The 288358-nt window shown below is 39.2% G+C and overlaps 9 protein-coding genes across 9 annotated transcripts; 4 read left to right on the forward strand and 5 right to left on the reverse strand.

Moving 5' to 3' along the window:
• Positions 1–4764: 4764 nt before the first annotated feature.
• On the reverse strand, positions 4765–36720 carry LOC143715775 (syndecan-2-B-like). The gene is made up of 5 exons (XM_077207545.1): positions 36409–36720; positions 9922–10033; positions 7321–7496; positions 6871–7003; positions 4765–5915 (listed from the first exon to the last, which is right to left on the reverse strand). Exons 1-5 carry the CDS (start codon positions 36466–36468, stop codon positions 5752–5754), a joined length of 645 nt encoding a protein of 214 aa, XP_077063660.1. The 5' UTR covers positions 36469–36720; the 3' UTR covers positions 4765–5751.
• A 2051-nt stretch (positions 36721–38771) lies between these two features.
• On the reverse strand, positions 38772–48078 carry mrs2 (magnesium transporter MRS2). Its single transcript, XM_077207529.1, has 10 exons — positions 47385–48078; positions 47087–47123; positions 46075–46187; positions 45699–45872; positions 44797–44927; positions 43076–43192; positions 42698–42850; positions 40921–41038; positions 39310–39423; positions 38772–39216 (listed from the first exon to the last, which is right to left on the reverse strand). The coding sequence occupies exons 1-10, from the start codon at positions 47649–47651 to the stop codon at positions 39145–39147; spliced, it is 1296 nt and encodes a 431-aa protein (XP_077063644.1). The 5' UTR covers positions 47652–48078; the 3' UTR covers positions 38772–39144.
• Positions 48079–49523: 1445 nt separating this feature from the next.
• On the forward strand, positions 49524–65113 carry LOC143714389 (lipid scramblase CLPTM1L-like). The gene is made up of 17 exons (XM_077205498.1): positions 49524–50055; positions 50153–50247; positions 52851–53025; positions 54345–54466; positions 54567–54654; positions 54747–54864; positions 55001–55095; positions 55188–55272; positions 55375–55466; positions 55572–55616; positions 55705–55755; positions 55903–55985; positions 56547–56581; positions 56681–56736; positions 57626–57670; positions 59563–59678; positions 64278–65113. The coding sequence occupies exons 1-17, from the start codon at positions 49855–49857 to the stop codon at positions 64360–64362; spliced, it is 1587 nt and encodes a 528-aa protein (XP_077061613.1). The 5' UTR covers positions 49524–49854; the 3' UTR covers positions 64363–65113.
• Positions 65114–65620: 507 nt separating this feature from the next.
• LOC143715782 (prostate stem cell antigen-like) lies at positions 65621–70610 on the forward strand. The gene is made up of 3 exons (XM_077207553.1): positions 65621–65786; positions 66701–66817; positions 70119–70610. Exons 1-3 carry the CDS (start codon positions 65738–65740, stop codon positions 70334–70336), a joined length of 384 nt encoding a protein of 127 aa, XP_077063668.1. The 5' UTR covers positions 65621–65737; the 3' UTR covers positions 70337–70610.
• Positions 70611–75829: 5219 nt separating this feature from the next.
• Positions 75830–123317, reverse strand: cep192 (centrosomal protein 192). The gene is made up of 48 exons (XM_077207615.1): positions 123116–123317; positions 122079–122293; positions 120173–120283; positions 118581–118735; positions 118414–118475; positions 116415–116559; positions 116207–116319; positions 116053–116133; positions 115703–115852; positions 115450–115597; positions 115158–115366; positions 113393–113512; positions 112374–112773; positions 112082–112234; positions 110185–110249; positions 109854–110072; positions 107122–107263; positions 106944–107035; positions 105741–106842; positions 104963–105080; positions 104605–104752; positions 103409–104114; positions 103173–103321; positions 102180–102410; positions 101646–101771; positions 101363–101506; positions 101226–101289; positions 99685–99824; positions 99474–99566; positions 99214–99332; positions 98826–99011; positions 96603–96693; positions 84117–84296; positions 83773–84033; positions 83465–83586; positions 82309–82418; positions 82056–82218; positions 81790–81959; positions 81513–81636; positions 81260–81365; positions 78578–78785; positions 78263–78339; positions 78073–78168; positions 77862–77981; positions 77558–77667; positions 77294–77423; positions 76971–77029; positions 75830–76478 (listed from the first exon to the last, which is right to left on the reverse strand). The coding sequence occupies exons 2-48, from the start codon at positions 122261–122263 to the stop codon at positions 76346–76348; spliced, it is 8136 nt and encodes a 2711-aa protein (XP_077063730.1). The 5' UTR covers positions 122264–122293; positions 123116–123317; the 3' UTR covers positions 75830–76345.
• Positions 123318–124381: 1064 nt separating this feature from the next.
• LOC143716076 (nucleoporin SEH1-like) lies at positions 124382–130709 on the reverse strand. The gene is made up of 8 exons (XM_077208223.1): positions 130482–130709; positions 130279–130329; positions 129173–129319; positions 128478–128689; positions 127218–127316; positions 126986–127126; positions 125563–125717; positions 124382–124985 (listed from the first exon to the last, which is right to left on the reverse strand). The coding sequence occupies exons 1-8, from the start codon at positions 130704–130706 to the stop codon at positions 124837–124839; spliced, it is 1179 nt and encodes a 392-aa protein (XP_077064338.1). The 5' UTR covers positions 130707–130709; the 3' UTR covers positions 124382–124836.
• Positions 130710–131002: 293 nt separating this feature from the next.
• Positions 131003–132176, reverse strand: LOC143716085 (sperm acrosome membrane-associated protein 4-like). The gene is made up of 3 exons (XM_077208235.1): positions 131985–132176; positions 131447–131557; positions 131003–131355 (listed from the first exon to the last, which is right to left on the reverse strand). The coding sequence occupies exons 1-3, from the start codon at positions 132088–132090 to the stop codon at positions 131141–131143; spliced, it is 432 nt and encodes a 143-aa protein (XP_077064350.1). The 5' UTR covers positions 132091–132176; the 3' UTR covers positions 131003–131140.
• A 1185-nt stretch (positions 132177–133361) lies between these two features.
• Positions 133362–141588, forward strand: ptpn2a (protein tyrosine phosphatase non-receptor type 2a). The gene is made up of 9 exons (XM_077208698.1): positions 133362–133677; positions 134663–134753; positions 135125–135225; positions 137153–137251; positions 138008–138145; positions 138241–138450; positions 138592–138765; positions 139500–139684; positions 140497–141588. The coding sequence occupies exons 1-9, from the start codon at positions 133621–133623 to the stop codon at positions 140687–140689; spliced, it is 1248 nt and encodes a 415-aa protein (XP_077064813.1). The 5' UTR covers positions 133362–133620; the 3' UTR covers positions 140690–141588.
• A 2078-nt stretch (positions 141589–143666) lies between these two features.
• Positions 143667–155957, forward strand: cep76 (centrosomal protein 76). The gene is made up of 12 exons (XM_077208248.1): positions 143667–143900; positions 145449–145607; positions 145723–145804; positions 146037–146261; positions 148179–148364; positions 148631–148728; positions 150934–151062; positions 151182–151370; positions 151511–151677; positions 153973–154306; positions 155241–155458; positions 155574–155957. The coding sequence occupies exons 1-12, from the start codon at positions 143838–143840 to the stop codon at positions 155710–155712; spliced, it is 1989 nt and encodes a 662-aa protein (XP_077064363.1). The 5' UTR covers positions 143667–143837; the 3' UTR covers positions 155713–155957.
• The last annotated feature ends 132401 nt before the right edge of the window (positions 155958–288358 follow it).

Here is a 288358-nt window from a genome sequence, read left to right on the forward strand (position 1 = left end):
ATGCTAGAAACATGCTAAACATACTAGCAACACTTAGCTAAGTGCTCATGCATGCTTTAAATGCAAAATAAGGTTGTTGTTGTAACTTAAGCATACAATCAGAGAATGTCTAATACGGGGAGAACTTTCACTCTCACTAAACTTCTGACTTCTGAACTGGCCGCAGTTCCACTCTGGTTCCATATGAGGGCGCTCACAGGAAGAGTGCAGAATGAATGGAGGTCTATGGAGCTATACCCCTCAAAATCTACTTTTCTCAGGATATCATTTTTTGTCTAGTAATTTGAATGTTGTATTCGAAAGGAGATGCAAAGAAATTCATCACTGCTGGGTGTTAGATTTTTTAGAGCCACTTATTTGGTTTAAAAAGTCTTTTAAAATGTCAATGACGTCATACACATGGTACGACCAGAGATACTGCTTTACGGCAATCCTTCAGTCACTTTGGTGATTTCGCGCTCAGCGCTGTCTTTTCTCTCGAGGCATCGACAACACAGCTGACACAGGTAAATACATGTGCTAGAAGAGTTTTTGTTTTGTTGTTTTAAAAGACCACGCTGAAAATACACACACATTCTGGTCCCGCTTCGGATGTCACGATGCCATCAAGCGGTATCTCTGGACGTAATCAGTCCTTCACGGACCAATCAGCAGAATTCTAGCGTGTAATGGGGCAACAACAGCTCAATCTGTAAGAAATCAAAAGGTCATAAGTACTCGTTCATTAAATTTTCGACCTATAACCCATGTTGAACTTGCAAAACCTACAATCAAATCTGAGATTTCTCAATGGTAATCAGGTGAAAGAGACAAATTTAGCCCTCTAGCTCCATAGACTCCCATTCATTTTGCACCCATGGGTGATCGACCCAGTGGAACTCTGGTGGAACTACAACTAAAATTCGGTACAATAGGACTTAATAGGGATTGACCAGGTTCTCCGTAGACAGGCTCTGATACAATGTCCAATCTGTCCCAAACGTCACATGTTTTATAAGAGTCTTGCCCTAAACACATCTACATAATGATAATCTGTTATAGTCATAGCGCCACCTACTGGCAACAGGAAGTGACATGTTTAACACTGTAATGCAGTACTAGCCACATAATAAAATATGCCATTGTGTGCTAAACATGCTAGCAAACACTTAGCTAAGTGCTAAAGCATGCTATTAATGCAATGAAACAGGAAGTTGCTGTAACTCAAGCATGAAATGTTCAATCTGCCCCAAACTTCACACATTTGATAAGAGTCCTGGCCTGAACACATCTACATGACAATATTCAGTTATAGTAATAGCGCCACCTACTGGGAACAGGAAGTGACATTTAACACTGTGATCCAGTTCTGGCAACATATTAAATATGCCATTGAGTTCTAAACATGCTAGAAACATGTTAAAAAATGCTAGCAATACTTATATAAGTGCAAAAGCATGCTAATGCAATGAAACAAGAAGTTGTTGTTACCCAAGAAGGCAATGTCCAATCTGCCCCGAACTTCACACGTTTAATAAGAGACCTACACTGAACACATCTACATGGCAATTTTCAGTTATAGTAATAGCGCCACCTACTGACAACAGGAAATGATATGGTTAACACTGTATTGCAGTACTTGCCACATACTAAAATATGCCATACCCCTCATGAACAGTTAAATGCCCCCACTGGGCAATAAACATGTGCAATACAGAACACTATTTATAATTATATTTATTTAGCACACCATACCTCTTATTTACACTCCCTTGCATTTGTATAACATAGGCATGCATATATTTTTCACAAATCAGAACGACACAAACAGGTAAAGTAAGCAAAAGGTTTATTTATATGCAGTCGGGGACAGATACGGCAGGTGAGTAGCAGGTTAGAAGTCAGATGAATATATTGGTAGCGTAATGGTTGATAGAGTCTCTAATCTGATGCAGGGTGATGAAGATATGGAGGAAGGCTGAAGGAAGACTGGCTGAAGATGGACCGGACTGGAGAGGAAGACGGGATCGAGGTAGCAGACAGGTAAGTACCACAGCAGGTAAGTATCACAGCAGGTAGGTAAACAGCAGGTTGGAAGGGTTTCTTGATCGTGAGTCAGGTTGTCGTATGGATAGACGAGACCAGAAAACTGGGAAGGTGAACTGGTGTGGATTTTAAGCAGTGGGTGAAGTGAATGCGGATTTTGCAGACAGGTGGTGATGACAGGTGCGGATGATTAGAATTCGGGTGAGGCTGAACGAGTGGGCAGAGTGTAGAAGTCTAGCGCTGAAACTGGTGTATCCGTGACAATATTGTCTGTTGTCTATTTGTGTATTGTTTTGTTATGTATATATTTTTGTTGTTTTATTTACTTATTCTATTTTTTATTATCTGTCTTGACGCCGCCATTCTGTCTGTACAGTGGAAGCTTCTGTCACCAAGACAAATTCCTTATATGTAAACATACTTTCCATAAAGCTCTTTCTGATTCTGATTCTGATCAGCTCTGAGTATAACGTAACGTGTTGTCATCTCGATAATTCCAGCATGGCGTGAAAGAATGAATTCCATTGTGCATAGATGAGATCCCAGACAGCAACATAGCGTCCATAGTGTGGATTCCATGTGTACCAGATGTGGGCCGGATCTAGGGCGACACTATGTTGCTGTCTGGGATAAGATGTAATCGAGACAAGATGCAATTAAGTATACTATAGCTAAACATTTAATAATCGACAACTGTTTTACAAATTTTTTTTTTGTTTTTTCAAATTTCATTGACTAATTCATAATTGAATGTGAGACGACAAGAATATAACAAAGTCTTGAAATTTCGACATATTAGGCATACCCTTACAAAAAAAGTAGTATACTTCAAATTCATTTTATTAGGTATAATGTTCAAGTATATTTTAAGTATACTTTATATAGTCAATATACTCATAATATACAGTACAATATTTCAATGTATTTAAGTATCAATGTACTAGAAGTATACTTGTAAGTTTACTGTTTCAATACTTCAATAAATTTGCCCATTTTTTGTGTATAAAAGTATACTTTTATGTATACTTTAAGTGTAACAGTACTAATGACTACATTAGTTTACAACTATTTTTTTCGTTTTTACTACAACTATACTAAAGGTTATACTGATAGTTATACTGACATACTGATAGTTTAGTGAAATAGCAATTGTAGCACATTTTTTAGTTTATGAAAGTACTTTGAATTATATTCTCAGTAAACTACTACTTTAGTAGTTTTATTCTGCAAGTATTCTTGTAAGTTTTATTTATGCATCAATATTTTCAAACAATATAAGTTTATAAGCCAGTATGTTAAACTGAGCATTTAATAGGCTTCTCAATCAAAAGAGTAAACACAACTACAAGCCAAGTATACTTAGAATACTTAATCATACTTTTAAGTATGTATTAAAGTATATGCCAAATATACTAAAGACTTTTCTGTCAGTATAAGTCAAGTAAGTGCAAATTTAAGTGTATTTCTGAGAAGTACATAAAGTATATTTCTGAGAACATAAAAAGTAGACTGAAAGTATTTTTCGTTTTAAAAAAGTATACTAATAGCACACTTGAATAAACTTATTTTTCGTAAGGGTAAGATTAAGAGTTAACGTGTTCATAATAGCCTATAGGCCTATAACAAATATTAGCCAGGCAACACAAATTTGATGTCATGTCTGAGCAACACGCAACACTAACACACTAAATAACAACAAAATTATTATGAATAATACATGTCAACTTGAAAATGAAGGGCTTGTTCAGCTATGCATATACAGTAATATGCATAAGCATGAGCTGCTTATGCATATATTTTCTAGAAAAGTTGTGGACAGGTGTTGTGACAAGTAAGTGTGAGATTCTTTTGGAATAAAACAGCCTAGTCTAGTACATTTTCCTGTCGGAGCTTTAACATCTAGTGATAAATCCCAGAGCAATCTTCTTCAGAGGTGTTACATTTCCACCACAGCTTGTGTTTGATGGTCCAAAGAGAGCTGAGAGACACTTTGCATGCATATTGATTCATCATGTACATATTCATACAAACAGTGATTGAACAGTTGAGAATAATCTCCAAAGAGAGGTGCCCAAGGTGAATTCAGGTTGATGCGCAAGAAGCGTAATTAAAATACCATGAGAAAATGTTTATTCAGTAGTGTTTTTTTATGAAATACAATACTGTTTCTGTAATTCTGTGACATTACCATTCATCACATTTCTCCAGTTCCAGCTTTTAATATCATTCCGATGCACAAATGTCCTTAAAATCCCTGTAGAACTGTTTCAGAACAGTAGGCACTTCAAGGGCTTCTAAAACATTTGTGAATATACATTTTCATAGATTTTTTTAACTAACATATTACATATAATATGCAGTATATAAATAATTATATTCTATAAATTATTTTATATTAACATAAACAGAGACGTCATTGACTCTAAATGGTCAGGTCTTTAAAAGAAACATATCGGAAGTCCACATGAAAAGAAGAGTAAAAATGAGCAGATGTGATTCACGTTATTAATCATCATCACTGTTAACAACACTGTTTGAGTCTTTGGAAGGTCAGGGACATTCAGCAGAATATGCTCGAGTCAGAAACAAAAGAGAAATCATTTTAAAAGCTGCTTTAGCGTGAGGGATAATATAATGAAATAAAGAAAAATGGCCTTCATTAGGGTTTCTGTCAAAAATGAACATTGCAAATGTCGATTGAGAAGAATGTGGGCGTAAAAATCAGTAAAACTGCTGACTTTTACTGGGTAAATGATGTTAACTTGTCATGAAAGATTTATTCTTGGACTCATTACACTTGTTAATAATCCATATCTTATTCTAATGAGCCTTTTTTTCCATCCAAGTGTTGGGTAACTGGATATCAAAAAGTTTTGTTAAGGGTTCTTGACCTTGATTAGCTTGTGTGCAATGCAAACTTATATCATATTTACAGTAATCTTAATAATTTTCTGAAAATTAAAGTCAATTACTGCAATATTGAAGTATGCTATGAATGGAGTTGTGGCAGAATTTGATGATACTAAAGGACAGAAAAAGAGAGAATGAAGGAGTACAAGAATGGAGGAATGTGTTCTTAGCTTTAGGCAAAGTATAATGTGAACTTTCAGGGACTTAACACTGTACCAACTACATTGAATCATGAAATATAACAAAATACATTTAAACATTCTGCAGTATACTGTGATCTTTGAATGATTTCATATTGGCCAGACGAAAATACAAACATTCAGTTTGACTGAAGAGCAAAACGGCACAAGCCGAAGGAGGAAAATACCCTTTACAAAAACGATGAGATGAAAACTAAATTACTGATAAAGTCCACACTGAGATAAGTTACTCAAATGTAATCAGTGGAAAATTAAAGGTATCAGATATAACCCAGGATTTCCACCCTGGAATTGTCTTGTTCTTTAATAAAACGTACCTCTACTGTTACAAAGTAGTCACTGACTAAAACCTGTGAGAAATTATTTACTTTCATACACTGACAACAATTGTTTTCAAAAATCATAGAGAAACAATCTTTGACATTTTTGATCCCAAAAGAAAATACAAGGCCCGGTTGGGTTTGTAAAGCAAAATTACTTTTTTGTTACATTTTTAAATAAGTAAAGGTTCCCCGTAAAAAACAAAAAAATCCCCTCGGTGTGCTACCAATCCAATGCTACTCTTGGAGAGGAGTTGCTTGTCATAATGATGTTACTCTTGGCAATGATTGGTCATTCAGGCGTAGAACTCTTTACTCGGAGCCTTCTGATAGGCTGAGCTCGGTGGCTTGCGCTCTCCAAGGTCATAGCTCCCCTCATCCTTCTTTCTCATACGGTACACCAGAAGGAGGATCAGGAAGATGGCAAACAGGAAGCCAATCACTCCGCCGGCTATAACAGCTGCACCAAGAAGAATGACACCACGACAAACAAAAATAATATTGAGTTTATAATATCTAACACACACATGCATCTTTAACAAAGGCTCACAGCTACAAATCAAATGAATCAAAATATCGGTGAAATGAACACAGAGGTCCTGTTTACACCTGGTATTAAGATGCATTTTGGTTATTTGGATCACAAGCGAATGACACCAAATACAGGTGTAAAAGGGGTCTAAAACTTTTTGAGATTGTACACTTTCGACACAAACGCATTCGACCGGATTGCTTTCGTAGTGTAAACGCTCATGTGGTCGAATGCATTCGAACAGCCACAGACCACCTCACCGTCTACGGAAAACACACTTACCAGAAGGGATTTAAACTTTGTCGGCTAAAGACACAAGTTTAGTTTGAAGATGAAAAACGTTCCAAGCAGAATGTTCTCTCACCATTCCTGATTTCTAACACATACTCACAATGTTCGGTGTGGTCTTGCAGGCGGCTGTCAGAGCAGAAACGAAAGCTGCTACTCTCCGTATGTTTTAATGTCGTCTCCTTTCATGTTCGTATGTAAATTGCACAAGCATATTTTGTCCATTAGATCGAAAGCCCATACATTTACCAGCCCATAGACCCCCCCTTTGAAAACAATCAGGACAGAAGTGATTGAAATTTGACAAAAGAGACGGATTTAAACACCAGGTGTAAACGGGTTTGTGTCTCCCTCGTCTACTTGTGATACGATCGACCAAAACACATCTTAATACCAGGTGTAAACAGGGCCAGAGACATCTGAAATGGTTTGTGAACTTTTTTATTTACAGAAAATAGATTGGGTGATTCTTCAGTTATGGGCACTTTTGATGACTTCAAAATAAAAAATATCTTAAAACATTTATACCCTGGATTAAAGATCAGAATTAAGATTTTTATAGCATTTTGTCTTTAACTGTTCATTTTAAACATACCTGCCAGCACTTCTGTCCTTTGGAAGAGATTCTCTGTGCGAACCTCATGAAGCGGGTCAGCATCTTGTACAACACTTGGTGAGCTGGTGGCTTCAACAGTGACCTGGGGCTTTTCTGTCTGATCGTTAAAGATCTAAAAAACAGTGAGAGGGAGCGAGAGAAAGACAGCTTAACATCAAAATTGCTGACACAAAAAACAATTCAGATTGTAGATGGTGTCGGAAAAAGTGAAAAGATTCAATAACAAGATTGAAGGATCCAACATAACAGTGGTGTTCAGTAAAACTGCGAAAGACAGCAGGTCAGTGTATGCGTCAAAGAGGGGCAATATCAAAAGTATCACAAGTTGTCACAGTTTTGCAGGCTGTGCAGGTTTTCGGAGAAGTGGGAGTCAGCAAAAGCTTTGATAGTGTCAGAAGAAGTACGACTGAAATGGGCGAGCAATTGCACCTCTGGTCTCATGTCTGACTCAATGAATGTCTCTATGCTGATTTTGTCCATCTCTCTGGAAATGGAGGACTCCAAGCTGGGGCTGCTGGTGTAGATAGGCTCCTGAGTAGACCCCGCATTGAATTCTGGGTACCGCGCAATTACCGTGGAAGTGTCTTCATCATCATCTGTGTCACCTAAAGAGATGAGTGAGAAATAAAGAAATTAAATAAGTCAGCCATTAGAATGTTTTCCATATACAAATGAAATACAGTTTGTTGCAATTCTTGAATTTGATTGGCTGAGCAGTGTTTTTTACTCAACTTGTCTTTTTTGTGCATTCCAAACCCACTGGAATTTTTAATTGTCTCTTTTCCCCTTATACAATAATATGCCAGCAATGAAATATAGTTTGTGTTACAATAATATGCCAGCAGGTAGAGAAACAAAACAAGTGGCTGTCTTTATGAGTGAGTCATTTGAATCATTCACTCAACCAACTCATTCAAAAACATGGGCTGAGTCCGAAATCACATACTCTCTTGATACTATTTTGGATAAGTACTTTGTGACCACTAAAAATGCACACTGTATATAGTATGAATGTAATCCAGACATATTACATTCGCCATGTTGTCATTAACATGACCTACACATGAGTTCTTTGCCTCACTCACATTCTCTTCTGAGGTCTCATGGGATAGTAAAGTGTCATCTCAAGTGTAGTAGGTCATCTGGGTACTTTTTTACTACTATATTGTGATTTCAGATGCAGCCACGGATTCATTCATGAACAAAACATGAGTTCATGAGTGAGTCACTGAATCATTCACTCAACTGTTTCATTCAGGACTGAAAATACAACTGTCTATTGCCTGAAGGAGCGCTAAAGTCTATTGCCTGAAGGAGCGCAAAAGTTAATTCTGCTGTGGCTTAGTTTGAAACAATTTTTCACTGACAGAGCAAAAACAGATAAAGTCACTGTTTGAGTATAGTGTCTAAAATATAATTTTCTCAATATTATTTCCTTATATTTGCCAATGGTCAAATCACGAATTGTGATGATTTTCAGAACAACACTTGACGATTTTGAAAATATGAGGTTTTGCAAATGTTGACCTATGATGTTAAGGTGTGATGAGACTATAATGACATACCTACGCCCTGTGCTTTACTTTGAACATTCCAAACGTCTAATTTTCTTGGACTTCAGTTCCACGTAAATACAACAATACAGAATAGGAATGCAAGATCAGCACTTTTGCTTAAAGTGTTTCCAAGAGAGACAGGTGAAATGCATAAAATTTATAAATATTTCAATCGTTCTCTCCATTTTGCACTAAAATTGTGCCAGGTACAAGGCACTGCACCACAGCAGTAAGAGGTAGTGAAATTACTTATTAATAATGCAGAATTTCTGTATGGAGCAGACATCTGCTGAGTGACTATGGTGGTCTTGGCTGACTGCGTTTGACTGCAGGTGAAACATCTGTCCGCTCAAAGGGTGGGCAGCATTGTCTAGCAACCACCTAGTAGACCTTCTATAAACAACACATTAGACAACCTTTGGCCACAACAACACTGGCTCTGTGGGTTAATTGTAAATACATCATTAAATTGTTTTTCTAGTACATGTACTATACATGCTCCAATAGAAAGTAAAAAAGCAGATATAAAAGCATAATTTTGTATTTTTTTAGTTGAGTGATTATATAGGATAAACATTACAAGACTATAACTATAACAATACTTTTCCATTTTTTACTCATTGGAAAACCCCACAAGGGTGTTTCGGGTTGTTGCCAGGGCATTTCTATTTAGTTCGTTTTAACTGTTTTGAAGTACATTGGTTACAGCTACTTCCTGGACCAAGTCAAATAAGCCTTTCCGCATGTTTCTATGGTCCTATTCCAAATGGCACATTTGGTGTGGACTTGTGTTGTCGGTCGTTTGCTAGTGTCTGTGATGTCCACAAGACCGGAGGGTGTCCCATTTGTCATTGTAGGTTTCAAAAGTCCAAAGCAGACTACTACCCAACAATAGCAGCCTTACCAAAGTGTGGACGAGAAAGAAAGGAGAAAGCAAAAACATCAATTTCCATTGCCAATAGTGTAGACTTGTATAAAGTACAGGTCACATAGAAGTCACTTTCAAACCAAGTAGCTTTCTGTTGGTCAACTCGTGAATTTAAGTAAACGACTTTTGCCCTCACTAGAACCTCCCGATCATGGGGTTTTCTATTGGAATGACTGGATTTTTGTTGAGCAATGTTAAATGTGACCTCACCTTTAGGCTTGCATTTGGGACAATGCCTTTGAAATTCTAGCCCCTAGATCGCTAGGATCAACTTAGGCTCACTATGCTTTTGGGAAATGCACCCCTGATCACTTAGGGGCAAAAGTGGCAATAACCCTCTCCTCAACAATCCATATGATTAGAGATATTCACTGACAGTGTGGGATGAGTTATGCACCAAAATGGAACACTTGGTGTTAGGGGTTTGTTGAGTAATTGTCATAATATTATAATTATGTTCTCTTGAGACTGAATATGCCTCAGAACAACAATAGTAATAAAATGGACTGTTATAGAATCAGTAACAGTGATATAAACAGTCCTTACCAGATCCTGAACCAGAAGTGAAGTCATCATCATCTAAAGGGTAGTCACCAGACTGCTGGTCATCCAAATAGATGTCATCAGCTGAGGCAGGGGACTGACCCGAGACCAGTACCTGCACAGGTGGACACAAGTAGACATTTCAGAATAATTTCATTTGAAAAGTATATTTTGATATAGTAAAATTTCTTTAAAGGCAAAGATTGAGTCATTTCCTTAGTGCATTAGAAATGATCTAAAAAAATTCTGCAGTTACTGAAAAAAGAAATGTGCACCACTTAAGTACCATTAATATATCAAACAAAACCTTTTTTTTTTTACATTTTTCTAAACAACACAGAAGAAAATCTTGGCTGATTTTGTTTTATGCTGAAGACATAAACAACAAAAAAGCCTGCCCATGGTTCCTCCCACTTCTGTTTCCCTGGAAACTACCTCAAAGGAAAGTAATATTTGATTCTCTTACTCTGGAGAAAACTCTCTAAAAAAACTCTCTGACTCACTAAACAGGTGCTAAAAACCAATCTAAAAGTCAGCATCTGTAATTTTTTTGCACATTGTGGAAGTAACAAAAGGTTTATCGCTCTGAAGTAATACTTCAAGGTTGACGGGTGGCGCAAACGGACAGACACGGTCTAGCAAACAAACGCAAGAGGCTATCATTGTTGTCAAGAGAGGGGCAGATGGACCTATGTTTATTTCCATAACCTATGACTCTTTCTCTTTCATCATGATGGTATCACATCCTTCAGCGACTCCGTCGTCTCCCACAGACTTTTCCATTCACGCTTGCTGAAGCTCAGCCGTCTCTGATCTTCTCCATCCATGTTAACCCTTCAGCAAATCAAAAAGAGCCACCAACAGCCATGCTTTGTGCACCTATGTGTCATTGTATTTCTTATAACGTGAAGGGCAAACAATGAAATAGTGCATGAAAGCGCTGATATTGTCTGTAGGTGTGTGTGTATTTGATTAAAGTCTACAAGAGTGCCTGACAATGAGATTGGATAATACTCCAAGCACCTTTGTGTGCCATCTGAATCCTCCTATTCACCCGCATGATAAATAATGGCACTCAGGTGATAAGGTTCAATATTATAGCGGTCACTCATGCAGGATAAAAACCCAGGAAGAGTGAAGGGGTTGGATTCAAAGCCTGTACAATAACAGGAGGCTGGAGTGGGTGCTGTTTTCAGAGGCACTGAGGGGGAGATTAAATGGGACTTGAAAGCCAATGGAAGACTAAATAAAGCCACAGAAGAGCCAGAGCCTGTGATCAGCCATGGGTCCCGCTAAGGACACCTCAAACATACATCAGCCTCTGTTTGACTCTTCACATTTTTCACAGTCTCCTCACTAAGCGAAGGCTTTCATTAGCCGTCATTGCTCATCGTGACAGAGAACACACAGGGAGATGGGATACAAAAACCCTGTTTAACCTCCACAGCTTACAATAACTGAACTTGAGTGACATAAGGGGCTGTGTATGAAGCCTAAGGCAGCTGCCTAGACAGCCAGTGACTAAACAGCCAGTGTTGTTTGTATGAAAGTTCCTAAGCAAATTGGTTTCAGAAAGACTTCAAAGCCACCGTAATGTCAACTCAACCGATCAAGAGCAAATTATTAATGTGAGCTTTAGACATTTCTGAAAATATTTAACGATAACAATCTTTATGTCTGATTAAAGAGGAGTGAAAGTTTAAAAAACTGGGGGAAATCAGACAGCATTTTTTTTTTAATAAACAGGAAGTGATGTAAACAGTGGATTTGAATGTGCCTTGATGCCTTCCTACAAAATAAAAAATGTAGGACAGGCCTTAATTTCTACTTGATCCTATCTTTAAAGGCCACCCAAAAACAAAATTCTGTCATCATTTACTCACGCTCATGTTAATCTGTATGCATTTCTTTCTTCTGCAGAACACAGAAGAAGTTATTTTAAAGAACATTGGGAACCAAACAACATTGAACCCCATTGACTTCCATTGTATGGAAAAGGGAAACACATTCCTCAAAATATCTTCTTTTATGCTCCACAGAAGAAATTATAGAAGAGATTACAGAAATGTAGTTTTTGGGTGAACAATCTCTTTAAGGAGCTATTTCTACCTGAACTTACCTTTAAATACTACTTTTGTTATCGTAACTTAATGTAGTCAGGTTAACTTAATGATATGAATCATATTCCATATGAATCATAGTTCATTCATATGTTACCACTTGAAGCACATTTTACCTAAAAAATATTTTTACTGCATCTCTGCATACTACCTTTCAGCATATTTTTTTTTCACTTTTTACTCTCGTACTCGTTCTCTCTCTTTTTTTCTTCCATAGAAAGAACATAGTATAAAAATGTTTTTTGCTTGTGCGAAAGTCGCTGCCATGATGCTAGTTGCAATACAGTTAATTTGTTAAGGTGTTCTGATTGTTTTAGCGCATTGCTATGTGGTTGCTAGAGTATTGGTAAGTGGTTTCTAGTGTTTTCTGGGTCGGGTTTCCCAAAAGCATCGTGAGCCTAGTTGATCGTAGAGACCATTGGTGCCAATGGTTTTACGATCATAGGTTCACGAAGCTTTTGGGAAACGCGACTGTGGTGAGCAGGACGAGACCGAGGGCCGTGGGAGAATGGCGCGAGGCCGGTGGCGTGATTACTGAGCGACACCTGCGCGACGCAACGGTCCAGTAGTATGTTCCTGCACAACTGGAGGAGCCGAAGCATAAAAGGAGGATCGACGACAGTGGAGATCGAGAGAGGCCAGGACTGGATTTATGTTGTGTAGTTTATGCTTTATGATGTGAAAGCAGTCAGCCGTGAGGGGCTGTTGTCTTTTACTTTCGTTTTGTATTTGTTTTATTTTGTTATTCAATTGTTTAAATGTTTGCTGGTTCCCGCCTCCTTCTTCCCATAACATCTGAACTCTGTTACAGCGACATTCAGTTGAATGTATACATCACAATAACTCAAGTCATGCCTATTTTTTAGCTAAGGACTAAATATCTAAAAATAAAAGATGGAGAGTACAAAAGTCAAAGCATCTAAGAATATGGAAAATGTTTTTAATAAAATCAGCACGTTTATTTTTTTTTAAACTCAACCACCAGTATCAAATCCTAAAATAATTCCAGCATACATTTTTCCTCATTTTTTTTTCTCTCATATGAAAGCGTGAGTCTCTGTTGCTTAATCTGTCTTCCAGTGAGAACGATTTTGATCCCTGCGATTTTTACACCCATGTGTTTCATGAAAACTGCCTTTAATGAATGACAAAAGTGATTTAGAAAGTTCTCAAGAAAATCCTAGCGTTTAATTGAATGGGAATGCTCGGAAGAGCTTCAGTGAAATTGCTAATGGGATGAAGGGACTAAAAAGTCACTAACTAAAAGAAACTACTCCAGGTGGAGGAGGCAGATCTCAGATTTTAGACTGAGGTCACTTTATTTTCCTTTACTTTCAGGACGGCCATAAAAGAGAGAGAAACGTAAGTGAGGAAAAGAGAAAGAGCGAGAGAGTGCGGTAAGAGTGTGATGGATAATATCTCTCATTCCAAAACAAACTCCTGTCAGCCATATGAAGGTGAGAGCCACATTCCTGAGTTCCCGGACTGCAACACAAGTGCTGTATTGTGCGAGGGTCTGAGTCCCTCTCTTTCAGCCCGTGCCAATGATACAGCTGGACAGGAAACTCTGAAACTCACAACCAGCTCACTCTTCTTACTCAAACAGCCTTGCCAAGCAGCCCAGCACACTCTCTCTCTCTCTCTCTCTCTCTCTCTTTCTCTCTCTCTCTCTCTCTCTCTCTCTCTCTCTCAGCACACCGTCACCAACTCGTATGTTACACACAGTGTCCAGCCAGCTGTACGCAGCTGCCAAGTCGCAGAGTTGAAAGCAGAGAGAAAGTACTGACACATATGCTGGATTTGGCAAGCAGAGGTCTAAGGTACATAAAAGGAAAACATTTACTGCTGACCAAAAATGAGGTGAATAATTCAAAGACAGGAAGCAACGAGGGCAAGGAATTAGAAATGCTTTCCATGCCAGCATTAAAACGTCTGCATCTATATTGAAATTTAATGTGATGTTATTATGATTCCACTTGCCCTTGACATCGAGAATGACAGTGGCAGAAGCTAAACGCTAGTGGCAGTTCTCCAGGTGGCTCTGTCTGTTTCCCCACCCTGTGAAAACCTGATTGATTAAGTCTACTCAGGCTTCCCTCACACTCTTACCACAGGATACACAGTGCAACATACACAAATGTTGTAAATTGAGCTAGCAAATGTAAATGCAGCCATTTCCCATTGGCCGTTTCTCTCAAGTCAACAACCTCTTATGAAGTGGATGGTATATCCATAGACAGACTCTGGGCTGAAAAGCACTTCTTTCTTTTTTTTTGTTTACTATGCTGTACTATGGATTTTTTTGACTGTACTAAAGCATTAAAATCCCATAATATGTTTGCAGATATTTAGGAAATATGCTGTTCTGAATTTAGTTCACATATCTGTTTCTCTGAAAAACAATGCTAAAGCCAGTTATTCTACTTTGAAATGTGTGTTCCGTGTCGAACCATGTCCATTGCCAATTTACCCAGTATATCGACACTTGCCAGTTGGTGGAAAAAACAGCTTATTGCAGCCATGGACGCAAGTAAACGAACTGAGTCAGAAATCGCAGATTCTACACAACCTAAAAAGCCTCAGCATCCATCTGTCTAACACAGTTAGATGTTGTGGGAAGAAGGAGGCAGGAAGCGGCGAATGTTTAACACGCATTTTAATGAATAAATAAACAAATCCAAAACGTAAGTAAAAGACAGCAGCCCCTCACGGATGACTGCTGTCACATATAATAAAACATAAAACACAACATAAATCCAGGCCTGGCCTCTCTCCCTCTTCACTGTCGTCGATCCTCTTTTTATGCTTCCGCTCCTCCGTGAGAGATACAAGACGGGTTCGTCACGCAGCAGGTGTCGCTCATTATCAATCACGCCACCGGCCTCGCGCCATTCTCTCACGGCCCTCAGCCTCCTCCTGCTCGCCACATACCCCCATTGCCCCTTGCAGGCCGCGGGTCTTCACGAGAGCGCCACGATGCATGTGTGGAACTGAGAAGATGACACAGAAGGGTCTTGATGTAATGTTTAAAATGGTTCTAAAGTGTGCATTTCCTGGATGTCGTAAACGTAAAAGTGCCTTACCAACGCCGCAAAATGAATGGTTTACCTTTCACACTTTCCCATCAAATGATCGTGAGCTTCAGCTTCTCAGTTCTCGCACATGCATTGTGACGCTCTCGTGAACTCAGAGGCCCACACTGAAGAAAATGTATAGTTGAATAAAGTCGTTTTTGGGGGGGTTGCGCACAAAAAGTATTCTCGTCACTTGATAAACTTCAGGACAAGCGGACAAGCTGAAAGTGTTTTAGACAAGAACTTTATCCTTAATAGTTAGCCAACAATATACCAAACGCATAAGTCAATCATTGCCATCCAAAGTGACTTACAGTAGAGTTTATTTGTCATAAGGACAGTCCTCTGGGAGTAACCAGGGGTTACATTTGTTTGTTTAAGTGGGGTGTACCATTGTGGTGGTCCTATTTACATTTGAAAAAATAAATGAAATCAAGTGAGTCAAGTGAAATGCAAATCAATCAACATAAAAGAGCACCGGCTAAAAAGGCTTATAAAGGAGAAAAATACAGCAAAAAGAGAGAAAACAGTTTAGAGACTGAATTGAAGAAACTGAATGCACTAGACAAAGCAGGGTTTTTTAGCTGCTGGGTGAAGCTGAAGCTCACACTGCCAGACTAATATGATTATTACACTCCGAATGGCCCCTTTACACATTCCAGACTGCATTCGGTTCCCTTAATGTAATCTCAATATGAAGCAGACTGCTGTGTTTCCTTTGAAATTCCTCTCTATGCCCCTGAGGCCTGGCTGTGTAATTTCACATAGTCTGCTGCTCCGCTCCAGCCGCAGGAAAATGTGGTGTGTTTTCCTAGTTCAGAATGACACCTATTACACAATGATGCCATAAAGCCACCATCTTTCCTGGTAGAAAACACAGGCATTTGCTCTGGTTCTCTCTGATCAGAGTTGCAGGGGGAATTACCCTTGCACACACAGCTAAATCCAGTATGACCTCAGTTGTCTACATCACTTTAATTAGCAGACATACAGTACTTCAAGATTTACGTGTGAAGTTCAATTTAAATTATATGTTGCATATTGCAGACTGTAATAGCTTGTTAGTTGAAAATACACTTATAGCCTTTTCCCACTGCGAATATCCATGAGTTGACATAGTTTATAACCTCCAGGCTACTGCTAACCTTGGGTTAAGCAACATTTCACTCTTTTAATTTTGAATGGGGCTTTTGCTCTGGGTAATGAAGCCCTGCTCAATGCCAACGGATTGCCTACAGCCTGATGCATAGCCCACAAAAATGGCACCAACATCTTTTTTTATAAATATATATATACACACACACAGTAGTCAATATTTGAAGTTCTTGTCTTAGGACAACTTTGATTAACTTTTTTGATCCACTTGTTGTCCACTTGAAATGTTGACTACTATATATATATATATATATATATATATATAATCTAACTGATAGCCAATAGATTTTCCTGAAATAAGATCTGTGGATAAGGTCTGTTATTTTGTTTTATGACATAAAATACACCAGTAATATCTTGATTTTTTTTAACACTTTTACGTCTTGCTAACAAGTGGCTAAATAGGATTACAGATTATGTCTCGACAATAAATGTCATTATGCTGAACAGGTTAACTCATCTGCTTTTGCAGCCTTTACAAAACGTGTAAAAATCATCAACTTTTGTTGGTCACAGAGCTTATGTTCTGCAATAATAATAGAAAAAAACAATTGGCTTTTTGTCGAGGGAACCAGGGACATGATAACTTCCAGGTTGGCCTACAAAATACGTCATTACGCAAACACTCTATTGTATATTGAGCTTTGTTTTCTGAGTTATATCTGTTTCAGTACTTACTACGGATGCACAGCCATTTTGATCTAAAAAAAAAAAACTTCTGCCGATACTCAATATCTGTCTCCGAATATACCTACTATCCTATATAGTATGCATAAAAAGCAGTACACTAAAATGTAGTATTCATAAAAAAGCAGGCAAAAAATACCCCGAAAGATTTGAAATGTACACCATGTGAGAGAACTATTCATGTTCATATATGTTGGGGAACATCGATGTGGATGACATCGAGAAATTCTGCATCAAATTGGTACATACTCTGACTCAATTTTGGAGTAAAAGTAATATGCAAGTCAAAAAATTTTAAGCTAAGCAATGATTAGTTCCCTTAGATGCAAAACAACTAAGGCAAACACCTCCATTGCAATAATAAAAAAGCTTTTCAGCAGACGGAGAAGCAGTTAGTCCCTTATATTAACCTCATACATATGCAAATAAGAATACTAATGCAGTGTTTAGAAATGTAGTGTGAAATCTCGAAACTACCCAGGGGTAATTAGATAACCCAGGATTACAGTAACGCAGGGTTAACAGTTTATGTAAAGTCTTATGTTAACGTATTAGAATATCTGTATACATGCTTTTTCTACACTTATTACACATTGATGTGGAGGTAATGTTATTCATATGATTAGTCAACTTATTCTTTACGCATATTTCATTTTTCAAGCCATTTTATCATTAAATGTTACATTCAAAGGGCAAGATGATACTAAAGCACAAGAAATTCAATAGAAACATGAGTCATTCACTTGTGTATTGAATTTAGAAATGAATATGAATAGATTTTACAGCACAAGAAAAATTGAAAGGAGAGAAGCAAAAACAAAACAAAAGGACACTATGTAATGACTTTTGGCTAATGAGCTGAATGTGTTGAATGCTACAGATGTTCTTCTGTCTGCTCATGTGTGCAGAGACAAAAACTTTAACACCAAATTAAGTGTGAAAACCACCTTGAAATGGAAATTAAAATAGGTTTTTTAATGTTTCTCATTTAGAGCCTCACCTAATAGATGATAACTGACGGAAAGTCTAATGAACCATGAAAGACAAAAAAACAGCCATGTTATTACGTTTAGACCTGTAACAGTGTCCTAAGGTCTAAACATAATAACATATACTTTTAAGATACTTTTAAGATTTCAAGTACACTACAAGTGTATATTCAATACAGTTAAGCAAGGGACAACTTTGCATGTATGACCTTTTTAAACTAAACCACACACAGTTTGTAGACTAATGGTTGGTTCATGTGCTATGGAAAATAGGATATTTTCCACTTGTGAACTGGTATTTACCAGTGTTGCGTTCAAGTGCTTTTGTTGTCGTAATGTGGTAAAAAGATGGGGATCCAGACCTGTTATTCAGCTAAAACTATTTTAGATTGCTAAAGTCATCTGCTACAGCAAGAAGATGATTTATCAAAACTCAAACGGTAAATAATATGCTGTATATTTTCTAGATCATGAAAAGTACATATTTTTACCATTCAAGACTCTAGACCATTCAAGACGTTGCTGTCCGCCATTTTGAAAGGTCAAAGGTTATCTCATCTTGGCAACTCGTGCATCAAAATATTCTACGAGCTGCCCAGTGGAAAATACCACATGAGGGGGTGTTCATGTACATTTTCCATGCACGTCGGCTTTTGGTATTTACCATAATTACCATAGCACGTGAACGCACCATAAAACCTTGAGGATCACTCTACGATAGCTGTCAATTCTGAAAATTGACTGGAAGATTTGTGACCAGTGTGCATGTGTCAGGCCTCCAGGGCTTCGGTAATGATCAGGTCTACCGGACAGTGTGAGAACGCAGCTGTGACCGTGATATTAACCCCAACTGACTGAGCTCTCGACGCACAGATGATATAACGCCTGACCAGCTGCGGAGATTCAAACACACAGTGCTGCACAAACAGACTAAAACACTTACATTTCACTGCACATATACACAACATCCATCAGGCTGTCATAACCATCCAGAATATGCTGGATGGAAAGTGGGAACCAGGATGAATAGTGTCCATTCAGACCACAGGCATGTCTGGTATTCCTAAAATGCCTTCTCAAATACAGGTGCTGTCGAGTGGATAGAGCAAAAGAAGAAAACAGAACGAGAGAAATTAAGGGTACAGAGAAGATTCGCAGGAGAAATAAGCATTAAAGTGCCCCTGTTATGCTTTTTCAAATATTACTTTTCAGGCAGTGTGTTGTATAGCTGTTTGTGAATGTAAAAGGTCTGCAAAGTTTTAAAGATCTAAGTGTACAGTAAATAAAGTTATTGTCTCCTGAAAGAAAGAACCGATACAAACCTAGATAATATTGTAACACATTTACATAATGCCAGCCTATGGTCTTCATGGCTGCTCGTGAACAACGTCTACTACATGGACCCTCAAACACTGTAGATGTAGCTGAAACTGGAAGAGTTTGGTTTGTGTTGTCATCTGGACAATGAAAGTTCTGCAAGAATTCATTCCCGTTTGGGCATTGCGTTTCCATAGATACGGTACTTTACAACTTCATTTTTCAACTATATCAACTCCAAATTTGAAACACAAACTGGTTGGACATGGATTTGATTTTCGAGCAATTTTCGAGACCAAATTAGTAAAAAATTGATTTTGTATAAAATCTTTTTTTTTAGTTCCGTACACTTGCTTTATAGTAAACTTACTATACTCACTTACTCACTTTTTTACACTTACATTTTTTTAAGCGCCTTCTTCAAACTTACTACTTTTTAATACTATTAAATGGGTGATGAACAGAGAAATCAAATTTTCCTTGAGCTTTTGACATAAAGGAGGTCTTCATACTAGAAGAATATCCTGTAAGTTTCAGAACTGAAAACATCCTTGTTAGTCCAATAAAAGTTTTTATTGACACCAGGCTCAGCGAACGACAGGTTTTTCAAAGTGGGGATCTATGACGTCAAAGAGGATAAAACCCCTCCTCTGCAAAAGATCAACGCCTACTTCAACACGGCCTGTTTAGCCCCGCCCACCGACTCGCGCATTACGGTACATGCTATAACATAGGCCTACGACGAGGTAATTTTGCTAAACTGGATCGAGCTACCAAGCAATAAACATTTACGAAATATTGTGCAGTACCTGGTTGTGGAAGAAGACAATTGCTGCATAAGCTTCCTTCGGATTCCAATATTAGGAATGCGTGGTTAAGCTTTATTAAATCAACAGAAAATCAGTCACAATTTCCAACACAGGCTCTGCAAATAGACTTTTACGACACGGATCTGCCAGCAACGCCACAAACATGTAAGTAACCATGTTTATTTTAATGCCTGATCTGTGAGCAGTGATTTCTGATGTGTAATTATTCAAGTTCAGTATTATCTTTCTCTCAAAATCATTCAATACTGTTTATGCATAAGTGACTAAACGATCAACTTCACATCGTTTCTCTTAAGATGAAATAATATTAAAACTGTGATTAAGTTATAGAAAGAAAGCGACCAAAGAACGCTCCCTTTCCAATCGCCCAAGCTGTCAGTCAATAAATCACACAGCGCGCAAATCTCGTTATGAAATCAATGGCGCTGTTACACTGCACAACGAAGCTCTACCTGCATTTACGTCGTTTTTGCATTTTTATTTGGTGAAAAAGCATTCGTGAGTGTGCTAAAACTGCGTTGCAATAATGAGATCTTTATTCACGCGATCACCAGACTGTATGTCATCTGCTCAGCTCATCACTGCAACCTTTCATGTGATGGAATAGATTCAAATATAATGCTTTAAACAATCCATTTAAAGATTTGTTAATCTTCTCGATAGCTGTAATAGTAAAAACGTAGTAGTTTCCGAGAGTTTCACATGTAATACTGGCTATTTTATATGCAAACATGTCAGCCAATCACAGCAGTGGGTGTTTACACTGAAGTCTCACAGCAGCCACGCCCCTTCAAACAGAGCGTTCAAATCAGAGGCTAAAATCAGGCTAGGAAAAATGCCTTTTATTTCTTAATTATGACAATGTTTGATGTAAAAATCATACTAACATTATAAGGGCACCCCAGGCAACATTATAAAATAATAAAATAATCCAGTTCATGACCCTTTTAATACTTTTAGTCAGAAAGGATGCATTCAACTGATCAAAAAGGACAGTAAAGACATTAATAATAATATGAAAAAACAGTTTCACAGTTGTTTTCAACATTGATAATAAGAAATGTTTATTCAGCAGCAGATCTGCATATTAGAATGATTTCTGAAAGATCATGTGACACTGAAGACTGGAGTTATGATGCTGAGATTCAGCTTTGCCATCCCAGGAATAAATTACATTTTAAAATATATAAAAAAATAGAAAACAGTTATTTTAAATTGAAATAATATTTTGCAATATACTGTTTTCACTGTATTCTTGATCAAATAAATGCATTAAAACTTTTGAACAGTAGTGTATCTAATAGAGATCACACTGAAAAGCATAGAATGTGTGCCTCTAATGCTTTAAAAATCTAATGGAATATCAGACTATTGGTGTTTTTAGCTTTATATTGTTATAGACTGCTGAGTTATAATGAAGGAAGGGAAAAAATGAGGGTTAAACAGCATGTGAGGTCTACTGCATCTGGAGAACAGGTGAAAACACACACACACACACACACACACACACACACACACACACACACACACACACACACACACACACACACACACACACACACACACACACACACACACACACACACACACACAGCATATACTGTACAGATATATGATGTTCCAGGGTATTTCCAAAATAGAGTTTATGACCTGTTCCATGTACAGTTTTAAAGTGACGTTATACTTATATTTTTCACAGCCCATAAATACAACAGTAAAATTTAAAGACATTTTAAGACGTCTTCCAAATACGTCTCTGAATTCCAAAGTCATCGGTTTTCTGGAGTTCTCTGATTTTATTGAGTGTTGGACTAACCACTAATCTGTCTATTCGACTTGCAATTTATGGAAAAGTTTTAAGCTAAAACATCATATACGTCATGTATAGCACCATAAAGATGTTGACTGCTGGTATTTTTTAATGATCTTAAAAAACTACAAGCATACTGTCTTTCAGTAACTTAAAACCTTTCCCATTTCTACGCACAGTATGTACCATTGTGTCGGTGCACACCTGGGGCTCATGTGGGCTCTTATTTGAGACTCCTCTGGAGAGCTCAGGTAACCCATTGGGTCATGAAGTGCACACCTGGTTATTCAGACCACTGATTTACAGCACATAACACACCTGAGCCCTCACATACAGTGTATCTATTCACATGAGTGGACAATGAAATACGAGGACTGACACAGTGAGTTAAATAAGACAGACAGGTCAATCTGTACATCTGTACATAGTATAAATCTGTATGGGATCTGCTGTGGGGACTGTCCAAGTTAAAGGAAAAGAAAACACACAGTTGTTCTAACTTAACTCTTTGAAATCATGTTGAAAAAAGTAAAGATTCTAAAAGTGAGATTCCAAAAATGACATGTGGTGTACGAATCAAGTAATAACATATTTTCCTTATAGCTTGAATAAATGTAAGTGTACAGATGTTAATGATTATTATTTTTAATTATTAATGAATAAATATTACTAAATTTCACACCTGTACATGACATTTTACACCAGAACTACCTTCCATTGTCAAATTACAGCAACAGTGAAGCAGTTTATGAACAAACGTGAACGATGCTCGGGACGTGAAAGGGAGCTTATTTCATTACTCGCACCCTGTGTGGAAAGTTTTGTGATGCCCAGAAAGACACGTCTCAGACAGTGTGTGAATACTAAACTGAGCTTTTTTCCATGTCTTCTTGCACTTGGGCGGAGAAATTCAAACAAAATTGTTAAAAAAATTGCGAGTATCCTAGTAAACATAGTCGGTTATCTCTTAAAGGTATAGCGGAGGATCTTTCCGAATTTTAGAGAAGACCCGCCCTCTCCAATTTTTAAAAAAATGCACATGCGCAACACTCTATTTGCTCCCGAGAGGGAACGCCTATTAAACGTGTTGAGTGACCGAGGACTCAAGACATGATATGCAATGGAGAAGTAGCTTGTTGCATTTGTGTAATAAATACTATGGTGAACACATTGTAATTATCGAAAATGAAAACACAAGGTTTTAGAATATTTCAGCGTGATACCATTTACCATTTGGTCATAAGGCTACTTTAGACAAATTGAGATGTTTACCGTGTCTACGCGGTGCCTGACTTGTGCCAGGGCTAGCATCGCTAATCATAGCTTACATTAACTTTTACTAGCAGTGATTTTAAATGGATTTCTCCAAATAGTATGACAAACCTTACCTGCGGCATCTTACTCTTCTTATCATACACTTCGTATAAATTTTTTCTCTTTCGACCCTCAGCCATTTTCAAAGGAATGGCTGAAACCGTAACACATCACACATAATACACCTGAAAGTGCGCATGCGAGAAAGCGAAAACTACATAAGCATGTACGACGGCCTTACGTAAACATATCACCAGAATGATTGACACTTAGGTGGATCAATAGTATAGGCTACCCACCCGGATAAAGAAAATCCTCCGCTATACCTTTAAGTAAAAGTAAACAGTTGACAGAAAGTAAACGCATGTGTACAGTATGAATCAATATATTAGAACCGTGCATTCACTTTTAAAGGGATAGTTCACCCAAAAATGAAAATTCTGTCAGCATTTACTCACCCTCATGTTGTTCCAACCCCGTAAGACCTTCGTTCATCTTCGGAACACAAATTAAGATATTTTTGATTAAATCTGAGAGCTGGATCACTCCTCCATAGGCTTCTAAGGGATTGAAACTTGCCATTCCCGAAAAGTTATTAAAGACATCGTTAAAATAGTCCAAGTGACTACAGTGGCTCAATTTTAAGTTTATCAAGGGACGAGAATACTTTTTGTGCGCAAGAAAAACAAAAAAAACAACTTTATTTCAACTATTCATTTCCTTCTTGTTGGGCCTCTAGTCAGTTAACGTAGTGTGATTGCGTAGAGCTATGTCACACGTAGGCTCACTATTGGCCGACGCTGGTCATGGGGGTGATGCGTGTGACGTACAACAACAGATGAACTGCGCTATATCACTAGTGAACTCACTCGAGGCCCACAGAGGAAACGAATAGTTGAAATAAAGTCGTTATTTATTTACTTTTTGGGCACAAAAAGTATTTTCATCGTTTGATAAACTTAAAATTGAGCCACTGTAGTCACTTGGACTATTTTAACGATATCTTTAATAACTTTTAGGGGCTGGCAAGCTTCAATCCCTTAAGAAGCCTATGGAGGAGTGATCCAGCTCTCAGTTTTAATCAAAAATATCTTAATTCGTGTTCCGAAGATGAACGAAGGTCTTACGAGGTTGGAACAACATGAGGGTGAGTAAATAATGACAGAATTTTCATTTTTGGTTGAACTATCCCTTTAAAGTGACAGCAGCCTAATGTACCTGCTGCTGTATGTGCTTTTTATGTTAATGAAACAACTAAGGACAAAGAAAAAATCACTCATCGCTCTTGACTGATTAACTTTTTTAACTTTAATAAGGATTAATATGGATGTTTAATTAATAGAGTGAAGACTATGCAGTGTAGGGGTGGAACGGTACATGTATTTGTATTGAACAGAATCGGTACGGGCGTCATGGTTCGGTGCACGAATTTACACGTACAATACACGGTATAAAAATAAATAAAACTCTAAATAGCGATAAAATTCGCTCAATTCGCGTCAATATTGCAATGCTGTACTGTATGTGTACGCGCACGAGAGAGGGAGAGGCGCGGGCGCGATCGAACTGTGTGTGTGTGTGTGTGCATGTGTTTGTGTGAGAGAGAGAGAGAGAGAGATAGAGAGAGAGAGAGAGAGAGAGAGAGAGAGGCGCGGGCACGATCGAACTGTGTGTGTGAGAGAGAGAGAGAGAGAGAGAGAGAGAGAGAGAGAGAGAGAGAGAGAGAGAGAGAGGCGCGGGCGCGATCGAACAGTGGAAACAAAAACATACTCCGTAAACATAATTCAAACTGCAAAGTGTTTACATATATTTGTGTACTCTCGCATTAAAACACAACATTGTGCTTTTGTCATACTCTCTTGTAAAACTGTAACCTATAACTGTCACCCAACCAAAATCGCACGCACGCACACACACATACACAAACACACAGACACAGTTTTACTTTTAAATTACACATTCTACATTGATTAAAAAAAGAAATTCAAATGTGGTTTTTAATTGTAGCCTAGTATTATTTTATACGGAAATCAATTATTTATAATTCAGATGAGAATAAAGTTAGGGTTAATTAAAATTAAGAAAAACAAATATATTGATCTGAAATATGGCAAATTAATTTTAAATTCATTCAAACATACCAAACATGTTGTAAGGTCTTTGTCTTTTTATTAATTTAATTAATAAACTAATTAGATTATATAAAACTATTGTCAGTGCACTACAAATAAACTGGTTCTATGCCTTTATTAATAAAACTTTTTTTAAAAATACAAAGCTTAAGACATTTAGAAAAATGCCTTCTGCATTTTTGTTTTGCTTTTCACTCCATTGTACCGAAATCGTACCGAACCGTGATGTCTGAACCGAGGTATGAACCGAACCGTGACTTCTCTGTACCGTTCCACCCCTAATGCAGTGTTATTTTACATTTGCTTATTTTATTACATTTTTGTACATGAAAACTACTGTTAGACCTAAGTTAACTTGTCTTTAATAATGTTTTAAATTTATATTAGGCTGTATATATATGCACACAAACTCCTGGGCAAAAAAAAAGAAGAAAAATGATAAATGTTTAGTGGTCTTTCATTTTTCTTAACCATTTTAAAGGGCACCTATTATGGCCCTTTTTACAAGATGTAATATTGGTCTTGGGTGTCCCCAGAATGTATTTGTGAAGTTTCAGCACAAAATACCCCACAGTTAATTTATTATAACCATTTGAATGTGTCATTTTTGGGGCCTGTTTTGAAACAAGCTGTTTTGAGGCAGACGACCTTAAATGCAAATGAGCTGCTAATCCCCACCCTGCCGCTGGATGTGGGCGTAACTTGCATAACTATGGCAATTAACAGTCGGTAGAACCATAATGGCCGAGAGTGATAGACCCGCAATTGTGTATGGCATTCGGCCGTATGTTTGAAACAGAGTCCGACCCAGATGACGAAGAGACTCCGGCTGAAGAAACACGATCGAGATGTCTCGGAATGGTTATTTGATACATTTATGAACTCATTGCGTTGTCATCGCTGTGCAACACACACACAGACACACACAAACTGTGATAACGTTGACGCAAATGTTTGAAAACACAAATACCGATAATAACAATAACAATATCTTAAAAAACATATGAAAACGTGTGTTTATTTAAAAGGTTTAAATTACATAAATCATACGACGACGACGACAACAACATTTGTTGTCGATGACTATTAACGTTACCTCAGAAGTCATAAAATACACTTACTTCTTCAGGAATTGTCGTCGGATCGCGAACACTAGGCAACGATCCACCCTTGGGGATTCATTTTGTAGCAAGACCTGCTTTGAATTGACTGCCGTTCAAAAAACAGTCACTCTCAAAATGATTTGAGCAAACATAAACATACTTCGGGAGTGTAAGAGGCGCATTTCCTTCATAAATAAAATCCACCCACTGCGTTTTCAGTGGCTCTGATGTCGGAAGCAAGTGCAAACAACTATGCGAAGTATTACAGCCCACAACAAAACACTTATTTTTCTTAGGAGGCATTTTCTAGAAGGCAGCACAAATCTTCAGAACAGCGGTCCGGCTGTCGTTGAAACAACAATGGAGGATCAGATCACGGAGGGAGGTACCAACCACCAACCACACTGTCAATCAAACCCCTTTCCCATGTTCTACGTCACAAAAAGCTGAATCTTAGAACAGCTCATTCTGAGAGAGTGCATATGAATTATTGAGATTGTAAAAAAAACACTGGGTGCATTTTTATCATTCTAGGGTGGTTTTGCTCACACACTGCCAACACACATTTATGTTCAAACAGCATGTAAAAGTGAATTTTGCATAATAGGTGCCCTTTAATCACAAATCACTAATCATGAAATTAGCAAGAACTGCACAAATACTATAAATAATGTAACTTAGCACGGAATAGCCTTCTCCAACTTGCAGACATGTTTTTTACAGGAAGAGTCAGTGTTGTTCCACTCAATGTTGATGGCTTCAAACAGTTCGTGAGTAGTTGAAAAATGTCTCCCAGATCGTTTGAGTTTAATGTGAGACCAAAAATATTCACTATAAAATTTAAATCTGGACGCCAAACTGTGAGCCTGATGGACTTGTTCTCAAGCCACTTGTAAGGCTGTCTTTGTAATTTGGGCAGGAGCATTGTCTTGTTGACAAATAACATCTGATCAGTCCTCTTTAGACAACAACTTTTCATTTGTGGTAAGCAAGCCATTCTCCTGTACTCCAAAGCATTAAAAGACTTTTCACAGCAAAGTAGTTCACTAATACCAGCAGCTAAAAGGCTCTCCACACAATGAAACAGTCTCTTCCTCCCTGCTTCACTATGCTAGAGATGTATTTATTATTATATTTCTCAGCAGATTTCCAAAGACACTTCTCTGGAGCATCACCATGTAACTTGTTTCATTGTGATTCATTACTCCGCACACAACTTCCCATATTCTGCCAAAAACTTCATTTAATTTTTGATGTTTTTCTGAGAGAGCAATGGCTTTTTAAGTATTACATTTGCTTAAATGTTGCTAATTTCCTGATCAATAATTTGTGGTTAAGACGATTAAATTGTTTAGCCATTTTATATATATATATATATATATATATATATATATATATATATATATATATATATATATATATATATATATATATAGGCAAAACTATATTGCAAAATATTCTTTTTAAGTATTCTGTTAAGCTATTTTTAAACTCATTTGCCCCCAAAAAATTCTAAAATAATTTTAAATCAGAAATTATGTTCATCAAACAAGAAGTGTCACTGTATGTATGAATTGGATTGTTAATGTATTTAAAAAGATTATTAAATATGGACAAAAAATGATGGAATGGAATAACGAGAAAATTGAATAAAACAATACAACGCTACACAAAAAAGGTCATAATTCACTCACCACATTTAATTAAAAACATTCCAATAACTGCTGCTATGCATCTACGCTTACTGTAAATATGTGCAAGAAGCTCAACAGTAACAGTCCTCCATTATCTTCATTACACTCCTCTTTTTGAGATCCTCAAAGGACAAAGTATAAGAGTAAATGAATAGTTTTATTTTATTTTAAGATCCTTTAACACACTGATTCTCGAAGTGTGGTAGAGGAATCACACTGTAGTTTGTACACTGTAGGCCTATAAAAAGGGGTTGACAATAATACATATTCTTATTAGAAATGCCTCGTTTTTGAGCTGTGCATAGCTATAGCCGAATAGTTAGGCCTACTACACTACTGTATTTTAATATTGGTCATTATGGTGGCAGCCTGCTTGGTGAGCCAAATATTTCTGAGGTGGTATACTTGGTGTAAACAGTTTGAGAACCACTGTTTTAACAGGTACAACAAGGTGTAACATTTTAATGAAAAACTTCACTTGGTGCAATAACACAGCCTGACATCTTGCAGTCGATCAGCACCTTCAAAAAAGAAAAACTGAGGCATGAGCCTCTCTCATTGTGAGCAGCGTTCCTCCATCTGTGCTGCTGGAGGCCGGCCAAACCAGCTCCCTCTGGAAGGATAACCAGGCTCAAATTTACTGCTTACTTCTAAAAACTGAGCAGACTTTGGTGGAGTCTTTCGTGGACTTTTCTCTCCAAAATAGCACAGTCACAGTCAGTATCAGACAAACTTTCATGAATCTTGCAGACTGTAAACTGTTTACCGCATTCCATCATTTCTTAAACGGAAAAGTATTATCTCCATAAAACCTAGGAAACTAGGGTAGAGGATTATGGAACTTTACAGGAAATTACATATAGAGGTATTCTGTAAAATTCAAAGAAAAATAGGAGACAGATCATTAGTTTTACTCTAGTCCCAAATGTACACTTCATCGCCCAAGGGTATTTATGTTTCAAGGATTTTTATAACTAATGCCTTCTCTAAGACAGTCTGTTGGTTCTTAAGCTATGAAAACTCTCAAATGAATATTAGAAATGTAAAATCACTTCACATAAATATCCACCTCAAAATATAAAACGTCAATTGCTTGGCCCATCAAAGAAGCTTGTTTCTAAAAATATGCCTCAAATTCCAAACAGGCTTTGCTTTGGTAGATAAAAGTGGAGTGAGGAGGGAAAGAGAGGGTGAGGAGTGAGAGATAGGTGGAGAAAAAATACATAAAATCTGATATGATATGTCAGCTTAAACTCTGATAAAAATGTATCGGCCACATGAAAGCATCTTTCGTGGTCATGCCCTCCGTCTGCAGGGTGCTATGTGGCTAAATAAGGTTCAGCAAAAACCAAACTAAAAGCAAAAAAAGAGATTGTGAAACATTACGGGACCCAGATGGCTTATTCCCCCACCAAATTCAGACTTACTCTGTGGTTGTACCGTATGTTAAATGTTTCCCAAAGTCCTCTCAGAAGCTAAAGATTTTGAGTGATCAGGGGCCGGATTCACGAAACATTCTTAAGAATAAAATTCTTCTTAACTGACATTTTCTTCTTATTTTCTTACTTAAGAAAAAAGATAAGAATGTTTTGCATTCTCAAAAACTTGAACTTCTTTCTTCAGAAGATTTTCGTGAATTCGGCCCCAGATTCTCATGATGTGGATTTGACAAGTTAAAATGCTTCCACATGAATGATGCTCAAAAAGAAAAGGACTAAAAATGCGATGAAACCAAAATTGACTATTAACTTTGTGAATGATTGATATCAAAACGAATCTTTAATCAAATTGTAATCACTTTCTCCACCCATTAAAACAACTTTCCTTTACCAATGACATCACTTGTATATGTATATATACAATATATTGTATATGTTAATATCATACTGTTTAAATTTCAGTGCTTTATCAGTATATTTGTAGCTTTATGATATTTCTCAGCAGCATCAGAGTTGTGATTTATGCACCTACAATTGGAAGAACTCTGACATCCAATATTACTGTGACCATTTATTAGTTGTTGTTTTTTTACTGGTTGCCGGGATTGACAAATTTGACTTGATGATGATGCTACTTAAAGTGTCAGAGGTACAGTAACAAGTCTAAAAAGCAAAGTGCTAACTAATGCTCATTTCACATTTTTTTTGGAATGTCACAATCGGAAAAAAAACGTGAATTCGTCCTGAAAGCCCTGACTGTTAACATGAACGAAGACCCCTCAAACCTTGTGTAAGTTATTTACATTTTTTAAAACCGATTGTATGTTTCTCTAAAACCAACTCTCACTTTCACCCCATATCTTCTATTAATTGTTTATATTTGTATTTGACTTTTTTAGGATGTTGAACATGATGAAGCCCTAACTTCGACCCCCAAACACCACCCTAGGAATGGTGTCGTCATTCATGAAGGGGCAGATGCTACAGACCCTTAGGAAGATGTTGGCTTTTCAAAATATTTTTATGGACTACATGCAAACAAGCTGTCAAACAAGGTCCAGGTCCTGAAAAATAATCTTCCTTCATTAACACTGTAACTTGAGGTCAGGACCAAGAACCAGGACTTATGGTTTCTCCATAATGTTGCACTGTTGTTTGGCTGTTGCAGTACATTTGTTTGTTTCAATACTGTTTTATTTTTTTTATTATTGTGCAATTACAATGAGACACAGATTGCAAAAGAACTCTGCCATTTTTCAAGTATAACACTTCTATGAGAGTATTTATAAATCCTTTCACGCTTTCATTTTTATTGATTTATTTTTTACTTCTTTTCTTGTAATAAGAAGATTCCTTTCATTTTGAAAAGGCAGTATTTAGAGATTACAGATTTTACAAGTTATTCTAGCTGGAATTTTTTTAAAAAGTTTTCAAAATTGATATGGATTCATTAAATAAACAGGAACATTCGCATTATTTATTTTGGTTGAATGTAAAAATATACATTTTAGGATAATTTAAGTTAATTAACTTAATAGTTTAAAACAAAACCAAGATCGTTAAGTTGATTCAACTAAACAACATTGCATTTACCTTAAGTAATTAACTTACGCTTACTGAAATAAATAATGTTACGTAACCCAGTTACGTGGAACCTGTTGACATAAAGTTAAGTTAGTCAAACATATCATTTTACAAATCAATAAATGGTTTGGCCAGTTGATAAATCTACCTATAGAATATCAAAATCAACTGCACTCCTTTTCCTATTTAGCACCTAAACTCTGGAGTAGTCTTCCTAGTTGTTCGGGAAGCAGACACACTCTATCAGTTTAAATCTAGACTAAAAACACATTTCTTTAACCTGGCATACACATAACACATAATCAATTTCTATAATTCAAATCATGTAAAATGGTTGTAGGCTGCAAAAACTAGGTAACCGGAACCAGGAACACTTCCTATAACACCTGATGTACTCGTTACATTATAAGATGTAAACGTTATCAAAATGATTCCCGTTCACACGGATCCGCGGAAACGACTAAAAATTCTGTATTGTGCATGCCAGACAAGTAATTGGTGATGTCACTTTGTAAAGAAAGACTACGCGCCTGCGCACATACGCATTCAAACACGTAATACGAATGTGCATGCCGTCACCGTTTTCACAGATTCACGCTTTTGTTGACTCAGAGATGATAACGATATTGCTTGCAAAACTTGCACTTCGAAACCTACTTCAAAGTTTGCAATCTCAGGCCACCAAAACGCCACTGTCATGTAAATGAACGGCCAGGACACATTCAGAGTTTTCTGCTTTCAGTTGAAAATGGTCGTGTAAGCGGCCCCTAAGTTAATAACTAATGATATTTACAACGAAAATTAATCAATTAAAACAATCTTAGTTGCATTCATTTCCCATTATCACTGTAAAGCTGTCTGAAACCATCTGTATTGTAAAAACCGCTATGAAGGTGATTTACTTGACTTGACAATCCAATCAAATCTTAAATGTTTTGAATTTTTGGTTTTACTCAGTAAAACATGACATAACAGAAGTGAAATGGGTTGCAAATGTTTGATGTTTCATGTATTTTCACAGCGGTGCTCATTAACGTTGTAGTTGGCAATCCAGAGGAGACAGATTTGAATGAATCCTCTTTGTAAATAAGAGATTTGTTACTTATAGGGATTTATTCTACATAAATATAAGTAATATATCTCTATAATTATATATATGTACATACAGTATATTAAATGACAGATTTAGAGTCATTAATCTTAAAGTTTCATTAAAGATCGCAAAAGTATGCTAAAACAAAAAAAAAAACAGTTTTTTCAAAATAATATAAAACAAACATGAGCATATTTTTTAGACCTTTCTGCATGTTTTTGTCCTTTTAATTGTCATGGACACTCTTCTTTGTCATTGACAAGTTATAACTATGCATTTTGATTGCATAATACAATTTAGCACAAAAAGTACTCAGGATTCATAATAAGCAAATAGCTAAATGCCCCATAACCCAGCTGTTCTCACACTTCCTCTGTTTACGGCTGTCGCTGCTAGTATTCCATAACACAAGCTACTCCCACAGAGAGAGCACGGGAACATCTGCATCTTGTACATAAAACATCTGGCATAGATGATTCTGCATTCTGGACAATAGAAGCACATCCATCTATGGGATTTACGCCGGGCTAGGGACTCTCACGTCGACGCATTCCTCCAATGTCCTGCAGACAGCGGGCTAATCTGTCTGCGGTATGCAGGATCTGCTATGTCAACACACTTGCATGCCATGGAGAGAAACACCTAAGGAACCATGAATCACTTCAGGACTATATCCTCCCAGATGAGCTATGACAAATACAGGCACAAAAACATTCACCTTCATCTGGACAGAATGACAGACAGCTTACCCATTCTTTTGTAGATTGCAAACTAAACAGAGCTACACAACACTGATTGACAATGACAACGCTCCAGATTTAGAGCTGTTTTAATGAGAGTGGAACCCACGCAAAACTGTGGACAGACATGTACAGGAAGCAAATTTACCCAGTGTTACGTTTCTCTTTTGCAAAAAAAGTCTGTACACTGTAAATACAGATGTTTTTTCTGAAAGCACGCCCACAACAGATGAGAATACCACATGCCTCTGGCAGACACACTGCTCTTTTCAGATGCTAAATTGGTCTTCAGTATGGATAAACAACACTTGGACTGTTGGCACATTTTTGCCTCGTGCCTTAATATATCATGACATTGTGAGAGAATATTGTTCCAAAAAGTGCAATTATCATCTATTACAGCTTTTGTGTACCCTCATTGCAGACATTTTCCACTTAAAAGTGAAGTAAATTCACTATAGTTAAAATTAGCCTAAATCAAAGTGGCCACAATGCTGGTGAAAACTGTAAACTGACTTCTCTTAGGTATATTAATAGTTCTTTAGTGGTTTGCACAGTGGGGTTTTACTGCTACGTGTTATTCACACTTCACTCCACTCAGCCTACCACCTCTGGACAAAGTTTCCAACTCTCTATCTCTCTTTCTTTCTCGTGTTTTATGACTTCCTGTCGCAGGATTCATCACTAAATGTGAATAAACAAATTTGGCCAAAGTGAATGACACAGACAACATGTCCACTCGTCCAGACAGACAGACAGAAGTGGGTGAATAGATAGATAGATAGATAGATAGATAGATAGATAGATAGATAGATAGATAGATAGATAGATAGATAGATAGATAGATAGATAGATAGATAGATAGATAGATAGATAGATAGATAGATAGATTACATTTGCTAAGGTAATTGAGGGGAACTGTTGGTAACAGAAATTCAGATCAAAGCTATTAGTTTCCATTCTGTGTTACACACACACACACACACAAACACACACAGATAAACTGTCTGACAACATCCCTGTTACATGACTTCCTCTGCCTGAGGTTGTGTATATGCAGTCAGCACACAGATATTGTTCAGATACTGGCATTACTAGAATCACGCAGGTGTTCAGAGTGGGAGTCTGTTTACGCCCATGAATGAGGTGTCAGCACAGTCATACGTCTGTCATAACATGTTGTCTTGGCAATGGGTACAGTTTATGTTTGGTTACATCATATTACGATGACATTATTTTGTGGAACAGCACAATAAGAAAGGTCGTAATAATCTGTTAGTCCCTAACAGTAAAATGTTACACGGTGCTATTTATCCAAGAGGCAGCTGGGTTTTTTTTTAATCTTGCCCCCCCCCCCCCCCTCCCTTTAATTTAATGGTAATTGGTTTAATTCAGCAGTTATGCAATTACATTTTGGCTGTTTCAAAGTTAGACTATCCTGTTGTGGCTTTGGATCAGGCTATGACTACTCAAGGCTTCACATTATGAGAATCCTCACTGTTGAGGAATTGAAACCTAAAACACGTTTGAAATGGCATGAAAAAAAAGGAAACAAGGAATGAAAACCAATGGGGAACCACTTATTGTTATTTTCATATTAATTTCATTAGCTCTAAGAATCATGAAATAACCTATAAACTTCTGATTTTGAAAACATTGTCAGTGTTACAAGTAGAGCATTAATATTCCATCCCCTCAATATATAATGTTGAAATAAGATTTCACCTTTTGAAACAGATTGGCTAATACTTAAATAAGACTGAACTGACTATTTACTCACTATGAATGATTAGCACTGATAAAACTGTAGATGTGGTGCAACTTGTTGGATCTCAGGGTCAAACTGAAGAGTAAAATCATTGCCAAGGTTAAAAAAGGATAGGGAAAAATACCTTATTCAGGATGTTCTGAAAAAACACGAGGGCAGTTGCTTCACTCACACAACAAATCAATAAACAGGGTATAAGAACAACTGCAAAAGCTTTCAACAATTTCCAAACATCTTCCAGTAAAATTACACTGTGGTGGCTTGATTTTATTGCTTCTTTGTAATGGGCTTCATCACAGTTGAGAGCTAAAGGTAATTAACACATACAGATCTGCGCCCTGAAGCAACCTGCAAATTGTTTGACAGCACTTTGAAAGCAGTGTTTCTATTGGGAATCGATGTGCTGCATTCGTTGCTTTGCAGTCTAGTTCGCTCACAGAATAAAAAAAAGTTGCTGCCTTACATTTCTAAGTACAATCAACTTGGATGTTTAAGTCATTTCAACTTAAATTACTTTAAAATGAGTTGAATCTTGTTGAACTTATAAAATAAGTTGAAAATTGCTTAACTTAATTTGATGAGTTAAAGCAATGTAAAAACATATGTTGTCATAACTTATTGATCATATCATTTTTTACAGTGAGGAACAATCTCTGATAAGCAGGAATTGAAATTCTTCGCATAAACCAAATCCCATTGTTCTCTTCAATGGCTCAGAGCTCTGAAACTGAACCAAGACTATTTTGGCCTTAATCTGAATTTGATTGGCAACAGTTTCAGAACTGAAAAAAGTCAACTCATCTGGATTTCTAGAGCGTAAAACTGGCTGAGAAATTAAGTTCTCTCAGGAGGAGATTAGGGTTCATTAGCTAGTTTACTAAAAGGTGTCTCGGTGAGACACTGAATATGAGCTCCAGAAGACCAATACATTTATAAAGTGACATTGAACTTCACTTTTAAATATAAAGGTTCCAAAAGGGGGTTTTAACAGCGATGCCATAGAAGAACCATTTTTGGTTCCCCAAAACCTTTCAGTCAATAGTTCTAAAAAGAAAAAGAAAAAAATCTTAATGTGAAGAACATTTAAAAAATCTCAAGAACCTTTTTCCACTATAAAGAACCTTTAGTGGAATGGAAAGATTCCATGAATGTTAAAGGTTCTTCATGGAACCATTAATGCCAATAAAGAACCTTTATTTTTAAGAGTGTTCAAGTGAATCTTCTGAGATCGAAATGCAACTGTCATTAGAGTAGCCTACTCAGTAACTTTCTCAGGGATCTCTTTAAGAATTTTTGTTTTTTTTTTAAGTTTGGACATCCGTGTAAAAGGATGAGCATTATCACTTTAATATCTAGCTAAGGAAAATATCACTTTAATATCTAGCTACTAAATAACATCATCATGCTGTTACAACAATCTCATAATCAGGATGGGCTTTACAGGTCTTCCCGAGACCAAGTTCACACTTTTCTGTTAAGAATCAATTAAACAGTATAAAATAGGCAGCATATATGAATTATGTCTGTCATAACAACTCCACACAATATGTTCATCATTAGGCTATATGCCACATAGGAAGAATGTACACCATCAAATAGTAGATCGGCGCACAAAACAACATGAACTCAGCTCAAACTCACCTTGTCGCTGGACAAGCAGACAGCTGCTGAAAGTGTCAGGAGTATCCAAATGTTCCTCATTATTCCCCTTAAAGAAGTCTTTTGGAAATAATTCGTGGATGACACTCGTCTGCGCTCCTTAAACCAGCTGCTTCGTTCTCTTTTACAGCTTCACCTTAAACACAAACGCAAGATCCTTTTCGAGAGATGTTTTGGCGTTTTGATCCACCTGATCTAACTTCTCTTTTGCCTTTCCAAACTGGATCTACTGAGAGTGTCTTGTTGATGTCTCGGGTCCATGCGAGGCAGCACGGCTCTGCTCGAATAGAGGATGAGAGAGAGAGAGGGAGAGGGAGAGAGAGAGAGAGAGAGAGAGAGAGAGAGAGAGAGAGAGAGAGAGAGAGAGAGAGAGAGAGAGAGGGGGAGAGAGGGAGAAGGGGGGGGGGGGGGTGCGTCACACTTGACTAATAGGACTTGGACCAGACTTACATGTCTAAAAAAAAAAAGACTTACATGTCTGAACATCATTTTGTCGTAATTTCCGGCAAAAAAAAAACGTGTTTGTGTGGACTCACGCACTGGGATTTGAGACAAGACTCCAACAAAATGAACAGCGTCAATATTGGAAAATTAGCTGTGCTTGGTAACTACCTTAAAAATGGTATGACACGTTGGTAGCTGTTGTTGCTGGACCAGGAGGCTTTTACCGGGCTCTCCTTTTTTACTTCAAGGAGGCATTTGTCAAGACAATATTCAAAGGCTCTTATCTGTAATTCTGTTGTAATAAAAATAAACTCAAAACTAGTATGTAAGTTTAACGTTGTAGGCAATAGCCTTATTTTTTTTTAAGGAAAATTTTAAAAACTTTTTTAAAAAAAACGTTAGCCTTTTAATTAAGATTATGTATAACTAAAAGTAAATAACTTTGACTTATTGGGGACACGTTTTTCTGTATTAGGCCCCCTAGTGATCCCCGGCTCAGTGCTTTATAACAACTAGAAACCATCTAACATCTTACATAAATTATGTTCTGCAATTCAAAATTCCGATTACAAAGACATTAGGCAGTGCTACAAGTTTAATAAAATGTACAGCTTATCATAATTATTATTGTTTAGTTTATTTGCTTGTAATCAGCCACTGTCATTAACAAAGATACAAAATGGCAAAGATTCTGAAATCTTCTTAGGAGATCATGTTTTACAGAGTAGTAACAATAACAGTCCTATTGTATTTTACCTCAAACTATGGTTGTTGTTTAACCATTGTCATTTCCAGTACTTGGTGAAAGTAATGCATTATTAAGTAATTACTTTAAATAAAAAGAGATTACTCTTAAGTTTGTGTAATTTAATTAGTTACTTGGGATGTATTTAATTAAAGGGTTAGTTCACACAAAAATGAAAATTATCCCATTATTCACTCACCTTCAAGCCAGGTGTATATGACTTTATCTTTAAACACAATCTGAGTTATATTAAAATATCCTGGCTCTTCCCAGCTTTATAATGGGAGTGAAAAGTAACTTAGATTTTGAAGCCCAAAAAAGCACATCGATGCATCATAAAAGCAATCCATGCAGATCCAGGGGGTTAATAAAGGCCTTCTTAAGTGAAGCGATGCGTTTTTGTAAGAAAAATATCCATATTATAACTTTATAAACTATATTCACTGGATTCCGGTAACAGCCATAAGCAAGCCGAGTTCCAGCCGAAGAGTGAACTCTCATTGTAAAAATGTGTTTTTAATGTAACCTTGGTCAGTTCAAGAATAATTTATTGAATTTGATATTTATTTGAAAGAATTAAAAAGAGCAGTTTAATGTCTATCCTTGTATTTTTAGTTTTTGTGGTTAATTTTTAGGTTAATGTGGGATTTAGAACATAATTTGTAATAAGTAATGCAATACTTAGTAATTAGTAAAGTAGTCTACACTGCAGAAGATAAAATTAGTAGCTAATTCTTGAATTTTTAGAGTAACTTACCCAACATTGGTTATTTCTAAGAAAGATTAATAAAATCCTTTTAAAACACGTTTCATCTTTTACTTTAGAATATTATTACCGTATTATTTTCAGAATGCTGAAACCATTTTAATTAGTAAGATAATGTTATCACCTTCTGGGACATACAACCAATCTGAGTGAATATTTTCTGAGTGGGAGTTTGTCTCCCCCTGCTGTTCTGCTCGATATAAGCACAGAAAATACAAGCACACTTTACATAATGCATCATACACTACTTTTATTGAGCACTTTTATGCAAATAGAGGTTCAGATCATTTGAATTAAAAATCTAAATTTGAATAATATATACAGGAGTGCTTTAGTGCTGCAAAAACATCAGATTTCTAAATCCCTAAAATAAAGAACACACAACAAATACAAGTTTTAAATGTTTTATTAAAGTTATATATTGATAAACATTTGTTTTTTAAAGGGTAACGAGGGAATCTGAGTTAGTGGCAGATCATGTTGCTCTTTGAAAGTATGTCAGACGCTTTACAGTCAATAAAAGATATCGGATCATTATGTCATTAAAATATTCACAACAATAAATAGAGATTATCCCAAAATATACTGCAAGACAAATGTAACGTAGCAAGATAAAAACAGTCTACATGATACCACATGGGACCTGAATAGTTAAATGCGATTTTAAATTAGACTGAGGTGAGCAATGTGAAAAATACAGCATATAATTCACAGATACAGAGAAGGAGGAGGAAAAGATATTGAAAGTGCAGCAGTCACACTATCATCTAATTCCAGGTTTAACGTCTGTTCCTTTTAAGGTGCCAATATGGTTTTTCCTCCAAACAGGGGGAATCTGTCAAAAGACAAACAAAAAAAAATTGTTACAATCATCACTATAAAGTTGTAGAGCTTTTGCAAAGTAAACATGGAGTGTTGTATTACACACAGGCGGTGGAGAGCTGGGTTCTAAGTGTCGGCCCAGGAAAGACAGAAGTCTTCTCCAGATTAGTCCACTGCCCAGGAACATGAACCCAGTCACTAACCAAAACACACGTGGGTCCTACACACAGACACAGACACAGACAGACACACACACACACACACACACACACAAATCAGTGTGGGTCAATAAACAACATGTTCTCAGTCAGACAGTCTCAGCCTCAGACACAAAGCACACAAAATTGGAAACACTTCGGGAGTTTAAAGTTGTCATCTGATTGGTCGAATTCTACAGTATTTCCGGGAAACGGTTAAACATTCTTGTAACTAAGCCGTTGTGATGACAACTGACAATGAGTACTTACAACAGGGTTTCTGCAGGTTTCACAAAGTCAAATTTAAGACTTAAAGACCTTTTTAAGACCATTATGAATGAAATTTAAGACCTATACATAAAAATAAAAAAATGAAAATCCCTGATTTCCTTATTCGCACTGTAGGACTGGTGTCTGGTCACCGTGTGGAAAACCCAGAGCACCTCCGCTTTCAGTGTTGGCTCTGATCCAAAAGCAACACGGAGGTCGATTGCGGGAGTTGCGGAGCTACTGTGTGGGCCTAGCCTAGGCAGTGTATAAGTAGTGCTGGAGCCGCCAGATACTTGCAAGAACTGGCTGATGGCTGTCGTTTGCTGGAGACCCTTCACAGCAGTTAGATGTTTTTCACTTTTTGAATGAGGCTCCAGTGCTCCTATACCCAACTTTCCCAATTTAGTAGCTTTCTTGCATAAAAAGCAGTAGGCTTCAAATGCTTTGTTTGCAACTGGCTTTAACCAAGCACAAAATTCAAGTATCGCTAAACTTGCACTTCCCCATAGCTGAATAAAATCCGTTGTACGTCTGTCTGTGGCAGAGCCGTTGTGTGGTATCTGAGAGACGCGCCAATAACACGAAAGCTCAAATCTGAGCGGCTGTTGCATGTTGGTCTATTTTGTAGTCATAATACAGCGAATTATATTTGGACTAGCGAAATAAGGAACTTTGTTTGAAACAAAGCATTTTCAAATATACACCACGGAATATAAAATAAAAAAACTTTCCAAAGCGCTACGGGAGCATTTCAATGAGATTTACATGGACGTAGGAAAATTAACACCTATTTAAAATGATTTAAGACCTAGAACACAATACTTCAGCAAATTTAAGACTTTTTAAGGCCTTAAATTGTGATTTAGAAATTTTAGACTTTTTTAGACTTTTTAAGACCCTGCGGAAACCCTGTTACAAGGATCAATTAAATACGTGACTTTCAAAAGTATGTTAAATATGTGAAGTCTGCGGTATAGACTCTTTAAAAGTCGTCCAAGAGTTTTACAAGTCGGGCTGTTAATGTAGGGACATCGACTTGACATTTTCACATGATTGGTTGCTTTATATGTCAGTTATACAGCCTCTGGCCAATGAAAGCTGTTATGGAGTTCAGACCTTCTGCCGTTAGTCTGAAAGTCTGGCAATGCAAGAATTTCAGATTGATAACACTGCACACAATGCTGGCTTTAACACTGAAGTAAAACGGTACACAGTAATAAAACGGTCAACTGCAGAAAAACGGTACCAACCTCTTCAAAGGAAGATTCTAAATTCATTCCAAAAGCCACACCCATCAGACCAAATAAGGAGAGGGAGAAGGTTCCCATGGTGAGCTGGAGGTTCAGGCGCATCATGACATTCCGATGGCTAAAGACAATTTTAGGCATGTAAAAACGGTAACTAATCAATATCACCACACTGTACATACAGTACATTAAAACAAATGTTCAAATTTTCAAAATGTTATGATTAAATATGCAAAGAATGCATTATCTAATTAAGCTGGCAATAATCTGCATACATTCTTCAGAACAGAAATATTAATATTGGATAAAGCCAGGTTCAAAATTCTTGTTTCATTTTGATGACATATTACAGTTAAAGGTTTTTATAGAGGTAATTTTGGATATCTTTTTTTATCACTGCTGGGAAAAAAAACATGTTCACCATGTTTTTAGGAATAAAATGTTAAATAAATCAGGTGAATGGTATATGGACAAACCTTCCACATACCAAAAATCAAAAAAACTTGTTATATGTAAGTGGAAGAAAATGGCCTTTAAAAGACATGCAGTGTAATGAAATCTACAGAAAAAAACAGATAAAGTGTAATAAAATAACATTAAAATGCGTATTTTGGATGTTCACTTTCTACAAGTCTGAAAGAAGACAAATGATAGAAGAAAAATAGGCCAAAATTGAGCAGTGCCTGAACCCCCCCCCCCCCCCCCCCCCCCAAAACCCCCGTAAAATATTGCTATAACAAAATTTCTCGGTACTATACGTCTTTTTAAATGTCTCAATTACAGTAGGCCTATAGATAAAAGTTATGATAATTGTGGCTTTAAACAATTATTTTATAAATGAAATATAAATAAACCTGACGTTACATGACTATATAGTGTCGAATTGCAGAGCTTGTGCAAACATATTCGCATCACTATGATCAGATGCTTTCTTAACTGCTGTTTTCTCACTGCTGTCATGTTTGTTGTATGCTTATTTTGTTATTGAGGAAAGTGTACAGGACATATTTACATATTCGTCTAAATGGCACTCGCATCTGTGTGAATGTTTGTTAACAGAATAGTGCTGCGAAGGCATTTCAAACTTCTTTTTATCCATTAGCAAAAAATGGAAAAGAACTTCGCTGTTAGTAGGCTATATCACAAAATGAATCTTTGCAAACTCAGTGTGGCGAGCAGGACGAGGGCCGTGAGAGAACGGCGCGAGGCCGGTGGCGTGATTACTAATGAGCGACGCACCGGTCTCGTATCTCTCAAAGGAGGAGCGAAAGCATAAAAGGAGGATCGAGAGAGGCCAGGCCTGGATTTTATTAGTTTTTTGTTATATTTGACAGCAGTCGTCCATGAGGGGCTGCTGTATTTTACTTTAGTTTTGTATTTGTTTTTTTTATTATTAAAGTTTTTGAATGTTTGCCGGTTCCCACCTCCTCCTTTCTGTAACATCTAACTTCGTCACACTCAGTTTCTCCACACTCCCTTTCAATATCTTCTCCTTCTTCGTTCTTAACTTTGATGTTTACTCTGCATTTAGGCTATGTATTAGATTTAACTTCATTAAAGCAATATTTGAACTCCATAACCTTGGACTTATTGATTAATTTCACATATTCTGGATTCTCGAACCAGCATATCAGAAAGAGCATTCTGGGTTGAGCTAGAGGAGCGGAAAGACACTCTCCGTTCAGGAGGAAATACAGTATTTACAGTATCTTGATGTGTATTGTATCATGAGGTACAGCTCTAGAGCAGTTAAAAAGGCATTATAGAAGATGTGGTGTACCTATCCAGGTTAATGAAGATGACGCTCTCAGAGTCATCGATGAGGTCTTTCAGCTCTCTGGCTTTGTTGCCAAGCTCCTCTGCTTGCATGAAGTAATTCTCCAGCAGTAACTCCATCTCTTCAGCGTGATCTATACCCAGACTACTCTCCTCACTGGCTCCATGTGGACACACACACACACACACACACACACACACACACACACACACACACAGACACACACACACACACACAGACACAGACACAGACACAGACACAGGCACACCAGCAGATAAAAGACCCACACAACAATTATCAGATATTTACACTGACACCAAGAATATTTGTGTACATGTAAATGTGTTGCCATGAAGTTGAATTCTGTGATGTGTCACCTACAACACTTGCGGGTCGCTCCACTTGGTGACACAGAGTTCATCTATCAGTTCATCCTCATCCAGGATTTTAAGCAGACTCTCTTTAAACATTCTAATGTCCGTCTCTAGCTCTGAAAGGCTGCAGGGAGATAAAAAGCCTGTTTTTTTTGTCTCTCAAAGAAAATGATAGATCATGCTACTTCAAAGCTTCCACTCTAAAAGAAAGACTGCAATGACTTTAAAATAATTTTCTACCAGACAGAGAACATATTGCCTAATAATAATGAGATATGGACTAGACATGTCATTTTTTTAGGTTCACTGTATAACAGAGATCTTTCAGATATATGGTTTGATGATAAACCATGATACAAATTCCTGATGGTTAGTATTGCAATTTCATATTTTAATTATCATAAAACCCATATTTGATTATAGTGATTTTTTCAGCATTAAAGGCAGGGTAAGTGATTTGTTCCAGAATTTTTTTTTGTTATGTTGGTTAAAAGTCTCTTCACATCCTGATCGCAATCACTAAAAAAATTGTATTTATATGTATGCTCAACAGTTTACATACACCTTGCAGAACCTGCAAAATCTTAATTATTTTAACAAAATAAGAGGGATCATACAAAATGCACTGCCCTGATTAAGATATTTGTCATAAAATATGTTTATATATAGTTCTCAAGACAAAAAAGAAAAGAAAAAATAGCTAAATGTATAAAAATGACCCCGTTTTAAAGTTTGCATACCCTTGATCGTGATATGAAATTGTCATGCTCTCTCATCTCTACTTTAAGGGCTCCCTGTGGTTTTCCAATGCTTTGATGCTCGATGGTTTAATAATTTAACCAATAAAATTATTATTATTATTTTACTGCCAAAATAGTACAATATTTCTTGTTTAGTTCAATATTATTACATAACCACAATTATTATTTTGATTCTTGATTCTTATTAAGTGTACACCCAACTGTCATCATCCACAATTTTCCCAAGTTGCTCAGTGCGAAAAGGCTGTTAAATTATTATTTTCCATGCAGATGCACTCCCCTACAAAACAACCCCAACCATTCTAGTGCAAATTGTTCTTTCCCAATTAGAAAATGTATGTATTCATGTTTTTTGTTTTTTTCATATCCCAATATCCAACACAGAAAAACTAAATTCCGCTACGTCATTTTTTTTCCCAACATCGTGCAGTATCTATCTATTTAGATACCAACAGAGATTGTTCAACTTTAGGTACTTTTATTAACCCTAGTGATGAGCAAAACTACATATTTTCAAAACTGACAAGACAACTTGGAAGCTCTTAATTAGGCTTTAATACCACAAAACTATCAAAGACTTAAGCGCAAACACAGCAAGCGTTCTCCTTCAAATCACCAACCCCCCAACAAATATTACAGATACAAAGACAAGAAAACAAATCTAGATAAACTCACTAGGGGACATTACTAACAACCTAATCAGCTGTTAGACAGTCCAGTCGACTATCCTGTCTCATCCCTAATTAACACAAGAAAAACACAACAAAACAATCATTTTATAACTCTGGATAAGCTTAATAGCAATTACCCTTCAAACTATGTTATAGCGATCTTTCATTAAGATTAGCTAATAAGAAAGTAAGGTTCTTAAATGCCTCTAGCATTTGGGAACATAATGTTCTAAACACAACAACATGGCTAGGGAAAGCCTTTTAATGCAGCTTTTTAATGAAGTTAATGAACTCACCTCTTGCTATTAAGCAGGAGCAAATGGAGTTTGCTTCGGTCGGCAGAGAGGAGCTTTGGGTCGACCAACGACTCCAGACAATCCAGAACCTGAGGCTGAACTTCATTCAGTCGCGTCTGCAGCAAATTCACCTGTGCCAAAACACATGCTTACTCATATAAACATGCAACAGCACATACAAACATGGACAAATAATTAAGTAGACACAGAGACCAAGAACAAAAACATGGACAAAGATCAGACTGTGGTACGAAACAATTCCACACTAGCAATGATGATCACCAGATATCATAACAAACTCAGACATATCTATGCTTATGATATTAACTAGATATGCATCACAATATTTTTGCAGTTAGAACTAGCATTTAAAGTTTTTTTTATGTTTTTTTTAAGTCAATTACACTCACCAAGACTGCATTTATTTGATCAAAAAATACAGTATAAACTATAATATGGTAAAATATTTTTAACATTAATATAACCGTTTTTCATTTTAATATATTTTAATTTATTTAAAAAAGATAATTTTTTAGCAGCCATTACTTGACTACATGACTACAGTCATACAATCCTTCAGAAATCAGTCTAATATTGTGATTTAGTGCTTAAATAACATTTATCATTATTAATATTGAAAACAATATTGTGCAAACCATGTTTTTTTACAGGATCCTTAGGTGAACAGAAAGTTCAAAAGAACATTTATTTGAAAAGTTAATATTTTGTAACATGAACATATTTACTGTCCCTTTTGGTCAATTTAACATCCTTGCTGAATAAAAGTATTAATTTCTTTCCTTTCTTTTTTTTCAAACCTTATTGAGGCCAACATTTTGAATGGTAGTGTATATACAGTTATTGTTATTTATTGATAATAAAAAAATACTTTAAACACTCACCCTGTGTTGCAGAATGGCTTCCAGAGCTCTGAACTCAAAGGGCAGGGAGTAAGTTGCCAAATTTCCATCTCCCGCCAACTGTGGCCCAAGCTCTAACACCAGCCATTTCTCCAGGCCAAGACCACGGAAATCCAGCATCAGTAAACACTCCGGGGTGACCACTGCCTTCATGGACTACACATTAAAAAAGGAGAAAAAAAAGTTCTATAGTTCAAGTTTTATAGTACAAAAATATTTATATTCAATTTCCAAAGTTAAATGAGTTTTTATCTTTAGAATATCAATTGTATTTGGTATTAAGTATAAGATAAAGATCATCTTTAATGTTTATGAAACAATCTTCAGAAGCTCCGAGTGTGATGACGTGTGTCCATACCTCCATGCGTATGATGATGGCATTGTTCCGTGCCGTAATACTTGTTAAGTGCTGGAATCTCAGATCTCTCGCCTGTAAACTAAGCTCCTGATACAATTCAGTCTTCTTCTTTTCTAGAGAACAGAATAAGACCCAGATCCACAGATAAAAATCTAACATGGCAAATTTTGTCCATAAAACACTATTGAACAAAATTAAAGACAGGAGGATGCTCGCTCGTTCGCTTGCTCTCTCTTTCTCTAATGAATTAATTGAATGTTAAATCAGATTAAAACATGGTTCATAATACACAAAATGTATTTAAAAACATTATTTAACATACTTAAAATTGAACAGATTGAAACAGGTGGTTGATTACATAATACACAATTTAACATAAATAAAATATTCTGAAAAAAATAAAAATAATAATAAATATATATATATTTTTCCCCCAAAAGCAAACAGTCTAGTCTAGTAGTGTCATTGCATTTTAAAGAATTTCTCCATAAAATATAATACTAATTCCTCTTTTAATGATAAGCACTAAGGATTTTAAAAATGATTCTCCTTATTATTAAATAAGTTAAATATAAGTTGAATTTTGCACATTTTTGTTTGTGAAGACAGTATTTTCCATGAAAAATATAGAAGTTCACAACTTTTGCTTTTGTGTGACCATATCTTTCTATATCTAACTTTTCAGTACATGCATTGCACTGTACAGAATTTCTCCTTAAAATGTAATATATATATTACAGAGAGAGAGAGAGAGAGAGAGAGAGAGAGAGAATGTCACTCACTTTACGGTAAAACTAAATAAATTACATTTTGCACATTTTAGTTTGTGAAAATATTATGTTCCATGGAAAACATAGAAGTTGACAACATACTCCATCTTGCTTTTATTTGAGTAAGAGCATATCTTTCAAATATAACTTGTAATTAATATTTCTTGGGTCAAATGAAAAGGAAATAACATCATACCAAAATCTGGAACACACAGTAAGTTTGTGAAAAGCATCCAACTCACCAAATGATGTGACATTCCCATCACGCTCAAATTTCATCTGTTGAATGAGAATGCAAATTATTAAGAGTGAATGACCTACTCCTACTTAACATAATGGCCCTGTTTCACAGACAGGGTTTAGATTAAGCCAGGATTAAGCTTTAGTTCAATTAGGGCATTTGAGTGGCTCTGACGTATTTTAAGATGTGCCAGTGCTAATTGCTTTCAGCTCAAACATGCATTTTAGTCTGGGACGTCTGTGAAACCGAGGAATACAGTGTGTGATTCAAACTAAAAGATGCACAAATGTTTGTCTTACCACAACAAACACTGGAGCAACACTAGACAGGGCTGCCTGGGATGCATCTGTGGCTCTTTGGCGACAGGAGAAGTCTGGCAACAGAAATAAATGTTTTACTCGTGTTGTGCTACAGGGTCCCTGAGTGCTGTGATGTGTCCGTCCACACGCGGCTGTAAGAGGCCGTTTGAAAGATGATCTTGAGCACTTCACAGATCTCCATGTCCAGCATTTCATCGACACTTTCCTGAGACTCTCTCGACACACAAACCTCAAACATGGTTCCATATTTTAAAACACTTGAGTTAAAAGTCCATTTTACCCCGACACCCAGGTGAGGTTACTGTGCGATATGACACACTTGCTTTGGTTTTACTATAATTCCATGGGAACCCGATTATGTTGTTATTTTGTATTAGTTATTAGAGTAAAGAACAACATCTCTGAAATCCCGGTTATAAAAAGGAAGAAAAAAACCTCCTGGTTTGATGTATTTAACGTTAGCTCTCCTGCTAACTCGCATCCGCAGGTATCTCCGCTTTACTGTTATCTCGTAATGTATTCGGTATACGAACACATAAGTGCAGGAATAGTTCAGCGAGTTGCTGACTTTTTCAACAGTGGCTGAAACGGCATGTTTTCGGAAACTGTTGATGACGTGAGGCATGCATACAGCACGCGCTCGCCGTCGCTCCAATGGTTGGCAGTTATGGGTAGTGTCGTCACGCATGAAGCCGTTAAAGAGATAGTTCACCAGAAAATTTAATTTCAGGGTTCTAAGCCCTACTTTTTTATTTGTTGTAAAGAACTTAAATCCTACCTGGACTCTCTCAGTACATCCAGCAACTCCAAAGCTCTTAAAACTATCTCACTGTTTCACTTGCATGATACTCTTCTGAATTTATAACATGTAATTGTACTCTCAATTATATTAACCCCATGCCATTGATTTTGTATGTTCTAAGAAATGCAATATAAAAAATAAAATAAAAAGTTCACCAGAAAATTAAAATTCTGTCTCATTTACTCACCCTTATGTTGATCCAAAATTGTATGAGTTTCTTTTTTTCTGTTGAACACAAAAGAAGATATTTTAAAGACTATTGGTAACCAGACAGTTGACGGTAGCCATTGACTTCCAAAGTATTTTTTTTCCCGTGTATTTTTGTTGTGTTCAACAAAACAAAGAAACTCATGCAGGTTTAGAACAGCTTGATGGTGAAAGCCCTAAATTATGACAAAATTTTCATTTTTGGATGAGCTATCCATTTGAAACTGCACGCTTTATCAAACCTGAATTGAAAATGCAATAACAAAAATATAAGTAGCCTACCCATTTTCAAAAATAAATTAACATTTTATTTATTTATTTAGAATTCTGCCACTGCAAAAATAAATTATATTATATTATATTATATTATATTATATTATATTATATTATATTATATTATAGCCTATATTATTGAAAAACAAAGACAATAAAGGTCTTGAATGTACAGTTAATTTATTTATTTTGCTAGCAAATTTTTAATAGCACACATTCGCATAGATAACTTATTTTTGAATGAATTTATGATAGGCCTACAGTGCAAACTTGGTTTGGTTTTGTTCTAGTTTCCTATTTATGTTCCATAAGAAATCTTTAAAAAGCTGTTCCCTGGATCAAGAAATAACTTTCATAATGAACTTTATAAATACATTCTTTACATAAAAGACTTAAAAATTTGACTTATCTTCTCTGCATTTAACTCAACTTTACTAATCTTCTCTGCATTTCTCATCTTCAGCTTCCTATAGTAATAAACATTAAACATTGAATGTATATTACAAACATTGCTGGGTCTTTGATGAAGTGCTTTTGTTCCTCTTGTGTAAGCGTCTGCTAAATGCATAAATGTAAACAATAGTATTGTTTTTTTTTGGTTTGTGTATTTTGCTTGTGCATTTCTTTTTATTATAAATTATTGACTTATATTTGCCTTTTAATTCATTACAAAAAAAATGGAGGGGTGGGGTGCACTAAAAAATTCAGCCGTAATGTTTGCGAAGGGAGTAATATTTTGGCATTACTGGATGTGTTTTTTTTTTACATAAAAAGTCACAAGCGCAGATTCTCATTGCGGCCACAGGATGGCGCTCTCCGCATTCATCCGACTCAACACTGCCCAGTGCCCACAAATACTAAGATGCTGGTCATAAATGCGATCATGCGGTTGCATATTCCGTATTCTCAAAATTAAATGAATATCTTCGCTCCAGCCTTTGTGTTTTGATGGTTTTAGGCCTTCTGCAATTCACTGAAACATCAACTCGCTGCTGCTGCACTGATGCTTTACAGCGCCTGGGATAAAGACATCGTTTCCCCTCCGCGAGCGCGCAATGAATGAATGAACCAGGCAAGTGTTGCTGTGCTTCGCCAGCTAAGGGGAATCGCTGAAAGCTTTTTTTCTGCATTCGTCCCCTTACAATAACGACTTGACGTGGCGTGAAGATGTTCCCGTCGTGCTGTTCTAAGCCCAAAAATGGCTCTCAGTTCAAGATGTCTTACACTAAAGTGATTTGTGGGGTGTTGGTGGTGTATGTCCTGCATACGTGCTGGGCCATATACGGCTTCATTCACACCAAACCCTGTGACAGCGTCAAAGGGGACAGCTGCGTTACATCTTATCTCACTGCCAAGCCTCGACTTCAGGTGTGTGCATCTAGTGTAACTGTCTTTGTCAAATGTATTGTAATTCGCCCGTTGCTTTAAAATCTTACAGTTCTTAATGCGTGTTATCTCTCAACAGCTTAGTGTCTATTCCGCTCTGGACCCCAGTGATGAAGCTGGACACAACCTGCTTTTCAAAGTGGACAGATTTGATATAAACGCCAAGTTCGAAAGGCAAGCTGACCTTTTGTGGTTTGTTATTCATGTGAAATATCATAATATTAATAACTTATTACGGAAATAATATAGGCCCTACATTAAAACTATATGAGCTACTTAAATGTGAAGTGTACATATTTTTTTCAAACATGTTAATTAAATTAAAATGTCTTGTATTATGTCAAAATCTGTTGCACCATCAATATTCAATGCAAACTTATTTTTTTCTGCATCAGTCATACACTGGGAGTATGAAAAGCAAATTTTTCTTAAGGTGTTCCTTTAACCCCGTTGTAGGCTACCCTATGCTGAATGTACTGATTTATGATCAAATTGAATCATTTAAATATCATATTTGTAATAACACATTTGTAATGATGAAGTTGCAATTTAGTAGCCTACATTTAAAATATATTAACTTAACTTTAACTTAGCGCACTTCAGTTAAAATTGTAATCAAGTACATTACATCTGCTCTAGAATTTTAGTCAACACATCAAAATAAGTGTACTTAAAACATGACAAAAGATAATTAAAACATAATGATTTTAAACATGCTTTAAAGTAAAACTTTTAATCTGACCTTTTATTCATTAATATATTACAGCCCCAATTCCAGAAAAGTTGGGACATTTTGTAAAATCAAGAATCTGATTTGCTAATTCTCTTGAACCGTTATTTAACTGACAATTCTAATGGTCAAATTAATATTTTGTAAATATTAACAATTTTTGATTTTGATGGCTGCAACACTCCAAAAACGTTTGGACAGAGGAAAAATAAACAGACGACAGTGGCAATAACTCTGGGACCACGTGACTCGGATGTGCTGAGATCACCGGACTTGACATGCCAGCCTCTCGTAGCTCAGAGGAGAATCCATCACAGTCTCCTACATCCTCGGGCTGATCCAGTGATCAAGGAGATCCCAAGCTCCACAGATATTTGAGCCCGGTCAATATAGCCACCCCAGCACCAAAAAAAACTCCTTAGGGGAAACTTGAGGTGTGTTGGTCATTACATGATAAGACACGTAATGTCACGTGCTTGATAATCCAGAAAAAAGATCCTTGACGCAGATGAACAATAAAATAACATTTAATAAAGACCAGGAAATCTACATAGAAACACCAGCACAAAACTTCAACACAAGGCAAAGAACAGGCGACAACTGAGAGTTTAAATACAGTGGCAATGAGGGACAGGTGAGACTAATCAATTAAACAATGAATAACTATGACAACTAAAGAAACAGGAAAAGGGAAACTTAGCAAAACAGAACAGAAAGAACTTGAAAACTAAGAGTCCCAAAATACATCGACCAAATCCGTGACAATCCAGAGAAATCTCAGTCTGTGTAGGCCAAGGCAGGAAACCTCTGTTGAATGTGCGTGACCTTCGAGCCCTCAGATGACAATGCATGAGAAATCATCAAGATACTATATTAAAAATACATTGGAAAACCAACATCAAGAAATGCATTGTATCAGACAAGATTGGGCACTTGCAAAACTGCGACAATTACTATCCTCAATTCCCAAATGATTAAAAAGTATACAGTAGTAAACATGCCTTTGTCTCAACTTTTCTGGATTGTGTTGCAGCCATCAAAATCAAAATCAAAATCACAAACAAACTGGTCAGCGAAAAACCTCAAAATCATTTCTTTGTACTTTTGTCAGTTAAATAAATGTTAAGGAGAATGAACAAATCACAGATTCTTGATTTTATTGCATTTTACAAACTGTCCCAACTTTTATGGGAATAGGGTTGAATCTGCAAGTACAGTTTATATTTTTAAGATTTTAAGTGCACTACAAGAGCACATTCAATACAATTAAGTTCTCTTCTTTTTCTTTAAAAAAAAGAGTAATTCAACTTTTTTTATTTGGCTGTTCTGTTATTGATGAGAACATACAGGTTTTAAATAATAAAACAATAAATAAGTATTTGGACACACTCTGATTGGGACCAATTAGGTACAAGTAATTGCAAACTTGCTAGTTCTGTTAGTTAGTTCTATTAAAAGGTCTAACATTCATTTGTTTGCAGATATTTGTTTTAAGCCTCATATTGTTTGATGTCCCTCAATTCCTTTTAATGCATTCTGATCACCCTGTCGGGGTTTATTCTGCAATAACAACCAACTGGACGTACATTATCCCTTATGTGGCACTCTGAATTATGTACATGTATAAATAAAGTGTTAAATAAATAAAAAATTTAATAAATAAAATGGCCATTTTCCTTGCAAATGCCACTTGGTTTGATTTTAATAATAATTTAATGACATTCAGAATTTTTTTTAAATGTGGTTTTAGGGACCAGTATATATTAAAGTATCATGGTATTTACTATGTGATACCATATGATTTACCATGTGATCTAGTACCATAGGATCACCACAGTACATTTTTGTTAGGGCTAGATGAAAATTTTATTTCCCATTTAGTTGCAGAAAGTACACTGTGGCTCAGAACTGGTGATGGGGTAAGAAATTGATTCAATTTGAGAAACTTACTTTAATATGGTTTTGACCATTTTTATTGTACAGTATGTGAATACTGAAACTGCATTGTTTGGTTCCTCAGATAGCATACAATGTTTTGTGATTAAAGGAAGGTGAGTGTCGCGGTTCCTGAGATGACCCATAACAATGGGAGCGTCCATGCCGTGGTGTTTGTGCACAAAAGTGGAGTTTCGCCTTGGAAAGACGGCAGACATGTGCGTCTTGTGACCCGTCTCACCTCTCAAGTGATCCTTCTTCAGTCTGGCACCAGCACTAACCCTGAGGTATTGTAGCAAAGTATTACTGCCCACACTTCTTCAGCGGTCTTTGTCATCGTTCAAAGTACTTGAATTCCTCCCGATCTTCAGAAAAAAAATCAGAATATTGTGGCAGCTTATTTGGTACCCTAATTACCCTTGTGAAAAAGAAGTAAATTTTAGCATACTTTAAAAACGACTACATTTTTGCGTAAATAATTTTCTTTGAAAGAACATTCTTGAGTGCAAACTGAATGTAATGTTTTCGGACAGTTAACTGCATGTTATTTGCAATTAAAGGAAAATGCATTATAGTTTACATTTATATTAAATTAATTCAGTTTAACTTAAGACGTTTTGACCCACTTAGGTAAGAGTTAAGTACATATTCATGCAATTTCATAATTACTTCTATTGTATTCTGCCGAATGTACTGACAATATACTCCTTTCATACTAGAGGCCCTACGCACATGCACACACTTCAAAAACGGCACTTTCAAGGAACAGTTCACTTGAAAATTTAAATTCTGTCATCATTTACTCACCCGCAAGTTGTTTCAAACCTGTATGAATTTCTTTCTTCTGCTGATCACAATGGAATATATTTTGAAGAATGTCTGTAACCAAACAGTTGATGGACTCCATAGTAGGAAAAGAAATACTATGGAAGTCAACGGGGTCCATCAACTGTGTATTACCGACATTCTTCAAAGTATCTTCCTTCATGTTCGGCAGAATAAAGAAATTCTTACAGGTTTGAAACAACTTGCGGGTGAGTAAATGATGACAGAATTTAAATTTTCAAGTGAACTGTTCCTTTAAATCTCTTGAAAGACATAAATGAAATTTGTACATATTCGAAATTTTGCTTATTTTGCTCAGGATAAGGATTTATTAAGCCCACATGTAATTTTAGCAATAAACCACTTCTAACCTCAGCTCTAGAGCTGTAGTTCCACCAACCACACTGTTTGTGAATGTTCAATGGAACTATGGTTTCAGGAAATGCCAAATCGTTTAACTATGCTGCTAACGACTGAACTTGTGACCACAGTTGACTAATGATGCTTTTAGGAAAGCACACCTGCATAAGATCATCATCTAAAAGCATAAAATCGTTGGGGTTCTCAACTTTACATACAGTACAGCAAAGTGAAGTATTATCTTACTTCATCAGTCCATAAAACATTAAATGAATATACCCAACTTCAAATCAGTTCATATGCTGTAAAAAATCTCAACTGATTATATAAACAGTAAATTAAGTTTAGTTGACTAAAATCAAAAATGCATCATGACAGATGTGAAGAGATAACTTGAATGTGGATACTTTCCTGTGTAAAGGCACCAGAAGAGCAGCAGATTGTTTCTTACTGGAAATCACGACTTCCTTTGAACGTAATGAATGAGGATTTCACCTTCAACAGTGCTGCGGTGCCCAGCGACCTTCGCCGCTATATGAAAATGTGAGTTATTATCTGAAACCTTGATGTGTGTGTATCTGTGTCTTAATATATCACCTGGAATTCCAGCACTGTTTGTTTTACCTTCATTTTATTCCCTCAGAGTTGAAGATGGAAAAAAGGAAAAAAAGAAATTGTATCTGCCACTTTTACTGGTTGATGAACTAAGAAGCAGATTAAAGGACTTAATTGTATGTTAAAAAAAAAACTATTTCTATTTAAAATGTAAAAATTTAAATGCGTTCGATTTATGAATGCACGTTTTACATGTTAAATTACACAGGAGATAAACAGCACCACAAAAGCAGTCCCACTGACAATATCATATGACACCATTACCTTACGCAAATTCAGAATATGGATCCACATACAAGCTGTCATATACTCACTCAAACATTTTGGTGAGTGACACACAATGCATGACATATATGAATCATATACAAAAATAATTCAATAACTAGATTCACACGTTTTCTCAGATTTATTGTTTAATTTTGTATTAATCATAAGCATGTTTTTCTTCTTTCCTTCTGGCAGGATTTTCGGAGCAGAATCTTGATGAAATTAAAGCCATGTTTGTTGATAGTGGGCTGCACATCTTGGCTTTGTACATTCTAGTGCCTGCATTCCATGTAAAAATGCTTTATAAAGATACTTGTTTTTATGTACGTTTATTATTATGTATTATCATTACTTACCGATAATGTAATATTCTGTTTTGCAGCTCTCATTTGAGGTCTTTGCCTTCAAGAATGACATAAGGTTCTGGCGAGAAAAGAAGAGTTTAGCTGGTATTTCTAGAAGATCAGGTACTGAATAAATAGCTGCAGTATGTTGGTGCAACAAGACGAGTCACAAATAATTTGTCGCAAGTGGGAAAAATGGCTATAAAATCGTGTTTGTCTCTGCAGTTGTGTGGAGATGTTTCAGTACCATCGTAATATTCCTGCACCTAATAGAAGAGAAATCCAGCTGGCTGATTCTGCTTCCCACTGGGATCTCGGCTCTATAAAAATAGGTGAAATGTGCTCATTTTGGACTGCTGGCATTTATTTCTGTTTAAACCAAACATAACTTTTCTCCACTGTCATTTGTTCGTGAATTTTAGTTATGGAAAGTGAACAGGGTCTTAGCACTTTCACCCACATTTCATGTAAGTGTTTATTACTTATACTTAGTAAGCACAGTATGGTCTATTTAAGGATTACACATCGTACTCACTGTAATTTGTTTTCTTGAAGGATGAAAGAATGGATGATTTTGAGCGCGCAACGGAAGACTATGATTCTAAGGTGTGAACAAATTATTTTTGAACCATTTCAATTTGTTCATTGAACCATTTAGTTCATTATTAATTAATGTTTCCCAAGGTCTTATAGAATTTGTCATCTTTCTTTGACACAGTTTTTTTTTTTAGTAGTTTCTCTTTACTTGTACAGGCCATGAAGTTCTTGTCATATCTGATGTATCCATTGTGTATCAGTGGGGCCATATACTCATACTTGTATCTCCAAAATAAAAGGTAACATTTAAAAATAAATAAATAATAATATTATTAATATAATGTATATATATATATATATATATATATATATATATATATATATATATATATATATACACCGGTATATATATGTTCATGATTTCTCCATATATATATACTTAGTGTAGTGGTACTGGAAAATGTGTGAATCTTTTATAAATTTGACCGACATTGAAATCTTCCTGCAAGTCCTCTAACTAGATAAAGAGAAATCCAATAAAACAAATAACACTACACATTTTAAGCAAAATAAACATCCTTGTTGTTATCTGGTGTGACGCCCTTGAGCAGCAATAACAGGAACCAAATGTTTCTATGTAACTGTGTAATCAGTTTAAAAAGTATTTTGGTCCATTCCTCCTAACAACACTGCCTCAACTCATTTAAATAAGAAAGGTCTATTCTGAATTCATCTTTCTATATAGGTCATATTTATAAAAGAAATTCACAAAAAAGGTTCACAAACTTTTTAGAGCCTCTGTAATTTTATATATATTAATATATGTATTCATGTTTCGTTTTGTTGTGTACTCTCAATAGTTGGTACTCTTGGATAACAAATGGCCTTATTAGTGGTAAGAGCTTTAATGATAAAAAGTGTTAATTAACATTTAATTACTTACTGCACAAAGAATTTCTAAATAAAATTCCTCTTCTTTTTTTTAATCATTAAGGTGTTTATGCGTTCGGGTTTCTGTCAATGGTTCCTCAGCTGTTCATCAATTACAAGGTTTGTTTATAGGCCAGTTCTAAAATACTGTTCAACTACAGTTGTCTTTTTCCTATAATGTTTCCTCTGAATGTTCCTTAAAGGGTTAGTTCACCCAAAAATGAAAATTCTGTCATTCTGTAATTACTCACCCTCATGTTGTTCAACCCCGTAAGACCTTCGTTCATCTTCGGAACACAAATTAAGATATTTTTGATTAAATCTGAGAGCTGGATCACTCCTCCATAGACTTCTAAGGGATTGAAACTTGCCGGCCCCGAAAAGTTGTTAAATACATCATTAAAATAGTCCAAGTGACTACAGTGGCTCAATCTTAAGTTTATCAAGGGACGAGAATACAAAAAACAAAAATAACGACTTTATTTCAACTATTAATTTCCTTCTCTGTGGGCCTCGAGTCAGTTCACGTAGTTGAACAGCGCAGCGCTTCTGAGTTGTACGTCACACGTAGGCTCACTATTGGCCGACGCTGGTCATGTGTGTGATGCGTGTGACATACAACACAGAAGCACTACGCTATTACACTACGTGAACTGACTCGAGGCCCACAGAGAACGAAATTAATAGTTGAAATAAAGTCGTTATTTTTGCTTTTTTTGCGCACAAAAAGTATTCTCATTTTATTTGATAAACTTGGAGTCACCAAGTTACCTGGACTATTTTAACAATGTCTTTAATAACTTTTCGGGGCTGGCAAGTTTCAATCCCTTAGAAGCCTATGGAGGAGTGATCCAGCTCTCAGATTTAATCAAAAATATCTTAATTTGTGTTCTGAAGATGAACGAAGGTCTTACGGGGTTGGAACAACATGAGGGTGAGTAAATACTGACAGAATTTTCATTTTTGGGTGAACTATCCCTTTAAGTGTGTCTTTTGCTTTTCTCCACAGTTACAATCTGTGGCTCACCTGCAGATGTCCGTCTTGATGTATAAGGTAAGTTACATTGTTATTTAATGAGAAATCGATTTTCTGTGATTTTGAAAATATACTGAAACTCTCTGAACACACAACTTTCTACCCAGTCCAAAAAGACCATTAAAATGAAGAGGCTGTTCACATTGGATGCATTACATTGCAGGTCTTCCTATTCCGATTTGTTGACTATATTTTGTTGGCGACCAGCTTACATCTTCTTTTAAAAGTGACCCAAATCCAATATCTGCATTTACAATATACATTGGTGAAGCAAGCAGAGGTAGATGTAACTAATGACCTGGAAAAAAAAGGCCAAAAAGGCAAAGCAAAAACGGTGTGATTTGCAATGGAGGCAGATGAAGTGCAAATACAAGCTTTTGCACTCTGCACAATTTTTAAAGGTCATCAAACCATGTAATGTAAATATTACATAGAAGATGTTTTTGCATTCCACTGCGCTGCTTTTTCATTGTGTTTCTATGTAAACATGCAATTAGCAGACGTCTTTGACTGTTGTACTTGCGGCTCACAGCATTCTAAAACCATGGCACTGAAGTTAAAGGAGTTAAAACACAAAACTATTGTATGTATATAAAATAAAAATAAAATATATAAAATGTATGCATTAACCTTAACACATCATCAACAACTATTTAGTGTTCAGAGACTTGCCCGCACAGTCGCAGTAAGGTAATAAGGAGGAAGTATTATTTAGATTGGTGGTTCACAACTGGTTTGGTGGTTTGGACCCACATTTTTTTCCATGGTCATTAAGCCGTGACCCAAATTTTATTTCTCAAAAATGGTTGACACACACCCAAGTACCATCCCATTTTACTTAAATATCACTAATACTGATGAATAAACAGTATAATTTAAGGCTATTACATGGTTTTTGTTAATACAATAAAGTTAGTAAGTCGGTATGAGCCAACACAATCATCAAAATAACAAAATGAAAATCAAGTTGTATTTTGGGTAACACTTTTTGGTAATTTCATGACTTACAGACAACGTAAGTACCGTGTTCCATGCTTGTATTTTCTAAAAGTCTTTCTAGAAGTATGTTTTTTGTTGTTGTTTATTCTTTGACTATGCACTCCACGACACGACCCACCAGTTGAGAAACACTGACTTAGAAAAACTGAACATAAAATGTGTGAAAGCTCATCATATATGTTCCTGGCTGTGTGTAGCACCTACCACTCTGCATATCCTAAAGAAGGATCTTAAAGTTAGGGCTGAAGCCTATATTTAATATTGAAATAATATTACAATGGCCATAAACTAAATTATGACTTTTGGGAGCAAGAAACATCTCAGGTGAAAAAATAAGACAACATTATCTTTTAATATATATATTATTGGTCCCACTTTATATTAAGTGGCTTTAAGTATTATGTACTTACATTGAAAAATATGTACAATGTACTTATTGTGTTCATGTTGTATTGTTAAACACTTTTGCTTCTATTGAGGTGTGATACGGGTAAGGTTAGGGGCTGGTGTGGTGGTATGGGTAGGTTTAAGGGTGGGTTAAGGTGGAAGGGAAGGATCAACAGTGTAATTACAAATGTAATTACATACATTCATTAATTACAATTAATGTTAATTACAATTAATTACAAATAGCTGTAATTACATTCCGGTATTTTTTAAAATATAAGTACAATGTAAAAACATGTATGTACTGTACACAATAAGCCCATTGTATCAAATTATTAGTTTCAATGTAAGTACATAGTACTTAAAGCCACTTAATATGAAGTGGGACCATATTTTTTTTATATCAGAACATTAAATGTTTTCAATGGGGAAAACCAATATAACATTTCTTTTAAGTTGTTTCTGCTTAATAGGGAGTCTTAAGACTTAAATATAAAGTTTGATGAATTCCTTTTGCTTATCAGGGCTTGAACACATTCATCAGTGATGTGTTCAGTGGAATAATAACAACCCCTGGACCCCATCAGTTGGCATGCTTCAGAGATGATGTGGTCTTCCTCATCTACCTCTATCAGCGCAGGTGGGGAAAGCAAACAGTTGGTGCATGTGGAATAGGATGAAGGAATGAACGAGTCAATCCACAAAAAGCCCCTTGCAGAGTAATTTCTGTACAGTAAATCTAAGTAAATATCTTAGTAATGTAGCTACATTTTCATTACCATGACATTGGTTCAGTTCTTTTCCTGACAGTATCCACTTTTCCACTAACAAGTTATTTTTTCCAGTAGGTTTCAGTAGCATTAATAAAACACATTCTCCTAAACTGTCCTCTATCTCTGAAGAAATAGGAAGATTCATTTTAGTTTGGATGGTTTAATACAAATGATTCCCAGGTTTCTTTTCTAGTTCCTCCTGCATTTTCCAGTCTTATATTAAATATTTAGTTAAATGGTTCATCACTATGTTTTTCACACTACGTTATATAAATCACTTTTTTTGTATTTTACTACTTGTATTAGGTTTTAGGTATATAGGTTTCAGATAAATACTTAAATACAATTCACTACCATTCAAAAGTTTGGCATCAGTAATTGTTTTTAAGAAATTAGCAATACTTAAGAAATTGTTGTGCAAGGGCACATCAAAAGGGACAGTTAAGATAAGATAATGCCTTTATTTGTCTCACAAGTGAGAAAATTCAAGGGGAAAAATACAGCATGACATGAGGAGAAAAAAGGCAACCCCCAGACAATGCTCCTGTAAGGAGTACAGTGTGGGAACAGCAAAAAAAACACCTCAGCAACATTAGCACACAATCAGTACACTCTACATGAACAAGACTTGCAACAAGGGTGGGGAGTGGGGGATGGAGGTAGCCCAGCCCAGGCAAGCAGCCATCCGGTCCTGCAGCCATTTCAGGCGCTGGTCACAGACCCGCCTGTCAGACTGGGGGTACAAAGCGGCGAAGGCAAGGGATGGGGTGTGAGACGGGTGATTGCATATCTATATATGTGTAAGAGTTCATGTATGTGTAGGCCTGGAGAGTCGCTATGCCTGGCATCATAATCTAGGTGCATCAGTCCCCAGGATTGTCATAGCGATACACAGCAAGTTTCCATGGAGACAACCTTGATCAGGTCACAGACAGAGTCAACAATCGCCAGGTGTCTGGGGAGTCGGGCAAGGAACCCAAGAGCGGCTCACTGCAGTACTCTTCCTTGGCCAAGGCCAGTGCTGGTTGAGGGCGGCCGAAAACAGATAAGATTGAGATTGTTTGGTCTTGGGGCGAGTAGTCGCATTCAATTTACACGGCTATTCTCCTGGTCCATTTTGGTCTCCGAAATGATCCATTTGCCTTTGCAAAGCTGTGAGCTTCTCCATGATATTATCCATATTGTGGTTCATAGACAATCTGAGTGCTGACAGCTCTGCCCACCGCTTCAGTCATGACGGGCAGCCTTGTGAGGTTTTGGACAGCTGTCACCATCTTCTTAATTCCTCGATAAACCAGGGCAATACCTAATCCAATCAGCAGAAGACCTGTTATCATGGTTCCGAATAGGCAGATATCTTCAACGTCCTCCACGGAAAGAGCTGCCAGACACACAACCCGCCACCTCTACCACGCGTCCATCGTGTAGCCAGCTGCGAACATTCCAGCTGGGCAGTCAGGTTCCCCCGAACCCAAGCTTCTCGTTAAGAAGATGGTGTCAATTGCGTTGAGGGACCAGTTGATCATATCCATGATTTCTTAGTTTGGAGAGCAGTGCTGAGAGCGTCTCTCAAAGTACAAGACAGTAGACTAGACGTGACGAGAGGAGCAGAGCAGGGGAAGTAAGGTGAGGGAGAGGGAGAGAAAATAGGGGAACTAGGGGGTTGTAGTTGGGATCTCGACTCACTTTTCTGGCTAAAGAGTCACCTCATCCACTCTCTGCGCTGGTCCTTCTGCAATGCACAAGGCCACAACGGCTAACACTAAGGAGTATATGAGGGCAACAACAGGAGCATTTCCGTCGGGTCAATCCCCACGGGCCTCCAATTCCTCACCTTGCATGTTGCTCCCAGTGGAGTTCCCGGATGAGTTTGATGTTGCGTCACATGGCGCACCTGAATCTCATTCATGGCTCCAGATGAGGATGAGCTGTCAATAGCATCATCGGGCATAGAAGACTCGGCTGGGCTCCCACCCTCCGGTGTGGTGGCCCAGTCTGAGTGTGACTCTGAGTCGGCGGCCATGCTTGCTCAGGCCATCGAGAGCATCGGGCTAGAGTGGAATCCTATGGAATGCTGTCTGTTGGATTGGTATTTGGGCTCGGAGCGCGACTCACAGCTGTGTATTGCCCCAGCACCTTTTTTTCCCGTAAGTGCATGAGGAGCTCACAAAGTCATGGAAGGCACCTTTTACTGCCTGGTTCCGCTTTACGAGCTCTTCCACCCTCACTACCCTCAACGGTGGGGCAGCCAAGGGGTATAGGTTCCACAGGTGGAGTGTTCAATTGCGATGCATTTATGCCCGCAAAATGCCGCGACCTGGCGAAATCGTACCAGACTCCCTTTCTAGGGCCTAAGTTCACTTTGTCTCTAACAGCGAAGGCTTGCGATGCTGCTGGACAGGCCGCCTCCACCATACATGCCATGGCCATCTTGCAGGTCCATCAGGCTAAAGCTCTAAAAGAGCTGCACGAGGGTAGTTCTGAGCCGGGATTGATGCAGAAACTACGCTTAGCGACTTACTTCACTCTCAGAGCGACCAAAGTCTCGCAGGGGCCCACAGCCAGGCTGCAGCATCGAGTTGCCCCCTGGAATGCGACACAGCCCACTCATCAGGCGACCCACAAGAGCATAAAGAAGGCTTTGAAGGATCCCTGAGACGGGTGACCCAGGGATGGCAGGATCTGTTCTTTCCCAGGAGGTGGCAAACTCAATGCTCCTTCCCCCGGTAGTCCCTCCTACCACAGGGACTTCTTTCCACGGGTGGGTAATTTCCAGGAGGTAAGTTCATGTGATGTATTCTCCACATATTAACCTCCCCAAGGGCAGGATGTGGTGTCTGTAGTGTTCTTTCTCTCATCTGGGAGGACGAGCGCTTCCTCAGCAATCCGATCTGAAAATAGCTATGATTACTTTCCTAAAAAAAAAAAGAGAGAACTGAAAAGTTCATGGAAGTTCAGCTGGAGCAACCTATTCCAATTGTAAGTACTGTCCTTTGATCCCAGAGTGGTACGAAGGACTACACGGCTTATGTGGTGAGTTGGTTAGGTTATGATTGGTTATGATCAGTTTTATCACACATCACAATGCCACAGATGTTCCAAGTTTTGAGGGAGTGTGCAATTGGCATGCTGACTGCAGGAATGTCCACCAGAGCTGTTGCCCATGAATTGAATGTTCATTTCTCTACCATAAGCCATCTCCAAAGGTGTTTCAGATAATTTTCCAGTACATCCAACCGGCCTCACAACCCCAGACCACGTGTAACCACACCAGCCCAGGACCTCCACATCCAGCATCTTCACCTCAAGATCGTCTGAGACCAGCCACCCGGATAGCTGCTGCAACAATCGGTTTTCATAACCAAATAATTTCTGCACAAACTGTCAGAAACCATCTCAGGGAAGCTCATCTGCATGCTCGTCATCCTCATCGGGGTCTCGACCTGACTGCAGTTCGTCGTTGTAACCAACTTGAGTGAGCAAATGCTCACATTCGATGGCGCCTGGTACTTTGGAGAGGTGTTCTCTTCACGGATGAATCCCGGTTTTCACTGTACAGGGCAGATGGCAGACAGCGTGTATGGTGTCGTGTGGGTGAACGGTTTGCTGATGTCAACGTTGTGGATCGAGTGGCCCATGGTGGTGGTGGGGTTATGGTATGGGCAGGCGTATGTTATGGACAACGAAAACAGGTGCATTTTATTGATGGCATTTTGAATGCACAGAGATACCGTGACGAGATCCTGAGGCCCATTGTTGTGCCATTCATCCACGACCATCACCTCATGTTGCAGCATGATAATGCACGGCCCCATGTTGCAAGGATCTGTACCCAATTCCTGGAAGCTGAAAACATCGCAGTTCTTGCTTGGCCAGCATACTCAGCGGACATGTCACCCATTGAGCATGTTAGGGATGCTTTGGCTTGGCCTATATGATAGCGTGTTCCAGGTCCTGCCAATCAATATCCAGCAATTTCGCACAGTCATTGAAGAGGAGTGGACCAACATTCCACAGGCAGCAATCAACAACCTGATCAACTCTATGCGAAGGAGATGTGTTGCACTGCGTGAGGCAAATGGTGGTCACACCAGATACTGAACTGGTTTTCGAACCAGAGAAATAGGCCTTCATAGAAAAATTCTTAGATCTTTGAGTTCAGCTCATCAAAAATAGGGGCAAAAATAAAAGTGTTGCGTTTATAATTTTGTTGAGTGTAGTAAACAGATACTATTTATAATAGTAATAATATTTCACAACATTGACATTTTTACTGTATTCTTGATCAAATGAATGCAGACCCCAAACTTTTGAATGGTAGTAGGCCTATATATGTATGTAAACTTGAATACAGTTTACATTATCAGTAGCTTTTAACTTGATACAGTTACTACGTAGTTTTCCAGTCTTTATTGAGGATACAGTTATTAGCCATGGCTAACAAATGTTAAATTCACTGTCCTCAGGATTTATCCAGTGAGCAAGTCCAGGTCACGTGATTTCGGGGCGTCACACAGGAAGAAACCCAAAGGAAAGCTACATGAAGACTAAGCGTCCGCGACGTTCTCTGACAGCTTGCGCTCTCCATGCATGCAATACAGGAGAAATGCTAGAGCACTGAAGAAGGGCATTACAGTCGTCGAAAGTTCTGTGTATTTTTGTAACGATCCTGCCTCCTGCTGTCTGCTGCAAAATCTACACCTACTTGAACAAGCCAGAACTGATGAGAATAGCAGAGCACACCTGCTTTAGAACAAATCAGTGTGTACTATTCACTCAGGCCGATCCATCAAACCATTAAAAAGTGATGTAAGCTCTAAAAGAAACTACAGCAACACCCACCTGGGCTTTTACGTCCTTTGAAAGAATGACTGCAATGGCAAAACCTGTGATTACAAAATCTTCACAACTGTTTTTAAACGTCCAAAATAACACTCACTAGTTGTTTTGAACAGAAATGCACATTCTACAGATTTTGAAACACATTGAGTTAGCTGCTTTGCAGTTTTCGTTTGTTTTGCATTTGAACCATAATTGTATACATTCCTTTTTGACATGCTGTGCACTTCAACTGGAAATTAATCTGTTGAAAAGGTACTGACTTTTTCATTTTCTGGAATAGCAAGCTTCAGTACAGTATTTATTGCAAATGTTTAAAGAGTATCAGTCTGTCATGTGCATTATTTGGTCTTGTTTATTATGAAAGTATAATTTTAGATGAAAAAAGTCAACTATACATCTGTTTGACTATATCTAGGTTTCATTTGACTTTTAAAGAATGTTTTATTAAAGTCTGACAACAGAATTATTTTCTTCTGGGTTTTTCATCGTGTTGCCTTTAAACAAATCCTCAACAAACAAAAAAAGGAGATGATTTAATCTGTGTTGTGGAAGTTTCAACCATTAGTGGAAGCAGTCTAACCTGTTTAGTGGACTCAGAAGGAAAGGAACATAATAGGAATATTTAAACACTAACCATGATGATGACATCAGATAAACAAACCACTATATACAGACTCGAATGTACAGAGTGTAAATGTCAGCAATTTTTACCTACCCTCATAATTATGATGGAATAAAAGTGCAACTGAATTTTTCACTGAAGTCAGTCTAGATTATTCTGAATTTTCTTACACTATACGTCTCAGTCGTAAAGCCAAGAAGGATGTGACATCATCCGCGACAAAGCTACATACAAAATGCTCTGTTTGTAAAATCTAACAGTTGTCATGTAAGAAGTGACACAAGAACAAAAGTATGAGGGAATGCCAGCTGTGCTGGTGTGTGGCTTCTTTCACTTGTTCTTTCTAAAGGACAAGTGAAAGAATGTCTGCATGGGAGGATCTTTGAGGAGACAGTGAGTTTCAGTCAGAAGCAGAAACACCCAGTGAACTTCTCCGACACATGCAGTCAGTGCTTCAGCAACATGGAGACTCTTTCTACTCTGCTCTTTTTACTTCTAACTGTACACTCAGGTATGGCTTCTCAAACACTTGCTTGAATTGCATTTTGGATTGTCAACGTGCTTTCATGGTTAATGTTTGGTAATCCATTTTGAAAGAACAGTTTTGTAATATCTGTCTGTTTTGAAATGAAAATCCATTTGCTATTTCTAAACAGTGCTAAGAATTTTTGTATGGTTAAAAAAAAGGATTGATACAATTAATATTATATATGCTACCGCTCAAAAGTTTGGAGTCTGTAGAATTTTGTACGTTGTTTTTAAAGGAATGTCTTATATGTTCACTAAAGGCTGCATTTAGTTGATTAAAAATACAGTAAAAACAACAATATTGTGTACAGTATTACTATATTAATAATTGTATATGATGTTATAACTGTTTTCTATTTTAAAGTTTTATTTATTCCTGTGATGGCAAAGCTGGATTTTCCGCATCATTACTCCTGTCTTCAGTGTCACATGATCCTTCAGAAATCAATCTAAAATGGAAACTTTGTGGAAACTATACTTTTTCAGGACCTTTTAAGTAATAGAACGTTCAAAATAACAGTTTTTTTTAAATCGTCCTTGCTGAATTAAAGTATTAATGTCTTTAAAAAAAAAAAAAAATCTGATTGACCCCAAACTTTTAAACGGTACTTTATATTCAACTGGGTTATGGGCAACTTTCTAAGATTGGGTCTTACTCTAACCCTTTTCATGATTATGTAAGTGCCGGTTAATATTTACCTAAGCTGAATGTGTATTGTGTAAACAACATTTTCCAGCACTATCAGTTTCAAAGGTGGTGAAATAGTATTAGAATACAGTGTTCTCAATTGTGAATTTCAACTGTTAGATTGCATAATAAAAATGACAATTCAATTCAATATTGATAACGTAAATTCATGTATTTCTTTAAGAGCAGTCTGTTTTCCTCTCTTGCAGTAAGTGCGCTTAAGTGTTACGTGTGTGGCTCTGTAACATCAAATCAAGAATGTAACAAAAACCTTCAGGACTGCCAGGCTCCTCTGGACACCTGCATGACCACTGTAGGCACACTAGGTGAGCACATGCCCTCGACATTAAAGCAGATCACTGTGGGGAAAATGTAGAAATTGAGGAAGGAAAAATGATCTGATAATAATGAGTGTATTAAAATAGGATAGATTTCATAGAATAAAATAGTTCTACTTCAGAACATCAGGTATCAGCATTATAGGTATCTTTCTTTAGAGAATTAGCTACTAAACAGAATTCTTAAAGACAAATCTTGTCAGGACATGGCTCCAAATTTTATAGTATACACAAATCATGTTTTGTAGTCTTAGGTGTCAATTAATATACTTTTTAATTAAAGAGTTTTGTTTTTGATGCCTCATAGAAGTTACTAATGTTGTTGTCACAGGGGTGTAAGAAGCAGGCATATGATGAAGTATAAACGTAGACTTTAACAATACACAGGTAGTCCACATGCAGGGCAAGAAAACACACCTTAACATAAACGTGACCAGACAATGAGCGATACAAACAGAAGAACTTGAGATGAAACAGAGATGATAAACTAAATGATCAGCAGCTGCAGTGACGATTAATCAGTATCCATAGAAACTAATGATTGGCGGGAAACTAAGGGTACGTTGACACGACCACAATGCTTAAAACTGAGAAGTTTTCCCTTTGAGTTTTGTGCGTAGCCTACAGACGACACCATTGTCAAAATGATCCCCATCCACACGGATCCGCAGAAACGAGTAAAAACACTGTATTCTGCTGCCAGACCCTTAGATGGCGATGAAACACTGTACTGAACACGTAATGCGCATGTGCATGACGTCCCAGTCTTCACAGATTCGCATTTTGCTGTTTACACGGAGACCGTTTTCAAAAACTTGCACTTTGAAACCCGTTTTCAAAAGTTTGCGTTTTCAGGCACCCAAAAATGCCGTTGTCGTGTAAACGAACGGCCAAAACGCATACAAAGTTTTACGTTTTTAGTAAAACGCTGTCGTGTAAACAGACCCTAAGACAAAGGAGAACATGTGACTGAGAAAAAGTAAGGGGCTGTTTGCACAGCACCGTTTTCAACTAAAAACGTAAAACTTTTTATGCGTTTTGGCCGTTCGTTTACACGACAACGGCATTTTTGGTGCCTCAACTCAAACTTTTGAAAACGGGTTTCAAAGTGACAGTTTTTGAAAACGGTCTCCGTGTAAAAACAACAAAAACGCAAATGTCTGAAGACGATGACGTCATGCACATGCATATTGCAGTGTTTCATCGCCATCTAATGGCCTGGCGCCAGAATACAGTGTTTTTAGTCGTTTCCACGGATCCATGTGAATGGGGATCATTTTGACAATGTACGCTCAAAACTTAAAGGAAAAACTTATCAGTTTCAAGCATCGTTGTCGTGTGAACGTACCCTAAAAGTCCATGAAAATGAAACTAAGATCAAAATAACTGAATGTCCGTGACAGTATAACATTCTGGTTTGGGTGGGAAATATCTTTGCATTGTAAAAAGGTCCATTTAATTTTTAAAAAGGGTGATTGAAACTTGTGTTTTACTTTGATTTGTGCCTCTACATTGATTAGAGTTAGCCTATAACGTATATTTGTCTTCACTGAAAAAAGTCAAATTAGCAAGCAAATAATAATACTATACATAGGCTAATATACATCCAACAATGAAACTTATCAAAAAAAAAATAATCTGCTCATTTCAGTTTCTGCTAAATGCCTTTCTTCAGAAAACCACTAAACGGGAGACATACAGATAACATCAGAACATATCCCCGATTTATATCACACTCACAAAACATGTTGCCAAACTTCCACTACCTGACTAAGGTCTATAATATTTAATATACATCAGGGTTTTATGGCTCATTGTATGACTTAGAGGAGCTCATTTGAGGAGGCAAAAACAAAGTTTTATTAAGAGAATATGCAATTTGTTGCATTTGCTAACAAAAACAGTAAGATGAAATTCTGATAGCTTGTAATAGCCTAAATCAATATCGTTATAACAGTAGCCTATAGCACTTGCATAAAATAGCCTACATTTAATAATCAGTTGTCACTCTATCCACCTTTTTTCATGACGAGCCTACTGTGAGAAGAGAAACAACAAGAAGAAAAACACAACATTTACCGCCACGTCAAAGAGATAAGAAGCAAAAGAGGCACTTCCGACCTGGGGAACTTCAAGACTGAAACAAATCATTTCAAATAAGCTTGCCCTACAAATGATCAGCCAGTTTGACTGAATGAGCTGTCAATTTCTCTGATTTTCATCAGAGGAATAACGTATTACTTGATACTTTAATATGTGATATAGGCTGTCACAAGAATATCTATGGCAAGAGCTCTTATCAGTCCCTACTTTCGGTAACACTTTATTTTACAGTGTCATTGTTCCATATTATGTTACATGTAGTTACTAAATAGCAATAGCTATAAATTAAGCAATTACATGCAAAAACCCTAAACCAAACCTAATCCATGTAGTTACTTAACAATAATGTAAAATAAATGTAACCAGTGGAATGCATAGAAAAAAAAAGAATGTAACCCAGCATTCCTTTCCTCATTCTTTTCGTTTCTCTTTGCATTCGGCTGTTAATGTATATTAATATATATATATATATATATATATATATATATATATATATATATAGCCTATGCTATAGGCTACTGCGCATTTGTGGTCTGCCCTTCTGATCTAATTTACAATATCCCATGAATAATTCACTGGAATGCACTAAGAATCTCTCGTTCCATTTTTTTCTTATTATTGCGTTCATAGAGCGAGCCTTTCACTGATTCTTTAGTTTAAAGGAAGTTACTCACATAATTACAAGAAGCTTCATGGGGCGTATGAAAAAGGTGGATATATTCAAATGCTTCATTTTATGATCAAAGCTCTGTAGTATTTTTTGCAGTGGGCACAATGTAGCGCAATGACTGATCTGTACAAATAAACATTATAAATGATCAAGTGATACAGTAAGCCTAGAAATATATATATATATATATATATATATATATATATATATATATATATATATATATATATATATATATATATATATATATATAAGTTATTCTGTTTACTTTATAAAAATCATTAAAGATTTCATAGTACCATGACCTGAAGTTTTAGAATTAGGCTATACTAAGAGGTCTTTTACTTGCTATAAAAAAATTTGCATAAATGAGCTTCCAAAACATTGAGGCAAGAACAGATTTCAAGACGTCAGATGTTCTGATACAAAAAAGTTGGATGCGTTAGTCATAAAAAAACAAACTATTCAACATGGTAGAGGGAAAAAACTAGATAAACTTTGAATTTGTCTTTTTAGGAAGTGTTACTGCCATTGTGAAGACATGCTCCCATTCAAAAATCTGCACAAGTGCTGCTGCATCCGCCTCTGTGGACAGTAATGGAGATGGAGTCCAGGTGACATGCTGTAACAGTTACCTGTGTAACTACAGTGGAGCTGCCAGCGTTACACTGCACAGATGGCTGATGGTCCTACCACTGCTCCTCATCACCCTCCTCTTCAGACAGAACACTTGAAATGTGGAACACTCAGGGTTTTGATGGATTAAATCCCATCATGGACTACCTTCTAACTACTGAACTGAGCTATCTAGAAAAATTAATTTCCCCTGCTTCATTACTTCTTTGGTAACGGCATTTTTGTTAAAATAAGGATGTTGGCCTATGTTATTTGACTACATAGCCTATAATAAAAGAATAAAACATATTTTTATTCAGAGATCAACAGTCTGTCATTAGTCTGCCACAAAAAAACAACATTAAAATCAAATGTTATTGTGAAAAAAAACAATGACTGTTGTAACCGTGTGTAAATCAGACCTTTCAGGCTATAGCCATTCATATTTTGAATGAAAATTAGCTTATCAATGCATATCTAAATTCACACAACGGTATCTTTGTAGAGCTTTTGAAAAAGAAACAAAAAAAAGATGCTGAAGCCAATGAGCAGCTGAGGTTCTAATAAATAAAATTATAAAATATTCTAATTGTTTTATATTAATCAATGGTAACAAATTAACTTTCGAAAATGTTAATGATACACTATGGAACTGTAAATAAAACATTTTGCGAATAACATTGTTTTGGTTTGTTATCCTACTGCTCATCAAATTTTCACTTGGGGTCATCGGATGCAAAAATCCCTTTTATATGGTGTTATGTATACAAATGTGCCTTTGCATACAATGAAAAAAATCCATTCACTCCTTTTTTTTAATCCTCGAAAAGTCTAAACACTCTCAATAATCAAGCCGTTTGGACTATCTGAGTAATATGAAGTCATATTGATCATGCTCCGCCCATTGACCGTTCAGTATTAGCATATTTCCACCCTCAGCCGGATCCAGGCCGTTTCCAGATCTGACGAAGGACTTTCGCCTGGACCTGATGACAATGCAGTGCTGAAGTGGCAACTAGTCTCTCCCTATGGAGGATCCCTATACCACTATACAGATTAAGCGTTGTGGAATTTTTCGGTTTGCGTACCTACCCGAAGTGATAAGATAAAATAAAAATTCTGCATCAAAATTTATAGACAAGACAAGTAGTTTGTTTAGGCATGGTTTGTAAGGAATTACAAACCTGCGCACATATATTCAAACGCACATAACTATAGAATCAATTCTTAATGCGCGTGTGAACGCCATCAGCGTCTATCACAGGTTCACGTTTAAAGTCTGTTTAGAGAGAACGGTGTCGTCTTAGCGGCCCCTAATTTAATAACAAATGATCATTTAGACGGAAGTGAATCAATCAAAACTAACTTTAGCTGGAAAAAACTTTTTTCAAGAACCACTATAAAACCAAACCAATCTCTGTTACCTTAAATTATATGTTTATCTCTGTAAAGCTGCTTTGAAACAATCTACATTGTTAAAAGCGCAATATAAATGAGGATGACTTGACTCAGCCATTTGTATACTGTCTGCCAAGGAAGCGGGAAGCACCAGCACCCTTTACCCATAGACTGTCAAAAAAATGGACAAAGCGTCTGTGACAAAAACTTTCTGAATAACGATTTTGAGGCCGTTTATGGGGTGTATGGGCGGCGCCATCTTTGAAAATCTTGAGATGGTCCTCACTGCAGAACATGAGTCGGATCCAGACCCTGTGACATTGAATGTGTTGCGGCCTTTTCATTGTTAACATTAATTTACGTTAACATCAACTAGCTCGCTTTATTATATAGCTACGGACATTTTAACATGGGGTCTATGGACATTTGATCCCTTTTGGGACCTGCCCCTAGCGGATTTTTGATGTATTGCAGTTTTTCGCACTTCCGGGTAGGCTTCATTTTTCAGATTAGAATGTCGCCGCTTGCCTTTACCATTACCTGTCTTGTGCGTCTTGTGTGACCCCTTTAAGACAAACAGATTACCCCAAGTGTGTATCTGCCTTTTTACAGTCGCAGTGTGATGGTGCAGTGGATAAGACACATGCCTTTGGTGCGAGAGACCAATGTGTCCCTGTGCAAGACACTTATGGCTCGTTTCCACTGAGCGGTACGGTACGGTACGCAATTATTTGCGTTTCCACTGTCAAAAGTTGTGAATGGTACCAAAAAGCCGAACCTTACCGTACCACTTTTTGGGTACCCTTCCGTTGGGGTACCTAGGCTCTGGCACAGTGGTACGGTACTAAAGGGAGGAGCTAGACTCACTGCAGAACGCTGATTGGTTGACAGAGTATCGTCACTTGCGCGAGCTACAACGGGAATGGCAACATAAGAAGCGCCATTTTTTAATATACAGTTGGAATATAATACTACAGTTATTCTTTCACGAAATGTAGTTTTAAGAGTTTTTGAGGCGAGAATGTAGTTGTTTAAAGCTCAAATCTGCGGTTTATTTATAATGATTTATGATAATTTGATCCATTCCAGGCGATCACCGGGCGCTCGGCGCTCATGTTCCCCACCTGGAACAGCCTTTCCTCGGCTAGTCGTTCTGACGTTTGCCGCTGACTCTGTAGTGGTAATTCGTCTTGTGTAACGTTATATCTAACGGGTGATCTTTGGTCTCGTGAATCGATAATTCGTTCCCTGGCCAATCGTTTTGGCTGAGGGCTAAGTGAAGTTTCATATATTTAGGCTATAACTTTTCCGTTGTAAATTAACGTTAGACTAGCGCTGAATTTGTAAGTTATATTTGACTGAATTGTTTGCTTTATTTCTTATTGTATAGCTTCTTGTAACGTTACCTTTTACTTATACTTTTATAATGGCTATTATTGATAGAACTGAAATTTAACAAAAAGAGATAGGGTTGAGTTTTGTCATTTTTTATTACAAGATTATCACTGTAATGTTGTTTATTGCAACATTTGTACAAATGCACATATTGCCTGGAATATGTTTAATATTTTTTTTAATTTAAACGAAAAGATGCAGGGTTGTATTTTATATTTCGTTTTGTTATAAATAGGCTAACGTTAAACATGTATAATCAGGTCTATACATTGCCTGAACCACATTTGTGTGCCTATAATGTTTTTAAATTTTTTAAATGAAAACGAAAAGAGGCAGAGTGGTGTTTTATAACATATTTCGTTTTATTGTTGCCTAAAATGTACATGCAGAGCGAGCTGAGTGACGCTTTCAAGAACGCGCTGTTCCATTTGGAGAATTACCGGACTCGCGTCCTCGGGAGTCATTCTGCTGAGAACTTTACATACTTGGTATTGAGAAATGCCTAATGTCGGCGCTTGTTGGCGCATTGTTCTTCGCGGCAAACACCACGCCTATCAAGTAGGGTACTGTTGGCGGTGGAAACGCTTGCTGGATCATGGTTTACTGACCCGGCCCGAACCGTACTGTACTGCTCAGTGGAAACGAGCCATTAGGGCCAATCCCAATTCTACCGAGTAGGAGGTCTCTGCGGAACAAAAGTGGGCGTTTCTAAATTTGTGGGTGTTTTCACACTGGTGGGTGTTTATAAATCATGCAATGAAAATGATGCCCTTCTCCCGACCCCACCCCTAAGACCTACCCACACTGTGACGTGGGCAAATCAGGTAACGCGGTTGAAAACGCCCCTCTGTTTATGGCCTCGCCCCCTGATTTGGTAACTCCTATTACCGTCTGCAGAGACCTCTATTTGGTTCTACCCCTTCACTTTCCCCTTCCCCTCTGTTTTGCACGTGCACGTGAAGGGGTATCTCTTTTGGTTGGAGGGGGAGGGCTAATGGGAAGGGCCAGATAGCCCTTCAAACGAAGATTTTTCGGGACCACACTTCAAACGAAGGGGTTATGAGAAGTGTCACTGCATACACCGCGGCTACAGACGCAAAATGGCTGCCCAAGCAAAAAACACGATTTTGGGCTTTAATAAGTATTTTAACAACAAATAATGATTTGCTTTATGTTACATTCAATCTTGTGTTCATATTTACGGTCAGTTTCTTCAAAGAAACGTTTGTAAAAAAAAAAAAAAAAAAATCACCAAAATCGCTATAGTTTGCTAACGATAGTCCCGCAACATACATGTCTGATAACTGGTGAATGTAATCGCGGAAGGGAATTGGCTTATATTTTACCGTACATCTGCTATGAACGCATTGTTTTCTTGTGGTTATATGTGAACATGATATAAACGAACAGTGCTTACAGTTTCGTGCTTTTTGCAACATGATCAGATCAACCAGTCTGACAGCGAGCAACGTTTCTTTAAGTCCAAATAAGTCCATTTTGCAGCCATCATATATAACGTTACCATAAACTGATCCACCAGCAAACTTACGTCACAAGACAAATGCAAAAAAAAAAAAAAAACTGACCCACGCAACTGAGATGACTGCAGCTGTCGACGGTATCTTGGCAGTTTGTGATAAACATCGGCGCATCTCCTGTGACGTAGGCGCTACGACGTATAATGACGTGAAAAGGTGTAGTAGTGGTGTCCCATTTCTTAAGGGAATATTTTCACCCCTACGCCTTGCCACTCTGTTTCAAGGGTCAAGGGGAAGGGGAAGGGGTAGGGGTAGGCAAAGGGGTAGAATTGGGATTGGGCCTTAACCCCTAGTTGCTCCAGAGACGCGCGACCTCTAACATATAACAATTGTAAGTTGCTTTGGATAAAAGCGTCAGCAAATGTTAAAATTTTTTTTACAGTCTATGGTATCTGCAGGGTGTGACGGAAGTTTGATTCATGCCGAAAGGTAGGGCGTGGAGAGAAACTTATTAATTGGTCGCGAAAGCAGTCTTTCAGGGTGTAGCGCAGGGTTAAAGGGAGTTCACCCAAAAAGGAAAATTCTGTCAGTATTTACTCACCCTCATGTTGTTCCAACCCTGTGAGACCTTCGTTCATCTTCGGAACACGAATTAAGATATTTTTGATGAAATCTGAGAGCTGGATCACTCCTCCATTCTAGTCCATAGGCTTCTTGAGGGATTGACCTTGCCGGCCTCGAAAAGTTATTAAAGACATCGTCAAAATAGTCCAAATGACTACAGTGGCTCAATATTAAGTTTATCAAGCGACGAGAATACTTTTTGTGTGCAAAAACAAACATAAATAACGACTTTATTTCAACTATTCATTTGCTTCTCTTTGGGCCTCTACATTTCAGGCGAGGCAAGGCGCATCTCAAACAAGCCTATTATAAAATGGCCCTTCAGAAAATGCTTTACAATGAACTCTGTTAGAGAACTATGGAAATTTAACCGTTCAATACAAAACCTTTCTCATTGGTTGAGTAAAAAAAAACATCTCCGCGTCGCTTTTACAATATTTCAAATCCCTTTCTTGCCCTCTTCGAAAAGTGAAGCCAACGTTGAGTCTGGTTCACTTTCATAGGTTCAAATTTGTCACGTTCTCTTTTTAGAAGTAGTGATGTATTGACTCATTTAAATGTTAATTTTGAAGAGGGAAAAAAGAAAGAAGCTGTAGTGTGCATAACCATGACCAACTTAACCATAAACAATGCCAACAACCTTTTCATTATGAAGCAAATAAACAGCATAAATTAAATAAGGGTAGGATACACAGTTGAAGACAACTCACCAATAAATAAAATTATTTTTTTTATTTATCAAAAACTGATTTAAAATAAATACCTACGACAGACAAAAAAAAAACGATTTTTGTGCAGAACAGAGCATATGCAATCTTCAACTAATGGTGATTCAAATCTCTTTAAAATATTAGTCCAGCCTCATTATGTGATAACACTTCTATAAACAGGTGAGCTCATGTTAACAGTTACACAAAATAAAACAAATTACAACAAGGTAGAAAACGCTTAAAGACTTTACATCAGTGATACGAAGGTGATAAACTGTGGCAAACACATCAAAATTATGACAAAAGCTGAGTTGTGATGCCGGATATATAATATCCAAATTGCATGGTGCTTATATCCAAGAGAAAGTATAAGATAGTTGACAACAAGAAAAACTAAGGTGGGGGAAAACACAAAGCTTGACATTCTTTTGCAAAGCATTTAGAAGAAAAAGGTTCAAGAATGTCTCTTCATTATTAGCTTCGTCTTGCAGTGACCTCTGCTGGCAATATGTTGAGCAGGTCTTTATGGCAAGGCTTCTCCACTGAGCTCTATGGCCAGTTTAGCGTCTGTGCCCGTCTGTACGAGTAACGTGCCGAAAAACTGGCCCGCAGTGGCCGGCATGAACTGCACAGGGAGGTTGATGTAGTGTTGTGATCTAGAAAGCCACATGGACATAGGTTCAAATGCTTGAAAACATGAAGGTATAATAACACACCTAAAAAGCTTGTGATGTTACTGGAAAAAAAGTAAAAATAATTGTTGAACATGAATTCAAAATTAATTTAAAAAAAAAAACTGGTTTAAAAAAAATGTAGCCAACTGATGTGGAATGCATAACTTCATATAAAATATTTAAACAAGTTTGAGTTTAAATTAAACTCAAATTAATTTATTTTATTTAATATGACACATTTAGTACAAAATCACATGCATACAGTGCTACAAACCACACACACACACAAAAAACAACAACACTCTGGCCGACCTGTGGCAGAGCTCAGAGTCAGAGCCTTCACATCAGGCATTGGCAGCAGGAAGTGACATGGAATGCTTCAATAATCTCTACTTGCTTTAATTCTTAAATTAGCTTGAGCAAACATTAAAACTTACTACTACTAGAGAATAAGCGAGAGAAAATGTAACTCACCTTAGAGAATAATTTGAATGCTTGATGTGGAAAGGCTCTTTAGGACTTATGAATTTTAGCTGAAAGTTAATTAGAAAAGCTCAAAATAAGTCTCATGCCAGACATTTAGGAGTAGCAATAACACTGCACACATCAACATGCAAATGACTGAAGTTGTTAGACTTGAATGCATTTTAGAATGTAAATAATTGCTCTGTGAATTCTTAATGTATTTTTCCTCATAGAAACAGAACTTTAAACAGCTGTGAGGTGTCTGTATTGATTAGTCATTGGCGCTTTAATGACCCCCTAAAGAAGTATCATGACATTCGTAGTGTTCTCACCTCATGTGTGTCGAAGGAGTTATTTCTGAAGTTAACCTTCAGCGTGCTGGTGGCACCCACACGTGTGGCTGAAAATGTGTACAGACTTTGGGGTGCATACACTCCCCTCTTTTGGGTCTCAGTTGAAGATCTGAATGAATTAAAGAAACCGCAAAATATGCCCTATGAAATGTTTGAGGAGAAAGTTCAATCTTTCTCTATAGATCAGATTTAGATTAGCTGCAGATTGTAGTGTTGAGTCCTGCATGAAAAAGACTCCCATACCCTGTCTTTGAGCCTGCAGACTCCAGTCTCTTCCTGTTCTTCACAGTCGCTTCTGTTTTCACCAACGAGCAATTTTCTTTAACACTCGCTCCTTCTCCTGCTCTTATGCCCTGCACACACAAATTAATACACTCAAAAACAGCGAAAGACTCATTCCCAATTAGATTAATGCACATGTATTACTTTTTGATTCTCTTTGATTAATGCATGACTGAAACAACACTTTCAGCTAACAATGGGAGTTGCATTAGGTTAGTATGGTTATAAAAGACAAACTACAGAACACTGCATTCAAGAGGCTTACAGTGCCGCACAGCTGGAAGCGAACGCGGCTCTTGTGCTGAGGTTTGGCTGCAGGGTGGCATTCCAAATCCCAAAACTGGGCATAATCTCCTCGGTCACGTGGGAGGAAAGTGATTGGAACCTTTAAACAAAACAACACCAAAAAAGGGTTAAATCAGGTTGAATTTCATTAGATCTGTCAGAGACAAGATGATGTTTTGAGACAGCCCTACCTTCATCCGCTCTTGAATGCCCAAAGTCCCAGATACCTTCTCACACCTGAAGGCAGAGTATGTGGCACGATAAACATCTCCACTGCTATCAACACCCTGAACCAAGAGACAACCGCAAATTCAAAAATCAATAAATCCCTCAGGAATGAAAGGTTTCAAAATTCTTATATAAGTGCCAACAATCACATACCTTCACATATGGAGGTGCAAATGAAGAGAGGTACCACCTCACCTCCTCTCCATGATTCTCCATCTCCAGGGAACATTCTGTACAAAGGAAAGAAGCTTTCCTTACACCATTTTAATAGGCCAAGACTTTGTTCTAATGTCTCAAACTTATCAAAATCCTGTTACTGGACAAATAATGACAGGTGATTTTTGAGAAAGTGAATTTACAGAGACATAGCGACATAAGAAGGGACAACTGGGCCTTTTATCTTGAAAGCAAAATTACAATATGCAATTTTGATTATGATAAAGTTCAGATGGCAGGTTCTAAAGTTACCTGATGACTCTCCAGAGGCAGTGGGTGAGAAGACCAGGGTTCGGTTCTTGATCTCAACCTGAGGTTGGGCGCTGCTGCTCTGAGGTTTCTGTCCTGGTACGGTAGGGGTCTCAGCCTGCGGGGGTAGTGGGCATAAAGAGCGGTCCGTGGCACAGCTAGTGGAAGAGACATCCATGGCCAGATCCTGTCGGATCTGGACTTTAATCGACTTCAAAGAAAGAGACATAAGAATAGACGTTACGGAGAGAGCAACACCATGATGTTATATTTGCACCCGCAGTAACATACATCCACATTTTGTACAGAAGAATTTATATAAAATGATTCTTGACCTGGGCTACAGAGAAGCAGCACTGGACTGTTGCTCAGTGGTCCAAAGTACTTTTTTCAGATGAAAGCAAATTTTGCATGTCATTCGGAAATCAAGGTGCCAGAGTCTGGAGGAAGACTGGACTTCAGGCATTTTGGCATTTCCTTCTCCCCAGTGTCAAGTACCCACAGTCAGTGATGGTCTGGGGTGCCATGTCAGCTGCTGGTGTTGATCCACTGTGTTTTATCAGGGGCAGGGTCAATGCAGCTAGCTATCAGGAGATTTTGGAGCACTTCATGCTTCCATCTGCTGAAAAGCTTTATGGAGATGAAGATTTCATTTCAGCATGACCTGGCACCTGCTCAAAGTGCAAAAACCACTGGTAAATGGTTTACTGACCATGGTATTACTGTGCTCAATTGGCCTCAGCTGCTGGTGTTGATCCACTGTGTTTTATCAGGGGCAGGGTCAATGCAGCTAGCTATCAGGAGATTTTGGAGCACTTCATGCTTCCATCTGCTGAAAAGCTTTATGGAGATGAAGATTTCATTTCAGCATGACCTGGCACCTGCTCAAAGTGCAAAAACCACTGGTAAATGGTTTACTGACCATGGTATTACTGTGCTCAATTGGCCTGCCAACTCTCCTGAACTGAACCCCATAGAGAATCTGTGGGATATTGTGAAGAGAAAGTTGAGAGACGCAAGACCCAACACTCTGGATGAGCTTAAGGCCGCTATGGAAGCATCCTGGGCCTCCATAACACCTCAGCAGTGCCACAGGCTGAATGCCTCCATGCCACGCCAGTCATTTCTGCAAAAGGATTCCCGACCAAGTATTGCGTGCATAACTGAACATAATTATTTTAAGGTTGACTTTTTTTGTATTAAAAACCCTTATTTTATTGGTCGGATGAAATATGCTTATTTTTTGAGATAGGAATTTTGGGTTTTCATGAGCTGTATGCCAAAATCATCAGTATAAACAAAAAAAAAAAGACCTGAAATATTTCAGTTGGTGTGCAATGAATCTAAAATATATGAAAGTTAAATTTTTATCATTACATTATGGAAAATAATGAACTTTATCAGAATATGCTAATTGTTTGATAAGGACCACACACCACACAACACACAACACACAACACACAACACACACACACACAGCATGATGTCACCCCACAGGTTTTCTATTGGATTAAGGTCCGGGGATTGAGCTGGCCACTCGATAACGTTTATCTTGTTGGTCTGGAACCAAGATGCTGCTCGCTTACTGGTGTGTTTAGGGTCGTTGTCTTGTTGAAACACCCATTTCAAGGGAATTTCCTCTTCAGCATAAGGCAACATGATCTCTTTAAGTATTCTGATGTACTCAAACTGATCCATGATTCGTGGTATACGATAAATAGGCCCAACACCATGGTATGAGAAACATCCCCATATCATGATGCTTGTGCCACCATACTTCACAGTCTTCACAGTGTACTGTGGCTTGAATTCAGTGTTTGGGGGTCGTCTGACAAACTATCTGCGGCCCCTAGACCCAAAAAGAACAATCTTGCTTTCATCAGTCCACAAAATATTGCGCCATTTCTCTTTAGGCCAGTCAATGTGTTCTTTGGCAAATTGTATCCTCTTTAGCACATGTTGTTTTTTCAACAATGGGACTTTGTGGGGGCTTCTTGCTGATAGCTTGGCTTCACATAGCCGTGTTTTAACTGTTGCTGTACTCACGGGTAACTTTAGATCTTCTTTGATCACCCTGGAGCTGATCATTGGCTGAGTCTTTGCCATTTTGGCTATTCTTCAATCCATTCGAACGTTAGTTTTCCATTTTCTTCCACGTCTGTCTGGTTTTGGTTGCCATTTTAAAGCATTTGATACCATTTTAGCTGAGCAGCCTATCATTTTCTGCACTTCTTTATAAGTTTTCCCCTCTCCAATCAACTTTTTAAACAAAGTACGCTGTTCTTCCGAACAATGTTTGGAACGACCCATTTCATTCAGATCTTCAGAGAGAAATGCACTATAACCACCATGTACAGTCCAGTACTGCCTTCGTCCTTAAATAAGGGCCACTTATTGACACTAGTTTTTTCACAGAATGATTAACCTCACTAATAGAACTCCACACTGCTATTATTTTGAACACACCCCTTTCAATTAATGATTCAATTATACAGAATAAGCAACATACATGTCATGACTGTTGGGTCTGATGTTTTTCTATTACTGTACTACACCTACTAGTAAATGATTTGCCATGTAGAAATATAAAATTACTACCAAAAACAGTGATTGATCTGGTTAGTGATGTTGGACTGCTATTATTTGACACAACTGTATATATTTTTTTTTTAGGGAAACTAGTACCTTCTGTTGATTATCACACTGTACATAGATCTGTCCACTCCAGGGCAACATTGTGGATTTGGTGGCCAGAGAGGGATTGGGACTGATGAGGATTTGTAAGTGGCTCCTGAAAAAGAAAAAAAAAACAGATCAGAATTTGAAATGACAAATATTTATATCAGCTATGTGCTTTAAATGAAATACGAGAACAAAATGTTAAGGTGACTGGGTTTCATTGATTTTCCTGGTGTGTGTTTATATGCAAGTCTCGTACTGAGGTTCAATGACTCCGTGCTGTGGGGTGATGGTAAGGCAGTGGGCAGGCCAGGACAGCTCAAAGCTCAGCTCTCTGTTTGAGCGGTTCAGAATTTGCACATGCCTGGTGTCAGCTGTACTGTCTGCAAATAAACCAACAGAAAATAACATTTGGAGGGTAGAGCATTCAATCCCACTATGCTAAGTGCATTTGCTTCAAACAAATACTAATGTTCTAACACTTAAACCAATTGGTCATTTTCAATATCGCATTCCTAAACTCAAATGAGTCTTACTGATAGTGGGTGCAGTGAGAACCAGCTGTTCAGGCTTGATGCTCCAGGTGTTCTCCAGGTTCAGCTCTGTTTGTTTCAGCACAGGTCCTGATGGGCTTAATGGAGGACCTTTGACTGGCAGCACGTCCAGAGAAACATTACTGATGTAACGGCCTGATGACCCCAAACCGCTGCGTGGAGAACTACACATTAACTTTCATCAGCACCGTAAAGTCTGAAAGCATTCGTTTGTGTTCACCATGTTATTCGTTGATGATGATGATTACCTGTCTGATTCGGAAGCGTGCCGTTGTGAAGGTCTGATGGACTCCATATGGTCGCTCTCTCCAGAGTCTGACATTTCCACACTACCAAACAGTGACAGCATCACTTTGCTCATGTTGCCATAGAAAATTTGAGCTTCATTTGGCCTCTGAGGCAAATCATAGGCTGAAAATGAACCCATCATAAAGCCAATAAATAAATAATTCACAACCAGGGTCAGCGGAGTAAAAGCGATTCAATTTGAGCCAATCTTACCCTCCTGAACCTGCTCCTCCCCGAGGAACATTTCATCAAAGGGGATACTCTTCAATAAGCTGTTCTCAGACAGTACTTTAGTCCCTGCTTCTGGTTTGATTTGTAGTAACCTAGAAAACAGATTAAAATAGAAAATTATAAAACATGATTTACCATCACACAATGTCTAAAAATCAACTGAACTTTACCTCCTTGATGTCCTTATTAAATATCGAATTGATGTGAGAGGAATGTCCTCAGCAGGCAAGTGTGAATCATACACTAGGAATTATGTTTAATTTTCAAAAAGATCTAGTGCACTACGTACGGCTACAAGCAACACTTAAAAAATAAATGTGATGTAACAAAGTCAAGTCACATTTATTTATAAAGATATAGCGCTTTTTACAATACAGATTGTTTCAAAGCAGCTTTACGTAGTAGGCTTCCTCAGATTGAAAACGCATTATCTATGTTCAAATAGAAGCCTCTGAGAAAATGCACATTGTTTGGTAAGTTTTTCAATTATTTTTTCATTGCAAGAGTACATGCATTACCCTTCCGTTGTTTCCATTTTTATAACATTTAAAATGTATTTATTCCTATAATGGTGCTCAAGAATCAGCTCTTATAAATGCTGTGCTGATTTTTTAAAGAAACATACATTGTTTTTTTCCCCAAGATTCTTCAATAAATAGAAAGTTAAAAAGAAGAGCATTTATTTGAAAGAGAAATTTTACATTATAAACATTACAAAATGTATTTACTGTTACTTTTGATCAATTTATTTTTTGCAAACAGGTTATTTTATTTAACCCAAACTTTTGAATGGTAGCGTAATCACATTTTTGCTGCTTAATATTATTGCAGAAACCGATTTAATCATTGATAAGAAGAAATCTTTCTCTAGCACCAAATCAGCATGTTTTGTTAGAATAAGCTTTGCATCAGGAATACCTTACATTTTTTTAATTGAAAAATAGTACTTTTTAATAGTAATATTACTGTTTTCTGTTTTACTGTAGCATAAGAGACTTTTTAAACGATGATTCATCATGATACGCATAGTTATTTTCAAATGAAGTTAATTGTAACCATTTTTTAAATATTCTACTAAAATTCTCCTCATTTAATCCGAGAAGTCAGGCAATCGAGTCAAATGAGAAAAGTCACTGACTTCCTGAACTGTTGTCGAGAGACCTCGTCCCCACAGAAGAGGCAGACAGTTGCAAGAAGAGCGGCAGCGGACTGACAGAGTGCCTGCTCTCTGCGTGAAGCCTTCATCGCTATTGTGATCACCTGTAGAAGCAGCACTGATCAATCTTCCAAGCAAATACAGGTGTAAACATGGATGGCAGTCCAAAAGCAATTTCTGAATAAAATCTATAAATGTTATAAGAAATCTTTTCTAAAAATCAACAAAATACAAAAAAATATATATTTTGATTTTTTTTTAAAGCAAAGTAAAATGTGCACTTGGCTCACCTCCTGCGTTCTCTCTTTCAGAACAAACTGTGAAGGAGATAAGCTAATAATGGCCGAGTCCATGACAGCTCGATTCTGAAGATTGCTGTAGGGTACCACTTTAACGAAGGCAGCACGTGAGCCCGTGTTCCGCACACACACGCAGAGTTTACTGACACGGCCGGCCTGCACTCCACCAATCGTGGCCACATACCCATCAGAACGCTTCCTCAACTCCTCCAGGATCACGTTGCTTGTGCCGCCATATCCCGACAAAGGGATCTGAGAACACCATGATTAAGTGTAACACCACCTATTTGTGACAATATTACAGTTGGTTTATCAGAAATTATATATAAACTCACAGTGAACTTGACCCCAGGCTGGGAGGCACGAGCAGCAGACTGCTTGATCTCCAGTTTGGCTAGCATAGAGGCAACGCGCGTGGGAGCAAACAGCAGATGAACAGTAACATCCTCTTTGGGTTTGATTGACAGCTCTCTGTTACGCGTCAGTCGCTCATCTGGGCCGAATGAACTCTGCAGCTGGAGGGTTGAGACAGAAAAAGACAAAAGGAGAGAAAAAAATAAACAAATGTGGATAGACAAATGTGAATGGCTTTAACAAAAGCACTTACCATCAATTATTTCAACTTTTTAAATTTATGGTGAACAACCCCAAAATTACCCACAATGCTGTACAGAAAATTCAACCAATCAGAGTCTCGCGACAAGCAAATCGCACCAAAATCTTGCAGGCAACGGTCACTCCCATTAAACACTGTAAATGACCTGAGAGTCGTTCTCCCTATGCTCTCAAAATACTATATACACAAACACTTAATACATTTACCAGAAGATTGGCTCAAACAACTGACATTGAAATGAATGGGAATGCTAATGGATAATATTGTTCTTATTAAAAAGAATAAAAAAATATTATGAAATACAACAAATAAAGAAATGCATTTCTATAACAATAAAACTAATGCCGCTACACACCATCCAATTAGTGTGCTTCCAGTGTTTCCCCTAGGATTTTTTCCAGCTGTGGTGGCAGGCCCATTTCCCCAGGGTGCGTCACCCACGAGTGATATTACCACGGGCCACAGTCACCCACTTGCCCCAGGAGTTTAAACCTCTCCTAAGTACCCTGAAGAACCTGCAGTTCTTCAGGGTTCGTACAGACTCTGTCAAATGAAATTCCAGGACTTAAGGACTTTAAGCACTACTTTTTTGGATTTCAAGGACTTCAATCAGCACTTAAACAATATCTTTATTATTATTTTTATTTATTTCATTTTATTACTCAAATTAAATACATATGGTATCTGATGTTTCACTTCATAGATGTCAATCCATTGACCAGCCCTGTCAGGCATGGGAAATCCCCTTAACCATTGAAAGGATATTGAAACTTCCATTTATATATATGATTGACCTGAAGAATGAAAGTTGTATTAGGCCTTTATACTTATCATATACTTAATATCATGCTCATAGCCATGAGAAATAGGTCTATATCTCAGACGGGCTGCAGTGTTGATTTAGCATGAAACAATTGTATCTTTTCAACAACAACAACAACAAAAAAATCACAATATTTTGAATTAGGGATGCACTGATACCACTTTTTGCAGAACGAGATACCGATACAGTAATCGATCCCTGAATTTTCACTGCATTGTAATTTTTAAATGTATTAGTAGATAAACCAAAAGAATATAAATCATATTAGTTGGCTTAATTTGTTCATCAAATATACATTTCTTTCAATTATTTTCATGCTTAATTAAGCCTGCTAAAATGCATTGTATGAGCTTCTGTTACTGTACATTCTATTGCTCTATCATATTTTATCTTTCATCGAATAGCACAGCACATATTTAGACTAGAGCAGCTCCAGAAGGGTCAGTGCTGAGGATTGGGTCAGTGATATTTCACTGGTGTCTAAACATTTGTACCAATTATTTAATCCAAATTTGATACTACAACAAAAACTCCCAGCCTAATTAATGCGAATTTAAAACATTATTAAAGGTAAGCAGCCAGCAACAAAATAAGAACGAATAATCAACTTACAAATAAATATAATAGAACAATGAAAGGCTACAAATGAAATAAACAGTGTTTTTAGAGTTTTTCGGGTAGATCTAACAGGTACAGAAATTTTAATAAAGTAATCAAATGTGAAAAAATTGCATATTCATTACTGGGTAAATTAAATATAGACGGATCTTTTTGTAAAGTTGAAAAGGGTAGCCTATTTAGTCAAGAGCAGTGAGAAATTTGTCCATTGTTTGATTAACATTAAAACAGCAGTGGGTTTATTAGACTACTGCCCCTTTAAGACCGCACGCAACCAGCACCTGAAAGGGGCGGAGCGCGTAATGTAAGCCCTCAGCGCCCTGACAGGGCAGAGGAGATTAACATTGTTCTCACTATCGGATGCTGGCAGAGCCGATAGGGAAATGACCTGCGATCTGAAGGGAGTGCCCATCACGTTAGGGATATAGCCATGCCTTGATTTGAGGATGACTTGAGTCATTTGGCCCGAACAAGACACGCAGCGCTAACAGACAGCGTGTGCAAATACCCCACACATTTAACTGATGACAGTGCTGTCAGAAAAACGTTTTTGAGCGAGAGGTATTTATAGGTCCACGGAGTCTAGTGCTTCAAAGGGGAATGCTTTCAGGGCCTCTAGGACCAAAGATCCCACATGGGAACCGACGGGGGTCCCGAGGGATTCATCCTCCTGGCTCCTCTAAGGAAGCGGATGACAAGCACGTTCCTTCCAATTGACCGACCGCCACATATACTTTGAGCGTGGATGGGGACCTGCCCTTATCCAACAGCTCTTGAAGGAAGCTAAGCAATCACGGGACCCCACACGTTTGTGGATTTAGATTTTTGTCGGCACACCATTTGGAGAACACAGACCATTTAGACGCGTAGAGCTGTCTTGTAGAGGGAGCTCTAGACTGCGTGATCGTATTCATAACCCTTTCTGGCAGGACAACGGGTATCCGTTGATTAACCATACGTGCAGAGACCAGCGCTCTGGATGGGGATGCCAGATTGAGCCGCGGGCTTGAGAGAGGAGACCTCTCCTCACCGGAATCGGCCTGACATCCGCATCAGTTCTGGGAAACAAATCTGGTTCTCCCATCGCGGGGCTATTAGGAGTACTGAGTGGCACGTTTCCCTGATTCTCCTGATCATCTGTGGTAACAGTGAGACCGGAGGGAAGGCATAAAGTGGGCGGCTGGGCCAGATTTGGTCCAGCGCGTCCTCGTTCTTCGAATAGAACCTTGGGCAGTGAGTCTTGTCTTCTGACGCACAAAGGTCGCTTTGCCAAACAGGCGCCACAGCAATTGGACTGTCTGGGGGTGCAGGGACTATTCCCCTGGGGGAACATTGTCCCTGGACAGTCTGTCTGCGAAGGCTGGGGCTGAGCTGGACGCTGGTTAGAGCTTCGCGCAGGCGGCTGGTCACGTGGGCGACCTGCAGCAGAGCTAGAGCGTTGAGGCAGGAAGAGCTTCATGGCCTGCGAGGTCTTCTGCACTTTGGAGAAGCGGTCGACGATCTCGTTTACCGCTGGGCCGAAGAGACCAGTAGGAGAGAGCGGTGCGTCGAGAAACACGGAGCTCACGGCTTCCCTCATGTCAGCAAGCGTCAACCAGAGGTGCCTCTCTGTGACGGTTAGCGAAGCCATACATCTCCCGATCGTCTGAGCCGCGGATTTCGTAGCACGAAGGGAAAGATCCGTTACGCTCCTTTAATCCGTGATGGCGGCTGGGTCCTTGCTTTTCTTGACCCGGGTTCGTTTGACTTTGGTTCATTCACACTGCCAGTGATTTTCCGGAATCAAGAGAGTGCGTTCACACAGACACACACAACTCGCAAAGACACGTGACATGTCCCAGCGGCGTCTATAGTTTGCTTATGAGCTCTGATTTCTCTCGAGAAACCACGCTTGTGCATTTTTTTTCTCTGATTCGATCATAAACTAGCGCATTACGAACCGTTTCACGCTGGCGAACAATCCCGGCTTAGCGCCATCATTACGACACGGCATTCATTACGGCTTATGTTCACACAGCGCGCGTTGCGGGACTGAACACAGCAATGTTACTATGTCCCCAACCTGGCATCAATCCCGGATCGTGTTTGCGTTCACACAGAAGGTGTTTGTTCTGGCAATTTCCTGGGATCAACGCGCTGTGTGAAAGGGGCTCATGTTGCTTCAATGTCGCAGACTGGACGGGGCGGAGTTTAAGTGACTACACACACGGTAATATGTTTTAAGGGGAATGTACATTAACACACAGTGGGCGGAAATATTAATAGGATTAAAAAACCGAAATAACCGACATGGTAAAATTACGTCGGTTATAGGCTCTGAATTTCGGTTTCGATTATTTTTCGATTAATCATCCAGCCCTATATAGGGCCCTATAATTTCCACGATCACGGAATCACTGACGGAATCGCGGAATTGGCCAATTAACGCGGAATCTAGTGTTAACGCGGAATCTTACATATTTTTAATAAAATTTTGTTTTGGTATAGGAGAAGAACGTATGTCTGGGGAAAATGTAGACCGGGGGAAGAAAATCTGGACGACACAACCCCTCCCGTCATTTCTGCTCCAATGATGGCATCAAAACAATGAAAGCATCGCGAAGCGGCTCTCCTCGGCTCTGCTTTCATCGGCGAAAAAGTTAAGAAACTTGGCGCTAAGCCCTCAGTACCTAGCCGAGCAGTCCGCACGTGACTTATGAAGTGTTTCCAACAAATAATTCGTGGCGAAGAATGAACACTGGCCGCCACATATTGCGTTTTGTTCATTTTTTAACGCTTTGTTGCATTTCCTTTCCCTGCTCTCCCTCCGTCTCTCTGTCACTCACGCGTCTCTCTGTCACTCACGCGTCTCTCTGTCACTCACGCGTCTCTCTGTCACTCACGCGTCTCTCTGTCACTCACGCGTCTCTCTGTCACTCACGCGTCTCTCTGTCACTCACGCGTCTCTCTGACACACACACACACACACACACACACACACACACACACACACACACACACACACACACACACACACACACACACACACACACACACACACACACACACACACACACACACACACACACACACACACACACACACACACACACACACACACACACACACACACACACACACACACACACACACACACACACACACACACACACACACACACACGACAAAAGCAAAGCGATACAAGCGCGAGAGAGACCGTCCGAGTGTGTCCGAGAGCACGCTCGACAGTCCGCGAGAGAGAGACAGAGTGTGACTTTTATTTAAACTTATATAAACTAATATAATTTATTTTACTGGACAGTTTAAAGCGCCTAACCATATTTTGTTGCTACTTGAAGTACTTAGAGTGAAGTGTTATGTATATGTATAAAATGAATTATGTATAAAAAAAACTGAATTCCCCAAAATTAAAATGGAAAAAACGGAATTTGGGAAAAAATAAAACTGAATTTGGGAAAAAATAAAACTGATTTTATAGGGCCCTATAAATAGTATTCCAAATAAGAATTAGTGTTTTAACGTGTTATAAGCTTAGATATGTTTTAGTGCAGATCCGTGCACACTCTAATGGCTAATATTGCCCACAACCCATTGCGCGTTGGACAAGGATTCTATTAGAACTACAAACAAGAGTAAAACATCTTTAAAACTCTTAATCCATCTAAACTATCTTAAAGGAACACTCCACCGTTTTTTGAAATAGGGCTTATTCACAGTCTCCCCTACATTAAGATAGGTGGGCAAAAGCATTTTTGTTTCACAGTCTCCCCTACATTAAGATAGGTGGGCAAAAGCATTTTTGTTTCACAGTCTCCCCTACATTAAGATAGGTGGGCAAAAGCATTTTTGTTTCACAGTCTCCCCTACATTAAGATAGGTGGGAAAAAGCATTTGTCTCAGTGAATGCATTGTCTTAGTTTGGGATTGCCGACACTAGCTTAGCATAATGAATGGAATCCTATGTTGTCAGGTAGCATGTCTTGAGTAAAAGTGATCCAAAAAAAAAATCTACCAATTACTTCTTGTGGCTTGCGTATTCACAACAAGTACAAATAGCAATTCAGATTAAGACTAGGCGATTTCCAAGGCAGATATTGACTTGGACTATATTAGGGTGAATCACAGGCAAAGAACTGCTACTTGGGCGCAATCATATCACGCAACAGCTAAAATCCCCCAACTTCTGTCAACATACCGGCGTGAATATTAGCTGGCTATTTTTCCGACAGTAGACAGTGAATGGCGATGGATAGTGTTGGGCGATATGCTCCATTTTCATATCGTCCTATTGTCAGCCTGTGAGATCGGCGATACACGATATTATCGTAAGGAGCCGGGGCTTACTTATTTGATTATTAACTTGATTATTTACTCACTATTTACTCATTAATTTGTTTGTTTTATTACTTCACCTTTGCTAGCAAAATAAAATAAAAAATTCTCGTATAAAATGGAGTGTTTATTACTAGGCTATCAGGTTATCTCCCTGTAGTATAGTGAGGTAAAAAAAGATCCTAATAATTTTTGTATCTGACTCGAGTATTTCAACATGTCAGCGGGAAATTTACGGACACACATGATCCCTCTCATGCCGTTACAGATGCAAAATCTAGCATTTTGACTACTTCTGCACGAGATGAAAACACGTTTTAATTTCTAAGGTCAAGAAAGAGTATTGCAATATATGCCCTCCCACCAGTGCTCTCTCTGTCTGGATGCACTTCAGATACGCGCACTTCAATAAGCCCAAAGAACGCGGGTTTAAAATGCCGGGAGAAATCAGAGTAAGGTGCAGAAATCTAGCTGAGTCGATCGGTTTATACTTAAACTTATGACTTGACTCCGATAAAGGAAAACAGGTTAATGCGTTTACATGACCACATGCATTGTCAGTTTATTCAGAATAATCGTGTTAGAACGTGCATGTAAACGCACTCATTCACTGAAAGTGAAAGTAGAAATTGACTGAGGTTACAGCATCTGTTGCTGCATTAACGCTGTGTACTCTGAGACGACGTTGGATATAACGGTATAGCAACTATCTTATTTACTGGCTTAATATTTCTCTTGTGGACCTATATGATGACAGTGAAAAAATTAGAAGAATATTTCTTGTTAAACAAGTGTTTGAAGCTGCTCTTGATTTTCATAGATGGCAGCTAGAGTTGTGCTGTGTTCGTGAACTAAAGCATGGCCTATATAATTTTAGTGATATTATTATAAATATTTAATTGTATTGTTTTAAGTGTTATTAAATGTCATTAAAAATTTTGTTAATGTGCTATGGAAACAAAATACTGATGAACAACGATGCCGTTTTCATCTTGGATCTGTATAAGATATGCGTGCGTCTGTTAAAACAAGCGCTCTTGACAATTTGTGAATGGATCACCTTGCAATTCAATTTTGATGTGGGATGTAGGCCTAGTTTTAGGCCTAGTTAACAATACTAGCTTTACAATAATACTACTACTTATAATAATTAGAGCCCGACCGATATATCGGCGGGCCGATATTATCGGCCGATTTTAGGCATTTTCCTAACTATCGGTATCGGCATTTATAATGGCCGATAAATGAATATTTTAAAAAATGCGGGTACGGTGATTCATGTAAGGGTGGCGCTGCCAATAAAGCACCTAAAAGCTGTCACAAGAACTGGCAAAAATAATGATTATGAATACAACAAATATAGCAAGGAGACATTTCAATTGTTTATTAATAAACAAGTGTTTTCAGTCAGTGTCAGCCAAAGATGAAGTTGACGATGCTGACTCGCGATCTTCAGTGAGCGCGCGCCAGAGAGAAATGCACATTTCATACGATTACATGAGTCTGTCTGTCTTTCGTTTTGAATTGTTCTGTTTAAAAGTAGACATTTCAATATAGATATATTTCAACTCTCAGGTCTATACGCTGAGTTTCGGTTCATGAGACGAGCTCCAGTTCACCCGCAGGCGCCTCCGTGTCGAGATTATCTATCGTCTGCTAAATTTACTTCTTATAAATTAAATCCAGGCAAATGGCTGATGAAACATTGATTAAAATTAAGATACAATTAATACAAAACGTAATTCACTTTGAAACGAAAGGTTTTGTGCTTTCTGTTTGATGTCTATGTGAAAGTTTCAAAGCATTAGTGCCGCTTTCAGAGCGCTCACGTCCGTAGTGCTGAACTGTCGCGTCTGTAACATTGTTTTTTCCTCATAAATGCAAACACGAAAAATAAAATAAAATGAATATTTTATGTAGCCTGTGGAGACTGAGAGCCAACCCTTCTTCATCCGGTGGGTAGTAGCCTACTTGTGATTTGCGCAGTGTAATTCACAGAATTGATTTCTCTGCTACAAGCCTCTGTCACGTATTGTGTGAGCTTGTGACTATTGCAAGCGCGCAGCTGAGAAGTCCTGATTATATTGTCTGCTATATTTAGGCCTTCTTATTTATTAAGGCAATTGGTTGATGAAACATTGATTAAAATGCGTGGCGCGAGCGATCTCCGACAGTAAACTGATTCTGCTTTGCCTAGGGTAAACAGCTGTTGCGACGCGAGCAGTAACGGCCGCGTCCGGGGTAGACACAGTGTTAAAGCTCATTCTGCCTGATAACGCTACGTTACAACATCAAGCAATATTCCAAAAATGTATATAACACTTTATATAGGGCCATTTTGCATTAAGAGTAGCCTAGTTTCACGTTTAGTACATTTTGCTTACTAATTATTTAAAATAGTATAAAAGTACTGTACATTATGTAATTAAAAACGTTTTCATTATGATATTATTCATTTTACTTTAGTAAAAAGATCTGAGTTCTTCCTCCACTGGTAGAGATTAGAGGAATTAAGAGTAAAAATAGAAGATAATAAGGTTTTGTCAGTGACACTTTTTATATATTTATTGATACAAGTTATGACTAAATTAAAAGACAAAGTCGTCGTTAGTGAAGATTATGCAACAGTATTTAGAATATAATATAATATAACATGCAATGCAAACTAGTTTGGTTACAGCTCAGCTGTATAATTCTCATTCTATCATTCCCCCTGCCTCCATTACATATCTGTGTCACACAAGTGTTTGATTACCACATTTGAGTGATCATTGCAAAACGTGTTTATAAAATTTATTTATTCTGTTTATAGCTACTGTGTAAAGTACCCATCAAAAGTTTGTACACACCAATAGGAAAGTGTCCAAACTTTTGACTGGTATACTGTACTATAATACATATAAATAATATTGCTACTGTATTATAATATACACATAAATAATATCGGCCGATATATCGGTATCGGGCTTTTTTTACTCCCTAATATCGGTATCGGCATTGGCCCCCAAAAATCCATATCGGTCGGGCTCTAATAATAATTTAATACGTTCATGGTAAAACAAGCCAATTATCGTATTGATATCATCAAAGGCATGTGCCATCGGCGAAATCTCAGACTATCGTCGATACACGATACTATCGTCTATCGGCACAACCCTAGCGATGGACATGGGGGATTTTGTGCGAGACGAAGATGGTGACTTCTCAGACAGTCATGATACAGAACCATACCTCTACAAACCGTGTTTTCAAAAGAGGAGCTGCGTGCAATGGAAATAGACCGACAGAAGGAGGAGGTTGCAATCGCACAACAGCATGATGACGTGAGGATGAGAGCCAATTTTTTCACAGGTAACGATAACAGCGAATTTTTTTTTCAATCATGTTGTTCATGCTAAAGAGGTTGAACTCAACATGAGGTTATAATAGATGAGGCAATTTGAACCATACTCTATTCAGTTGCAAGATAGATGCTGAGAAGCTGTATATAAAGAGACAAATTCACGTAATGAAGCGTAATAAAAGACAACTTGCATGTGCACTTTTTTCTGCCTGTTCTTTGAAGGATGCCGTCCCATCCATTTTCAGACGTAGTCTTTCTGGTCCTATATAGCATTTTTTCAACATAATCCTCCGGTGCAAAATGCTCTTCGCAAACACGATACTGGCTAATTTTGTAGTGAGGTGTTGAAGTACAGATATCCAGAGCAGCTAGCCATCGATTTCTCAGTTCCACATTCGGTGGAATTCTGCGAAACATTACATTCGTGTATGTCCTTTGCTCGTTCTCACAACCTTTTGCAGGTAATTACAATGTTTGCTGTAACTTCTCAAACTAAACAATCCAAAAGCGAAGATACTCTGTGCAGGTCAGGTCATGCTGGTATGTTGACAGAAGTTTGGGGATTTCAGCTGTTGCGTGATATGACTGCACCCAAGTAGCAGTGCTTCGCCTGTGATTCACCCTAATATAGTCCCAAGTCAATATCTGCCTAGGAAATCACCTAGTCTTAATCTGAATTGCTATTTGTACTCGTTGTGAATACGCAGGCCACAAGAAGTAATAAGGTGTTTTTTGTTGTTGTTTTTTTTAATCACTTTTACTCATGACATGCTACCTGACAACATAGGATTCCATTCATTATGCTGAGCTAAGCTACCGTTGGTGCTGCCAAACTAAGAATGCCTGCACTGAGACAAAAATGCTTTTGCCCACCTATCTTAATGTAGGGGAGACTGTGAATAAGCCCCATTTCAAAAAAGGGTGGAGTGTTCCTTTAAGATAGTTTAGATAAAGAGGTTTAAAGATGTTTTACTCTTGTTTGTAGTTCTAATAGAATCCTTGTCCAACGCGCAATGGGTTGTGGGCAATATTAGCCATTAGAGTGTGCACGGATCTGCACTATAACATATCTAAGCCTATAACACACTTATGTTACCTATAACAATAAAACACTAATTCTAATTTGGAATACTATTTATAGGGCCCTATAAAATCCTTTTTGTTTTTTCCCAAATTCAGTTTTATTTTTTCCCAAATTCCGTTTTTTCCATTTTAATTTTGGGGAATTCAGTTTTTTATACATAATTCATTTTATACATATACATAACACTTCACTCTATACATATACATAACACTTCACTCTAAGTACTTCAAGTAACAACAAAATATGGTTAGGAGCTTTAAACTGTCCAGTAAAATAAATTATATTAGTTTATATAAGTTTAAATAAAAGTCACACTCTGTCTGCACTGTCGAGCGCGCTCTTGGACACACTCGGACGGTCTCTCTCGCGCTTGTATCGCTTCGCTTTTGTCCAGTCCGGCGCCTCATAGACAGACGCGGTGTGCACGGAGGGTGTGTGTATGTGTATATGTGAGACTGTGAATAAGCCCTATTTCAAAAAACGGTGGAGTGTTCCTTTAACCGTTGGTCTTGCACATCTGCCATGTTTGTAGTTTTTTTTTTTTTTTTTTTTTTAGATAAAGGGGTTTGATAGATTAATAATCAGTATCTAACGAAAAGGTGTTTATTCAATGTTATCCACCTATTTAATCTTCAACAGCATTGTGAACTTAATTTTATAAAAGGTATGTTTGGCCATTTATGTGTTTGCATAATGATGCATTTACAGATTAGAGTTCCCTGCATGGAAGATTCACGACTGGCAGATCAACGTGCTACTACATTTCTCTCCAATTTGTAAGCAAATTAAATTAAATTGAATCTGGAGGATTTTAACTAGTCCTGCATGATTAATCATATCACAATCGCGATGCCAAGCCTATGCGATTATGATGCAAAATGCTGCGATTTTATATGACATAGCCTAAACAAATTAGGGCTATTAACACAGCATCTGTTCATTTTTGTCACAATTTGTCTAGTGTTACATGATCCTATTCATGCAAATGCTTTTAAACCATTCATGTGAAAAAAAAAAAAAAAAAAAGCTGCCTGTGAATGTCCAGAAAGACACGCACCAGTATCATGCGTGCGCACAAGACAGCACGCCAGAATACAGTTCTCTTTCGCACTTGAACGAACAATAACATACTCGACAAAAAGACATTTTGGCACAATTGTGTATCTTCATAAAATAAGAGCAGTCTTGTGATGAACATAAAGAGTTGTGACTCTTGAGAGAATGAGGCACGAGTGAGATCCGCGTCTCTGTCAGCAGCGGCTGGTCTTAAAGGGACAGTACACAGTAGCCTCTATCTCTGTCGTTAAAGTTAATCAAAGAACAAAGGGAACAGAGAAAACACTGCTCTTGACTAAAGAACTTCTGTAACTTTAATAAAGATTAGTCTATATATATAATTTAAAATGTATGCAGCACATACAAAAATTGAATAAAGTTATCAAACAGTCTGTCCTACCTGTTAGACAGGAAGTTGTTATATTTTTTGAAGCCTAATAAAGGTTTAAAAAAATGTATAGCTTTCAATTGTAATGATGGAATCATTGTAATGCTGGATGGCTATAATTAATGTTTTTATCCCGACAAAAATGGCTTATCAATCATTTAGTTGTTGCTAGTTTGAGTTGAGAAATACACATTTCAGCATTATCACTAATCTGTGTGTGCATTTTCCTTGAGAACCAAGCAAGTTGACTCATGAAACCATTTGTTTATTATATCACAATATTGACCTCAATAATCACAATATGACATTTTTCCCAAATCGTGCAGCCCTAATTTTAACTGTGACCAGATGATTTACAGGGCAGTTTATACGGTAACAGAATGCAAGTAAGCGACAATTTCTTTAACGGACCGCTCTATGATTAAGCAGTATGTCCCAAAGCTTGCCTACTATTATGCTACATACTCAAAAGTATGTACTTTTTCTTCACAAAAACAGTACATTCCTCTTAGGGCATAGTATAAGTAGGCAAATTAGGACACAGCAACTGAGTTAGCTTACCTGGAAACAATCTTGGTCTTGACCTCTGATGAGAAGTCTGAGTTGCTGTGATGTAGAGGGTGAATTGTTTCTTAGCACTAGTTTCTGTTGCCTGCAAACACAAAAGCATCATCCACACACATTTCAGTTGTATGTTTACATTTACAGCAGTTTCTTTGACTTTCTATTAATGGTTCTAAAGGGCTCATTATGCTTCTGCGTCAACTCCACGACGTAGCTACGCCGTCACTCCAACGGCGTCGTTGCCGTTTTATGGTTCTGCGTCAGGTTGAGTTGCATCGCGGTGCATCTGACCAATCACAGCACTTGTGGTCTGAATCGCCTCGAAGCGTAGTTAAATTTTTTTTGGAGTGCACGTCGAGCTACGGCGGAGGGGTTCGCGGCGACGCAGAGGGGTCTGCGGGGTACGCAGTCGATTCGACGCAGAAGCATAAAACAGGCTTTAGGGAAAAACCGAACTGTATCGCTCTCCACCCACAGCTTCGGCACGCATTTGCACCGTGGTTAGTCTCAAATCTGCTGACACATCTATGATATGGTTTGTGCAGGTTTTTTTTTTTTTTTTTTAACCAAAACAGACAGAATTCTGTTAATGTAAGTTTCTGCGTATTCACATGAGTGTATTCATTGACACAGTTGACTGGACAGCTACTCTCACATGAAACTGTCACTGTCCCAATCGGGCCAGTGCTGAATCATGAAACTATTATTTGCATGCGTTAAGCCTTGCCAATTTAAACGAAAGATGACGTGAAATAACTTGCGTGTTATGAGAGGTTTTCTGTGAATAAATTGAGTTCTTTCATGTCTTGTGCTTGAACAGACAAATTTACACAAAATTGTGTCAACATGCCTGTTTTGGTGAGCTGAACAGTCGAGAAAGACAACACAGTGCACAGATCCAAAATACTTGTACACATATCTGAAAGTGTCAGCAGCCTAATATTCTTGTCTAATAGTATATTAGGTGTAGCAATATATCGCAATACAAAAATGCATCAATATGTATCGTGGATAGTGACATTTTGTATCTAGCCAGTGACAAACATGCATATTAATATAACAATTATGCATTTTCAGCTTCAGAATCATGAATATTTTTATTCTGGTGTTACTATTGTCCTGTGCATTGGGTTACCAGCACTAAGTCCAAGCCTATTCATTTCCACACCCAATGTAATAAAAAAATCTACAGTTGATTTAAAAGGCTAAATTTGGTGTTAACCTTTTACCATATGTCTTGGAGTATCGCAATAATATAGTGAGTTCAGTATCGTGATATGTATCGAATCGTGACATGAGGGTATTGTTATACCCCTTCTCACTGCTCGACTAAATAAATTTTGTAACTTTAAGGATTAATCTATATTTGATGTATACAGTGAAGACTATGCAGTGTTATTTTACATTTGATTAGTTTTCAGAAACAGAAATCAAATAAAGTACTGTTAGATACCTGAAAAACACAGTTTATTTCATTTGAATCTTTGCTCTAGTGCATTTACTGTATTTAGTATATTTAGTGTATTCTGTTGCATGTAGTTTCATTTGTTCTTATTGTCTTTATTTTTATTTGACCATAGTCCTTTTTTCCTTAACATAGCACACATACCAAACTGTACCGACAATTTAAGACCTATTCAAACTAAAACTAAGACATTTATCACACTATTTGAGAAATGAAAGCCTATTTACAGCCTTAAAATTATGAAAAGTGAACTTAAGACATTAAGGACAGACGGGAACCCTGCAATTGACGGGAATCCGTCATAGACTCGCTGCAATTAATGGAAATCCGTCGTAGCGACGTAGAACTTTAATCCGTTTACGTGACATACTTGAGTCCTGTCGTCACCATCTATGTGGGCTGCATCTTGACATTGATTGGTTTGTAAATGGACGTGCGTCTGACGTCAGCGTGTTGTCAATTCGGCGGGTAACTTTGACAACATGAATGAACAGACGCATATCGTTGCAACTACATTTGGAAAGTGTCTGCATTTTTGTGCGTTTTTTCCAGTTGACTTATGTCATCAGACCATACTTCAATTAAAAACTTCGTCTCCTCCTCTCCCCATGCGCTACCACGGCTCATTTTTCCTGACACCTTCTGTTTTTTCGGCTATGCGGGAACCACCGAAACTTCCTGTAAATGGTCTGAAAGTCCGAACCATACAGAAATGCTTTCACACTAGAAACGAACCTATGGCTATGTGTACTCACACTGCTCTGCCCAGCGTAACCCCTCCCCATGCCATGAACTGTTTGTTGGAGAGGATGGGTGGGACATCAGCCTGTGATAATACAGAAGGTAGGGATGCCACTTTCCCAGAAACTCCTTGGACCATCTCTCCTTTCAACATCACCTCATACTGAGGTCCACTGGGTAGAACCAGAATCGTCAACATGCTAAGGAAAAAAAAATTATAATTGAGTTACTTGAAAGTGCAACAATATTAAGTAGCAAGTATATTTTGAACATACTTTTTTAAACTCCCCGCCCCACACAATCTGAACAGTCCCTTTTAAAATAAGCAAAAAAATAAAAACCTCTGATGAGGACAAAATCCATTAACATACAAAAAAACTATATCTATATGAATGAACATGCCTCTCCTTATGCTTCTGTGTGTCCTGGGCAGTAAAAGAGACCACTACACCTTTCTCCTCTCCAGCTTTCAGAGTCAGCTCCTCTGGCCTCACAGTGAAACAGCAGTCACCATCAGTACTCTAAAAAACAGCCAGAAAGACAAAAAACTAGAATGAAAAACAAAGCTTCTGAGACATATTCAAAGGTATTTATTCTAGAGTATGTTGTCAATGTATGAGAAACATCGAAGTGTATTAAAAAGTAAAGTTCATATCAGGTACCTTTAGTCTGAGCAGAACATCAATGTTGCCTGCATTCTTTAAGGGAAGAGTCTGCTTTGCTGTCTGCCCCAAAGGAGCCTGAAGACACACCGTCTGAACAGACATTCATGTAGAAAATAAGTGACAGAAAGCAAGCAAAAAACTGAAACTGAACCCATTTCAAACCCCAAAAAAGCCAGGTGTAGCTTGTAGAGAATGTTTCCTCCATTACCTGTAGGTCTTTGGGCGCATGCACTCTTGCAATGCCTGCCCTTGCCCTCAGGGCTACACTCTGGATCACATGACTGGGGCCTGGACTGTCCACCTCAATATCCACCCGTGCACTGTATTCATCAGCTGGCCCCAACTCACCTGAATACAAAAAAAGACACCAGCTCATGTTCAGTGTATGCCTTATTTTGCTGGATACAGTGCAGGGTTATTATAGACCAAAAAAAAAGTAACCTGGAAAAATATACTAAAATACATTATTTTAAAAAAAAAAAAAAAAAAAAAAAAAAAACTTAAAACGCATTTTAATTCAGGTAGTTGTCAAGGCATAATTTCTCACTTTCATTTAACTTAACTCAAATGTACTAAAAATAATTAGAATTGGAAAAATTAAATAGGAAAAAATTGAAAAATGGAAAAGACAAATAAAACATGAAACACACACACACACCGATCAGGCATAACATTATGACCACCTTCCTATTGTGTTGGTCCCCCTTTTGTTGCCAAAACAGCCCTGACCCGTCGAGGCATGGACTCCACTAGACCCCTGAAGGTGTGCTGTGGTATCTGGTACCAAGATGTTAGCAACAGATCCTTCAAGTCCTGTAAGTTGCGAGGTGGGGCCTCCATGGATCGGACTTGTTTGTTCAGCACATCCCACAGATGCTCAATTGGATTGAGATCTGGAGAATTTGGAGGCTAAGTCAACACCTCAAACTCATTGTTGTGCTCCTCAAACCATTCCTGAACCATTTTTGCTTTGTGGCAAGGCGCATTATTCTGCTTAAAGAGCCCACGGCCACCAGGAAATACCGTTTCCATGAAAGGGTGTACATGGTCTGCAACAATGATTAGGTAGGTGGTGCGTGTCAAAGTAACATCCACATGGCTGGCAGGACCCAAGGTTTCCCAGCAGATCATTGTCCAAAGCATCACACTGCCTCCGCCAGTTTGCCTTCTTCCCACAGTGCATCCTGGTGTCATGCGTTCCTCAGGTAAGCGTCGCACACGCATCCGACCATCCACGTGATGTTAAAGAAAACGTGATTCATCAGACCAGGCCACCTTCTTCCATTGCTCTGTGGTCCAGTTGTGATGCTCACATGCCCACTGTTGGTGCTTTTGGCGATGGATAGGGGTCAGCATGGGCACCCTGACTGGTCTGCGGTTACGCAGCCCCATACGCGACAAACTGCTACGCACAGTGTATTCTGACACCTTTCTATAAGAACCAGCATTAACTTCTTGAGCAACAGTAGCTCGTTTGTTGGATCAGACCACATGGGCCAGCCTTCGCTTCCCACGTGCATCAATGAGCCTTGGCCCCCCTTGATCATGACAAAATGTTCACTTACTGCCTAATATATCCCTCCTACAAACAGGTGCCGTGATGGAGATAATCTGTGTTATTCACTTCACCTGTCAGTGGTCATAATGTTATGCCTGGTATATTTATAGTGTTATTTTAGTATCGCTGAGATGCTACTAATACAGGATGAACATTTCTCAACTTGTGTCTAGGTTTTCATACAGACATACCTGAACTTGAAGTGTACTTCTGAGGGGCACTGAAATGAACCCACACTAAGAAGCTTTCTTGATTCTGGAAAAAGACATGCATTTAAACACTCAAATCTGCCACCAGTTCAGAAAAAAATATTTAGAGAGATATTCACCTCTGAATAACTGGCATGCAGCACATGGTTTATGACTGATGAAGTTGAAAGGGAGGTCATGGTTGAGCCAGAATGAAGTGAACTGTCTGTGCTCATGGCAACCGGGCTCTTAGAGAAGCCGAAACAATGCCATGCTGATGCATTCTATGAAAGACAAAACCTTGAAACTGTTTAACATGCCACTGAATGAGGTCTGTCATTATCTGTCAAAAGTCTGATTACATCATACACAACTAATGTTTAATACATTTTTCAAAAACAAATGCTGACAGATCTCACTGACCGCACTGATAACCAGTCGAATAGGCACAGTGGCATGAGTCCTGTTGACCACTTTGAGTGGCAGAGTCTTAGTACTGCCCCCCGCCAGGTCCCCGAATTCCAAGCAGCCCGTCTTTCCAACATCTACCTATTTATTAAAGTGAGAGAAAGACGGTGTTTTTTGCACATGTTTAATCCATGTGTTTTTTTCACATGGATTAAAATAACTTCTAAAAAAGAAACCTACAGAAAAGAACATTAACAAATTTCAGGTATAAAGGCCAATCCCCACTGCACCAACGGAGACCGTCACCAGATTATAGTGCGTCACTTCACAGACATTCTAATACAGCATTTTCAAATCAGCAAAAACAAGCTCCGACAGACGGCAACAGGCTCTGACATGCGGAGCCAACAAAACTCGACTAAGTGTCTGTTGCAGTCCGTCGGTACAGTGTGAAGTGGCCTTCAAACCGGCACATCATTAATCATAGTAAAAAAAAAAAAGTCGTTTTAGTGCTTTGAAATAGCAACAAGGACCATGGAAACTATTAACCTCTATTGAAGGATTCTCAGCCACAGCGATCATCACCACTTTCTTGGCAAAGACTTCGGCGTGAGCAACCATCTCCATCTCTGCAGATGCGGGCCAGGATGACACGCTGAGAGTACATTGATACAGTCCAGCCCTTGGTGCTATGAACAAAACCTTCTGTTCTTCTGTACATTTAGGTCCAATTATGGTCTTATTCTTTACTATCAGCCACTGGAATGGGAGAGACTCCACCTGAGATGCAATGACACATTTATTGTCCATTTTTGTATGCAGTATTATAAATAAGACATTTATCTACGAGAGGCTTCAGATAAACTGCTTTTTGGCCAGATTTTGCAAAATCTAGACCAAGGCCACCATTATCCACCCCAAATATTTGAAGGCCCAACACCATTTCGATTTCTAGTTAATACATTTTTATAAAGCAGGACTCCAGAAGTTTTAGGAGCTGAACATTCTTGAATGTTGCCACTGATTAATGAATTTACATGCCTTTTCCATTCATTTTTAACTATTAAAACATTTTTGAGCTTGGCCTCCATCTAGAACATTTGAATAAAATGTTAAGTGAATAGTGAAAAATGTATATTCATTATAGAAACGACAATTGAATTTTAATATTTAATTGGAAAACTTGTGAAAAATCATGTAAATGAGAAAAACTCATAGTCTCGATTTTTGTTGTTTTAAGATAATGATTTCTTTGTCCTACTAATTTTACATAGTGACGCACCAAAACAAATTTCTTACTGAATTTCTTTTTTCATTTTCAGTGAATGAATACTTCAAAGTTCCTTTAATAAAAATAATGTAATTTATTATTACACACTCAAACTGTGGGTAATATATAAAAATGTATATTGCACATATATGGCAACTTTTTGTTGCTGGAACAAACATTTCAATGAATCAATCTTCACATCATCTGAAATTTTGCAGAGGCCTCCTTGTTAAGAACCACTGATCTAGACTATATTTGACGGATTTTCTTACCTTCTCTCCATCAATGCACAGGCTTGTGATGGAGATGGAAACTTGCTGCCAGCGCTCAGAGGGGTTGAAGATGTTGAGGGATGTCTGAGAGGCAATTCCCACACAGCAAGAACTGGGAAACTTCAGCTCATTTGGAACTATCACTTGAGCTAAAGTGCAAGTGAAAAAAAAAGTTTTCTTTAAGAAATTCCTTCATAACACTGCTTTTTTTGAAATACATGAACATTACCACTCACTTCTAAGATCTGCCAGATCTCGTGCGGCCCATGACCCAACACTCAGCTGTCCATAGTTCTTGCTGCCTGGATAATGCGAAGGATGTTGTTGACCGGTGTTCAGGTAACCAGACTGAAGACTTGTAGATCCAGGGACATGCATATGTCCCATTGATGGGTTTGCAGGCACTGCAGTTGATACTCCATACAAACCAGATGGCCCTCCAATCTGATAGGGAGGAGCATGTAGAGGACCCTCTGAGCTCAGATATTGCTGTGCTAGTTGGGAACTGAAGAGGGAACGTCCTGTTAAGAGGCTGGAAAGGTTTGGCAAGGGACCCTGAGAGCTGTAGCTCGGAACTGGCCCATATGTCAAGTCATCCGCATGAGGCAACAATTGGTGCGCAGGTTCTGTGGCAGTCCCAGGTGGAAGCTGAATGTTTATCTTGCTCGAGTACCCAGAATCCCCTTGAGTGTACAACCTCGGCCCAGGCTCAGACTGGCGGTTGCCATTAGCGCATCCATTTTTTTCTTTATGGAGGTCACTTTCACTCTGGCTACGTGAGCCCAGTTCTGAGGTCTTTTGGTTGAGTCCTGGAATTTCAGAGTGGCAAAAAGGCTCTGGACTCCTTAAGGAACTCAAAACATTCCCATTATCAAATGGCTCCACTGGAGGAGTTGGGCTGGCTCTGATTATAGTGGTGCTTAAAGCTATTGAGGTGTTTTTCTGAAGCAGAGAAAAATATTATTCTATACATTTAAACCATAAAGCAAATCAGTGACATCATGGTCAATATCAAAGTGGTCAACTAATATGGGCTTCCAATGGCCAATGTCAATATCTAAAGAGAAACGTTTACCCAAACGTTACTCTGTGAACATTAACCAATAACAGATTTAGCAGAAAAGTTTTTCTATTATGCTCTGTCATCTGATTGTTATTTATACTTTCTAAACAAATTAAAAAGGCCTTTTAGTATAATTATAGAACTGTCGTGGTGCACATCTTTTTTCTGTTAAAACTTTACTGATTTTTATGAAGTAAATGTAAGAATACATTTAAAATGGTTAGTACTATTTAAAAATGAATACTTGACTGAAGCAAATTAGGTTTTTGATTATCAGGGTTAATAAAGCAGCAACAACTTTACATCCCAAATAGCCAATTAATATTGTAATCCACATAAAACTTAAATGGGTATTAAAAAAAACCTCACCTTATGTAGGTCAGGGGTGGGCATGCAAGTGCTCTCATTAATGGAGAGGTAAGTCAGCCTGCTGAGAGTTGGGCTTGAACAATGAGACTGTGGGGAATCAGGATCTCCAGCATCCTTTCCACTACTGGTTGAACATGGAGACGTCTCCCTATTTCCAAAACACACGGATAAGTGTCAAATCATGTCATAGCGGTTCACTACTTTGTAGAATCACTACTTTGTAGAATCACTACTTTGGCAGATTACTAAACCAAAAAAAAAAAAAAAAATTATAATACACAGAAATGTAAATGTGGCTTACACCACAAAATAAGCGAGATGGAAATCTGTGAGATATGAAACAAGTATTTTTTTTTACCCATTTCCACTTAGAACGGAGGCCTGGCTTGGACTGGAGTGCGTAAGAGGGGAGGTGGATGGTCTGAAATTACAATGGGTGACCTCCACAACACCAGGGGCACCACTCTCAGGTGAGCCTTTAACAAAGAGAAGTAAATACAGTTGCTGTCCTGAAATTTTCTGAAGTTTGTATGATAGTATGAGTATAAGCAAGCACAGACAAGAGATTAAAGGAAATTAAAAAGAAGTCTAAAGGCGTATCATAATTTGATAAATTTTGTTAAGAGGTCCTTGTTAATCGCATTTAGCATCAGCATCTCAATATTTGCACGAGTAAAGACTGCAAATTAGTAGAATTCAAAGACATGACATTAAACTTTGCAGAGATTACAAAAACTGTCTGAATTAAGATCTGAGCTAGTCAACTGAATTAAATTGTTAAACTGACAGCCCTTTATTAAAGTCATGATGAAATGGAAGTAGCAACAGATCACTTCTTCCATATTGTGATTCAAGTATACATTTTTTTTGTAGGTTTGGGACTTGGTTCGATTCATCAATTGCTGATTGGATAGAGGCAGACCTGAAAGGAAGCTTGTAGTTGACTAAGAAATGGGCGAGATTTATGTGACCTAAATGAGAGAAGTCTGCCGTTTCACCGGAAGATGCATGGATAAATTGTTTACAATAAAATCAATAACATGGATTCAGAAAATAAATAGGGTGAATTTTTTTTTTATCCCAACTATAAAAACAGCACTATGACAGGTTTAACATGTAAAAAATAAAATTGATACCAAATTTTTCCTCGGTTGCCGGCAGTGACTCCTGACGGCCAACAGCTACAATTTTCTCTTTGGAAATGGACTGCGAGGCTTTAGGGCTTCTAGGTGATCGCGCCCGTTTAATGACAGGTTTGTCTGTCTGGCCAACTGTTGTCCAGGGTTTGTGTGGGGAGGTCTTCAATGACGAGCTGCCACCACTTCGAAGGTCAGGTGAGGTCTTTGGACCAAAAGCAGGAGTTGATGTGGACCCGTCACCTTTCAGAGATCGGCGGTTACCTGTGGCGGAACTGCTGGCTAATTGTGGTCGAGTCGTTCCTATTTTGATCCCGGATTCAGAGACAGTTTTATTAGTGGATGGTGTTGCACAATAGTCATTTTTGTTTTTCTCAAACTCAGATTTCAAATCGACTGGTTTTGATTTAATGGATGTGGAAGATGATGACTGGCCAGAGCCTAAAGATCTTTTTGCAGAATGCGCAGTGGCAGTGGGTAAACTGCTCGACTTCGGTCGAGGAATTGAACTTCGTTTGGCATCTGACCTTGGATTTGGTGAAATAACATAAGTATCCTCTATTTGTTTGGATGCTTTACTTGCCAGAACCTGACATTTTTTGTTTACTGCTTGCTCTTCCATTAATGAATGCTCTTCATTTCTATGGGTGGTTCCATTTTCCAGAGTCGCCAACTGCTGTTGAGTCTGCTTATTAGAACTGGCCAAACTATCAGCCAAAGTGAGTATGTCCAAGCAGGACTGTGAAGTAGATCCATCACTGTCGCTATTAGAGACCTCAGCCCTCTTCAGATATTTCTCCATGTCGGGAGTACTAAGATCTCCCAATGATGTGGTCTTCTGCAGGTCCCTCGGTAGACCATTCTGATGCAAGGCTGCTAAAGGACTGACAATTGACTCTTCTGCTACTTGCTGGTGGCTTTTAGAGCGACTCCGTTTGGACAGCTCCATGATCATGGCAGCAAGCTGGGATGGATCTGAGCTGATGGAGGCATCAGCAATTGCAGAGGCAATTGTACTGATGCTGAGCATAAGGTTGCTGCTGGAGTTGGGCGATTCTGAACTATGGCCAGAGACCTCCTTATCTTCATATTGTGCAGAGATCTAATACAAAATTAGACAAAAGGAAAAAAGTTTTAAAAGTATTGCACATTTTTAAAAGACTATATTTTAGCAGCAATCCAAATTTAAACGGTTGTGAATACCTGGGAAACCTGCCCCTCATTTGTTTGTGGTTGCACATTTTTCTCATTTGCAGCTTCAGTTGTGTTGGGCTCAAGAGTCTTATCTAGATCATCTGTAGTTCACATAAAAGGATATCAAATTACATAAAAAAAACACTTATTAAACAAATAACTAATGTGAGAAGTATGTTGAAGGCACCTTGATTAAGAGTCTCATCAGCATCACTTTGCTGAACCGTCTCAATGTGGATGGAGCTTCCGCTGGAGAACAAATCTGAGGGCCTGAGTAATGCAAAAGGTTCCCTCTTCTCAGGAGAGGTAATGAAATACCCAAAAGATGGCTGAAAAACAAACATCAAATGGTTGACAATCTGTCAGGTAAACTTGGTTCTGAAGACTCTACGGTTGGGGAGTCCAACCTTGATCCTAGAGGGCCACCTTCCAGTAGAGCTCTTCTCTAGCCCCAATTAAACGCCTGAATCAGCAGTCTTCAGGATTACTAGAAACGTATAGGCTGCGTCTGAAATCGCATACTCTGAGTAAGTACTTAATATGAATAAGTAATTATCTTGCGACTGCTAAAAAATGTTATATATAGTAGAGCCCGACCGATATATCGGCATTTTCATAACTATCGGTATCGGCTTTTATAATGGCCGATAAATTAATATTAAAAAAAATCCGGCGTTGCGGTGATTCATGTAAGGGTGGCGCTGCCAATAAAGCACCTAAAAGCTGTCACAATGAACTGGCAAAAGCAATGATATGAATACATCAAATATAGCAAGGAGACATTTTAATTGTTTATTAATAACAAGTGTTTTCAGTCATTGTGGGCTGCAAAGATGAAGTTGAGGATGCGGACTCGCAAACTTTGAACCCGCCAGAGAGAAATGTACATTTCAGAAGGATTACATAAGCAGAGAGCAGTTTGTCTTTCGTTTTGATTTGTTTTGTTTAAAAGTAGACATTTCAATAGATATATTTCTCAGGTCTATACGCTGAGTTTCGGTTCATTTATGAGTTGGTTCACTCGCCGGCGCCTCCGTTTCGAGATTATCTATTGTCTGTTATATTTACTTATTTATTAAATCCAGGCATTTGGTTGATGAAACATTGATTAAAATGAAGATATAATTAATAGAAAACGAAATCGACTTTAATGAAAGGCTTTATGCTTTCTGTTCGAGGTCTACGTGAAAGTTTTAAAGCACTTTAGTGCCGCTTTCGGAGCTTGTCACGTCCGTTTTTTCCTCATAAATGCGAACACGAAAAATAGAATCAATATTATATGTTCTGTTGAGAGCCAACCCTTCTTCATCCGGTGGGTAGTAGACTATTACTTTTGATTTGTGCCGTGTAATTCACTGAATTGATTTCTCTGCTGCCAGCCAGTCAAGTATTGTGTTAGCTTGTGACTATTGCAAGTGCGCAGCTGAGAAGTCCTGATTATATTGCCTGCTATATTTATATCCGCGTCTCGAGTATAACAGCTGTTGCGACTCACGCGAGCAATAACGGCCGCGTCCAGCGTGTTGACAGTGTTAAAGCTGTATACGCCTATAACGCTACAACATCAAGCAATATTCCAATAATTTATATAATTATAACACTTTATATAGGGCCATTTTGCATTAAGAGTAGCCTAGTTTCACGTTTAGTAGGTACATTTTGCTTACTACTTTTTAAAAATAGTATAAAAGTCTGTACATTATGTAATTAAAAACGTTTTCATTATGATATTATAAATTTTACTTTAGTAAAAAGATCTGAGTTATTCCTCCACTGGTAGAGATAAGAGGAATTAAGACTAAAAATAGAAGATAATGTCAGTGACACTTTTGATATATTTATTGATACAAGTTGTTTTATATAACGTGACTAAATTAAAAGACAAAGTCGTTAGTGAAGATTATGCAACAGTATTTAGAATAGAATATAACATGCAATGCAAACTAGTTTGGTTACAGCTCAAATGTATCATTCTCATTCTGTCATTCCCCCTGGCTCCATTACATATCTTTGTCACACAAGTGTTTGATCACCACATTTGAGTGATCATTGCAAACCGTTTATATATTTATTATGTTTATACTGTGTATTCTATATACAGTACCCATCAAAAGTTTGTACACACCAATAGGAAAGTGTGTCCAAACTTTTGACTGGTACTGTACTATAATACACATAAATAATATTGCTACTGTACACAAATAATATCGGCCGATATATCGGTACCCAAAAATCCATATCGGTCTGGCTCTAATATATAGTATAAATGTAATGTGAACATACTACATTCGTGATGTTGTCATTGTCATGTTCCTTCATTGCATTCATAAATCCTCTCCAGTGGCCTCATGAGATCGTAAAATGTCCATTGTATGCACACTTCAGTATTTTGCCAGAAGTAGGTCATCTAGGTACTTTCCACCTACTTTATGAATACTGTGAATTTGGACATACTACTATTTTCACATGCTGTTTTTACCTACTATATAGTAGGGGAGAATGCAATTTCAGATGCAAGGTGGTTGGAGCTAAACTCTTCAGGAATGTGGCCCTCCAGGAACAGGACTGGTCAACTCTGCATCAATAGTTTGCTTGGGATGCCGTAGAGCAATGATTGTTAGAAAAAAATCTGGCCAAATTCTAAATGCACATTTGACTTACAGTGCATTAAAGATACATTAACAAATTCATGCATACCATGGAAAGCCAGCCCAAGATTTTTGCATTGCTGTCTCCATACAGTATAATCTAAAGAAAGGGTTATGCAATCGAGTTGCTAGCACACTTTGCATGGTCTGAGACATTTGCATGGCATTCAGTATTCCAAATTACTCAACATCCTAACTGCAATGTAACCTCAAAGATGTCTCAGAAGACAGCTGCCCAATCAGGTTTTTGGGACAGATTTAGAGTACTTACCCTTTTAATATTGTCCTCGTCACTGCTACCAAGACACCCCAGAGCTTCAGAGCGCCTCTGAAAAAACTCCCCCAGTGAAATGCGCAGATAACTTTGGTTCCCAGCCTCAAGTTCAGAGGAGACCTGGGAGGCCCTCATGAGAATGTTGTTACTTGTTGAGGTTTTCCAAGAGGTGTCTCCCAGAACTTCACTCATATTTACAGCTTGAATTTGCTCTTCCTACCAGAACACAAAGGCCCCATAGATGTGATTGATGAACCAACATTTTTTTTTCTTTTGGACTAGTTCCAGTTTGGCGGAACTCAAGAAACCTAAAGAGAACCATTAATACCTGCATAAACCGGTGCTCCTTTTCAAACTCCTCCTGATCCTCAACTATCTTGTCCATAGCCTGGCCTAAGGGAGGACAACATATGCCGTAAAAATCAATTCACTTAAAGGATTAACTCACCCAAAAAAATCATAAAAATTTGTCAATTTACTAATTTATGTTGTTACAAACACATTCGACTATCTTTCACAAATGGAACATAACAGGAGAAATTGAATAATCGACAGGTGGTTGAAATGCCTTGCCAGCCCATTACAATAAAAAAAAAGCATCATATAGATTATTTGGCTTGTGAAATTAATCAACAAGATCCGACTCAAAAGAACAGTTCATTCACAAACTTAGCATTGCTATTTCTCTCATTAAAATGCATTGGAAATCAGTGAAAAACTTTTGTCCCATTCCCCACACAAAGCTAAAATATGACTTTGGAAGACTTTTAAAAAACAAAATTATCCATAGCAAATTGCATTGCATTCAAGGAATCCATTATTATTAGTAGTAAAACCCACAATTACATTTTCATTAAATGTGAAGCATGTTAAAAATATTAATTCTCTTGGGTTTATCTTCCCTCAAAGTGTAAACATTAAGCTGCCCAGACACCATTAAAACAGGTGAATTTGTTTTCACAAATTCTCATTTTCACCATCACAGTGACTTTATGCGCATACACATTACATGTTCAGTCTATAGGCATGCGAGTACTTGACCACCAAACAACCAGGGCAGATTACAGGACTGTTTGTACTGCTCAAGATACTGTTTATTAACGCTTCTCCAGCAAAGTGTAGATTTACTGCACCACTACGCACAGCGGAGACAAAGTGCGCCCGTAGGATGGGTTTATTATAACAGATGCTTGTAATTAGCTCTAGATAAAGTGTTAGCCTACTCAATTGTTCACTCATTAGGAATACTTTTAGCTTTGTTGCTATGTGTCATATGTTGTACCTTTTATTGAAAGTAACCTACTTTTACCCATTGAAATATTCCTTTACATGCACCTGTAATGGCTAGTTCTCACTACAGAATTTTAAGCCCGATATGCAAGTTAACGAGCTTGCCGACAGGTCGGGCTGTAATTGCGTGCAAATCTGCGGGTGATCCACGCTCACCAATCTTTATGAGTGAAATACTAAACGACGCATCAAAAACGCTCGCTGACACCTCGCCGACGCCAGACAAATATTTAACATGCTAAATATCTGGGGCTGTCGGCCGACTCTATAGCCTTTGGTGTCACGTGTCGCGACGAATAACAGCCAATGATCAGCTTATCACATTACACAAGCCTTTTGTATTTTACCGTTGCCAAAACAACACGATGCTTTTTCATTCTAAACATGTTTTACTCAATTCCAACTCTCTCTGTAGCACAGACAATCCCTGCTGCCCGCGTGTGCTTATCCATCCTCTCACCCATATTTTTTTTTTTTTTCCGGGGATCATTGCGCAAACAACTTTTCTTTTTGTCTTTCTTTTTTTTGCACCGCCAATTTTGTCCCGGCGTCCATTTTCAGATAAACAACTCCTATTTCACGTCATTTGCCATTCCACTTCTTACGTTTGTTTTTGTGACAAAACGTGGTTTGGGGACCGGATAGAGCCATTGGGTGACAGCCGTTGTCAGCTCGTGTAGTGTGTAACCCCGTTGCAGATCATTTACGTAGTGTGAACACCACAATGACTTCAAGACTCCAGAGCAAGTCATGTAGTCTAAACAGCACAGCGAACTGCCAATGTTTAAAGTTGTGTAGTGTGAACTAGGCATAAGAGCTGTGTTTGTGATTTGGGGGAGGCGCAATGCATGAAAGGGTCATTTGCAAGGTTGTTTGAAAAATATTTTTGCAATTACTTCACCTTTAAAGATGATAAAACACTCCATTTCACTTACTTCCAGCAAGAAAATCTTCAGACTGGAACTGCACAGCAACTTCCTCAGGCATATTGGCCTCCATTTCCTTCTCAAAGGAAGAGTAATAGGCCAAATCAGTGACCCACTTTCCCTCTTCATTCTGATAGACCACGCTATGAGTGGCATTTTCACCTGAGGAAATATTGAACATTTAATTTCTAGATCATGAATATCTATTGAAAAGATTTATTTTTTTATTTTTTTATGTAATGCTTTTTCTTCCACTTCTAATGTAATGTCAGTAATTTCTCTGGAATTTGAAGTAAGTTACCTTGCTGTAAATTAAGCTCCACATTATCTGGTTGACGATTCCAAATATCATTGTGTTCCTCATGATTCTCATTAAAGCTCTGGGAAAGGTACCTAGCATCCAGAGACTCTTCAGGTTGATTATCTTTACTGCTGGTGCTCTGCTCCTTGTTGAGACCTGGAGAATCTCCACAAGGGCCATCACGTAGGCCCATGGCACCGAGATTCACAGTGTTAGCCAGGTGGACCCTTTGTTCTGTTTTATTATGAGATTCCTGAAGAACCTGAGAGAGGTGGAAGCTGCTCTGGGTGCCCTGAAGGAAGGGATTGACTGAAGCAGAAATGTCCTGAGGATTGTGACCAGCACCTGCCCTCAAGTATATGGAATCCAGATGAACTTCTGCTGGATTATCCATTGCATCCTGTTAGGGAGAAGGAGAGAGAGAGACAGAGACAGAGACAGACAGAGACAAAAAAAAGAGTTAAAGTGAAAGTGGTCACCGGATGCCCATTTTCCACAAGTTGGTATGATTCTTTAGGGTCTTCATGTGAAGTTTGTGACATACTTTGGTTAAAATTCCTCAATGGTTGTGAAAAACAGCACCCTTTTACCACCTCAAAAACAGCTTTGTTCACAGCGACCCGTTTCGGTGCATGTCTCTTTAAATGAGCAAATGCTCACCTCACCCCTCTCTTCCTTGGGGGGTGTCACACAAGACACGTAAAGTGCTGCCTTGGCAACCTGCCTTGGTGGACAGTATACAAATGCTGAGGGCGGAAATATGCTAATACGGGCCAGTCCATCAATAGTCGTGGGCGTAGCATGATCAATATGACATCATATTGCTCAGAAAAACTAAACCGCTTGATTGAGTGTTTAGGCTTTTTGAGGATTAAAAAAATAAATAAATGGTTCTCTCATTTTACTGTGGTTGTGTCCATACACTGCAAAGACGCATTTATATGCAAACACCATGTAAAAGTGATTTTTGCATCATCGACAATTTTTGCTACAGCAAAAGGAAATGCAAAAAGACTTACAAGAGCCTCCTGTCGGTCCAGACTCATGCTCCAATTGACTGGGCATCGACTGGAAGGTCCAGTTGCCACAGCAGTATGACCAGCCTCCCCTGTGCCAACTGGACCAACACGATCACCCATCTGAAAATATCCAAAAGCAACTGAAATACAAACTGTAATTTTGCAATGATTTGTATAATATGCATAAAAAACAAAAATAAGGGTTTTCCTAGCATTGAAAATTAATCTTTGATCATTTAACAATCGTTTTATTTGATTATTGCTTATTTAATATCATTCATTATTTACCCATCATTCTGCAGTACTGGTACCCGCTGATAGCCGGCTGCTTTAAATAACTCTGTGAGTGTTTGTGTAAGCACTCTGCGAAAAGAGTTTACAACGTGTTTTGCAGCGCTGAGCTTTGTAGCCAATCACAGACAAATCTGTTAAGCGCGTGAACGCAATGGCAAATCAGATACATTTAAGTTAGTCAAAACCAACTCAACACTGCTCAAAACGTCAGTTTGCTTTTTCAGCGTGAGTTCTGCACGCTCTCGCTAATCCTTACTGTGGCGAACAGGACGGCCGAGGGACGTGAGAGAACGGCGTGAGGCCGGTGGTGCGATTGATAATGAGCAACACCTGTGAGCACACCGGTCTCGCATCTCTCACGGAGGAGCGGAAGCATAAAGGAGGAGCGACGACGTTGATGATCGAGAGAGGAACAGGCCTGTATTTTAGTTGAGTTTTGGTTTTTGTATTTGTGTTTTATTTTAGCTAGCAGTCTTCCGCGAGTGGCTGCCGGCCGTTATGTTAATTTTAGGTAAGCCAGCAGTCGTCCGCGAGGGGCTGCTGGCGGTATTTTAGTTTTATTTGTTTTATTTTAATAAAGTTTATTTGAATGTTCGCCGGTTCCCTCCTCCTTCCCTGAACATTGCTACACTTACATTATAAACAAAGTATAAATACAATGTCAATATGAGACTAATTGCACAGCGAAGACAGCCTTATTGATGATAACGGGAGTCTTCGCAAGAGTGCAGCTTAATGTACATCACGTTGAACTGAAGCAATTGGCAGCTTCAGTGATTATAAAGGCAGTGATCTTTGATCGCTTTCTGCATGTAATACATATTTTTCATGCTGCTAACTACACATAGCAAAGTCTCTAGATTGACAACCATATTTAAATGCATGACTGAAGTGTAAATAGAAAAAGTGGCAGATCTATTATTTTGCATGTAATGTCATGTTTACTTTCAAATCAGTCAATCAGTGATTTAACATTATGAATTAACATTTTTAAACAGAAATTAGTTCCAAGGATTTTGTTTTATGATTTGTCCTGCTGACAGTGATTATTTTTATTTAATGCATAGATAGGTTAAGTTAATAATTCAAACGGTTTCTTTGCATTTATTTTGGATATATTTTAAGTATTGGGCTCGCAGGTCATACAGGTAGGGTATTTAGTACTCTACGTGTGCATGGCTGTCGAAGTCCTCCACCACTGAAGACCATTTTTGACCCAGAAAAGAAAATGACAATAAAAAAAAATACATACTGGGTTTTCTTTTAAGCTTTTTAAGGCACGTACATATCTATGTTTTCAGTACAGTTAGCTATGTTTTGTTAGCTTAGTGTAACTCTTAAAATTATGGGAAGCTTAGAAAGACGAAGTTCCAAAGTAACTTCCTCAAAACTAATTGACATTTTCCTGTAGTTTACAAACATACAAGTTTACATTGATCATTAATAATTGCTTACATGCCACTAACTTTACCTGGTCATGCATAATCATGCCCGATCTGCTTAGCAAAGTCTGAAGCTGATCATCATCTTGGGTCTCTCCGCTTCCGCCCACGATGCCCAGGCCACGCAGCACATCATAGGTGCTCTGGACTGTGGTGGGAGGCAAAGGAATGGTAGATACGCCTCCATTTCCCTCCTCATCACTCCCACTACTCCCATCTCCTCCTCCTCCTCCATCACCTGACGCCACAGAAAAACACAGTGAAGTTCCTGTGATTTTATTAAATAATGTAGCTTTTTATATTTAATAAAGAGCACTTTACCAGTAATGGGCGAGTTGATGACCTGTCCCTCTGCTGAGCAGCGGTGCTCAATGCCTGTCCTAGTGTTCCTCCCTGCAGTCTGTAACTCATCATCAGAGCTCCCTCCTTCCAACCCTGGTCGAAAATGAGGTCGATGGCTCTCCCCAACCTGATCATACAGAAATATTGCATTACAAAATTATTTTCGTAGTGTTTGAATCTGGTCAAAATAAAAGACATAGATATTGTGAGCAGAAAGGAGTCTAAGACAAACCGGTTGTCTGGAGGTACTGGGTAGCAGGAATCTTGCTCTGCTCCGGTTCTGTAAAACCTCTAGCTCGTCCTCTGTATCCTCTTCATCACTTGCAGGACAAGAATCCATACCTGTGGCTGCCAGACGTACTTCAGGCATGTGAAATTCCCTCTGTGGATTGACACCGCAAGAGCAAACCTTAGCAGAACAGTTTTATAAGACAGGGAAATTTAATACATATTGATAAAAGATTAAAAAAACTAAAAATTATTTGGAATAATAAGGGTATTAAACATTGGAAACATAGAAGCATGCATCATGAAAGTAAATGAGGTCAATTATGATTTTATTTTCTGACGATAAGGCCATACTTGGTCATAGTCATCTTGGAAATTGTGTCTGTTCTTTTCTGGTTCGGTAGAGTAGGGTTGAGATGAACTGGAAGGTAACTCCTACAACAGAAACAGAGTGTTATTTAAAAAAAAAGGAAGCTTTTGTAAACAACCAGCAAGAGAGAGAACTCACAACAGAGATTTCTTGTCCTTCCACACGGCCTCTCTGCATTGCAGGTGGCATCAACTTGTTGAAGTACAGCTCCAATTCCTCATCATGGAGTTGGTTCACATCAATATCATCATCTAGAGAAAAAAAACAAATAAACAATCAATTTTTGACTTGTTTATCTTGGTCCGTTAGAGCCCTTTCGAAAATATAACTTGAATTCTTAACCAACCAGTGATATCACTGTCCATGCTGTCCAGAGACATCAGTTTCTCATTGGCCAAGAAGCTGGCGATGCTGCCACAGCACCTTTCACTTCCTGTCCCTTCACTGACAGAGCCCTCCTCTTCCTCCATCATCACTGGGAGCAATGTGGTCTTAAAAGAACAGAAGAAAGCTTAACCTACTGTATCATATTTGATACGCAAATTACTGTAAATTTACAACATGAGCAAAACTTGGCTGAAAACCCTGTTGTGTGAATATCAATCAGATGACAAAAGGCATGTGATTGATAGTTTATCATTTTTAGCATAATTGCCTTTTAGTATAATGCTAAATACTTTCCCATCAGGTTGTGGTACATGAGTTTACCTTATAAAAATCAGTAAAGATTTCACAGCAGAAAGACACATTTTATATTGTTAATATGTATATTTTAAGATAAACACTCACTGAACTGAAGCAATTATGTATCAAATATGATACATCAGGCTTTTGAGGAAATGTTTATTTGTATATCTCTCAATCATCATATTGCATTATATGTTTTGAGCACAATAAAAAAATAACCTATAGAGCTTTGATTATAAAACTAAGCATTTTAATGTATAATTCTATATTTTTAATATTATGTCTTAGAAACAACTGAGATTTATATTTATACTGGGTTTTTCCTGCATTGAAAAAATTCACGGCCACAAATTTATCTTTGATAATTTAATGTGAAAATACCTGCCGTTTTGCAGTACTGGTACCTTTAAATTGTTCCTATGGGTGTTTGTGTGAGCACTCAGTGAAGAGCGTAAAATGTTTCCATTTACAACAAATTTTTTGCAGAGTTGAGCTTTGTAGCCAATAACAGACATGAGCTCATGAAAGCAATGGCCAATCAGACTCATTTAAGGTAGTCAGAATCCGTTCGACACCACCAGTGAATCTGATAGACAGTGACAATAACCATAGCAAACAATATAAAAATGCAATTGCATTGAGTGTAATTGCAATAATAGTAAATCTGCCAATTTTCTATGTAATGTGTTAATTTGTTCATTTTATCACTCAGTGACTGATTTACATAGAAGTATTTTATATTTAAAAATCTTTTTTATTTATAAGCACTTCGTTTTATGATCACTTTGATCATCTGCGTATAGGATGCGGCAGCACTGACCACACATTTTACAAGATATTTGTCAATGATGCTCAGGACCAAATCCTCTGCTGTCCTGTCAGTGACCTTTCACATTGTCATGCAAGTAAAATCTGACTCCAGCTGCACAGCGACTCTGCAGCTCGTTTTGTATGAAGCAGAGCAGACGCTTATGGTTTATAATTGTAACGGCGTTGTCCAACTAAAATAAATGTTTTTTTATTTCTATAAAAAACAAAATAATAGTGGGGCAGTGCCGTGGTGGCCAAGTAATGTAATCGGTGTACGACTGAACACCGTGAAACAGAGCGCAGCAAGCCTAATTAGAAACGGTTTCTTCAGTACTGTAAGACAAGTATTGACAAAAAAAACCAACATTTTTGTCAGTTTTTTTTTTGTCAGTACTAGTTTCACAGTTCACATGGGTAGGGTACTTTGAACTGTGTGCATGGATGACTGTGTTCGTCCACAACCACCGAAGATCATTTTTGACCCAGGCAAAACCGGTACATCATTTTTTTGCAAGTAGTATACTGCTATACTGTTATAAAGATCTCATTGATTTATATTACACCTTTTAGGACATATGCAATTTCATGCAGGTGCTGATATTTATATTTATATTCCTCCATATTCTTCTATACCAAATTATATGAGCCATAAAAGCCTGATGTATGACATACAACACTCAACAAAAACACATTGCAACTTTTCTTTTTTAGATTTTGCCTAAATGTTCAATAATCTATTCTTTTTTATTATATTTATCATTTCATATATCCATTTTTAGTAGCAAAAGACCACTCAACAGGATAAAAACGTAAGCATCAATAAAAAAAAATAAAAAAAAGAAAGGTACCTGAGCTGCCATTGTTTCTTTGTCTCCAAAATGAGAGAATGACAGAAGACCAGTTGAGAGGTCTAATGAAAGAAAAAATATATTTCAAAATACTTTTCTCAGCTTGCACAAATTACCCAAACTCAAGTCTTTAACTAAAACTAAAAAGAAAACCGCAGATTACGTACCTGTATTCCGAAGAGGAACACAACCTGACACAAGAGGGGGAGCCACCTTTCCCGATGATGTTTTGGAAACAAAAGCAGATTCGGTTTCATCCAAATTAACATTCACCAACAGGTCAGAGAACCGATTCACAGGAATAAAGTCATCTACATTGTCTCTAAAAAAAAAGAAGAAAAAAAAGAAAGAAAAACTATTTTCTTCAATGTTTCATAACTGGCTGATGGCAGATACAATATGTATATACAGTGCTACATAATACAATTTAAGACAATTAAAAAGTGTAAAATGAGATGCACCAATGTGAAGTTTCTCAGCTAATACCGATAGCAGATTATTTAGAATAATATCGGCCAATGCCGATAGTATGTTTTTTCTTATTGATAAAAAATAAATAAATAAAAATCTCTCCCAAATAATGTTGCAAACTACACACAGAACCCCCTCATTTGGTAACCTACACTATAATATTATTAGAGGTTAAAATTAACAACAGATCTATTATATTAAACTGATATTTATTTCCAGATATAATATTTACACTCAAATAAAAGCTGAAATGTTTGTATACAACTCAGTTACACATACAAGTTATTTTTCATAAGCACTTGTCTTCATGGCAAATTTATTCAAACACACAAAGTTAACAGTAAATATGCTCCCCTCTAGTTCCCCTTTTTTTTAAAGCCAACTAAAAAACAGAGGACTTTCCTGAGGTAAATGCACCATTGTGATATTGTTCATAAGCTTCACAAGCAAGTTTTCCAAAGTTGAAACAGTGATCAATACAAATTATATCTAGAAAAACAAGTAGTTAAGTGGAAGAACATACTCGTGCTGCTGCTTGAAATGAGGCGCCACAGCGATCCGTCACGTCACATTTAAGAGCGTCAAAGCGCAAATTTATTGATTGAATTTCGTGATGAAATGGACAGAATATGAAAGTAACAAAGCACAGAGCTATTTGCGATTATTGGGTGAGAGGCACGCTACAAATACTGTTTAGTATATGGAAAAACTACAGATATGGCAACCCTGGCTTGAACTACGGGTGATTCACGGGGTCAAATAGAGCCTGCTTTTATATAGCTGTTAATGCGGTACAGTAGCATTAACCTGCCCTAACTAACCCAACACGAGATATTTTCTGTTTTTCTGCTGTCGGTCATGTTTTACCACACCCTTTTGATTAACAGGATATAATCGGCACTGATCATCACCTGTTTTTAAACAATCGGCCGATAGTGAATACATTTACATTTTACATTTATTCATTTAGCTGACGCTTTTATCCAAAGCGACTTACAATTGCTATATATGTCAGAGGTCGCACGCCTCTGGAGCAACTAGGGGTTAAGTGTCTTGCTCAGGGACACATTGGTGTCTCACAGTGGATTCGAACCCGGGTCTCTCACACCAAAGGCATGCGTCTTATCCACTGCGCCATCACCACCCCCTATATAGTGTATATATAGTGATATATCCATCTTTTTTTTAATATATATAATATAATCTTAAAACTGGCAGATATTGGCAGATTTTTTGGACTACATGAAATTTCAGTCTACCACAATTCTAACAACTGCTGAACACTTACCTATCTTCTTTGAGGCTGAGAACAAATTTTTCCCTGCCTCCATCCGACCCCTGGGAATGCATGAGTGAAAACTTTCCATCCTCTAAATATGATGCTTGAACATCAGTAAATCTGAAAGGGACAAATGAACTCAAATAATTAAACTGCCATTAAACACAAGCAAGGTTAATTAAGTTAGCAGCAATACATGTATAGCATGTGACCATAAATAGTATTTTGACCCTCCACCCATGGATGGAAAACTGCATGAAGACCTTTAAGTTTCTGTCTCAACAGGTTTACAAACATGTCTCAATACATGTAGAATAAGAAATGCTGTAATCGTCTGTCCGCAAATGTATTCCGGATACACAATGTGATAAAGCAAAACTGGCACACATTGCATTCCTAAATGCATGTTAAACTCACACATGCAGAAATTAAGGGCCTGTCCCAATACTTACACTTGCACACTTGTCTACTTGGGCCAAATACAGGAAATATGCCATGCAAGTAGGCATAAAACCTTTGGTTACCCCATGGGACAAACAGTGTTGTAAGGGCATGCTTTTACAGAGCTTTATTTGCACTTTGAATACTTTGCACTATTCAGTAGTCCTTCTGTTTGTTTATTAAATTTGTAAAGCCATGTTAGCATCAAGGCTATTTACATGGCAAACAAGGTCAATATCACAATCCATAAATTATCATATAAAACATTTCAACTTTACATAACAGAACATCTAAAATACATTTGGGTGATATATTCTGTAATATTCCATGTAAACATATTTCTGCGTAAAAGCGTTTCAGCAGCCCTAATGTTACAGATGTCAAATTAATTGTGGTCCTTCTAATTAAAGATGGGGGTAAGTCGTTTTTGAAATATGCTGTTTGGAAGTTAGTCGGACTGACACAACAACAAACGTGTCAGCCAATCAGCATTAGGGGGCGTACGACGGTGGAGAACAGAGAACGATCAAGAGGGAGATTTGAAGAAAGACTGCAGAAATGGAGATGAGACGATACAAAAGTGAAAAGCTCAGAAGAAATCACTGGAAAATAAAGAGTTATGTCTGGGCAAGAGCTTTAGGACCAGTGTTAATATTATAAAAGCTTTCCAGCGCTGAAGAGAGCTAAGTGGGAAGGCCTGAAAACAGACACGGAGTTTGCTTTTGATTCGCTCCACATGTGAGTAACGCTGGGTTTGAGTGTTATTGTTAATAATTTAACAGATAATAATTTCTCTATGTTAAATTTGAATGCATTTATTTTTTACTGGCATTGTCATGTGATGCTATTTTATTTATTGTTTTTATTTATTTTATTTAAATATATGTGCGTGTACTTCTAACATGTTTGGTTGGTAAAATAAATATATTGTAAATTCAAATCAGAGCGTCTTCCGTGTCTGTAATGGATGTATTCTTGAGTCTATAAGGGAACAATAATATAATAAGATAACCTTGTTTAAAATGGGTTTGATTTCGTCTATACTACCAGGTACTTATACTATATTGACTGGGTTAAGTAGAATTGCATTACTAAAAAGAGACAAAAATAAAATTTTCATTGACTATAAAACTAGACATCAGACAACTAGACTATAAAAATGTCATCAGTATTCGTCGACTAAAACTAGACCTGTCATTGATAATTCTGACTAAAATAAGACTAAAATGCTCAGACTTTTAGTCGACTGTGAAACTAGACTAAAAAGAGTAGGAACGTGACAAACTAATAAAAACTAAAATGACAGCTTGACACAAAGACTAAAATTAAAACAGGCCACCAAAAACACTACTTGTGATGGACCCCTTTTTAACACTGTTTACCAAACAGGAACCTATGGAAGTCAACATTCTCACCAAGTTAGGACAGATAAACAGTCACAATATTGGTGAGATTAAATGCAGAAGTTTCACACCTGTTGTCTACTGGAGGTCTAATTTTAGCCACGGTAGAGGCTGCCATGGGCATCCCGAGTGTGGAGCCTAGTGTCAGGTTGCCGAGAGTGGTGCGGCCACTACTGTCCAGAGAGGCGTTGGAAAGGAAGCTGGGAAACGGCTCATCCTCAATGTTTTGGAAGTTCTCCATGTCTTTGTGACTCATTGACACAGGGATTCAGCACATGAGGAGTGACTGCAAAAAAAGAAGTGCATATTTCTGGCATGCAGAGTGAACTCGTGAGTTCCCACAAGGAACCAGTGATAAATTACATTATTGTCATACTGTGCCTGTTTGTTTACTGGACATGTAACGTTAGACTGCCAACTAAAGACAAGCCTGGAGGATGTTATGTCTCTTACACGGTGTCACACATAATAGGGTGTTTTGTCACTCATATTGTTACACAGATATGGCTGACATCTGTTGATAAGGCAGCTAGCTTATGTTGCATTTAGCTCGTTATCGTTACTGGAAAATGCCAAAGCACTGATTAGACTACATGAATATAAAATTAATAATTTAGCAACATCGTAAACTTGACTGTCTCTTTCCATATAACGTCACTCAAGAATTGGCTTCATTCATGTGACGTTTGTAGTCATCAGACTAACGTTAAGTTACCTTTATCAGTTCAATAACCAACTACTTTTACTTCACATCAAACGCTGTTGTAAGTTATTAAAGACAGAATAACATTATTTGCGGGTGGACTGACTAAAAACTATAAATAAGGATAAAGGGCTGTTTAACTCAAATAAACACCGATCAGTTGAGACTAACTTAACGTTAACTGTAAAGGCCATGATACAAACACTTCAACCGTGCAGCTTCAACAGTTAGTGCTAAACAAAGGCAAAAAAAGTGACACTTAAATGTCATTTAAACAGAAACGACGTTTTTTTCGGGCACAAGCTTACTTTCTTCGATCAGTCGTTGGCGGAAAACTATACCGTGACAACAACACTGGAAAAGATTTGCAACAGCTGAGAAGAATCTGTTTCGATGAGAACTTACCATGAGGAGAAAAGCGGCACTTGTGCCTTATAAAGGAAGTTAATTCGACTACTTTAAACAAATGCAGCACTGATAATCCGCATAACAAGAAGAAACGTTGCCTTTATAGCGACCTCCCCGCTTTCTGAGAAGAGTTTGTCGAAGTATAAAGATGAAGTGAAGCCATTACGAGAGAATCCCGCCTCTAGTTTCTCTTTGCATGGGCGGGGCTTCGACATAACGGCGATATTCATTGGAGAATCCTGTCTGACTGAATTCAAAGAGTGGCGTAATCATCTGTCAATCAACTTGTTAGTGTTTTGAATGAAGAAGCTGTTTGTTTCAAAAAAATGTAATACATAAATGTGTTCTAAATAGTGCTGTTAAATGTATACTTTACGCTTAGTAATGATAGTACATCAGATAATTTCTGAATGCATGAGGACTTAAATTGGTTGTATACATCTTACAATCAAATAATTAGAACCCTGATTATTTTTAAATGAATAAATATTTCGTAATTAAAAATGACGTTCCTTAAAAACTAACACGAACGTGATCGTGAAATGAATCTCTAGAGCAGAACCACTGAACAGCTGAGACAGCAGCTGTGTGGGACCCTAACGTGACAGTTGCTTACTAAACACGGTCATTGTTATTCACCAAACGGCATATTTAAATAGCCTGATAAAATATAAGGCTATTTATAAGGCCATAAACAAAATTTCCGAATACAGCACAATATATCTGCACACCGTATGACAAAATTAGAGTTGTAGAAAATGTTTATATTAATCACTTAAAATATAAAACATTTTAATTTCAATAATTACACGATCATATTATTAAACTTTAACACTAAATTGTTTTTAGCATTTTAAGCCCTAATCATTTTATTTTCTTTGTAATCTATTTCTAAAAAACAAAAAAGCTGTATTTGATACATGACCATATAATTTAAAGATAGATACATAGATGATTGTAAGAAAATAAATTAACAAATGCCCTCCAAACATACTTTTTTTTAATTAAATTTGATCCTGAATTCTTTTTTCCTTAATTTCTTTTCTATATTTATTTTTAAATGTATTTTTATTCTCACTTATTTTTTATATTTATGTATGCATCTTTTTTTACAGAAACGTTTGGCCATGAAACAGAAAACACTAAATAATTTGCATCATAATACAACTGTCAAATACAGACTACTACAACTATCAGTATAGATATTTGTTGAAATGCAGGATTCTAATGAAAAGCTCAAAGATTTATGCATGCTTCAGCGGCTCAAACTACAGTATGACCTTTATTATTCTCGTTCAATAACACAAAAGAGTGAAGAAAAATTTTGGCAGTGTTATAATGCCAGCATATTTTTCTCCTTAATCATGTCAACGATTTGACAAAATAGAAATAAAAATGTGAGTCCTATATAGTAAGACAGTCCCTTTTGTGATCAAGGCAGTTGCATCCATTCAAAGATGACTCAATACAACATAATTCTGAAAGCCATGAATTTTTCAAAGAATTCATTCAGATCAGAGTAAAACATAATACTACAGATAGAAAGAAAAGTAATTTTAGAGATCATTCCTTGAAGGTAGTTCAAAATAATGGACCCATGTTAAGTGCCAGTCTTGTCGCATGTCCAGCAAGCACAATCAGTTGGTCTCAGTGTGAAGTCCCGTATCATAGAAGTGCTCAGCACCAGATTTCCTCAAGGTGGTCCAGTAGAATGGCATCTATCTTCCAGTGGCCCCGTTTAAAGCACTCTGTGCAGCAGCAGAGCCCAGGACAGCACTCAGAGTACCAAGCTGACCAGATGACCCATATACTGGACTGCCATCTCCCTTTAGAATACCTGTGCATTTCCAATTGTCCATGTAGTTTGCTGTTGAAATGTGAAAAAGAAAAAGGCAAATTACAAAAAATTAAAACATTCACCATGAAATCAAAAAGGGAAATTCTTTGTTATGCAATATTATTATATTTAATGTTATGCAGTAATTATAATTAATCTGTGCACTTTTTCTTTCCAAATTAATGTGCCTCAGAAAGCTTTAAATCAAATTAACTTCTCCCTCTTGCAGGAACATCTCTTCTCTGATGAAGTGTTTACTGGCGCGAGGGGGAGACAACACGTCTCTCAGGCTCTGATTCGTCTTGATTGATCGGATCACAAGTAGACAATGCTAAATACAGGTGTAAATGGGGTCTAAAACGTAATCCGACAAAAGAGAAGGGTTAAAACACCCCATGTGTAAACGAGAATGTGTCTCACTCTTCTACTTGTGATCCGATCGACCAAAATGCATCTTAAGACCAGTTGAAAACAGGGCCTCACATGAGATCACAGAAATTGCAAACCACAACCATCCAATCAATTCCGATTGGACAAAATCAAGTCCTGCTAAATGCTGACTTTAATATTCTAGTAATTGCGATTACAAATTCTTGCAAACACTCACCTTTCCAGAGTCTCACACAGCCATCATCACCAGAAGAGGCCAGAATTGTACTGGTGATGTTCCAACTGACGCGCCACACCTGAGAGTTATGACTGTCAAACTGGGCCAGCACCTGCACCTCGAATTTAGTGGGCGCTGATGAAGAGCTGTCCTTTCTGTTAGTTAAAAAGAGGCATGCAAATTGAGGTAAATCTATAGACCGTATTCACAGCAGCGCCGCCTTTGATTTTTAACAGGAATGAAAGCGAGGCAGTGAGGGATAGACATTTCTTCAGTGGGTTGTACTGTTATTCAATGCGGTTTTGGACTGTTCAGCTGACGAAACGCTGCAAACATCTTTCAGAGAAATTTCAGTAGATAAAAAAAAAAAAAAAAAAAAAACTCCAGACAACATTAGCAGCTGTGGAAAATTATAAGTGATCTAGGAGGTTTTTACAGCAGATGCCATTGAAAATAGGCAAGTCTATCCGTCACAGCCTTGCTTTCATACCGGTCATGGCGCTGCTCTGAATAATGTCTATTGGCATACAATTAAAATATTTTGTTACCAAACAACTCTGAATGGAGTTTTTTTTGTTTTCAATTCTGAAAGAACTTTTTTTTTTTAAAATAACCTTCAGGGCTGCAATGCTTAAAATAAATAAAAAGATGTGGAAAGTCGCCTTTCTACGATCTCCAACAAACTACATAATTTTCAATGAATAGTACAGGAGCTGCGTGGAGTTCTGATCATATGTGTACATTTCTGATTCGACTTAAGCTTCAGATGTATTCATTTATTTGAACTTCTGTAGCTAAATCGTATGCAACCATCCAACATGATGTATTCTAATCAAAACTATGAATGTGAGGGTCAGCATTACCGGTATTTTTCCACTAAAACATCATCAACATTTCTAAAAGGTTAAGTCACTGTGAAATAAAAATGGACAAATCTTATTTTTATGGAATATTGCAGTATTCATTATAAATTATTTATCCGTGCACTTCTTAATTCATGTGCCCCAGTAATCTTTAATCAAAATAACTTCTCCTCCTCTTGCAGCGACATCTCTTCTCTTATGACTCGTCGACTGTGATCACAGCAACAACAAACCCTGAACAACCCCAAGCAAACCTACTGTTTCTCCTTCAGACATACCAGGAAGCCATTTGTTTAGTGTGGATACATTCAATACATTAATTTAAATCATTGATTTTACAATGGTGAAAAATATGAGGGTAACTGTTGCTTTAAGACCACTGGGGGTGAAATGTGAATATTATGCTAATATAGGAGATGGTGGAATAGCAGTTTTAGGGTTATCATATAGATGCACTGATGTACAGCGCTTAAATAATAAAGAAAAAAAATCATGCCATCATTACACAAGATACATTTCCCCATTCTACTGTAATACTTATTTGGCTTCATTTCTCTCACCGAAGTGGAACCAGTTTGAAGATTCGAACGTCTTTGGTGGCAATAGCAAGCACATGGAAAGACCGGCCCAGATTTGGAGCAAATGCAATATCATGTACGGCATCTGTAACTGTCATCAGTGTCTCCGCTTTGGCATATTTCCTACATAAAAAAAAAAAAAGAAATAAACACTTAAAATATTTAACCTGTGAGAACTAGGATACAAAAATAATAAAATGATTTGAAGGCAAACCTTGTAACTTCATTATACTCGTATATCTGAACCTTGCCGCCATATGTCGCATTGCTGTCATCACTCCCCACTGCAATCATAGGGGCGTGAGCTCGAGAACTGTAAAGACAAAAGAAGAAAAAAAAATTTCTTAAACTGTTAGTTCACCCTTATATGAACATTTTGCGACATGGATGTCAATGGGGCCCCATCGACTGTTTAGTTACTGACATTCTTCAAAATATCTTTTGTATTCAGCAGAAGAAAGAAATTCATACAGGTTTGGAACAACTTGATGGTGAGTAAATGAGAATTTTCATTTTTGGGTGAACCTTTAAGTAATCAAGCATTCGCATTTATTGATTCAGTTTGCTAGGACAATACAGTCTCAAAGTGGCGGAATCTTCATAGATGTTTAAGAACATTTAACAAGTTTGATGTTACTGTTGACAAGTATGTAGAAAATCTGTGATATTTGCAGTCACAGATCTAATGAGAAGACAGAGGTTTCACCTTTTGTGAAAGTCTATTTCAATTAGACTTAATCTGAGACTTTCAGATTCAGGATACATTAAGTTACAAAATGTGCACATAAAATGAATTTGATGCAGAAAAAAAAGGACAGAATCCAGTCATAAAAATGGAATTTACTCACAGAATGTCATAAAATTTGGGGTGATAAGTCAAATGTAGGCTGTACACTTAATTTAATAGTGATATGGACTACTGTCTGAGAATATTAGACTACAAAAAGACTGCTATTGAAATATGAAGTCTGTGTTCATGAATGCCGCTGGTTCGTCTTCTACATGACACTCAAGCATGTGTGACACTTGCAGTGTTTATAGTGTCTTCAGTCTCATTATACGAGGACATGAACACTTGAACTACACCTGCAGAGCTGCTCTGAGTCGTCAAATACATTTCTATTGTACCTCAAAGTAATAACAATAATAATAAGGCTGACAAAATTAACGCGTTAATGGACGCAATTATTTTTTTCCAGTTTAACACGTTCAAAATATGTAACATCTATTTTTTTATAGATGTCATCTATTTTTTTCAACATCCCATCATCCTTTGGCTAGCGTTACATTATAAGATCCCGCTCTTATTCACACAAATGCTTTTAAACCATTTAAACAAGATCACGCTCTTATTCATACACATGCTTTCAAACGTGATAAGATACAAATGAGAACTCTGTGAATCTCCTGACTGCGTGACACACACAACTGTGAGCATGTAGTAGTTATGTTTATCCATCATCAGTGCGCTCACCTGGAAGGGTTCCACGAGATGCAGGAGCAGGAGAGTTTGGACGAGATCTCGTGCTGCAGGGACCACTGGCTCAGGTTCATCACGTCAGGGGCCTCGTAGATTCGCACCACCCCGTCAGCAGAACATGTGGTCAGCATCAAGCCCATGTGCTTCGGGGCAAACTTCACATCGGTCACAGATGTCCGACTGTCCACAAGTGTGGTTCTCTTGATCTGATGTGAGAACAGGGGAGACATTAATGCTGACAATTTATGAAGTCCTAAAGTTATAAACATGCTATGTTCAGGATAGAATAACTGATTCTGTGCAATGTTTCCACCTTATTATGCAACATGGAAGTAAACTACTTCATGTGAATGTACAAGACTTCTCGTTTATTAACCACAATAGGTAAAACATAACTAAAGCAAAATGCAGTAAACAGTAAAACTATTTGCACTACGAACCTGTTTAAGATGATAAATTAAAATATGATAAATACCACATTGCAATATCAAGCAGCCCAACAGACTATTTTTGTACCAAATATAAGCAGTACGTGTCTTAACTTCTGACAGTCCAATCAAGTGGAGTCAAAAAGATGACAAAATAAATAAAAATAATATAAAAACCTAATAAATTCCAACATATTCATTAAAAAAAAACTTGTCAGAATCAACTGATTTAAGGCAAATGCCCATTCAAATCTTATTTACCCAGTGGCTTTGTCCTCGTTGTTTGTCATTGGACTCTCCAACAATCTCCTCCCACACTATGGCAGTACGGTCAAAGGAGCAGGATGCCAACACCTGTCCAAACTCTGGATGGGCCCATGTCACTCGCCAAACTGAGCCACTGTGAGTCTACAAAACAACAGTTTGTCAAATTACAGCCCAAAACCCAATGCACCCCAATAACAACCAATACTGAAAGTATACAAACATTCATGATGCTGAATAAGTGTTTAATAACAATTTGTGATGATCTTATGGCAGTGGTTCTCGACCTGTTTGAACCAAAGGCCCCACCATATTTCTAAGACACCACCATTTGATATATTTCAGTTGTAATTTTGCCAAAGCTGCTAGTTTTCCTTAACGCATGTCACGCTCTTTTAACAGTCCGCCTGGAAACAAAGATGCCATGATGCCAAACCCTCTCATGGAAGAATGGTGTGGTTTTTACAACTGTGACAATGAGCGCTTAGGATCAATTAAATGCTGGATTTTCAATTAGTAGGCTATGTGAAGTATGTAAAGTTCGCAACATAGACTTGATAATAGGCCCAAGAGTTTTACACACCAGGCTGTTGTTTAGGGACATCGTTACATTTTCGCACTACTAAACACGACACGAAACTAAAACTCTGACTGGTAGCTTTACTATAAAGCCTTTACATGTTAGTTATACATGACTAATGAAAGCTGACATCAGTCCGTCTACTCTGTTGGCTACGCGAGGCTACCCGAGGCTACCCTTCAAGTGGCTTAGGGGACATTTAACAGAGACCGGAACTAAACGGTGTTAAAAACAGGCCAGGAAGAGAGCTGCAACAATGTAAATTATATGAAAAAGATTGCATTTTGAACAGTCAAGCATGCAAACCTATTCAAGTAGACCCCAAAAACAAACCAAGATTTTGATAAAGGCACAATAGGTCCTCTTTAAATGGGGAAGTGTATGGGGAATATGATTCCAATCATAAGTTTTTGCATTTTAATTTATAGTATTTTCATATAATTTACTAATTTAAATACTTCATCCTCTGGCCCCCTGGTGGGCCCTTACCCTTGGTTGAGAAACACTTTAAGGCAAGACCTACTTTCCAGCTGGCTGTGCAGTTCCATTCTCCACTATCCCCCTTATCCCACACCTAGGAGAAAAGTACAACAACAACAAAAAAAAAGAGTAAATAAAGGTACACTTCTGGTCAAATTCAGGTCTTATTTACATTGCATGTTCGTTAACCACATCGGTTACAATGTAAACCAACTTCAGCAGGCCATGGTGTGAGGAATAATTTACCTTAATGCTTTGGTCGCTGGAACACGTCGCCATTCTCCGGCCGTGAAAATCATATGAAACATCGTGGATCAGATCTTTGTGATCGGCTGCGATGCTACGCGCAACAAACATACTTTTATCTGCTCGATTCTTCCTGGCACGCGGGAAGTAAACACACTTAAGCACTTCCCCACTTTTTAAACGCAAGGTTGCAACCGGTCCAATCACGTTTGACATGGGAAGCATGCGTCCTAAGATCTCTATGAAAAAAGATCGGTTTAAGTATTTAAGAGGATGACGTGAAGATCAGATCTAATCTGAACATGCGTCGTAAGGGAATCTAACATTTAGTCAAATAGCGCCCACTATTGGACGTGGTCATGATCGTACAACAAGACATGAGACAATGAATGTTTGACTTTTGGATTTATTTAACAGTAAAACCGCAAAAATTGTGTTAAGAAAACATGCATTTATAAATATATTCTGTAATCTTCCCTCTTTTTGGGAAAAACAAACAACTGGTTAAGAAAGTCTATCCAAACGTGCTCTGGCATGAAGGCAACGGTTTTGGATTATTCAAAACAGTAATGGTAGCCTACTTGAACAAGTGTAAACATGAAAAAGAGCATTCGATCCCTTAATACAATTAGAATTTTGAAGTTGACGAAAAAAACCCATCAAAACACACCCATCATCTGGGCAATGAGAAGGATGGTGAGCAAGAGTGGAGCGAGGGACAACTGAACTGCAGGTGCAGAGTTGCAGAAGTCTTCCGCACAACACGTGGTCTTCATTGTGTACAAGGTCTTATTGGTAAGAAACTCTACATATGTTGTCATGTTGCAGGCCTCCATGGGAAGACAACCCATCACCTTTATATCCAGGACAGAAGCTGAAAAAACAAAACAAAGGGAAAGTTAGGTTACAAGGGAAACGGATTTGTCAATAGGATACTGCAAAAACTGAACATTGGCATCATTTACCTGCTTTACCAGTTCCCACATAACACAACTCATCCTCACTGCAATTTGTTTTTGTAGTGTAACACAGATCCCAGAATCCAAGATCACACCGAAAGCACTCAAGTGTTTGTCCTGCAAGCAAAAAGACTACCTTTATGGGTGCATTACACTGTTTAAATATATAACATGTTTTTAGATAACTTTAACTCAAAATAAGTTGATTAAACGTTTTAAGTTATAAAACTCTGTCAGTTTAATTTAGGTAGAAATTACTAAACATTCAAGTTGACTGCACTTAAGGCAGCAACGTTTTACAGTGAGTTCCTGTAATGGCACAAATCGGTTTGTAGCTTGCACATGTGGTATCAAATTACATTAATATTTTCAAAATGCTATCCAATACACTCATATTATACATATCCTACTCAAGAACTAATATCCTGGTCTAATTTTTAAAATGCTGTATGGAAATAAGCGTTTCAATCCATTCATCTTTGATTTGAACAAAAGCATGTTAAAATAGCACATAGCCTATAGGCTAGAATGGAAATAAACTTACCCAAAAAAAACAAAGACATCAAAATCACAGAGGCAGTTAAAATATGTCCTCTCATGTTTAAATGAGTTTTAGAAGTATATGAACCCATAAAGGTGAATGCAGCCATTTGAGATGGATGGTCTTTACAAACAACTAACAAGCACTACCAAACAGACTATCCAATCGCCTATGACAGGGGATTGTGTTGTATAATGCACGACAAGGTGTGAGGGGGATAAAAGCATTATCTTATTAGCCATTTATGAGAAGCAGCTGGTCTCGTGGAGCACGTGAACATTAATATACTTCCACGTTCACCTTATTAATCACATTAAAGCCTGTTTGGTTTAAACGTGAAACGAGTTGTGCATCATACATCTACATCAAAGTACATTGGCCTTCCCTAACGAAAATTAACCCTAATACTAACCATGGTTGGCCGATTTGTAAAACTGCGGTTGGTAATCAATCCGCCATAAAACTATAAAAAATGGTTTCGTAAGGGGTTTACCGAAACTTCGCTAATGTGGCCAATTTAAATACTTTCTTAATTATAATTCCAGATACACGTTTTGATAAACTATTATTTCTCAATATAATGTAATATGTTATATAGACCTAAATGTCCCTTTTGGGACCAAATAGAGGATCACTATAAATTAAAAGGATAGGCTATATGGACCTATAGAGCTCTTTTCATTGATTTTTCCTGGAAGTATAATTTGTGAACGAATCTTTAAATTTATTAAATTGTCGGTCACTTCCACTGACTCGCTGAATTCAGAATATATAACATACAGTTTCTGGCTTATAGAGATAAATATGGCATAAATAGTATAAGATTAGTGTTATTCCAAATTCAGCCCCATGCACGCTCGTATGAACTTATTAGGTTGGTGTTTGGAATTAAACGAGGCCCAGAGTGAGATTTCAATTTAATTGAAATTTTAATCTAAAAGCACGAAATATAGGCTATTACTGACACTATTTATTTAGTCTGTTAATATTGTCCATTTTCTGTAGCTTGACAAACCACACTCAAAGTGAATGTGGGTGGTGGAAAAAAAGCTGCTAAGGCATTTTGATTTCCAGACAAAATTAATTTTGTGACACTTGCTTGAGTAAAGACATGCTGTATTCGGAACCACAATATACCAAAGACTTTATACTTTTATATCTTTCTATGGCAGAGTAGTAGCCTACGCGTTTCCGAATTCAGCACGACTTGTCTCCATCGCGACGCGTCACCCATAGATATCATATACAGTAGAGACTATATGATGTCTATGGCGTCACCTGTCGGTCCTGAAGAAGAACGAATGAATGAATCATGAAAGTGAAGTGATTCAAAAGATTCGAGTTATTGGAATGAATCTCCACTACTACCTGGAAGTAATCAAGGTAGCCATGTCGACTCTTGCAGACAGAGGGCGCCGTTTCTCGCTTTCCTCTCGACTAGCACACGGAAGTAGCCGATGGGGGTGCTGAAAGTGCTAGTAATTTTATCCTCTTTGATGAGGGTTAACATCGTACTGCACCGTTCCTCTTGCCGTTTTCACGGGATCATGACAATTTCGTACAATGGAATAGTGACCCCTCGTTTGATCTCAGACAACATTTGATTGAACCATTTTCCGTTTGAATAACCCCGAAAAAAATGGATCAGGAGTTTGAGAACATCGATTCAACTGGACAGTGGCAAAACCTTTATAATGTAAGTCATACTGTTTTATTTTTATTTTTATTTTTTAGGTTAAATATGAGTCGCTCCTTAGACGAACGCGTAGACCACCTGCAGTATTTTGCCCTGGTAGATTTGCAATGTATATCTAATAGTCCTAGACAAGTACTCGGCCCGTAAGAACGAGTGGGAAATTCAGCTTTGCGTTACTGCGCATGCGCGTAATACCGAGAAATACTGTCCATATTAACTTACTGCCTGCTGCTAAATCTGAAATAATCTTCTTCTGTGAATCATGTCAGCTCGGTAAACCTGTACACGAGTGTTTATGGTTTTACAAGATTATTGAGTTAAATTAGTTTATATTTTTCATTCTTGTCAGTAAGCAAAATGAGTAGGCAGCGTAGTATTGTAGTAAACCATACAGCGAATTACCATATGTCAAAACAACTTGACTGGCAGCAATGTGAAGTGCATGAATGCTCGTGTCACAGTGCGGTACATTTGAGCAGCTCACTAGGTGCTTCCTGTGAACACGTGGGCTGTGTCTCAACACCTAGTGAGCTGTTTACCTAGACAGCATTTTCAGACCACTGACCCGTGCTGTATTTTTTAGGTACCACAGGAGTTCCCAGTCTTAGCACCCTTAATGCCATGTCATTTTTGTCGCCTTCAAAACCCCCCGCGTGCGTGTGTGATGCCTAAATATGCTGTCAGATTAGGGAGCTCGCGAGGTTTGGAGACGCAACCATGCACTGATATGGTTTCTGAGAATTGACGAGCACTTCCCAAGAACTGAACAACCGAAGCTGTCAGTTCTCTATAAAACTCAGCCAGATAGTCAAGCCCAACCCCCCTTATTTGATGGATATATTATTATCTTTTTATGTTCTTCATTTCAATCTTAAAACACTCCCCCCACTTTTTGCCATTTGTTAGAATAGAATAAGTGATTTTTTTAAGGGATGGCTCTTAGGGTTCTCACAATGATGTTTGTTATTTTGTAATCTCTTTCTAGGAAATCCGTAACCAGTCTCAGGAGTGCGCCTGCAAAGTGGCAAAGTTCCCAGAAAATCGCAATAGGAATAGATATAGAGACGTCAGTCCCTGTAAGTTTCTTCCATGTAAACCATTTTGACAATGTTTCACTCATTTTGTAACTTTGCCTTTAAAGGGATAGTTCAGGGGGGGAAAAATTAATTTACTCAGCATCATGTTGTTCCAAATCTCTATGACTTTTCTGTATGTGAAATACAAACGGTGTTAATCAAAATAATAAATGCAGTGAAAATGAATTGTGACCTTTTGTGGTTCCATTGAGAAAAGACAGCAATATAGACTTGAATTACATGAGAGCGAGTAAATGACGGGTAAATCAGAATTATAATTTTTTTCTGTAAGCTTACGTTGAATTTCACACAAATGTATGCTAACATGTTTGTTTAGACTCTGGCTTAATAACCTGCATTTTTGTGTTAAGATGATCACAGTCGGGTGAGATTAGAAAATTCAGAGAATGACTACATAAATGCAAGCTTAATTACCGTGGAGGAGGCTCAGAGAAGGTACATATTGACACAGGTATGACAGTAATGGAAAAAGTCCACTGTTTGCATTTTGCTAACTTGCATTGATGTGTTATGTGACCTAAATACACAATTACATGTGGTTGTTTTAAACGAACAAGTTTAATTTACTCATTCCCCCTGTTTTTATAGAATCTCTAATGTTTAGCATCATGAAACCTACCCTTTTAACTCTTTCCTCGCCATTGACGGAATTTTCAGGCTTTCCGTGTTTTGACTGTTTTACGGTAGGGGGCGCTATTACACATCTTCTGAAAGAGTACTGAATCTCCTGATCAAAATACATGCGAAGACGATGCAGAAACAAGCGATAGCATATGTAAACAGATGGATGTGTAAAATAACGCGATCATCAACATTAAACTGCATATAAATCAAAACTGCCTAGCTTTACCGAACACTGAAAAATCAAACAGTTGTTCTAACTAACACTTTTTAGTTAACTTTACTTAATATCAAAGAATTAGTTGAACTTACTTAAAACAATTTAGTAATCTGTACTGTTTGCATGCTATGCCTTCTTTACTCAGAAAACCCAAGTACACATTACTTGACTGGTTTGAGTACCATTTTGCAAAAGCAAAAAAAAAAAAAAAAAGCAGGCGGGGCAAAGGGTTTTTGAGGCGGGGTAAATCTTAATAGACTTTTCACTGATTTCTTCGACTAACAATTTTGGGAGAACGTCACATAAGTTGACCGTAAATTCATGTTGATTTCCTAAAATTTCTCACCATTATTGTGATAAGTGTTTCCTTTGGTTGGGCACTGGGAACTTAATTTATATTATTGTAATTTTCTTCCAATTGATGCAGTGATGCAACATGAAATCAGTTATATGATTTCAAAGAAAGTGAAGTAATAAATATTACATATATTTATACTTTAATTATTTCCATGTTTGAATGAATTTATTAATGATATCTATCATAACTATTTCATGTATAATAATGATCTTTTAACATTTTATTGCTAACACTTATGGCTTAAACTTTTGATTGGGTTGATATAATCCCTCTATATTTGTGACAATTTCTTGCAATTTTGCTTGAGTCACACACAGACTTCAACATTCAGCATGCAAACCACAACAATGTTAACACATTTTTTTGTTATTAATTTAATTAGTTAGATCATTACAATTGTATTTGATGTATCTTGTCAGTATAACCCCAATTACGATAGCAAATACAATTGTAATGGTAAAATAAAGCCAAAAATAGTAAAACAAAGCAATTCATTTATTCATGCCGCAATGCCCTCTGGGAGTACACTTCCTCAGATCACAGATAGAATTAAGTTGACAAAACTTAAATAGATTAAGTAAGAAAAACTTGATGCAATTAAGTTATGATTACTTAATTAAATTAAGGCAACGAGTTACCTTAGTTTAAGTAGATTCCACTTATCCGGGTTTACAGTGAATGAAATGACGACCTATAGGACTGTGCCGGCATTAGGGTGTGTTGATGGACTCGCCTACGTTTTGATCATCGTTCTGTATCCAATCTGGATGTAATCTTTGACAAAAACTTGTTTTTCTCAGCTTTTTCCTCAAAATGTTGCTTTTTATGAAACTTTCCCAAATGCAAGTGTTGATAAAAAACAAATGCATTTAGCCAGAATACAACTTTTCTTTAAAGCAGAGGCTCTGTTCTTTCTTTTGATATATTGCATTTTCAGATATTCAAACAACTAAAAATTCTGGGGGCCATGAAACTTTTGTGAAAATTATCAAAAATGCTGGCCGTGGCTGGCAACTTTTATCAAAAAGCATTGGCCGGGAAAGAGTTAACAGCTTTTGCAGCCTCTTGTAGAACATAGGAGGTTTCATAGATTGTTTACATTTCTTTTGCATTGGCCAGCTTGTTGAAATAGTTAGCATATTCAGTAATGTAATTGCAGATACTTTTCTCTTTCTGCAGGGTCCCCTGAGGAACACTTGTGGTCACTTCTGGCTGATGATTTGGGAACAACGTTGCAAAGCAATTATTATGCTTAACAGAGTTATAGAAAAAGGCTCGGTGAGTGAACACATCTGATGTTTGTTATTTGCCTCGCTTTGTTATAGACATGTGCCAGTAAACGGTAACACAGTATATCACGGAAATGGACATGCGCAATACTGTTATTGTGGGCACTCTAAAATACCACGAATAATTCCTTATTGTAAATCATTTAAATTTTAAGGATGCATTTTAAAAAAACTCATCCACCTTTTAAACTTGTCTGTATGCTACGTCAAAGAAGCACACTCTGATGTAAACACGAATGAGAAACATATCGGAACGAGCGAAAGAGACACGCTGAATAAAAATGCACATTCACTCTATAGCTGCGTCCCAATTCAGAGGCTGCATCCTTCGAAGGCCGCCGTCGCATTTTACCATTTACCATTTTAAATGCATCCTTCATTTCTCATGCAATGAAGGATACAACAGATGGATCCTTCGCGGCCTAGCCTACCCCAGAATTCAATGCGTTGTTCAGGACTGTGTCCTGGATATCGTTTGAAAATGTTCTGATTCTTTATCATTGTTCAGTAATACAGTAATTCCATTTGTTTTGAACTTCTGAACAGTAGAGTAAATCATTTGTTATTTTAAATAATTGTCGTGGAATCTGCTAGTATGTTGATAAATAGTAATGCATTCAACACATAAGCAGATGTGGATTTGCTTGCTTAGTAAAAAAAAAAAAATTCTAATAGTGGTAAATATTTTTGAAATGATAGAAAATCCATCTTGTGTTCTTTTTCTGTTTTTGTTGACGCTGAACAGGAGAAGTGTGCGCAGTACTGGCCGTCAAAGGAGGAGCGTGACATGGATTTCAGTGACACTGGTTTTATGGTGACTCTGGAGTCCGAGGAGGTCAAACCCAATTACACAATAAGAATATTAGAACTTCGAAATCGCAAGGTGTGTATGCAATGTGAAATTATCACGTCGTTGAATGCTTCTCTGAACAAGACATGAAAAATAAATGTTGTTTAAATTTTGTCCCATATGTTTAGACAGGAGAAACCAGAGATATCTACCATTTTCATTACTCATCGTGGCCTGATTTTGGTGTACCAGAGTCCCCAGCATCATTCCTCAATTTCCTTTTCAAGGTTCGAGAGTCTGGCTCATTGGGGCCAGAGAACGGGCCCGCAGTGGTCCACTGCAGTGCAGGAATAGGGCGGTCTGGGACCTTCTCATTGGTTGACACCTGCCTCGTCTTGGTAAGACTGCAGTCACACAATAGTTAATAATTCTAAAGGTTTCACAGAGACTGTAATCATTTCTCAAGCAGCTGTTATCTGGTATAATATATGACGTGTATGCTGTGGAACTGACTTTTCAATGTCCTTTCCTCTTTGTAGATGGACAAGAGGAAAGACCCTTTGTCTGTGGACATACAAAAGGTTTTGTTGGATATGAGAGAGTATCGAATGGGTCTTATCCAAACCCCAGATCAGCTTCGGTTTTCATACATGGCAGTCATAGAGGGAGCAAAGAGCATCCTAAAAGAGACTACTCAACAAGTATCAAGCACGGTGCGATTGCATTATTACATTTGATATTTGATTTAGAGAAGTATAGTATAATCAATGTTACAGTACACAGTTTTAAAAGGGATAGTTTACCCAAAAATGACAATTCTGTTATCTTTTACTCACCCCTCAAGTTGTTCGAAACTCTATTGACTTCCATAGTATTTTTTATTTTGTCCATACTATGCAACTCAATGGGGCCCATCAACTGTTTGGTTACTCATATTATATTATGCTATTCCTAAAAATTCACCGCCATTAAAAGTTTAGGGGCAGTGAGTTTTTTTTTTAAAGATATTAATACCTTCATTCTTTTGAAATTTACAGTATATTCATCAAAGAATTCTGAAAAAAATGTTTCACAGTTTCCACAGTATTATGAATTAGCACAACTGTTTTCAACATTGATGATAAAAATGAATTTTTCTTGAGCAGCAGAGACTGAGTGATGCTGCTGAAAATTCAGTTATATTAATTGTAACAATATTTAGTAACATCACTATTTTTACAGTATGTCTGATCAAACAAATACAAGCCTTGGTGAGCTGTAGCTTGAAGAGACTTCTTTCAAAAACATGAAAAATACCAAACTTTTTTTGCGTTATTAGTTAATTTTAAATATTCTTGTGGTGTGACCTACTCTATATGTATATAATATTATTATTTATTTATTTATTTTATTTATTTCATGTAAAGTGTTTGTATGTCTAACTCTGAACCTTTTTCACTGAAAGCAGAAGCGTCATGAAGAATGGCAGGAGCCTGAAGCTTATTTAGTTTCGTTGTCTCAAAGCCCCATCTGTAGTTCAGAGAAACACAACGGACAGTCTGTCTCTTGTACGGAGCCACAAGATCCAGGAAGAGAACGAGACAGGATACAGTCACCAAAGGAAGAGCGGCTTACGGAGTTAAAAACATTTGGGTAAGAGAAATATATATAATTTTGTAACATTTTATCTAAAACTGATAGCTGAGTTTTTCTAGTCTAGTTATATCAACTGTGTTAGACTGAATTACAGAGTTGATCAAGAGCTGTATACAAAACATACATTACCGCTCAAATGTTTGGGGTCCGTAAAAAAAAAATTCTTTATGCTTTTATTCAGCAAGGATGCATTAAATTGCTCAAATGTGACAGTAAAGACTTTTTCATCATTTCCAATAAATGCTGTTCTTTTGAACTTTCTATTAACCAAACGATCCTGATTTTTTTCTTATCATAGTTTCCACAAAAATATTAAGAAGCACAACTGTTTTCAAAATTGATAATAATAACATGTTTCTTGAGCACCACATCAGCATATTCGAATGATTTCTGAAGGATCATGTGACAATGAAGACTTGAGTAATGATGCTGAAAATTCAACTTTGCCATTTCAGAAATAAATTACATTTTCAAATATTGAAATAAAAAAACGTTATTTTAAATTGTAATAATTACTGTTGTTACAGTAGTTTTGATCAACTCAAAATGCAGCCTTGTTGAGCAGCTTCTTAAAATATTACCTACTCCCAAACCTTTGAACAGTATTGCAAAAGTGGTTAAAAATGTTACTTTATTCGGATAGTAAACAACCAGGATTTTGATCAAATATATATTTAAAACAAAGACATGCATTAAATGATATAGTTCAACTCGAATCAGTAAAATTGCTCATCTTTTTTTACTGTGTTTCTGTACTGTGAAGTAAAATATGAAATAATCAACCATGTGTGTGCTGCTGTTTCTTCCAGCCTGCGCAAGCGGAACCGTGAGGAGCGAATAGCCAGCACTGCACAGAAGGTGCAGCAAATGAAGCTGAAACTGAGCGATTCGGAGAAAAAGAAAGAGACCTGGCAGTTCTGGAGACCAATCCTCTTAAATGTCGGTGCTGGTGCCGCGTTAGCACTTGGACTGTTCATGTGCTGGGCCTTTCTGTCCCAGTAATGCAATTTTATCCCCCAGATTCCTCTTCTTGTCTTTTATTTTGCCCAGGGACCCAAATTATGGTACTCATATTAGTAGGTGCTTGGATGTTTTTAGATAAGGACAAAATGTAGAATGATTGTGTTTACAAGCATTCAATCCCGGACATTCTTCATGAGTTACTGAATGTTTGTGTTGTGGTTATTACAGTGTAAAGAATGATGTAGTTACATTGTAACTGCTATTGTAATTCCATCATGGTAATTTCCTCGAGGCCTAGCGAATTTCACTGTACAGTATTTTGTCTCTGTTTATCTGCAGAGCAATGTTAAATAGTATTGAAGCTTGTTTCCGCCACGAAGTAGAAAAGATAATTGTGACTCACAATTCTGACTTTTTTTACCCTCACAATTGCGAGTTTATTTCTCAAAATTGCGGCTTTAACTCTTGCAATTCTGACTTTATAACTCGTTATTGTGAGGAGAAAAAAGTCCCTATTGCAAGATTTAATCTCACATTTGCAAGAAAACTCACAATTGTGAGTTTATATGTCGAAAATATTTTGATTTCTCCAAATAGCAACTTTAAATCTCACAATTCTGAGAATTTTTTTTTTAGAATTGTGTGATTAAAAAAGTCGCAATTGCCTTTTTTATTCCCTGGTGGAAACAATCTGTAATAAAATAGACCCCCACCGGTCCTACTGAGTCAGTTTATTAAATGCTTCTGTCTTCAAGTTTGCGCATGGATATTCATAGGGTGACTCGTTTGTTTCAGTAGGTCAAAGCCCAGTGAGTTTCCGTACATGCACATCTCAGGATCTTCTAGTAATAAACTGACTGTAGATTCAGCCAAATGTAATAAGTGGTCTGGTTTCCACTTTCAAAGTGTACATAGTAAACTCTTTCCTAAAGAAGAAATGTTGCTGTTTATTTGTCTCATCTTCTGTGCATATGCTTCTCCGTTCAAGCTCATTTGCATCTATAATCTATAAAATGTTATCGATGCACGTGGGGTAACACTGCTGAGTGCGAATAAATTCAGATTGTGTTAGATTTCACTTGATGCATGTTTACGGATGTCTACATCAGCGCAGTGTTAGGCCTACTATTTAGACGACGGATGCTAAACTAAGCCTGTAGCGAATTTATTTATTTTTTGTCTCCAAGGATGAAAGTTTGTTTCCAGCTCCCATTACCTCACACTGTTCATTGTGGGTTTAATGCCAATTACTTAGCAGAATCAATGCGAGTCAAATTAGATGTCTCTTCCTGCCATGGTTCCAGGAATTGATCCAATATTTCCAGAAGTGGCTAATGGTGGAGTTGTAATTTCATTCCATCTAGCCAAGTGACCAACCGGGAAAGACCGATCCTTTTTCCTCGCAGTTGACTTGTCACAAATACGGGAAAATGTCTTATTGGAGCCAAGCTTTGCTTAAGGGATGACCTCTTAAAATTGTTCCAAATATTGAGTTTTTGAGTTTAGATTTGGTTCTCAGGTTTAAAAGTACATCAGCGTTACATATGTATGAGGGTTGCTTGAGTTATTCTTGATATGCGAATGTAAAATTTTGTTAAAATAATTAGGAGTGAGGTAAAAAAAAAAATGCGGAGAATTTTGGTTGTTAATAAAATATTCGACAGTTGTTCATTTAAAATATTTTTTTCTGTAATTTATGTTAAAGTCAGTCCAGATTGAAGAGAACATTTGCAAGCCATGGATGCTTCTGGATTTTGTAAAATGTCTATGGTTTACATTTGAGACTTTAATTTTTTGTCTTATAACATAAATTACACATTCATGACTCAAAACGTGAATTTTAAAGCTATATGTTTTAAGGAACTAATTAAATGCTATGTGAGGACTTTTAATAAGGACAGTTTCGAATGACTGAAAATGCAGTCGAGAACCATTTTAGTTTTTTTATTGAATAAACATGAACAAGATACTTTAATATTTGTTCAAATGCAAATATTGAACATTATACAGTTATGTATAGAAAAACAGAAAAAGAAAAGCAACTAGAAAATAGTATATAAAAACCACAACTGTACAATTGGGTATAAAATATCAAATAAATGTGTATAGCTTTGGGAGAGTCTAGCTTTCTTATTCAAAGAGTAGCCTATTGTGTCCAACCTCAGTCAACAAAATCATAAAATTGGGTTATTAGCAAACTAGCATTCATGAATGAGATTTTGTTAAAAATGTAGGCTAAGTAAATTAATTAAAAGCACTTTTCATCCTCTCCATATTCAGTGAAGCCAAAAAGTAGCCTACACTCTCCTAAAAACTGAGAGGTCGTGAACGGTGATAAATTTCAATATTTGACACCACAATACAGATGAAACTCGAAATGTAGAATATCGTGCAACAGTTCATGTATTTCAGTAATTCAAATTAAAAGTGGAAACTAATATATTTAGTATATATAACTGCATGCATGATTATACTTTTCAGAGGGCCGACATTTCTGTATTTAAAATCCTTTTTAAAAATTTTTTTTTTATTGATTTCATGTAATATTCAAAATTTCCTGAGATTTTGAATTTGGGGTTTTCATAAGCTGTCATCAAAATTATAACTTTTCACGATATTCTACTTTTTCGAGTTTCACCTGTATAGCTGAATAAGTACAGATGGAAAAATAAATGTAAGGCAGTTGCATTATAGTTATTACAGAAACTGCAGTTTGTGTTATAGTATAGTTTTAGTATGTTAAATATTCTTTCGACAACTACAAGATCCAGGAGGCGACTTTTCATGACGTAATTTCCTAAGGATGAAGGGGATTCAACGCTGTGCCTGTATTAAACAAAATAGGTTAGTATTTCCTATAATCTCAGAATTCGTTAAACATTAAAGCTCACGAACACGATCGTTCTTTAAAAGCAATGTAATTTGTTTTTGTTTTACAGCTTTTAGAGTATTTTAAAACCGTAACTGCGAATATACACAGGCGCTGTGACGACAGATTCCCGCTTGCCTTTCCGCCAGGATTTAAAATGTCAGTTGCAGGAGGCGTTGACATCACATCCAGCAATACAACATAAATATAATGAATATGTTGAATTCCCGCATTTAATGCAGACGTTGACTTTGACGTTGAAATGCTTAGTTATAAACTTGTAGTTTAAACTTCTGTCGCATTTTCAGGCTCGAAAACATGTCTCTGCCACCAGAAAAAGCAACTGAATTAAAACAAATAATTCATGACCATTTGATCAAGGTAAGTTAAGATGATACATGCAAATCATAACGTAAATTATGTGAACGTTACGTGTCCGTATGTGACCGTGCGTAAATTATTTATGTCAAAAACCATTATATTCCTGTTTTACAGAATTGTATATTAATATTTGAAGTAATTTTGTAAGTCTAAAATAAATGCATTACTAAAATAAATGCATTACGTTTCACCCCCCGATGCATTGTGGTTTTTATTTTGTGCTGGTATATTTGGGCGGTTGACATGACAACCACCCATACTACGCCTACACTTTAGTTAATTTAGACCAAAAGGAATGACTGTTCTTTTAAAAAAACAATTTGTCACGCTGCAAGAGCATAAAATGTGATTACAAAGTTATGCACTTTCCCTTTACACACGCACAAATAATTAAATTACAAGCAAAATCACAAATAAATACAATATAACAAAGATACAAATTAAATCGACTGTGCTTTTCAGGTAACGTTAGGCCTAAGTTAGGTCTAACAGTAGTTTTTAGGGAACGTTAGTACCTACAGAAATTTAATAAACGAAGCAAATGTAAATTAACACTGCATAGTCTTCTCTTCACTGTATAAATTAAGCATCCATATTAATTAATCCTTATTAAAGTTACAAAAGTGAATCAGTCAGGAGCAGTGAGTGATTTCAGAAGCAGCAGGTATATCAGGCTGCTGTCACTTTAAGAGTGAATGCACGGATCTAACGTTTCTCTACTGTTTATATTCACTTAAGATATAACCGACTATGTTTACTAGGATTGGAGACTTTTGTGTAAATTTGTACGATCAAGCGAAAGAGAGCTCAGTTTAGTATTCACATGCTGTCCGACGCGGCTTTCTGGTTGTGCTTCGAATGTGTGCTCACGCAAAACTTTACACACAGAATGCGAGTAACGAAATAAACTCCCTTTTGTGTCTTGTTGTCAAGGCTTAAACTTTTGTGACGATGAAGCACTGGCCCGTCAATTGTCCCTAGCAGCGTTCACGTTAATAATGCATTGTTAGAATTCATAAAAATATTACCGGCCAACTGGCGAGTTATACCGTTTCATATCGCCAACGCTGATTTTTACTTGCATTTGGCTCTTGGTGAGTGTTAATTTTAGGCCCTTCACACACCCACTCACATTTGTTTCACTATATTAGTGAGGACTAATTGAATAGACTTCCATTGATACTTATAGCAAGTATTGATAGTGTGTGGGATTTCCTTTAGTTTTTGAGATTTGACTTTTTTGATCTTCTCTCCTACGCAACTATATTTTACCTGCAGGTGTGTGATGGTAATTGTTAATTGATCATCTCACAATTCTGAAAGTCGTAAAGTCAGAATTGCGAGATGTAAACTTGCAATTGTGAGAAAAAAGGCAGAAACAAGCTTCCTTACCCTACCCCTAAACCTACCCATCACAGAAATATTTCACTATATAAGTGAGGACCTTTGGCCCTCATAAGTATAGCTAAACCTGTACACACACATATACCTAAAACTTGATCTTGAAAAAAGTAGTTTAATGTTATTTGTCAACTAACCCATTTTCAGATGGATATCCATGGTAAGATTCGAGATGTTTTAGCGGAGACAGTGAGGGGTGACGGGCACCATGCACAGCGCTCGCTCTCTGAGGAAGACTTCATACATGCTCTTCAGCGGAGGGGAATCGTAGATGATGTGATGAAAGATCTCCACTTTACAAATGTGGTATGAGTATTCTGATTTTTGAACCTGTATTGCATACATTGAGATTACAAAGAAGAATGCATCTCCTCACTGAAACGCACATTTTATAGCTCTTTGAATACTGGTTTCTCACCAGGATGTTCCTCACACTGAAGCTGATACTGTGAACAAGTCTGCGACCCGTTTTGTGGACAAGAACATCACACAACTGAAGACAAGTGAGTGCTTGCTTCCTTGTGAGGGTCGTCATTTACTCACCCTCATATCGTTCCAAACTCATAAGACTTGTTCATCTTTGAAACACAAATGTAGAATTTTTTGTATGAAAACTGAGGGATTTCTGTCCCTCCATTGAAAGTCTTTTCCACTAAAACTTCAGAATGGTCATAAAATTCATGCAATCATGGTTGTCATTGTTGAGTGAACTAACCCTTTAAAAACTTTCACCAGCTAACATCAGTCCACTACGGAGATACCTCTACCTACAAGTTCTGGGTGGTAAGGCATTCCTGGAACACTTGCAGGAGCCAGAGCCTTTACCTGGTCAGGTGTGCTCTACATTCACCCTTCATCTCTACTTCCGCAACCAGCGCTTCCGCTCCAAACCAGTCCCATGTGCTTGTGAACCAGACCTACAGGAGGGCTTTCTTCTGGAAGTCCACAGAGATGGCCCAGGTTTCTCATGCAACCCAACTTATATTAGCAGTCTATAACGTACTCCTCCTAATTTCAAGAACATGTGTAAAGGCTAATGAAAAAAATATGGTTTTAAGAATCATTCTAAGTGTAAAAGAATAGCAGAGTCCACAGTACACCTATAACAATATGGGACAGAGAAACAATGTCGTTGGAATCACTTTCTCAATGATTTTTTTCCCCCAGCTGATGAACGATAAAAGCATTGACAGCCAATCTGAATTGATTGGTCATCTGAAAAGATGACCAATCGTGGCGATTTCTGTGGTCGTGGCTCTTAAACGTTGGTCCTACGTTGTACAGTGAGAGAGGTTCAAAGGCATCCATTGTCACGGTCTTGGGATCAAAGATCGCCTGCGATAATTTTCTGACAGTGTCATAGATTTAGCATGATCATCTCACAGTGTGTTTGTTGCTACGACCTACATCTGCTGACTAGCCAATAAAAATGCAGCATGAAAAGGCGTATTGATCAACGCGGCATGGCGCTTAAACTTAAAACCACTTAGACTCAAGCTCCATTTAAAAAATTGGCATGCCAATGTTGGCCTCTTTTCCCTAGCAATGACTGTCCATCTTCTCCTTTTTCGCTTACTCTTCTTTTTTTCAGTGCACATAAATACCAAAAAATAACTGGCAATTTGTTGACCTCTAGTGCATGCTGATGACGTTTCATTTTTCAATGCTTACTTGCTTCGTAGCCTGCGATTCAATAGGTGTCATCATCATACAGTCTACCTACATGTCATACCCAAGTTTATTAGATCCATGTCGTACAGATTTGTAATGATCTTATAGGATTGCTGAAATCGCACAGTCTGTAGCAGGCATAAAGAGTTTGAGTATTTAAAGGGATAGTTCACCCAAAAATGAAAATTCTGTCAGTAATTACTCCTGTTGTTCCAACCCCGTAAGACTTTCGTTCATCTTCGGAACACAAATTAAGATATTTTTGATTAAATCTGAGAGCTGTCTCACTCCTCTATAGGCTGCTAGGTAATTGCATCTGCCGGCCCAGAAAAGTTATTAAAGACATCGTTAAAATAGTCCAAGTGACTACAGTGGCTCAACCTTAAGTTTATCAAGTGACGAGAATACATTTTGTGCGCAAAAATAAATAATAATAAAGACTTTATTATAAAGGCAACTATTAATTTTCTTCCGTGTGGGCCTCTGATGTGAGTTCACAAGAGCGACACGACGCATGCGTGAGAACTGAGAAGATGATGCAGATGGGTCTCGATGTAGTGTTTAAAATGGTTGTAAAGTGTGCATTTCCTGGATGTCCGAATCGTGAGAAACCAACGAGAAAACGTAAAAGTGCCTTAGCAATGGCGCAAAATGAATGGCTTACCTTTCACACTTTCCCATCAAATGATCGTGAGCGTCATCTTCTCAGTTCTCGCGCATGCGTCGTGGCGTTCTCGTGAACTCACGTCAGAGGACCACATCGAATAAAATGAATAATTGAATAAAGTCATTATTTTTGTGTTTTTTGAACACATAAAGTATTCTCTATGTTTGATAAACTTAAGGTTGAGCCACTGTAGTCACTTGGACTATTCTAACGATGTCTTTACTAACTTTTCTGGGCCGGCAGAATGAAATTACCTAGCAGCCTATGAAGTCAAAAATATCTTAATTCGTGTTCCGAAGATGAACGAAAGTCTTACAGGGTTGGAACAACATGAGGGTGAGTAAATACTGATAGAATTTTCATTTTTGGGTGAACTATCCCTTTAAAGCCATAGGCAACATAACTGCTGCGCGTTCCTATAATAAACAGAATGATATTGTGTGTTGGTGTGGATGCTGATATTGTTATTGTTAAAGTTATCTTTATAGTTATCATTCCTTGTGTGACAGGGCCTTAACTCTGGTATTGTTGTGTTACAGGAGATGCTAGCAGGATGGCTGATGCTACCACCATGTTGTCCATCTGTGATCCAGTGCATATGGTGCTGATTAAAACAGACACGTCTGGGGACACAACACTCGTTTCTTCTTATTTTCTTGACTGGCGGACAGTTCTCAGTGCTCCCAATGGAAAAAACGTTGTCTCAGTAGAACTACTAGGAGTGGGTAAACAAAAGTTCAAAAATACTTTGCACCCAAAATATCATTTCTGTTTTAAGATATTTTGAAGAATGTTTTGTCCATACATTGAAAGTCAGGGGAGTCCAACTTTGAACCAACTAACTTTCATTGTATGGTCAAAAACAGTTGAAACACTCTTCAAAATATCTACTTTTGGACATTTTTCCTTTTTGGTTAAACTATCCCTTTAAGTTGTTCATCCATGAAAATTGTTAATGGGCATGTATGTGTGCTTATGTATTTTTCTCCAGGCAGTGAATGTAAAGTACCTGCTGGTGTTCTGAATCTGAAGTTGGAACTGTATCCTCCCCTTACGGAGACCTTGAGTCCTGATGTCATCTCCACCCAGGTAAATCATTACTATATTAATGCTTCAGTTCATTTAAAGTCCCTGTAAAGTCAAAATGAAGTATGTGTTCTGAGTTTGTCATATCACAGAAAAATGTGTTATTAGACACCCAGCCAAATTTGAATGATAAAAAAGCCGGCAAGTACATAAAATAAGCTATCAAAATCTTGAAAAAATGAGCAGTAGTCTCTGCTCTCAAACGCTGGGGGCGTGTCCGCAGGCTGCGCTGAAACCACGCCCACTCGCGGGACAGCGGCCGTTGCCACACTCAACTGTCACCCGCTACAGCCGGAATGGATGCTCCTAGCAGCTTATTAGGTTAATTATAACATAAGCACACAAGGCGACTTATGCCGAGTTCAGACTGCACGATTTTAGCCCCGATTTTGGCTCGCCGACAGGTTTTGAGAAATCGCAGACAAATGCCCGAAATCACAGGCAAATCGGTGCTCATTCACGCGAGTGACAATCAGGCAGTGTGAATGAGCAAAGACGCGATCTGAGAGAATCGCCGACGAGTCACCGACGCCTGTGAGATATTTGGCATGCTAAATATCTGGACCTGTCGGCGATTCACAATCCCTGCTGTGTGAAAAGTGTTCTGACTGAAAACTACATCGGCGATGACCAACAGCCAATGAGAGAGCAAGATACAGGACAGCAGGATGTTCAGGGAGGAGTTATAGACCAGAATATCAGTATTTTAATAGATAGGCCTATATTTACAATTATATCAAACAGAAACAAAGCACAAACATTTGCATGACCAGCAGCAACAGCAGGACATTTGCAAAATTATTTATTTACCCCCAACTCTCTTTGCAAAACACAGTCCTTGCTCCCCTCGTCTTCCCAACCATTTCCTCCTGCATAAACAGTTTTTTTTTCTCATTTTCGCTGCAAATCACCGCACAGACAATTTGGATCGCAATCTTCTTGTAGGCTATCATTTTTAATAACAAATTCAGTGTCGCGCGAGAACTCCGGTCCCACCTCTTCTTGATGTGATCGTTTTTAGGAAATTTAAATAAGGACACCGATCTGTTTTGTATGTGATCGCATCCAGGTAGTACGCAATTCCGTGACGAAGACATAGCTAACTAGCAAACTGTAGGCTGTAGTAACTAATAATACTGACAGTAACTCGCGATTGAGCGGCAAACTGATGCGAATGTGCTCTATTTATGTTGTTAGGGGAGCGGCCAGCCTCAGGGGCTCCAGTGGGTCATCAGGTAGGGGCGGGGCCAGGAGCTCAGGGGCTCCAGTGCGTCATCAGGTAGGGGCGGGGCCAGGAGCTCAGGGGCTCCAGTGCGTCATCAGGTAGGGGCGGGGCCAGGAGCTCAGGGGCTCCAGTGCGTCATCAGGTAGGGGCGGGGCCAGGAGCTCAGGGGCTCCAGTGCGTCATCAGGTAGGGGCGGGGCCAGGAGCTCAGGGGCTCCAGTGCGTCATCAGGTAGGGGCGGGGCCAGGAGCTCAGGGGCTCCAGTGCGTCATCGAGTACCCTTTTAGCCCCGCTCAAAAAATCCGTAAAATATCAATGGTGAAAAACTGTTTAACGGTCTATCTCCACAATTCAGTACTTCACAGTTCACCGTCTTTGTAATTTGTTTTAGCAATACATTTCTAACATTTATAATGTGTTTAGAATTTTTTTTTTAAATTGCCTTTACAGGGACTTTAAGTCTTTGTGATTAGCTCCAGCCATAACCATGTAATAACCGGTCCCTATTTACATTATAGGGGAAAAAATTGGAATTATGTTGGTAATGCATAAACAAAAGTTCATATTTGTAGAAACAGCAGTTCTATTGCTAAAAGGAGAATGCAGATAATGAATCAAATGTTTCTGGTTTAAAATATTCTGCAATGTCTTGCCCCATAGACTTCCATTGTATGTGTATTAGTGTAAACATGATTTATTGTGTTCTTCTTTTTCTTCTTCTTCCGCTCCTGAGTCTATGGCAGACCATAGAACCGTACATAGGACATTTATGAAAATAATATGTTAAATAAAAATAAATGAGGTGAACATTCCTTTTAAGGAGTTTTGGTTCTCTAAACATCATTTGTCCAAAAAAGGTAATGGTAAATCATCAACAATGCTTTCTCATTCTTGTAATTTCTCTGTTTTTACAAGGGTTTTATCTGTAATCGTTTGCCTAAAATAGAATGTTTTTTTTTTTTTTAACTCATGGTCTTTTTCCAGCAATCCCTGGAGAGACGGAAAACAGCAGAGAAGGAGAGGCTGTTTTTGGTGTATGCCAAACAGTGGTGGCAGGAGTTCTTGGAGATTCGACCCTCACACCAGTCCAAATTGGTGAAGATCTTTGCACAGGTGACCTTACTGAGGGAGCACCGTCCTGGTGAATGATGATATAAGTACCTATTGTTGATTAATGCTTGTGCATAACAGTATATGACTCAGATGTCTTATAATACTTGTGTGTTTTCCAGGATGAAAATGGTGTGAACCGGCCTGTGTGCTCATATGTACGTGTACTGCGTGCCGGAAGGTTGCTTGAGAGTCCGCGGCAGGCGGCACGTTTCGTTAGCCTGTTAGCTCAGGAGAGAGCGCCTATGGTTGGGGGAGGAGTCAGGCAGGAGCAGTGGTGCTCTATGATGGCCTTTCTGTGCAGGAACAAGGCAAGACATCCTGTTAAATGCTGATCTAACACTAGCGTTTGATTATTCAGTTTCAGTGCTCAGAGTAAAATATTAGAATGTACTGTTTCTATGAAACGACAAATTTGATTACATTTATTAACATGTTTTTTTGTTGTCAGGGCGAATGTGAGGATCATGCCACGTTGCTGTGTAGTCTGCTGTTGGGATTTGGACTGGATGCTTATGTATGTGTGGGCACTAAAGCCAAGAACATTCCACACACCTGGGTCATGACCTGCGGTACAGATGGCTCCATCACCTTTTGGGAAAGTTTCACTGCACACAGGTAATAATGCATACATTTTTATTGTTCTTAGTTATCTTCTAAACTGCCTCGAACATGGCTCCAGACTAAAATAAAATGACTGAAAAGGTTGTTCTGCCTGTTTGAAAAAAGGTCAATTATTGTGTTGATTATAGTCTCAAAATGTCACCCACCATGCTCCCAATCAAAGTTTCTATTACACGCAACATACAATCCAAAAAGTAAAATCAGCATTAACACAAAACTGTTTCATTAGTGAGGTACAGTTCCCCTGTAGTGAAAATCAAGCTTTTAAAGTTGTTTATATGTCTATGTGGTGTTTTTAATATGCGTTAAGACAAACCATGTACAAATTCATAAGTCAACACCATTGCTGAGAATTTTCTCCTTAAAACTGCAGTGAACCAAAGACCGTCTCAAAAACGCGATTTGAAATCGCTGGTGTTTCTGACGTCACAAACTACCTTGTAACCAATCACGTCAATGTGTGATCAACTAATGGATCTTGTATTCTAAATGAATGCATGTATTCTAAATGAGTCAAGGGTGTAGATTTATATTCAAGCTATTTTAAGGCATGAAGAATTTTTTTAAAGGAAAGACATTTTTAAATATGTAATTTTGTTGATCAAAGATAGAAGGGGACTTTAAACATTTTTAGAATATCATTATACACTCACTGGCCACTTTATTACGCATACCTTGCTAGTGACTCTGCTTCGTGGCAGAGTTCCAACAAGGTGCTGGAAACATTCCTCAGAGATTTTGGTCCATATTGACATATTCACACAGTTGGTGCAGATTTGTCGGCTGCAAATCTATGATGCGAATCTCCCATTCCAGCACATCCCAAAGGTGCTCAATTGAGATCTGGTGACTGTGGAGGCCATTTTTAGTACAGTGAGCTCATTGTCATGTTCAGGAAACCAGTTTGAGTTGATTTGATCTTTGTGACATTGTGTGTTATCCTGCTGGAAGTAGCCATCAGAAGATTGGTACACTGGTCATATTGGGATGGACATGGTCAGCAACAAATAGGCTTTGGTGTTTAAACGATGCTCATTTGGTACTGAGGGGCCCAAAGTTGTGCCAAGAATATTCCACACACCGTTACACCACCAGCCCGAACCGTTGACACAAGGCAGGATGGATCGATGCTTTCATGTTGTTTGACAAATTCTGACCCTATCATCTGAATGCTGCAGCAGAAATGGAAACTCATCAGACCAGGAAATATTTTTCCAGTCATCTATTGTCCAATACTGGTGACCAGTGTGAATTGTAGCATCAGTTTCCTGTTCTTTGCTTACAGGAGTGGCACCCGGTGTGTCATTTTTGGCTGTATTTTTTTAGATCATTCTCTGTAAATCCTAGAGATGGTTGTGCGTGAAAATCCCAGTAAATCAGCAGTTTCGGAAAAACTCAGACCAGCCTGTTGCTCTTAAATCACCTTTCTTCCCTATTCTGACGCTCTGTTTGAACTGCAGCACATCTTCTACATGCCTAAGGCCGTGTGTCCACCAAAGCATTTTTAGCCAGCTGAAAACGCTGGACGTTCTGCTGAAAACGTCTAGCTGTGGGCGCTTGAGAGCGTTTTGGCAGCGCTGCATTTTTTCAGTTTTAGACGATTCGTTGCTATGATACAGAATATCCGCAGCACAGTTACTTGTAACTGATTTCGTAGATAATTTGTTTCATACTAAATTTATTTTTCATCCATTTTGTTCGGTTAGCGCTGCTGGTTGACGTCGTTGTTCAGAAAGAATGTTGTGATAGTTGGTCGGTGTGGTATTTATCCCGCCCCTCCTACGCTATGATTGGACGGCTGTGTAAAAAGTGACAGTGATGAGCGCAGCGTTTTACCCAAAGTTGAACATTTTTCAACTCTCGGCGACCAGTGAAAAACGCTGGGCGCTCAGCTCTTGAGGGTTAAATACACGCTCAGCGCCTCAGCGCTCATGGCGTTCTAAAAATGCGGCGCTCCCATTGAAAACAATTGGAATTATACGCCAGCTGCGTGAAAAAACGCTTTGGTGGACACACGGCCAAAATGCATTGAGCTCAAGTAACAGTTTCAGTTTTTTTTTTCTTCTTTTTTGGAATTAGGCATAAACTAAAAATTATTCGCAGTTCAGTAAGTCATAAACACTGTATGATTTACCAAGCAAGCCTGATTAAAATCGATATCAAGTTTTAGGCTGTTTTGTGGAAATGAAGATGTAACATATGCAAGATTTGTAAGATCAACAAACCTCCCTGTTAATTTGTTGATATATTGCTTTAAGTCTAGCTTTCCTGCTTTATTTTCTGTACTAGATACCTCCACCGTCCAACAGACCCAGACGCAGCTCCCATGGTCCCCCAACCAAAACCCACCCACCCTTACCGGACACTCGGCTGCGTCTTCAACCACAAGACGTTCTTGGCGAACTGTCAGCCGTCAGATGCTGTGGAGCTGTGTGTGTTTGACTTCACAGACGGCTCCCGCTGGAAGGCCATGAGTGAGGAGGCCGTGAGATCTGTATGTGCTCCCGGCTCCACCTCTTCTCTTCCGCCCACTCCTCCTCTCTGCTCTCCTTCTGTAGTTCCCAATGAGGCCAGCAACCAACTGGAGCTGGAGATGCGATACCTATTAGCAGAGCATAGGAAGGTAATAAAAACACATGTTCAAACAACCTTTGACACAGAAGCAACTTGTGTAATGTGCATTTCTGAATACATTCATAGCGAACTTAATCCTAAAATGAAAATTCCGTCATCATTTTGATCCGTCAGTCCAAAAATGACCAAAAAAAATGCAGTCTTTTGAAGCTGTTCAAACTACTGTTCAAAAGTTTGGAGTCAGTAAGATGTTTTTCAAAGAAGTTTTTTTATTTCTATTTTTTTATACAACTTTAAAAAACTGTTTTCTATTTTAAAATGTATTTTTTCCAGTGTTGGCAAAGCTGAATTTATCATCATTACTCCAGTCTTCAGTGTAATATGATCCTTCAGGAATCATTCTAATATGCTGATTTGCTGCTCAAGAAACATTTCTTATTATCAATTCAGTTGTGCTGCTTAATATTTATCTGTGTACATTTTTTTTTAGGATTCTTTGATTAATAGAAAGTGCCACATTTATTTGAAATGGGTATACATATTTTTTAGAAGTAAAATAGAAGCACACGTCTTTATTGACACCTTTGAAAAAAAAAAAAACCTTACTGACCGATAGTGTTTTCCATTTCCACTGACCATTTTTCTAGTGCATACAAATGTTGTAGTTAATTTCAGCACTAATTGTTGTAGAGCTGTTGTTGTTTGTTCCTCCTAAAAAAAATCTATTGTATGACTTTAGAAAACTTGGTATATCGTGAAACTTGACATACCAAAAAAATGGAAATGAGAGACAGAGTATTCTTATTTATATGTTCAGTGGAAGAAAGTGACATTTGAGTCTTTTGGAGCAACATGATTAAATCTCAGTTTACTACTTTCTTGCAATTGAAAACCCAGCAGGAAACTATGGCTGACAGATGAACTTATACTTGGATACTTTTTAACATGCTTTTGGAATTACTAAGTGTAAGGTCTGTCTGTAGGATCTTGGTCTGGCAACGGTCTGGGATGATCACCTGTCATACCTGCTGTCAGCAGCGCTGTCGGCGTATGAACTGGAGCGCTGTACAGGTGTGTCGTGTGGAAACGAGGAGTTTCAGGATGCTGTGAGAAGGGCGGTGCCCGACGGACACACTTTTAAAGGCTTTCCTATTCATTTCTTGCACCGTAATGCACGTAGGGCGTTCGCTACCTGCCTCAGGTACCTTCACAAACAGATCTACCCTTAAAATGTGTTTTTTAACTGATATGTCTTAAAACGAAAAGCTGTTTAAACAACTAACATCTACTAACTTGTTCTCTTCTGTATCACTCAGGTCACCGTTCTGTGAAGAGATTGTTTGCTGCAGAGGGGATCATGTGCGACTGGCGGTGAGGGTTCGTGTGTTTGCTTATCCAGAGTCAGCTTGTGCCGTATGGATCATGTTCGCTTGCAAGTACAGATCCGTGCTGTGACTGAAAGCAGCACGATATTTCACCTCAGGTTTACAGAATTCACAAGTCCTCTGACTGTATGCTAGGTTTAGAGTATTATTATGAGTTTTGGAATTTACATGTATATGTTATACTATCTATGCTGTTCATGTATGTTCAGTACAACAGTGTGTGTGTGTTTGTGTGTGTGTGTGTGTCATATGGAAACTATTTCAAAATGGTATTTATGTATATATTTTTCTAAATAAATTTCATGATACCCTTAATTGTTTTTAGCTTGATTTCTTTGTTGTTCCATTTAAATCACCGCTACTTACTACTTAAAGGTTGTCAGTTTTACGTTTTTTTTTTTGGAAACAATTATCTTATCTTATGTTACCAAGGCTGCATTTTGTAAAATCAAAAATATTGTAAAAATATAATTACAATTTAAAAGAACTGTTAGAATGATTTCTGAAGGATCATGTGACACTGAAGACTGGAGTTATGATGCTGAAAATTCAGCTTTGCCATCGCAGGAATTTGGAAAATATAATAAATAGAAAACAGTTCTTTTAAATTCTTATAATATTTCACAATATTATCTCAACCTTTTAACATTTTTAAAAATGTTGAGTGGATCAGATTTGATATTGCATCATAAAATTATGTTTTTTATTAGCCTAAAATATGTATGGAACAAACAAAGGTATTTCCACCCTCTTAAGGACACACATGTGTATCATTTAAATGTCAAACATGTATTGTATTAATTTGTTCTCAATATTTATTGTCTTTTTTCCCAAATGACAAGTCACTTATTTATAAATGTAAAAGAGTGATAATGAAGTGGCTTGGAGATTATTACATTGAAATTTTGGATCTGTGGCTAGGCAACTCCCTTGCTCTTAATCCCATAGAGAACCTGTGGTCAATCCTCAAAAAATGAGTGGACAAGCAGAAGTCCACAAATTGTGATCAACTCCATTCACCAATAAGGCAGGAATGGATCTTCATTAGTCAGGATTTTGCCCAGAAGCTGATATCCAGCATGCCAGAGCGATTTGCAGAGGTTATGAATAAAGGTCAGCACTGTAAATACTGACTCTTATATTGAATGTATTTGCTAATAAAAGCTTTTAAGACTCATTAAATGTTTATCATTGTTTTCCAGTAAACAATAGAAACGTGTGAAAACATAATCTACAAATACTTAAGCAGCAAGCTTTGTGAAACACAAAATTGCCAACTGGCCAATTATAACCAACCACAGAACCATGTCACAGCAGTCTGAGGACAACCAGCCAGCCGTCTCACCGTTGTTGGGGAGGAGCTTAAAGCGTCAATAAAAGAATAGTTTACTTAAAAATGAAATTCTCTCATCATTCAATCACCCTCAAGTTGTTTCAAACCTGTATGAATTTCTTTCTTCTGCTGAGCACAAAGGAAGATATTTTGAAGAATGTCGGTAACCAAACAGTTGATAGACCCCATTGACTTCCATAGTAGGAAAATAAATGCTATGGAAGTCAATGGGATACATTAACTGTGTATTACCGAATAAATGATGACAGAATTTTCATTTTGAAGTGACCTATTCCTTTAAGGGTAGTTGGGTGGGGGCTCTAAACAAGTTGACTTTATATTAGCAATGTTTTATTTTGGCCAGGAGATGGCAACATACTCTTAAAAAAGAATTGCACAATTTTAGACTGGATCCTATGGGAAAGAAGAGCCGATATCCTAATTCGTCCTCATTCTGCAGCATATTTATTGAAACTAAAGCAGAAATGTATGATGAGCTTGCCTTCTCTTTTCTAAGAACTCTAGGATGACCTTTGTGATCATATTCCTCTTTCCATTTAAGAGCCATTAGCGAATCTGCCCAAGTATTCAGAGAACCCGCATTAGACCACAAGTGCACATTATCAATTCATTATTTAGCTCTCCAAGGTCACATGATTGTCTCTTCCATAAGCTTCTAATTAACAGGTACCAGTTACCATGGCTGCCAACACCCAATTCCACTTGACACATATTTGTGTTGTACACAAACAAATATGCTTTTACTAAACAATGGTATTTTGCTTAAATCTTGAAATGTGGTTTGATGATTAAAGCGCTAGTTATTAGAATTAATTCATGCTGATTAAATACATTTTTGCAAATAAATTAAATAGCATGCTGGGTGGAAATAAAACACTGGTTAGATATCAGAAAACGCATTCTGAAGTAAATTAGCAGCTTGAAGTAACGAACTGCAAATGAGCATTGTAGAACAGACATTATGCATTCAGGCCTTACTTTTCAGTACTGAAGAAAAAGTGTTAGATTTCCGATTCATTAGTTGCTAAAGGTAAATAACTAGAATAACAACATGCAGTAAACTCTAAAACTATACAAGCGTGTTTATGATTGTGATAATAGATTACAACAATGTTATAAATACCAGTTTGCATCATTAAGCAGCATTATGCTACGTGAAGATTTTTCAGTGACTCTTTCTGTTGGTTCCGAGTGCGTCATTCACTCAATCGATTCGCTCAAAACAATGATTCATTTAGGAAGTAGCCTAAACGCCACAATTGTGTGGCTCGCGGTTACGACGCAGTGGAGGGTTCTGTTTGACATAGTTTGCAACAAAAATAGACATGTAAGTTGCTAAATATTAACTTCTTGTTGAAGTGTTGTATTAAATCAAAGTCACTCGCAATTGTGCAGTTGGTTAGAATATCATAATGGAAACGACATTGATGAGCAATTTCCTATGGCAATGATGTAGGCTAGTTTGTTATTCAAATATTTTTTTATAAAACCATAGGTCGTTAAAGAACATGAAGAAATGAAGAGGATGTTGTGTTTTTTTTTTTCAAGTCCTCACACATTTAAATGAGCTTCAATGAGATAAACGTCTTCAAAAACAGATGGACTATTATGTAGGGTTGTTCCACGCGGTGCTTTTAATCCTTTATCTTGCATTGCTGCATTTCATTTTCATTCTGTCCACCAGGGGGAGACAAAAATACAAACAACACTAGAGCCGCAATTGCAAACCTAAAGATGGTGTTTTTTTATAGCAGTGTTCTACAACCCTGTTCCTGGAGGCACAATAACAGTTTGATATTTTCAAACTCTTCCTAAGCAAACACACATGATTCAACTCATCTCATTAGTAAAGACTCCAAGATCACAAATAGATGGGTCAGATAAGAGAGACATCCAAAATATGTACGGTTAGTAATGTGCCTTCAAGAACAGTGCTGGGAAACACTGGTTTATGTATTAATTAATTGATATTTTTAAACTTTTATTTTCGAGTGATTGCATGTTGTCACAATTTCATTGGAGGTATCGCTTTGCTGAACTAAAAGCTTACATGCCATCATAAGATCCTAAGATCTATTTGCCTGTTTGACTGATATCAGACTCATTATATGAAGAAGCGATAGTGCATTCCAGCACATTAGCTACTCTTAAGGTCTCAAAATGCATTGAATCGTGTGCTTTGCCAGCTCCTCCATTTCATTCTCAGACTGCTGGTTATTTCACTTGCACATTACTTGTGAACTGTGTGGAAACAAATCAAATTATATCCGACTTTGCCATCTTTCGCTAACAATCATGCGTTCACCTCACAGCTACTGAACATGTCGAGGACAAGGAGGAGTGTGTGTGGCATTGGGGGTAGGAGTTGTGGAAAGGTGATTTATGTTAATGAATATTTCCTTTCTAACTGAACCCCACCTTTACTTTTAATCACATTCCCTGTCTAGGAGAGGAAGTGTTTGATGGTGCCAAACAAGTATTGTCTTCACTGCATATGAAATGCCTTGAACTGCAGGTGCAATTTTCTAATGGGTCTGTAGGGACTGAAAAATCATCTCACCAGACCAGTGCCAAAAACACACTCTGCTAACACTGACAAAAGTGGCTGTTGATTAGAAGAGAAGTTTGATTTAATAATGTTGTTTTGGAAATCTTTTTTGTTTTTGTTTTTCAGGCTGGTAATTGATCAGATCGTCTAGATCGCCGCAGTCCTTGTGTCTGCCGGAGTTAAGTCTTATTGATATATATCACAGGTATGTTTTTTTTTACATCTACTGTGCTAGTTTTCTTAATTCTTAATTTAAAAAAAGACAACAAAAAAAAACTTTAATGTCTTAGCTGATTCCTTTTTTGTGATTTTACTGGAAAATAAAACTAGTTTTTTTTATACCTTCTCTTTTTTGTTGTTTTCATAAAAATCTTAATTTTCATACTGCATATACTTTCTGAAAAGTTAATGTATTGAATATTATATTACAACGGTTGCATTAACCTTTTCATTAATTACTTGAGCTCATCCACAGATCATTTACTAATATCAAAAATATCATGATGGAACATGAATGCTTACGACGGAGTACAAAATTGTGCCCGTTTGTAATTACACGGGATGCATTTATCCAATTACAAACACTGTAAATTGTGAATGAGATACTTCAGAGTAAAAAAGCATAAAAGGTAAAATGGCTTCATTTATCTAATGCAAGAAAGACCTGCCACTTTTGAAACGAAACAAATAACACTTTTTTTTTCTCGTTAATGAAACAAAGGCAATTATGGAACAGACATGTGAAAACAATGTTTAAAGATATTAAATGCTCAAGGAAATAATTGAATTTCTGTGAACACCTGTTCCACAAAAACAGTTTAGGCAATTAAGCCCCCCAGTGCCCCCCGTCTTGTTAATGTTTTCAGATAACAGACAATGGAAATTTACAGTCATTAACCATCAAGGGTATTATTAATGTTTTTATTTATTTATAGTTATAAAATTAGCTGTATTACGGATTGTGCCACAAATACTCAATAATGTGGAAACTTTAGATGGTTCAAAAAACAAATATAGTAAGTAGATAATATATAATACATTAAATATATTCAAAAGTCCAGGGTCAGTCAGAATTTATTTGAACTAATACATTTAATCAGCAAGGATACATTTAAATTGATCAAAAGTAATCTTATATATATATATATATATACTTTACTGTACTTTACTTTTGATCAATTTAAATGTCATGGTATCATGTTTTCCACGAAAATATAAGCAGCACAACTGTTTTCAACATTAATTATAATTAGACACGTTTCCTGAGTAATAATAATCAGCATATTAGAATGATTTTTGAAGGATCATGTGACACTGAAGACTGGAGTAATGATGCTGAAAATTCAGCTTTGCCAACGCAGGAATAAATTCTGTTTTAAAATAGAAAACAATTATTTTAAATTGTAATACTGTTTCACAATATTACTGTTTTTAATGTATTTTGATCAAATGAATGAAGCTTTGGTGAGCATTAGAGACTCTAGAGAGGTATTTTCTGCAGCATCCTCATTTTTTGTTCCGATTTTCCATGTCCATCTCTCATCTTTGTGTTTTTGTGTGTGTGTTAAATGTATGACGATTCTGCGTTGTGTATGTGTGCATGTGACGTGGGGTACAGGAGAAACATGCTGCATTGCCCAGGGCAGTGTGGGTAATAAAATCATTAAGTCAGCTGATTAAGTTGGCCTTTGGGTTAAAGAAAAATCATATCCGTCTCTTTCTCAGATGTAACCGGGGACGCACAGAAGAGGCGAAAATGCCAGCTAATTAGCAGACGAAAAGAGAGGGAATGAGCTCGGAGGGAGGGAACGACGGATTCAGGGGACAGAGAGGTGCTTCTACTGAACTCTTAATGAGACATCTTTGGGGGTGAGGGGGTGACGTGCTCATCAAACCGCACACACACACACACACACACACACACACACACACACACACACACACACACACACACACACACACACACACACACACACACACACACACACACACACACACAGCAATCTCAAAGACGTGTGCTTCCTCAAAGCCGCACAATGCTAACTAATGATCCACAACTAGAGCGAGAGCGAGAGGGGTAAAATGTCAGTTGATGCACAGTTTTAATGAGCTTGTTGTGAAAGGCGAGCATGGCGAGGGAAAGAAAATGACAGCGAAAAACATCGACAGGACTGACCCATCATGCTTTCTCCTTGAAGTCTCGAAATTGCCACGGGCTTTCCTTGATTCGCCCATTTAATAGAGGCAACCTGTATCTCTCGAGAGGGCTTTGTTGAAGATTGCTTCATGCCATTTTCTCTCGAAGGACAAGGTCAGGGAGATCTCTTTCTCTCCGTGGTAAAGTCAGAGGACAGCGGATGACAACAGATAGGTCTTGTAGCCCTCTGATTCGCACGGTAGTATCAGACATGTCCTTCATCCTCTGCCTCCCCATCTTTTGTGTGCGCGTCCAGGGCTCTTGTTTTGAGTGACAGGCATTTTTCAGACGCGTCATGTTGACTGACGGGGTACGGCAACCCGGACCTGTCGGTCACGAGGATTCGGTGGTCGATCACACCACCATACGAACAGATGCCAGGGTTCACTTGTCAGAACTCGCTGCTTGCTTGACACGGGCTTCCCTGTTGCTTTAATTTAAGCTATCTGAAATTCAGTGGCCAAAACATTGCCAAAGCTGCATATTAAAAACTGACAGGGATTGACTTTTGTGAAATAAATTGGTTCATTTTATTAATAAAATCATATTAATTATAACAAAAACACAGTATATTGTGTATAATATGAATGTGCACCACTTAATAAACATAAAGTATAAATTGTCATTTTACATCACTACACTGTAAACCCTGATAACACTTTACAATAAGGAATTAGTTAATGCATTAGCTAAAATGAATTTACTATCAGCAATATATTTGTAAAGCATATATTAATCTTTATTATTGTATTAATACAGTTGTTCATGTTAGTTCACAGTGCAATATAACTAATGATAACAAATACAACTTTTCATTTAAAAAATTGATTAGTAAATATTGAAATTTACCGTGATTAATCTTAATAAATGTTGTAGCAGTGTTGTTCAGTGTTAGTTCATGTTAACTAATGTTAACAATTGAGACCTTATTGTAAAATGTAACCTAAACCCATAATATTTAATTCCTTAAACCAATACTTTTAAAATCCATATTTACAAGTACTATGAACTTCATTTGAGTTCACAGGGGAGAAAAACCTTATTAGAGTTTATAATTATTTAGTGTTGTATAGCTAAAACTTAAATAAATTAAGTAAAACCACCATTCTCATTACACTGAGACAAAATAACAAAAACAACAAATTAAGTACAATGACCTTTTGGTCATATTTAAGTGAAATTTCACTGTTAGGTTTTGATTTGCTTAAAGTTTAATATACAGGTGAAGCTCGAAAAATTAGAATATCATGCAAAACTTCATGTATTTCAGTAATTCAGATTAAAAGGTGAAACTAATATATTTAGTATATATAACTATATTCATATGCATGATTATACTTTTCAGAGGGCTGACATTTCTGTATTTAACATCCTTTTTTTTATTGATTTCTTGTAATATTCTAATTTTCTGAGATTTTGAATTTGGGGTTTTCATAAGCTGTAAGCCATAATCATCAAAATTATAACTTTTGCATGATATTCTAATTTTTCGAGTTTCACCTGTAATCCTACTAGTCCTTTCAGACCTGCTGTTTATTTATCAAATTAATAGATTTCATTTAAATCGTATTATTTACAATTATGCATTTGGCAGACACTTTTGTCCAAAGCAACTTGCGTAGCATTTGAGGTATACATGATTTTATCAGTCCATGCAGGAATCAAACCTGACCTTGCCAATGCTCATGCCATGCTCTTATTTTATTTAACAAACCTTAACCTTAACTTAAAACAGATTTTTTTCGTCCCACTTTATATAAAGTGTCTTTAATTACTATGTAAAAACATTTAAAGGAATCATTTGATACAATGCACTTATAAGTATAATACAAAAACACTTATGTATACAATATTAAAAAAATACCTGCATGTAATTAAAGCTGTAATTAATTTCCCTCAAACCTAACCAGACCACCAATCCTGTCCTGACCGTACCCATTTCCCCCCCTAGGTATTTAGTCATATTTCTATATCCTTATTAACTATGTTTAATTTGATCTAATGCAAGCTAGCCAGGTTCAGGCATATTAAGTATTTAGATGTCAATATTAGTTTCTAAGGCCATGTTCAGACTGCCAGCAAAAATCAGATCTGAAAAGATCTGATTTGAGAGAAAAAAATCCGATTTGCCTGCAGTCTGAACATAGCCTAATAGATAGTAATGCAAGATAGATGATTAAAGTTTATTTTGGGGGAAAGTAGACCTGGGAATCTTGTTTTTAAAGTCTGCTGTTGGGAAGCATTTACTGAATTATGCATAAATTGCAACAAACGCCAATTAAGTTGCTCAAATCAAAGCATGCATGACTTCAGTTTTAGAGCAACTGTCAAACGAAAGAGTGGATAACAAAATAATGGTAATGCTATGACAGTGCCACAATACTATGACAATGCAGTGGTGCACTGTTTCGTTTCACATAAATGGATTGATAGGAAGAAAAAAAATACCCAGCACCATTGCTTGAGTAATATCTTGACCACAATGCAAGTATAATCTCTTTTACATCTGGGATTGTTTCTGTTTTTGATGTAACATTTTTAGGCAACCCTAGTTCAAATTAACATATTTTTATCCTTTGGGTCTGGAAAAATTGCCTATTTTTAGTTGATATGCAACCCCTCAAATCCGTTTAAGAATATGGGAAGACATGCATGAAAATGCATGTGCTTTATTTTCCCAGTGTTGTTTTGGATCCAGTTGTCTACTTGAAGAGAAAAAAACTGTAACAATAAATATTCAAAATAATTATATCATTCTATTAAATACTCTCTTTTTGGCCTGTTTATTTCTGAAATTCTGGGTAATATTTGACAAATGTTTGAAGGATGCAGAGTAATATTTTAATTTTCCAATCAGTGAATATATTGATATTGTCTATTCTGCACTTCATCAGTTCTCTGACCTCTCACAGGAGAGGTGGCGTCCTCGCACAACTTCAGTTCTGCCTGCATTGTGTTCAACTGTGTACATCTCAGGAGGAAAGCAAGAGTGCTGTGTTGCTTCAGGCACAAGTCAAGTCCTTATAGCTGACCGCATTTTCATATCCACACTGTGTGTAACTTTGCGATTGTACTTTAAAAATGGCACAACGCTGGGGAGTTGATCTAATTCGACATCAGACTTCTGCGTCTATGTAATGCGGCTTGAACATTAGTCATTTAGTGGCTGAAGAGTGATAATTCCATTTAATGTTTAATAGTTATGGGATGGTGATCACACTTGGGTAAGGAAGTAATTTCGAAAGAATGAAAAATTCGATTAAAAGAATGTTATCTGCTGAATTAGCAATGAAGGCCGGGGTCTCTGTTGGTTTGTATTTTGAGTTGACTGACATTCTACACACATTTCAGCATTGCATTTCCCAGCAGATCTATCTACTACACCGTAATAAGAAAACGCCGCTAAATAATGCAGTGTTCTATTATTTGCTTTATATAGTTTATAGACTGGCTTGTGTTATTTATTGAAATGAAACTCATATTTTGAAACTTAAGACCTAGGGCCTAGGCATTGATATTAGGATGCAAAAAAAATAATCAACACAGTCACTGCTAATAACACAGAAGGCAAAGCCATTTAGATTTAAAACATCCATCATTTACCAGTGACAGCTCACAGGACACCCATTGAGTGTAAAAAAAATGTTTGCTAACTTTTTCTAAAATGACAAAATGTAATTAAATATTTGGGTCATACTCCTATTTGTACTAGAACTGCTTTAAAAGAAGATTCAAGGTACAGTATGATTACATGATAACAGTGTTTAGTTGACAACGAGTCATCTAAAAGCAGAACGTTTTTCCTTTGCGTTTTTCGTAAAAACAGACGGCAACATCAAAACGATCCTTGGTCACACGGATCTACGAAAATGTTTAAAAACGCTGTATTATGCTGCCAGGCTAGTAGTCTGCGATGTTGTTGACTTTGTGAAGAACCACAAGACATGCACACACAAACAATAACCGACAAGGGACTGAACTGAACAGGGAGAATATATACACAGGGTAAACGAGGGAACTAACTAGACACAGGTGGATGAAGGTTAACTAATCAGGGACTAACAAGAACAGGTGCAGACAAGACAGAACAGAATAGTGACAGTAATACTCATGATGTAATAGTTTTCATAAATTTGCGTTTTTGTAGTTTACATGGAGACAATAATGGTATCGTTTTCAAAAACGTTCAGGCCCCCAAAATGCAGTTCTCTTACAAGAGGTTCTCTCGTATTGCATAAGTTTAGCTTACGCTACGGGAAAGATTCATCTTCTCGAGATACTGAAGCCAAAAAATTATCCTTAATTTTGTATTCCTTGTCAACGCAGTGCAGCAGCTAGCAGACCTAGAGCAGGCCATCTCGCGTGCTCATTGGCTGCCCTGTAGCAACTACTGGAGCGAGCTCTCTTCAGCGAGCTCTTCGCATCGCTGGATTTGAGAGAAGCCGCCGTCGAACAGCGAACAGCCAGCTTAGGACAGCGCTGAAGAAGCCGGCCGTCTTCGCCACCTTCAGCGAACTACGCTATCCGGCAACGTATCCTTTTTGCCTTGCAAAAAAAAAAAAAATTCTAAAAGAGCAGCGAGTGTCTTTTTCAAGATGCCTCGCACTTCCTGCGGCTCGTGTAGAGCCCCGCTCAGCGCCGTAGACCGCCACCTGATCTGCGCTCTCTGCCTGGGCCTGGAACACGCAGAGCTCTGTGAGGAGCATCCTCCCCGTTCGACCCTGCTGGCTCGACTCGAGGCGTTTAACACCGCAGCAGTCACTCCGCCCTCTGTGGGACCGCGCAGGAAGAAGCGCCGTTCCCTGAGACAGCCGGAACCTGTGGCCACAGCGACGCGCTCGCCGGACAACCTCCCTCGAGCCCTTGCCAAATGAACCCGCACCGAACAGGCTCGACGGCTGTTTCCTTCAGAGTCGCCGCCGCCATACAGCTTCAGCAACTAGGCCCGCTCCATTCCTGCCGGAACTTCATGCGGAGCTGACGAAGTCGTGGAGTACACCTTTTTCTTCAAGACTTCAGTCACAGGCCTCCGCGTCGCTCTCCCAAATGGACCGCGCCGCCGAGAAAGGGTACAGGGCTATTCCTCCTGTGGAAGAGGCGGTCGCAGCGCACCTTTGCCCGCCCTCTGCGAGATGGCGGTCACGGTCAGCCCTCCCGTCTAAAGCCTGCAGAGCCACGTCCGCCTTGGTCGGCCGCGCTTATGCCGCCTCCAGCCAGGCCGCGTCTGCTCTACACTCAATGGCTGTGCTTCAGATCCTGCAAGCCGACCTCCTCCGTGAGTGGGATGAGAAGGGCCGGGATCCAGCTGCGGTTACGGATCTGAGAAGTCCGACGGATCTCTCCCTCCGCGCCACCAAAGCCTCAGCCCAAGCCGTCGGACGCGCCATGGCCGCGTTAACTGTGACAGAGAGGCACCTCTGGTTAACGCTCGCGGATATGAGGGAATCTGAGCGAGCCACCTTCCTGAACGCGCCGCTCTCCCCCACTGGTCTCTTCGGCCCAGCGGTGAACGGGATCGTTGACCGCTTCTCTGAGGTGCAGAAGACCACGCAGGCCATGAACCTCTTCCTGCCGCTCGAGTTCCGCCACAGGCCGCTCTCGCGAGAGACAGAGCCAGCCGCCAGAGCCAGCCTCCTAACAGCGAGAGAGAAAAGACGCGCGTGTCCCGCTGCGGCCAGACCTCCGTCAAAGTTCATTTCCCTGTCAGTCCCCTTCAAACAGGCTACTGCAGTGGTTCAATTAGCAGCCAACGAGCCGGTTTATACCCTCTCGCCTGCACACAAACGCCGTTTTCACTTCGACCCGGAGAAATCTCAAAAAGAGTATAATGTCTGGTCCGGCTCACGCCGTCAGTGTTTTAAGTGTAGTGAAAGTGGCCACGCCCCAGTGTTCACCCCTACACATAAGTACTCTGAATCCCGTGTCACTCACAGAGCACACACTCATAAAGCGCAGAAAAGCCGCTCGAGTGTTGAATGTAAGAAATGTGTCCACAGGTCTGTGCCCACTTTCGGCCCGCTCTGTTACACGATCAAAAAAGCAGGTTATGAATGTAAGTCTCGTGCCCACCAGAGAGCGCTCACGCTTGCTAACACAAACCTCCCCCCGGGCCCCGCCCGCGCGTCTAAGTGTTATCACAAAGCGCAGGGCGTTAATAAAACGCTCCCCATCCATTATGATCGGGGCGTCAGATACAGTTGTAAGTCTCGTGCCCGCGTACACGCGCTCACGCTTACATAAAGCTTTTCCGCCCGGTGTTCTGCTCGCGCATCAAAGTGTGGTAAAAGTATGTTCCCCATCCCTTATGATTGGGACATCTCACATAAGTCAGCCGGTTTCGGCTGTCAGCGAGCAGCCATTGCCCAGAACCGAGAGCGCGCGCGCCGTGCTTTCGGCTCCGGTTCAGTTTCACAAGCCCGCAAATGGCGGCGGTCTGAACCCGGAGGCCATTCGCCCCCTAGCGGCTCACAAGGCTGCGTGGGAAACTATCCCAGGGATTTCAGAATGGGTATTGAGCAGAATAAAGCAGGGCTATACACTATAATTCATTCGCCGTCCCCCGCGCTTTCAAGCCCGGACCGCGACGATAGTGAATGCGGAAGTAGCACACCTGCTTCACGCAGAAATAGCAAAGCTGCTGTGCAAAGGGGCTATAGAAAAGGTACCGCCTTCTCTGAGCGAGTCAGGCTTTTACAGCAGATATTTTCTCGTACCCAAGAAGGACGGAGCCTTCAGACCTATCCTAGATCTGAGACATTTGAACAAAGTACTTGCGAAAAGACCGTTCAAAATGCTTATGACCAGAAAACTCCTAGCGCACGTTCGCCCGAGGGATTGTTTTATTTCTCTAGATCTGAAGGATGCCTATTTTCAGATTCAGATAGTACCCCGTCATAGGCAATTTTTGAGATTCGCCTTCGACGGTCCTGTATATCAACACACCGTCCTGCTGTTCGGCCTGTCCCTAGCACCCCGTACATTTACGAAGTGCATGGACGCGGCGCTCGCCCCCCTGAGAAGTCAGGGGCTGCGAATAATGAACTATCTGGGCGATTGGCTGATACTGGCACAGTCAGAGACAGAACTGCTATCTCACAGAACAGTGCTTCTCAGTCATTTGGAAAGCTTGGGTCTCACGGTCAACTGGACCAAGAGCTCATTACTGCCCAGCCAGTCAATTTCCTTTTTAGGAATAGAACTGGACTCGGTGACCATGACGGCTCGTTTATCGACACAGCGCGCGCGCCGTGTTCGCCACCTAGCCGCGTCTTTCCAGAAGGGCAGCTTTCTCCCTTTGAAAACTTTTCATAGGATGTTGGGCTGTATGGCATCAGCTGCAGCGGTGCTTCAGCTGGGCCTACTGCGCATGCGCCCGCTCCAACGCTGGTTGAAAGCTCGCGTGTCCCGTCGAGCCTGGGTGTCTGGCGGTCAGAAAATCAGAGTGACTCAGACCTGCATAGCGGCTCTGCAGCCCTGGTTAGTAGCCGACTGGTACCAGCAGGGAGTAATGTTGGGAACCATCTCTTATCGGAAAGTCATCTCGACAGACGCGTCCAACTCAGGTTGGGGCGCGCTGTTCGAGGGCAGACCGGTCTTTGGCCAGTGGTCAGACCTGGGGAAGGGTTTTCACATAAACTGTCTGGAGATGATAGCGGTCGAGAACGCGCTGAAGTGCTTCCTCCCGTTCATACAGGACCAGCATGTTCTTGTCCGCTCGGACAACATGTCTGTGGTATCCTATGTTAACCGTCAGGGCGGTGTCAGATCCAGAAATCTCTGCAATATGACGGAACGCCTCCTTATTTGGTCTCAGATGCACCCGCGCTCGCTGAGGGCGGCGCATGTGCCTGGCCACTTGAACGACGGCCCAGACAAACTGTCCACGGACAATGTTCCCCCAGGGGAATGGTCCCTGCACCCCCAAACGGTCCAGAAACTGTGGCGCCTCTTCGGCAGAGCGGAAGTCGACCTATTTGCGTCAAAAGACAACGCTCAATGCCCGACGTTCTTCTCAAAGGACAAGGACGCGCTGGCCCAGGTTTGGCCCAGCCTCCCGCTATATGCTTTCCCTCCGGTCTCTCTATTGCCACAGGTGATCAAGAGAATCAGGAAAACGCGCCACTCGGTGCTCCTCATAGCCCCGCGTTGGGAGAATCAGATTTGGTTCCCGGAACTAGCACGGCTGTCACATACAGCTCCGTGGCCAATTCCGGTGAGGGCAGATCTCCTCTCTCAGGCTCGCGGCACGATCTGGCATCCCCATCCAGGGCGCTGGTCTCTGCATGCATGGTTGATCAACGGGTACTCGTTGCCCTGCCAGAAGGAGTGATGAACACGATCATGCAGTCTAGAGCCCCTTCCACGAGAAGGCTCTACGTGTCTAAATGGTCGGTGTTCTCTGGATGGTGCACCGACAGAGGTCTGGACCCGCAGACATGCGGGGCGGCGCATCTGCTCACCTTCCTACAAGTGCTGCTGGATAAGGGGAGATCCCCATCCACGCTCAAAGTATACGTGGCGGCCGTGGCAGCGTTCGCAGAATCGACGCACGGCCAGTCACTGGGAAGACACGAGTTGGTCATCCGCTTCCTTAGAGGAGCTAGAAGGATGAATCCGCCGCACCCCCCGTCGGTTCCCATGTGGGATCTTTCGTTGGTCCTCGAGGCCCTGAAAGCTTTTCCATTTGAACCACTAGACTGCGTGGGGTTGAAACATCTATCACTGAAAACCGTCTTTCTGACTGCACTGTCGTCAGTAAAGCGTGTGGGGGACCTGCATGCGCTGTCTATCAGCGCGTCGTGTCTTGAGTTCGGGCCGAATGACTCTAGGGTCATCCTCAGACCTAGACATGGCTATGTCCGTAAAGTGATGGGCACTCCATTCAGAGCGCAACTTATTTCATTGTCAGCTCTCCCAGCATCTGACAGTGAAAGTGATGTAAATCTCCTCTGCCCTGTCAGAGCGCTGAGGGTTTTCATTAAGCGCTCCGCCTCCTTCAGGCGTTCGGAACAGCTTTTTGTTTCGTTTGGTGGGCGCACCAAGGGTCTCGCCTCCTCGAAACAGAGCCTGTCCAGATGGATAGTGGACGTTATAGCAGCCGCTTATGCGTTGAAAGGTCTGCAATGCCCTCTGGGCATCAGGGCTCATTCCACGAGAGTGGAATTGCTCTTCGTGGGCATGGTCCAGTGGAATTTATATCCCTGACATATGTGTACCTTGCAGGCTAAACGGTAGTCAGTTTGAAGGAGAGGTGTATTCTGCCCAGATCTCCTGCTCAGATCACTCTCACATGACTCAGCTCTCCTGGTTGAGCTGCACTAAGTAGGGTATGTGCCATGTGCCTATACAGACCGGCGCGCTGCTCTGTATTTCCTACGTGTGCTTATGTACAAGTGATGGCCCGCGTGGCTGGCCACTTTATTTTTCACTTATGGGGTTCCCCTGAAAGTTCGGGGTCTCATGGTGGATGCTTGGCATGCACGGTGTTGACAAAGTGTTCCCGTAGCGTAAGCTAAACTTACGCAATACGAGAGAACCTCTCGTAAGAGAACGATACTCGGTTACTAACGTAACCTCGGTTCTCTCTAGAGAGGGAACGAGTATTGGGTAACCGGCCGTGCTCGCACCACGAGCGAGTTCGCTTCAGTCGACGAAAAACCAGAGAATCCAGCCTACAGCCCTTACTTTTATACGCTAAGCCACGCCCATTCTGGCGGGCTGTGACGCTATGAAGGCGCGGGCGCCCTTCATTGGGCGTGACGTCACGCCGGGCTCACTGGTAGGCTGCAGCAGTTGCCGCAGGGCAGCCAATGAGCACGCGAGATGGCCTGCTCAAGGTCTGCTAGCTGCTGCACTGCGTTGACAAGAAATACAAAATTCAGTATCTCGAGAAGATGAATCTTTCCTGTAGCGTAAGCTAAACTTACGCAATACTCGTTCCCTCTCTAGAGAGAACCGAGGTTACGTTAGTAACCGAGTATCGTTGTCATGTAAATGAATGGCAAAAACGCGTAAAAAGTTTTCAGTTTTTAGATGAAAACGTGTAATGTAAATCCCCCTCAGTAAAACAGTTCCGTCAGTTAATATGAAGTCCAGTTAAAGTGCCCCTATTATGCTATTTTAAAGTTTCTTAATGTTGTTTTGGAGTCTGCTACAACAGGTTTACATGCATCAAAGGTAAAAAAAAACTGTTTCATTTCCTCATAATATACATTTGCACATCACCACATTCTCAATGATTCTCAAACGACTCGTCAGATCAAAAATCCCTCCTTTCAACGAGCTACTCAACAAACTTAATTTGGTCAATTTAAAAACATGTCCCTATTCGGAATATATATATTATGTCTTATAATATACATTATAATATACCTTATAATATATATAACCCCACTCGGTGGGGTTACACCAATTTGACACTGGGAGAATGAAGGGACATGTTTTTAAATTGACCAAATTAAGTTTGTTGATGTATCTTTCACGCTCTATGGCAGGCAGGGTGGATATATAATTACTTGACATGTTTAATCTTAGTGATTTCTTAAGTTATTCACGACTGCCAGCTGTGTATGGACGTTGTTTTGTGACCGTATTTTGTATTAAAGTCTATGGGAAGTCTAGTTTATTTTTCCCTAAAAAGGGGCGGTGACGAAATCGACAGTTAAGTTCCCGGATGTGGCGGTTGTACGTATCATATTGCTTTACCACGTACTACAGTACATTGAGCGTCGAAAACAATAACGGCCATTGCCATAACAACATCAGCTCTGCGTGATTCTCAGTGATGCGCTACTTAGTTTGAGGTACATTATGAGATGTTGCAACTGTAATTCCTCACCATCAGCATTAACAAGTGCATGTCCACCAAAAAAACTATTATTTTACTTGTACTAATTTATTTACTGAGTATTTTTGTAATATATTGCGGTGAACACGTGAACAATGTATACATTAGCTCAGCTCCAGCGTGAATGACTGATAAACCTTGGTAAAACAAATCTTGCTTCATGCATAATCTTTCCTCAAAGTGGTGAGAACGTCAGACAATCTACATTAATAGACACAGTTATAAGTAATAGTGGCCCACAACTGATTAGCAGAAGTATTAATAATGTGAATTAACCAGTTAGCAGGAGAGCTACACAATAATAAACTCAAAACACCATTTTTTGAACACCATCTTTCAAGAGCAAGCGGTTTGTGATTTCTGCATTGAACTCTGAGATTTGAAAAGCAGTCGTCAGTAAAATAAAGGAAACACAGCAAAAGTTTAGGATTATACTGCTCTGGTATCGTGGTAAAGATGAATTTTAACCACTGATTCTTCACATGCTCATCCTTGGGGAGTGAAAAAAAAATGGCTTTACCTTCACATTGTAGAGCACAGCGTCTTCTCGACATTATGCTGTTCAGTATCCACAGGAATCAGCTGCAGGTTTGAGGTTCAAGTTTCCCTGGTGTCTGCGCGTGCAGTGGGTGGGCAATATGCTAATCTTGACGTCACAACTTTCAGATTTAAAACTTTGCAGGATGTTTTCATTCACTTAGAGCTATGTTACACACTACATGTAAGGTAATTTTCAAAAATCCATAATAGAGGCCCTTTAAGCCTTCACTGTAAAAAAGTGACATTGTGTAATCAACTTGTTTTACTTGATCTGGCCATAAGAATTTACTTTCGTTTGTGTAACCTGTGCAGTCAAGTCACATTCAGTCATATTCAATATTGAATAAAACCAGTTCATGCTAAATATTTGGAATTTGTGATAACAGCTTCACTTTTTGACTTGTGCATTTCATAAAGCTTCAGAATACTTTATTTGGTTGGACTACTTTTATAGTTATGGACTGTCATATGGAAAAGCTACATAAAGATACTTCAAACAGTATATGGATTTGAAACAACGTGAGGATGAGTCAACAGGTATGACTTTTCATTTTTGGTCGAACAGTTCCCTTATCCTTATCCAGACTTATCCTCGTAAACGAAGAATTTATTATCTTTATACATGTGACGGGTAGGTCCACGGAGGCTTCCATGTCGTTCCGCCATCTTGAAAAACTATAATAGCAGAGAGGGTCAAAAAGTACTTGGCCAACACGTTTCCACAATGCGTTTTCGTTCAGAGCCAGCATCACGTAACTGAAAACAGCAGAAACGGAGGAGCAGAGCAGTGAGAGGCGTTTGTCACTGCCCCGGCAAGTTTAAAAGGCTGCATTGCACTGTTATTATTTATACTGTAACATTCGTTTGTTCGTTGTGTCAAGTTGCAGTTTATTATTTGAAATAACAAACCTGTTCACCCGAAGGAAAACTCGACGAAGTGCTATTGGAAGACTTCCTGTCATAGCTTTTTGGTACATAACAGCTATCGTAGATGCAACACGCATTTAAAAAACGAGGCGCTGGAGAGCACAATTCGTTTGAATGCAAATTACAATTTCACCGCTAGATGGGAGAAATTCCTACACAATGTCCTTTTAAAGCATGACACAAGTGTATTAAAATGTACTTTAAAGTAAAGAGCACTTTTTAAAATTATGACATAGAGACATAGAGACATAGTCATGAAAGTATACTCTAAGTACACTTACAACCCGATCTATAGCACTCATTGTATTTATCGTGCAATTTATACACTGAAATTGGTTTGTACGTGCATGTGATACACACTAAACCCCTTGGGTAGGATTAGAGGTGTGAGGTATGTGCGTATTACACGGCATAAAGTGCGTATCATATGCACGTAAAAACTAATTTTCGCGTATAAATAGCACGATAAATACAATGCATGCTATAGAGACACATTTCATGAGATCATGCCGACATCTTTTCATCACATTTTAGGTATTGAAAACATAAGGTATAGTTTTGCAATTCATCTTGTTGCTTGGCGGATTGTTTTGTAGATTATAATGGACTATTTTTTTCTTAGTGGAAGCTTAAAGATAATATAGCGTACTATATAATTGAAAGATTTCAGTTACTTTCTGTTCTTCTCCGTTCTTTCCTTCTCTCTTGTTCACTCCATCGCTCAGTATTAGCACGGTGCAGTGAGTGCTGGCGTACAGCAGCCTCTTCCCTTCAATAATGAAAATATCACAGGAGACCCAGAGGGGGGCTGCTGACCTTTATCGGGCCGGTGCATTATCGCCACGCTTGCTTGCTCTTTCGTAAAATGCCTGGCCACACTCTTCTCCCCGGGGCAATATGGCTGAGTGACTGCAGTGGATTGAGTGCTTGTAAGATCCATACCCTGTGTAAATAATTTATCACCCTCAGATGCTGCTGAGGACGGGGAGAGGGGAAATATGAAGCAGAGTGTAAATGAAGAAAGGGCTTATATTTGTGCACTGCAATGCACTCAATTACTGACTGACTTAGAAATGCTGGGGGGAAATTAAGTTGAGCTCGAATGAAACAAAGCAGGATTCGCTGTTCTCTGGTCGGGTTGGTTGATTTTGTAGCAGAAGATTCAAAACATGTTTATAGTATAGCAGTTTTAGCCATTTTAAATGGAGATGAATATCATCTGTGCATACATTTATTTACAATTATAATGTATGTATGTGTGGAAATTGTGGTGGAATTTTCCTTTTTCCTAATGCTAACCTATAATCTGACTATCCGCTTTCCCTAAAATGCTCACTCTGTAATACTCCAGCTCCCTGCGTCTACAATCGACAACCGCTGAGTTTTTCTACTAATCCTACCCTACTCAAGCTCTCTTGCGTCTACAGTCGACATCTTAGCTTCGAGTTTGCTAAACTACTCTACTCAAGCTCTCTTGCGTCTACAGTCGACATCTTAGCTTCGAGTTTGCTAAACTACTCTACTCAAGCTCTCTTACGTCCCCAATCGACGTCTTAGCTTCGAGTTTTTCCTTTACCTAACAACTCCTATGCTGCGCAGCTTAAATGACAGACAGACTTCAGTAGATGTCCCTTGAATGCTCTTTATTACGGCCAGGAGTTCTCGAGCATTTCTCAGAGAATCTCCCAAGAATAAAGAAGGCCGGAGGATCTCAGACAATTTCCATTGAGAATCCCACCGAAAACACGGAAACAACAGTTTTTATACAATAGGGAGGTATGGCATAATGACATTAATTTGATTGGTTATTCATTTACAGTCTCTTCTGTTACTGGGTAGAGAAGAATATGTTTTGACGATTACTTCATTGATCACAAGTTCTAACTTAGTCATCTGTCTAGTTTCATTTCCCATATTTGTTATTTATACACACAGTCAGGGGTTCGACACACACACATTCATGTAAAATACAGAAAGTCTTAGGACATGGTTTTTAGAGATTTAGCAGGTTAAACAAGGTCAAATATTAAAACATGGTTTTCTTAATATTCAGTTTAAATTTTCCACCACATTCCCCTCTCTGGCCATAAAACAATGGCCAATATTAAATTTAATTCTTCTAATCAATTGTCCATACCTGCATTATTTACCTGCTCCACCGAATCATCACATTATAAGTCAGTGACTTTAACACCACCCGTTATCTCTAATCATTTTCATCAACATCTTTTACTACATTTCGAATCACATTGATCTATTAGGCCTTAACAGGCCGATACTGTTGTTAACTATTTTCCTTAATCATATTTTGTTAGCTTTTAATTCAAGCAGGCGATTGTTTTACTTAGTCAGATCTATTTAAGGATCTGTGTAATAAAATCTAGCCAAAAAGGTTCTATAATATTTCATTTTTATCCTTAACACAAATTTCCATAATTGTATTATTTTGTTTCAAATATTTCTCTTTCTCTAGGTTTCAACTGTGTCCCCTACATAATTTGTTTTAACACATGGAAGACCTTTCTCAACAAAACAATAACAACACAATATTTAATTTCTGGAAGCCGAGCTAAATAAGCAAGCACTGTTGCTGTATTCCTAGCCTAGACTAGACCTGCAGTCACCTCTCAGATATCAAATACAGACATTAGACAATACATTAAAGGAACATTTCAGTAATCACACTGGTAACTTCTTCAACTAATAATTAATCCATAAATTAAATATGTTTCCCAAAATCAATCCCCTTTTGAAGGTTTTTCTCTATTTTAGCAATTGGAAACATCTAAAATATATATATAATGTAGTCATTAGTTCATCACTATAGAAGTTTACCTAATTATCTATTCAGACCTAATCCGGCAAAGTAACTTATCACCTATTCTCTCTTACTAGAGAACAACTATTGCTATTAATATTTTTTTGTAATGTCTTCAGTATAATTGTAAAACCCTCAAGTTTCTTCAAAAGTAATCCCTAGATTATTTATTTTTCAGTAATGTACCTAGTTAGAGTCCCTATAATCTACAAAATTAAAAGATTTTCTTCTTCTTAATTTATATGTACCTAAAATATTTTCAAATTAATCAGTAATTGTTCAAATCTCAGCCCTATATTTAAATTCTCGGTCCTACAGTTTGATTGAACCAAATAAAACATCAATAAATATCACATTATTGCTTCCTAAGCAAAAGCATTGCGGAAGGCATCAGTGATCCAATCTAACCCCCCATCCTGTTGGTTTGTTCTTTGCCTGTTCATCCTGCCACAGATCATCCCACACCTCTGTCATATCGTCCAGTATTTTGAGATGGAACTCCCATCCTCATCATAAGCTGGAATGAAAGTACAACATTCTTTTCCACGTTTAACACAAAACTCCCCTTTCTCCGCAAGAGTTCTAAAACCAATTGGGTGTCGTTTGCAAATTGGAATAATTCATAATGGATTCTATTAATCCAGTTCATTTAGTCAGTTACAGCATTATGGATAAGGAAAACCTTCCAAAACTGAAATGTTTTGGCAATTACACGGCTTTCCTCATAACAAATTTAACCCATAGTGATTTCTTTCAGTGTCAGATGAGTAGTCACGATGAACAGGCAAACTTCCCTTCTCTTTCTACCCTGGTCACATCCTGGAGGAAATTCAAACAGAAACAGCAATATGATCAAAAGCATCACTTATGAATATAAAAACACACATGCTGCACTTGAACACTCAGTTAGACCACATTTGCTCCCAGGTGTGCTGGTCGTCGCGTTGTTGTTGGTGTTTGGGGTTGCTTAGGGCTGGTTCCTGGTTGGTGTAGTTTAAAGGTTAGATGCTTGCACAGAGGTGTCACCGCACCCCAGATAGGACCTTGTTTGTGGAGTGAGCCATTTCCTGGCTGCTTTGACCTGTTAAGGGAGACCTTAACTATTTTTGTTAGTGACAACATGTATTAACATAATCTGCTTGTCTCGCTGGTAGTCCTTTCTGATCAGACCTGTGCAATTTCATGATAAACAGTAACAAGACAATATTTTATACATTTGGAACAGAATCAGTTCTGTTCGATTGGATCCATCATGACATCCTGTAAAAGGAAGAAGTTAACGTGGGGTGGACAGGGCAAGCATCCTTGCTCTCTGCCTTCCCAGAGTTATATGCTGCGCAGGTGTGGCACTGTTTCTTTCTGCCACAACAATAACCCATCTCAGGATAATTAGCCAAAATCATCCATGGCCATTATTTTATTGGGCATAATTTACTCTGTTAGTGACATCAGCAAAAAATATCCTGTATCTTCAAAAAAACATTGTAAGGGGTTAATATTTCAGTCAATCATTTTTCAATACAGTCAAAGAACAGAACGTTTAGTCCATTTTCAAAGTTCCATTGATCAAGGTTACATCGAGTCAAAAGTTTCTTAGATGGTTAGATCATATCGAAAGTTTGTCTGAAAGCTACATCCTAAATAAAAGGAAGTAAGATTTATTTTGCTCTATTGTTGGATCTAGAATGGAAAGTTAGTCACCATCAGACCTGAAAATGGGAAGTATGATAAAGTTTACCATAAGATAGAAATATAAAATCAGAGTTTTATGGTTAGCACCATAATTAATCTTATCTATTAAAATTTCCATTCATTCACATTCACAAACTTTCTCACACACACACCCCTCTCTGGCCAGAGAATCATACCTTTTTGTCTGCCATAGCAGTTTATGAACTGAATGAGGAATATATATTTTATTAGGAGTGGAATACCACCAAATCCGAACGGTAACAACTTTTACGACAGAAGCTACTGAACGTAGAAACACTGTGGCATTCCCCTTGCGACAGTGTCTAAACGTTAGGATATTAATTCTCAATTGTCCGATGCAGTCACAATGTGTTTTAGTTTAAACACAGTGAACGTAAACCTCAAAATCAAATAGATTAAACACTTTAAAATAATAATAATATAGACCTTCAGTTGCAGTTGAGAGATTCAGCTTCAATCCCTCAAATGCAATTTGTCATTAAATTACACAATTTCAATTTCTCTAAACTTTTTGTTGTTGCTCCTAAGCTATTTAAAAGAAGATTTGGAAATCTTCACACAATTTTCAATCTTTGGACAAAAATAAAACATACATTTATATCTCCTACCCCTGGTGATGACAGCATGTGATTTCAAAAGTTTAAAATTTTAGATTCATTATTCTTATTGAATCCAGAGAATTACCTTTAAATGAAATGGAGTGACCAATATTGTTGCTTTTCTAGCCATGTCTTTTTAGACACCTTATGCCCTATATTTCCCTTTCCAGATAATTCTGCATAGTCAATAACCTATTCATACTTTTACCACTAGTTGGTTAGAGTGATAACCCTCACTGTGCCAAATCCAGCCCCAGTGTTTTAACTGATTGGTGAGTCAATCTCTCACTTCTGCTATTGCTATTGAACTTACTGTAGTAGGGCAGCTGGACTGGTCCTATTGGAAGCAGATTCAAAGTGTTAGTTTAAGAAATATGAAGAATTGCTGAAACCAGTGGATAATCAAAAACAATAATCAAGTTAATATGATAATTAACTAAATTTGAAACGTTCTCTGTAGTGATCATTGAAAATTCAGCACCTGGCCCACAAGTGAGGGGATGGAGGTCTTTCTTTTCTGTGTGGATTGTCGTTCAGTTGACTTGTTGGGCTGATACGTTTGATCATCAGGCTGCGATGGCACTCTCGGTCTGGCTTTTGATTCACCCTGGCACAAAATTCCATAATGTATGGCAAAATTGTCTTTAGGAAAAGTCTCAAGTGAATTGTCACCTCAAGTGAACTGTCTTGAGTTGACCCCTCAGAAGGGTCCACTTCCTCTTTCAGGAGCTGGGGAGCTGAGGGCACCACTTCCTCTTTCTCTCTCCACAGTCATCCAACTGTTCAAGGCTGGTGTCTGAAATTCTTGAACACTCAAGAGAACCGCAAAACTCAAAGTAAACTTATAGTTTAATAACTAAAAATCTCATCTGGTTATCAAGACAGCAGTTCCTCATTTTATCAAAAAGCGTACTTCATTGCGGGAAAAAGCAAGCGTTTCTTCGTTGCAAAGACGCAGGAAAAAAGCAAGAAAACTACTCTTCAGAATACAGTGTATATTGTAAAGAGAATTTCTTTTGTCTTTTCTTCTTTCTTCTTCTTCAAGAAACCAAAATAAAATGACTATATGATGCCTGTTATGTGCTTGTTCAAATCACAATTTATATTTAAATTGGTCACCCAATCTCATTCTCATATAATGCTCAATGCACAAAAATTCTCTTAGTTAAACATAAACCATTTGCTCTTAGAATCTCTGCAATGGATCAATTTTTTTTTTCAAGTTTTTTCACACTGTCTCCCAGGAATAACGGGATACAAATTCTAAACACCTTCAGATAGAAAGTATAATATTTAAACACGTGTTCTTAATATCTTATTATTTATTTATTACTTTAAGAGCACCTAATTGCTCAGTCTTATATATCTCATCAACATAAATAAATCAAAGTTTAACTCACAAAAGTTTCTTTATGATTCAAAATTTCCTAATTATCTCAGAATGTTTCACGGGTGCATATTTCTATTATTATGATTTATAACTTTAACAATTTCTGTAATTTTTTCAAAATGTAAAAATTCATAAATGTTAACAATATTGATCCATGTATCTTGTCTCAACTCTTTCAACTGCATCTTTATATTCTCTCAGAATTAAACCTTTATTCAAACAAAACTTCAAACAAAAAGCAAATTGCAGCTCTACAGCATCTCGGGGCATTTTTCCCTCCCGGATCTGATTTCCAGCATGACAAAGTTGCTCTCTTTGGAAGTTTTATTGACACAACAAATACAATACTCAACAAATACCAATTTGGTTGAATTTAACCATAATCATTGCTCATTGCCCTTAATAGACAAGGTAAAAACTTTTTTTTTTTTTTTTTTAAATGTGATCACCAATTTCCTTCAAATATTTTTTCTATCTGGCCACTTAATCTCAATTCTATATGTCGTCGTACATATGTAGCCTATATATTGTTAAATAGGTAAATTTAGTTGACTTTCGTCTTCTCCATAGGATAATGGGATACACCGTTTAAACCTGGGCTCAGCCAGTTTTTTCTCTTCTCTTCTTTTTTTTTTTTTTTCAACAGATCTGGAACATTTTAATTTCAAAACACGTTCCAAAATCTTATCTTAAAAAAATAAAATTTCATACGCACAAAAATGTTTTACTTTACACATCAAAAGGAAAACAAAAACTGAAGTCTGTATATCCTACCTTCCTAAGTTCTTTTTTCTCTGCCCGTCCAGGATGGTCCCTCCGTCGGTGTAGGATCTGCTGCAAATTTGGCAGAAATTAAATCAAAATAATGAGAGATACAAGTTCCTTTTTTCAGAACCTATATCTTGTCCGCTCTTCCGGAACGTCCTTCTCGCCGATGGAGGGACCAATCCTTGGGCTCCTGTGGCTCGCCAAATTGTGGTGGAATTTTCCTTTTTCCTAATGCTAACCTATAATCTGACTATCCGCTTTCCCTAAAATGCTCACTCTGTAATACTCCAGCTCCCTGCGTCTACAATCGACAACCGCTGAGTTTTTCTTCTAATCCTACCCTACTCAAGCTCTCTTGCGTCTACAGTCGACATCTTAGCTTCGAGTTTTCTAAACTACTCTACTCAAGCTCTCTTGCGTCTACAGTCGACATCTTAGCTTCGAGTTTGCTAAACTACTCTACTCAAGCTCTCTTACGTCCCCAATCGACGTCTTAGCTTCGAGTTTTTCCTTTACCTAACAACTCCTATGCTGCGCAGCTTAAATGACAGACAGACTTCAGTAGATGTCCCTTGAATGCTCTTTATTACGGCCAGGAGTTCTCGAGCATTTCTCAGAGAATCTCCCAAGAATAAAGAAGGCCGGAGGATCTCAGACAATTTCCATTGAGAATCCCACCGAAAACACGGAAACAACAGTTTTTATACAATAGGGAGGTATGGCATAATGACATTAATTTGATTGGTTATTCATTTACAGTCTCTTCTGTTACTGGGTAGAGAAGAATATGTTTTGACGATTACTTCATTGATCACAAGTTCTAACTTAGTCATCTGTCTAGTTTCATTTCCCATATTTGTTATTTATACACACAGTCAGGGGTTCGACACACACACATTCATGTAAAATACAGAAAGTCTTAGGACATGGTTTTTAGAGATTTAGCAGGTTAAACAAGGACAAATATTAAAACATGGTTTTCTTAATATTCAGTTTAAATTTTCCACCACATTAATTGTGGTGGAATTTTCCTTTTTCCTAATGCTAACCTATAATCTGACTATCCGCTTTCCCTAAAATGCTCACTCTGTAATACTCCAGCTCCCTGCGTCTACAATCGACAACCGCTGAGTTTTTCTTCTAATCCTACCCTACTCAAGCTCTCTTGCGTCTACAGTCGACATCTTAGCTTCGAGTTTTCTAAACTACTCTACTCAAGCTCTCTTGCGTCTATTTATATGACTATAAAATAAATATATATATATATATATATATATATATAATTGAGATCTGCCTTTATGAGTATAGCACAACCCCTTGTATAATACATTTTGTGACGAGCTATTCGATTTTTTCCCCTCATATATATAAATAATAGAGATCTGCCAATCTAAAAGGTGTTTAGTGAAATTTCTAGTGGGCTTTATAATTTTTTTGTAAATGATATGTGTAATATTAACATTTGTCATTTAGTAGATTCTTTTATCCAAAGCAAAGAATTTTGTTTGAAGAATTAGCATGTAGTAAATAAAAATTGTTCTTAAATCTTTATATTTTGTAGTAAATGGCTAAAATTTAACAATGCCCTTTAACTATGATTAGCACAACCTCTTATATAATACATTTTGTGACAAATTTTTTTTTCTCAGTTTAACATTTCGAGCCCACTAGTGTTTTGTGTGTCTCTGAAGGAATGTATGTTGATATTGGTTAATCTCTTTCTAAAGATGCTGGAGGTGTTGGACCCTCACAGTAGGGTCTTTAGTAATAGAGTCCCTGCCATCTGGAGCTGGTGAGTTCTGTAGAACAGAGGCCAAGGCCGTATTGAATATGAATTACCTCTAACCCTTCAGAACTACTCCAGAACCCCACTGTGTTCTGTTTTTGGTCCTGGAGGGTTACCTGGGCAGTGGGCCAGAGTCATTGTTTGATACTGACTTGTTTCAAACTGCTGTCAAAAATATGCGCTCAGATATCATATCAGAGGGGTTTTTGGTCTGTGTCCACAAATGATGATTAGATTTCCATTGGAAGACCCTTGTAATTGTCAAAACATTTTTTTTTTCTTTAAATTATAAATCACGTAATTAGACTTGGGGCATAACTAAACATAAATTACATCAGTGCCATTTTATTATGCATTTCATAAACTGAAATAAATGTAATTTATTAAAACCAGATGGTCATACATCAAAGAAATAGATAAATTAAACTATAAATGTTCATGAACAAATAATTCTGTTGGATTCGTTTGGATCTTTTCAGTGAATCGCCTCTGATTATCTGTGCACAATAATTTTATTTTTTTCTCCCTTACACAACGTTATTGTTTGACTGGCATTATTGACCACTTTTATGATGTATTAATGGTGCTTTTGCATTCTTTTTTATGCTTGAAAGTTTCAATCTTCATCCATCGTAATTGAATGGAAAAGAGCGACAAGCACGTTCTTTAAAATTTCTCTTTTTGTGTTCCACAGAAAAAAAGACATTCATAAAGTGTTCCAAAGAGGTGGGGGGTTTGCCATAAAAGAATCATTTTGGTTCACCAAAGACCATTTATGATCTTAAAATAACCATTTTTTTCATAGTGTCAAGATTAAATCTGGTCAGAGACGATAGCCTTGTGGGCAGCGCTCCGATATATAGCGCGGTTGTGCTTCAGGCGACCTGAGTTCAAGTCCCGGCTCATAGTTCTTTCCCGATCCATGGATGCAAAGGTTCACTATAAAAAAATAACTTAATTTTTAAGGGTAAAAGACTGCAAAAATGGTAAAGTTCCCTTACTCTGTGAAAAACTGTAATAGGTCTAATGGGGCATTCATGTAATTTTACAGTAAAATTAAATTATAGTTAAATTTACAGTTAGATTTACAGTTTTTGGAAGTGAAAAAGAGCAAGTTATCTTATTATTCACAGTGAAAAAACGTAAATTGACATTGCAAAATTCTTTCGAAATGGCTGTCTACTTTATAGGTCCTGGTGTTAACCAGGATTTTGCAGAGTTAACCCCGCATTACGGTGACAAAAAATGTGGTGTTAGAATGTTACAACTAGATGCTTAACAACAGACAGACCATTGCGTGCTTTGTATCACATGCTTAGGACAGTCATTAGGACATTGCACATTGTATAAACAGTTGTTTTAGCGCTTGTGGCAAAAAAATTCAAACGTTGACAGAAAAAGTAAAAATTGGATTAAAGAAGAACCTGTTTAGGGCTTTTCACACTCCGGTTAACCCCATTATAACCCTGCTTTTAACTCTGGGTAGAGAAACTATTCACGTTTGTAATTTAGAAGCAGGGATACCACTGCTTTTGCTGTGCCGAACTTGTACACTTGTACAGTATCATTATTACCTTCATAGTCAAAAAACTCCATTCAGGAAAAATTTGATTCCAGTCAGCAATATTTAGTACAAGGATAACAAATTAAAAATAGGTTGCTTGCTGCGTTTGTCCAATCAGTGACACTGACAGTGCAAATATGAAAATAAGATGATTAGCCCAGGGTTTAGGAATGTATGTGAAAAATATGAATACCCAGGATTAATTGTTAACTATGCCAGGGCTCAATGAGAGTGAAAGGGCTGCGAATTCTGCGAACTATTTGGCCGATTGGCTGATTTTAGCCCAGTCAGAGATGGAACTGATATCTCACAGAGCTGCGCTTCTCGGGTAAAGTATGAGTATGTGAAACATGAAGCAAGATAAACCAAGATTCTCTTTACCCGGGGTTAAGATTGACCCAAAGTTAACTAGTTCAAGTGTAAAAAGTCCTTGTGAGAAGATAAAATACTTGAATGGTCAATGCAAACCGCAGGAAAAACGTAAAACTGCATTTTTACCTTTAGCACCCATTTCCAGCTTGAAGTCTTCAAACGAAGGTCTCTGCGGAGAGGAGATACACTGCTCTGCTCTAAGAGCACAAACCAGGAGAACCCAATTAGCAGTGATTTGTGGCAAAGGAGGAGATAGGGACGTGAACAAATGACGACGGGTGAGAGAAAAGACAGAGCAGTGATTAATGTGGAAGCTGTAAAGCACGGAAATGGGAAAGACAGGACAGAACAGTGGGACGCTGTCTGACAGGTACCACCTGACACACCTGCTATGAGAAGAAAAGAAAAGTACAAAAGGGAATTGGCTTTGCTGATCCACTGGGACTGTTTTTGTAAATAGGTTAAGAAAATGGAACATTTTCTTAACAGAGAGAAAAGCTAATGAACAGACTAGTGGTAGACTGATATCTAGGCATTTTGAGCTTGCATTGGCCAGTAACTGTGCTCAGTTTGGCTGATTAATAGGATATTTCACCTTTAGTGTGAGCTTCTAAGTACACAGCCTTATCAATGAACATTGTACTTTTTTAATGTCATTTTTAAGGCAGTGTCAATTTATACGTGGTGCATTGGTAGTTATAATGGTTGCTACACCTTGTGAATATATAAGAAAGACTTTATTTAGCAAGTGCATTAAACAGCTCTAAAGTGACAGGAAAGTTAAAAAAAATAATTTTACAAAAGATTTCTATTTCAAATAAATGCTGTTGTTTTGACCATTCTAATCATCAAAGAATCCTGAAAAAAAAATCAGCTTGCACAAATCTATTAACTGTTTTCAACATTTATGATCATTTTTAACATTGCTTGAGTACCAAGGCTGTTTTTCCCGAAAACGTTGTCTCTTAGCGCGCTACGAAGACTCTAAAGGTATAACTTAACTAAAGGTATACCATTTCTAGGCGTGTTCCCAGAACCATACCTCGGGAAGTTGCTTAAGATATACCTCCTTACATGTGACGTTACCAGGTGCTGTCCGTGGCGATGGGGCTGAATGTGTTGATATCGATGGCTCGAAAATCAATTATTCACTCATGTAGGGGCTGCTTCTCTGCGTTATGTGAGAAAGCGATGTGTTCTTTATAAAATAATCACTTCAAAATAATGGAAATTGCATTTATTAGGATTAATGGGATATTATAAAAAAATAATCCAAACTATAGCCTATAGCCTACATATTTTAAAATTGTATCATATATTACTCCCACAATACCGGCCCATTACAAATGTTTACGTGCTTTCTTCTTTCTCCTTTTTGTTCGCTGAGGTGGAGCTGTGATGAAATACTGTTCTTGTAAATACTTTCCAGCACTTCAGTAGCCTGATAAAAAAGTGTATATATATGTACAGTGCTCGGCAGTGATCAAAAAGGATTTAAACAGTGAAGTTTGAAGTGATCTCTTCTTGTAAACTTAGAGATGTGGATTCGGACGGCAGTCAAATCACCAGACGACCTTGGTGTTCGTCAAAACACAGTAGCCTATAATTTGGCCGGAGATTTTTACGCGGGTGTTGGGAAAAAAACACTGACATTCTGGATTCGGATGGCAATAAAATCACCGACTAACCCCTGTAAATGTTTAAAATACCGTACGACCCCCATGAGAAACAATTAGCATCGAATAGGGCTAAACTGACAGTATGCTTTCACTGGCCTTTGAAATGGCTCCGCGGACAGCGCCGTCTTTCATTTAGCACAACTTTTCGCTGTATCGCTGCCACAGTTTCATTCCCAATCATTCCCGTTAAATAGACTCCTAAGCCTTTACTGCCTAATGGTTTGCCAGCTGATGTACCTTTGGTTAATTTAATTTAAAAGCTAACCACAATCAGTGTAATTGCAACTTTATTCTGTGCATGAAAACACTTGAATTAGGCTAATTGAACATTGTGTGTATTAACTTCAGAATTATATTAATATACTGATATGTAAAGATGTTTTGTTTTGCATGTGGCCACCTATTAACAGTAATAAGGCAAAGATAGAGTGGTCCAGACCAACCTTCCGAATGTATAACTTACTGAAGGTTTACTTGACTAAGAACGTTTCGAGAAACGCGTATTAACGATAAGGTATACAGCTTAAGGTATAACTCAAGAACGACGTAGCGTTAAGAAGATTTCAGGAAACGCAGCCCAAATCAGCTTATTATAATGATTTCTGAAGGATCATGTGACACTGGAGTAATGATGCTGAAAATTCAGCTTTGCAATTACAGGAATAAATTATAATATAATATAACATAACTGTCAAGTCTGGACTGTGTTTGAGTTTTGCTTCAGTTGGACTTTGAGTTAGTTTTGCAATATTTCGTTGCATGGTGATTCAGTGTTTGTTTGATTCTCTGCCCCCAGTTTCTCGTTTCCTTTGGTCTGTATATATAGCCCTGTGTTTGTTTTGTTCTTTTCCGATCTTGACTTTATCTAGTCGTCGTTCTATTCACCATGTTTTTGGATTGTAAGATTCTGAGAACAAAGTGAGTTTGTTGTCATTAAATATCAACTGCTCGTAATTTGGGGTGTGACGAGACACTTATCTCACGAGACGAGACATGAGATTGCATTTACATTTTACATTTATTCATTTTAGCTGACGCTTTTATCCAAAGCGACTTACAATTGCTATATATGTCAGAGGTCGCACGCCTCTGGAGCAACTAGGGGTTAAGTGACAGCAGACTTCTGAAAGCAGACACTTTGGTGTATCACAGTGGATTCAAACCCGGGTCTCTCACACCAAAGGCATGTGTCTTATCCACTTTCCAGTAAAATTCATTACTGGAAAAATAGTCTGCAGGTGCATTTTGAATTTTTTTAACTAATAATCGTGATGAATGTCATTTCAGTTCTACTTTATGAGTATGAATTATCAAATGCATTGAAAGACAACAATATACATGCACTATAAAAGGTTTTGCCCAAAATTCAAATGACTGTACATGAATTATGAGCTTCCAGAACTTCTGATTGAGGCTGTGTGTGACCTAATTGAGCAGAGCAGATGTTTACAAGTTTATTTTTTATAAAAACAGCAAAACGACAATGTGATGTAATGTGAATGTAGCGAGAAATCTCGTCACATTTTAGTCTCGCGAGATCTCGTGGCACGAGATCTCGTCACCTCCCGTCCCCTACTTGTTATTAGATCCAGCTTTTATTTTTGTTTGCCTCAACCCTATCGTGACAATAACGTATTAAATTAAAATAGAAACTTTTTAAAATTGTAATCATTTTTCATTTATATTTCTGCTGTTGTATTTTTGGATCAAATAAATGCAGCCTTGGTAAGCAACTTTTTCTAGCAAATTTTGAAAATCTTATTGACCGCAAGCATTTTGAATTGCACTACAGGATAAAACATTACAATAAATATAAATAAAAATTCATGTAAAGTCAGTAGATAATAATTTCTATATACCGTGTGTATATAATTTCTAATAAATATATAACTTTTAATAAAATGTTAGCCATTTAAAAATGATCGATGTGTACAACCATACAGTGTGATTAGAGGGAAGAGTCTTTATATTTAGGTACTAAATGACTTCCACTTTGGCACAGCGCAGTGATGGTTTTGGAGACTTTTCAAACAGTCTGGGTCTCTTTTTAGTCCTATAGGTCATTAACTGGAAGGAAAACACCGCCTTGAGATGGAGTCAAACACTCAGCCTGGCACTCAATTTGTTTGCTAAATATTCCTACCATGTCTGGCTACCCGGAACGCTGTTCTGTGGCTGTCATGGTGATGGGTCGGTATGTGGAGTATCCCGTGGAGGACTGTTCACTCAGCTAATTAAAATGCAGGAGATAGTTATGGGGCCGATACACCGCCTCTCCCTCGCCAGCATTCGGTTCCCAATCTCTCTCTCTCTCTCATTTGGCAACTCTAATTGACCAGGGGAAGCACAGCAGCAGTTCTCTCTCTTTCCTTTCGCTCCATCCCTTCCTTTTTCTTTGTATCTCTCCACGTTTTTCCTCTCTAATGGAAGCTACTGCTGCCCTTCTCTCTCCTGTCTGGCTCTGCTAATTAAAACAGTGCTGAAACAGAAAGCAGAGGAGGAGGCGCATATATATTCTGCTGTCTGATTATCCAAAGAATTGAAGAGCTGACTGTTCAAAAAGACGACAGCAAATACTTGTGCCTGTGCTGCGTTGCTTTTGATCACAAGTGATTCGGTGCTACAGGAGACCAATTACATCAGTTTTATAAAAAGGGTTCTTACTTTTGCCAAACCTTCAAACTTTCCTTTTGAAATAAGTGCCTTTCAAGGCTATTTAAGTGAATTTGGTGACTTGTGTTAGATTTATTTTGTTTTATTTATTTGTTTGTAAGTCCTCACTGTTTTACAGTCCACTTTTCGTTCCATTGACTTCCATTCACATCACGTGAATGCGAAAAAGTGTTACATATCTCTGAGTTTCAAAGGTCAAACTCTGAGCTGAGAATTCAGTCAAAGCAATACAAGATATATATCACGTTGTGACCTCTTGGTCTTAAAATAACAAACTTTAAAGCTGCAAGGAAAGAGGATTAGACTGTATATTTTTACATTACAGAGTTCATTTTTTTTATACGTTGAATGTATGTATGTATTTTAAAAAGATGCAGCAGAGTGTGACATCATATTATGACCGTTGCAGCATCTGAAGAAATTTTGCGTCTTGAAGTCTGTGACTGCGGCTTTAAAGGGAAGAGTTCACTCAATAATAAAATTCTGCCACAATCTACATACTGTTATTATTTCTAAAAGAGAAAAGGTAAATGTTTAGTAAAACTCATTGTGGTTAATTTGTCTCAAACATTTCCACCCAAGATAAATTTGTCAGCCTTTTCATTTACTCAGCCTTTTTTTTTCATTCTTCTGGGAAACAAAATGTGATATTAAGCACAATGTCAAAGGCATTTTCTTCATATAATAGTGGATGGAACAAAAATTGGTATTCATTGAAAATCTTCTCATTTATATTGGATCAAGTCAAGCCACCTTTATTCATATAGCACTAAATACAATACAGATTGTTTCAGATTGTTCTACAGTGATCAGGAAAATAACAATTCAGTGATGCAAACAGAATTCAGTTTTGCTGTAAAGCAGCTAGTAAACTGAATAGTACTATAGCAAATACCGCACAATAGTACACAGTCATTATTTAGTTGAAATCAGTTAAGAGTTGATTCAGTTCAATAACTCTGTAAAGTTAATCAGTTATGGAATGAATGAGTTCAATTCATCCATACAGCAACTCTGGATAAAACAGTGATGACATCATCCAGCTCAGTTCAGTTCTCATCCGATAGAGTCCGTGCAGGCAAATCAATAATATTGTTGAACATTGAATCAAATAATTCATTGATTCTAAACACCATTAGTTCTTCTGTGTCACATGAACATATTTTAAGAAAATTTATGATACTTTTATGGTGCCTTTTGTCTTTTTTGAAGTTTCCACTTTCATTGATTGGGAAGAGCTACACAGATGTTCTGCCTTTCTCCCTTTTGTTTGATAAAAAAAAATACAATTATGATATGTTGAAATGACATGGGGGTTAGTAAATCATGACAGAATTAACTTTTTTTTAACCAAATGAAAGCCAGTGAGTTTCATTGTTGAAAACCCTCTAACCTTTCTCTTAATACTTAGAATACTTATCTCTCTTTTTACTCCCTCACCTTTCTGAGGATTCTTTGGTTATGTGGCTGCCACTGCACTCCTCTGCCTTTCCTAAACCCCCTGTGATAAGTCACAGACCCTCAAATGCGGAAGGGGGGATGGGAATGAGGTAAAGCAGGTGAACTCTGGCTGGCGTCCAGGGAGGGAAAGGCAGGCAGTTTGTAGGTCAGTGCTGATGGGAGACACGGAGGAGTGAAGGCCTTGCTCGCGTTCTCAGTGCTCGCAGTTCCAGCCCAGTCTCCAATTACTGGTGGAACTCTTGCACCTCGCTCTGTCTTCCTTTTTCCTCTCATCCTCCTTGAAAAGGAGCCAGAAAAGGCCTCCCTAAAGACACAGGAAGACAGAAACAAGACAAAGATTTTCAGGATCGGTGGAGGGGAAAAGAAAGGTTGTGAAATATTAAACATGACGAGGTCTCATTGGAATGAAGTGGCATGTTTTTCTTTTGGATATTTCTGGGTCTTCTGAAATGTACAAGTGGCAGAGTAACAGTCGTGCTATGTGTGTCAATAATTAGTCGGATGGAAAATTTACAGCAAAAATTTTATAATAACAGTCTATGAATATTTTAGTCAAAAAGTTATATTCATCCAGTTCCACTGTCGCTGTCGTTTTGGCCTATTTTTATGTTTCTTGTTTTCATAACCCACTGTAAAAACTGACATTTTTAACTGTGATTTCTTATATATAAAAATATTCAGAAATGTACAGCAAAATCAATGCAGATTAGATAAATTACTGGTATTTAAAAACATGCGGCGTTGTGTGATAATATTTGCATTTCATTTGGTCACTACAAATAAGTCACTATTATGGTGATCTGTGTTTCTATATTGACTATTCTTTTCTTTTCATTCATTTTCTCCAAGCTCTCATAGCTAATAGTCCTTTGTAAAAAAGAAGTATACTTTATGCCGAGTTCAGACTGCACGATTTTACCCCCTATTTTGGCTCGCCGACAGGTTTTGAGAAATCGCAGACAAATGCCCGAAATCACAGGCAAATCGGTGCTCATTCACGCGAGTGACAATCAGGCAGTGTGAATGAGCAAAGACGCGATCTGAGAGAATCGCAGACGAGTCACCGACGCCTCTGAGATATTTTGCATGCTATCGGAGATTCACAATCCTGCTGTGTGAAAAGTGTTCTGACTGAAAACTACATCGGCGATGACCAACAGCCAATGAGAGAGCAAGATACAGGACAGCAGGATGTTCAGGGAGGAGTTATAGACCAGAATATCAGTATTTTAATAGATAGGCCTATATTTACAATTATATCAAACAGAAACAAAGCACAAACATTTGCATGACCAGCAGCAACAGCAGGACATTTGCAAAATTATTTATTTACCCCCAACTCTCTTTGCAAAACACAGTCCTTGCTCCCCTCGTCTTGCCAACCATTTCCTCCTGCATAAACAGTTTTTTTTTCTCATTTTCGCTGCAAATCAGCGCACAGACAATTTGGATCGCAATCTTCTTGTAGGCTATCATTTTTAATTACAAATTCAGTGTCGCGCGAGAACTCCGGTCTCACGCACGCGTGATCTTCCGTTATTTCCTTATCACTTCTCGCGTTTGTTTGGTTGTGAAACGTAGTTTGCAGACCAGGGAGAAGTTGTCGGCGATTCTTTCTTTTGTAAAGTCATGCAGTGTGAAACCTCCTGTCGCCGATCCATCGTGCAGTGTGAACACACCAGCAACTGAATGTTACCCCAGATAGTCACGCAGTGTGAAAACAACAGTGACACGATTATTTTGAAAATCATGCAGTCTGAACTCGGCATTAGCATACTTTTAAAAAGACTACTTTTTTCGGAATTAATATCCTTCAAACGAATATACTTAAGTGCAAACTAATTGTACTGTTTTTGGACACTTAATTGCATGTTAATTGCAAATAAATTAAAGTGTGAATTTATTTTACATGCAATTATAGATGAACTTAGAGTGCTTTTGATTCATTGACTTGATTCATACATCTACATTTAAATATATTACAACAACTTACAATTTAGTAAATTAACTTTTAATGTAAAATCGAATAACACTATACATTCAAATTATGATGTGCTTTAGTATGTCAGTCAACACATCAAAATAAGTGTACATCAAAACATGACAAAAGATTATTAAAACAATGAAATCAATCATAATACAACAATATGTACTTTAAAGAATAACTTTTATTTTGATTACAAAGTGAACTTTTTAAATGCATAGTAGCACCTGCAGTAAATATACAAGATATTACTGTAATGCAGAGTCATTTCTTGCACCTGAAGTGACAGTATAGTTGTAATTTAATTGTTATAAATTAAATGTACAACAATATTATATTTATATTATATTTAAATTATATTTTGGTAAAATTACAGTGATAGCAAAGCACTATAGTTGCCAGGAATATTCAGCAAATGAACGCTAAAGCTCACCAGTTGAGATGCAAGAGCTGTGAAAGGCTTCCAGTCTCGAGAGTAAAGAGAAGAGATTTCCCTTCCTCAGTAGACCGTAGGGCAAGCATGGGTCTTTTCATTTAAAAATTAATGCCACCACTGAAGTAAGCAAGCATGACGAGGATGCAATTATAACCAAACTAAGCCTTTGATAAGTCTTGCTACAAAGAGGGGCTGTGTTAGTAAGTAAACACATTGTTGTGCCTGTTTATGTTTATGGGGAGATCTGTGCTCCTAAAGTATCCATTAAACACTTGGAGAGAGCATTAGTGCCACACTTTAATATAAAGTTTATAGAGGGAATGAGAGAGAGAATGAAAAAACTGTAATGATAGCTTTTACACTCATCATCGGAGCCATTTATTATGATTGTATGTGTGTATGTGGCATTAATGTGCATGTGCAGGCCTGCCACACAGGCTCGTCGTGCATGTTAAGTGCATGTGCGCGTGTGTACCAGCCCATGTGTTTATTGGTGGCGGGCCAGTTGTCTCTGGCTTGTTTTGCTCGGTCGATAATTTCCTCATTTGCTAGGGGGAAAATAGCTAATTAAAACCCTCTTCAGCTAACAGCCTGTTTGGGAGTATGCTAATTCAGTCCTGTGCTGGCTTCTGTCCCTGCCCCGTTCCCGACATACACGCCTGTTTCCCTCATATTATGGCGGTGGTTCGGGACATTGATTCAGTGCTCACATCACTGCGGTGAGCCAAAAAGCCTATTTTCTTCATTCAGAAAGAAACACTGTAAATCAGAGTGAATAGCAACTGTATCGTTACATTGTAATAATAAGTGAATTAGATGTTTATTACACATTGTCTCACTATAATACATATTTCTATAATGGCAGTCACATTAATGCCAGTATCTAATACTTACTTTATATATATATATATATATATATATATATATATATATATATATACACTGTGAAAAAGTTGCTTGCTTATACATTTAAGTACAATCAACTTGGATGTTTAAGTCATTTCAACTTAAATTACTTTAAATTGACTTAAAGAATGAGTTCTTGCAATGAATCTTATCATGAATCTTGCAACTTATATAAAATAGTTGTGTGTATATACATTAACCTTGAAACATCTAATTAAACAATTGACTTTGTGCCTTAAAATAGATACAAGAAAGTTGAAATTTTACACTTTAATTCTCTATTGTATTCATCTTGCTCTAATTAGGTCCCTCAAAATGCTGGTAATAATGCTATTTTTATGAACAAAACTTTTGCGCTTGTTTTCAGGAGAAATTAAAATTTTATTCCTGATGTTAGCATTCATGCCTTGGGGTGAACTTGCTAAAATCTGACAGCACAACTCCAGAGAGTACAACTACAAGGCTGTAGTAATTAACTGTTTCTTTACCACTGATATTTTTTATTGATGTGTTGTTTTTCTTTACTGACTTCCTTTGTAATGCCTTGATGAAAGAGGCAGATGAAGAGAAGAGCCAAACAAAAAAGATTACAGCTTTCATGTCCTTGCCGCTCTTTCAGCAAAACTTTGTGTTGTTCATTAAGGTCACCAGATTTCTCTTTCTGTCTTCTTTTCTAGCGTTTTTCGCTTGTTACATTTGACGAACCTCAATTAATTGTTGTTGCAGAATTAATTGTACTGAAATTGATGTCAAGCAGATGGAGGAAATACATATTTTTATTTCTGAATCACAACCTTCATGAGGTCACACATCCTAACTAGGTCACACATCATCAGTTTATAGGAAGAGATATTATCGTTTGTCTTTTGTGCAGAAACTGACATTCATAACTAATGCATTTCGGAGACTCTAAGCGGTACCTCATCCAAATTTCACAATCATGATGGGACATTTGAACAATGTGCAGAGATGATTCCCTTAAGCTTTTCTTTTTAAACTGGCTTACTGAGAATGGTCAGAATAATTGTACAGTTGTACACTGATTTTTACATTTATTTCTCCAAAGTAACCTGCAGTTAAGGTATATTCTTATTTGTATTTGTGGTCCCCTTCTACTAGTTCCATCAGTACAGCTACAGGAATATCACTTTACAATGAGGTTCATTCTAATGATTAATTTCTATATTTGTAAGTTGTACAAGTTAACATTAGATAATGTATTATGAATGAATATAAATAAACAAAGAACAATAGCCTACATTTATAAATTAACACTTAATAAATACTCTGCTGCTCATAATTGTTATGATTAAACTAATGTTAACAAATTGAACCCTATTGTAGCAGGTTTCCCCTATGGTAAAAAGTACACTTCAGCATACTTAAGAATCACAGAAATAATACACTTGAAACAAATCTTTTGATGCAACCTGCACTTTATGGCATTTTATTTACAATTAAATGAAAATGAATTATAGTTTAAATTTATATTCAATGCAATATAGCTGAAATTTAGACTGCTTTTTTGACCTACTTAAGTACATCTTTATTTGTAATTTGTAATTAAAATATACGTTAATGCCATTTCTATTGAAACTATGTATTTAAATATATTTGTAATTACACATTTGTAATGATGAAGTTGCAATTTAGTACATTTAAAACATTACCTCTAAATATCAAGTAACAGTACGCTGTACAAAAAAGTGGCTTCTTATATTAAGTATAATCAACTTGGATGTTTAAGTCATTTAAACTTGAATTACATTAAACTGAGTTAAAAAATAAGTTGAATCTTGTATAACTTATAAAAAAGTTTAAAATTGCTTAACTTATTTTGATGAGTTAAAGCAATGTAAAAACATGTTGTCATAACTAATTGATCATATTTTTTTACAGAGTACAGTTATTATTTTACATATACGCTCGTCAAAATAAGTGCTTCTTTAAAACATGATTATTATTACAAAATGCACTTTTAAGAAAGTGATCTCACTTAAATTACCTTTTATCTCATTAATATTATCATATGCAAGTATAGTTAAATAAAAAAATATTTAAATTCTATACTGTATAATTAAATTAAAAATATCAGAAAATATTTTTTTATTTAAAAAATTAAAGTACAGTACACTAAACTATAAGTACACATTCACACAATTAATAAAATAAGCACACTTTTTTCACAAGGGACTACAATACTTACATTAAAATAATAGGTTGTTTGAAACTATTTAAAGTTAAAGTAATTGATTTAAACTAACTTGTAGTGCAGTATTGCTAATTGTGAAACCTTCACTGGCCTACAACATAATGCACCTCGGCTCTTGAATGCCTAAACGAAGAGACGTTCCGAGTAACACAAAAAGGCTATAGATTGCAAGCTCAGGTTTCTCTCCGCAAGGCACTTGATTGCTCACAGAGACGTTTCTGAAGCTGTCTGAGGCTTTTTGTACAGCTGCCAATTATCACTGCGCACAGTGTTTTTCAACAATACTGTGGCGACACATCATTTGTCGAAAAGTCACACGCTTTCAGAAGTTAATTGGATTTTAAAAACCAATATAAAATTCCATCGCTATAATCGCTCCTTAAAGATTTTTCTTTCATCAGAGTTGGCTGCTAATTGCATGAGCCTGAATGGAAGTGGGCGGATGAAATTGCCTTGAGTCTGTATCATAATACTGCAAACTATAGACAGGAAATGTATGACAGGTTGAGAAAAGATTTGTGATTTTTCGCTAGTGGACGTGAGACAAGGAAGATAACGCTTTAAAAGGCAGAAAAATTCAAATGTGATTAAGATCACACCGTGGATGTTTAGAATATTACAATAAAATATGTGCTTTGAAAATTCTGTCCTTTCCAAACCTGTGTGCAGTTCTTTCTTCTGTGCAACAAAAGTAGATATTTCAAAAATTGTCAAAAAAGGGTTTTTTTTGTCCACAAAATGAAAGTCAGTGTGTCTAATGTTGTTTTGCAACTCATCAATTTGCATTTAATGGACAAAAAAGTTGAAACACTATACAACAAGCCTCCATTTGTTAGTTAACTACATCATTTAACGTGAAGAATAAAAAATACATCTAAAACGTTTATTAATAATATATTATTAGAATCAAAAGTTGACCTGAGCTACCATGAACTAACAATGAACAGTTGTGTTTTTAGATGTATAAAGACTTTCAAATGTATTGGTAATATTGATTGATGCATTAACGAATGGGACCTTATTGTAAAGTGTTACCAAACATCGATTAAAATTTCTTCTTTGTGTGTTCATCAGAAAAAAAGCTTTTGAATGACATGAGAGTAACCGAATTTTAAGTTTATTTTTTAACCCTGTGTCTGAGTTTGTGAAATATTATTTCTGCACCAATTTGCTCAATCAGAAATGTCAGTAATTATGAACACAATCATTCTAATTGTGGGTAGTACTGGTGATTGTTATTTCACAAATAAGTGCTCAGGACTAACTAGTGGAACTGCAAATTGCAGCCCTGCGATGTTATTGAAACTAGACTCACAACATGAATTTCAATTATTCAGAACAATCTAGGGCCTGATAAACAGCACATTTCTCTCCGTGCCTCATGTCCTTCACCAAGAACAGTGCAATTACATCTCTGCTGGGAATAGGGGAGCTGACAGAATACAAGAGGCCAGTAATCAGAAGAGGAGAGGTCCGTCTTTTGATAACAAATTACACACCAGAGCAACACTGCATGCTTCCAACATCCCTTAAGTCAAAATGTAGACCATCTCTTCCGCATTTGGCCTACTTAACTGTACACATGCTTATATAGACACACACATACACATTCTGAAAGGTCGGTAGTGTCAGCATTGTATCTCACTGCACAGACGCTGTTTGTCTCATGTGAGATCATATAAGATATTGAGATGGATGAGCCTTTGAAATGTCATAGTGATAAGACTGTTTTCTAACAACAACAAAAAAGAAGAAGAATTGTTGTCAATAGACTTTAAAGGAATAGTTCGTTCAAAAATTACTATTCTGTCATCATTTATTCACTCTCAGGTGTTTTAAATGTGAATGAAGGATACGTTTGACTTTCTGTTTTCCAATGAACATGAAAGGAGTGTGAGGAGAATGAAAAATGGTGACCACAGTTGTCAAACAAGATTTTCGGAAAAATAATGACTTTATTTTTAGTCTAGAGGACGTTTAGATTTGAGGAGACTTGGAATGTAGAGCAAAATTCATAAACAATTTTTTTTATGTTGCTTTGATGTTGTTTTTTGATCTTTTTAAGCAGTTTTATTTTATTATTATTTATATTTTGTACTAGTATTTATTAATATTTTCATGTTTTAATTTTTTTTAAATCTAATATTTATATTTTATTTCAGCTTTATTTCAATTAACGAACATGTTGTTTTAGTAGTTTTCTTTTTAGTTAACAATACCAACATTGTTGTAGAACTTGACAGTCACTTTCATTGTATAGAAAAGAGCAACTCAGACATTTTACTAAACTTCTCCTTTTGTATTATTGTCAGGGTTATTTTTAGTTCTGTTTCACAGGTGTTTGGTTTCGTTTTCAGTCAGGACTTTGTTCCTGTTCTGTGTTTTGTGTTCCCTATTAGTTTCCTTGGTTGTTATTAAATCAACGCACCTGTTTTTAAGCCCTGAGTTCTTTCTGTTCAGTGTTCGGTCTCGTTTACATATGTTTAAAGTCTCCATGAAATCAAAATGAAAGTTTTTTGGCTTTTAGTATGAATATGTTTGCCCTGAGGTTATCTATAAGCTAGTGTGCTCCAAACAATGTCAGGATTCACATTCAGAATATAGGCATTCAAAACTTAGTCTCTTACTTCCCCCTTAATGGATCAATGATTTTGATGACATCAGCTTTTTTCTCATCATATTTTCTGTCCAATCAAATGATATGGATCCATATCAAATCGGATATGGACCGTTTCAATCGTCGATTCAATGTAAATATGCTTTTCATTGGGGAAAATGTAGTCTGGTTTCACATTAGTGTCACAATGCTAAACAGATTGCTGTATTAAAGCGATATGGAGGAGAAACGGTTAGAGATTATGAGGAAACTGCAGCTTTACCAAGCTCAACAGCTCTGGCCAAGCTGTGATATAAACGTTACTCTATTGGCTATTTAAAAAAAGGGGAGGAGCTGTTTGATATGTCCCGCCCTGTCTTCCTATTTCAGTGGAAATAACATCAACACAAGTTGACTAAAACGTAATGTTTTCCTCTCATGATAAGTCATTCCAAAAATCATGGCAACGTATGTTGGTGGGTTTACGTATATCTCAGTCACCGGACTAGTCATTATTTTAATCGAAGGAAACGTAGGCATGTTATCCAAGCATTAATGGCAAGGAAAGCCCCTTATACTTGGAGCGGAGGTGTTTCTGGGTGATTCTCCTTCATATCTGCTTTGAGATAAATTGTGGAATTTCTTTGTTTTTTAGAATCCAGTATTCCTGTAATTCTTTTGTCTTTTATGAGTTTAATAAAGAACTCAGTCTCGTCTTCTATCCAAAAATACCGTGCCTGCTTTAAAGAACGATTGACCCTTACGGACGTCAGGTTACCTGTAAATGCGAAAAAAACTGTTTCCATTGCAGTTTTGCAAAATATTCCTTTTTCAAATTGCCTGAAAAACCACCTCATGCGAACATAAAAAGTTTTTCGCAACATATGGGAGTTTTTGCGAAATTGACGTGTTTGCGTTGGGCGCAATTTCAAATTCTCAATTTAAACTTGCGCAATTTTGAGGGTAACGTAATGCTGTGCCTTTCAAGGCGCTTCGTTGGCCTTTAAGTGTGGTTAGACTTATTATATCTCCTGTGGTTTCTTGAAGTGATCGTTGAGTTTAATCGATACTACTTCCTTGAATCTCTTTGTGCGTGCGTGTTGTTAAACCACACCGAATCGTGACAGACAGTTGTATTTGTGGTATGCATTACATACAATATTAATAATACAAATAATAAAATAATATAATTCATTTTCTTTTCAATTCTTTGCATATACTTATCTATCTAGTAGGCCTATTCTTTTGCTCTATACAGCATTTGCATATATCCTGTGCATAAACTCACGACGAATTTGCGCATCTGTCAGCGGTCCCACACGTGCTGCAAATTGATATTCCATTATTTCTCATATTATCTTAGATGAAAGGCTTTCTAATTCTACACAGAAAGAGTCAAACAAAGGAAAAGCAGCCCAGGGTCAGTAATGCCGCAAGCAGCGGGACTCCACCTCCTCCTCCACCCGTCACTCAGGAACCTCTCCGTCCAAAGCCCAATTAAATCTCTCCCCTCCACGTGAGCTGACCCCGCTCGCATGAATATGTATGAGAGCCAATGCAAATAAAGCGCTGCACCGCTGTGCGCGTAAGGGCTCCGAGGAAGAGCATAACAAAGGGAAGGCCCACACCGAGGCACGGATGCCATCACTTCCCAGAATCATCACAGGCTGAACGGAACACGAAACCTGCCGAGACGTCCTGGCCGGCACCACGTGTGTGTGTGTGTTTGACCATTATCTGTACTACAAAAGCCTTTTTATGGCTCACTAGACAGCTGGCGTGCAGGAAAAGGGACATCAAATAGCGTTAAACTTTTTAATGTGCTTGGTAAATATGGATCTGAAGGGACATCTTTTACTTAGGAGAGAAGAAAAGCCATGAATTATATATGAACTCTGAATATAGTTGAGTGGACTGGTACGGTTAAAGAACAATAGGATATAGAACTGCTAACTATGGTTATAAAAATCATTAGTAGCCATATATTAGGAGTAACGGCCACCGATTATACATTTTGCTCTATGTGAAGGAATTAAATCAAAAACTGTTCGGCTGCATGCGTTTCCCCGCTCGATTTCAAAGCCGCTGTTTGGAGGTCAGAATTAATACCCAAATAAAATAAGTAATAAGGGTTATGGCTTCATAGATAGTGACATTTAGTGCAGGAAAAGTGGCAAGTCGTCACAGCGTACAGGGGTGTGCTTGTAAATAATTAATCTTTGCTCTTCGTGTCTACTTGTCAGTACAGACTGGGGGCTTGTATCCTGGCAACGCGCCATGGTTTCCACATGCTGCAGGGAGAGAGAGGCCCTCAGGGGGGAGCCAATCATCTCTCTGCCTGAAGCTGAAACACACACACACACATGCACGCATATATGCAATTGCAGGCTTACTCGCGCAGAGAGAGACAACTATGTATGTACATATGCTACCGTAAACCGGATACATACACACACACACTCGCGCGCTAAGTGTTATGTTCTGTTTCCTTCTGGCTTTATTCCTTAGACGTCTTCATTTCACAGCCCGGCATATCTCAGACCCGCATCATTCATATTTTAGCATGGCTGCTTAGCTTACACCTGAATTGTACACGAAAATACAGACACTTTTATCTAGTTAGTCTCTTTAAATTACTTGATATATGCTACAATATGTATTAATAATATTAATAACATATCTGCTTATAATAAAGAAAAATATAACCGCACAAATTTTTCAGCCATAAAAGAAAACTTTAGGAAATGTTATTACATAATAAAAGGTATTTATTATGGAAATAATATACTGTAGTTTGTTTGGACACATCATTGCATGTTAAATTAAATTAAACTGTAATTGTTTAAATTTATATTCAATGCAATTAGCTGAACTTTCAAGTGCTTTTTTGACACTTTATATGCAATTTCATAATTAGTTTATTATCTTTGAAATGTGGTTGAATTGTACTGATAAATGTACTGAAAAGGAGTTAAGGTAAACTAAAATATACTTGAATGTCATTTCTATTGAAACTTGTATATTACACATTTACATATATTCAAATTAGACACATTTGTAATGATGATGTTTCACACTACAGATAAAATTGTAGTCAAGTACTTTACATGTGCTTTAGTATTTCATTTTAGTATAAATTTCATAGTAAGTGTACTTATTTAAACCACAACAAAAGATTATTAAAACATAAGCACTTTTTAAAATGGATTTAAGTGTGTTAAGATTAAGAAGTCTTGAAAGTGTACACTTAATTGGCCTTTTATTGAATGTTAATATTGTATTATCTGTAAATACAGTTTTTTTTTTTAAATATTCAGGTTACACTTTATTTTAAGGGATTCTTGTTACAGTGTTATTATACATTTAAGTATTGAGTAATATTAATTAACATGCAAAGAATTAGGTTTTGGGTTAGTTGCATGTACACGGAAAACAAACTTGCTGCCTCATTTTTATGTACATTTAACTTGGATGTTTAAGTCATTTCAACTTAAATTCCATTAAACTGACTTTTGAAAAAATGATTTGAATCTTGTATAACTTTGAATATAAATAACAAACAAATAAAATACTATTTGTATAAAAAAGTTGAAAATTGCTTAACTTATTTTGATGAGTTAAAGCAATGTAAAAACACGTTGTCAACTTATTGATCATATCATTTTTTTACAGTTTAATTTTGCATAATTTACTGTTGATACTAGTAAGTAAATGTAATACATTGAATAGTGGCCAAAATATTCTCTTAACATTTGAAGTACGCTACAAGAGCATAATCAATACTATTAAGCACACTCCTTTTTTTTAAAAAGGGCTTAGTTGTGAAAGCCTCCTTGACATAAACATCTTATTACAAAGGGGTCACAAAATATGTTCTCTGGCCTTTTACACTGAGCGTATATTAGATCATTGTGTTGAATTCACCCTCCCGTGTCAATGCCAACCATAAGACGTTCTCAAAGGGGTCAAACGTCCCAGTAACAGTGTTGCGTAACATCCCAAGAACAAACAAAAGCCATATTCCACTGACGTAACCACATGACCTGTTTTTAATAACCAGTCTTTAGTGTCAGATAACCAAAACTCACTCATTCACCATTCAGTCCCAGGATTCTAATTAGACAGCGAGAGCTGCTTCTGTCTCTCCAGAGTCTCAGACAACACAAACTTCCAACTTGGTGCTGCAATAGGCAATTAAATGTTATTATTTTAGCCTTCAAAAATGAATAATTAGCACATAAGAGAGGTTTGAAGATTAATGTTATAATGAGACAGAAAATCAGGCACATTAGTGCAGCCCCTCCAAATGAAAACGATGTTTCTTTTCACTAAATACGTGGTCAATATTACTAGGCCTATATGGAAAAGACATTGATGTGGTTTTGATCTTGTCAAGAGGACTTTTTGCTGGAAGAGGGGAGAGATGATCAGTGAATTTCAAAATGATATAATAAAACATAGACGTTTTCACATTTCTATTCTGTGATGCTGATTGTAAGATTGGATGTGTGTATGTATGAGAGCATTAAGTGCTCCTGCCTCTGGGCTGTGTGTGTGTGTGTATGTGTGTGTGTTTTTGAGGACCCAGCAAAGGCCTGCCTCCAGGGTCAGCCTCATTAAAATTCTAATGGTTTCTCCGCTACATGCAAATGGCTCTAATGGCAAAGCTAAGTGAGAGAGAGAGAGACAAAGAGAGAGAAAGAGAGCGAGCAAGAGAGAGAGAAATAATTCAAAATTAGATTCATGTTTTTTTTAGCAAACATCAAGAGGGACAGTGTCTGTCTCAGCTCATGTGTATGTGTATGTGTACAAGTGGCATATTGTTGTTCAGTCAAAGTGTTCATCTCTAAGCCGTGAAGACAGTTTGATTATGCTGCTTAAATGATACTGGAACACTGATGTAAGAACTATATTACCCATATTTCATTTTAAGAGTTGCATTTTAAATGCTCCTTAATGTTGAATCATAATGCTGCAAAGGCCTTCATTTTTCTCATGCATTGGTTTTCCAATAAGAAAATATGCAGACGAAAACAATTCCTGGTAGCTTTGTTTGGTAACACTTTACAGTAAGGTTCACTAGTTAAACTACAATATGAACTAACAATGGAAAATACTTCTAATTTGAACATTTACTAATACATTTCTTAGATTAAAGGTTGTATCTGTTAATATTATTTAATGGACCTGAGTGAACAACTAACAATGAAAATGTGTATTTTTATACAAAAATGAATCAAAACTAACAAATGTATTAGTTAGTGTTAGTTAATGCATTAATTATTCCATTAACTAATGGAAACTTATTGTAAAGGGTTGCCCTTCGTTTGATAGATGTTTGATGTGCACATAAATATTCCCCAAAACTTGCTTTATTCACTTTATTTTCACTGATGATAATAATAATAATAATAATAATAATAATAATAATAATAAAAGGTGTATATGGATTTTTTACTCAGCTAATAAATTTCACAAACAATTACAAAGAAACAGTGAGTGTAACATTGAATTAAATGTGAAATTTTGAAGTAGAAAGACTGAAAAAGTATTTTCTTGTAAAACACCAATAATCTTTGATGGTGTTTTGTCTTCTGCTAAAAAAAAAAAAAAACTTTGAGCCATATGTTTCTATTCAATGAAAGTCAATGGGGTCCAAAACTTTTACTCTCATTGTTTCAAAATATTACAGAAGAAAGTAAGTCATAGGTTTGGAATGAAATGAGGGTGAGTATTTAATGTTTGGGTGAACTATTCCTTGAAGTAAAAAACTATCCAGACATTCATTGTATTTTTGCAGTCCCATAAAGAATGATTTCATTAATTGGCAATCAAGCACAGCCTGTGCAATTGTCTGCTCGTCGACTCAACATGGCTGAAATTCTCAGTTACCACAGCGATAAAACGCCTGGTGATGGCATTTCATTCAGAGAATTAAATGAGAAAACAAACCACAAAGCAAGGGCTGTTTATTCAAGTTTATGCACGGGGAGATGCTGAGCGAGAAAGAATAGTATGGAGAGTGAGAGTTTAAAATACATTCTTCCCAGTGTGTGTGATCCCTGCAGTGAAAGCATATCTCTAGCTGCCAGCGCTCTGCTATTGAACTCCACGTCAGAGCGCTGGAGATCTCTTGTGCTTGCAGCTGTGGGGCTGAAGTGTTGTTTCCCAGCAAGTGAGCCAAACACTGTCCCTCAGCTTAAAGACCCCCCAAACACACACACACACAAACACACACACACACACACACACACACACACACACACACACACACACACACACACACACACACACACACACACACACACACACACACACACGCACACACACACACACACACACACAGAACGAGCACAATGGATCCAGAAAGGGCTCTCATCTGAAGAGTGCTGGCTTCTGTCTTTGAGTGTCAATTCTGTGTTCTTTTTCCCAGGCTGGATTCCTCTAGTTGTGAGACAGTTGAAGGGTCTTAGGCCTTGATTTTCATCTTCATGTCAGCTTGTATTACTCATTTCTGTTTTGTGAAGGGCAGACTGATGGACTTGAGTGACGTTTCAGAACTCTTAACTTGTGACTCTAGATTTAGACTCAAAATAAACCAAAACATTAACTGTAGTTCCGTTGTAAAATGCTGATTTTTACTTTTATATTTGTCAGATAGAGCCCTGCACGGGCCTCAAATCTAGGCCCTAGCCCGGCCCTGGCCCGAGACGCTCAGGCCCTAGCCCGGCCCGTGTCCGACAGCTCATCAGAATGATCAGCCCGAGTCCGACCCGAGCCCGTAAAAAAAAAAAAAAAAAAAAAAAGGATAGGCTACACAGCCGGTGTTGGCTGTGTATGTTGCAGTCAGTAAAACAGATATGTTTTGTTCTTAATGGCAAAGTATTTACTGGTAAGTTTATTTTCATTTCTTTATAAACTTAATTAAGAAAAATGTTTTTTTTTTTTATGACAACCAAGCTAGCCGACAGAGTTAAACATGCTTGATCCATTTATAGCCTCTCAAATCAAACACTTCACTTGGCTACAATAAAATCCATATATATATAAAACAACTTAAGCATAGCCTATCACACAGACAGTTAACGTTAGTTTAAACGTTTATTGTCATTTTTGAAAAGCTGAGGCAAACTGCTCTGCTGCTCAGTCGCAACAGCGCTCGCAAACAAAATGAGTTTACAATACAGTATAATACAATACAGAGAATGCAATCTAAATAAATCAAATAACTTACATTAAAAACAAACAGACAGGTTATCTTACCTCAAAAATCAAGTCTTCACTACAGAACATGGCCATTCTTATTTCCAATAGTTTCCAACAGACCCATGAAAATAAAGTCCAATCAAACAAAAAACAACCTCCTAACATGGCTAAGAACAGTCTCAGAGCATCGTGAAGAAAAAGCACAGCATCCACAGTGGAAGGTTTTAATCCAGTCGTAGGCCTACTTTTTCCAGCTGCGCTGAAGTCACACTCGCTACCGGGACAGTAAACACAGAACGAGCCGGTCGCGCGAATCTCAGATCGCGCCGCCGGGAAACCTGTGTGCGTTAGCGTGAGCAGACTGTCATGTGTCAGTCATATGTCAGTGTGATGGGTTATAAAACGTCTTTCTATGTTTGCTTTTCAATCGTCATCGTCTCATATTTTATTTTAATTAATGTCTAAAATAGGCTATAAAAAAAGATAAGCCTAAAACAGGCCCGAGGCCCGGCCCGCGTGTGAACTATGACGTGAAAATTGGCCCGAAGCCCGGCCCTAGAAGCGTAAATAAGTCGGGGCCCGTCGGGCTCGGGCTGAAATGCAGGCCTCTATTGTCAGACACTCAAGAGTCAATATGAAATTCATTTGCATTTCATTTTACTTGTGTTTTTTGTTGTTGTGTAAAACAGAATATTTAATGAGATGTATTCAGTAAGTAAAAACAGAATGTATTGCCACACTATATTGAGGCAGTGGAAGTTGTTGTACAGCTTTTAGAAAACCTCTTAAGGTGTGAGAGTATACAAATGTGTAAGTATGCATACTTTGTTAAATGCACATAAGATACAATGTGTAAACACCAATATCACTGGTTTGGGGGCATTCAGCTAGGGTTGAATTCATGCACTGTAAACAAATATGGTGACAATGTTTCAGGTATTATGGAATGGCAAATTGGTGACTGTATAATTAAAAATGTATAACCAAATCAAATTATGTTATTATTATTACTATGCTATTATGTAATGTTATTATCTACTCTACAGTACCTTAAACTATTTTACTTTAAAATATACTACCATATAATCTTTATAACCACCATAATATAGGTAAGGTATGTCCATATAACATGGCCAATAAAGACCCAACACAGATGCAATACACTAAAATAATTCAATAAATTCAATAAATATTAACTAAGTAACTGAAGATGGAACCCTCTAATGTAAATTAATAAGAAGAAACAATGTAAAAAATATAATTCTGTAAAAAAAAAAAAGAAGTAAAAATACATGATGTCACGCAGGGACTTCTGGGGATGTCCTTTTACTGCTTTTCACCATAAATTATACAATAATTTGTAACTTTTACTTGCAAAAAACATTTTTTTTACTGTAGTTTACAGTAAAATTAAATGTAATGTGATGTTAAATATACACTTTTCACCCTATATGGTAATGTAAATGTTTTTACTGCAGCATTTTTACCTTTTGTTCTCCAAAATTTTTTTACAATGCATCTTACATGACAGATAGTTGGAGGGGAAGGGTTGAAAAACAAGAGGCTTTGATAATGTCAGCGGAAATATAAAGTTGTTTCAATGGTGGAACAATCATAATATTTTTTTATTACCTTGTTTATTACCCAATTCACTAGTGAATTGTTCACAAGAACAGGCACTTGCATTAAGAGAGTAAATGTGGACAGTTTTATGTTGATTTTAAATGTGACTTTAAACTGCATTCAAGGCATACATTTTAGGTTCCTGGTATAGTCAAACTCATGACGTTAGCATTGCTATAGCATCATGGTCTACTAGTTTAGCTATATAAACAACATGTGAGTTCAAACATCACACTCATTAAGACTCGTCAAGTCTCAAAATACCAATTTGTGAAGACTTTGTCCATTCAAAATTCAACACAAAGCAGAATGTTCTTTCCTACGAATCCTCTGCTTTTGTTAAGAATTTAATTCCTATCCAGTCATATTCAAACACTTATCTATTACACCGGTGGCTAACATGGGCCATTAGGACTCACTGGCCAGAACAGCTATTATGAACTTCATTTCAAAACGCCTCCAGCAGAAGTTCAGTGCCACTGGATAATTCATTTCTGCAGCAAAGTGACAAATGTCTACATTTGAATAAACATTGGGTTTATATCAATGGCCATTTTAAAGACTCTGAGGTGCCAATCTTCATTTCCTTCCTTGTGTTGTGTCCTACCACCGTGCCTCTGAGGTTGTTGTGGTTTCTCATCAGTCCTATTGTTCTCTGGTGCATCTGTGCCTGTCAGTAGGTGGTCAGCACACCTCAATCTGCCCACTTTGAACCTTCAACCTGACCTGCATGGCTTCAGCTGCTCCTGACATGTTCATAAATCCAGGCGTGGATGGCATGTGAAGATGAACACGCGGCAGACATTTCACCTGCTGTCTACACACAGCTCATGCCCTGCAGAAAACCTCCCCTCCTGTGGATTCGGATACAGAGAGCGTTTCTAACAAGGACGTTGCGACGAATAAAGGGTCAGAAATTAACTTTTCTACAAAGGAGTTGTCTTTTATGTTAAATATAAACACATACTTCATTCAAATTTAGAATATTATAGACTGCTACCGATAAAATTTTGGTAGCACTTTATTTTACAGTCCTGTTCTCCATGTACATAGTACTATATACTTATTATAGTAATTACAATATTTGGGTAATAGTTAGGTACTAACCCTGAACCTTCCCCTAAACCTAACCTTAACCCATGTAGTTACCTTAAATTTCCACAGTACTTTCTTAGGTAAGTACACTGTAAGTTCACATACTGTAAAATAAAGTGCAACCAAAATTGTATATCAACATCAAAAGTCATCTTTACACCACAAAGGTGGAACAGAAGCTGTATCTGACATTGCATTTATGTTTATTTTAGGGCTGGAACTAACGATTTGTTTTAATCAATTAATCTATTGATTATTTTCTTTGAATAATCTAACGATTTATCAAGAATCTTCCCCATTACTGAAGCAGTTCGTGACTTCTGCTGAGTTCTGCTTTCTCGCAAAAAATCCCGTTCTAATCACTGAAGACATTGAACAAAACTTTGACGTATTCAGCAGTGACTAATGTAAATGCCTCTCATTGCCCATTGCATTCATAACGCCAAGAAAAATGTGTGTGATTGGTTATGATCTTCAATGTTGCGCAAAAAAAAGCATAAAAATATATCTGATGCAACTTGAGCAGATCTAAATATACATGCTTTTCATAAAATTTAATATGGAATGATAATAGCCATAACAGATTTAGTTGAAATGTGCAAGGGCAGTTTTTGCCTCTTTATCTTGAATTTCGGGTGCAATATTTTTCATTTTAATGGTATTTTTCCCCCAAGCCCCGTTCATTTCCGACCCTGTTTTGATGCCTGCAGACTCCGTACAGTTTTTGAATGTAAAATGATGACTCTTTTCTCTCATTTATTTAAGTTCCGCACCTCCCCCAGTTTAGCACCTCCAAAAAAAGCATTATTCCTGGTCATGCCCTGTACTGGTGTGATCTGCTGTCCTACCAGGTGAGAATGAGGGATGCATGTGCCATCAGCGCACACAAGAACTCGCACCTGCGTATGCAACCGCATTGACCTAGCAACTGCCATGAGAGCATTTGGTTGTCAACACCGGATGCCTCTCCATCTGTTGGCCCAGCGGAGAGCTTCGCTCGGCCCAGGAAGGGCTCGGGGAGTGTGAACCTGCTGAATTTGACCGTGTTGCCCAGCATGGCACCATAGGTGGGCTGTCAGGCCGATGTCTAACATGGACCTGACTTCTGGTGCCTTTGAACATTGACCCACTTTGCTTGTTCTTGATTTCAGTGCTTGTCAAAGTCAAATGAGGACCAGCAAGGGTGTTTGGGACCTTGTTGACTTTGAGAGGATGTGAAGAGAATCAGAAAAATTACAATCTCTTGATAGTTCTCACTGATCCAAGATCAGCAGCATTAGTTAGCATATCTATTAGCATATCAGTACATCATTTTCTTAAATGATTTAAGTGCCGTTTACACAACACCATTTTCAACTAAAAACTGAAAACTTATGAGTTTTGGTCAGTCATTTAAATGACAACAGCGTTTTGGGGGCCTGAAAATGCAAGCTTTTGAAAATTGGTTTCAAAGTGCAATTTTTTGAAAACGATAGCATTATTGTCTCTGTGTAAACAACAAAAAGGCACATTTTTGAAAACGGTGATGTCATCCACATGCGTATTACATATTCAGTCTATAGGTGCGTAGTGTTTCTTTACAAAGTGACATTGCCAACTTCTGGTCTGGCATGAATAATACAGCGTTTTTAGTTGTTTTCGCGAATCCCTGTGAATGGGGATCGTTTTGACAATGTTGTCGTCTAAAAAACGTCTCAATTTTTAGTACATCTGTAACGGGGGGAATGATGACAGAAGATGCAAGTGCAGAAAACCAGATTTATTGAACACAGAATGAAGGTGGTGAGAAAACACAGTCCAGAGCACAATGGTAGCGCAGGGGCAGATGAGCAACCCGACAGTCCGTGATGCGATGACACCCGATGATCCGTGAAGTGAAGAGAGCCACCTGATAATCCGTGAAGTGAAGAGAGCCACCCGATAATCCGTGAAGTGAAGAGATGAGACAGGATCCTCCGATGACGGCAGGCAGACAGGAACTCAACACGACGGCAGGCAGACAGTAAACTCAACACGACTCCAAAACAGGAACGGGAACACCAGACGAAGAACAAACAGCACAGGATACATCCAACAACGATCTGACAAACACAAGACGAAAGACCAGGGTATAGATAGAGATCGCTGATCAGGATCAGCTGGCGCTGATGACAATCAGTGGCTGATCAGCGACCACGCCCCTACTAACGAGCAGCACAAACACAGCGCGAGAAAGAGTCAGTGAATCAATGAACCGTGACATTACCCCTCCCCCTAGGAGCGCCTCCTGGCGCTCCCAGGAGGACCTACCTGTTGATTGTAATCATCAATAAGGGATTGATCCAGAATGTCCCTGGCAGGTACCCAACTTCTCTCCTCTGGACCGTAACCTTCCCAGTCCACCAGATACTGGTATCCGCGTCCCCTCCGTCTCGAGTCCAGAATACGATTGACCGAATATGTAGGTTCCCCGTCTACGAGTCGCGGTGGTGGGGGAACCGGGACCGGCGGATTAAGATGAGAACGAAAAACAGGCTTTAATTTGGAAACATGAAAGACGGGGTGAATTCTCCTGTACGCAGGAGGAAGTTTAAGGCGGACTGTCACCGGACTAATGATCTTGGTGACAGTAAATGGGCCAATGAATTTGGGAGCTAGTTTATTAGACACGGAGCGGAGCGGAATGTTCTTGGTAGAAAGCCACACTTTTTGACCTACGACGTATACGGGAGGCCTAGACCGGTGGCGATCGGCTTTAGCCTTGGTGCGTGCCCCCACCTGGAGCAGAGTCTCACGGGCTCTGGTCCATGTGCGGTGGCACCTCTGGACGAAGGCGTGAGCGGAGGGGACCGCGACTTCGGATTCCAGGCTAGAAAAAACTGGTGGCTGGTACCCTAAGCTACACTCAAACGGAGATAGGCCCGTAGATGACACTGGTAACGAGTTGTGTGCGTACTCCACCACTGAGAGTTGCTGACTCCAGGAGGAAGGATTCTTAGACACCAAACATCGCAACACTCTTTCCAAATCTTGGTTGGCTCTCTCGGTTTGCCCATTGCTTTGGGGATGGTAACCCGAAGATAGACTGACAGTCGCTCCCAGTAACCTACAAAACTCCTGCCAAAATTTGGACACGAATTGGGAACCCCTGTCAGAGACCACGTCAGTCGGGAGGCCATGTAGACGAAAAACGTGATCTAAGACAGCCACCGCTGTCTCCTTGGCAGAAGGTAATTTGGGCAAGGGGATAAAATGAGCCGCCTTCGAGAACCGGTCCACTACGGTCAAAACGACCGTTTTGCCCTGGGAGGGTGGGAGGGCGGTGATAAAATCTAGCGCTATATGGGACCAGGGTCTCGAAGGGACAGACAGCGGTTGGAGTAACCCATCTGGGGGTCGATTAGAAGTCTTACCAGTGGCACAAACCGAGCAAGCCAAAACAAAACTCCGAATGTCGCGAGCCATTAATGGCCACCAGAACCGTTGCTTGACCAAAAAACTGGTGCGGTTTACCCCTGGATGACATGCTATGCTGGAACAGTGACCCCATCGAATAACGTTGGACCGAACCCCCTCTGGCACAAACAATCGACTCGGTGGGCAACCGGGCGGAGGCATTACCCCTTCTAAGGCAGTCCTGACCTTCGATTCGACCTCCCATGTGAGTGTGGAGATAAATAGTGTCTCAGGTAAAATGCACTCGGGAGTAACCGGGCGTTCGGATTGGTCAAAAATACGAGATAAAGAATCGGGTTTGATGTTTTTAGACCCCGGGCGGTACGCGAGTGAAAAATCAAAACGACCGAAAAAAAGTGCCCAACGAGCCTGCCTGGAGTTGAGTCTTTTAGCAGATCTAATATATTCCAGGTTCTTATGATCAGTCCAAACGATAAAAGGTACCCCCGACCCTTCTAACCAATGACGCCACTCCTCCAGCGCTAACTTGACTGCCAACAACTCTCTGTTACCAATGTCATAGTTACGTTCAGCAGGCGATAAACGATGGGACAAAAACGCGCAAGGGTGCATCTTGTCGTCTGTGGAAGAGCGCTGGGAAAGAACTGCACCTACCCCCACCTCTGATGCGTCGACCTCCACCACAAACTGACGTGATGAATCAGGGGCGATCAAGATGGGAGCTGAACTGAAGCGGCTCTTGAGTTTAGCGAATACGGCCTCGGCTGTATCGGACCACCTGAACGTCGTTCTGGGGGAGGTCAAGGCAGTCAGAGGAGCGGCTAGTTGGCTGAAATTGCGAATAAAACGCCGATAGAAATTGGCGAACCCCAGAAACCTCTGTAGGGCCTTACGGGAATCTGGGCTTGGCCAATCCATCACAGCCTTAACCTTGTCAGGATCCATGCGCACTCCCTCAGACGAGATGATGTAACCTAAGAAAGGAACAGACTGTGCATGAAAAGGGCATTTCTCCGCCTTGACAAAAAGCCCATTCTCTAGCAACCTCTGAAGCACTCGTCTGACGTGCTGAACGTGTTCCTGGAGAGAAGAAGAAAAAATCAATATGTCATCCAGGTAGACATATATGAACTGGTCTACCATATCTCTCAGCACGTCATTGACGAGTGCCTGGAAAACCGCTGGGGAGTTGGACAGCCCGAACGGCATGACCAAGTATTCAAAATGGCCCCTAGGGGTATTAAAAGCGGTTTTCCATTCATCCCCCTTCCTAATGCGAACCAAATGATATGCGTTACGTAAGTCCAATTTTGTGAAGATGGAGGCTCCCTGCAACCGCTCGAAGGCTGAAGACATCAACGGCAAAGGATAAGTATTCTTTACCGTGATGTTGTTCAACCCTCGGTAATCAATACACGGTCGCAGAGACCCGTCCTTCTTACCAACAAAAAAGAACCCCGCCCCCGCCGGAGAAGAGGAAGGACGAATGAATTCGGAAGCTAGAGAATCAGAAATGTATTTCTCCATGGCCTCCCTTTCTGGGACAGAAAGCGAGTATAACTTGCCCTTAGGCGGAGACGTACCTGGTATAAGATCTATAGCACAGTCATAGGGACGATGCGGAGGAAGAGAAGCAGCCCGAGACTTACTGAACACTCCCTTCAGGTCGAGATACTCCGCGGGCACGTTAGACAGATTCACCGACTCCTCCTGCAAGACAGAACTGGACACCGAAGAACAAGCAGACATTAAACAAGACGCATAACATTGGGTGCTCCAAGCAGACACAGAGTTATGGCCCCAGTCAACCCTGGGATTGTGCTGGGTGAGCCAGGGATGACCGAGGACCACTGGAGTGTGAGGACAGTCCAGGAGTAGAAATGAAAGTTTCTCTGCGTGGTTGCCTGAGGTTATGAGTGTCAGATGATCAGTGGTGAGTGTTATGACTGGAAGTTCTTGTCCATTGAGTGCGTTGACAGAGATGGGATTCGTGAGTGGTGTGATGGGAATTTGCAGCTTACGTGCTAACGACAAATCCATGAAATTCCCCTCGGCCCCAGAATCCAGAAGTGCTTGACAGTTGTAGAATCGGGTTGCCCATTGCAGTCTCACCGGGAGGAAAGTAGAGGAGGTCTTGCTGGTGGAGATCCCGCCCGACAGTAGCCTCCTGCTTACTGCCGGGCCCGATCTTTTACGGGGCAGGTGTTAATGAAGTGACCGGTACCTCCGCAGTAAAGGCATAACCCCCGGGATCTCCGTCTTTCCTTCTCCTCCCGGGAGAGCCGAGCTCTACCCACCTGCATGGGCTCGTGATCGAAGGTGGGGCTGACCGTATCCCAGCCACTGGCTCGAGAGGGTCCGAAGGTCTCCGGAGTCAGGGTCCTGCGGGAATGCTGTTCCACCCGCTGTAAGCGGGCATCCACCCGCAGGGCCAGCTCGATCAGTCCGTTGAGATCCTTCGGGAGATCCAGGGCGTAGATTTCCTTCTGGATACGGTCAGCCAGCCCATGCAGGAACATGTCCCACTGCGCTTCCTCGTTCCAGTGACACTCTACGGTGAGGGTACGGAACTCGATCGAGTAGTCGGCGACTGATTGGTTCTCCTGGCGAAGATCAGCTAAACGGCGTGCAGCCTCTCTTCCAGCCACCGCCCGATCAAACACCCTCTTCATCTCAGCCGATAGTGTTTGGAACGAGGAACAGCATGGATCGTTAATCTCCCACACCGCCGTTCCCCACAGGGCTGCCCGTCCGGACAGCAGGGTGAGTACCAGAGCCACCTTGGTTTCCTCAGTGGCAAACGTCTGGGGCTGCAGGGCAAAAAACATGGAACACTTCGTTAGGAATGCCCTGCAAAACTGTGGCTCACCATTATACCTCTCAGGGGCAGGTAATCGAGGCTCCGGTGGATGGATGGTAGGAGAGGGCGTGGGGAGAGTCGGCGGTGTGGGTGGCGCAGTGGGAGTCGCTAGTTGTTGGAAGCGCTGGGTGAGCTCGGTCACCTGCGCTACCAAGGCTTGCACGGCCCGACCAGTCAGGGCTAGATTTTCTTCCTGCTGGTCCATCCTTGTGGCGTTCCTAGAAAGGAATTCGCTGAGCTCCGGGGTTCTCGCTGCATCCATGGTGTGTCAGATCGTTCTGTAACGGGGGGAATGATTACAGAAGATGCAAGTGCAGAAAACCAGATTTATTGAACACAGAATGAAGGTGGTGAGAAAACACAGTCCAGAGCACAATGGTAGCGCAGGGGCAGATGAGCAACCCGACAGTCCGTGATGCGATGACACCCGATGATCCGTGAAGTGAAGAGAGCCACCTGATAATCCGTGAAGTGAAGAGAGCCACCCGATAATCCGTGAAGTGAAGAGATGAGACAGGATCCTCCGATGACGGCAGGCAGACAGGAACTCAACACGACGGCAGGCAGACAGTAAACTCAACACGACTCCAAAACAGGAACGGGAACACCAGACGAAGAACAAACAGCACAGGATACATCCAACAACGATCTGACAAACACAAGACGAAAGACCAGGGTATAAATAGAGATCGCTGATCAGGATCAGCTGGCGCTGATGACAATCAGTGGCTGATCAGCGACCACGCCCCTACTAACGAGCAGCACAAACACAGCGCGAGAAAGAGTCAGTGAATCAATGAACCGTGACAACATCATTGTCGAGCCCTTAGTGCAGCTTGTTTTTGATTTGGGTGATTATTTATAGATGTATCACCCACATTGTTGTGGTATGCAATTGTTTGTTTTTAAAACAAGTTTTATTGGACATATCTTTTAAATTTAGTAAATTAGTAAAATCAACTTTAGTGGTGTCCTATATTAGTCAATGGAAATAACATTTAAGTTGACAAAAAAGTGAAAAATTAAACCAAATATTCAATAATTTTATGTATTTAAACATATTAACATTTTACAAAAACTTATGAACAATATCCTTGTAAGATTTAATATGCTACATTAATAGACATAATTTTGTAATTACATATAAATAACATTGTAATAACATTGACAGTATTTTAGATGAGCTTTAGTGAGTTACAGAAACAATGTTCACAATGTGACATTCTGACTTGCATGTACCTTCAAGTTCACTTGCACATGCATCTCATATTGTGCAGCAAGTTACAATTATTTTGTGTACATAATCAGATTAATTATGTATGCACTGTAAAAACTATATATGATCAATAAGTTATGACAACATATGTTTTTACATTGCTTTAACCCATGAAAGGTTATTCAAGATTCAACTCATTTTCATTGTCATTTAAGTTGAAATGACTTAAACATTCAAGTTGATTACTTAAACATGTAAGGGAGTAACTTTTTTTACAGTATAGGATATGAGTGGGTTTCCACTAAAATAATTATTTAATGACAAATATGTTGAAGATTAGCAGACACGATGTCAATTCATTAAGCGATAAACTTCTTTTAAAACTTCTTTTAAACTTCTATTTGCCAATGTACTGCTGTTGATTTTTTTCTTTTTAAAAAGTCCATCAATGAACATTTTTAGTCATTAATTCCCCCCCCCAAAAAAATTCTATCTAATTGTGGAAATTTATTTTTATGCACAAGTTTTGAATGAAACATAGTGATGAAGGCAATGTAATGATTCTCTCTGTGGGTGTCATTGTGGAACAAATATATTTGACTTCATGTCAGTCTTCTTGCGTGGGACAGGATCTTTTGAAAAGAGGTTTAATTGAGTTATCAAACGGAGTAAAGTTCATGACCCAAAGTCAAGCAAGTCTTTATTAAAAGAGGTTTCAAAAGACTGACAGGGGATACAAAGGACTGAAAGGCAATTGATATAGCAATTAGGAAGGATGTAGTTTTTAACAAAAGGAAAAAAAAATCTAGAATTCTTTGTGGGTAATAGAGATGTCAGTTCTCCAAGGATCTGCCATCATCATGATCATCATGACAAAGCAGCCCCGGTTTGAAGCATGTCGATTGGGGCGTTTCACTGGTTTTCTGAAATCTGCAATGGAGCCAAATCTGATTGGTTGTTGCTGGTCTGAAATAAATGTAGAAATCCTTCAGAACACATCTAGTATTGATTTAAAAAAAAAAAATCCTGAGCGAAATGTGAAATCCTTGCTTCGTTTTGAAATAACACATCAATAAAGTACCAAACAAAAGGCACAGTCTCTGGGTGTGTAATTGCTGGTCCACATGGGCAAACCCTTGTCTCTTTAAACTCCAGTCAGGCACTTGATGGGTATGAGATTATGTGAGACATGTAACAGCTATAAAGTTCCAAGATGTTCCACGTAGGAGAGCGGAGGTGTGTGTGTGTGGATAGATGAGATTTGAGCTCGCCTGATGGTGTGACTCCTCTCACCACCTCCTCCATTTACTTCTCATTTAGCCTGGAGCAGATGGAAGGCCTTGGTTTCTCTTAGTATATGTTTCTGTGTCTGAGCATGTGTGTTTGTATGACTAATAAATGCGCACCGACTGTCCAACATACTCTGTGGGAATGAAAATGAAGAAAAACTGTTTTTTGACAATGTTCTGTGGAAATATGTGCAAACGGGTTGAGAAGGAATCTTTTGAAAAAGTAGTACACTTAAGCATACTTAAGGTACTGAAATAAAATGACGGAAATAATTGACTTTATTACACGGCTCTGTGGAATACTTGATTCTGATTGGTGAATTGCACCATCCAGCGGTATGTTATTCCCAGATAACAGATAAAAACTGATTACAGAGGCTCATCCGGGTAACTGAAGACGGCGCTTTATGCTTGCTAGGATTGTTTTTCTTTGTGGAAGTTTTGCGTTTGGTGAGCTAATAAAATATTATTATTTTATTTTATTTTATATCTATAATCAATATTGTGTGTAGAATTATTTAATTATGTCATCTCTTGTTTCATACAAACGCAGATACCGTATCCCTTAAATTTCCCTCTAGTTTTAACTTGCAGCTTGCTAGCAACTGCGTTCTTCGCGGAAGCTTTGCATTTAAAGAGCAAATAAAATTTCCCTTTCAAGGGAACTCGAGCTGCGCCGAAACGCTGTCGGAAACCCTCTATGTGATTGCGTCATGAAGCACGTATGAAACCAGTCCATTGGCATGACGGAACGTCATGTGGCGTCAGCCACTAGGAAACTATATATAAAGCACACCTGAACCAAAAAGCGTCAGCTTCTGTGTCTTCAGCAAGCGCTGTATGTGAATCTATGTTCCTGGTGTTTTTTGTCTGTTTAGCATTTGCTAGGCAGGAGTTTTCACCCATATATATATATATATATATATATATATATATATATATATATATATATCAACTTTATAATGGCTAGCGAACAACATTTCAATAGTGTGTTTATCCCTACCCAATCTACATCACCGGTGGGGTCATGTGTTGTTTGTTTGGGATCGCAGCACACTCAGTCAGTCCTCGAGGGGCCTGAATATGAGCATTGTTGTGAGACAGTTGAGAACGCTGCGCTCCCGCCGATTGCTCTTTGAGGAGGACGCCTCGGCTCGCGTTCATTGCGGCTCGCGTCCCGCTGCCAAGGCAGAGCGGCGGCTTGACTCGTGGGGTTCTCAAATGGATCTTGCAAAGGGGTTAGAGATAGGCTTCGCCAATGTCTCATCTCGGGGTTCGGAAGCACGCTTTACATCCACCCCGAATGAGGCTCCGGTACTGCAATTATCCAGTTCTGAGGAGCTGAATGTTGTAGTTATCGAAACAGACTTGCCACTTCATGCGAAGCAACAGCCTTTTTGAATCGTGTCCCTCCCTGCCCTCACTACATTATGAGCGGGTATACACGTGGTTAAAGTGTTTGTTTGGGGGCGGTGCATGCACGTCAGTGTGGGCTGACCGTTTCATTCATAAAATGTTTCCTTATGTGTAGAAAAACACACGCACTATCTGAAGTTTTAGCTCCGCCCCTGTTGAGTCTTAACTAGCTCGGATCTCGCGCTTGCTGAAGCAGCGCGTATATTGTGGGTCAACAAAGAATCTATGGCTCGGATTTCGCGTTGCCAAGGCAATGAGTAGATAATGGGTCCGCAATATATTTATAATTGTGCTCTTATTGTGCTTCATATTGTGCTCTTTCTTGCAAGAAAATGATATCTATGAAAAATTTCAGTCAGGATCGAGACCGCATCATAGCACAGAAACTGTGCTAGTTAAAATTACAAATGATTTACTTTCAGCTTCTGACCAAGGCTGTATCTCAATACTAGTTCTACTTGATCTTAGCGCTCCGTTCAAAACTATAGATCATAAAATACTCTTGGATCGACTACAATACTACACTGGAGTTCAGGTACAGGTATTAAGCTGGTTTAGATCGTACTTATCAGACCGTTATCATTTTGTCTGTTTAAATGGGGAAAAATCGAAGATAACGTCAGTAGACTATGGAGTGCCGCAAGGATCGGTGTTAGGCCCTCTGCTATTCTCAATATATATGCTGCCACTTGGTAATATTATAAGGAAACATGGAATTAATTTCCACTGTTATGCTGATGACACTCAATTATATATTTCATCACGACCAGATGAAAACACTAACTCATCTAAATTGACAGAGTGTCTCAAAGATATAAAATGCTGGATGACGTGTAATTTCCTGCTATTAAATTCAGATAAAACGGAGGTATTACTTATTGGTCCAAAAAACTACCCACAAAACCTTGTACAATACAACTTTAATTTAGAAGGATGTCCTGTTACTTTATCCACTACAGTAAAAGACCTGGGTGTTATACTAGACCGCAACTTGTCTTTCGAAATCATATTTCATATGTTACAAGAACAGCCTTTTTCCACCTTAGAAACATTGCTAAGCTACGTAACATGCTATCTGTTTCTGATGCAGAAAAGTTAGATCATGCATTCATGACCTCAAGACTAGATTACTGTAATGCTTTATTAGCTGGCTGTCCTGCATCCTCAATAAACAAGCTGCAGTTAGTGCAAAATGCAGCTGCTAGAGTTCTTACTAGGTCAAGAAAATATGATCATATAACACCAATTTTATCATCTCTACACTGGTTACCTATTAAGTTCCGTATCAATTACAAAGTACTATGACTGACCTATAAAGCCCTAAATGGTTTAGCTCCTGTGTATTTAATGGACCTTCTATCGCCCTACAATCCATCGCGTTCTTTAAGATCAGTAAATTCGAGGCTTCTGGTCATTCCTAGGATATCTAAGTCCACTAAAGGAGGGAGGGCGTTCTCGCATTTAGCTCCTAACTCTGGAATAGCCTTCCTGATATTGTTCGAGGCTCAGACTTGCTGTCCCAGTTTAAAACTAGATTAAAGACGCATCTCTTTAGCCAAGCATTCACATAATTACCTTATGTAACCTTTTTTTACCACTGTTGAATCAGATCGAATGCATTAATATTATGAACAGCAGCTATGCTAATTATTTCCCATCTGTTTTTCTGCTATTATCTCGGGACGCTAGTCCCGAAGTAAATAGCGTTCGTCAGCTCCGGTTTGTATCCAGCCTCTGACGGAGACCTCAGATGCCCCAACACCTGCGATAAGATGACTAAACGCCTGTGAAGAGACGACTCGACGCCTGTGAAGAGACGACTCAACGCTGGCGATATGTTATGCCCTAAATTACTACATGATTAACTAACTATGTATTTTTTTTCTATGTACATTTCTGAAATGCACGTTCTGTAAAGCTGCTTTAAAACAATAAGTATTGTGAAAAGCGCTATACAAATAAATTTGAATTGAATTGAATTGAATAATGCGGAGGAAACTGAGCTCAAGGAGTTCCCATTTCTCTCTTTTTCCTATTATCACAACTAAAATGTGTGTTTGCAAGCTTAGATTTTTTTGTATTCAAATTTAAATATTCAGCCTGTAATTCAGACTATGAGATACTTGTCTGATTTTTATTGGCTGCATTTAAATTTGAGAAATTAAATGGAATATCTTTCTGGCCTTTTAGCTGCATAAAATGCAGCTAAAATCCATGTTTATGGTAAGGGCACGCGCCGAGTGCTTCGTGCCCTTTCTAAAATACGTACTTGCGGGTAAAACGGATCTGAGTACCGTTATTATCTCTAATACCCCTTTTCCACCAAAAAAGAACTGGTTCGGAACTGGTGCTGGTTCAAAGTTAGTTCGGAGTTGGTTCAACTTGCGAACCTTCTCAGAACCGGTTTGTTTTCCCACTGACTAGAGCGCCCAGCGAACGACGTCGTTACGTCACTGTGTACGTCGCCATACAGAAACGCTAGCAAGTACATTATTTTGGGATTATCTCTAACTTGTGTACCATGAAGGCTTTAAAAACAATTGAAATAAGTAAGTCTTTTAATCTTTTCCTTTGATATGTAATCATTTCTGATTAGTTATGTACCTCTGTCTTGTGTCTTTTTTTCTTTCCGTTTATTTGTTCTATATTTTGACTGTTTTCTTCTTTGCTTACATAATGTTTTCAATAAAAAAATAAAATTTAAAAAAAGCTAGAAACGCTTGCGCCAACTTCAAGCATAATAATTACAATGGTGGACTACATCGTGTTTCTGCAAATGTTTCTCCTGGCTTTGCGGTCATAAAATATGTTTAGGACACATCTAAACCCGCCTCCAGCCCCGCCGTAAGCATGACACGGTGGTAAAAGAACGGTTCTCTGGTTCTAGTCCAGCAAAGAGTTGGTGCCGCTTTGGAACCAGTTTTCCTGGCCGAGAACCGGTTCTTTGGCTGTCGAAACACAAAGAACCGGTTCGCGAGTAGGCACCGGCTCCGAACCGGCTCTCAAAATGCTTTGGTGGAAAAGGGGTATAAGTAGGCCAATAAGCCCGATGCCAGTGGTGTCGGGCTTCTGAGGGTACACCCCTCTGTGGGGAAGATGGTTTCCACCTCATTATACGGTGCCTGTCTTCATCCCTCTGAGGAGGGCTCTAGAGCGGTCAGGCCAGTTGTTCCCTGCCAGTGTGCCGCTTCAGGGCACTGTTCCTGCTGTTCGAAATAAACCATAGGCCGAAATACACCAATACATCTTAGTAGATCTTCTGGCAGATTGGAAACGTCTTCCAAATATATCTCGCTGGGTCCGGCAGGTTGGTTCCCTACACACAGTGGTTGGCCCCGAGCAGGCTCTGGTTATGGAACTAGAAGTAAAAGCTCTTCTGCAAAAGGAGCCTATAGAACGAGTTCCTCCATCCAGCAGGGAGTCAGGGTTTTTCAGCCGGTACTTCATGGTCCCAAGGAAGGATGGGGGGGTTTAGTTTGTTTTTAGATCTGCGCTGTAGGGAAGCTCAACAAAAAAAACAAGATGTCGTTGCGTCACGCTAACAACAGATGCTTCCCTCACGGGTTAGGGGTCCATCATCTCCCAATTGCTCTGCTCCCAGGAGTTCTGGAAAGGGTTCACCAGGATTAGGTCAGTCCCAGGATGCTAGTAGCCCCGTTCTGGCCGGCCCGAGTATGGTGTGCGGACCTAGTGTCTCTCCTCGACGGCTCTCCTCTGGAGATTCTGATCAGGAGGGGCCGACTCTCTTAGGTGAGTGGTTCGATCCTTCACCCCCGCCCAGAACTGTGAAAACTGTGGGCTTTGGCCTCTGAGGGGGCCCAGCTCATAAGTTCTGGTCTTTCAACTGAGGTTGTTGAGACCATTTTCCACTCCAGAGCTCCATCCACAAGGAAACTGTATGCCTTGAAGTGGAGACTTTTTACTTCCTGGTGTGGAGAGCACCAGCTGGACCCGGTTAACTGCCCAGTGGGTGAAGTGCTTGAGTTCCTACAGGAGCGCTTCTCCACAGGGTTATCCCCCTTCACACTGAAGGTGTACGTGGCTCCTTACCACATTCCTTTGAGTGGAGTATCTTTGGAGAGACACCTACTAATAACTTGTTTCCTTTCCTCGTTCCCAGCCTCATTCGCAGCCTGGTGCCGACATGGGACTTGGCTGTTGTACTATAACGCCTCTCCCTAGCTCCATTCGAGCCCTGAGAGGTTTCTGAGAATATATCTTTGTAGACTGTCTTTCTCCTCGCTATTTCATCTCTCAAGAGAATGGTGCATGGAATTTGCTCCTGGTATGGTAAAGGGTTTTCTTCCCCTTAAGACCAGGTTACATTCCTAAGTTTTGTACTAATACTGAAAGACCTAACGTACTGCATGCTTTCTTTCCTCCTCCGGACGTTAGACCTAGAGAAATTTGATCTGCTCTGCACAGTTAGGGCCTTGGATGCTTATATCCACAGAACAGTGGAAAAAAATTGAATACTGTTTGTTTGTTTTGGGGTACCCACAAAGGGGTGTCCGGCATCTGAGCCAAGGATAAGCAAGTGGGTGGTCGAGGCCATCTCACTTGCTTATGAGTCGACCAGTCATTCTTCACCTTTGGCTGTACAGGCCCTCTCCACAAAGAGAATGGCTGCCTCCAAAGCATTACTGTCAGGAGTTTTATCCAGGAGTGGATATTTGCAGGAGTTTGTGCTTAACAGTTTCCTGGTTGATGACGCCACATGACGTGCAGTCACGCCATTGGACTGGTTTCATACGTGCTTCATGACGCAATCGTGCAGAGGCTTTCACACAGCGTTTCGATGCAGCATCTCGTTCCCTCTTCAGGGATCTAGTGTTACATATGTATCCGAGACGATTTCAACTCAAGTCAATATTGTGTCACTTTATTTACTCATGTGGCAAGTAGCCATGTAATAAGCGGGATAATGGACATCCAGCCGTTTGTTATTGCTTAATAAATCCCTTCAGGCTGATGCAAGACCCCTCCGATTTATTCTGCGATAATAACTGGCTGGATGTACATTATCCCTTACTTAAAAGAATATTCTAAAGAGAAAACAAAATGTAATGTTTTCAGACACCTGATTGCATGTTAAATGCAATTAAATGAAAATGTATTATATTCTAAATGTATGTTAACTGAAATAGGCTTAGGGCCCTATTTTAACGAAGTATCAAATGCAATACGCAAGTAACTTTGTGGGCGGATCTCGATGCAAATCTAAAATGGGTTGGTCTGAAGTAGCTACATTACTCATAGGTGTGGTTTGGGCGTAACGTGAAATAACCAATCAGAGCGTCATCTCACATTCCCTTTAAAAGCAGGCGCGCTTGTTCCATGGCGGATTGCTATTATAATGGCGGATTTGCCAGGTGCACGCGGTTTAAAAGGGACATTGTATGAGGATGGCAGAAACCCACCCAAATTAGCTTCGGTTAAACAGGTGTATAATAATTTGGGTAAATGTGTAAACTAGATTTATGCCTATTTTTTCACATCTTCATGGACACCACAATGATTTTCCTCGTGTGGTAATATTTTTCCTTGTAATTATGTACAGTATGGTTTGCAAAAATGGGAACTGCTGCGTCTGTGTAAATGAGAGAAGCAAAGTGTATGCGCTTTGTGCACACACATGCTACATTATGGCCAAGCATGCACCCTTAAAATAGCATCTGAATAATGCACCACTGACTTTAGACTAGGTTTTTCCTGGTTTGTGGCGGAATTGTTTTTTGAAACTGCAAAATAGCACCAGGGAACGATTGCGCTGGAACACGCCTCCTCTTTCCGCTCCTCGTTCCCCCGGGAGCGCAAGTTCATACTCTAAATTGTGCGTATGTGGAGGGAAAAGTCCGCTGTGCGTCGGGTGCAAAATAGGAATGATACATGCGTCGGTGTACAAAGTCAATTACGCCGGGTGCAAGATAGGGCCCTTATGGCGCTTTTCCACTACACAGTACCGACTCGACTCGCCTTTGTTTGGTTTTCCACTGTGTAAAAGTTGAACCTGTACCTGCTTTCAGGTACTTTTTTTCGTATCACCTCCGGCGAGGTTCTAAGCGGCCTGAGGCGAGCTGAGGCGATACTAAATGTGACGTGAAACAATGCAGACTGCTGATTGGTCAGAGAGAATCGTCACTATTCATCGCGTCACACGGAGCTATTTTTTTCAGTCTTCTTATTTTTTTGTCTTCTTGCTGTGAAAAATAGCCACATCCCGACTCCCGAGGATCAAAAACAGCATACACTCGATTTCCTCCATTGTCCTGTGTGTGTGTGTGGGTAGCGGGTGTGTGTCGCGTAGTTCCTGAGGCGTCGCTATGACGACCAGGTACTATTGGGGAGGTACTATCTGTAATGGAAAACGGAGCGAAAAGCGAGGTGAGGCGAGGCGAGGCGAGTCGAGTTGAGCTGATACTGGTAATGGAAAAGTCCCATTAGAGTGCTAAATGACCCATTAAGTAGGACATAATATCTTTATATGTAAATTCATAATGGCCTCATATATAGTTAAAGTGTATAGTGCCATATACAAGCATTAATGATACACTGAAAAATACTTTAATGTCATTTCCATTGAAACTTGTATGTCTTGTATTTAAATATATTTGTAATTACACATTTGAAACGAAGTAGAAATTATTGAAATTTGTATGTCTTGTATTTAATTATATTTGTAATTACACAATTGTAACAATGAAGTTGAAATTTAGTACATTTAAAACATAGTAACATTAAATGTAAAATTTTCAATTATTACAAAGTGCTTTTTTTTTTAAGTGTACTTGAGGGGGGGAAATGGCATACGCAAGCTAAAATAGATATAGTGCATAAAGTCTTTGCACTAAAAGCATAAGTGTGGTCTCATTTAAATCAGTTTCAGGTATATCAACATATAAATGTTGTTATTGTTGTCCATGCATATTATTAAGCTGGAATAGTAGAAACATCCAAAAATTCTGCTTTATTAGATAATACTTATCAGATTACAGAGAATGCTGATAAAACATAACAGTATTTACAGTATCCGGCACAAAAAGCAGGTTCTAGTTTGATGCTTACGCAAAATATAAAAAAGTGTAACTTAATCAAAAATAGTGTTTCCCCAAGTGTTTATTTTATTTTTCATTATTTCAGACTACATGGTTGCTTTCTGCTTGCTCAATAGCACACTAATAGCACACACACAGTCTTTACACACTATATTGTTGCCATATAATGTCAAAAACAATCATGCTGCATTGCTAGTTATTGGAAAAATAGTTTATTACGGCTAAAGCTACACTACAGTTCTTGCTATTAAAAGCTACACCTTTGAAAACAGCTTAGTGACTGTCACTCTACTGAAAAAATTTAACTAGTTAGCTTCTTCCCAGCATTGATTGTTAAGACTTCTTGAAGAAACACTAAAATGGGAAATTGCCTCAGAAATATTATAGAATCTCTGTCCCTGTGGTGTCAAAGAAAATGCTCTGAGCACACAAGTGGTTCATTGACCGTTAGTCTAAATGAAGTGGCTCTCTTTTAATGCTATTTGTCATGCAGTTCTCTTCCTTTTTCTGGATGAATTGATCAGTGGGTCAGATCAATATGCTGGTGTCTGCGAGCCCTCATTGTGTCCTTCTAAGCACACTAGACTAGACTGTAAATTGAGATGTACGACTGAGAGGAAATGAATGAGTATTTGCCCTTGATGCACCGCTGAGCAACAGCTGGCATGGGTCAAAGAGAAAGATAAGCCTCTCTCTCTTTTACCGTCTTCTCTTACTGGCTCTCTCTCTTTGTCGCACCTTATGTACGAATCATGGAGCTGATAGACATATGCTCGTACTACTGTAACCTTCTCAATCCCAGGGTGGTTCTCTTCGGTGCATCGCAGATGGGAGGCCATGATGAGTCAGCTAAAATGAACCCGTTACCTGAAAGATAACTGTGCACTAGCATCTGGGCGCAGGTCCAGAATAATTCATGAAAATGACCTTTGCAGCGTCTCGCAGTCCCATCACTCCCTCCCCCTAAAGTTGCATAACCATCCCACACCCTGTTCTCCTCACATGCGCACACATACACATAAAGTGGCAATAGACAACCTAATACATGATGTGGCTCATTCCTCACATTATTCAGTGTCAGCAGAGGGGCCACAATCTGTTTCTCTTACCCTATGCGTCCATTCCCTCAGAAGAAATCTGTTTAATACTGCCCAAAATGCCAGATCTGCTGCTTTGGAAGTGTGTCTATAAAATATAATAATATATAGTAAGTGTGGTTGTCATATAGTCACAGTTACAGTGGGAAAAAGCTAACTTTTAATTTACAATTTAAATTAAACTAAAGTGAAAACGACTAATTTAGCATGTTTCACTGAAAATAGTTAGATGCTATTTACACTAAGTGCAAATAGTGTGATACTTTATTTCAATGGTACACTTTAGACATTGTACTTTTCTACTACATGTCAACATTCATTAGAGTATTACTAGATTGCTGTAGACTGTTAAGTAAGGGTTAGGTGTTAAGGTTCGGGTTAGTAAAATAAGTTGACATGTAATTGCAAAGTTATTTATAGTCATAAGAATGTCTGTTGGTGGACCATCAAAATGAAGTGCAAGCAGATAAGCAGACAGTCTAATCATATTCTAATGACTGGTAGTTCATGTGTAGTTGCAAAGTTACTTATAGTTAGTAGAATGTCTACCATTGAAACAAAATTTTACCTTAGATGCTATTTATATTTATGTTGAGTGCAAATATATTTATTTAGAATAAACTCCTTACTGAGCTGAAATGCAATATGAATAGGGAGAATAACGGGACCAGGTAAAGGTAAAGGCATACTCAAACTCGGGTTGGTCTCATCAAAAGCTTTATCAATCATCCTTACTCAGACATATTTCTTTTGTCATCTTGTCAGGTCCAACCAGACATTTGGGTGTAGTTTATGTAAATAGCCTTTGTCAACGAGGGGGGCTATTTTCAGTTGTAAAATAAATAAAAAATACAGCATTAAATATAGAAATTAGTGCTGTCAATCATTCAAAAATTGACAAAATTGATGATAAATCCCCTGAATTATCACCTGCACCTGGTTACAATCAATTACCTCATCACCCAGTCCCATAAGAACACTCACCACAGCCTCAGTCTTGGTCAAGCCTCCAACAGGAACAGACCATTTCCCTTGTCTTCCGAAGTCTCTGATATGTCCAGTTCCAGCCAAGTAACGTATACTCACCTGTGAATTACTAACCTCTGCATTCCTGTTCCACTGTCTTCAGAGATCCTGTCCAAATCCGTGTTTCCTGCAATCCTGTCTGGATCCTTGTTCCTCGAAATCCTGTCTGGATCCCTGTTCCCCAAAACCCTGTATTCTCCTGAGTCCCTGTGTTCACGCCGATTTGTCACTCCCACGACGACATCTGAAAGAGAAAAGACAAGTATGAGAGATCTGTGACTGCTTGACATCAGTTAACCTGAAGAGGACCTGCATACCTGTAATCTGCCCCGCACGTAGTGATCTTCACCAAATCTGCACCTGAACTTTGAAAATACTCACCTATGCACTTGTGTCACGTTAAATAAAGCTGTGTTTGGATTCACTTACCTCTGTCTCCGTGCCTGTATCCTGACACACCTAACATTCAAATGTGAATTATGATTAGATTTTTATACTGCATAATTTCACACTGAAATGTAGATACAACATGAAGGTATATTTTAAATATTTACTTAATAGCATCTCTTTACTAAGTACTATGAATGCTACTGATGTTAATTGCTTTTTTCCCTCAATTACTAGGGATGAAATTAATAATTATAGCCTTTCAACATCACAGTATATTTGAGTCAAGTCATCCTCATTTATATAGCGCTTTTAACAATGTAGATTGTTTCAAAGCAGCTTTACAGAGATAAACATATAATTTAAGGTAACAGAGATTGGTTTTATTGTGGTTCTTGAAAAAAAAATTTCCAGCTAAAGTTAGTTTTGATTGATTCACTTCCGTCTAAATGATCATTTGTTATTAAATTAGGGGCCGCTAAGACGACACCGTACTCTCTAAACAGACTTTAAACGTGAACCTGTGATAGATGCTGATGGCGTTCACATGCGCATTAAGAATTGATTCTATAGTTATGTGCGTACAAACTACTTGTCTTGTCTATAAATTTTGATACAGAATTTTATTTTATCTTATCACTTTGGTTAGGTACGCGAACCGAAAAATTCCACAACGCTTTATCTGTAGAGTGGTATAGGGATCCTCCATAGGGAGAGACTAGTTGGCACTTCAGCACTGCATTGTCATCAGGTCCAGGCGAAAGTCCTTCGTCAGATCTGGAAACGGCCTGGATCCGGCAGGCTGCGGGAAAACCTCGGGATAAACAAAGACACTAAAATTAGCTTAGATGCCATTCTTCTTATGATGTAACGAGTACATCATTATTTAAGGGAAGTGTTCCCAGTTCCGGCTGACCTAATCTAAGCAGCCTAATATTGAATTATAGCAGTCTATAGATTGTGTAATGGAAATTTCTTTTGAATGTATCTTTTGAAACTTATATCTGCTTGTGTGTTTTACAAAACACAGATGTGTTGAGGAAGTTGCAGGATGCATTAATCTTCTTTGCAAATAGTTCAATAGTGTCTTCTTTGCAAAGAGGTCAAAGGGACAGTGCAAGGGGATAGAATGATTAGTTTTTCTTAGCAATAGATAACTTAGAGTGCATCAAGAGCGAGACATGTTTGGTTAGGTGTTTCTTAAAGTGACATTTGTGCTGACTGTGGAGATGCATTGATAAGGGTAGGGGAACTGAAAACTGTCCACGTGCAGGGGCCTTAGTCCAAAGATCTTCAGAGGAGGGGTGATCTTTTGGGTATATAAACTCTGTGAAAAGAGAAGACTTTTGCCCTTCTCATGTCAGACTCTGTCTGTGTGTGAACTGCCTTTCTTGCAAGAAATAAATACGTATACTTATAACTTTCGAGATCTTCATTTGTTCTTCAACTGTTGTATAAGGTGTTGAAAGAATTTCCACAACAATCGTTATGTGAATGCTAGGTCAAAGAGATGTGTTTTTAGTCTAGCTTTGAACTGAGAGACTGTGTCTGCTTCCCGGACAATGTTAGGAAGATTGTTCCAAAGTTTTGGTGCTAAATAGGAAAAGGATCTACCGCCAGCAGTCGATTTAGATATTCTAGGTATTATCAACTGGCCAGAACTTTGAAATCGCAATAGACGTGAAGGACTATAATGCGTTAGGAGCTCACTCAAGTACTGGGGAGCTAAACCATTTAGTGTTTTGTAAGTAATCAGCAATATTTTAAAATTTATACGATGTTTAATAGGGAGCCAATGCAGTGTTGACAGAACCGGGCTAATATGGCCGTACTTCCTGGTTCTGGTAAGAACTCTAGCGGCTGCGTTTTGAACTAGCTGTAGTTTGTTTATTAAGCGTGCAGGGCAACCACCCAGTAGAGCATTACAATAATCTAGCCTTGATGTCATGAACGCATGAACTAGTTGTTCCCTTTCAGTCGATAACGTCGGACGTAGTCGACGCGACTGAAATGGGATCACGCTAGGGAGCCTATCATCTTCGAGTACTATTGAACGAGCCAATGTAATTGGCGTGCGTGATTCGCATCACACACTCCGCCCCCGCGGCGCGGGTATAAATACGGAAGTGGATGCACGCACTAGTTGCCTTTCGCTTCGGAGCCGATCGTTTGATGTCTCTGAGAGTGCTGTTGTCTACAACGAGCGAGTGTGTCGGTGTTCTTCAGGAAGACTCTCCCAGTGCTGGTGTTCTACAGCGCGAGTGCAGCGGTGATCGCGAGCTTTGAGCTCTCAACTGCTGTTTTAACAGCAACAAATTTCTAAATGTTTGTGTGTGTTGATGGCTGGTTAGAGGGCGGAAAAGTGAGTGCTTCACTGTTTCAGTTCTCTGTTCAGTGTTGCCGCGGTCATTTCCCTGTGTGCTCCGGCACTGGTGACGGTCCTATTTTCTGAAAGAGCAACACGGGTGCGTTTGCGTCTTTTTCAAGATGTCATTCCGCCCGTGCGTTTCTGGGTGCGGTCGTTCCCTGTCTCTCTCTGATGGTCACAACTGTTGTGTCACGTGTTTGGCTTACAGCACGCTGAGACAGCTTTTGTGGACAGCTCATGTTTTCACTGTGGGAACATGACTGTCGCAGTGTTGAGGGCGAGACTCGCCTTCGTTCGCGGAGAGCGAGTCCCCATTACCATGCCCCACCCTCGGGTGCTGTGTGGGATGGGTGACCGGAGGATAGTGTTGGATGTCCCGCCCGGTAACCATTCCCTGTGGGCTCCTCACTCCTCCCTTCCACTGCAACCACTGGAGCCTCCTGTGTTGTCTGCTGGTCCATCTGTAATGGGTGGGCCAGCGGTTTCACTCGGGGCTCCCCTGGAGGACAGGACGCCGATTGCAGCATCAGAGGGTGAGCTGACTTCTGGAGATGATGACTCGGCTGCATTGTCTCCCTCCGGGAGTTCAATGTTGCCCGAGCCGGATCCAGAATTATCAGCTATGCTGAAACGGGCCGCCGAGGCTGCCGGGCTCGAGTGGAACCTCCACCGTGTCCCGTTCAGTCTCGGTTGGAATCTGGAGTTTGGTATCTTGGGGCGGGCCGCGCTGGTTCTCAGCTCGCCGCCCCAGTGCCTTTCTTTCCCGAAATGCATGGAGAGCTTATCAGGTGGTGAACAGCATCTTTCTCTGCCAGAAACTGCCTGAATAGCTTTTCCCCCTCATTACCCTTGATGGAGGAACGGTGAAGGGTTGCGAGGTGTCCCTCCATTGGAGCGGTCTGTCGACACAGGTGCACCTGTGTCCGGCGGCCGCTGCCTTTTGGGGGGATCCTCGTCTCCCCCCTAAGGCCTGTGAGTTTCGTCCGTTCCAACGGGCAGAGCTTACAAAGCCTGTGGGCAAGCCCCTTCCTCTTGCGTGCCATGGCGTTGCTGCAGGCTAGGGCATCCATGGCATGCACGAGGGTAATCCAGACCGTGCGCTCATAGGTGAGCACCGCACTGCATCCGACCTCACCCTCCGGGGTACGGGTGTCGTAGCGTGCGTGATCGGTCTGGCGATGTCCACCTTGGTGGTCCAGTAGCGCCTTCGTTGGCTCAGCCTGGTTGGTATGGCGGATGCGGACAAGGTTCGGTTCCTGGTCTCCCCAATTTCCCAGGTTGGGCTGGTCGGCGACGCGGTGGAGAACTGCATCAAACAGTTCTCTGCCGCTCAAGCGCAGACGGAGGTCATCCGGCACATCCTGCCCCGGTGGCCAGCTGCTGCCTCCACCCGCCGCCGGTGGCAGCTCCTCCGCCTGCTCGTCGCCGTGGGCGTTCTCCGGCCGCCGCTCCTGCTGGGCCTCCGCAGCAGCCTCCACCCAGGCCTCAGCAGGGAGCCGGCCGCAGTAGAGACGCCCAGCCCGCTCCAGGCGCTGCCAAGCCAGGTGGCAAGCGACAGCGAAAGCATTCCGGAGCGGGCCGCCCAGGAATGGATGAGATGCTCTTGGAGCGGCACGATCACTCCCTCCCCCCGGGTGAGGGCCGGGTGGAGCCTTTGTTTGTGTGTGTTTCTGTTCCGCCGCTGGCTCCCTAAAAAAAAAAAAAAAAAAAAAGCGGAGCAAGCGGTACCCACACTTCAAAGAGAGAGCAATTTCATCTGTTCCTGGGTCCCAAGAGGGCCAGTCTGGCGGGTGTGACCCTGTATAGCCTTACACCCCTCAGCTCCCCCTTGGTCGCCAGCAGGCAGCTTGGTGCGTTCGAGGACCCGGTCATCCGCCTTCTCACGCGCCCCCTGCCGCTTGTGGAGACAGGTAAGTGTTGCACAGCACACTAACACCACTCTCTCTACTTTGCTGCCCCACCTCAGGCTCGGCTACCCCGCTCAAGTCAGTGATAGTCATCACATTAGGTGTTGAGCAGACGTGCTCCTGAAAATTCAGTGATATTCATCACACCGAGTGTTGAGCAGTGCTCCTGACTTGTGCGTGCTTATCTTATCCTGCTGGCGAAGGATTTGATATAGCCGCTCCTCCAGCCGGTACGAAGGCCAGTTGTAAACTCGTTCTTCGTGCTACTAGGTGGTGGGTCGTGACCATCTTGGCCCAAGATTGGTCTGCAGCTTTGACCTGAAAGACATGTGCTTCAGATCTCTACCTCCCGCACCGCAGGCCATCCTGTGTGTTGCGTCTAAGGGTGGAGTATCAGTACAGTGTCCTTCCCCTCGAGTGCTCCAGAGCCCGTTGGGTCTTCAGGTCAACTGGAAGAGAGTAATCTCGCCCACGGGCTGAGTATCTCTTTTCTAGTTTTGGAGAGGTACTCGGTCCAACATGTCTCTCCAATGAGAATGTGTTCAGCTGGTGTTGAAGTGAGAAAGGGTCCCACTGAAAGAACTTTCAGAGGCTCCTGGGGTATATGGTAGTCGCAGCCTTTGGCTCCCTCCATATGTGACCGCTTCAGCGCTAGCTTCACGATCGAGTCCCGAGGTGACCGTGGCAGAGCAGCTCACCCTGTGTGACTATAGTTCATCCCGGTCTGCTGCCAAACCCTCTTCAACAGAGCGGCCATGTACAAAGGGCGTGTTTTAACGGGGGCCTGGGCGACCCCCGACTACACGGGCATTCGTGCCTCGAGTTGTTAGACATTGCGACCGTTGCGCAAGCTTCCCCTGCATGTCACAAACTCACCCGTCACCTCCTCCTTGGAGTCAGACGCTTCTGAGGGCGCCTTATTCCACTCCTCCCGCTTACTCAATCGTGCCGCCATCGAGCCTCACGACAGTTATAGCCAGGGCAAGTGGAGACTCCATCCCCTGGGTCCGGCTGGGTCATGACCATTCCGGGGCCGCTCAGTTGCCCCCCCGGTTTTATTTTTCCGCCAGTGTTTGGGTAAAGCGAGCGGACTACCCTTGGACAAACACTGGGACTCAGCGGCCCCAGGGGCCCGCAGAAATGCGTTTAACCCCAGTGAGCCTTCTAAAAGTGACTGCGACTCATGGTCGCCTTGCGCCTGCAAGTCAGTGAAATCATCACTCTTCATGTTGAGCAGATTTGCTCCTGAAACTCAGTGAAGTTCATCGCACTCTGGTGTTGAGCAGCAATGCTCCTGTAGCTCAGTGAGTCCATCACAGGTAGCTCAGTGAATTCATCACACGCAGTGCTGAGCAGAAATGCTCCTGGTGCTCAGTGAAGTTCCTCGCACTCAAGTGTTGAGCAGAAATGCTCCTGAAGCTCAGTGAGTTTATCACACTCAGGTGTTGAGCAGTAATGCTCCTGAAGCTCAGTGAACTTGTCACACTCAAGTGCTGAGCAGAAATGCTCCTGTCGCTCAGTGAGGTTCTTCGTACTCAAGTGTTGAGCAGAAATGCTCCTGAAGCTCGGTGAGTTTATCACACTCAGGTGTTGAGCAGGAATGCTCCTGAAGCTCAGTGAACTTGTCACACCCAAGTGCTGAGCAGAAAATGCTCCTGAAGCCCAGTGATCTTCACATGTTGTGTTGAGCAATGCTCCTGTCTTTTGCGCCCGTCACTTGCACCTACGTGCCATGTCAGGAGAGGAACAGGTCTTCATAGTTGCCCCTCATTGGCCCAACTAGACCTGGTTCCCTTCAACAGCCTTCCTGACTTCCCCTGGATTCGGGGACGGGGCACGATGGCACACGCGTTCTTCCCCCGGAGATTCCGGGCGGTCTTACATCTGAACGCGGAGGTTCAGGTGGCTATCACAAGAACATGTGTTAGTTACCATCACTTCTGCGAGCACCCCCTAGAATTGGGTAGCGTGCTTACGCCTTTAGAAGTGGAACCTAATCGTTGAGTGCGTCTTCTCCCCTGAGGAGATCCTGAAAGCTTTCGATCACTTCAGTGCTCTCTTTCCTGCAAAATGGGTTGCAGTAGGCTGTTTTCCTAAATCACCCTCAAAATGATGTTGCCTCGGTGTTTAAACGACGCTCATCGTGTTGCAGAAGTATGCAGAAGCACGTTCTGATCGTCAGGTTCCTGAGGAGCAAGGTCTTGTAAATCCTTGTGTCCCTCTTTATCCTCTTGGGCCTTGTCCCTGGTGCGACTGCACTGCAGAGACCGCCACTGCAGGTAGTGAGTTAAAAATTCTGTTATATCAGTTCTCCTGCTCGCGTGGTCTCTACTAGAGGGTAGGGACTTGCTCGCTTTCGGTCAACGTATTGTGCCTGGAGTCTGGGCCGGCTAACTCTCACAAGCTGAGACCCCGGCTCGGATTGTGCCCAAGGTTCCTACCTCTCCCGTAATAGGAGCAGGTGGTGAGCCTGCAAGCGCTGCCCTGGAGGAGGCAGATCCAGCCCTGGCTTCTCTGTCCGATTCGCTTGGACGTGTACAGAATGCAAGTCATAGACCTCAGACCAGCTCTTCAAATATCTGTTGGAATTCAGCAGAGAGGGAAGGCTGTTTCCATGCAAAGTTGCACTTAGTGCTTGCCTTCATTTCGGCAAAGATCCGAGATGCAACATGTCCACTTAGGGTTGAGCTCCTCTATGATGAGTGTAAAGTGCTCCGCCTGGGCGTTGACGATATACTTTGCTAAACAGATTCTAGAGTTGGGGGCTGGACGACACCTAGTTGAACCGCTGCTTCCCGTGGGCTCCCTTCTCATGAAGCCAGTTTCACCGTGAGCCCGGTTCAAGTGTCGGCTTGCTGCGCCATTCCCCTCCTATGGACTGGATACGTGCGCCTTTCTACTCCAGTTGAGTTCCCTTAAAGTTGAACCCTGTTGAGTTCCTCCACACCCCTCCGACGTCGGACGTGCGGGACGTCTGGTGTTAGGCCTACCACTCGTAAGCAGTGTGGAACCTGTGTTAGGCTGGGTCCATATGTTGCGGTCCCTTCGGTGACCCCATATGTGTATTCTTCCACGATACGGCTCCCTGCGGTGAGCCCGTGTCTTCCCTCGGCAGAGTCTCTCTGCCGTCACTGTCCGGTGTGTCTCCCCCCGTCTTAGGCTGGAGCCACCCCAGTGACATTCCATATGTTAGACTGCCCGGTTTCCGCCCAGTTCATATGTGTATTCTCCACATTTCCTCCCTCGGGTTGGATGTGGCTTCCGCAGCGTCCCTTCCTTCCAACGTACGGGGAACGCTTTCCCAGTGGTCCTGTAGGAACAGCAGTGACTTCCCTGGCCTAAGCCCTGTCCTTCCCCGCCTTAAGTTTGCGGGGGCATCAGGAGGCTTTGGTTTAGGCACTGGAAGGTGGCAGCGTTAGTGGCGTGTTCAATGGTTGATCCCATTTCAGTCGCGTCGACTACGTCCGACGTTATCGACTGAAAGGGAACGTCCTGGTTGCGTATGCAACCCACCGTTCCCTGAAGGAGGGAACGGAGGACGTAGTCCCCTTGCCACTACCGCTGGACCACCGCTGACCCCGGGTTACTCTCGGCTCCTCAGCGAAAAGCAACTAGTGCGTGCATCCACTTCCGTATTTATACCCGCGCCGCGGGGGCGGAGTGTGTGATGCGAATCACGCACGCCAATTACATTGGCTCGTTCAATAGTACTCGAAGATGATAGGCTCCCTAGCGTGATCCCATTTCAGTCGCGTCGACTACGTCCTCCGTTCCCTCCTTCAGGGAACGGTGGGTTGCATACGCAACCAGGACGTTCTGCATTTGTCAATGAGAGCATATGACGTAATTTAGATATATTTTTAAGATGGAAAAATGCGGTTTTACAGACACTAGACACGTGACTTTCAAGTGAAAGATTGGCATCAAAGAGCACACCCAGGTTCCTAACTGACGACGAAGACTTAACAGAGCAGCCATCAAGTGTTAGACGGTATTCTAGGTTCCCTTTCAGTCGATAACGTCAGACGTAGTCGACGTCGACTGAAATGGGGATCACGCTAGGGAGCCTATCATCTTCGATTACTATTGAACGAGCCAATGGAATTTGGCGTGCGTGATTTGCATCACACACTCCGCCCCCGCGGCACGGGTATAAATACGGAAGTGGATGCACGCACTAGTTGCCTTTCGCCTCGGAGCCGTTCGTCTTTGATGTCTCTGAAGAGTGCTGTTGTGTTCAACGAGCGAGTGTGTCGGTGTTCTTGCGGGAAGACCTCTCCAGTGTTGGTGTTCTACAGCGTGGTGCAGCGGTGATCGCGAGCTTCTCAGCTCTCAACTGCTGTTTTAACAGCATCAAATTTCTATTGTTTGTTTGTGTGTTGACGGTTGGTTAGAGGGCGAGAAGTGAGTGCTTCACTGTTAGTTGAAAGACTATTCAGTGTTTGCCGCGGTCATTCCCTGTGTGCTCCGGCACTGGTGACGGTCCCATTTCCTAAAAGAGCAACACGGGTGTGAGTGCGTCTTTTTCAAGATGCCATTCCATCCGTGCGTTTCTGGGTGCGGTCTGGCACTATCCCCTTCTGACGGTCACGAAAGTTGTGTCACATGTTTGGGCTTACAGCATGCCGAGGCAGCTTTCGTGGATGAGTCATGTTCTCACTGCGGGAACATGACCATCTTGGTGTTGAGATCTAGACTCACCTTCGTCAAAAGCGTTGGTGCAGTCCCCACCTCTGGGCCCCGCCCCTGTTCCTCCTCTGGGTTACCTTCCCAGAGGAGGACTGGGGTGCCGTCCAAGCTGGGTGATCTGAGGATCACAGTGAGGGGTAATCCGCCCGGCCACGCCCCGTGGGTCCCTCACTCCTCTTTCACACCGCAACCGGTGGAGCTCCCCATTGATCCCGCTGGTCCCTCTGTAGTGGACAGGCCAGCCGTGTCATTTGGGGCCCCTCCAGGGGATACGTTGTCAATCGCAGCATCGGAGGGGGAGCTGAACTCTGGAGATGATGACTCGGCTGCACTGCCTCTCTCCGGGAGACCAGTGTTGCCCGAGCCAGATCCAGAGATGTCAGCTATGCTGAAAAAGGCCGCCGAGGCGGTAGGGCTCGTGTGGAACCCTCCACCGTGTCCCGAGCCGTCTCGGTTGGATGATTGGTATATCGGGGCGGGCCGTACTGGTTCTCAGTCCGCCGCCCCGGTTCCTTTCTTTCCTGAAGTGCATGAGGAGCTTACGAGGGCATGGATGGCACCTTTCTCTGCCAGAAACCGCCTGAGTAGCTCCTCCCCCCTCACTACCCTTGATGGGGGAGCGGTGAAGGGTTACGAGGCTATCCCTCCGGTGGAGCGGGCCGTTGCGATGCAGTTATGCCCAACGGCGGCCGCTTCCTGGAGAGGTGATCCTCGTCACCCCTCTAAAGCCTGTAAGTTCTCGTCCGCTCTTACGGGCAAGGCTTACAAAGCTTGTGGGCAAGCCGCTTCCTCCTTGCATGCCATGGCGTTGCTCCAGGTCCACCAGGCCCAGGCACTCATGAACATGCACGAGGGTAGTTCGGACCCTGAGCTCATGGGTGAGCTCCGCACTGCAACTGACCTCGCCCTCCGGGCGGCGAAGGTTGCAGCTCGCGCGGTTGGTTCGGCGATGTCCACACTAGTGGTCCAGGAGCGCCATCTCTGGCTCAACCTGGCCGATATGAGAGATGCGGACAAGGTTCGGTTTCCTGGACTCTCCCATTTCCCAGGTTGGGTTATTCGGCGACGCTGTGGAGAACTTTGCCCAACAGTTCTCTACAGCTCAGAAACAGACGGAGGCCATCCGGCACATCCTGCCTCGAAGGGACGCTGCTGCCTTCACCCGCCCCCCGAGGTCAGATCCTCCGCCTGCTCGTCGCCGAGGGCGTCCGCCTGCAGCCGCCTCAGCTCCCGCCGGACCATCGCAGCAGCCTTCACCCAGGTTCCGGCGCGGAGCCGGCCGCGGAAGGGGCGCCCAGCCTGCTCCAGGCGCTGCCAAGCCAGGTGGTAAGCACCAGCGCAAAAGAAAACGCTGAACCTGGACGGGCTCTCAGGGATGGAGGAGTTGCGGTCGCCGATCCACTCCCTCTGGCTGGTTGGAGGGCCGGCTGGAGTTTTTTGTTATGTGTGTGTGTCTGTTCCGCCGCTGGCCCCTATAAAAACGGGGTCAGCGGTACCCACATATTCAGAAAAAGAGCAATTTTTCTATTCCTGAGTCCCAAGTGGGCCAGTCTGGCGGGTGTGACCCTGTATTAGCCTTACATCCCCCAGCTTCCCTTGGTCGCCAACAGGCAGCTTGGGGCGTTCGAGGACCCGGTCATCCGCCTTCTCACGTCCCCTGCCGCTAGTGGAGACAGGTAAGTGTTGCACTGCACACTAACACCACTATCTCTACTTTGCTGCCCCACCTCAGGCTCGGCTACCCCGCTCAAGTCAGTGATGGTCACCACATTAGGTGTTGAGCAGACGTGCTCCTGAAAATTCAGTGATATTCATCACACCGAGTGGGGAGCAAAAGTGCTCCTGACTTGTGCGTGTTTGTCTTATCCTGCTGGCGAAGGATTTGATATAGCCGCCCTCCAGCCGGTACGAAGACCAGGCGAAGACTCGCCCTTCGTGCTACTAGGTGGTGAGTCGTGACCATCTTGGCCCAAGATTGGTCTGCAGCTTTGACCTGAAAGACATGTAGTGTCCTTCCCCTCGAGTGCTCCAGAGCCCGTTGGGTCTTCAGGTCAACTGGAAGAGAGTAATCTCGCCCACGGGCTGAGTATCTCTTTTTCAGTTTTGGAGAGGTACTCGGTCCAACATGTCTCTCCAATGAGAATGTGTTCAGCTGGTGTTGAAGTGAGAAAGGGTCCCACTGAAAAGATTCAGAGGCTCCTGGGGTATACGGTAGTCGCAGCCTTTGGCTTCCTCCGTATGTGACCGCTTCAGCGCTAGCTTCACGATCGAGTCCCGAGGTGACCGTGGCAGGGCAGCTCACCCTGTGTGACTATAGTTCATCCCGGTCTGCTGCCAAACCCTCCTCAGCAGAGGGGCCATGTACAAAGGGCGTGTTTTAACGGGGGCCTGGGCGACCCCCGACTACACGGGCATTCGTGCCTCGAGTTGTTAGACATTGCGGTGTGTGTCACAAACTCTCCCGTCACCTCCTCCTTGGAGTCAGACGCTTCTGAGGGCGCCTTGTTCCACTCCTCCCGCTTACTCAATCGTGCCGCCATCGAGCCTCACGACAGTTATAGCCAGGGCAAGTGGAGACTCCATCCCCTGGGTCCGGCTGGGTCTTGACCATTCCGGGGCCGCTCAATTGCCCCCCCGGTTTTATTTTTCCGCCAGTGTTTGGGTAAACCGAGCGGACTACCCTTGGACAAACACTGGGTCTCAGCTGCCCCGGGGGCCCGCAGAATACGTTTAACCCCAGTGAGCCTTCTAAAAAGTGACTGCGACTCAGGGTCGCCTTGCGCCTGCTCAAGTCAGTGAGATCATCACACTTCATGTTGAGCAGAGTTGCTCCTGAAACTCAGTGAAGTTCATCGCACTCAGGTGTTGAGCAGCAATGCTCCTGTAGCTCAGTGAGTCCATCACAGGTAGCTCAGTGAATTCATCACACGCAGTGCTGAGCAGAAATGCTCCTGGTGCTCAGTGAAGTTCCTCGCACTCAAGTGTTGAGCAGAAATGCTCCTGAAGCTCAGTGAGTTTATCACACTCAGGTGTTGAGCAAGAATGCTCCTGAGGCTCAGTGAACTTGGCACACTCAAGTGCTGAGCAGAAATGCTCCTGTCGCTCAGTGAAATTCTTCGCACTCAAGTGTTGAGCAGAAATGCTCCTGAAGCTCAGTGAGTTTATCACACTCAGGTGTTGAGCAGGAATGCTCCTGAAGCTCAGTGAACTTGTCACACTCAAGTGCTGAGCAGAAATGCTCCTGTCGCTCAGTGAGGTTCTTCGCACTCAAGTGTTGAGCAGAAATGCTCCTGAAGCTCGGTGAGTTTATCACACTCAGGTGTTGAGCAGGAATGCTCCTGAAGCTCAGTGAACTTGTCACACCCAAGTGCTGAGCAGAAAACGCTCCTGAAGCCCAGTGATCTTCACATGTTGTGTTGAGCAATGCTCCTGTCTTTTGCGCCCGTCACTTGCACCTACGTGCCAAGTCAGGAGAGGAACAGGTCTTCATGGTTGCCCCTTATTGGCCCAACTAGACCTGGTTCCCATCAACAGCCTTCCTGACTTCCCCGGAAAACTCTTCGGGGACGGGGCACGATGGCACACGCGTTCTTCCCCCGGGGATTCCGGGCGGTCTTACATCTGAACGCGGAGGTTCAGGTGGCTATCACAAGAACATGTGATAGTTACCATCACTTCTGCGAGCACCCCCTAGAATGGAGTAGCGTGCTTACGCCTTTAGAAGTGGAACCTAGTCGTTGAGTGCGTCTTCTCTCCAGAGGAGATCCTGAAAGCTTTCGATCACTTCAGTGCTCTCTTTCCTGCAAAATGGGTTGCAGTAGGCTGTTTTCCTTCACCCTCAAAATGATGTTGCCTCGGTGTTTAAACGACGCTCATTGTGTTGCAGAAGTATGCAGAAGCACGTTCTGATCGTCAGGTTCCTGAGGAGCAAGGTCTTGTAAATCCTTGTGTCCCTCTTTATCCTCTTGGGCCTTGTCCCTGGTGCGACTGCACTGCAGAGACCGCCCCTGAGCCACTGCAGGCAGTGAGTTAAAAATCTGTTATATCAGTTCTCCTGCTCGCGTGGTCTCTACTAGAGGGTAGGGACTTGCTCGCTTTCGGTCAACGTATTGTGCCTGGAGTCTGGGCCGGCTAACTCTCACAAGCTGAGACCCCAGCTCGGATTGTGCCCAAGGTTCCTACCTCTCCCGTAATAGGAGCAGGTGGTGAGCCTGCAAGCGCTGCCCTGGAGGAGGCAGATCCAGCCCTGGCTTCTCTGTCCGTCACTTGGACGTGTACAGAATGCAAGTCATAGACCTCAGACCAGCTCTACAAATATCTGTTGGAATTCAGCAGAGAGGGAAGGCTGTTTCCATGCAAAGTTGCACTTAGTGCTTGCCTTCATTTCGGTGAAAATTCGAGATGCAACATGTCCACTTAGGTGTTGAGCTCCTCTATGATGAGTGTAAAGTGCTCCGCCTGGGCGTTGACGATATACTTTGCTAAACAGATTCTAGAGTTGGGGGCTGGACGACACCTAGTTGAACCGCTGCTTCCCGTGGGCTCCCTTCTCATGAAGCCAGTTTCACCGTGAGCCCGGTTCAAGTGTCGGCTTGCTGCGCCATTCCCCTCCTATGGACTGGATACGTGCGCCTTTCTACTCCGGTTGAGTTCCCTTAAAATTGAACCCTGTTGAGTTCCTCCACACCCCTCCGACGTCGGACGTGCGGAACGTATGGTGTTAGGCCTACCACTCGTAAGCAGTGTGGAACCTGTGTTAGGCTGGGTCCATATGTTGCGGTCCCTTCGGTGACCCCATATGTGTATTCTTCCACGATAAGGCTCCCGGCGGTGAGCCCGTGTCTTCCCTCGGCAGAGTCTCTCTGCCGTCACTGTCCGGTGTGTCTCCCCCCGTCTTAGGCTGGAGCCACCCCAGTGACATTCCTTATGTTAGACTGCCCGGTTTCCGCCCAGTTCATATGTGTATTCTCCACATTACCTCCCTCTGGGTTGGATGTGGCTTCCGCAGCGTCCCTTCCTTCCAACGTACGGGGAACGCTTTCCCAGTGGTCCTGTAGGAACAGCAGTGACTTCCCTGGCCTAAGCCCTGTCCTTCCCCGCCCTAAATTTGCGGGGGCATCAGGAGGCTTTTGTTTAGGCACTGGAAGGTGGCAGCTTTAGTGGCGTTTTCAAAGGTTATCCCCATTTCAGTCGACGTCGACTACGTCTGACGTTATCGACTGAAAGGGAACGTCCTGGTTGCGTATGCAACCCACCATTCCCTGAAGGAGGGAACGGAGGACGTAGTCCCCTTGCCACTACCGCTGGACCACCGCTGACCCCGGGTTACTCTCGGCTCCTCAGCGAAAAGCAACTAGTGCGTGCATCCACTTCCGTATTTATACCCGCGCCGCGGGGGCGGAGTGTGTGATGCAAATCACGCACGCCAAATTCCATTGGCTCGTTCAATAGTAATCGAAGATGATAGGCTCCCTAGCGTGATCCCCATTTCAGTCGACGTCGACTACGTCCTCCGTTCCCTCCTTCAGGGAACGGTGGGTTGCATACGCAACCAGGACGTTATTACGTGTGGAAGTTTTTTGTCCAATAATTAGAATCTCTGTTTTTTCAGAAATTAGTAGTAGGAAATGACTAGTCATCCAATTTTTGATATCAACTATGCATTCCGATAATTTTGTGAATTGGTGAGTTTCGTTAGGTTTGGAAGAAATATAGAGCTGAGTATCATCAGCATAACAGTGAAAGCTAATTCCATGTTTCCTAATGATATCTCCTAAAGGTAGCATGTACAGAGTGAACAGCAGTGGTCCTAGTACTGAGCCTTGTGGTACGCCATACTGAACTTGTGATCGATAAGACATCTCTTCATTTACTGCTACAAACTGATAGCGGTCAGATAAATATGATTTAAACCATGCTAATGCAATTCCACTATTGCCAACATAGTTTTCTAGTCTATTTAAGAGAATGTTGTGGTCAATGGTGTCAAATGCAGCACTAAGATCAAGTAACACTAATAGAGAGATACAACCACGATCGGATGATAATCATTTTTTACTCTAATGAGTCTAATGAGAGCTGTCTCAGTGCTATGGTGCGGTCTAAATCCTTCTAAATTGAGAGCCATCTAAATTGAGAGCCATCATTATTAACCTTTAATAGGCTTTAAACAATATAACTTTTAATTTAAGTGAACTTCACATAAACCCATAATAAATGTCACATTTAGCTGTGCCTTTAATATAGCAGGACTCAACTATCAGGATTTTTACTCTACTGACCCTTTACGGATCACTGACTTGGAAACAGAGAAACGCAGTGACTGGATCTTTATTGACAGCACAGAGTGCAATGGCAGTAAACAGGTGAGTAGACAGTGCAATGAGACTTTCGATGAATGGAGATGGATAATAATGGAATGTCTTTTCCTTACAGATGTTGGAGATCATGGATGGCTGAACTGACAGATGGCTGGAGCACACACCTCGCTGATGGGTAAGTATGAAGAACAAAGACAGGAAAGAAACGGGAGATACTCTGGGGAGAAGACGCTGGAGATAGATGTTGGAGAATAACGCTGGAGATATTTGCAGGAGTAGATCGCTGGAGACAGACAAGTAGTATTCTTTGTCTTAAACGAGACCGGGCACTGAACTGATGTGAGGTGTGTGCTTAAGTAGCCGTTTTGGTGATGAGGGGGATGGCACGCAGGTTTGTGTAATCAGTATTCTGGTGAGAGTGTGCGCTGTGATTGGCTGGGTGGAGAGCCTAGCAGGTCTGTGACTGTACCCTTTCTTCCATGCTCCTGAGGGCCGAGGACCCCGACGTAGTGGTGGCCGTCTTCTTCCACGGGGTGCATTCTGCACGTACTCGGGTCAGCCCAAAAACATGTTCCAGGAGTTCTGATGGCTGTGGCAGAAGGTTAGTAGAAAACGTCCTACAGTATGTCCTTGATCTTTCTCTCCACCTGCATGTTCGACTGAAGATGATACCCTGACGAGAGACTCACGGTCACACCTAGGAGGGCGAAGAAAGCCTTCCACACTCTGGAGATGAATTGGGGCCCGTGGTCCGATGCGATGTCCTCTGAAATCCCGAAATATCTGAATACATGGTTGAAGAGGAGTTTGTCCGTTTCGATGGCCGTGGGCAGTCCCTTGAGAGGAAGCAGACGACTTGATATTGAGAAATGATCAATGACAAGGAATGCAAGTGTTACCATCAGAGGGCAGGTCAATGATGAAGTCCACTCAAGTGTGACCATGGACGGTTGGGAATAGGCAGGGGAAGAAGCTTGCCACTTGATAACTGGCATGGGCTCTTGGAGATGGCGCAATCAGTGCAGCCTTGGATGAAACTTCTCATATCCCTTGTCATGTTGGGCCACAAGATTCTATCCTTTAGCAGCGAGCGCCATCTAGCTTGGCAGGGGTTTAATCTTTTAGCTTCTCTTAGATATTCTAAGTTGTTGTGATCGGTCAGGACTGTGAAGGCATGTTGAGAACCCTCCAACCAATGCCTCCACTCCTCAAGGTCTAGTTTTATGGCTAGGAGTTCTCTGTTGCCGATGTCGTAGTTCTTCTCCGCCGGGGTGAGCTTCTTGGAGTAGAAAGCACATGGATGGAGTTTGGCCAAATTACCCTGCTTCTGAGACAGCACTGCTCCTACCCCAGTGGTGGATGCGTCCACCTCCACCACAAAAGGCAGACTGGGGTCTGGATGAACGAGGAGCGAATTAAAAACTCCCTGAGTAGATGGAATGCTTGGATGGTTGCTGGAGTCCAGGACAGAGACTTGGGCATGCCCTTCAACAGGTTGTTTAATGGGCTGGTATTGGAGCTGTATCTCTTGATGAAATGTCTGTAGAAGTTCGCAAAGCTGCGAAAGTGCTGGAGTTCTTTGACGGTGATGGGTGTGGGTCAGTTCTGGATGGCTGCCACCTTCCCCTCATCCATCTGGATACCCTGCGTGTTGATTTGATAACCATGGAACTGCACTGTAGTCTGATTGAAAGAACATTTCGACATCATTTTGTGTGTTTCTGTCGGTTCAAGCGTGAAAAAGAGCTTAATGTGGTACTGGTGCGCTGTCTTGAGCGTCTTTCTGTGTGCCTGTGTTGGGTGAGTGAACACAGAGAGCCATTTCACAGACATTGCACCAGTAGGCTATTGGCTATTTGATCTATCTTGTTGCGCTTGAATGGTTTAAAAGCCCTTGAATGAATGATAGCATAATCATATAATGTAATGCAAGCCAAAGGACACCAGGAAAAAAATGGATGCTGCGTTAATTGTGTTTTTTAAAATATTTTTAATAGACTTATTTTTATCACATTAAAATAAAATAACAATATCGCAAAATTAACGTATTCATTTGACAGCCCTAATAGGAATATGTTATAATCGTTATAATAACAAATACCACTGTCTTCACCTGATTGGATTGAAGTTGAGCATTTCTCAAATTTGTAATGCTCTCATTCCTTGTTCCACTTGTGAATCCCACAATCCCCGTGTCACTCGTCTCCAATGAATGAATTAAAAAAGCTAAAAAGCTGCTTTCTTCTACAACTCATACTGCATAATTCATAGGCCTGATTTTGTTAAGAATTTGTAATATTGCTTGAATGCTGTCTTTTTATGTCTTTTTAAGAGGCAGTTCATGTTTATCCTGCAGAGCTGTTGGCCACATGGTAGGACAGAGGAAATATTTCTGCAATATCATAAAATGCAAAAAGCATAAAGTGCATCAAATTTTGTCATCGTAAATCTCCCTTGAAGGAAAAATTCACGTCAAAATTAAAATTCTCTCATTTACTCACTCTCATGCCATTCCAAAGTCGAATGATTGTCCAAAGAAGAATTTTCAGCTGATTTTGTCCATACAATGAAAGTCAAAGAGTCCAAAAGTTTAAAGCCCCAAAAAGGTTGCATAAAAGTTATCCATACAACTTCGATAACTTTTTATGTGAATTTAAATTTTGGCATAAACTATTTTTTCATGTCTTTTCCCACTAAGGAGAACCGCATCAGTATTATAATATGTTATCAGGCCTGCCTGGCACATCATAAATGTTCACAAAATGCATTCCATCACACAATGGCAACTTCATATGAACTTTGTCCATTGGTCTAAGCCTCTCTTCATTTTTAGGTTGAATTTCTTTTGATTAATCTATGCTGCCTCCCCCCCTTCGGCTCATCTGTGGTTACCTGCCTCAAATAACACTTTTAACAAGATTTTGTGGGCATTTTACTCAAGTACACTGGGAATCTCCTCTTCCTAAAGCTCCCAATATCCCACCTGAGGTCCCAAACCCGTTTCCTGAACATGGAACAATATCAGACGCAAAAGAATCCACATTAAGCATAACACACAAAAGATGACACGCTCACACTAACCCTTCTGTCACACACATCCAAAATGTAAGGAAAACGAATTAAACCCCCAATCAATCAGCAAGCCGCTTATCTCTCTCATATAAACTGGAACTTTAGAAATTAGCTCATTTATTTTGGACAATTAGGCTTATTGGAGTGTGACAGGGAAAATTTGCAGTGCGGTGAGGCATGCAGCTGCTAACAATAGAAAGAGAAAACGACTGACAGAGTGAGATGGTCTTTTCTTACGCCATGGTATTTTACTTATCTGTGTAACCGCTGCAGTGACGAGATCTCGCTGAAGCGTTTCCACTCCTGTGAGTGAGAGAAAGACAGAAATCATCCTGGGAAAAGAATGAGATGGTAATGATAGACTTGAGCAAAGAAATACGTTACGTGAGGCATTTGCGCAGTGGAATTCATTTTCTAATCGAGTCAACTGTTGAGTGATCTCCATATAGCCTACTCTAGGAATTCTTTGTCACTTTACAATGATTAAAATTTGTATAATTTAACAAATGAAAAAGAAAGTCATGAAAAAGAATCCTGAAAAAAATGTATCCCCAAACATTATTCCACAGGACAACTTATTAACAGAATAGATAATAATAGGAAATATTTCTTGAGTAACAAATCAGAATGTTAGAATGATTTCTGAAGGATCATGTTACACTGAAGACTGCAGTGAAAATTAGCTTTTCCATCAAAGGAATAGCAGACATTTGATTGTAATCTGTGTGTAGTACAACACAGCAAAGTTTTAATCTAATGTTTCGGTGTACTTTCTCAAAAAAAATAAAAAAAAACGTTTCATAGCATTTACGTGTTAAGCCTCGGCCACACTATTTGAGAATGTGACATTTCTATGGCCACGGCAATGGTCATAATATGACTTTAAACACGGCAGTGTCTTTAAAAAAAAGATTTTCAACATAATACATCCAATATATATATGCAATCTACTTCACTTTACATAACGCTGCAGGATTTAAAGTTTGCATTCTTAAATTCAGCGAAGGGGTCACGCTGTGACGTAGCAGTCTTCTGTTGGTCACATGTTTTCAGATGATACGAATTTTGCATGGCAGAGTTGACCAAACTTGAACCTTGGAAAGCAGCAATATTCATATGAGCTTCATGTGTATAAATGGAAGTCAATAAAATGAAAAGTGTCCACCCCTTAAGGTTGATGAGGAGAGAGTAGGGAGTATTTTGGGGCTGTTCGAATGTATTGGACCACGAGAGTCTACACTATGAAAGCATTCCGATTTTATGTGTTTTTGACTACCTCTGGAAGTGGATGACAAGCTCAATATGTTTTAGACGTATTTACTCCTGTTCAACTAGCATTGTCCACTTGTGATCGGATCGACAATAACTAAACTTTTTACCAAATGTAAACAGGGCCAAAAATGCACACCTATTATTTCTCTTCAGAAGACATCAATTAATCTGCTGAAGACACATGAACTACTGATGACTGCTTTTTTCTTAAAATACTTGTGTTCATCTGAACTCCCTGCAGACAGCCAAATGTAAATTTTCTAAATATAATGGATTTAAAAGATGCTGAAAATGAACAAATAAAGAGAAATGTTTTGTAGGGCTAAATTTCCCAAAATAACATCACTATCTGCTTTCATTAATAATACAATTTCACCTATATACAAACTCTTATGTATTGCGTCACTGCTTGCAATACTGGAAATAAATGGAAAGTAGATTGGGAGATATGACCTCGTCAGCATGGTAAACATTTGAGTAAATGTAAGCTACACACAGGCCTTTCAGTATATCACATCAATACTTCAGAGATGAATGTTATTTATTCAGGAAGAGTGCCTCCTTGTGCTTTAACATTTACCTAAGCACTAAAATTTAAATTTAAAAACAACCTCTCGACTTTTAATTTCCCCATAGCTCTCTACATAATTCATCCTGTGCTTGTGATTCTGATCTGTCTCTTGAAAAGAATGAAAAGAATGATTTGCTCTTCAAATCACATACGGCAGCAAAGCTCACACTATTTCGCACTCTCTATTTTCTTTCATTTCCTTTCCCTCCTCTTGGTCTGTTCAGAGTAAAATCGCAAAACAGAGGAAGCCATTTATCTGATGATTAATATTTAAGGCAGGGTGTTAATAAATAATACTATTCCACATAAAAGAGAGGTTTGTTATGGGCTCTTGTCTCATTACTGATGCAGGTGTCGTGCTTCTTCTGCCATCAGTATCTTTTCAATATTAACACTCTCACAGATGGAGCACTGATTGCCTGACAAAATATGTGTTTCTAAATTATTATCACTATAGCCTAATCATTATTAATGCCTCTTATGTTCATTAATTCTGTTTACAGTAAAAAAGAGGATTCAAAGATGCCTGTGTTCATTTAGATTTACTTTTTTTATATATAATTAATATTTTTACCCTCTGAATTTGTAGTGTTTTAACCAACACGGAAAAAGCATGCCTGTGGTGACATTTTATTTAAAGCCAACTCATGGTTCTTAGTAAAAAATGAACCGTACCACTCTCCACCCACGGTTCGGCATGGACTTGCATGTTCATCTCACATCTGACGACGCATCTGTAATATGGTTTGTTGAAAATAATTTCGTGTAACAGACAGATAGAGTTCGGCTAATGTATCAATCGATGGATATGCATTCTGGCTTCCTAATGTGTTACAACAGCGATGATCTAAAACCGTAGACAAAACAGTCACTCTGTTCAATACGAGTGCCGTTCGCTCTAATATACACTGGCCTGCATCAAATGTTTTTAACTGCAAAAACACATTCTGTGTGAACCGGCGCTTTTCCATCTACGCTACTTTTCCATTGTTTTTCAATGTAAACGCTCTGTACAGACGTGTTTAACCGTTCACATTGTGGCCCTTAACATTTTAAAAAGTTAAAATAAGTTAAACTTTTAAAAAACGCGTATCTAGACCTTGCACTTTTTTCGTTCCACTCAGTGGCGTCATGCCCATTCAAAGTGATGGGGCACGTGCCCCCTCAGATTTTTCCTGCCTGATCATTTTTTTGTCACAACTTTATTCCTATTATGCTCCATAATTACCAGAGCCTATAACGACTCAAATGTATTCTTCTGGATGTGTAATAAATCGGTCAGCATCAGCCCGCCCCCTTTTCCTAATATGGTGTCTGTGTATATCAAATCTAGAGCGCTACGCGCGTATCGCTCGATTCGCTCTAGAATCTTTGCTGTGTATGTTCAAGCAACTCGCACTCACTCGTCTCGCACGTTGAGCTGGCAATGTTTTACAGATGGTCTTGAAGTGGTAAGTGGGCAAAGCAACAAATCGGCATTGAATTAGTTATCGGATGATATTAAAAGGTAGTGGGAATATTTGTGGTTGACCTGGAAATTTTAACTTGATCAAAAAGTTATGGATTTGATATTAGCTGTGAATTCAGGGGTAAATAAACGGGATAGTGTTATCCTTATTCAGCACTGAAATCTGTCAAACTTCTTTCAAAGTCCTTCATCACATATTAATATTAAAGTAAGTTAATTTCAGAGCACCACAAAGTCAGACCTCAGCACCTTTATGTACTTTTAAAGATGAACTGAACTGAAAAAAATCAACGTTGATAACATGTTGTTTAAGAAAAAAAATTTAACTAAAAATATCAATATAGCTTTTTTTAAGCAGCACAAAAATTGCGTTTGTTACGCTGGCAATTTCGATGACGTCACTGGCATGGTAGGACCCGCGAAGGTATATAGGCAACAGCTGCAAGTCCTATATACACACACGAAAATGAGTAATTTTAATGGCATGAGTTACGCATTTGAGCATGTCAGGGACAGGCCAGTAGTATCTGACTACCACTACATGGACGACCAGTTTCAGGCTCCACATACAGTACAGGTTCGTTTGGGGGGAGGTGTGTGGGCGCGGGCGCTGCCGGAGCATGGACACTGCACCGGAGTCGATCTGTTGAAGAGAGGTCAACCTGGAACATTTATTGATAGGCGAAAATGCATCACCATGCACCGTTCATTTCGGATTCTGTGCGGTGAGAGAGACGTGTTGAGGGTGGCTATGCTATCTCTAAGGGATGTCCGAGCTGAGACCCTGGAGCGCCCCATAAGGAGCTGGTATGTAACAGTGTATTTTGGCGACTGGGCTAGGCTAGGCCAACTTATATCCTTTTCTCAGACTGTTAAGGTTAACAGCGTACCGGCAGTTCACTCTTTGGGCGAGGGGGCATTTGGGAAGGATGAATAAGATTCCGTTCCCATCCTGTGCAGTGAACTAACGTTACATATTTTCCCCTCAGCTGAATATTAAGGATTCTAGTATGCGTTGGAATTGTAGCTAAATAAAACATTTGATGTCAGACGCTTCATGTACTCATTGACGTTTTCAACACATCTGTCTCTCGTACCTAGGATTAAACACTAGAAATCACGACTAGAATAATTTTGTTGACAAGGCAGGGGGTAGAGAGAAGCTAGCTCTGCTAGTGTTGTTTGGCAACGGAGTAGCCTACCATGCCAGTGACGTAGTCAAATGTTGAAATCCAACATGGCGGCGCCCGTGTAACAACAACAACATTTTCAAAGTACCATTTTATCCCTTTTAACAAATTCTGCCATTTTAATAATTGTACCAATGAGAATAAATAAAATACATCTGTTATATCATATTTTTTTCAAATTTCAGTTCAGTTCATATTTAATGTAAAATCGTTCTTCATACAATTTTAAAATCATAACATAAAAACTGCAATGGTTCTGTTTTTAAAATCATGTGTAGTAGGCCTAAGTGTACAGTAAGTGTGTGTGTAAACATGCTTTAATGAAGTAGACTTCAAAATCTTTTGAATTTGAGCTTACAGTTCTTTCATCAACCTGTCTTTTACATAAACTTACAAAATAGATGCTTTAACTTAGTCCTCAGATAGAAGAGGGTTGCTGCTAGCTCCGTTAAGGTATTTCTGTCCCTCCCAAACTGCAGTGAAATGGTATGTTTAGCAGCCAGAATTTAAAAAATTTCAGGGGGATAAACACCCTGACCCCTCCTAACATGATCCATATCACCCGTCAGAAAACAATTGCAACGTCTCAGATTGTGCCCCCCCAGAATTTTGGCTTGCATGACCCCCTGGTTCCACTCTTCTGTGTGAACCGGCCCTTAAATTGACTGCAACCTAATATTACTGCTCTGTTTTTTTAATCAATCAACAAAAGACTAGGGAATCACTCACTGCTCTTGACTGAATAGCTTTTATAACTTCAATAATGATTAACTTTATTCGATTTCTGTACCTGAAAACTACTGTTAGATACCTGAAAAAACCTGAAAAGTACTGTTTATTTTATTTGTATCTTTGCTCTATTGTATTTATCTGTCCTGTTGCTTGTAGTTTAATTCTTTTTGTTTTTCTTTTCTTTATTTTTATTTGACAGTAGTCCTTTTTTCCCCTAACCATACTGAAACCATGACCCTGAAACTAAGATAAAAACCGTACCGTCAGGCTGTTACATCCCTACTGTCAATGACTAAATTGTATTATGTTGCTTCTTGCATGTTTCGTGACACTCTCAAAGTGACATGTTTTGTGAGTGGTACTACAAGTAAATTTAATGTATAATAGAGAAAAGTTATTTTCAAGTAGACTCAAAAGTAATTTATATGTGTACCCTAAATAAATTATTTTTACATAACCGTTTTGAACCATATTACTCAATTATATTATCGCTCACTAATAGCTACAGTAGCAATAACACTTCTTAGCATGCTCAGTTGCTCTGATCAAAGCAAAAAATAATCATGTTTTGGGGACATTAAATTTAACATCTGCCTGCATCGACACTATTATACAAGAACTGAACTGAGCTTGACGATGACATCACGGTTTACTCCAGAGCGGCTATATATATATATATATATATATATGATATATATATTTAAAAACAAAAATGAAACATCACTGAACTTAATTAAGCTGAACTGTGATGCTATTTTCTTCTGGAAACAAACTTTTTTTTGCATTATTTTCCTGTCATCTCTGTAAAGCTGCTTTGTAACAATCTGTATTGTAAAAAGCGCTTTATAAATAAATGTGACTTGACTTGACTTCTTGATCTCAACCTAGTCTTGCTAAGCATGAACTAGAATTCCCCTGTCCAGTTTCAGTTTACCCTTGTGCCTCATTTAAAAAAAGTTACAGAAAAATGTCCATGTCATAAAAATTTGAAACTTGGGAGCACAGACTTAAGTTTGGTATAATTTTAAAGAAGACCCGTGGCAGATTATTGCTGAAGTAATTATTGAAAAAAAAAAAGAATAAGAAAATAAATAAAAAGTTATATATGTTTAAGTTTATAAAAATTGTTTATTAAAATTATTTTATATAAAATATAATTTTTATAAAACAAGTTGAACTCTAAAACGGCTAGAATATCAAAGCCATGAATATAAATAAGTTGTGTTCCAAATTTGAGGTTGATATCTCAAAAAATGATCTTTCGGTAAGATTTTGGTTGGGCGCAGTAACAGATTTTCCCCATTGGTTGCCAGCAAAACTCAACTGGTGCACAGAGTTTTTGGATTTTAGATTTGCAGTTGAGTTTTTCCTCTCTCAATATTACAAACACACACATGCACACACATTTTTTTTTATAACACACAAACCAACCACACTCTGACATCCATACCAACACACCCACACAAATATCGTGGCATAATTTATCCAATTGGCTCTATAATGTGCCGAAGCAGAAAATAGGAATAAAGCGAGCATTTGCTTTATAGACAAAACCTGAAAAAATGGCACCATCTGATACAAAATAGTAAAAATAAACATTTTGAAGCTTTGCCATCAGAATGAAAGCCTCTTATCAAAGATTGCATCATTTTATAGTTAAATGGCCCTGGGATAAAAAAAATGCAGTTTTAATGGGTTTAAATGGGGCCATTTTTGTCCAAAAGGCGTTGAGAGGGAGTATTTTTCGTACCTAATGCAAAAAAATATATTTTTTAAGGAAATAGCGGTGAAATCGTCTCAGGTTACGTATGTAACCCTGGTTCCCTGAGAGGGAACGAGACGCTGCGTTGAGACGCGGTGGGAACGCTCTGCGTGATTGCGTCGTGAAGCACGTGTATAATCAGTCCAATAGAAGAGCGAGACGTCATAGGCGGGTGACGTCATAGACCAGGAAGCTATAAAGCACACCAGAAAACAGACCTCGACAGCTTCTGAAAAAGCCTAAAGCAAGTCGATCAGGGCATGCAGGAAGTATGGCAGGAGAACGCAGCGTCTCGTTCCCTCTCAGGGAACCAGGGTTACAGGCGTAACCTGAGACGTTCCCTTTCAAGGGAACTCGAGCTGCGTTGAGACGCAGTGGGAACCCTATACCCACTACGCCATAATGAGAAATGCCCTTCTGTGTGAAGTCCTTGCGCACACTAAGAAGCAAGCAACCTAGCCCCGGGAGTGGAGAGGTCGAGGTCATAAAATCTGACAAAAGTATGTGGTGAGGACCAGCCTGCCGCATTACAAATGTCCTCAAGGGAAACCCCCGAAATTAAAGCCTAGAGGCAGCCATACTCCTTGTAGAATGGGCCTGAACAGCCATAGGTGAAGGCTGTCCGGCCGCTTCATAAGCAAGTGAGATAGCCTCAACTACCCTCTTGCTCATTATCTGTTTAGATGCAGGGCAACCTATCTTAAGTTACCCGAAGCAGACAAATAATTGTTCTGATATACGCCACTGAGCAGTTCTGTGGACATGCGCATCCCAAGCCCGGACAGGGCATAACAGATTACGTTTTTCCTTGTCTGGGGTATTAAAGGTGGAGGACAGAAGGCATGCAGCACAAATGACCCGCACATTTAGTAGGGAACTAAGAAATACAACCCGACCTGGGGTGAAGAAATACTACCACCAAACCAGGTGCAAATCCAAGTACGTGCAGCCTCAGCCTCGTGTACCACGGAGAAGACGAAATTAAGGATCTCTCCTCAGAGATAACCCAGCAAAGAAACATTCATTACAGAAATCAAGTACTGTACCAACAGGGCAGAAACAAGATTCAGAAGGCGTTCTCTGCACCAGGCAGAGAACAGTTTCCATGTCAATACATATTTAGTCTTTTCGTGGAGGGAGCTCTGGACTGGAGTATGTTCTCCACGACCTCGGTCGAGAGACCTGAATCTATGAGCTGGGGCCCCTCAGAGGCCGAGCCCACAGTATCCATAACTCCAGAGCTCCCAGGAGCAAAGAAATCCGGAATGCGTACAGGTGTAGCGTCAACCACACCTAATACATCACGTCCAGTCCAAGCGGAGCTGGATGAGTGAGGGAGAACCACAAAGGGCAATGCATTGTACAAACGATGCGAAAGGTCAACTTGAGTTGACCAAAGTTTTACCTAAGAAGCTCCACCATCTCGGGGTGAAGTCTCAATTCCCCGGGCCACAGCCCCTGCCTCAACAGGATATCTGCTCTGATATACGATACCATCAGTGTGTTGTCCGGACCCTTCGCCGAGCGACTGGGAGGAGTACACTTTTTGGTGTTAAGCCGCAACCCCAACCTCCTTTTGTGGGACAGAACGACATCTCGATGTTGAACTGCCAAAAGCTTGGACTGAGCTAAAATCAACCAATCGTCGATAGAAAAAAAAACCCCGCGAATGCCCTGGAATCTCAGAGGAGCCAGAGCTGCATCCACGCATATTGTAAAGGTGCGGGGTGATAACCTAGGCCGAATGGAAGAACCCGATACTTGTATGCTTCGCCCCTGAAAGCAAACCTCAAGAACCTCCTGTGATGAGGATGGATAGATAAGTAAGCGTCCTTTAAGTCTATTGTGACAAACCAGTCCTCGGACTGAGTCTGTGACACAATCATATTAAGCGTAAGCATACTTTGAACTTAAGATTCTGAAACCTGCTGTTTAAATGACGCAGGTCTAGAGTAGGATGCAACCCCTCATCCTCTTTCGGAACAATGAAGTAATGGCTGTAAAACCCTGACTGTCTGCCGGGAGGAGGAACCCCTTCTACAGCTCCTTTTGCAGAAGTGTCAGTACTTCCTGCTCCATAACTAAAGCCTGCTCGGGGTCCACCACAGTGGGGAGGACCCCTAGAAATCTGGGCGGACAAGAACCGAATTCTGAACCCTTTCCTATAGTGTGCAGGACCCGCTGAGAAATATGTGGCAGTAGTTTCTACGCTGCCAGAAATTCTACTAGGGTAACCAGTCTCTCAAGACTGGCCTCTGGATTTGGTTGAACAGTCACTACGGTGCCCTGAAGCGGTGAACCGGCAGGGAACAACCGAACTGACCGTTCTAAGACCCTCCTCGGAGGATCGTATGGGGACGCTGAAACCTCGGTGCCCTGAACGGCGAACCGGCAGGGAACAACCAAACTGGCAGCGCTGCGACCCTCCTCAGAGAGTCGCACCCTAGAGGCCACCGAGGAAAAACGATTTCTCAAAACCATCCCTACCCCGGAGGGGACCACCCTTAGAAGCCTGATAGCCTCGGCGTCAGGGGTTCCTCTTTGTCCAAGCTATTTAAGAGATAAAACAGTCCTCAGATCTTGCATATCTCTAACTAGCTAGACTGCTACCGCCACCCAGGTCCCCCTCGATTGTGGAGGAGCCCAAATGGTGATGCTCGTTTTGCACTCTGTGCTGCGAGGAGCTTAGTAGACCGAGACTGCTCCCGCCCAGCAGTCTCGGGAACATTAGTTTGGTGAGGAAGAAACCTCTGGAACGCAGCTGAATGGTTTATTTCTTAGTTTTTTTGAAAGCAGAGCGTCCAGAAAAACAGACATAATTTATCTTATTTTTCTTTATTTTTAAATCAGAAAAACGTGTATATATATATATATATATATATATAACTCCGTGGCCACCAGCAGGAAAACAACCGAACTGGCCGTGCTGTGACCCTCCTCAGAGAGTCGCCCCCCCAGAGGACGCAGAGGAGAAACGATTTCTCGAAACCGTCCCTCCCCAGTATAGTTTATCTGTTTTTGCACGATGCAATTCTCGAATAGCGTCAGTGCTGACATCCTCACATTCATCCATGTCCTTATACTTTACCCACCAGCGCTGCCTAATAAAATTTATTTATTTAAGATGGCTGGTGGGTAACGTCGGGGTTAAAAATGATGACGCCGACTCGGGAGAGAGAAAGCTCGCAAGCGTCTCTTTAACCCGAGGCACTGTCATACCATGATACTTAATACACAAAGCATTACTATAGTTAGACGTTTGGGCATTAAACACATAAAATAGAAACTCAGTGTGGAGATAGGGAAAAACAGCAGTCCCCGACGAGGAGGCTGAGATACAGAGTTTTTCTGTTTTTATATATATTTCATCTAATAAACTCTTTTTATTTTAACTCTCATAATGTTCAGCTGGCCAGTAAATATTTAACTAGCAATAGTACTAGATAAACCTCCTTGTAAAGCTCCTCTTTATTCAACAGAGTTATGAGCTGACTTATTTATTTATTTATTGAAAACTCAAACATCTGCATTTTTCTTAATATCTTTATTTGTTTTGTTCTCTTTTTTCTAAACAAAACACTAACGATACCAATTCCTCGGAACTGGAAATCGCCAGCACTGGATCTGACAGGTGAAAGCTGAGATAGGGCGGAGCCCGTCCCAACCCCCGCTGTCAGATCCGTCACAAAATGTGAGTCGCCACGGTGCCTCGGCAACCGCGGGACCCGCGCAGGGAGCGCGAACCGAACCGTCCTCCTCGAAGAACGCCCGGCGGGAGCGGAGCGTCCTCACAGACAGCTTCTCGCAATGCTCACAGTCAGCCCACTCGAGAACTGACTGTGGCATGCTCCACTCCCAAATAGTAACAAAAAGCTGATTTGTGTGTCCCCACCCGTGATATAAAGTGGGCAGGGAACAACACAAAGCTGCTTGCTCTCTTTTGCCATAATATATATATATTGCAACTTGACAGACAACAATAAATATGACAAGGACAGAATATACAAATCGCTTGCTGAAGGCACAGAAGCTCTCGCGGTCTGTTTTCTTGTGTGCTTTATAGCTTCCTGGTCTATGACGTCACCTGCCTATGACGTCTCGCTCTTCCATTGGACTGATTATACACGTGCTTCACGACGCAATCACGCAGAGCGTTCCCACTGCGTTTCAACGCAGCTCGAGTTCCCTTGAAAGGGAAAGTAAAATTACAATAAAAATACACACCTGTGCCAAATGTTATACAGTTAGCATTAACACAGACAAAGTGATCAAAAAAACAAAACTGAAAAGGCCAAAAATGTCCCTAAGGAGGCACAAGGGTTAAAGTGCCCCATTATGATTTTTCGGATATTATCTTTAGTGTCTTATATAGCTGTTTGTGAATGTAAAAGGTCTGACAAAAGGTCTGACAAGTTTCAAAGATCTAAGTTCACAATAAATTGAGTTATTGTTTTCAAAAAGAAAGAACAGATTCTGAACTGACTGAAACTAGTCATCGTTCTTTCTTCACAAACCTACGGAGGTTTATAACTAATATGCATAATTCCAGTCTATGGTCTCAATTGGTTGCCAGGAAAGGAGGGGTTTAGAGACATTAGATGTATGTAAACCTATTGTAGGAGACTTCCGAAATAATAGGGGCACTTTAATGGCAACAATGATTCATAGAGTCCCAACACAAATGGAAAGAATTAGCTCATTTTAATTAATAAAAATGAACAACCAGCAAAAATAATTGTTTGGGCACTTTTGAAATACATTAGACAGCGATGACTAAGGGTACGTTTTCACGACAGCGATGTACTAAAATCAGAATCGTTTTTGCGTACAGACGACAAAATTGTCAAAACTATCCTCGTTCACAGGAATCTGCGAAAACGACTAAAAACGTTGCATTCTGCTGCCATGCCATGTCACTTTGTAAAGAAACACTACACACCTATAAACTAAACACGCAATATGTATGACGTCACCATTTTTAAAAATGTGCATTTTTGCCATTTACATAGGGACGATAACTGTATCTCATCTCTACAAATCTCATCTCATCTCATTTAACCTAACACAATATTTAAAACAGTGTCGATATAACAGGTGTGTTTGCAGGTACAGTTATAACTTTGAACTTAACCAAGACAAGAGCACATCGCTTACAGGCCAGGACCGTATGAATTACGCTGTAAAAGCATGAATTGAGCCCTTTCTAACACATGGATACTGACGGAGAGAGTGAGAGAGAATGAGAAAACAGGCTGTGAAGCAGTTTGGGGCTGCCAGCCAAGAGGCTTGGCACAGCTCCTAATGATGCCAGGCATGAGTCGGTTCCCAGTGCCACCTAGACATGTACCCTGCCAGCTCCCAGTCAGGTATGGATGTCTCTATTAGTCACATGCTTCTCTATGTGTGAGAGAGCCAGAGAGAAGCCCTAAGAATAAATGCACAGCCTGGAACAACAAAACCGTGATATATTTCACATTCCCTTGTGATCAAACCTAGTGAGACGTTGATTTTCTTCCATTTTTGACTGAGTATTGCATATTTCCATGTGATGAATGATGCAAGAGCTTATCAACACTGTTTGTGCTTTAAAGAGACTTATGACATGTCCACTTCCTCATCTTTTCTCAATGTACAGATCTGGGCTCGCAACTCCCAATATAAGGTTATATATCACTCTCACTCCCTCCTACTGTATATTTCAACTAATTCTGCTGGCTGACGACCTGTGCTGTTGGATATTTGAGATGGTATTAGCAGGTCAGTGGGAATGCATTTGACTATTTTAGGCTTATTTTCAGTGCAATTTTAATACGTTTAATCTCTCTGGACATTTTGAGATTGGACATTCGCTGAATAAAAATTATTTGGACACTGAAGCCTCATAAATATGTATGACATTTGACTAAATGGCAAAATGTCAAACCAAATGATATTTATTTTAAAAGATTCATCCAGATTCAACTGTGTTATATACTCATCCTCATGTCACTTCAAATTCATATGCTGTTATTCTTTCTGTGGAACATAACGGTTAACATTTTTGAAGAATCTTCACACACATTTGCAGCTTCTCAGTTATGGTCACTTGAAACTGTCAATAAAAAAAGATCTGTGTGAAGATTCTTGCAAATATCTCTTATTTTGTTCCATGGAAAAAAGAAAATCATATGGGTTTTGGAATTATGCATATTTCTGAGTGAATACTGACAGAATTTTCATGTTTGATGAACTATAACTTTATATAGATCATGCACTTTCCAAGCAAAACATTGTTCAAAATTATTCACCATTATTGTTCAAAGTTACACTATGATTCAAAGGTCTGGGATGAGTACGAATTTTTAATGTTTGTGAAAGAAATTTTAATGAAATAATATATGAATACAAAGTCCAAACCAACAGCATTTATTTGAAATAGAAATATCTTTTGTAAAATTACAAATGTTAAATACTGTCACTTTTAATAAACTTAATGTATTACTGACCCCAAACATTTGAATGGTAGTGTGTATGAAGATAAAATGTAAAAAAAAAAAAAGAGAGAGAAAAAATATATATTTTCTGGGGATCTGATGGCATACATGCAATAAAATGTATAATTAGTATAATTAGTTAGTTAAATCAAGTTACAAAAAGGGCTCATAAACATGAAATTAGTTTTGATAAATGTTTAGCTTCATTTCTTTGCAGATGCCTCATTGTTTGATATGCTATCTAATGCGATGACATTCATACACTTGTGTGTGGCTTTATTATGTTTAGGGGTCACTGTATCATATATTTTGTTGTGCATTTAGATCAGCATGTGTTCTCTTCAAAGCGTTTAAAATGAAAGGATGGAATTTCCAAGCACAGATTAAGCCCAGTCCTGACTGTTGACAGCTCAATGTATTTTAGAACTTGTCTTAAGCTCTTTTTGGGACGTTGCCCAAGGGACAGTATCTGTATGTGCATTTGTGCGTGTGTGAGCAGCATGAATATGAATGTGTATTTGTACATGACACCTGGTTGTTACCATGAACTATTAAGGACACGGTCATGCAAAATGGTCAATGACGTGTACAAATGCATTCATGTTGGTTTATGGTTTTGAAAGACTTTCATAACTAATGTATACAAAAATATTCTAAAAATGTCATGGTGTGTGACCATCAGGAAACAAAAGTAATAACTGATTTTCCTTATGCCTTATACTCTAGATGTGATATTAACCTTTGTCTTCAAATAATTAAATATTTTTCAATATATTTTCAATATATTTTTATATTTTTTTAAGTCTATATATAATGTGATTTAATAATAATTCACAGAAATCATTACATTTGAGGAGTCATGCCACATGACATTTGTTGTCTGAGCTATAACATTGCCTTGTCATAATTATGTCAAATGATGTGATTGTCAGAGAACACAGACTGGAAAGATCGGTGAGTATCAACAATACAACTATTTATTGAATTATATTGGGATTATGGCAGAGTGAAAGCAACAGGATGCAATGAAGGTGAACGTAGATAGGATCCACACACACACATAAACAGTCCCTGAAGAGAAATGCTAACTTTTCTTTGTCTTGTAGGTAATCCATGCGACAGACTGAAGAGGAGACGAGAATGAGGAACTGGACAGTACTTAGGGTAAGGTATGAGCCAAATAGCAGTCTTGAGACGAGACAAGACAATGGCTGAATCCGAAATTGCACCCTAAACCCTCATTCACTATTCCCTACGTTAGTCCACTAAGACTGTTCACTTAAAGGAGTGCAAGTAACACATTGAATTTTGGATTAGAAAGACTAAAATAGTTCTCCAATAATCTTTGTTGTATTTACAACTTCATAAAGTCTCTTTTATACAGTGTATATTCAAGTCATTGTATTTATTAATTGCATTTGATTTTTTTTTAAATAAATTATAAGATCCAGACAAGCAAAATAGTATCATGCCAGTGACCCGAAAATGAACGTTTGTGAGCAGTGCAAGTTTCCAGTTGTAACGCAGCTGTGTTTGTGAAGTACACCGAAGTGCTGACAGATTCACTTCATTCTCTGAGCTGAAGAACAGGTTTATTCTCACTCTGGGTTTAACTTACAGCATTGCTTAGGTGTGAAACGTAATTTAAGAGATAATAAGATAAAATAGCAGTGAACGATACAACCGCTTTGACAGCAAAAACTCACATATGAGTCATTATTACTCATATTAAAGCGGAATTATCATTCGTTGCGCACCGAATGTAGCTATGGGTGATGCAGGTGCTAGTGTCTATGTGTGAGTGTGTGTGGTCTGAAGCACTCGAAACTGTACCTGTAACCACAGGCTCACCTCCTGACAGCGCCTGTGGTCATGGGAGACAGGTAAAATGAGGTGGAGAGAGCTTCTTCAGCAGGAAACAGAGCAGGTGTTCCAATTAGCCGTTCTCCTTTAAGAACAGAATAAACAAACTCACAACACTTACAATTAATAAAAGTTGGTGGCCTGGAACTTTCCACTCTAAAAATCCTTTGGGCGTGGATTCAGCGTTTTCTTTTCTGCGTTCCAAATTAGAAAGATAAAGCAAACAAAGTTCTCAGGTGCAGCTCTGAGAGTCAGACGTGACCGTAATGATAAAATAGTAAAACTCCATAAATACAAAATTTATTTCATATTTTTTTATTCTGATACTTGCCTAAAAATGTGCGCTATGTACATCACTTTTTGAAAGAGTTTGTTAAAGAGTTTTTAATACTATTAAAATTCAACAAATTTTGAGTAAAATTTTATTTTTTATAGTCCACTTTAGACATTTCACTAACTATAAGTAACTTTGCAACTACATGTCATCTAACGCTCATTAATTTACAACTGCATGTCAACTAACTCTCATTAGAGTGTTAGTAGACTGTTAGGGTTAGGCCTAGGAGCCATGGTGGAGTCTTGACTGACAGCACCACTGGGACAACTGACGTAGACGAAGCCGATGGAGGAGGAGCTGAAGAGCCAATGAACCCACGCAACGTCGATGGCTCTGGAGACCGAGGCGGAGCTGAAGTGACGAGCATCTGAGGTAGAGCCAGGGTGCCAAAGGTCTGAGACGGAGCCGGTGGGACTGAGGCCCGAGGTGGACCCGGAGGGAAGACAGAGCCGAAGAGGTGGAGAGACGGAGCACAGCGGATGGCTCGGAAGTTAATGGCACAGGTAGAGCAAAGTCTGACCAAGGCAGAGACGAGGGAGTCTGGGGGAGCCGTAAGGACGGTGGTCTCAGGTGGAGCAGAGGGAGAGAGGAGCCATGGAGTGACAGGATCAGTGGATGGAGGCGGAGCCAGGGGATCCTTTTGGCTGGGCGTAGCTAGAGACCGGAAGACACGAGGCAGATCCACACAGAGTGGAGCTAGAGAAGTCGCGGGGCTGAAGGGAACCAACGGAGGCGGGGCTGATGACACGGGGCGGGAGAGGGAGGCTGGGTGGGAACTCTGGAGACAGTGGAGACTTGCTGGACGGGAGCAATGGGGGCACAGGAAATGCGATGGCTGGCTGGGCTCTGGGTCTGGAGTGGGGCTGGTGATGTCCTCTGCTGGGCAGATGGTGAACGCCGATCCGTTGTTCACCAGCATCCACTCCACGAACACGGCGAAATCCTCCCTGGGACCGTTCACTGGAAGGTGTGCTTTGGACTGCTTGCTGAGGCTAGTGTGAAAAAAAACAAAAAACCTCAGGGCTTATATCCATGTGAAGTAATGGAGACAGGTGTGATGAATTAATTAAAAATTTAAGAGACTAACTTGGGAGCAAAGGAAAACAGGAACACAGAAACAAAACAGATTATACATGTAACAATATTAAGCAGGCAGTCTACTAATACTCTAATGACTGCTGGTTGACATGTAGTTGCAAAGTTACTTATCGTTAGTTGAATGTCTAAAGTGGACCATCAAAATAAAGTGTTACCAAATTAATTTACTCATCTTCATGTCATTCCAAACCTGAATCACTTTTTTTCTTCTTTGGAACACTAAAGATATTTTGAAGAATGTTGGCAAACAGACAGTTAAAAAAAAAAAAACACACAGAGACATTTTTGTCCAAATTTTCTTTCGTGTTCCACAGAAGAAAATGAGTCATGGAGTATGCTAAAACTTTCATTTTTGAGTGTGGTTTCCTTTTAAAGCAGTTCTGAGTTAAAGTTTATTGGATATCTACATTGTCTCAGATGTTTCTCTTAAAAGTTCTTACAAATAAACAAAAACAGTTGATTGAGAGTATAGAGCTATAAACTTAATATGTATAGCAAAGCTTAGTTAACTTAAGAATTTTGAGCAAAATTATTGAGTTTATATTAACTCAGCATTTTTCTTATTTTCATTTTCCATATCATATTTTACTGGATATCATTTAGCATCTTTATTAAAATAATAATTATAAAAGCAAATTACGGGAGTGAAAATCAATATAATTTCCCCCCTGTTTTATAGACAAAATGTAAAAGTCTTTCCAATAACCTGATTAAGTTCCCCAAGGCTGTAAAAAATGTTTTGATATAAAAGAAATATTCATGCTAATTTGCATTGTTTCCCAACAGGATAAGAATATTATATAAATAAAATCGGTCCTGTGAGTGTTTCCTGTGTATGAGGTTTGTCCTGATTAAATAAGTCAATATGTAAAACTAAATCTGCATGTAGGTTTTGCTGCATTGCATTTCTCTGTAGAGCCTAACATTGCCTGTCACGTAGAGCCCTTCTGTCGGCCTTTTAGATTCAGCCTCTGTAAAATAGATTTCTGCGTATGAATTTTGTAGCTCTAGCGGAGATGGCTGAGATGAATAATTTCCTGAGGCCTTTCTGTTTCAGCTGATTCAGCACACTGAAATGCTTTTTATATGACCATTATTTATTAATACACTATTAGCATATTAGCTTATGCAAAAATCCATCTAGGTTAGTAGGGTAAGATATATTTGCATGTGCGTGCATAAGTGTATGTGTAGGATAAAAAAGCGTGAATATGCGTCTACACACATAGAGACGCATTTAATGAGATCAGGTTGGTAGCCTATATATGTTGCTGTTTATAAAATGTGTTGATGTGTAGGAATCTATTAGAGCGTTTGTGTGTGTTTCTGGCTCTTGACTCCGTGCAGGTCGCTGTTATTAAACAGAACTGTGGATGTGCTCTGACAGGTGGATTATGAGACGATTATTTACACCGCTCTTTTAATTAAAAGAAAAACTGCCTATTACTCTTCCCTCGCTCGCTCGTTAATATCTGCCACCAGATTTGGGTGTTGACGATGATCTGTAATTAAAAAGAGAAGAGGCAGCTTTATGGCAGAGTTTGGGGAACATCAGGAAATTGCTTTGTGAATGACACAATCTTGGTGTGAAGAGGTCTGAAGTATTAATGAGAAATATATTCTCTTTTTAATAAGAAAATGAAATCATTAAAGTAATATTGAAAATATGTCTTAGTTCTTTCAGAATGCAAGCTGTGTATTTCAAAATAAATACCAAAAACATCTGTATGCTGCAGAAATTAACAACCGTCATAAAAGAATATTTCACTAAAATCACACACACACACACACACACACACACACACACACACACACACACACACACACACACACACACACACACACACACACACACACACACACACACACACACACACACACACACACACACTTAAAGAATGTTTCAGTTGTTGTCTTTGTCCATGATCAATATATGCATATAGAGTCCAAATCAACTGATGTTAGTGACACCAAATCTCATTGGTCTTTGTGTGTTATGTGATCACCACTTGGTTTGATATTGACAATTTTGGCAAATTTTAAATTTGCATTTAAAGGGACACACACAAAAATGGCACAATTTTGCTCACACCCAATAAGGGGCGAAATTGACAAGCTATAATAAATTATCTGGGGGTATTTTGAACTGAAATTTCACAGACACATTCCAGGGACACCATATATTTATATTATATCATGTAAAAAGGGGCATAATATGTCACATTTAAACCATTGGTGTTGTATAGATCACTTTTATGCTATCTTATGTCCATTTTAGCGTTTGAAAAATGCGGTCCCCATTGACTTTCATTGGTTGAAAATTCTTCAAAATATTACATTTTTATGTTCCGCAAGAAAAGGGAAAATCATAACATTTTGGAAGAATTTCATCTTTTCCTTTAAAGGTGCACTATGCAGGATTTCCAAAAAGTATAGACTCAAATAATCCCTCTAAGTCATTACTTTGATCCATTAGAAGTGCATGGTGGTGTTTGAGTCTAAAGAGACATTGTCCTCTGTTTGTATTTTGTTATTTTATTCTTCTTTTCCTATGCTCGGGACATTTTTGGGCTGCAATCTTTGTCCAGTGGGTGTGTCATCTGTGTCTCAAACTCGGGAAGCTTTGTTTAAGGTGCTGTATGTAATATTTTTGACTGTACTAAAGCATAACAATACCGTAATATGTTTGCAGATATTTATGAAACAAGCTCAGTTCACATACTTGTTTCTCTAAAAACAATGCTACAGCCAGTTATTCTACTTTGAAATGTGCATTCCGGGTCGGAATGCCTGTTTTTGTCTGTGTGAGTCCGACCAACTGCCATTTTACTCAGTAGTATTTCGACACCCCGGGTTTCCATTTGGTGAAAACAACAGTAAAACAGAAAAAAAGAAAGAAACAACAGCGCCAACACTGTAAAAGTAGCCCAATTCCAATGGAAAACCATGGACTTGGCAACACTGGCTGTAGGTTGAGCTGCGTTTGTCCTGGTAACTGGGTAGCGGGCATGACTTCTTAGTTTAAATTGATTAATTGTTCTCTAATGTAATGGACGTAGGCCAGTGACTGACACTAGCAGCTGTGGCCTTTAGCGTCCTTGTTAACGTGCCCACCTCCTACACCGGAGACCCCAGTTCAAATCCCACTCGGAGCGGGTCGAGTAGGACCAGTTGCATTTGGTGCCGTGACCCAGGTGGTAGTGAGGTTTAGGGGGGCGAGCAGAGCCGAACAGCCCTACACGCACACCACCCAAGTAGCGTAGGGCCCCGCAAATTACTCAAGGCCCCGCCTCACCCTCGTGTCAAAGTGCGTCAATCAAAGTTTACAACATCGATGAGAAAATTAAGCGGAGCTATCCTTCTGGTCACTCGTAACTCGCTGCTTAAATCCCATAGTACGATGCATCGTTGAAGAATCAACTAGCTAGTCACCACTATTTCCCAGAACCATATTGTCACAAATTGGTCGTTCAACCACGTTGGTTAAAGATGTCACGCACTTGGTGGAGTAATAACTTCTTTTAATGAACCTGTTTGAGAACGAATTAATGCAAGAATTTTTGCTGTAAATTATGTACACGTCTTCTGAGGATTACTTTGCATTTTTCTCAATTATTTTGCTTTATTTCCAGATTCAATCATAGGCTCGTTCTTACTTACTAGAGAACGTATGCACATGCACACTCTTCAAAAACTGTGCTTTAAATCTCTTTACAAACTAAAAGACCCAAATACTTATTTTGCTCAAGATAAGGATTTATTGAGTCCACATGTCACTACTCGAGAGCTGTCGTTCCAACCATACAACTTTGCGATGCTGTTTGGGAATGTTCGTTTGAACTATGGTTTCGGGAAAACACCGACGCGGTGAACTATGCAGAACTTGCGACCATATTTGGCTAACAATGTTTTTTGGGGCAACGCACCCCAGAGCGGGTCGAGTAGGACAGGACAGTTACACTAATACATTATTAAAATCATAAGTTGCATCTATTAATATTATTTCATAGACCTAAGCTAACATGAACAACTAACAATAACAACAGTCATCATCCTCGTCCTCATGCATGAAAGAAGAGCATTACTCTTTTCACAAGGACACATACACTAGTGCAGTTGCATTACAGGAGCAAAACCTGTTCATCACTCCTAAGCTTTAGCAGCTGCACAAACGTTGCCTGTGCACTTTATTAAAGACTATTTAGATAACACCATCCAACTGTTTGAACGTTTCCTCTTTTCGACTATAAGAATGGCCTTTTATTTACATCCGTGTTGATTTTGTGTACCCAGCCTCTGAATACACACACACACAAACACACACCTATGCGTTTGATTGACAGCCTCCTCCTCAGTTTAAAATGTGTGGACTACGCCAACTCACAGCATTCGGATTTAGCGAGCTTTAGCAGCTTTTGATTCCTGATAGACCAACTGTCTGTCACCTCTAATGGAATGTGGACGTGTGCATGTGTGTATGTGTCTTTGAGTGAATGACTTTGACCTCACGGCTGCACACCAAGCACACTGGTCAAAGGGTACAGACGTCAATCACACTCCGGACACGGTCAGAGCAACACACACACGCACACGATACCCAGTTATTTTCAGTTCGGAATGAGTGTTTGTGTGTGTGCCTGCAAATATGACTCAGAGAATACAAAACAAAACCATCTGAAAGAGTCCAGGATCAGGACACCCTTGGGTGTGTTGCTTGTCTAAGCTTTCTAATCCCAGTATTAGGTTGGTAAATGCTGACGTTAATCCTGCTCTGTTTAACACATCTTCGTTATGAATGGCTATTTGATTCAATGCTGTTACAGTCATGTGAGTGTTTCTAAAAAATCAAACACCCCGTGTGTTACTGCAACACAATCAGAAAACACGATCTGACTAATCTTGGGCAATGACAAAGGCAGTTTTCTTTATTAAAACAGGAAGAGTTAGTTGCACTTTATTTTACAGTATGTGCTCTTACGTGTACTTAAAACGTCCTTACCTAAGAAAGTGCTGGTAGTATAAGGCAACTACAAGGGTTAATATTAAGTTTAGGGGTAGTTTCAAGGTTAGTACCTAGTTCTTACCCAGTTATTGTAATCACTTTAATAAATACATAGCAAACATGCGGAACAGGGTTGTAAGATAAAGTGCTACCAATGAGTTTGCAGGACATATAGCCCGGTAAGTATTGCACATGGTCTGACACATTGCAAAATTGTGCTTATGCAGGCGACTCAAAATGTGACTTAATGCCAGTTCTGTCAGGACCACTATCGTCAAATACGATTGACAATTAGCATATAGTTTGGATTGGCGGTATGGTTCCATTCTGGGCGAGAACTCCCTGCGCATCCATGCAGCCTAGCATGGATAAGAGCAGGGAGAGCAGCAATAACCCCGCTTAGGGTAAACACAACAGAACCAACATGCAATATGCAGATATCATTAATTCAAGATTTTAAAGTACAACATAATTCGAGAATTTATTCTGATTCAAGGGAGAAACCAAATCCGGACTGGATGAGAGGAGGAGCTGGGGATGGAGGAGGGTAATTAGCTCTTGAGAAACGCGATAGCTGCTGATAATACTGAAGGAGCTTATACATTTACAGTGATAGGCGTCGTATTCCTATAGGTAGAAGTGGATCATCTGAGAGTCAGCTGATGCGAGCTTGACTAACGTGACCTGCCAGAACTGACGCTATGCTTGATGTTGTTATTCCATTTTTGAAAGCATAATTAGCTATTTATTAAATATTAAATAGCTCATCTGGCTTCTGATTTCCCATGCACTGAAATTTCCAAACAAACACACATTTTAATCACAGGCCTAACAGTATTGCCTTGTCATTTTTGGAAATGATTTTTGAAGTCGTCATGAAACTGCAGTTGCGATATTTTTTTCTAACCTATTGTTACGTATATCCGAAAAAATTTTAATTGCCCATTGTAAATTGATTGAATCGTTGTGGTTTATTGCTGTAATGTCATGTGAGTGACGGCTTGCCCCTTCCTCACGCCAGCAAACACATCAGAGAAGAGATGTAACTGCAAAAGGTGTATAATAGAATAAAAGATTGATTAAAGATTACGAGGGCACATGAATTAAAAAAAATATATAAGATGTGCACAGATAAATAATTTATAATAAATACTGAAATATTCCATTAAAAAAAAGTTGTTCCTTTTGATTTCATGGTGACTTTAATCCTGAATTTAATTTTGTAATCAGTTTATTTTAAGGATCATGAACGCTTCCAACACAACATTATTTCCACCAAGTCTCAAATGATATTGTATTTTGTTTAATAGCATTACGCAGTGTAATTGACACGGTTATTGAGAGAAGCAGACAGGTGAGTAGTAATGTAAACAGTGCGTTTTGAACAGAGGCACGGATGTGAACTGCAGTGATGATCGGTGAGTAGATATATGAACTGGATGTGGAACTTAGCTCGATGGTTAACTTGATATCTCTTTTATAGATGCGGGCTGGATACAGCATGCAGACGACAGATGAAGAAGCAGCAGGAGTTGACGGTCGGAGAAGAAGAGGAACAGGATCTTTCGTGTTAAGTATTCAGGTAAGGATTGTTCAGAGTCTGTATGGTCACGTAAAGACGAGACTGGGTGTTCAGAGTGATATTGTGTGAGGAGTGTGGGATCGAGGATATCACGTAACACCCAGGAGCGTTCCTCTGGACCGTAATCCAACCAGTCGATGAGGTATTTCAGTCTGGGACCCCGATGTTGTAAGTCCAGGATGGCTCGAATTCTATAGATGGGCTCTTCCTCAGCGATGTTGGGAGGAGGAGGTACTTCGTCATCACCAGATTCTGTGGGAGGATGGTTCAGAACAGAGGTTGAGAGTGAGGTATGAGGAGTGATACGTGGACGGATGGTGAAATTCGGTAGTGAGGTGGTAAATTCAATCTGCAAGTGACTACGTTGAGCTGCCTCTGCACTGTGAATGGACCTATGTATTGGTAGGGGTGGGGGAAAAATCCATTCTTAGATGCATCGCGATGCGGACGTGGACGATTCTGAATCGATTCACAAATGTCAAAAATCGATTTTCAAAAAAAAAAAAATCTCTATGGCTCTGGGCTGTACCGGTGTTCAGACGATTTCTGCTGCCTTGTCGAAAAATGCTACCCAAGCGCGAATCGATCACAGATAATGTTGATTAATTCTCTATTGTTTCCATAATGGTGTAAATCTCACAATATTATGACATTGTTATTTCATTTGAATCAGGGTAAGTGTATGGGGAGCATATTTTGATATTTCAAATGAACTAGCAATTATCACATTTGATATAACAAGTAAAAATGATATTATTATATGAAATAAAATAATTATAAAATTCGAAGTTAAGAGTACAGTATAATGTACTGTTTTTATTTTTAAAACGGTGTGAAAATTAAAAATTATCATCAAATATTCATCTTTGACCTGTCAAAGTTTCCTACAAGTCTCCACAGCAAGGATGCATAGATTTATGGGGGTGGTAAGCAGAAGAAAAATGAGTCTGCACATTATGTCTTCGAGGATGCCGAAGTGGTGGAACACGTCTTGAAATAAGGCTTCGGCCGCTTCGAAGGCTGTAGGTAATCCCTTGAGGGGAATAAGCTTCCAGGCCTTCGAGAAACGATCAACGACTACGAACACACAGGTGTTGTGGTTGGAGATGGGTAGATCTCTCATGAAGTCAATGCCTATGTGTGACCAAGGTCGTTGGGGAATGGGAAGAGGAACCAGTTTGCTCTCTGGGAGTCTTCGGGGAGTGTTGGTTACGGCGCAGACTGAGCACCCCTTGACATACCGGGAGATATCCTGAGGCATGGTGGGCCACCTGCAACGTTGTCGTAAGAGCGAGAGTGTACGTCAGCTACCTGGGTGTCCAGAGCCCGGAGAAGTATGAGCTGAGTCCAGAAGGGTAGAACGAAAGGTGGGAGGAACATAGAGGCACCCTTCTGGACCTCCCGGCGGAACAGAGTTGGAGCGGTTGGCTTGGATGATCTGTGTATCAGTGGACCACTTAATTGAACTGATGATCATGGCTGGAAGGAGAATGGGTTCGTGAGTTGGGTCATCTGGGGTTGATTGATAAAGACGAGATAAGGCGTCGGCTCTACAGTTCTTGTTTCATGGTCAGTATGAGACGGAAAAGATGAATCTGGTGAAGAATAAAGCCCATCGGGCTTGACGTGGGTTCTATCTTTTGGCTTCTCGTAGGTATTCGAGATTGCGATGGTCGGTGATAACTTCAAACTTGTGGTGTTCTCCCTCCAGCCAATGCCTCCACTCTTCAAATGGTAGTTTGATGGCAAGCAACTCACAATTTCCTATATCGTAGTTCTGCTCCGCCGGGGAAAGCTTCTTAGAATAGAAGGCGCATGGATGGAGTCCAGGAGGATTCCCCTGCCGCTGTGAGAGGACCACTCCGACCCCAGTGGATGAGGCGTCCACCTCGACGATGAATTGCAGATTAGGATTCGGGTGAACTAGGATCGGAGCAGTTTGAAAGGCTTGTTTGAGTTAAAGGAAGGCATCGGAAGCTGCTGGGGTCCAGGACAGACTTGGGCCGGCCTTTAAGGGTTGAAGTTAGAGGGGAACTGAGAAGACTGTAGTTATTGATAAATCGACGGTAGAAATTAGAGAATCTGAGAAAGCGTTGAAGTTCCTTTATGGTTGAGGCCAGTTTTGGATGGTATCCACCTTCCTCTGGTCCACCTGGAAGTGTTCATGGTCGATGTATCCCAAGGAATTGATCGGAGGTGGTGTGGAACTCGCATTTCTCGAGTTTGAGGTAAAGTTGATGTTGACGGAGCTTTTCCAGGACCTGCGTAACGTGGTGGGGATGTTCGGCCAGGTTCCGGGAGTAAATCAATATCATGATGAACCGATGAAGGAACTCCCGGAACACCTCATTCTTATAGCCTTGGAATACTGCTGGAGAGTTGGAAAGGCCATACGGCATGACCTGGTATTCATAGTGGCCTGAAGGGGTGATGAAGGCAGTCTTCCACTCGTCTCCTCGGCGTATACGAATGAGGTTGTAAGCGCTACGCAGGTCCAGTTTCTAGAAGATGCGAGCTCCCCTCAGCTGCTCCAGGGCGGCTGGGACCAGAGGAAGTGGATAACTGTACTTAACTGTGTGGGAGTTGAGATGACGGTAACCGATGCACGGCCTCAAGCCTCCATCCTTCTTGGAGACAAAGAATAAACTGGAAGCGGCAGGGGATGTTGATGGCAGACTGTCAGAGTGGGAGATAAATGCCTGATGCGACCACGGGCCAGCGGCTTTCCCTGGATAGTGTGAATTCTTTGATCTTGATCACAACTTCTCCGGTGGACGTTTAGTTTTTGGAGTAGCTGGGTTGAGATGAAGTTCCCTGCCGAACTGGAGTCGATGAGGGCTTGAGCTGAGACACAAACGGATGAGGTTAGGATATGAACAGTAGTACGGGAGAGAGAATTAATTTGAGGTGGAAGATGAATAGTACTCACCACCGGTCGTGGTGGTCTAACAGGGGAGGCAGTGATAATATGATCTTCTCCCCCGCAGTACAGACACAGTAGTTGGAGAATTTGCTGCTGATGCTCCGCACGAGTCAGGTGGTAAGAATCGACTTCCATGAGTTCAGGTGCTGGAAGGACAACTGATGGTGCCGAGGGCAGAGGAGATGCAGCGGGATTCAAAAGGGAACAGGCGTTGAGGCGTTGTTAGATTCAGATGGTTTTTTGAATAAGATTTTCTAACCTCATAGCATCGTAATACACGACCATTAACTGGCGTACTTCAGCATTGAGTCCGTGACAAAAGGCTGTCACGAGTGCAGTATCGTTCCAACCCGTAGTGGCCGCCAGGGTCCGAAATTGGAGAGCATAGTTGCTGACTGAATTTTGTGCTTCACGGAGGTTGAAGAGTTGGTCATGAACTGATATGGTTGATGCGGTTTGTTCAAAAACTTCCTTAAAGTGACTGAAGAAGACTGATAGTGAAGTGATTATGGCAGCGTTGGACTGCCACAGTGACTGAGCCCACTGGAGGTGGCGTCCGAACAACAATGAGATGATAAATGCCACCCTGGCACAATCGTTGAACTGATGGGACTGCAACTTAAAAAAGAGTGAACATTGAAGAATCCGCTGCATTCCTCCGCCTCACTGGTGAAGGTTGCTGGTCGGGCCATGGGACTGGTAGAGGCAGCGAATGAAGAAGTTGGTGAAGGTTGGAGAAGTGATTGGCGTGCAGCATCGATGACTTCGACGGGGATGGTAGATGGATTATCCGGTGATGATGGTTGGAGAGATCGACTGACTGCATTCACCAGATCTGTGAACGGATCGGGCGATCTATTGCAGTGTCCGTGGAGCTTTGCATAAGGTCTGGTCTTCTGTAACGGTTATAGAGAGAAGCAGGCAGGTGAGTAGTAATGTAAACAGTCTTATTGAACAGAGGCACGAATGTGAACTGCAGTGATGATCGGTGAGTAGATATATGAAGAATCAGAACTGGATGTGGAACTTAGCTCGATGGTTTACTTGATATCTGTTATAGATGCGGGCTGGATACAGCATGCAGACGACAGATAGCGAATGAAGAAGCAGCAGGAGATGACGGTCAGAGAAGAAGAACAGGAATGGGATCTTCGTGGTAAGTATTCAGGTAAGGATTGTTGAGAGTCTAAATGGAAACATTAGGACAAGATCAGACGAGGAAGTGAAGGGGAAGTGTCTATTTATAGTGAGGGTGATTGATGATGTGCAGGTCTGTTGAATCAGAAGTGTGAACGAGGGGGCGGAGCGTGGTGATCTGGTGACTCTCTTACAGTAATTGAGGGTTATAGAAATTAGATTTATTTTTTAATTATTATAAATATTTGGAAATAATTTTCTGACTGCTTTATTTAATAGCATTTTCAGACCGGTCGCCAGACCTCAGTCTTAAGGGGGGCATATGAAATGTATGGGGGGGCACAATTATTATTAGCCTACAGTATGTATATTTATAATAATATATATTATTATATAATATATAACTCTAGTCGCGCAGCACATAATCATCACGTTAAACATATAACCAACAGCAATATGACCAGGTAGCCTAGCCTACACCACATTACACAGGAGCAATGTTATGAATATCCATAAAACACTTGACTACACAACATATTAGATGTAACACTAGAAGCATCTCTCAAACATTGCATTTTAAAGCAGTCAACAGAGGGATATGCATTGCCATGACACACACGCACACACACACACACACACACACACACATACATACGCACGCAAATACACTCGCACAGATACTTTGAGTGGAGGCAGCGCTGTCCTCTCTCCAGTCCCAGTACAGCGGTAGGAAGCGTTTCTCCGAGCAGAACCTCCTCATCAAAGTATCACTCCACTCGGAAGGAACTGAAGCGAGTAAGCCGGTGAAAAATCGTTTTGAAACAGCTTTCAAAAATGCGCGGTAACTGTTGAGCGGCTTAGTTGTGTGTCACATATTTTGCCTAACGTTCTTTTGTAAAGCCGTGATAGCCTGTTGCAGTGTAGATTCCCATCAATCAAACTAAATCACACCATTGTTTCTTTATATTTTTTATATTTTAATGATAAAGAATGCAACATTAATGCAACACAAAATTAGCAACTATGATAATATTAAAATTAAATTATCTGTGCCTCAAGTGGGGGGGCACAAGCATTTTTTGGGGCGGGCCCGGCCCCCTATGGCCCGCCCATAGCGACGGGTCTGAGTATATTGCTTACACTAAATACATTTTTACATAACTTGATAAAATTATATGTTGGAAATGATGCACAATAAAATATTGTATTTACCTTTTTCACACAACATACAGTATATCTTATGTCTCATTTCTCATCTCAAACATGCTATTCACAGACATTGTTGTGTACTTGATAACCAACTAGTAAAGTAACTACTTTTAAATTTACAACAAAATATCTGAGTTACTTTTTCAAATAAGTAACACAAGTTACTTTGTTTTCCCATGTATTGACACCTCTCATGTCCACATGTTGAGAAAAATCGATAATGAAGTGCAGAGGCATTGTGAGCGCTGCGTGAACATGATGGTTATTGTAGGTTTAGACTAAATGTGTGTAGGTATTTACTCATCTCACTTGCAAAAACAGATTCAGTATTCCTCAAAATAAATAAAAACAGCAAAATGCACACTCAGAATATTATGCAAACCTGCAATAACACAAAAATTCTTTATGTATTCAACCTACTTTTATTAATTGCTTTGCTCCTGACCTTCGATGATCCAATTCAACCGTACCAATAGGCAAAAATTACTTTAAATAAACATCAGATGTATGATTAATTTATTTTCTATACTTCTGCAATCCAGAATGACTGCACAAATGAAAGGTTTGTTTGAGCTGCACCCTTTACTGTACAGGTGTGAATTTGCATTTCCTTCAGCCTGAGGCTTATTCATTTCACTTTTGGTGTAAAAAGGCCTTAACATTTGCCATATATATATATAAGAAGCATCTCTTCTTATATTTTTTATATATATATATATATATATATATATATATATATTTTTTTTTTTATTTTATTTTTTTTTTTATTAAAAACAAACAAGCAAGCTCAGCCAAGGTGAGAAAAGGTAATGCAAGGTAACGAAAGATTTCCATTATTACTTTCCATAAATATTAACTTGGTAACACAATTAAATACTTTTTAGGGAGTAATGCAATATTGTAACGCATTACTTTGAAAAGTAACTTTTCCAACTCTGCCGAAAAAAACGGAAAAAACTTAAACGACACCACTGTGGGAATATTTTTTATTAATTTATTTATTTCATTTAAAATTATTATTTAAATAGTTTATGATTATTTTGATCGTTGTTTAGATTATCATAGTATAAAAATAAGTAAAAATTCATATTTTTTTTCTATTATGGATTTTCATGTTTCATATAAAAAGTCTGGGACAAGTGTAAAACAAAATCTAAGGCATTTAAAAAGCTTAAAAAAATTCCAAGCCATTTTAATATGACCTTCATATGACAAAATTTTTTTTAATTAAAACTCTTAGTTTAAATTAAAACCAACCCCTCAAAAAGTTGAAGAAACACCCGAAATAGATTGGTATTGGTAAAATGGTGCTGCAGTTGTAGAAAACACTTGTAAAATTACCAGGAAATTACTGTAGCCTTCAATACAGGGACTCATCAGCAGAATAACTGGACTGTATGTTAACTGGACCCTTACTGTTTCACAAAAGTGTTACTATAGGATGATATTGGATGTAAGCAATGTTCTTTGGCCTCACATGTGTCAACAACATCATCACTTTGGTCATTTTTAAGTGCCGAGTCCCACTGAAGGCGCTGATGTTTTTTATTCTCTGTAAACGGGCACGGCAGGGAGCCTGAGCCTCAGCACCAGGTGTTTCTGTGTTCGTCTTCTTAGCCATAAATCTCTCCAGGCTCTGCTCCACCGCAAATGTAGATAGGGAGAGATTACTCTGCCCAAAACAACATTCAGATCCTGACTAAAGCTGGCCGTTTAACTGGTGAAATGAAAACCGGTGTGTGGGTGGGTGGGTCACAGCACTGAACTGCATCTTAGTCTTGCCAACACAATCTCACAGGAAAAAATAACCAACGTAACAAGGTGGTGATTTCGTTTGAATTTGTACAAAGTGAATCGTGTAGAAATGTAAATTTTTTTTAGAAAAAAGTATGAAGGTGCATCCCTAACCTCATCCCTTAACATAATGATCAAACGAAAAGGTACAAATGAGATCAACCAATTTGCCAAACGTAAAAAAATTACGAATTGTCAAGAGTTTGTGTTGGTCTTTTTTTTTTTTGACAACCCAACACAGTACAAATATTGTTTATCATATAAAAATAAACAAAAAAATATTCCAACATTAAAATCTATTAAAAAGACTAAGAACCGTATAAGACCAACAAAATCGAAAATTAAACTTACTAACAAGACTGAGGCTGTGTTTTTGTAAATGCATAAACAGCAGAATTGTGATTTCGCACACATGGAACAAACTCTGGGTTAAGTGACAGGTAAAGTTGTACAATGAAAAAATTTTTTCTTTCTTTTTAAAAGTTGGTGAGCCTAGTTATTTTGCTATCGTAATAGGATGCTTCACCCAAAAATGACAAAGCTGTCATCGTTTACTTAACCTTATGCCAATCTAAACCACTTTCTTTCGTTCTATGACTTCTTTTTTCTGCGGAACTCAAAAGAAAATATTTTGAATGTTTTTGATATCACGGAATGTTTTAATGTTTTACCCATATACTGAAAAAAGTCAGTGGGGCCCAAAAAGAACATTGGACCCTATTGACTTTCATTGTATGGACAAAATGAAAAACAAAAAATATATAGTAATCTGTGTCCTGAAGACAAAAGACAGTTCTGTCATGACAACTCTCAGAGTGTTTGGCATGGTAATGGATATGACAATGTTGATATGTTTGGTCTTGGTGGAATAGATCTGCTTTGCTGCTGCTGCTGTTATTTCTGCTGCTTCTGTTGGTTATTGTTGCTGCTCTTGCTGTTGATTATTGTTTCTGCTGTTGATTATTGTTGCTGCTGTTGGTTGTTGTTGTTGTTGCTGCTGCCATAGGTTATTGCTGTTGCTGTTGATTATTGTTGCTGCTGCTGCTGATTATTGTTGCTGCTGCTGTTGGATGTTGTTGCTGCTGCTATAGGTTATTGCTGCTGCTGCTGTTGATTATTGCTGCTGCTGTTGATTATTGTTGCTGCTGTTGGTTGTTGTTGCTGCTACTATAGGTTATTGCTGCTGCTGTTGTTGATTATTGCTGCTGCTGTTGCTGTTGGTTGTTGTTGCTGCTGCTGTTGGTTATTGTTGCTGTTGCTGTTGATTATTGTTGCTGCTGAGTATTGTTGCTGCTGCTGCTGTTGCTGCTGATTATTGTTGCTGCTGTTGATTATTGTTGCTGCTGCTGTTGATTATTGCTGCTGCTGCTGCTGTTGATTATTGCTGCTGCTGCTGTTGGCTGTTGCTGCTGCTGTTGCTGTTGATTATTGTTGCTGCTGAGTATTGTTGCTGCTGCTGCTGCTGCTGTTGCTACTGATTATTGTTGCTGCTGTTGATTATTGTTGCTGCTGTTGCTGTTGATTATTGTTGCTGCTGCTGTTGATTATAGCTGCTGCTGCTGCTGTTGATTATTGCTGCTGCTGCTGCTGTTGATTATTGCTGCTACTGTTGCTGTTGAGTATTGCTGCTGATGTTGCTGTTGATTATTGTTGCTGATGTTGATTATTGTTGCTGCTGCTGTTGCTGTTGATTAGTGTTGCTGCTGCTGCTGTTGGTTATTGTTGCTGCTGCTGCTACAATTTGTTGCTGCTGCTGTTGATTATTGTTGCTGCTGCTGTTGCTGTTGATTATTGTTGCTGCTGTTGATTATTGTCGCTGCTGCTGCTGCCGTTGGTTATTGTTGCTGCTGCTGCTACAGTTTATTGCTGCTGCTGTTGATTATTATTGTTGCTGCTGCTGCTACAGGTTGTTGCTGCTGCTGCTGTTGATTATTGTTGATGCTGCTGCTGCTATAGGTTATTGTTGCTGCTGCTGCTGTTGATTATTGTTGCTGCTGTTGCTGTTGATTATTGTCGCTGCTGCTGCTGCTGTTGGTTATTGTTGCTGCTGCTGCTACAGGTTATTGTTGCTGCTGCTGTTGATTATTGTTGCTGCTGCTGCTACAGGTTATTGCTGCTGCTGTTGATTATTGTTGCTGCTGCTGTTGCTGTTGATTATTGTTGCTGCTGTTGATTATTGTCGCTGCTGCTGCTGCTCTTGGTTATTGTTGCTGCAGCTGCTACAGGTTATTGCTGCTGCTGTTGATTATTGTTGCTGCTACTGCTACAGGTTGTTGCTGCTGCTGTTGATTATTGTTGCTGCTACTGCTACAGGTTGTTGCTGCTGCTGTTGATTATTGTTGCTGCTGCTGTTGCTGTTGATTATTGTTGCTTCTGTTGATTATTGTCGCTGCTGCTGCTGTTGGTTATTGTTGTTGTTGCTGCTACAGGTTATTGCTGCTGCTGTTGATTATTATTGTTGCTGCTGCTGCTACAGGTTGTTGCTGCTGCTGTTGATTATTGTTGATGCTGCTGCTGCTATAGGTTATTGCTGCTGCTGCTGTTGATTATTGTTGCTGCTGTTGCTGTTGATTATTGTCGCTGCTGCTGCTGCTGTTGGTTATTGTTGCTGCTGCTGCTACAGGTTATTGCTGCTGCTGTTGATTATTGTTGCTGCTGCTGCTACAGGTTATTGCAGCTGCTATTGATTATTGATTGATTATTGTTGCTGTTGCTGCTGCTGTTGGTTATTGTTTCTGCTGCTGCTACAGGTTATTATTGCTGCTGCTGTTGATTATTGTTGCTGCTGCTGCTACAGGTTGTTGCTGGTGCTGTTGATTATTGTTGTTGCTGCTGCTGCTATAGGTTATTGCTGCTGCTGCTGCTGCTGCTGCTGTTGATTATTGTTGCTGCTGTTGGTTATGGTTGCTGCTGCTGCTGCTATAGGTTATTGCTGCTGCTGATGGTTATTGCTGCTGCTGTAGAATATTGTTGCTGCATCTGCTGTTGGTTATTGCTCCTGTTGCTGTTGGTTATTGTTGCTGCTGCTGCAGGGTATTGCTGCTGCTGCTGCAGAGCAAGGATGGCTTACTACTGCCAATGAGTTCACAACACACTGCTGTGAGCAAATAAGACATGCTGGTGCTGCACAAAATAGCATGCATGAATTACCCATAGCAGATCTATACAGGTGGAGCTAGGGAAGGTGGAGGCTCCTGAAAGCGTGCTGCAACTGCTACATAAAATGCTGACCAGTATTTGAAGGTTCAGCAGCAAGCTCATTGGCTACAGTAGGAACCAATCAGCTGTCCCCTATAGAGAATGATGTGATTGCTTGCAGATTGAGTTAAGGAACTATCAGCCTGTGCCATCTAGTTTCATGACAGAACTTTGTATTTATACAGGTTTGTATTTATACTCAGGTTGAGTACTGCACATTATGACAGAATATTTATTTTTGGGTGACCTATCACTTTAATTGATTACAGATGTGGCGAGCAGGACAAGGCCCCTCAGCGTCTCGTATCTCTCACGGAGGAGTGGAAGCATAAAAGGAGGAGCGACGACAGTGGAGATCGAGAGAGGCCTGGCCTGGATTTTATTTGATGTTGTGGCGGCAGTCGACCGTGAGGGACTGCCATCTTTACTTTCGTTTTTGTATTTGTTTTATTTTGTTATTAAATTATTTGATTGTTCGCCGGTTCCCATCTGAACTATGTTACAACAGATACTGCAACTCACTGGTCTGAAGCTGTCCCACCGATCTTACAGTGTTTTATCTCAGGTGTTAAATTTTTGAAAGACTCAGCTGACATAAATCTGCCACCTAAAATATATGCCCCAATAAAGACGCACTGACCTAACAGAGATCAAGAGCTCTATTCACGTATAAAAGTAACACAGCAGTAGTTTTGTTAGTGTGTTCAGTTGTGTAATAGTGTGTCAAGAGCTCTTATGTCGGCAGGATATTATGGTAACTAAGAGAAACCCATCAACGGTACTCAGACAGAGAGAGAGAGAGACTATCAAAAAAGCAATGCAGACACACCCAGTATTGTGGTGTAATGGGCGTAATTAAATGTAATGAATAAAAGCTGCATGCTCGTAAACAACACAATAACCTTTTTCATATGTGTGAGATTATGTAGAGTAAAAAGCTCTCAGCCTGAGCTCTGCCCCTCACTACTCTTCCCTGAGCTGTCTTTATTTATCTCTGTTAGGGCAATAATCCCTTTAAATGACATCTTTATGAAAGAAACGATAATCACCTCTGCATAATATTGTATTTAAATAGACATTAGACACCCATGTTTGATACAATCATGCCAATGAGGGAATAATCTGCTGTAAATGGCATTAAAGCTTTTGTTTTTGACTATCCATCAAAATGATATAAACATATTTCTTTCCATATTAATTTAGTAAGAATTATGTATTTTTGGATAAATAGACTAAACACTGCTTCATCATTAAATGAATAAGGCATCACAAAATGAATATTTACTAAAACTTATGTCATTCTAAACCCATATGAATTTCCCATATGTTTCTGCTGTGGAACGCAAAAAAAAAAAAAAAAATATATATATATATATATATATATATATATATATACATAATTGTTTATTTCATGCAATTTTAATGAATGTGGGCTGGAGATTTCAATCCTCAAAAAGTATGCAAAAAAACACTAAAAGTGCCATGAAAGTGATCCATAAGACCTGTGCGCTTTATTCAAGTCTTCTAAAGTCATGAGAAGAACAAACCAAAATGCCGTTACAATCATTCAGACCAGTAAGTAAACCATTCTAGCCACATCATTCAGTCTGGTTGGTGAATTAATTCTTTTTTTTTAATAATTTTTTTTAACTGGATCAGAATAAGGGCAAATGTGAAGATTTTCAGTGAATAATAATAACTTCATTTTGTTTCTCAATATGACTTAAGAAGACTTGAGCCATATGAACCACTTCTATGATGCTTTTTTTTTTTTTGGTAATTTTTGAGCTTTTGAAATCCCCGTCTTCATTCACTTTGTGTATTGAAAATAAAGTGTCTCCTAAATTTTGTTTAACAATTTTTCCAAAAATTACTTTTTGTGTTTTCAATTAAATAAAGAGGGTCCATATGGGTTTCACATCCTTTTTAACACAAGTAAAATTACAGTAAAATTTTACAGTAAGGTTCATTTAGTTAATGCATTTGATATAATTAACTAATTGCACAAATATAATCCATTAATCTAGGTTAATGATCATTTATAAAAATGGTTACTATTGTTCTTTGTTAAAGCATGTTAATTCATAATCGCATCATAAGTAATGGAAGTCAAAGTTCATTAGCTAAAGGTATATAACTTGAAATCGTATTATATTGTTTTCAAATGTTATCATTATATTTAAAAAAATTATTATTAAAAATACAGATTTAAAAAAACTAAAATGATAATTGTTTACTACTACTTTAAAAAATATAGCCAAAATCACTATTTATTATGGGGGGAAAAGTATTTTCATGAATAAAACTCGAACACGTGCAGTCTTCCAAACTCAAAATGTCTCTTGTTTCCTTCCAGGCCCCGTTTTAGTGAATAAAAGCGATCTCGACCAAGTACTCAGAAATGAGCATCAGGGGAGTGAAGTCTTGCTTTCTGTCTAGCTTGTTTTTGTATTGTTCAATCAGCCAGTTACCCCTGCTGTCAAAACGCATGTGCGTCTCCGTGACAACCCCCCAGTCAAATCGAATTTTCCTCCCCCGTACGGAGAACTGTGTAAACTTCCCCACTCCATCTTTAGGATGAGCTTTCGCTCTAAATAAATCAAAAACTCTGCCTCGTCCTTGAGGTATAGTGTGTGATTCTGATACATGCGGATCTTGTGAGTGTTTGTATGTGAAAAAGAGCAAAAGCGAGTAGATCTGCTGTGTGGAATAATGCAATTAACTCAGTATGGCATCTCAGGAGACAGAGGGATGGTGAGGGGGAAGAGAGAGAGAGAGAGACGGGATGCTCTTTATAAATGTCTTTGAGCGGAGAGAGAGAGGGCTGAAGGACTGAAGCTGTCACGAGCACATCCCGTTTTCCCCATCATACCCAGTCAACAAGCTGTCAATCAAACTCAACAGAGCTGCTTGTAGCTCATTATTATGAGTCAAAGGGACACAACCCCACTAAACACGTGAAGCTATTTCAATCACTCAAGAAAACACTGGACACAATGTTAACCATGAGTCGTACTGCACACTTAAGCTAAATAGGAACATGCAACAATTCTGATGCTAGTGAGTTTGAATTGAAAAAGTGAAACATTTATGTAATATTTTTTGTCAAATGTACTTGATAAATAAACGCAATACATTTTGTCACACTGCCATTTTTACATTGCTTTAATAGACCGACAACAGATGGAGGAGTCAAACGCGAACATTTGCTTCAAGCATCTGAGTTACAGTTAAGGTGCTGAAATCTGCATCCAAAATATTTTGGAAAGTAATTACATATGGCAAATACTGTGGGGGTCCAAAAGTCCACATTGAAAATCTGGGATTTCAAATCTAATTTAAACCTTGAAATAAATAACATTCGTGCATTTTGAAAAATTTCAAATGAAGTAACATTATGAGCTAAAATAATATATATTTATTATGTATTTCTTTAGTCACTAATAAGCAAATTTATGACAAAAATGGAGATGGTCAGACATTCAATCACACTTTAGGGTCAAATTCTCACTGTTAACTAACTATTAACTATACTTTTGCCTCCTTAAACTCCTAATTACTGCTTATTAATAGTTAGTAAGTTGGTTGTTAAGTTTAGGTACTGGGATTAAGTGATGTAGAATATGGTCATGCAGAATAAGGCATTAATATATGCTTTATAAGTACTAATAAACAGCCAATACCCTAGTAATATGCATGCTAATAAGCAACTAGTTAATAGTGAGAATCAGACAATAAACTATAAAGTGTTGCCAGACGTTCTTGCTTGCAATGAAGCATAAGATGCTCTTTGGATTATTCTCAAATCATGCTGGAGAACATGATCACTTGTGGAGTTCTTAAACGAGGTTGTCATTCATTCAAAAGAACACATACCAAAATAAATTATGAAATGTAACATTTTCAATTTCACTGTTATGCTGATACTATAAATTGTGATTTTAAAACAATATATTAAATTTAAAATGCAATATGGAAGCATCTCAGTGACTTTTGGAGCCCACTATAATGCTATAAATTAGCTCTGTTGATAAATATGTGAATTTGCCTTTGATAAATGGCTGCTTTATGATGCTTTAGCAGGTTATTTTCCCTTGGCACCATACTCAGGAAAGACGCTGCAGTAGAAGCTTTTGGAGCTTAATTTAGAGGCAAACACAATTGAATTTTTAAAAGTAACCAGAGCTGTAAAAGTGAAAGATGATGTGGCAACTTGTTTAATCACATTAAAGATTAAAAACCAAGGAGACGTTATGAGACATCTTAAGAATCTGCAGTGTGGTTGAGAAATCTCATATAAATTTATTAGAGTTGCAATGCATATAAATTACAACATCTAATGTTCACGATAATACTGTAATAGAGTTTCAAATACACTCAAAGAGTTTGGCAAAACTTATATAAATAATATTCTTACATTTTTTACTGTTTTGCCTTATATAAATCTGACAAAAGCGTATGTCTTCAGAAGACTTATAGCACAATATAGTATATAACAATGTATGAACTTTACTGCACTTTTATGGTGTTTTTTGTAGCTTAGTCACTGTTTACTCATTGCATTGCTCAACTATTCTATGCGATTACTTTTGTTCATCTTCTGAACACAAATGTGTTTAATATGTTTTTAATATTCTTTCATTTTTACAACTATTGAAAATTTACACAACCAAAATGTTTGCTAGATGTGTGAGAATCATGAGGTTTGCCTTTGCGCATCAAGCAAGTACAGTTGAGCTTCTGTTTACCATATTTGATGTGCTCTATGGATGTGCGCTGATCAATGTTTATATGTGAATAAATAAATGAATCAATTAATCGTACAAAGCAATTGTGTCTGTGCAAGAGACTTAAACATCTCGATTCATGGATTACTTTTACAATCTCTTCATGAAGTTTTTGTTGCTTGAAAATTAGATTAACTACCCCTTTAAGAACATGTTAAGCATTTGTTGTATTGTATAACTGTGAAATAGGCCTGGAGAGAAATGGGACAGAACATTACATTTCCTCTCACACATTTGATTCCAAAGAAAATGAGCGAGAACAAACTATCATGTTTACCTAATCATAAAGGAACCAATTTTGGCAGCATTCTTTAGCAGCGAGCATGGACGGGACTAATTTACTAAACACACCCTCCAGTCTCATAATTACATGTAATTTTACCGGCATAATTAACTAATTTAATTACTGCTCCTCAAGAGCATCAATTATTGATATTATGAAGCGTTCAGACAGGCTGTGGTGACACGAGGAGCATCAGAGGACGTGAAACACATGCTGGCACTTTGAGAGCTTTGGCATGGGTACAGCAACGAGAGTGTGTGTGTGTGAGACCGAGAGAGTGAGAATGCAATATCAGAGTGGCATGGAGCTGGACAAGAGCCCAGACTGACAGCAGCCACTGAGAGAGAGAGAGAGAGAGAGAGAGAGAGAGAGAGAGAGAGAGAGAGAGAGAGAGAGAGAGAGAGGAGGAGAGAGAGAGAGAGAGAGAGAGAGAGAGGAGGAGAGAGAGAGAGAGAGGAGAGAGAGAGAGAGCGCGAGAGAGAGAGAGAGAGAGAGAGAGAGAGAGAGAGAGAGAGAGAGAGAGAGAGAGAGAGAGAGAGAGAGAGAGAGTGACTTCTCAAGTTTGATTGTCATGTTCATGCCTAATATGTACCGAACTAAAGAAGAAAACTGCATTACACCCATGGCACTTTATAATATAATGGCACAATTTATGTTGTGTTCATTGGTCAGTGAAACAACAGCAGCATTTAACTGTACAAAACAATGTTTCTTTATGTGTAATTTACTTTTTTTTTAACGATACACAGTATTAATATACATGAAACAAGGCAGCAACAAATAAAAGTGAAGCATAAGATGATAAACCTTGGAAAAGAGAGAACATGAGGAATGTGTGACAGACATTATGAGCTAAAACATGAGCTAAAATCACACACACACATGCATTCACACACTTACAAAAGAACACTAAAAGGTACGGTTTGCCTACATAAAGAAATATCTGTATTTTATATTTTGCATGTTTCCGGAGGCATACAATGCTGTCTTGGCTCTTATAAAAAGCACTGATCCGTCTTTAATGAGTGCTGGGTTTTATGTGTGTCGTGAAGGGAGAGGGTGTGACCGTGCGTTAATATCTGCCATAATACCAGACGCTGCACACACACACACCTTTACACAGAGATTTCGCTTTTTAGAAGCGTGGGGTAAATAACAGCACGCATTAATAAGACTGCTGCGCACTTGAGACATGCTGCACAATCCAAGACCATCAGAATCTGGTTTCCTTTGGTTTTGTTCAAGGAGCCATCCAGGACTAATTCAACAGAAAGCTGATTTTGTGCTCCTTTGAGTGTTCAGATCAGATATCCTTGCAGGGTAAAGGAATGGAAAAATATAATTTACAGACTGGGAGACGAAAATGAAAAGGTTGGAAATGATAAGGGGGCAAGATAAGGTGAGAAAGTAAATAATGAAAGGCAACTATACAGTTCATTAACGTCAGATCACGTCTGCTGATTTTATGGATTTGTGGGAGTCAATAGTTTGCCAAGAACGCTCTCCGTGCTTCTTTAGCATCAGCTAGGTTCTGTTCAAAGCCAGCAGAATACGGAGCTTGGGTTTCAATTATCAGGCTAATGGGTTGGTGCTAAAAGCCACAATTGAAACTCCTCTCACAAGTGCATGTAAATTGATACAATTTCATCCAGTGCTATCTTTTTCTTCACACAGAGGTGCAACAAAAAAGCTCTAGTCTGACAGGCCAAAAGTACAGCATGCCAGATTGAAATAGTGAATTAGTGACTCTTGTGACTTTAGTGTGAAGTTCCTCATGCTCCTCCTTGCAGCACATTAACAAGGAGAACTATCAAATTATATATTGTAATTATATATTTTAATTCACGATTTTTATATTTATGATGATTTTCCTCTTTCCTGTGAATTTTCGAAATTCACCTTAAGTTTGATTTATTCTACCTTATGTTTTATTATTATATAGACATAATATATTATATACACTACTGTTCACATGTTTAAGGTTGATAATATTTTTTAAATGTTTTTGAAATAAGTATCTTATAATCACCAATAATGCATTATTTGATCAAAAAATACAGTAAAAACAGTAATATTGTGAAATACTAAATAACTTTTTTAATTTTAATATACTTTTAAATTTTAAATATATATATATATATTAAAATGATATACTTTACGTTTGAATGTCTGATTACTAATGAGATCATGTTGTGATACATTAGCTGTGTGAAAAATGAAAGTTGCTTAAAGTTAGCCTACTTTAAAACACATTTTTTTTGTAGTTTGGTTTCAATAAGTGATCTTTTGGACGGGAGATTTTGATTTCTGAAAGATTTCATATAAAGCCATTTTAAAAATTGTACACTTCAAGATATCACACCCATTTTTTTTTAATTTGCACAGATGATACATGACAGTTTAATATCTGTCCCTTTCAAAGAATAGATGCAATAAAAGGTTTATGCACACATAAATCAAACTCTGACTGACTCACATCTTACACAAAACCAGATCCAATGTACACAGTACATCTCATGAAATGTTTTAATTCTATAGCTGAAAATTCAGTGCAGAAAAATCTTTATATACATAATTACGGATTTGCAGAGGAAGCAGAAAACTCAATTTCCACAATTTCTTAGTTGCGTCATTAAATTAATAC

Source organism: Siphateles boraxobius, unplaced genomic scaffold (genome assembly GCF_051911475.1).
Source record: "Siphateles boraxobius isolate OS27281-9 unplaced genomic scaffold, OSU_SipBor_1 12, whole genome shotgun sequence".
In the NCBI taxonomy this organism is placed as follows: Eukaryota; Metazoa; Chordata; class Actinopteri; order Cypriniformes; family Leuciscidae; genus Siphateles; species Siphateles boraxobius.

What these genes read in the sequence shown, in the direction of transcription:
- cep192 (XM_077207615.1), bottom strand. Translation starts at nt 122,263, where the DNA reads ATGAGTCACAAAGACATGGAGAACTTCCAAAACATTGAGGATGAGCCG. An exon ending in TGTGCATTGATGGAGAGAAG is followed by an intron (nt 102,411 to 103,172) that starts GTAAGAAAATCC and finishes ATTGCATCTCAG; the next exon opens with GTGGAGTCTCTCCCATTCCA. An exon ending in TCTGCAGGCTCAAAGACAGG is followed by an intron (nt 77,424 to 77,557) that starts GTATGGGAGTCT and finishes TAATTCATTCAG; the next exon opens with ATCTTCAACTGAGACCCAAA.
- LOC143714389 (XM_077205498.1), top strand. Translation starts at nt 49,855, where the DNA reads ATGTTCCCGTCGTGCTGTTCTAAGCCCAAAAATGGCTCTCAGTTCAAG. An exon ending in GCAGATTAAAGGACTTAATT is followed by an intron (nt 54,655 to 54,746) that starts GTATGTTAAAAA and finishes TAAATTACACAG; the next exon opens with GAGATAAACAGCACCACAAA. An exon ending in ATACTCACTCAAACATTTTG is followed by an intron (nt 54,865 to 55,000) that starts GTGAGTGACACA and finishes TCCTTCTGGCAG; the next exon opens with GATTTTCGGAGCAGAATCTT.
- cep76 (XM_077208248.1), top strand. Translation starts at nt 143,838, where the DNA reads ATGTCTCTGCCACCAGAAAAAGCAACTGAATTAAAACAAATAATTCAT. An exon ending in AGTCCACAGAGATGGCCCAG is followed by an intron (nt 146,262 to 148,178) that starts GTTTCTCATGCA and finishes GTTGTGTTACAG; the next exon opens with GAGATGCTAGCAGGATGGCT. An exon ending in GCGTTCGCTACCTGCCTCAG is followed by an intron (nt 155,459 to 155,573) that starts GTACCTTCACAA and finishes TGTATCACTCAG; the next exon opens with GTCACCGTTCTGTGAAGAGA.
- LOC143715775 (XM_077207545.1), bottom strand. Translation starts at nt 36,468, where the DNA reads ATGAGGAACATTTGGATACTCCTGACACTTTCAGCAGCTGTCTGCTTG. An exon ending in TCTGCTTGTCCAGCGACAAG is followed by an intron (nt 10,034 to 36,408) that starts GTGAGTTTGAGC and finishes CCACCTGTGCAG; the next exon opens with GTACTGGTCTCGGGTCAGTC. An exon ending in CACTTCTGGTTCAGGATCTG is followed by an intron (nt 7,497 to 9,921) that starts GTAAGGACTGTT and finishes TCATCTCTTTAG; the next exon opens with GTGACACAGATGATGATGAA.
- LOC143716076 (XM_077208223.1), bottom strand. Translation starts at nt 130,706, where the DNA reads ATGCTTCCCATGTCAAACGTGATTGGACCGGTTGCAACCTTGCGTTTA. An exon ending in CCAGCGACCAAAGCATTAAG is followed by an intron (nt 130,330 to 130,481) that starts GTAAATTATTCC and finishes CTTTTCTCCTAG; the next exon opens with GTGTGGGATAAGGGGGATAG. An exon ending in GAGTATAATGAAGTTACAAG is followed by an intron (nt 127,127 to 127,217) that starts GTTTGCCTTCAA and finishes TTTTTTATGTAG; the next exon opens with GAAATATGCCAAAGCGGAGA.
- ptpn2a (XM_077208698.1), top strand. Translation starts at nt 133,621, where the DNA reads ATGGATCAGGAGTTTGAGAACATCGATTCAACTGGACAGTGGCAAAAC. An exon ending in TTGACACCTGCCTCGTCTTG is followed by an intron (nt 138,451 to 138,591) that starts GTAAGACTGCAG and finishes TCCTCTTTGTAG; the next exon opens with ATGGACAAGAGGAAAGACCC. An exon ending in ACGGAGTTAAAAACATTTGG is followed by an intron (nt 139,685 to 140,496) that starts GTAAGAGAAATA and finishes TGTTTCTTCCAG; the next exon opens with CCTGCGCAAGCGGAACCGTG.
- mrs2 (XM_077207529.1), bottom strand. Translation starts at nt 47,651, where the DNA reads ATGGAACCATGTTTGAGGTTTGTGTGTCGAGAGAGTCTCAGGAAAGTG. An exon ending in TGGGAATGTCACATCATTTG is followed by an intron (nt 46,188 to 47,086) that starts GTGAGTTGGATG and finishes TCTGTTCTCTAG; the next exon opens with AAAAGAAGAAGACTGAATTG. An exon ending in CTCCTGCTTAATAGCAAGAG is followed by an intron (nt 43,193 to 44,796) that starts GTGAGTTCATTA and finishes ATCTCCCTGCAG; the next exon opens with CCTTTCAGAGCTAGAGACGG.
- LOC143716085 (XM_077208235.1), bottom strand. Translation starts at nt 132,090, where the DNA reads ATGGCTGCATTCACCTTTATGGGTTCATATACTTCTAAAACTCATTTA. An exon ending in GATGTCTTTGTTTTTTTTGG is followed by an intron (nt 131,558 to 131,984) that starts GTAAGTTTATTT and finishes TTTTGCTTGCAG; the next exon opens with GACAAACACTTGAGTGCTTT. An exon ending in TGTGGGAACTGGTAAAGCAG is followed by an intron (nt 131,356 to 131,446) that starts GTAAATGATGCC and finishes TTGTTTTTTCAG; the next exon opens with CTTCTGTCCTGGATATAAAG.
- LOC143715782 (XM_077207553.1), top strand. Translation starts at nt 65,738, where the DNA reads ATGGAGACTCTTTCTACTCTGCTCTTTTTACTTCTAACTGTACACTCA. An exon ending in ACTTCTAACTGTACACTCAG is followed by an intron (nt 65,787 to 66,700) that starts GTATGGCTTCTC and finishes CCTCTCTTGCAG; the next exon opens with TAAGTGCGCTTAAGTGTTAC. An exon ending in GACCACTGTAGGCACACTAG is followed by an intron (nt 66,818 to 70,118) that starts GTGAGCACATGC and finishes TTGTCTTTTTAG; the next exon opens with GAAGTGTTACTGCCATTGTG.